Source organism: Pimephales promelas, chromosome 19, assembly GCF_988280905.1.
Source record: "Pimephales promelas chromosome 19, fPimPro1.hap1.1, whole genome shotgun sequence".
Taxonomy (NCBI): Eukaryota; Metazoa; Chordata; class Actinopteri; order Cypriniformes; family Leuciscidae; genus Pimephales; species Pimephales promelas.
This window is the reverse complement of record NC_142787.1, coordinates 5,326,511-5,614,868: the sequence shown is the minus strand read 5'-3', so window position 1 is coordinate 5,614,868 and position 288,358 is coordinate 5,326,511. Positions and strand designations below refer to the sequence as shown.

General features: G+C 38.5%; 2 protein-coding genes and 1 long non-coding RNA gene across 4 annotated transcripts; 1 reads left to right on the top strand and 2 right to left on the bottom strand.

Moving 5' to 3' along the window:
- Positions 1 to 55,358: 55,358 nt before the first annotated feature.
- yipf5 (Yip1 domain family, member 5) lies at positions 55,359 to 69,669 on the bottom strand. Of its 2 annotated transcripts, XM_039650260.2 has the most exons (6): positions 69,529 to 69,669; positions 68,586 to 68,705; positions 64,556 to 64,734; positions 60,388 to 60,533; positions 60,055 to 60,236; positions 55,359 to 55,672 (listed from the first exon to the last, which is right to left on the bottom strand). In XM_039650260.2, exons 2-6 carry the CDS (start codon positions 68,693 to 68,695, stop codon positions 55,510 to 55,512), a joined length of 780 nt encoding a protein of 259 aa, XP_039506194.2. In that variant the 5' UTR covers positions 68,696 to 68,705; positions 69,529 to 69,669; the 3' UTR covers positions 55,359 to 55,509. The 2 variants fall into 2 exon arrangements, with proteins under 2 accessions (XP_039506194.2, XP_088979639.1); XM_089123513.1 differs by lacking the exon at positions 69,529 to 69,669 and having other exon boundaries at positions 68,586 to 68,716.
- Positions 69,670 to 84,315: 14,646 nt separating this feature from the next.
- On the bottom strand, positions 84,316 to 88,606 carry LOC148970718 (uncharacterized). Its single transcript, XR_016147725.1, has 5 exons — positions 88,102 to 88,606; positions 87,673 to 87,779; positions 87,015 to 87,178; positions 86,839 to 86,920; positions 84,316 to 86,658 (listed from the first exon to the last, which is right to left on the bottom strand). It is a non-coding gene; the product is annotated as an uncharacterized LOC148970718 (long non-coding RNA).
- Positions 88,607 to 130,299: 41,693 nt separating this feature from the next.
- Positions 130,300 to 270,294, top strand: kctd16b (potassium channel tetramerization domain containing 16b). The gene is made up of 2 exons (XM_089123743.1): positions 130,300 to 131,740; positions 267,943 to 270,294. The coding sequence occupies exons 1-2, from the start codon at positions 130,924 to 130,926 to the stop codon at positions 268,404 to 268,406; spliced, it is 1,281 nt and encodes a 426-aa protein (XP_088979869.1). The 5' UTR covers positions 130,300 to 130,923; the 3' UTR covers positions 268,407 to 270,294.
- Positions 270,295 to 288,358: the final 18,064 nt, after the last annotated feature.

The following is a 288,358-nucleotide window of genomic DNA, read 5'->3' as shown; positions in this document are numbered from 1 at the left end:
AAAATGCGCGCGCAACTATTTGATCACGTGGGCTGTAAAAGGGTCTATACTGGTCGATAGAGGCCGCAACTGGTAAGTCATAGTATGACTAAAATTTCCTAAATTTCCTGATTTTCCTAAAACAGATAACACATTCTTTCACTGACTGCAAAGGAGGAGTCACATTGACTGTGAGGAGCTTGTGATCACTTATACATACATCAGAGCACTCAAGTTGTTCAATACTCCTGAAGTGCAAACCATGTCCGTGTTTGTGTGTCGGAAAGTTAACATGCTGAGTAAAGTTAAAACATTCTAGTGTATCCATGAAGCACACAGCATTATTGCAAGCCATATTGTCAACATGGACATTTAATTCACCAGTTAAAAGAGTAACTGGGCAGAGTGCTCTGGCAAATATCAAACACTCAGTACATTCAGAAAAAAAAATGCCAAGTTTAGTTTGGGAGGATGATAGATATTTAACACAAGAACCGATTAGAGACCATTCAGCTGAGAAGCCAAGCTTTCAAATGATGAAAAGGCAATGAAACCTCAGTTACTGCAACATCAGATCGATATTTGGCTGATGCCACGTTTCACGAAGACAGAAAAAGTCAATTTTTGTCCAAAACAATGCCACAAAGTAAAGCCGCTTTGTTGTTTATAGAGCGAGTGTTCAAATGTGCAAACCTGATTGTGTCAAGGCGGACACCACAGCTGGATGGAGTAGACTTCTGGAGGTAGGAGGAATTAGCAGGGCATACATGACGTGAAGATAAATGGCGACGATCCAAACGCCTTGAGACCAAACTGAGTTTAAGTTTAAGTTGTAGCGATCACAGTTTTACCCAAAGCCAGTAGGAGGGGAAGCAAAAAGACCAAGCTGTAAAAGTTCTATGGCAGAATATTTTAACATAGTGCAGTTCGGGAGGTCGAAATAAATCTTCCTGTAAAATCCAAATAATGCCAGTATAAAAACAAATAAAATCCAGCAAGGCATATTAGCAGCAGGTAACATCAGCCAATATAAAACCAGTCAATAGCACCTTAAAATAAACAATTTAACGTGCTGATGGAGAAGCACGTTAGCGTCCTCTGTCTACAAAGTGATGTCAAAGAAAAAGTAAGGCACTCTACAGCAGTGGTCTTCCTCAATGTTTGGCCCTCTACAGAGCGGATTGGGAGCAGCCCAGGAAAGGATGGCTGAGCGTTCTGGAGTTGTCATTCCATGCCGAGCCTGAGTCGACAAAGGCATTTACAAGGGCCTTGTGTGTGCTGGTTGTGTTGAAGATGCCATCCCACTGAGTCCATGTTGCGGTCAAGTCTTCTGCAAGGAAGTGAACGCACTGGTGGATGGACCCAGTTGTGGGTATCTTTATTAAAAGTAAAAACACTTAAAGGGGCACTTGGCAACTCTAGTCATTTCTTCACTGATTTTCACTTTTGTTGTTGCATGTTTTCTCTTCGAGCTCCCCCTACAACTGTCAGGCGTTGTGCAGGATGCAGAGGATGAGGAAGGATGAAAGGAACAAACTTAAAGAAAAGAAGGAAAACATGCCAGGACTCCAATTCACTCAACTATACATAGACGACGGCCGACAAGGACAGGCTGAACAGAACCAAACTAAATGCAAGCACGAATCAAACATAACAAGGTGAAGACAGGTGACACTGATGAAGATAAAGATGAACAGGCTGGTAAGTGAGGGAGTGAGTTCAGGTGTGAAGACAAGGACGATTCTGGGTAGTGTAGTGCAGACAAGGACAGACAGGTGCAGATGATGACATTGACATAACTCCCCCCTTCAAGACAGAACTCAGGAGGGAGGGTGGGCATCCCAGAGTCCCTGACGGGAAGGCGGACTGGGTGCAGCTGGATGGACTCCAGGATGGTCCAGGCGGCCGTGGTGGAGCAGGACGTGCAAGCAACCAGGGCAGAGCAGGACATGCAGGCGGCCAGGGCGGATCAGGATGTGGCCGTTGCCACGGCGGAGCAGTCGGACCATCGGGCGTCCACAGCGGTGAAGACTAGAGGTCTTCACAGTGCATCCGAGACCCGTCGGCCCGGGACCCAACCCGGGACCCGTACTCGGGCTGGTAATACACGTGCGATCGGAGTGCAATCTCAAGCGCGTGTCATGTTTCTATGGCAACCAGAGCAGAGCTTCCGCCAAACCGCGCTTTGCATTTTCTCCAATGTTTATAATAATATAAATTAACTGTCTTGTTTAATCTTAAGGTTTTGGTGGTCAGATTCAGACTCAATGAAGAGCAGAGAGCACAGATATGATCAAGCTGAACAAGTAATCATTATTATAATTCAAAAGGGCAAACAGTTAAAGTTATGCGAGTTAACTCGAGTCAGAATGTGCATGTGCAAGGCTGCATTTTTCATCCATCACCGTGACATCAAGTGGACTTTTAAAGCTGAAATAATGAGTGGATTAAGCTTGGAAAAATAAGAGAAATAACATGGATAGAACTTTCTTGTCGGTGGATTGTAATGCATCACAGTCAGTCAGATAACGTCAGGAAGTGAGACGACGACTACTAAAATTAGGTAAGACAAAAAGTTTTATTTTTCGCAACTCGTGTGAAATAATATGTGACAATCGGGTCCAGTCGGGTTTGTGTCTTCCTGCCGGGTTCGGGTCCAGTTTTCAAATAATAGACGGGTCCAGGTCGGGTCCGGGCAGTACATTTATGGCATTTCTCGGGTCTGCATGGGTCTGGGTCCAACTTTTGAAATGAACGACGGGTTCGGTGTAGCACATTACGGGTCTCTTCCGGGTCGGGCATGAATTTTTGGACCCGTGAAGACCTCTAGTTAGGACCCTTTGGGCTGCTGTGGACCTTTGTACGGCCACTGCGAACAAATACAATGGTAGAAGGGAGTAATCCACCATTGAAGACGAGTAACAGTGCAGAAAGTCATATTACACATTATCTATAGACCCCTTTTCAGTTGGTAAACATGGTGACGTTTTTTTGTGGGCGGAGCTTAGGTGGAGGCAGAAAGATCCCTCTGGCCGCTTTACTAACGCTAGTTAGCAAGGATTGTTAGCTTGTTTTTTAACAATGACTGGAGAAAATCAGATATTATCTTAATGTGTAAGGTCACTCAGTGTCCAGGACCGCGATTGTTATTTCCAAAAGTTATTTTTAAAGGGCGAAACCAGATTCGCCGACCTGTAGCCGCCTACACACTCACTCAATGCATGGATGATCTGACAGGATTAAGGTACGTTACCTCGGTTGAGTGGCCTGACTTCTAACTTACACCTACCTTATAGAGAAACCGATCGTAAATAGAAACTGAGGGCATGGTCCTGTACAAGACTTACGATCCGCAGTTCTGCCGAGCCAGCACCGAGACCACGACAATGTAAAGAGTGACATTACAGTGTCACTCTTTTATGAACTTATACTCCTTATTATGAAGCCGAATCTGTGCTGTTTTGTATTGGCCACCTCCAGTTTTCACTTTGTTTTGCCTCCAGCTAGTGCCAAGGAAATTGGAATGCAATCTCTAGCAATACTATTTTTTTTGTGAAGCAAGTACTTAAGTTTCCTACAATAAGTTTACATGCAAAGGTAAACATCCAGGTAGGTTTACATCCAAGGTAAAAAAAAAAAACTTTAATTTTCTCATTATTTCACATTGCAGCATCAACTCTTTTCTCACAGTGTCTGAAATTGTTTAGTAAAAAAATCTACCTCTCTAAACCTCTCCTTTTAGAGGACCTTCTCTGCTCTCACTTCAGTAAAAACAGTAGTCTGAATATAATGAGTAACATTAATCAGAGATTAATGGCCCAGGCAAGAATCAAGTTGGCACCCATGATCTTTATTATTGTATATCGTACTAGTTTAGATTTTTGAATCTTTTTAAATGTTTTAAACTCTAAATTCCTGTGCTCATTTCATCGGAGCAACATGTCCTGGCTTATTTTAGCTGTGATCCAGTCATTCTGGATACCATGCAAACATGCTCAGAAGCTTTCTAGCGCGATTTTTTTTTTCTTTCTTCGAGATGTGGTTGCCATTCTTTTCCAATGAGTTAAACTCTTGCACTAGTGGAAAGAAATAAAGAAGCCCTGAAGAACATGTAAGTAGCTCCCACGGTTGCTTGCTTTCCATCACTGTCTTATAAAAACACCAGCTAGAGGGTGTTAAAACCGCATCACTATTTGGTAACATGTGGGGCTTTTTGTTTTGGCTCATCTATCAAGCTTTCTACAGCGACAGCTGTTAAGCATGAATATGATCTGTCCGACAGTGAGGCATTCCCCCAAAATGCCAAGAACTCCACTGACCCAAATAATCAAGCTACCCGCCTGGGTAGTTAATAGCCTAGAACTTGTCATAACAGTAAAACATGCATCACGCCCTGTCATCCACTGCCCGTCTATGTTGTCAAGAATAACAAAAGTGAGAGTAACTGTACTTTAAGTACCTGTGCGAGTGTAGGCCAGATGAAAAGTGCTCAGCAAATTGCTTAACAATTGTTAAGCAAGATTAACACATGTAGACATATAAGCTTTGTAACTGCGTAATTAAAATGGATGCGTCCCTACATGTCGCATGATGATGTGAAGTCCCTGGTGGTGTTTATGCTTTCAGATAAATGAATCAGGTTGACTCACAAACCCACTTTGCAAGCACAAAAGCAGTGCAACACAACGCATTTTGATGAGCAGATCAATACAAGAACGAAGGAACTCAAAAAAAAAAAAAAAAAAAAAAGATCAGGACTGCAGAATGTGGTTTCCTCCTTCTTTGTGCAGGATTTTGCAGCACTGCAAGATCTCTTTCTAATATATCCAATATGCCCATATACCTCAAATGTTCTCAACAGAAAAATTACGGGTAAAAAGTTGCGTGTATGTGGGAAGTTTATTTCTTTTATTTATTTTTTTGTGGCTTGTGGATGCAGATTTTACATTCTGGACAACCCACAACAATGCGGCTTGTGTTATTGCATGCATATCTTTTTGTGGAATGTCTCCTAACCTGTCCACGTTGGCATCTACCTAAAGGCATGTTCACACCATGGACGATAACTGTAACGAAAAAAAGCTATAGTTTTAAAACATCATTCTAAATGTAAAGAAGAAGAGCAGGCTCTACACCTCAACTACACTCTCAGAAAAAGGTACAAAAGCTGTCACTGGGGCTGTACCTTTTCAAAAGGTACACTTTTGTACCTAAAGGCTGCATATTGGTACCTTAATGGTACATATTAGCACATACAATGTACATATTAGCACCTGAAATGTTCATATAAGCACCTAAAATGTTCATATTAGCACTTAAAATGTACATACCCAGACAGAAAACTGACATTGAATCAACGTGGAAACGACGTCTCTCATGACATCGAAACAACGTTGATTTTGCTCATCGAATTAACGTTGAACCAACGTCAGACGCGGCATTCTTCAAAGTTAAATGAAAATCGAAAATTGGTTTGCTTTCATAACGTTGAAACAACGTTGATTTCAAGTTGATTTTCCGTTAGTTTTGAAAGAATGACACGTCTGGCGTTGGTTCAACGTTAATTCGATGAGCAAAACAATGTCAGATCAACGTTGTTTCGATGTCATGTTTCCACGTTGATTCAATGTCAGTTTGCTATCTGGGTAATAGCACCTACAATGTACATATTAGCACCTGAAATGTACGTATTAGCACCAGAAATGTTCATATTAGCACCTAAAATTTACATATTAGGACCTGGAATGTACGTATTAGCACCTGAAATGTTCATATTAGCACCTACAATGTACATATTAGGACCTGAAATGTACGTATTAGCACCTGAAATGTACATATTAGCACCTGAAATGTAAATATTAGCACCCGAAATGTACATATTAGCACCTAAAATGTACATATTAGCACCTAAAATGTTAATATTAGCACCTAAAATGTACATATTAGCACCTGAAATGTGCACCTAAAATGTTCATATTAACACCTAAAATGTACATATTAGCACCTGAAATGTACATATTAAAGGGTTAGTTCACCCAAAAATGAAAATGAAGTCATTAATTACTCCCCCCCACGCTGTACCAACCCCGTAAGACCTTCGTTCGTCTTCGGAACACAAATGAAGATATTTTTGATTAAATTTGAGAGGTGTATAACTACCACATGGGACTGCCTAAGGGACTGCCTAAGGGACTGCCTCTTGACGGCCCAAAAAGTCAATGAAGAAAGTGTTTAAATATCCCAAGTGACTACCGTGGCTCAACTATATGTTTATCAAGCGACGCAAATACTTTTTGTGCGAAAAAAACTAACAAAAATAACGAGTTTATTCGACTATTTCTTTTCTTCCTTGTAGGCCAGAAACGAGACTTCCTTAGATTTCCACGACGCATGCGCGAGAATTGCGATCTGAAGTAGTGTAAGCTGGTGTAAGCAGATCGCAATTCTCGAGCATGCGTCGTGGAAATCTAAGGAAATCGCGTTTCTGGCCTATAAGGAAGAAAAGAAATAGTCGAATAAAGTCGTTATTTTTGTTTGTTTTTTCGCACAAAAAGTATTCGCGTTATACAGCTCTCAAATTTAATCAAAAATATCTTCATTTGTGTTCCGAAGACGAACGAAGGTCTTACGGGGTTGGTACAGCATGGGGGGGGGAGTAATTAATGACTTCATTTTCATTTTTGGGTGAACTAACCCTTTAACAGCTAAAATGGACAAAAGATTTGATTTTGAAAAGGTGCAGCCCCATTGACAGCTTTTGTGCCTTTTATAGTGTCTAACGACAACTGCAGAGCGAAAAGATATTTGTTGGAATCACTTTTGGAACAATTTATTCCTTGTTGATGACCGCTAAAAACGTTGACAGGATTTAAAGTGACAGATGACAAAACTGCAGTGCCTGCTTAGAATAAACACAAATGATATTGTCCACTGGTGTGGGTGTTAAAATTGTTATCGAGTTGGCATCCTAGCGTGAACGGATCATTTAGCCAGCTTCTAGAGAGTGATGGATGTATTTACTAGTTTAATTGGATGCACAGTGTTATGTGTGTTAGGCTACTGATATTGTCAGCATTGTGTGTAAATTTGCAGCATAATTGGACACCAGACGTCAGTGAATGGTTTGATCTCTGATCAAATAAATGAAGTTTGCCCTTTTCATTTCTCTCCCATACACACACAATGCCAAAAGGGGCAAAGTGGAGAAAAAAATAAGCAAATTAAATTATTTTACAAAGATTTAACAATATGACAATAACATATACCAGATAAAAGAAATAAAGCAGTCTTTTGTGTGAGTTTGTAAAACAAATATCATGTGCAATGTAATAATCAGCATGTGCTTCAAGTTTGCTGACAAGAAAATAAATAACACTATAAAACATGTTAAAAAACAATTAAGTGAAAATAACATCATCAACATAAACAAACTGAAAGAAAAATGTATATAAAAATTATTTTTAAAGCTAACTAGATCTATGAGAGCTTAATATAAGCCTCCCGACATGGTGCCAAATGGGAAGATTTACACATTGCAGTCAGAAAATTAAAGGGGAAGGCACAACAGATATATGGTGAACATTTTGTGTAATTCTATATATATGAAGAATGTTTTAAAATACGTTGTTTCCTTTCACACGTGTGGAAATGTTTTACTGATGATTCTGTGGACAACAAAAAAAGAAGACGCTTTTGCCTCAGAGAATGCCATGTCGCAAACTATTTTTCAACACTCAAAAGTATGACGTTTTTTTCTTCACAAAAAGAGTACATGCTTTTTAGAGCAAATTAGGTGAATTGTGATGCAGTAAAAGTATCATCTGACAGTCTCACACTCTCCTCTCTATCACCTTCTCTGTTTGAAACATACATTTTCTATTATGTGGGTTGTGCTTCGGCACTGGTTCCTCGTGGATGAATCTGTGATAACCACATCAGATTAGATCTGTCATTGTGCGTCAACATGTCAACAAGTAACTGTACTTTTGTTCTGAACAAAACAAAGTCAAAGGTTAGTTGCGGTTTTGTAGGTTAATTGGCGGCACTTTATTTTACAGTATGTGCATGTATGCATACTGTCAGTGCATAAGAAAGGACTGAGGAAAATAAGGTAACTGCATGTTATTGTAATTACTATAAGAGTATACATGGGGAACAGGACTGTAAAATAAAGTGTTACCGGCTTTAAATGAATCTTTTCTTTGAAGTTCACTTAAAAGTCCTGTTGCGTAACAAACCATTTTAAATTTCAAAACTGAACTTCTGCCTGAAGAGTTATGCAAGAATGTGTAAGTAAGGATATGGTAAGCTGCCATACAAAATCATCCCAGTGTGAACAAAAATGGCAAATTCGGCAAAACTGAAAAATGTCCTGAATAATAATGAGGAAAAAAGTACATTACTAAAAATGTTAGAACATTGGTATCTATACTTACTGTACTTTCATAAGTCAAACTCAAGCACAACACAAAACCGAGACATAACAACATTTAGACCACAATGCTTCTGAACAAAGTGCTGTAACCACAATCGCACTTTTTGAAGATGAGAAACTGTTCCTTTGAGGACTCTATTGTTGGCAGTTGCAATCTAAGGTATGACAAGTTCTTGTCGTGCTAATTTATTATTATTATGTTCTTTTTTGCTTATTCAGCCCTAAATTCCATTAGCATTTCTTTCTGCATCCAAGATGAGAGAATCTTGTAGCTACACAGATTAAGTTATTAAAAGCAACCCGGTCAGGCCAAAATGAGGCAGCACTCCAACCGAGCTTTAAACTGTAGATTTTCAGTTTAGATGATATATGTTAGTGTTTGTTAAAGTCCCCAAGTAGTCAATAATTTTATCCCTTAAAGGATTAGTTCACTTTTGAAAAAACTTTTGCTGATAATTTACTCACCCCCATGTCATCCAAGATGTCCATGTCTTTCTTTCCTCAGTCGAAAAGAAATTTAGGTTTTTGATGAAAACATTCCAGGATTTTTCTCCATATAATGGACTTCAATGGGAACCGGATGGTTCAAGGTCCAAAAGACAGTTAATAACTGTTTCAGATGCAGCTTCAAATGTCTTTAAAGGATATCAGACGATGAATAAGGGTCTTATCATGCGAAACGATCGGTTATTTCAAAACTTATTGCAAAAATGTAACTTTTCTAAGGACAAATGCTAGCCTTGCTCTATTCTGTGAGGCGCGTTTGCAACGTCACGTATTACGTAATTACGTTCAAAAGGTCACGGGCGACGTAGCCGGAAGTACAGAGTCAGTGTTTACAAGTTGAACGCATAGGTTGAACGTGCAAACTAGCTCAAACACCGTTTACAAAAAAAAGAATTAAAAGGAAAAACAACGATGTCGGACGATTTTGATTCTGTACTTCCGGCTACGTCGCCCGTGACCTTTTGAACGTAATTACGTATTACGTGACGTTACAAACGCGCCTCACAGAATAGAGCAAGGCTAGCATTTGTTTATGAACGCCGTTGACTTAACGTTATTACTGTATATATAAATATATGACTTACCTCAACCCCGTCCCCAGTGTTGTCCGAGTCAAGACCGAGTCCATAGAGAGTCGAGTCCGAGTTGAGTCCGAGACCAGAGACGGTCGAGTCCGAGTCGAGACCGAGACCAGTGAGGGTTGATTATCTAATTTACTTTTATTTACTTAGAGAAATCCTTTTTTTTTTTACTGAATTTACTTAGAGTTTAAAAAATATGATCAGTTTAGGGTAAAAAGGCCACATAGTAGGTGGTGTTAAAAGTAATTTTATTACAATTTGTGTTGAAAATCTAGAAAATCACCAATCACTGGGCGTGTCAATCAATTTAAAGAAATATTTTATTAACATACATTAATAATCATGAAAAATATTTTTAATTGAACTCGAGTGGACTCGAGTCGAATCCTAAAAAAAAAAATGTTCGAGTACGAGTCAATTCCGAGTCCAAATGGACACGAGTCCATGACAAGACCAAGACCATTAAAATATGGTCTCGAGACCGAGTCCAAGACGAGTCCGAGTCTCGAGTACTAAAACACTACCCGTCCCTAAACCTAACCGTCACTGGGGTTAATGGCATTTATGACTGGACATTTGACGGCGTGTACAGACACGCGGAATCACTCTGACGTTTATGGCGTAGACATACACGCATACACGTGGATACACGCGGATAGCTCAAAATGCGTAGAGATAACACGCCACTTGACTCGAAAGTGGCGTGTATGTTTACGCAAAAGTCATGATGTCATGTTGGGCAGCCAATGCAGGGTTGACAGTGTAATGAACTGCTCCGAGACGTAGAGATGAAGAACCAAATGCAGCTTTAATTTAAGAATAGTCGTACAGGCAGGGTCGAGAATTAGCAGACAGGACAATGGAGAATACACAGTGGGAATCCGGGAAACAGGCAGAGGTCAGGGCAGGCAGCAATAATCAAAATCCAAGAACAATCCAAAGTCAAAAACCAGAAAACAAACACGGAAAACGCTCAGAAATGCAGTGTACCACTTAAACAAGACTTCGCAAACAGTGAATGTGAACACAAGGTATATATAGACAGACTAACAGGATGAGACACAGGTGAATGCAATCAGTGAATGAGGTACAGGTGAATGTGATCAGTGATGAATCCGGGCAGTGAGTTCTGGGAAATGTAGTTGTGAATGAAACATGAACAGCTGGTGTGGAGTGCCCTCTGGTGACTCTCAAGGGCACTCCGCCTGGTAACCGTTACAGACAGAACCGGTCTAATATGGTCATACTTCCTGGTTCTGGTAAGAACTCGAGCGGCTGCGTTTTGAACTAGCTGAAGTTTGTTTATTAAGCATGTGGGGCAACCACCCAGTAGAGCATTACAATAATCTAGCCTTGATGTCATGAATGCATTAACTAATTGTTCCGCATTTGTCACTGAGTGCATATGGCATCATTTAGATATATTTTTGAGATGGAAAAATGCGGTTTTACAGAAACATGACTTTCAAATGAGAGACTGCATATGTTCCATGTCAGTCAACATGTGTTTGCATACCTCTGCGCAGCCTGTTCACAAAGACAGGGGTGTAACGGTACATGTATTCGTATTGAACCGTTTCGGTTCGAGGCTTCCGGTTCGGTACGCATACAAACCGAACGATTGCTTGGACCATTTTTCTTGCCGGCAAAATTCGTGCTGACGCGGCCAACACAACGTTGCGCAACATCCAAATGGCAAGGGTAATGAAAGCAGAACGAAACTGCGCTCCTCGTTATGTGCTTCACGGATCGTTTATCAGTTCGGACCAGCAACATCTGTGCAGCGCGAGCCGATCTCGATCAAGCAACACTGTTACACACCGCGCTAAGAGATCCGGTAAAGAAAACATTTGAATTCGCCACTGAGGTAATAACATCGCTGCGAAAATCTAGTGAGATGCATTCACATTTCTACGTTATTAACCGTAGATCTCTATTAGATCAAACAGCGCTGTCATGGAAACCAGGAGTAACATTGTGCCGTGAACGAACTAGTAATACTTTACGTCCACAGACCAGCAACATTCACCATGGATTTAATATAGTAAGACTAACTGTAACCAGTTTGGCTGGAATGGTGAAATGCTTTCAAGTACTTCACACATCTTTTTCCAGCACTTCAAAATTCAAATATTATATAAATAAATATATATTTAAATGTTATTTTTAATGTGATGACCAAAACATTATTTGTTCATCCTTCAAAAATGACCCCTATTTATAAACCTGAAAGTTTCAAGATCTAGGAAAACTCACACTTATTTAAAAATATTTTTTCTTTAAACAAATAGGAAATTTCTCTGGCATTTCTTTCTTTTTGCTGTATCGAAAACGTACCGAACCATGACTTTAAAACCGAGGTACGTACCGAACCGTGATTTTTGTGTACCGTTACACCCCTACAAAGACATCTTACACGTATGCTGTGCCGGTAGAGCTAGAATTGGCAGGCAAACAGTTTATGTTTATGTTTGTTACTATACTGTTACTCACAGTACTGAAAGTTTTCTCACCAGTGAATGACACATGATGTAATCCAATAATGTTGTCTCTGACCGTCTTGCTTCTGGTGCGTGCGCTTTCAAGTGTTTTAGATGAGGCGTGGCTTTGGACGGCGATTTGCAGGGATGGTGGGTTTCAACGCTAGCAGGCTAAAGTTAGCATTTCCCAGATCACCTATTGCAGCTTTAAAGGGTTAGTTCACCCAAAAATGAAAATTAAGTTATTGTTGGTTTGTTAAAAATTAAATTAAAAAATTAAATTAAGTTTGTGCGAAAAAACAAACAAAAATAACGAGTTTATTCGACTATTCCTTTTCTTCCTTGTAGGCCAGAAATGAGACTTCCTTAGACTTCCATGACGCATGCGCGAGAACTGAACTGAAGTAGTGTAAGGAGATCGCAATTCTCGCGCATGCGTGGTGGAAATCTAAGGAAGTCTCGTTTCTGGCCTACAAAGAAGAAAAGGAATAGTCGAATAAACTCGTTATTTTTGTTTGTTTTTTCGCACAAAAAGTATTCTCGTCGCTTGATAAACATATAGTTGAGCCACTGTAGTCACTTGGGATATTTAAACATTTTCTTCATTGACTTTCTGGGCCGTCAAGAGGCAGTCCCTTAGGAGCCAATGTGGTAGTTATCCAGCTCTCAAATTTAATCAAAAATATCTTCATTTGTGTTCCGAAGACGAACGAAGGTCTTACGGGGTTGGTACAGCATGGGGGGGAGTAATTAATGACTTAATTTTCATTTTTGGGTGAAGTCATTTTTGACTTTATTCAAATGAATCTTAATGTTAAAAAAACGTAATTGTTTATATTGGACCAAATGTATAATTAGATATCAAAAATCGAGTGCCATATTCTTAGGCCAAATTAACAAGTGAAGAGCTCTTTTCCAAAACGCGTTAAACGACATTTTTAAAAAAAATGAGTTTGTCGTGTCATTCTGCTGCGGACAGAACCCTTTCACTGCTCTATCAACGTTTCATGCCGAATCGCTATATTTCCTTGTTTAAAATGTACTGCAAGATACAGTTTCTTTCCAAACCACGATAAGCGCCAGCCCTGTTTTTAGCCTAAACACGATAAATCCTCAAATTCAATGAGCGCTCTACACAATCCAGCACGGCGGCACTCTGAACAGAGGTTTATTATGTTCATTCATTCCTCAAAATGAGTCCTAGTTTTCTAGTCGACTAGTAGTAGATCATTTAAGCCATTTGTATTATCAGTAATCACATATATTGATTTAATTAAATGGGAGAGAAACCATATGAGCGTTTTTAATTGCATATTCCGCATCTCAACGTATGCATAAAGCTTGCCACAAAGAACCGGCAAAAGTAATGATGCATGAAACATTTGAATTGTTTATTAATAAACTAGTGTTTTCTGTCAGACCCCGTTTACACCTGGTATTAAAATGCGATCTGTATCCAGATAAGTTATCCGGATAATAAAAAACGCATGTTAATGCAAGGTGTAAACGCGTTGTGATCGGATCGTGATCGAATCTGCCTGACCACATCTGGAGGTAGTCTGGCTCGCATTGTGTCCGGATCTTTACTAGGTGTAAACGCAATCTGGTTGTTGAAACCACATATGTATATTTTACTCCTCCCAAAAATGCTAAAAAATAAACGAGTGAGAGCGTGTTATATAGGCTATATGTCATGTTATAGCCTAGTCAGATGCGACACGCGACACGCATCGCCGCAGATGAGCAGCTGAGCGTCTATTCAACGTGCAAACATCGAAAAGTAAGTCACAGACGCAGTTAACACATCTTCAAGTAAAGAAACGAAATTATCTTACCAGGCCTGTTGCCACTCTCTCTTATTGATGTCTCTGATTTGGAAATTAGCTGATGATCAATAAAATGCCGCTCAGATCTGTTGCTTTTGGTGGCGTGCAATCGCAATCCAATAAATCTGCATATAACGCAGGAGGTAAAGATCGGATTTATATCCGTTTTGCAAAAACACATTTATGTGGCCAGGTGTAAATGGAATCAGTACTTATTATTCGGATAACTTATCTGGATACAGATCGCATTTTAATACCAGGTGTAAACGGGGTCTCAGTGTCAGCAACAAAGATAAAGTTGATGATGCTTACTCGCCATCTTCGCAGTGAACGCGCATAGAGAAACGCATACTTCGAATTAGCCTACATACGCAGAGAGTTGCCAATTTATTTTAGTTTTTAATTGTTTTGTTTAAAAGTAGATATTTAAAGCTTTCTGTAGCTTAGTTCTCAGGCCTGTGTGAGGCAAGCATCGCGGTGTTTCGGTTCATATTATGAGACGCGCTCCGGTTCACCTGCGCGCCTCTGTGTCCTGATTATATTGTCTGATATTTACTTCTAATGTATTAATCCAGTCAATTTGTCGATGAAACATTTATTAAAATGAAGATACAATTTATATGAAACGAAATTTACAAGCTTTCTACAAAACAAAACTTAATAAGTGGTCAAAATCATGTCTGACGCACTCCAAATATTTTCCGATATTGGGCAGCTTTTGAATTTTGATCCTATCTTACTAATCTCATGCGGTTCCCTTTTCATAGCCTACTCAACATAGATGAAATAATAAAAATAAGTAATGTAATATTATTAAAAACAAATGTGAAATGTTTATTTTGTTTTTTTGTTTTTTTTAACTTATATTTAAGCGTCATGCTGCTCCACTTTGCTCACATGTTATGTAGCCTGTGTGTGTGTGTGCATGTGCTGGAGGGGTGCCCATCCCTTTTTTGAATATCGTTATCATATATTGATCATTTTTAATAATTCGTTTTTTTCATGCATATGTTGAAATTGGTATTAATAATTTGTTTTTTTCATGCATATGCTGAAATTGGTACTATTTGTTTGAGGTTTATTTCGATTTATAGCGTTTTGGAAAAAAATAAAATTAACTTTTAAATTATCATTAACAATATTGTTGTTTGATTTAATAATTATTGTTCAAAATGTTCAGACTGAACCAATAAAACATTTAAACAGGATAATTTGAATATTCACAAAATGTGTGGGTCTAGGTAAAAAATGTAGTTTTCCTGAAAACTATTGAAATGGATTTATAGCGTTTTGGAAAAGAGCTCTTCAAGTATAGATGTCATGTCTAAATCAATATTGTACGTGAAATCACATGTCCTAATCATTTCACGTCTCATATGACAGAGCACTATGCAGTAAAGGTTAGAACATGCTGCTCTCCTAGATAGTGATCCTACTAGAGGTTCATTCGAGAGTCAGTGTGACATTTTCATCATGTATTCAGGGAGCTTGTGAGTTTTTGCCAGTTGATACTACATCTGAATGATTGTGGGAGGGAGACTATTCTCTATGAGTCTATGAAGATATGACTCAGCTGGAGAGTGGGAGGAGAAAGAGGTAGGCACAATATAATAGGCGCATAACCGTTTAGTGAACAGCAGGCAAACAGGATGGCACCCTTCCACACGTGTGGAATAGTTTTACTTCAGTGTGATTGAGATTCTATTGAAAACATACAAGTCACCGCCTGTGGAGAACAAACCATTATTTTTCAACTGTCTTCCTGGATTGTACATCACTATCAATCTCTTAAACATCACTGTACACAAACAAAGCATCTTTTGACACACTCACATTAAAGCTGCAGTTTGGAACTTTTGCCTCTATATCACCATATCTGTTTGAAACGTTAAAAGTTATTTGTATTTTATGAATGAGTGATCATTTATTCAGAGAAGATCTGTAAGATCATTGTATGTCAACATGACAATATGAAATGCATCATATATCTGGGAGAAAAAAGTCTGAACAAGTAACATAACTCCCACTTTTGTTCTGTTAAATAAGAATGTTTTAAAATAAATTGCTACTGATGTTTAAATCTAATGATTGCTAAGTCAGATCACTTCAAACATTGCAAATTAGCAAGCTACCTATTGAGCAACTAAAATGTTCTGTTCAGCAGAAAAAAGTTTGGAAACGGCGTCATCTGTGGACTTACAGCTTCAAAATTCGAATTATGAAACTTATTGTGCTCCAAATCAAGTCCAAGGACTCGTTTGTTACAATAGAAGATGCTTACATTCTCAATCCATCCTTCCTCAACACAGGAAGTTCCTGGGGTTTGCTTTTGGGGGCAATGTATTCCAATATTAGGTTATTCCATTCGGTCTAGCCTACTAAGTTCATGTATGAAGCTCTGGCTCTGTTAAGATTCCAAGGCATCTGTGTGCTCAGTTACTTTTGCTACTGATTTATTCTAGCTCAGTCTGGGCACATGAGGTGCTTAAAGTTAAGACTTAACTCTAAGAAGATTGTGCTTTCTCCATTCGATTTCTATGACTTAAAAAAACAAAAAACGTAAACCTCTTAAGGCCACCTGTGTACATTTATTTCTCTCAACATCGCCTCCATTGTAGAGGTGGAGGACTAAGCGGCTGTAGTTTGCTGTGAGAGTATTTAAATTTTGAGTTTCATGATGTTGCGATTGTGGCATTCAAAACAAGATCAGACAAAACACCGACTACACCACCCTGGGAATTTTACACAGGGAATGATTTTACTCTCTTATTGCAATGATATTACTACAATTAAGGACACACAAGTACATCTGCAATACAGCCAAAGATGATGTTCAATTTTGAAGAAAGACCTTTTATTTCAATAATTTGTAACAAAATAAAGCAGTCATCTCTCAGGGAAGAGAACACACACACACACACACAAAACAAACAAACAAAAGAATTAATTTATAAATGCTGAGGCTTACCGACGGAAGAGAAAGGAGTCAAAGGCAGTTAGAAATCCCAGGGAAAGTCCCCCAGTAAACACACAACCACACCACCGTGAACACAAAGGAAAACGAGCAAGTCAACAGCACACCGGAAGGGGACACTACCACCCAGACACCGACTCCACCATCGGCTCTCAGTCACTGTAACAAAAAAAAGAATGAAACATGCACACACTCCATTAACAAAGATTCACCAAAAAGAATAGAAAATACAGAAAATCAATAGCTTTAGATGAAAAGAACTAACAAACTTATCACAAATTGTAAACAATAACTGCCAGAACCAGCAATAGTTCTAAAGAGGCAGTAGAAAAATAAAAAATAAATAAAGAAATGTATATAAATTCAGTAATCAGATAAATCAAATAAGGGATAAACTTATCACGAGATACAAACAATAACTGCTAAAACCAGCAATGGTTGTAAAAAGGCAGTATAAAGAAAATGTCTCGTTTACGTATGTAACCCTCGTTCCCTAGTAGGGAATGGAGACGTCCCGTCGGATGACAACGAATGGGGTTTCGCTTAGCCTATCAGCTTCGCCTCTTTACAAAACGAGCCAATGGCAAAGAAATGCCATGGGTCTGCGGAATTTGCCTAGCGTATCTCCGCCTTACCTCGTGGGTATAAAAACGAGGACGCCGCAACATGCAGATATATTTCTTCGCTGAGGAGCCAAGACTGAGCTCAGGCGATCCCCGCGACACAGCAGAAGTTGGCAGAAAGACGGAATGTCTCCGTTTCCTACTCAGGGAATGAGGGTTACATACATAACCGAGACATTCCCTTTCGTTGTCACTCCGAGTTCCGTCGGTTAGTGAGGCGCCATGCGCTATAGCCCAAGAGGATGCCACACTCCGGGTCACATCAAGGGGGCACAGACGACCTTGCTGCAGGTGTGCCAAAACAATGGAGTCCACTATCCAGTGGGACAGCCTTTGCTTGGAGAGAGCCTTTCCCTTCAGCTTCTCACCATAACAGAACAAAGAGCAAAGAGCTGGTCTGAGGTCCTCAAACACTCCTGTCTACGTAGGCACGGAGAGCGCGTACTGGACAGAGCAGTGCCAAGGCTGGGTCTGCCTCCACCAGGGGCAGCGCTTACAGGTTCACCACCTGGTCCCAGAAAGGAGTGGTAGGAACCTTGGTTACATATCCAGGCCGGAGTCTCAGGATCATGTGAGCCAGAATTCCAGGCACGCTTCTTCAATGGAGAATGTATGCAGGTCTACTACCCTCTTGATGGAGGCCAGTGCAACCTGGAGCGCTGTCTTCATTGACAGGAACTTCAGCTCTACTGGTTGCATCAGGTCGTGCTCCCCCACCGACTCACCTTCGATTGGATCATGGTGTGCGGCAATGGCGGCAACATAGACCTCATGGAACATAGGTTCCACTTCAACGCATTGAAGTGTCTTGTGGACGACGCTCTAGCGAAAGTGATAGTAGCCACCACCAGTGGTGGTAGGGTACTCAAACCTGCCTCGTCCCATCCCGGAGCCACACATGGAGGTTCCAAAGATTGGGACGAGGGTGCCAGAGGGTGCCCTGTCCCTGAGTAAGGAGGTCCTTTCTCAGAGGAATTGGCCAGGGAGGTGCTGTCGCGAGGAGTACAAGTTCGGAGAACCAGGTCCGGTTGGCCAGAGTGGCGCAACCAGAATGACCTTCTCCTCGTCCTCCCTTTTCTTGCACAGGGTCTGTGCGAGAAGGCTCACTGAGGGAAACGCATATTTGCGCAGGCCCCACGGCCAGCTGTGCGTCAGTGCATACATGCTGAGCGTGCCCTCGGACAGGGAATAAAACAGGTGGCATTGGGACGAGTTGTGGGAGGCAAACAGATCTACCTGTATGTCCCCGAACTGATCCCAAATCAGCTGAAGCGACTGGGGATGGAGTCGCCATTCGCCAGGGAGAGACAGCTCAGTGGGTGCACAGTTCAGGACTCTCGGTACATAAATGGCTCGAAGCAACCTCAGATGCTTCTGACTCCATGTAGGGAGGTGGTGGGCGGTGGGACCGCAGACCACCTTGACGGTTGATGTACGCTACTGTCGCAGTATTGTCTGATGGGACTATTACGTACTGACCCCTGAGCAGCGCATGGAAGCAGTGCAGGGCGAGACGTACTGCCAGCAACTCGAGGCAATTGACATGCCATAGGCGCTGGGGTCTTGTCCAGAAGCCCACGGCAGCATGTCCATTGCACATGGCGCCCCAGCCTGTGGTGGAGGCATCTGCGGAGACAACAACATGCCTGGAAACTCATTCTAGAGACACTCCTGCCCGTAGAAAGTGGTTCAACCACGGGGTGAAGGTCTGATGGCAGGCTGGTGTCACTGGGACCGGGAGCGTGCCTTGAAGCTATGCCCACCTCGGGACTCGATCACGAAGCCAGTGCTGAAGCGATCTCATATGAAGCAATCCGAGCAGCGTCGCAGCAGCTGCGGATGCCAAATGCCCCAGGAGCCTCTGAAAAGGTTTCAGTGGAACCGCCCTCCCACCCTCAAACTGTCTCAGGCAAGTCAGCAGTGACTCTGCGCGCTCACTCGTAAGCTGCGCGCACATGGCGACCGGGTCGGCTGGAGAGGGCTGTGGGGCCTTCCTGCGGATCCCTCAATGGCCCGGGTGAAGGATGCTGCTGGGGCCATGCGAGAGGGACGCTGGCGAGCAGGCTGAGGCGTCTGTGCCGATGGCTGGGTGGAGACAGTAGTGGGCCATCAGGGCAGAATATGTTTTATCGCCTCAGTCTGCTTCTGTGCGGTTGAGATCTGTTGGGCGAAGTCCTCAACCGCACTGCCGAAGAGGCCAGCCTGGGATATGGGGGCATCAATTAAACGAGTTCGCTCAGCGTCCCGCATATTTGCCAGGTTGAGCCACAGATGTCTCTCCTGGACCACGCTGGTGGACATCAGCTGGCCCAAGGAGCATGTGGTTACTTTCGTCACCCGGAGAGCAAGGTCAGTGGCGGCACGCAGCTCATCAAAAAGCCCTGTCTCAGTACTCCCCTCGTGCATGTCCTTAAACACCTGGGCCTGGTAGACCTGCAGGATGGCCATGGCAAGCTGAGAGGCGGTTGCCTACCCCGCAGCTCTATAGGTCTTCGACACAAGCGTAGACGAAAACCTACAGGCTTTGGAGGGGTGCTTAGGGTCACCACAGGAAGAAGCACTCTGTGGACACAGCTGCATCGCGACAGAGCATTCCACCATGGGAACCCCAGTGTACCCATAAGCAGCGGCCTGATCAAGAGGAGGAAAGTCTTCCAGGACCTCGAAACCTCCTAGTGCACCTCCGGGAAGAAAGGAATTGGGGTTGGCCCCCGACGTTTAGTGTCAGGGGCCGCACCCAAAAACCAATCATCAAGCCGCGAGCGCTCGGGATAGGGTGGAGGGTTCCACTCTAACCTGATGCTCGCAGTCACCCGGGAAAGGACGGCAGCTATCTCGGGATCTGATTTGGGCAATGCTGGCACACCTGAGGGAGGCAGCACAGCCGAGTCATCATCTCCCGATGACTCATGCCCACCTTGTGATGCTGTGATCGACATAGCATTTTCCTCTGGAGTGCCGAATGACACCTGCGGTCCACCTGCGTCATGTGACTGGCAAGACCGCGAGGCATCATCCTTATGACTCGTGGGTTGCAACACTGGAGAGGGGAATGTGGCCCAAGGACGAATCGTCGGTTGGTGTTGCCACACTGTCACCCTTAGGTCACCCTGGCCACTAGCCGAAGTACAAGCTCTATTTCTAGAGTCAGTAGATCGGGGTGTGGATGAGGGGGCTCTCCCTTTAAGATCATTGAGTCTCGACCGGAGTGTTGCGATGGTCATGTTCCCGCAATGAAAACATGACTCATCCACAAGCGATGCTTTAGCGTGATCAAAGCCCAAACACACAAAGCAGCGATTGTGCCATCAGAGTCAGAAAGCAGTCGACCACAACCTGCAAGGGTGATGAATCTTTAAAAAGACATGCCACGCGCTGCTCTTCTAGAGAGGAAAAACTCTGCAGAGTGCTGAAGCGACCAGGGACAAAACACAAAACACTGGCAGATCACTGCACAGATCGCAAGGATTGTGAAACTCGCTGGGATCGCCGTCACACCAACACCTGGAGAGTGCAATACTAAAATTAAATTGTCGAGTTCACGTGTGCGATCATTGGTAACTAGATAACTAAGGATCACGCACGCAAACTCGACAATCGACTACTGTGGACTTCGACCAAAAACAGGAAGAAAATGGACTTGGACAAAAACTACGATAAAACCTGTTGGAAAGCATCTTTTGCAGCGATTTTTATGTGAGCATATCAGTGAACACCCCAGACCACTCGGTGAGTTTCACGTCTTTGTGAACTAAAGTTTTATGCGTTTTAATGAATGATTGTTCGAGTGCACCTATGCTTTCATTATAAAGGTGGGGGGGGGGGGGGGGGGGGTTGGTGCTAACACAGAATCCAAAAATTCTCGTCACAGGAGCATTTGTCTAAAAAACAATCTTAACTATTCTATTTCATCAGGGACGATCTTAAAACAGGGCTTTAATTGTAAAATACCGAACTTGTCCTTTAAAGGTGCCATCTACCATAATAAATCAAATCCTACTCCATATTCCATAACAGATGGGAGCAGTATACCTCCAAAAAATGACTTGTGCTCCTACCATCGCGCATGTTATTCAAATCATTTGACATGATAGTAAAAGGTTGGAAGACCGCAGTTTCACGTGGAACATTTGGAGATTTTTAGAGATCAGAGACTCAATGAACTAAACACTAGAGTGAACTAAACTAAACACTATGAATCTCAACACTAAATGATGAAGACCGCCTCATAGATCTCAAAAACAAGCTGGTGCATTTCGACGGTATGGGAAAATAAAAGCTTGGGCAATTATTTGAAGTTTATGGTATTCGTTTTGTTCATATTACACTTTTATTGTTAGTGAATTAATTTGACAGACAGCATTCGCTGATGTTGATCAAGCTAGCGCCGTGAATTCACCGTGAGACACACGCAATTGACACTTAGCAAGCAGGTTAGTTAAGCTCTCAGATTCTGTCAATTATATTACGCAATTCAAAGAATAAATACCGTTTTGGCGCTTGTACATGTTACACTACAGATCCCTAGCGCACGTGAACCGATCGTCTCTACTAGCTGGAAAAAGAACATGAACTCTGTTGAAAGATACAGTATGCTACAACTTACCAAAATGTATTCCTCATGCATAATGTCGACCAATCATTTTTTGAACTCTTCCCTGAACTGAAATGTAGTAGTGGGCTGTATTTCCACACGACTGACATCAGGTTCAAGTACACACACACACACACACAAGCCGGCGCGAGCGCGACTCACTCGCATATTGCAGTTTGGCTGGTGCTAACGTTGCCCGTCCGCATACCGCCTCCCATGGCCGGAACTGGTATTACGATACCTGCCGGGCCGGGGCTAGTAATTTAGCATGCTAATTCAGGTTAATATCTCGGCAGCACTATAACTTGTCAGTTTTTTAATGACATCTTTGCACTTATTTCTTCTCATTCTTTTGATGCGTGTAGCTCATTTTTCGTATATTGTTACCTCAATTATTACATATGGCACCTTTAAGGCAGTTCTGAAGGTGAAAGGGAGTCAAACACAGTATTAGTATGGTGTTCCTATCCTTTAGGTGAGTGTATGTTGCTTGTAGAAAAAATAGATTAATCTAACTTTATTATCAAAATGTGTTAGGTTGTGCCTAACACATGCCTAGAAATATGCTTTAACTAGAAATATGACCGTTGGTGAAATATTCTTGGTCTTTCATAACAGATCGATGTGGATCTGAAGGACTACTGAGTATCTTGAGGACAATATCAGCTTCTTTAGAGAAAATCTACAGTATATATAGCCATAAGGACTGTGCTCTTCCTCAGATGCTGCCATGGCAACCCCATGCATTTCTCTAAAAAAGAAAAAAAAAGAATAATGCTTTCAACTTTTACTGTCTTTCATGCATACAGCCAACAGCCTTATTTAGTTTAATGTGCTTGTCCAAGGCTAAGCCATTCATTCATTCATTCTGGCACATGGATCACATTTCAAATCAAATTAGAAAAGCGTACATTAAAGTAAATTAGTAAGTAAATTCATGACAATGGGTTTGTTTCCTATATTGTATTTTGACGTATTTCCTATTCAGTTATAAGTTCAAGTGCTAGGAGAAAATTCTGGGAGCTAACAGACATAAAAGGAAGACAGGAAATGATACTGTATACCTTTATTGGTGCTTTTGTATATCTTTGATTATTTGGCCATTTCTTTTTTTATATATTGAGCAATGACGATTTTATATTTAAGCCACAATGCATACCATGACCATGCTGTCTTGAGAAACATAAATACTTCCATGTGGTTTTTCTGAAAGCTTCAGTGTAAATTTTCTCAGATTTTTACTCAATATAATACAAGATGTGAAGGATGTTTCTCAAAAACCAGAATATGACCCAAATATGCCTACACATTTTGATTCACTCAACACTACCTCAACTAAAGTGAAATGTGCAGAAGCATAAAGTATAACTCATCCAAAAGCAAAAGGTTTATATGAATAACATGATTCAATTTTAAAATCACAACATAATTACAGCTGAATTGATACAATGAAGAAATGGAATTTAAAATATGGTGGATTTCCATAACCTTTAAATGGTTTTGTAAATAGCACATATGACAACAACAAAGAAAACCCCCTGCAGGGGGGTAAAACAGAAACATTCATTTAATATAACTGCACAAATTACATCTAAATCTGCTTCCTTGGTCATTGTAATCATGACTACTGAAGTGTAATTGATGGATTATTTTTAAAAATGTATAAAATAAATATAATTTGAAACATTTTAAATATAACAACTACCGTACGAGCTCTATAATCATATAAATTAAAAATAGAATCTCAAGATGTCATGTAACATTATATTAAATATGTAATATATTCATAAACGTAGACCTATGCATATTTTACAAAGGCTGTTAAAACATGTCCAGTATAGCAGGAGCAGGCTTCATCTTAAATTACTGCACAAAACATATTATAGGATTACTATTAAAAAAAAATCCCTTAATCCCTTAATCCCAAAATCAGTATATTGTAAATATATATATATATATATAGCTATATATATATATATATAGCTTAAACCAAAGTTTTTAAATGGCCTTCAAAATTCAATAAAAAGAAGCATGCCATTTGTAAATACAAGCCTGGTTTCAAACACACAAGGATTAGGCCTTAGTTAAATTAGAACAATTAAAGGAGTAGTTCACTTAAAAAAAAAAATAAAAAAAAAAAAAAAAACTTTTGCTGATAATTTATTCACCCCCATGTCATCCAAGATATCCATGTCTTTCTTTCTTCAGTCAAAAAGAAATTAAGGTTTTTGATGAAAACATTTCAGGATTTTTCTCCATATAATGCACTGGTAACCAAACGGTTCAAGGTCCAAAAGACAGTTTCAGTGCAAACTGTTCAAAGGGCTTTAAACGATTCCAGACGATGAATAAGGGTCTTATCAAGCGAAACGATCATTTAAAAAAAAAAAATAACAAAGTTTAAATTTAAAAATGTTATCATTCATGTTAAGGGGTACTTCAACACTGCAAAGTAGGCTTTCAATAAAACTTGTCTGCCTTTGCAGTAGAAAACTGTTATTTTGTTATCTTTTTCTGGAAATCATTGCTATCTGATTAGTAATGCTTCTGTTTTGCCAAATAGGTAGGAATACTTCAACACCCATAATTCATATGTTGTCATCCAAGGCCACTCCCACCAGTCTGTTATATGCTTAGCATGCTTATAGAGATAAATACCACCTTGCTTGAGATGGTTCTCACTGTGGAACATGAAATCCATGGGGAGGAGTCGGATCCAGATCCAACTCATCCCACCTTACATGCACCTAAACCTACCTAACTCCGCCCCCTGATCCCTAAACACAATCCTAATCCTACCCGTCTCCACCCCATGGATCTCATGTACTGTATTGAGGTCCTATGACCTTGCTTTGGTAGGAAATACTTCTTTTAGTCATAAAGTGTTGACTTGTATTGTTCCACTTTACTCAGACCACTTTTGATGAAGTAAAAAAACAAAAAGCCAAAATGTTATATCCCAAAGGACACTAAATATTAGTATATTAACCTTTTTTAAAATGTTTAAAATTTTGCTTTTAAGAAACAAGTATGTTTCATTGCATTTATAGCGGCTTTATGGGGGCTTCGGCAACACTATTGAATTTGGTCATCGTGAACCTTCTTAACCGTCTTATCTGTGTGTCTAAAACACAGGCATTTGATTACCTTTGTTCTTGGTCTCCTAATAGAATTCTTGTTTATTTGTCGAGGCAATTTGATGCTGTTATTACAGGCTATTAGGAAGAGGCTGTTTTAATTAGCCATTAGAATGCTCTGTGAGTGATGTTCCCTTCCCCACTCTCCGATGGACGCAGCTGTTCACCATGCCTTGTTCATATCAACAATTTTCTCTTATTTAAACAGCGCTGCTTACATGTGGCTGGACACTGAGAGACCATGGAAGTGGATACAACCAAATATTAACAGATGTGAAGACAAGGGGTGGGGTGAGGGCCTGCATTAAACCTTCATTAAGGAAAGCAACCCGTACATGGGGGTGAACTTTCCTCAAAAATTAGGCCTGGAAAGAAAAATATGGAGAATTATCACTTGGTTTTAATTTCTATTAGATGTGTGTTTCACCATATATTAGCAGGGAGCAGTAAACAAAACACTTTTGGGAAACAAATTCAGCACTATTTTGGAAAGATGTGAAACCATAAGGTCTCCAAAAAGAGGTAAAATGTGTGATAAGAACATAAACACGCATTCAATTTACAGGACATTCTGTCATGTACTCACCTTCATTTTTGGGTGAACTATCCTTTTAACTATCCCTAATCTCATCACTTTTTAAAATAAATAAATGAGATGAATCTTATTTGAGATGTTTCTTTCCTCTTGGCTCTTAAGCCACCAACAGCAGATGAACGGAGACACTGTGGTGTGTTTTCCAGCATCTGTCACAGACACAAGCAGGTTTTTCTTCTCTGACACTGACGAGAGATTTATGACATGACATCATGTGATGCGCACATGTCAATTAACTTGAAGGATGCTGATCCGACTGCCCGCGATGTCAAAAATGGTCAGTCCTCAGAAAACAGCATAAGCACATGAGTGCACATTGTTATTTATGACTATTATGTCTACATGTAGGCACATATTACTGATATTATTTGTCATGCCAGGAGAGATATGGTTACACTTTAGTTTAGGACTTTGACTTTTGCCTCAATAACCTCCTAATTGTTGCTTGTTAATAGTAAGGTAATTGTTAAGTTAAAGTATGGGGTACGATTAGAGTAACACAGTCTCATCCCAAAAAGTCATATAACTGACGTTTTGGGACATATTTTGACCATACGTCAATATCAGCCTTTTTAGGGCCCCCTTAAACGTCGGTAGATGGCGATCCCGGGCCGTCATACAACTGACGCTTTACCTTTAACGTCAGTTAGGTGACGGGTTAGGTTTAGGGTTAGGTTTAGGTATGGGGTAGAGTTAGGATCCCATAACCTCATCTACCGACGTTTAAGGGGGCCCTAAAAAGGCGAATATTGACGTATGGTCAAAAGACGTCCCAAAACGTCAGTTATATGACGTCTTGGGGTGAGACCGGGTTGATTAGAGATTTAGGTCATGCAGAATAAGGCATTAAAGGTACAATATGTACGATTTTTATGATAAAATATCCAAAACAAAACAAAAAAACACTTGCACATGTGATATATTTCCCCCAGCTGTGTTAAGTACAAAACTTAACAATATCCTAAAAGTTCCCAAAGATTTTTAATTTCAGAGAAATTCCTTTTTTAAATAATGGCTCGTCCCTGGTCATTGTCGCTTGTCAATTATGGACGATGACAAACAGACTTTGGGACAAAAGTAGAACTGAAACGAGGATTAATATCAGCGTTTTTCGAGATGCCGAGAGCTAGCGTCCACGACAAACTTCAAATTGACAGTCTTGCATGTACTTTATTAGACAGGTCAGCAAATGTACATAAAACTACTCAATATTATCTCAACATGATGAAATGTTAGAATATGATCAGTATGTTATTCTAATGTTGATCTAGCTCACTGCTAGTCTCAGACAGACAAACTAACATATAGAATAACATTATAACTTTCAACACACCCAAATGCAGTTCAGTGTAGACAAAGTGAAACAGCGCTGCGCTACCTCACAAGTTTCATTCGTCTAATAACCTGACCCGTGTGAGTAATTCTGCACTTGCCGGTAACTCATTTCTTTCATATCCGTGGGACTCGTGTGTGGCGCTGATATCTGTCTCTCATTAGCACTCGCGTCGTTATGGATTCACTCATCCATAAACATTAGACAAGTTCCATAATTGACCTATGGCTAAGCCACGCCCCCTCCACTCACTCGGGCAAACAGTCAACATTCGGGGACAGGCGCTGAATGACATTTCACAGGAGGTAATTTGTTGGTTTCTGGAGACAGAAAGATTATATATCATCTCAAGGCATCCTAAAGGGCCTTAAAGGGTTAGTTCACCCAAAAATGAAAATTCTGTCAGTATTTACTCACCCTCATGTTGTTCCAACCCCGTAAGACCTTCGTTCATCTTCGGAACACAAATTAAGATATTTAAGATATTAAGATCGCTCCTGCATACAGTCCATAGGCTTCTTGAGGGAATGACTCTTGCTGGCCTCGAAAAGTCATTAAAGACATCGTTAAAATAGTCCAAGTGACTACAGGGGCTCAATCTTAAGTTTATCAAACGACGAGAACACTTTTGTGCGCAAAAAAACAACAAAAATAACGACTTTATTTCAACTATTCGTTTATTTCTCCCTCTGCGCGAGTCAGGTTACTAGTTTAATAGCGTAAGCTTCTGTTATTGTACGTCACACGCATCACACACACATGACCAGCGTCGACCAATAGTGAGCCTACGTGTGACGTAGCTTTACGCAATCACACTACGTTAACTGACTTACAGGCTCATGGAGAAGGAAGTGAATAGTTGAAATAAAGTCGTTATTTTTGTTGTTTTTTTTGCGCACAAAAGTGTTCTCGTCGTTTGATAAACTTAAGATTGAGCCCCTGTAGTCACTTGAACTATTTTAACGATGTCTTTAATGACTTTTCGGGGACAGCAAGAGCCAGTCCCTCAAGAAGCCTATGGACTGTATGCAGGAGCGATCTTAATATCTTAAATATCTTAATTTGTGTTCCGAAGATGAACGAAGGTCTTGCGGGGTTGGAACAACATGAGGGTGAGTAAATACTGACAGAATTTTCATTTTTGGGTGAACTAACCCTTTAACTATGGACTGGAGGGTTATACTAATCATTTTATTGTTGAGAATAATCAATGAAAAGCCTCAGCTCCAGGCAAAAATATACAGGTCACAGTGTAAACGTGATAAACCAGACTGATCTCATGAAGTAGCGTGTATATGACACACCAATTCGCATTTCCATTTTTGGCGTGCTATCAAGACGCATAATCGCTTTTCAGAGTGTTTATGAACGCCGTTGACTTAACGTTATTACTGTATATATAAATGTATGCCTTACCTTAACCCTGTCCCTAAACCTAACCGTCACTGGGGTTAATAGCATTTATGACTGTTCCCTTACCATCCAAGGAAAAAAAAAGATCCCTCCCCCGATGTAGATCTACATTTTGGTTCGTTTCGCACTGACATTTGACGGCGTGTACAGACACGCGGAATCACTCGGACGTTAATGTCGTAGACATACACGCATACATGCGGATAGCTCAAAATGCGTAGAGATAACATGCCACTTGACTCGAAAGTGGCGTGTATGTTTACGCAAAAGTCATGATGTCATGTTGGATAAACCGCATTTCGTTGCCATCACCGTTTGGTGCTACAGTATTTACATGAATCATTCAGCACAACATTGTTAACATTTGTTATCTCGGTAATTTACAGATACGTTAATGACGCTAAGGGGCATGATGTACAACGCCGCTAGAAGCTAACGTGAACATTTTGTAATGTTAGGCTAACGCTAGCCTAACGTTACGTCAGAGATTTTAACGATAGCGTTCAAATACGTTGTTGACTTAACTGAGAATAGATGTAGACATCCTTGTTTAATTTATCCACGTTTAGTTGGTGCTGTGGTCTACCGCATAACTTAATCGCATAACTTAATCCAGGGCAGACACTCGGTTGGGTAAAAAAGGGTCAAAAGAAATACACACCGTCGCCCAGCCTCTCGGGAACCTAGTGTCGGAGTTGCATGTACCTCATGCACACCGTTTGACCATTTTAAATTTAAAATTACAAGAAAAAAAACTGCAATGCATTTTAATGGCCGTGCAAGCAGAGAATGTCCGAGTGTATTGGGTTAGCTGCGCACTGTGATTGGCTCATCGTGTTTGAGGGCGTGGCTTAGCCATAGGTTAACTCCGCTAATGCATCATCAATCTACGCCTTTGTTATTGTAAGAGGTTAGCAATATGCATATTGCTAGTAATATGCATGCTAACATTCTGTGTTGGTTTGTCATGCAGGTTTGCACTCCATAACATCAGGAAGATCAGGCCTTTCCTAACTGAGCATGCAACACAACTTCATGTCCAGGCCCCGGTTATCTCTAGGCTTGATTACTGCAATGCTCTTCTGGCTGGACTTCCATCATGTGCAAAAAAACCTCTACAAATGATCCAGAACGCTGCAGCTTGTCTAGTCTTCAACTAGCCTAAAAGGGCCCAAGTCACTCCTCTGTTCATCTCTCTGCACTGGCTCTCACTCGCTGCTCATATCAAGTTCAAGACATTGACGCTTGCTAACAGATGTATCACAGACTCAGCTCAGTCCTACTTTCACTTGCTCCTACGGGTCTACACCCCAACCAGAAGCCTACGATCGGTCAATGAGCGACGGCTAGTGGTACCATCACAGAGAGCCAAAAAATCATTCTGCAGAACATTCTCATGCACAGTTGCTGGTGGAGTGATCTGCCCATCCTCATCCGGAGTGCAGAATCCCTGACAGCTGAAAACTCATCTCTTCCGTGAGCACTTAACATAAAATAAAATAATTTCTTTCTTTGTCTCTTTTTTCCTTTAAATACTCCCTTGTCTGGCTAAGGCTTTGTGCGTTGTTTTTGCCAATTCAGTTCTCAGTTGTAAGTCCCTTTGGATAAAAGCGTCTTCTAAATAACTAAATGTAATAAGCAACTAGTTAATGGTGAGAATTGGACCCTAAACTAAAATATTTAACAATCAACATGTTTAAAAAGTACATATCATGCTTTTAAATCGTTCCTTTTTGCATATAAATCATATATTTGAGGTCTATATAAAGCGAAACTGCAATGCTTGGATCGGAATTCCTCATTATTATAGCTCAACAAGCCCCTATTCTACCCCCTTTTCTGATGTGTGTCTGTGAGCAACTCGTTTTGGAGCTGCCTCTTTAAATAAAAAGGAGATGTGTCACACCCCGCACGCTCCCAAGACAGCAACATAGTGTCGGCCCAAATCCGGCCCACATCTGGTACACGTTGAATCCAATTGAATTGTTGAATTGATGTACCAGATCTGGCCCGGATCTGGGCCAACACAATGTTGCTGTCTGGGCCTCCAGGTCGCTGAGTTGACACTTGGTTCAACTCCACCCCTTTCCGCCATTTTTGTAGTTTGATTAGAGATGCGATTATATAGCGTCACAGAACATTTTTATTGAACAAAATGTCAACAACGGAAGACCTGTCCATCAAGCCTTACATGTTCTAGCCAGAGCGAGCGAGTTGAATAAGAAGACGATGAACCTGCAGAACAACGTCTTCATATGGATATTTTGCAATGGTATGTACGTCGATTGTTTCAATTGTTAAAAGAAGCACGCTGACAAGATAAATAAACCACTAAAAATCTGTATTGATAATATGATACGTTTAGCAAAGCATCAGAAAACACAGCAGCTAAATGACCATTGATGAAACTCAAGAACTATAATACTGCAGATGTGTATAACGTTACTTCAACAAAAACAAAGAAAGACAAAGGTACTGCTAAACTATGACCACCATGTGTTTTAAGAAAGTAAAGTACTTTATTTTTATTAACGATATTTACAGCTTATTGAAATGCTCTTTTAGTCATCTCCAAAGATAGAAGGAATTGACCCCCTCTTTCAGACGAAGTCGATCGGCAAACCCTTTTTTATTCTGGTGGAGGTTGTTGAAGTTGGAATCCTTGAAGTGCTTCGAATCGCACACACAAAAAATGACTTTACCCATAGATGTGGGTACATTTCCTTGAAAAATAAAACTCAACCAAAACTCACTTCAAAGAGGTTCTGCTGGGAGACGGTGTAATGAAGCGTATGGGTCACTACATCCAACAACCGAACATTTTGACTTGCCCTCTCGTAACTTCTGCATCATTGACCTTGGACTACAAAATCGGAACGAGAAATAATAATGGCGGATTGCTTGAAGTGTTCGAGACGCCCATAAAAACCCAGATAGCAAACTGACATTGAATCAACGTGGAAACGACGTCTCTCATGACATTGAAACAACGTTGATTTTGCTCATCGAATTAACGTTGAACCAACGTCAGACGCGGCATTCTTCAAAGCTAAATGAAATCGAAAATTGGTTTGCTTTCATAACGTTGAAACAACGCGTTGATTTCAAGTTGATTTTCCGTTAGTTTTGAAAGAATGACGCGTCTGACGTTGGTTCAACGTTAATTCGATGAGCAAAACAATGTCAGATCAACGTTGTTTCAATGTCATATTTCCACGTTGATTCAATGTCAGTTTGCTATCTGGGAACCGAGCGTTTTTCAGCTAGGCTCAAAGCTAGGGTACAAAATAGCCTATTACTTATTCATTTTGATGTTTTTGAATGCAAAAACCAAGCAAAGGTCAAATGTTGACCTCAGACAACAATATAATCAAATTTAAAAAGCCTGTTCATGACCCCTTTAACAAAATGTAGGATAATCTTTGACCTGTTTGAATTAAGAATGTTTTACAAAATCCAAACTTATTTCTGAATTTGAATATCTAGAATTGTCTCACTTACTAGTCCAGAAAAACTTTCTTAGAATTCTTATATTATGCAAAAAAATTATGTGTGGTTATTATTAGCGCACCTTTTGTGGTTATATCTCAATAACATATAATCAATTCAAATTTGAATGTCAAAATGTATGTTATGAAGTGTCCTGAAAGCAATTTAGTGAGCAATTTTGTCATGCTTTATAGAAACATCTGTTTTGGATGGAGTGGGAGTGGAGCGCACACGCTTCAGGGTGTTGGGGATAGCGTTCGTAGAGACTGATGATGACACAGGAAACACCAGGAGATGAATGGAGAGACGCTGGATACCAGGAACGTTGGTAAGCAGTATAACTTCTGACTTGAAAAGGCTGTAAAACAGGAAAGTAGTCATTACTCAAACCAAGACCAGACCGTAATGAATCTCGAGGCGTGTGCTTAAATGCTGTGGTTGATGAATGACTTGAATGGTATGACTTGTGTGACCAGTACTCTGGAGATGGTGCTCTTTGTGATGGGCTGCTGATTGAATCTGGTACATCTGTTCCTCTCCTCTTCTCTTCTCTTCTCTTCTCTTCTCTTCTCTTCTCAGAGATCTGATTTAATCTTCACCGACTCAATAAACATCGCTTTAAAATTAAATTTCTGTGTAAAATACACAGTTGGTGGTCAAAGCATACCAAATTAGCATAATATCCACCCATGAATTTCCACTACGCGAATTAACAAAATGAAATAATAAATGGATGACTCTGATTCTACTTCGTCGAGGAGGTGTGGTCCCATTGTAGCCGATGTGTATCAAGCATTGCTGAACCAACAGTGTTGAATTTGAAACAATGTGCGAGGGGTCCCTCTGCATTCCTACACTTTTTCTCTTTTCTTTCTTTCTCAGCAGGGAGGGCTTTGGCTCTGTATCGTGCAGGTTAGCATCCTTGCCTGGGCAGGCAGGGCAACCATGTGTGACAGAGGGCCACTCATTAAATAATGTAGAATGGAGAGTTCATCTAAGGCGCTGTCACAGCGCGTTACATAGATGAGTGCTTTGTGTACTATACTACTTCTATACCACATTCCCCCATGCCAACAGAGATCCAAATGCTTCCAGTTTTGTTCAGAAAAAAAGAGGACAGCTAACATATGCTAGATTTAACAGAATATTGCCCTGTAATATTGCTCTGCCCACTCTCATTATCATTACTGTAATGTGAAAATCTAATATATCTTTTTTTTTTTGTAAAGTAAATTTAACTGTAACACAGTAAAACATCACTGTATCACAATAATGAGAAAATATAGAAACATTTAAAGAGTGGATTTAAGTTGCTTTAAATGGATGCGATGCCATTTAAAACAGATGTTGCCATAAAGCATGACAAAAGCTCACTAAATTGCTTTCAGATCACTTCATATAAAAATTTCAATTTGAATATATTGATTATATGTTATTGAGATTTTTTTTTTTTTAAATGTCTGTAAAATCGTAATGGATTTGTTTTCAGAGAAACTGGGTATAAAGCATTTCATCTGCATTGTTAATTAGGGCCCGAGCACTAACAGTGCGAGGACCCTATTGAAACTGTTAGGGTTATTAGGGCCCGAGCACTAACAGTGCGAGGACCCTATTGAAACTGTTAGGATTATTATTTTTTTTTTTTTCTTTTTTCTGCAAAGTAAGTGCCATTTTCGGGGCCGCAACATGCTCAAAAACTCACCAAATTTGGCACGCATGTCAGGACTGGTGAAAAATTTCGTATTTTGTGGGTTTCGCGAATGGGCGGGGCAAAATGGCACGATAGCGCCACCTAGAAAATTGGAAAAAATTAGCCCCTCGTCCACGTTCAACCTACATGCACGAAATTTGGTGGGGACGTGTATCATATCAAGACGCACAAAAAAGCCTCAAGAACCCATACCCTAAACTCGACAGGATGTCCGCCATTTTGAATTTGGCGGCCATTTTTGGACGATTTACAGACTCCGTACTTTAACGAACTCCTCCTAGGGATTTAGTCGGATGGACTTAAAATTTCTGCTGTGCCTTCTAAAGGCATTGACGATGTAAAGTTGTGCTATCTGCGCGTTTTCGTCGATGGGCGTGTCCGTGGCGTCGAAGATTCGCCATGAAACAGGAAGTTGTAATAACTTGGCTGTAAATGCCCAGACCTGCACGAAATTTTACACATTTGACTAGAGTCCCGCCCTGAAAAAATCTACATGCCGACATTCACCCTAAGTCATAGCGCCACCTGCTGGCAACAGGAAGTGACCTTTAACGTAGCAGCCCCCGCCATATGTTTGACCGACATGTACGAAATTTCTGTGGTACATCTACCATGACCAGACGTACAAAAAAGCCTCAAGAACCCATACCCTAAACTCGACAGGAAGTCCGCCATTTTGAATTTGGCGACCGATTTGGGACGATTTACACACTCCGTACTTTAACGAACTCCTCCTAGGGAATTAGTCGGATCAACTTCACATTTCTGCTGTACCTTCTAAAGGCATTGACGATGTAAAGTTGTGCTATCTGCGTGTTTTCGTTGATGGGCGTGTCCGTGGCGTCAATGATTCGCCATGAAACAGGAAGTTGTTGTAACTTGGCTGTAAATGCCCAGATCTGCACGAAATTTTACACATTTGACAAGAGTCCCACCCTGAACAAATCTACATGCCGACATTCACCCACAGTCATAGCGCCACCTAGTGGCAACAGGAAGTGACCTTAAACGAAGAAGCCCCCGCCGCTTGTTTGACCGACATGTACGAAACTTCTGTGGTACATCTACTATGACCAGATGCACAAAACAGCCTCTTGGAGCGATGCCCTAAACTTGACAGGAATTCCACCATTTTGAATTTGGAGGCCATTTTTGGACGATTTACACACTCCGTACTTTAACGAACTCCTCCTAGGGATTTAGTCGGACCGACTTCACATTTCTGCTGTGCCTTCTAAAGGCATTGACGATGTAAAGTTGTGCTATCTGCGCATTTTCGTCGATGGGCGTGTCCGAAGCGTTGATGATTCGCCATGAAACAGGAAGTTGTAGTAACTTGGCTATAAATGCCCATATCTGCAGGAAATTTTGCACATTTGACAAGGGTCCCGCCTTGAACAAATCTACATGCCGATATTCACCCACAGTCATAGCGCTACCGAGTGGCAAGAGGAAGTGACCTTTAAAGACGCAGCCCTCGCCACATGCTTGACCAACATGTACGAAATTTCTGTGGTACATCCACCATGTCCAGACGCACAGAAAAGTCTCTTGGAGCAATGCCCTAAACGCAACAGGAAGTCAGCCATTTCTAATTTTACCGCCATTTTTGGATGATTTACTCATTACGTACTTTAACTAACTCCTCCTAGGGATTTAGTCGGATCGACTTCAAATTTCTGCTGTGCCTTCTAAAGGCATTGACGATGTAAAGTTGTGCTCTCTGCGCGTTTTCATCGATGGGCATGTCCGTGGCGTCGATGATTCGCCATGAAACAGGAAGTTGTAGTAACTTGGCTGTAAATGCCCAGATCTGAATGAAATTTGACACATTTGACAAGAGTCCAGCCCTGAACAAATCTACACGCTCGAATTCACCCTAAGTCATAGCGCCACCTGCTGGCAACAGGAAGTGACCTTTAACGAAGCAGCGAACCAAATTGACAGCCGCACCAGCTGAGCCGCAGAATATGCAACGCGGTCGCCTCACACCCCAACGCGCTACAGGTGCGAGGGCCCGCCCATCGCTGCTTGCAGCTTTAATTTTTTTTTTTTTTTTTTTTTTTTCTTTTTTCTGCAAAGTAAGTGCCATTTTCGGGGCCGCAACATGCTCAAAAACTCACCAAATTTGGCACGCATGTCAGGACTGGTGAAAAATTTTGTATTTTGTGGGTTTCGCAGATGGGCGGGGCAAAATGGCACGCTAGCGCCACCTAGAAAATTGGAAAAAATTAGCCCCTCGTCCACGTTCAACCTACATGCACGAAATTTGGTGGGGACGTGTATCATATCAAGACGCACAAAAAAGCCTCAAGAACCCATACCCTAAACTCGACAGGAAGTCCGCCATTTTGAATTTGGCGACCGATTTGGGACGATTTACACACTCCGTACTTTAACGAACTCCTCCTAGGGATTTAGTCGGATCAATTTCAAATTTCTGCTGTACCTTCTAAAGGCATTGACGATGTAAAGTTGTGCTATCTGCGCGTTTTCGTCGATGGGCGTGTCCGTGGCGTCGATGATTCGCCATGAAACAGGAAGTTGTAGTAACTTGGCTGTAAATGCCCAGATCTACACGAAATTTTACACATTTGACAAGAGTCCCGTCCTGAACAAATCTACATGCCGACATTCACCCACATTCATAGCGCCACCTAGTGGCAAGAGGAAGTGACATTTAACGAAGCAGCCCCCGTCGCATGTTAGACCGACATGTACGAAATTTCTGTGGTACATCTACCATGTCCAGACGCACAGAAAAGTCTCTTGGAGCGATGCCCTAAACTCAAGAGGAAGTCAGCCATTTCTAATTTTACCGCCATTTTTGGATGATTTACTCATTACGTACTTTAACTAACTCCTCCTAGGGCTTTAGTCGGATCGCCTTCAAATTTCTGCTGTGCCTTCTAAAGGCATTGACGATGAAAAGTTGTGCTATCTGCGCGTTTTCGTCGATGGGCGTGTCCGTGGCGTCGATGATTCGCCATGAAACAGGAAGTTGTAGTAACTTGGCTGTAAATGCCCAGATCTGCACGAAATTTAACACATTTGACAAGAGTCCAGCCCTGATCAAATCTACATGCCGACATTCACCCACAGTCATAGCGCCACCTGCTGGCAACAGGAAGTGGCCTTTAACGAAGCAGTGTGGCAAATGCACAGCCGCACTGGCTGAGCTGCAGAAAATGAAACGCGGCCGCCTCAGACCCCGACGTGCTACAGGTGCGAGGGCCCGCCCATCGCTGCTTGCAGCTTTAATTTTAACTGAACTTTAAACGTGTAGATTACGACTACACTTAAATGTTACTGAAAAGCCTTTCGATGCTTCTGAAATGCCAAACACTAGGAAATGGCACATTTGCTTCAGCTGGAAATAGTCTTAAAGAAGTTCACCTTCTCTGGCCCAAAACATAATACGCAAGTGAATATAAACCCCTGTGGCTACATTTTGTGCTTATAGTTCACATTTAATTTTTTGGTAATCATCCAAAGCAATTTACACTGCGTTCAAGGTATATGTTTTTTTTGTTTTTCTTTCATCTTATGAATTCCATTAAAATCAAAATACCTATGATCACGGTATTGCTAAAAGCGCAATGCACTATGATTTCTCAGCATTGCCACAAGGGGTGCTATAGCATAAATTAGTATAAACTTGGGCTATATTTACACTGGCACAAAAAAATCTGCCCTTTCACACATACTGGTCTTTTCTGGTTAATTACCGGTAAATTAACAGTAACAGAAGATGTAAATTACCGGTAACATGTGTGAACAGGACCTTTTCAAAAATACCGGTAAATTGGTTCCAGCATTTTACCAGTAAGGGTAGTTGTAACATTACCAGTTGCAAAAAGAAAAACTGCTGCATCTGTATTGATGAGAGAATCAAAGTGTATGCGCGTTATGGCCAAGCATGCACGCACGCTTAAAATAATGTTATGAACAGCGTGCCACTGACTTTAGACTCGTTTTTTTTCTGGTCAGTGGCGGAACTGCAAAGTAGCACTAGGGAATCCGTCGAAACATGCCTTCTTTTTGCGCCAACCTAGCCTGGGAAAACCCAGACAACTTCCGGAAAATTTATTTTTGCTTTGAAAGTTAGTCTGGCAAAAAGCTCATTCAAACCCATTTCCAATCCGCCGAAATCGCAGCACCAATCAGAAACGTTGGGGCGGGCTTTACACGATGGCAACAGCACAGCGACGGTGAAGCAGATTTTGTACTTTTACAAAGGGGTGTGACGGCTATAGTTGAACAGCGTCATTAGAACTCTATAACCGCTAAAACCATGTTATTCAAATATTTTTTTCACAAACATTTTTTATCATAGAGAATGTTTAAATACTAATATCAGCTTACGAGGGAAACGGAGGCCGAGTTAGTGGTGCTTCAGAGACTGCTACTGCTGGAAATGATTCGGGAAAGGTCTGTGCACCTTTACCGATCAGAGCGTGTGCTGACACGGAGTAAAACCTTGTTTACACTCCACGCGTCCGCATGAGCGCGAAGGTGCGCGGCAAAAATGACGTGTTCGTTGCGCAAGACCGACTTGGCTGTGTCCACTGCTTTTTTGTAGCGCCACCGCGTCCGAAGGATGAACGACTTTAAGTCGAATCTGCACGAGCATGTACGTCTTCAATAGACTGTAAGGTCTCACCATACCGGCACGCAGTTTGCGTGTCTAAATTGCAAAGTTCATTGCACATTTTTTTTTTGTTTAGGTTTTGTTTACCGTGTGTGATTTATATAATGGAAAGCACATTCACTTATAGTTGTCTTGCTGTTAATTTTAAATAAACATAGAGCAAGTAGCTAATCAGATTGTCTGCTCGTTTATTCAAACAGACGAACGTCGCTCTGCATACGTCATCTCCTTCAGCGCTCTGATTGGTTCCAATTGCGCCCAGAGAGGCATTTGAGCTACGTCCGTTGGTGACTCCCCTCTGGAAATGATTTGTCAATGAAGCTTTGCCAGACCATAACTCAGTTACAAACTGAGAATGGTCTGGTTTTAACCAGGCTAGCTCTAAACCCGCCCAGGGAGCGCAAGTTCATTTCCTAGTTTACCAACGTGCATCTGTGGAGGGAAAAGCCCGCTTTGTGCAGGTGCAAAATAGGAATGATAAATGCAACAGTGTACAACAGGGGTTCTCAACTCCAGTACTCGCGACCCACTGCTCTGCATATTGTGTATGTCTCCCTTTTTTAACACACCTGATTCAGATCCTGCAGCTCGTTCGGATAGACAATACCAAGTACGCAAAGTTCGGACTTGCGTCCTTGGTAGTTCAGACTTGCCAAGTACGACTCAGGAGAACAAACTCCCGAGGACGAGAGGACGCAAGTCCGGTTCTTCTGCAAATGGAACAGAGCGTACTTGATCGCGTCACTTAGCATGCTCTGGCTATTCCGTTTATCTATTTATATATATTTTAGGCAACAATAAAACGAAATATGCTACAACTCTGCCTCTTTTCGTCAAAAATAAAACAAAATTTGTTATGAAACACCACTTTGCCTCTTTTCATTAAAAAAAAAAAAAATCTTAAACATATTTGGCCGTGTGGTTCAGGCGTATATTGATTATCTTCACCCCATATATTAATAACAAAATGAACATGATCTTTTCTTTTTAAAAATATGAAACATTATTGATTTTTATTGACATTTAACAAAGACAGAGTTCATTAAAAATATTTTCATTTTAATATAGTTCATTAAATAATTATTACAAATAAAAATATTTATTTATAATAACACAATAAAATGATTTTTTTTTTTTTTTGCCATGGTACAAACTAGTTAAATGAGACGAGACCAAAGATAGACTTTTACACAAGACGAATTATACGTCTAGTTTATCCACCAGACGAGACATCGGTGCCAGCGGCAAATGTCAGAAGCACTAGCCGAGGAAAAGCTGTTCCATTCGGGGTCGCTGGGCGCCGGTGTTCTGTCGATTTTTGCAACGTCAGATACATTTTTGAAATAGGTGCTATCTTTATAAATAAACCACAGATTTGAGATTTAAACAACCACATTCTCGCCTGAAACACTCTTAAAGGTCCCCTGACATGTTTTTTTTTATTTTATAATGTTTTTAGATCAAAAATAGTCATAATTTAGAAATTAAAGGCATTTTTCCTATAGCCTGATTTTAGCCTCTGCTTAGAACGCTATGTTTGAAGGGGCGTGCATGCTGTGGGATTCAGTGTAACCGCCCACTGCTGTGATTGGCTGACATGCTTGCATATGAAATACCCAGATAGCAAACTGACATTGAATCAACGTGGAAATATGACATTGAAACAACGTTGATCCGACATTGTTTTGCTCATCGAATTAACGTTGAACCAACGTCAGACGCGTCATTCTTTCAAAACTAACGGAAAATCAACTTGAAATCAATGCGTTGTTTCAACGTTATGAAAGCAAACCAATTTTCGATTTTCATTTAGCTTTGAAGAATGCCGCGTCTGACGTTGGTTCAAGGTTAATTCGATGAGCAAAATCAACGTTGTTTCAATGTCATGAGAGACGTCGTTTTCACGTCGATTCAATGTCAGTTTGCTGTCTGGGATAGCTACATATTAAATGTGAAACTCTCTTGAATACGTTTTACTACAGCTATTATATGTTTTTACTATTACAGATATCGAGATTACTGAATCGTGAGAAGTTTTTGAAGTATTTAGATTCTCATCACATAAAATATTGCTGTGATGAGCAGCATTGAGCAGCAGATGACAGTCTGTCGATCGCGAGAATGAAGATCTTATTGAATAATCATGCAGTTTCTGCACTCTCTGCTTTCACCAGTGCAGACACGATGATGTACAACAAGAGCTTCGTTATGCAGTGTAACGCAGTTTATGTTCTCTGTAAAGCCCGAAACTCGTCCGCTCTTGTCGAGGTAAAAAGCTGCACTTGAACTCACAGAGAGAACTGCCGACTGACAGCTAGAATGTGCGTTCTGCACCTGCATTTAATGAGCCAACTGTCTATTTCTGCAGATATATTAGTCTATATTCGTCATTCAAAAAGGAAAACCGACGCTGCCGGCTGCAGATAACGTAACATTAAACAAAGCAGTGCGTGCTTACTGAATATTTTCAGTATATTTTCAGGGGGGGAGGGGGCACAACGCACAGACACTTTTCTTTTGTGAAAATCATACATTATTACAAGGAAAAATATTACCAGTTAATGGAAATCATTGTAGTGTCCATGAAGATGTGAAAAAATAGGCATACATCTAGCTTACACATGTATCCAAATTATTGTCCAAATAATTTGACTTTTACGGCCCTGACGACAACGTCTGTCTCCTCGGCTGTGAACCGCTCCTGGCGTGCGCCTGGCAAATCAGCCATTATAATAGCAATCCGTCATGGAACAAGCACGCTTGCTTTTAAACAGAATGTGAGAAGACGCTCTGATTGATTTATTGCACGCTATGGCCAAACCACAACTACGAGTAACTACTTCAGACCAACCCATTTTAGATTTGCGTTGGGCCGAGATCTGCCCACAAAGTTATTGGCGTTTCAGATCGTTAAAATTTAGTGTCTTCACCGTCAGGGTGGGGTAAGAGTGTGAAGAGAGTCTCGCTGAGCAGGTTATTTACCTGACCTGTTTACAGCTATGCGGAAAAAAACAGCTTATTATTTTTTATGTATCAATCAGGTGTCTGTAAAGTGGAGCATGAGTTGTGTTTCATAGATAAGACAAAACTGAAACAGGATGAGGTATGAGACAATGATGAACAAAGCAGGTTTTTTTTTCTGAAATGCCTCTTTGGTATTGTCTGAACAAGCATTTAACGATGATGCTATAATTAATGTAGTGACGGTTGATATACAACTCATGCAGCGATCATGTCTGTGGATAATTATCTATCTGGTGTGTTTTGTTATTGAAAATACCCTATCACAAGCCAGCACATGTCGCTGGGATTACCCTCCCCTCTGAGACAGTATCGCTACCATCTATTACATCTCATTTCAAAGGAAATATTCAAAGGAAGATTTCACCCAAAATAGGAATAAAGTGACCAAACTGTCACCGGGTTTTCATTTGGGTGTCTGCAAACAGCAATGATGTGTTTAGTGGGCGGGGACTACCTGGAGGCAGAACCAGCTCCCAGTTGGCAGTCTATAAAAGCCACAGAACAAAAGAGTAAAAAAGTAGTAATTTCAAGTTTTTTTTCCCCTCGTAATGATTTCACAATTCTGAGAAGGAAAAAAAAGAATTGTGAGATAAAAGAAAAAAGAATCACACTGTAAATACTCACAACACAACCAAATACAGAAACACACTTTGAATACTCACAACGCAACCAAATACAGAAACACACTGCACATACTCACAACTCAACCAAAGACAGAAACACACTGCCAATACTCACAACTCAACCAAATACAGAAACACACAGCAAATACTCACAACTCAAGCAAATACAGAATCACACTGAAAATAATCACAACTCAACCAAATACAGAAACACCCTGCAAATACTCACAATGCAACCAAATACAGAAACACATTGCAAATACTCACAATGCAACTTAATACAGAAACACACTGCAAATACTCACAATGCAACCAAATTCAGAAACACGCTGTAAATACTCACAACTCAAACAAATACAGAAACACACTGCAAATACTCACAATGCAACCAAATACAGAAACACACAGCACATACTCACAACTCAACCAAAGACAGAAACACACTGCCAATACTCACAACTCAACCAAATACAGAAACACACAGCAAATACTCACAACTCAAGCAAATACAGAATCACACTGAAAATAATCACAACTCAACCAAATACAGAAACACCCTGCAAATACTCACAATGCAACCAAATACAGAAACACATTGCAAATACTCACAATGCAACTTAATACAGAAACACACTGCAAATACTCACAATGCAACCAAATTCAGAAACACGCTGTAAATACTCACAACTCAACCAAATACAGAAACACACTTCAAATACTCACAGTGATACCAAATACAGAAACACACTGCAAATACTCACAACTCAAACAAATACAGAAACACACTGCAAATACTCACAATGCAACCAAATACAGAAACACACTGCACATACTCACAACTCAACCAAATACAGAAACACACTGCAAATACTCACAACTTAACCAAATACAGAAACACACTGCAAATACTCACAATGCAACCAAATTCAGAAACACGCTGTAAATACTCACAACTCAACCAAATACAGAAACACACTTCAAATACTCACAGTGCAACCAAATACAGAAACACACTGCAAATACTCACAACTCAAACAAATACAGAAACACACTGCAAATACTCACAATGCAACCAAATACAGAAACACACTGCACATACTCACAACTCAAACAAATACAGAAACACACTGCAAATACTCACAATGCAACCAAATACAGAAACACACAGCACATACTCACAACTCAACCAAAGACAGAAACACACTGCCAATACTCACAACTCAACCAAATACAGAAACACACAGCAAATACTCACAACTCAAGCAAATACAGAATCACATTGAAAATACTCAAAACTCAACCAAATACAGAAACACCCTGCAAATACTCACAATGCAACCAAATACAGAAACACATTGCAAATACTCACAATGCAACTAAATACAGAAACACACTGCAAATACTCACAATGCAACCAAATTCAGAAACACGCTGTAAATACTCACAACTCAACCAAATACAGAAACACACTTCAAATACTCACAGTGCAACCAAATACAGAAACACACTGCAAATACTCACAGTGCAACCAAATACAGAAACACACTGCAAATACTCACAACTTAACCAAATACAGAAACACACTGCAATACTCACAATGCAAACAAATACAGAAACACACTGCAAATACTCACAATGCAACCAAATACAGAAACACACTGCAAATACTCACAATGCAACCAAATTCAGAAACACGCTGTAAATACTCACAACTCAACCAAATACAGAAACACACTTCAAATACTCACAGTGCAACCAAATACAGAAACACACTGCAAATACTCACAGTGCAACCAAATACAGAAACACACTGCACATACTCACAACTTAACCAAATACAGAAACACACTGCAATACTCACAATGCAAACAAATACAGAAACACACTGCAAATACTCACAATGCAACCAAATACAGAAACACACTGCAAATTCTCACAACTCAACCAAAGACAAACACACTGTTTCTCACAACTCAAACAAATACAGAAACACGCAGCAAATACTCACAACTCAAGCAAATACAGAATCACACTGAAAATACTCACAATTCAACCAAATGCAGAAGCACATTACAAATACTCACAACTCAACCAAATACAGAAACACACTGCAAATACTTTGTACTTACAACTCAACCAAATACAGAAACAAACTGCAAATACTCACGACTCAACCAAAATACAGAAACACACTGCAAATACTCACAACACAACCATATACAGAAACACGCTGCAAATACTCACAACTCAACCAAATACAGAAACACGCTGCAAATACTCACAACTCAACACAGAAACATACTGAAAATACTCACAACTCAATCAAATACAGAAATGGGCTGCAAAAACTCACAACGCAACCAAATACAGAAACACACTACAAATACTCAACGCACATACAATCAGGATATTAAAATAAACAAAAAACTTACCATTCAAATCATCAACAAAATCACTTATGAGTAGACATTGAGCAATAAGCATATCCCAACCAGGCTAGTCACTTGTTGGCCTCTCTTTGAAACATTTCTGAGCTATTTTTTAGCATGTTTGTGTATACGGTTGCATTGTGAATAATTGCAGCACGTGGTGATTTTTTCTTAATTTGCTGCAGTTTTTTCTATTTGCATGTTTTCTTTAGTTGCAGTGCATTGAGCTCTCTCAGCCACCATACAAATGTGCTGCTGATTTAGTATTGCATAGGTTATTTTTACATGAAACCTGCAGTTCTGATATGATTTATCTTTGTTTTACAAGAGTGTGTATTTATATCCAATGTATAAACTAACAGTATAAGTATTTTTTAATTTTAATTTAATTATAATTAATGCTGAAATATATGTAGATGTAACACTGCAGGAATGAATAAATGAATATGTAAGTTTACAACCATTGCAAACTGAATTAACTGTAGAGAAAATTTAAATTGCCAAGAAATTGCCCAATTAGAAATAGACACAGTGAGTCATTGCCATTAGGTAAAAGTTTTGCTGGTTAGTACGACCCCATTAGACCATCCTGATGATTTCAAAATTATTTGGCCAATTGATGGCCAAAAGTAGATGCATAATCTGACAAAGTAAAATATTTATCTCAGATATTTTCTAATATTAGTGCAATTGTTTTACTAGTCACAAATTAGTTTATTGAGGGCTCTTAAAATCATGGACTTTTTATATTTCCACATCCGCATCCAACTTTTGATGTCTCACGACATCAACTCAAAAAACAAATCAACTCAAAAATACACCCAATTAAAACATTTAAAGCTTACCGTATTGTTCAATCAAATTGGCTATAATTATGCAAAGCAAATATGATCCTTTAACATGTTCACACAAAACAAACTGCAATAGGTTTGGGCCTATGAAATAACTTGTGGGTTATAGCCCTTGTGATTGATAATTTTCAATTATTTGTTAACTAGCAAATGGTTGTTACGCAAGGCTGCTTACAGCAGATTCACTCCAAAAACAGTCCCTCTGGAGCAATCTTGGTTGGTTAAGTGCCTTGCTTATAGCACAATAATGACAGGGTTTGAATCTAGGACAGTTTACTAACACCAATTTGTCAACATTAGTTAACAGGAGTGGCAAGGGATGCAGCGCCTCCTCAAAATAATTAAAACTTAAATGAGAAAATATTCCATAGAACAAAAATAAAACATAGCAAATATTATGACATTAAAAAGAGTTAAAGTTATCGCTCTCTTGCCTTCTCTGAGTTTTATCATTTATCTCCCACGAAACTTGCGGTACACTGGGCGGGAACTCACAAACCGTAAGTTTGGTGGGAAATGTCATGTGAGAGGAGGCAGCGCTATGATTGGCTGTTCACACAATAAATGGTTTCTTATGATTTTAAATATGCATTTAACGATCTCTAAGTAAAAGAGGTGCTAAAGTCTTGATTTTGGGGTGGCTGTGCTTTAAAATTAAATTATTGATGAATGATTTTGAAAGTCATTTCAAACAGTAAATTTCATTTTGACAGTAATCAGTGTTGAGTAATACTGTAAAGTTAACCCTGCCTGGTTAAGTTAACAAACATTCATTAGAAATTTAGAAAAGTGATCAAAAAGTAATTGTTACATTACTTTAACAAAGTAATTGAAATAGTTAGTAGGTAGAAACCCGTGTTACACGCAGTGATCATGTGGAATGTAAAGCTCTTTGATAAAAGAGTGAATTGACGAATTGACGTTATGTCTGAATTTTCATACTGGCTCTTGTTCCAGTATGATCGCCTTTGTCGACAGAGCAGCCTACTGTGTTTCAAAGAGACTTGGCTGTTGGATGGGATCCAGAGTCCCATGTAAAAATAGAAGGATTCTCACTGTTGGATAGAGACTCAGAGAGGACTGGTTAAACAAAAAAAAAAAAACTGGGAGGAGGTGTATGTCTCTACGTGAATTATCAATGGTGTCATCCTGGTCATGTCACAGTGAAAAGGACAATTTGTGATCAGAACATTGAGCAGCTTGCTGTAAGTTGCTGACCTTATTTGCTCAGAGAGTTTTCTCATGATATTGTACAAGTGCTCTACATTCTTTACATCGGGCAATGGTTGGCCAAAAAAACAATTTTGAGAGTGTAACAGGGACTATGGTCATCCAACATAGAAAAAGCGGTAACACTTTAGAATACTGTATCTTACTTACTGCAGAATTAATAAGGAATTATTGACGAACTAATAGGTAATTCTTCATTAACTACTTCTTCACTACTGTTAACTACTAAGGAAGATGTGTTAACTAATCAGTATGTAATATAATTTTATGATTGTGTTAAGTATCAGTTAGTTAATCAATGAATTCTGTCATACCTCCTGAAGAACTACTACAAAATTTCTACTAATTAAGGTTCAAGAAAAATAAAATAATTTATAAAATATTTTATATACCGTACTGTGCGTGTCTGTTTTCCTCAGCATAGAATGCCACTGAGTAAATTCATGTATTTGAGGCAACGACTGATGCCTAGTTCACACTACATGATTTTAAAATGTCGGGCTGAACTGTGCAGTTCACACTACATGACTTGCTCTTCTTCTTCAAGTTGTTTAGCTGTTCACACCACACAACACAACGTGATTGGGGCATTCACTAAGTAAAACAAAATCGCTAGTTTATAGCACTAACAAGGCTCAAAATAGCCCCACACTAACACAGTAACATAATGAGGGTCCCTACATGCAAACCGAAGCATTGAGAACTTTGTAAGTGTACAGACCGTTTAATAAGAAGATACTTAAAGAAAAGACAGTTCACTTCGTGTAATCAGACAGGAGCCATCTTAGAAAATAGTCTCGATAAGTCGATCCCCGAATGCCGTTCATACAGTTCAGAAGTTCAGTTCAGTTCATGCGTGGTTTGACTTGTTGTGACTGTTTTCCAAAGATGGCGCCACCTGTATACATGAAGTGAACTGTCTTTATAAAGTATCTACTTACAAAGTTCTCAATGCTTCGTTTTGCATGTATGACCCCTCATTATGTTACTGTGTTAGTGTGGGGCTATTTTGAGCCTTGTTAGTGGTATAAACTAGCGATTTCTTTTTACTTAGTCAATGCCCCCAGTACTAGCATTATACGCTAAACAGTTTTTAGAGATAAAACTCTTTACATTCGATTATCATGAAAACAAATCTCAGAGAACGGTCGACTAGGTACCGATGTTTTATTAGACCAAAGGTTCATTTTGCACCGGAGTTCTCCTTTAAGAGGGAAATGGCTAGAATTTATTCACACCTCCACTATTGAATCCAACGTATCATCAGCACTCGGATTCGCTTCCGTGGTCCTGTCAAGTACGACTTGCAGTCTGTAAGGGAAACTAAACGCTATTGGCTATTGAAAAGGGGGAGGAGCCATTCAATATCTCCCTCCTTCACTTCCTGTTTCAGTGGAAATTACGTCATCATAGTAGAAAGGCACTTCATTTGGCCTTTAGTACATAAAGAAAACAAAAGAATTGGCCAAATGTCCAACAAACACCGTTTTTTCCATAGCCACCAAACTTTTGGGCCTCTCTTTATTGATGAGGCTCCTCTCCCCACATTCAAACACTCCAATCACAACCCTCTGTCATCATAATAGTCTACGTTTAACAGGGCGATTAAGGTAATTGACTCATCATCCCACAAAACATGATGTATAGATAAAACCATAAAAACCCACATGCATTTGAGTACACACTTTCAATACTTTCAATGCAATGACATTCTTAATAAGAATGTCAATTCAACTCCAAAGAAATTCACAATTATCACAAAACATTAATTGTTTAATTCCACTTCATGCTTTATTATTTGCAGAAACCAAGACACAGAATAACAAACACACTACTCACCCTGGAATGTGCACCATCCATGTGACTTTGATTTGTGGAATAATAACAATAAATACACCTATCTATTTGTATCTCAAAAGGTGCGTCCCAATTTGCGTACTTATGCACTATTCTATGTCGAGTTGTAGTATAAATAGTATAAAGAGTTGTGTGTTCATTCTGAAATGCTTTATATACCCGGATGATGCACTTAATTAGCCGATAGTTGGACACTTTACTGTCGCAGCTTTAATTACGTAGCGGAGGGGGAGGGGCTTACTCAAACGTTCAATGTCCTACTAAACTCTTCTATATCTCATTGACCCTAAAGTGTGCATCTATCTCATTTGTTTTCACATAAGCAATCATATTTATTATTCACATAACACCTTGGCTGGCCGACATGAACACAATGGATGGTGATCTCACTAAAGCAGCAGCTCATTGAGTTCTGAATCGACTTGGAGACTGTGCAACAATTAACTTAATGAAGAGCGGGCGCATTAGGATGTCACATTTAGAGCTCAAGTAACACTGATGCCTTGAATATTCATGTGTTGGCAGCTCACAGATTCATAATGCCTCGCGCCACTGAATACCAATAGCTGCATTTCCCGCCAAACGCAATATCTGCCTGTGCACGATCACACTCTAATCGTGCTCATTGAGTTCATTATTTTTGGTTCATTCTCCTCACAGACATAACATCTGCCATTTTGAAAGGGACAAAGCAAGCCATATTTTTTTTTCATAAAACAAGTCATGAGAGTTTAATACCTCCCCAGAAGATATTGCTTAACCCTGTTTAAATCAAAATAATATTAACAAAAACAGCTAAAAACAGCCAATTTCAGCACAGTTTGAGACATATCAGTTTTGAGAGATCTCTAAAGGAGTTTATGTTTAAGAGAGGCGGGAATAAAAAGCTAAGACTAAAACCTAAGATGGAAGGCTGGTCTTAGCTTGTTTACTGTAAGATGTCCAGGCTGGGTTTCAGCCGGTTGGTCAGCTAGTCTCCCAGCCTGAAGTGCTTAAACCCTGCTAAACAAGCTATGACTAGTGTGGAAGACCAGCTAACACCAGCAAACCAGTTTAGGCAGTTTTCTCCAAGCGGGGATGATACTTAATAAGAAGAAGTCTTCATTGGCTCTCATATTCATTATTATCTAGGAGAAACAATTGGGCTATTATTAAGATCAAATTTTCTTGTGCAGCTAATTAAACCATGGTATTAAAATAATAATGCTAAAGTCACAGCTGGATTAGACCTAATGTAAATCCATTTTGCACAACCACAACAGTGCAGGAACAAGGAGTATTTTAAAAAGTAGCTTGTTGGTAGAGTTAGCATACATGCTCTCAGGGCTAATGCAATAAACATAAGGTTACATGAGAAGAAGGCTAACACTTAAATTTCCTATTATCTGTTGTCAAACTTATTCTTTTTTAAATGATCGAGCTAGTAGGCTATATATCTTTAAAAAGCATTAAGCTTTAAAAGATAGCATGCTAATCAGTCATAAAAAGTAGCGTATAGTGTATCCCAGAAATCTAGTCTCTGTGAGCTATCAGTTGAAGTTCAGTGTCCCAAATCTGGAAAACACAAATTAGTGACGCCACCAACTGGAGAACCTGAGAAATGTATTCTTTCCTACATTTACAAACACAATAACTGACAAATTTGAAATTAATGCACAATTAGTCACAAAACATGCTAAAACTCATTGTCATTCAAAAAGTTCTACAAATTCCCTGCATATTAAAAATAAGCAAATCTGATTAATATTTCAGATAAGATAGTAGTAGGCTTCGCTAGTTCAGATTTCCACAATTAACCAAGTTAAAATCCATTCAGCATATTTCCCCAAAAAACTGAAGCGATAAGCTGTAGTCTAACAAGATGTGACGTCTGTTGAATGAAGAAAAATTATAATAACATCGATACTCAGGACATTTATAACGTTACTTTGTTAAAAATTAATCTACCAATCTCAGCTCCGTTTCGGAAACCCTGCTGAAATAGAAAAAAAAGGAATAACACACCAGTCTGTCCTTCAAATGAGTAAGTCTTGAATATAGCAATTACGATAAATACGTGCAAATGAATGCTGCAAATATGATGATGATGGTGATATCATTTTGCACATATCTTGAAAATGGATCATGTCTGTTGGCGTCAATGCTGGATGACTAAGTACTTGGTATGTGATGTTTTTCTGCATCATTTAATGTGTTTATTCACAGAAGTGAATGTATGCGGGTGGTTTAAAGATTTGGGCTGCTATCGGAAAGTTTGTAGCTTGATCATTATTGTTTCCTTGAACAAAACTTTAAAAATCAACTGGGCTTACCTTATGTAACCTTTGCTGGCGACAGAATCGCTTGAATAACTCAACACTGCCATCTGCTGTGTTTCAAATGAACTGAGTTGGCTTTACAAGAGGAAGTGGTTTAGGCCATTGGCAGGAATTCGGGTGACATCAGCTGGAATTTCCTTCAGTGAGAGCAGATGTGAACTCTCTCTCTCTCTCTCTCTCTCTCTCTCTCTCTCTCTCTCTCTCTCTCTCTCTCTCTCTCTCTCTCTCTCTCTCTCTCTCTCTCTCTCTCTCTCTCTCTCTCTCTGAGAGAGAACCTACTGTATGTCATAAGACAGTAGATGATTGTTGCTCTCTTCAAAGAACAAAGTATGAAGGAAATGCTTCATCTGACAAGAATATTTAAGGCAGTCTTGTTTGTGAAGTGCAGACCATAATCATATTATGTGGGACTTAAGGTCAAAGTTTAACGTTATTATTAGACTTAAAACCTGAACTAAAGGAATAGTTCTGACATCCTTACTCACCCTTATGTCATTAGATTTTTTTTGTCCATCTACCTAACACACAAATACACAGACTTTTTTAAAAAAAATGTACCGTAAGGAAGTACTTTTATTTATTTTTAAAGCTATTACAATTATGAGAATATGGCAGTGTTTTTGGTGAGTTAATAGACCATTTTGCAAGATGTAAACAACACTGGTCCAGAAGCACTTCCTGTTTCAGTTTTTTAACACTACATAAAAGCTGGGATAAAATACAACCAACAGAACATTTAAAACTGAATCAAAGGGTTAAACAAACATCTTTAAGATGTTTTCTTTACATGTGAAATAAAGAAAACAAACTGAAACAGGAAGTGTTTCTGGACCAGTGTTGTTTATGTCTTGCAAAATGGTGTTACGCATCACATTTGTGCTTCAGCAAGAACCAATGAGATTCATTCTCATGTTACGCATCACGTTTGTGCTTCGGCAAGAACCAATGAGGTTCGTTCTCGTGTTACGCATCAAGTTTGTGCTTCGGCAAGAACCAATGAGGTTCGTTCTCGTGTTACGCATCAAGTTTGTGCTTCGGCAAGAACCAATGAGGTTCGTTCTTGTGTTACGCATCACGTTTGTGCTTCAGCAAGAACCAATGAGGTTCATTCTCGTGTTACGCATCACGTTTAAGCTTCAGCAAGAACCAATGAGGTTCATTCTCGTGTTACGCATCACGTTTGTGCTTCAGCAAGAACCAATGAGGTTCATTCTCGTGTTACGCATCACGTTTAAGCTTCAGCAAGAACCAATGAGGTTCATTATCGTGTTACGCATCACGTTTGTGCTTCAGCAAGAACCAATGATGTTCATTCTCGTGTTGCGCATCACGTTTGTGCTTCAGCAAGAACCAATGAGGTTCATTCTCGTGTCACGCATCACGTTTGAGCTTCAGCAAGAACCAATGAGGTTCATTCTCGTGTTACGCATCACGTTTGTGCTTCAGCAAGAACCAATGAGGTTCATTCTCGTGTTACGCATCACGTTTGTGCTTCAGCAAGAACCAATGAGGTTCATTCTCGTGTTACGCATCACGTTTGTGCTTCAGCAAGAACCAATGAGGTTCATTCTCGTGTTACGCATCACGTTTGTGCTTCAGCAAGAACCAATGAGGTTCATTCTCGTGTTGCGCATCACGTTTGAGCTTCAGCAAGAACCAATGAGGTTTATTCTCGTGTTACGCATCACGTTTGAGCTTCAGCAAGAACCAATGAGGTTCATTCTCGTGTTACGCATCACGTTTGTGCTTCAGCAAGAACCAATGAGGTTCATTCTCGTGTTGCGCATCACGTTTGAGCTTCAGCAAGAACCAATGAGGTTTATTCTCGTGTTACGCATCACGTTTGTGCTTCAGCAAGAACCAATGAGGTTTATTCTCGTGTTACGCATCACGTTTGAGCTTCAGCAAGAACCAATGAGGTTCATTCTCGTGTTACGCATCACGTTTGTGCTTCAGCAAGAACCAATGAGGTTCATTCTCGTGTTACGCAGCACGTTTGTGCTTCAGCAAGAACCAATGAGGTTCATTCTCGTGTTACGCATCACGTTTGAGCTTCAGCAAGAACCAATGAGGTTCATTCTCGTGATGCGCATCACGTTTGAGATTCAGCAAGAACCAATGAGGTTCATTCTCGTGTTACGCATCACGTTTGTGCTTCAGCAAGAACCAATGAGGTTCATTCTCGTGTTACGCAGCACGTTTGAGCTTCAGCAAGAACCAATGAGGTTCATTCTCGTGTTACGCATCACGTTTGTGCTTCAGCAAGAACCAATGAGGTTCATTCTCGTGTTACGCATCACGTTTGAGCTTCAGCAAGAACCAATGAGGTTCATTCTTGTGTTACGCATTACGTTTGTGCTTCAGCAAGAACCAATGAGGTTCATTATCGTGTTACGCATCACGTTTGTGCTTCAGCAAGAACCAATGAGGTTCATTCTCGTGTTACGCATCACGTTTGAGCTTCAGCAAGAACCAATGAGGTTCATTCTCGTGTTACGCATCACGTTTGTGCTTCAGCAAGAACCAATGAGGTTCATTCTTGTGTTACGCATCACGTTTGAGCTTCAGCAAGAACCAATGAGGTTCATTCTCGTGTTACGCATCACGTTTGTGCTTCAGCAAGAACCAATGAGGTTCATTCTTGTGTTACGCATCACGTTTGAGCTTCAGCAAGAACCAATGAGGTTCATTCTCGTGTTACGCATCACGTTTGTGCTTCAGCAAGAACCAATGAGGTTCATTCTTGTGTTACGCATCACGTTTGAGCTTCAGCAAGAACCAATGAGGTTCATTCTCGTGTTACGCATCACGTTTGTGCTTCAGCAAGAACCAATGAGGTTCATTCTTGTGTTACGCATCACGTTTGTGCTTCAGCAAGAACCAATGAGGTTCATTCTCGTGTTACGCATCCCGTTTGAGCGTAATACGTCCATTTCGTGTTACGCATCACTTTGTGCTTCAGCAAGAACCAATGAGGTTCATTCTCGTGTTGCGCATCACGTTTGAGCTTCAGCAAGAACCAATGAGGTTCATTCTCGTGTTGCGCATCACGTTTGAGCTTCTGTAAGAACCAATGAGATTCATTCTTGTGTTACGCAGCACGTTTGAGCTTCAGCAAGAACCAATGATGTTCATTCTCGTGTTACGCATCACGTTTGTGCTTCAGCAAGAACCAATGAGATTCATTCTCGTGTTACGCATCACGTTTGAGCTTCAGCAAGAACCAATGAGGTTCATTCTCGTGTTACGCATCACGTTTGAGCGTAATACGTCCATTTCGTGTTACGCATCACTTTGTGCTTCAGCAAGAACCAATGAGGTTCATTCTCGTGTTGCGCATCACGTTTGAGCTTCAGCAAGAACCAATGAGGTTCATTCTCGTGTTACGCATCACGTTTGAGCGTAATACGTCCATTTCGTGTTACGCATCACTTTGTGCTTCAGCAAGAACCAATGAGGTTCATTCTCGTGTTGCGCATCACGTTTGTGCTTCAGCAAGAACCAATGAGGTTCATTCTCGTGTTACGCAGCACGTTTGAGCTTCCGCAAGAACCAATTGAGAACCAATTACGGATAAAGACAACTCAAACAAAAGCGGTCAAACAAAAGACGTACTTTTATTTAATTAAAACAGCCTGTGAAACAGCACAAGTGTAACACCCCTACCAGTTGGTCACGCATTTTCCACAAGACAGAATTGATATAAACATTTGTACTCTTCTGAATATACAAAACAAAGTTACATTGTATATAAATATACCCATCCTTTTGAGAGGACAGTCATGGCTCATTAAAATCAACAAAGAGCCCATACGTATTCAGAAAGACTTGTTCGGTAAATTTGACTTAAAGATTTAAGAACTATTTCAAATGGTGCTAAACCTTGGCTCTCCCTCGTGTATTTCAAAAGATAAATGTGTAAAAGAAAATAAATCAAAATCAAAATTCAGCCAGAATTTACCAAGACTAATTTGCAGATTGCTAGTGGGTGAAATGCAAATCAGACAATAAGCAACCTGCAGCAGTCTGAAGTAAACTCTTGGATGGAGAGTTCATCATCAATTACTCATTTCAAACAAGTATGACTTTCTCCAATGGAACACACTCACATAATTTTACATGCTTGTCCCCCATCCAAATCCAGTGAACTGGGTAATTGAACACAGGAACCACCAGTTAACTTCCTCAGAAATTCTCCTTATGACTCATGAAAGAAAGGCATACAGGTTTGGAACCATATTTTGGGTGTGTAACTAAAAGTATTTTTATTTTTGGCTAAACTATTCCTTTAAATCGGCTTGAAAAAGATGCACAAAAGAGCGATTCTTTTTATCGTTCCATTTAATTTACCTAGTACATTATGGAAAATGTGTGTGAAATGGCACTCACTGACCCAAGTGTGTGAATGAACACAGGCCGAACAAATCGACAGCATTTCAGGAATGTAAAGGAAAACTATTCCAAGAAAGAACAATTACTAGCGCACTTTGCAAAGAACGTTCTGGAGTGAAAAGCAGTGTGTAGAAGGAGACGTGTGCCCTTTGCATTGATTTTTCTCTTCGATGAACACACTTCATTTTCTGGCTGTTAAAGTATTTTGCAAAGAACAATAGAATGCGGAGAATGTATAAAAGAAAAAGAACCAAGTTTTAACCTGTGTTACGCAAGCAAAAACCTTTCTCGGTGTAGGTGGGCGGGTAAGATTAAAGCAGAAGAAATGAATGCCACATTCTCTTAGAGCATGATAAACACTGGACACACGGTTTGTGGTGTGTGTTATCAAAAGCAGTCCTCAAATAAAAGGTGTTGCGTATTGTTGGTCATTTTGTCCATTAAAATAGGTTGAGAGATCAAAAAACGGAGATGAGGGCGAAGACTCCGTACAGCAAGGCGCAGGGATACGCCACCAGCAGCTGCTGCCCGTCCATGGCCAGAGCAGAGATGAAGATTTTAGAGGCCGAAAAACTGCACCAACCAATGATGGAGGCTGTTATAATGATTCCCATCATGCCCCTGAAAGACACATGAAAACACCAGGTTAGCAAGGTCTAGGGCTGTTACTAACCATCTTTTGATGATTAATCCGATTTTTTTTTCCGTGTAAATAAAAGGAGACCTAAGCCTTTAAAATGACTTAAAATACATATACAAACCCAATTCCATAAAAGTTGGGACACTGTACAAATTGTGAATAAAAACAGAATGCAATGATGTGGAAGTTTCAAATTTCAATATTATATTTAGAATACAACATAGATGACATATCAAATGTTTAAATTGAGAAAATGCATAATTTTAAGGGAAAAATAAGTTGATTTTAAATTTCATGGCATCAACACATCTCAACAAAGTTGGGACAAGGCCATTTTTACCACTGTGTGGCATCCCCTATTCTTTTAATAACAGTCTGCAAACGTCTGGGGACTGAGGAGACAAGTTGCTCAAGTTTAGGAATAGGAATGTTGTCCCATTCTTGTCTAATAAAGGCTTCTAGCTGCTCAACTGTCTTAGGTCTTCTTTGTTGCATCTTCCTCTTTATGATGCGCCAAATGTTTTCTATGGGTGAAAGATCTGGACTGCAGGCTGGCCATTTCAGTACCCGGATCCTTCTTCTACGCAGCCATGATGTTGTAATTGATGCAGTATGTGGTTTGGCATTGTCTTGTTGGAAAATACAAGGTCTTCCCTGAAAGACACGATGTATGGATGGGAGCATATGTTGTTCTAGAACTTGGATATACCTTTCAGCATTGATGGTGCCTTTCCAGATGTGTAAGCTGCCCATGCCACACGCACTCATGCAACCCCATACCATCAGAGATGCAGGCTTCTGAACTGAGCGCTGATAACAACTTGGGTTGTCCTTGTCCTCTTTAGTCCGGATGACATGGCGTCCGAGTTTTCCAAAAATAACTTCAAATTTTGATTCGTCTGACCACAGAACAGTTTTCCACTTTGAGTCCACTTTAAATGAGCCTTGGCCCAGAGAAAACGCCTGCGCTTCTGGTTCCCGTTTAGATATGGCTTCTTTTTTGACCTATAGAGTTTTAGCCGGCAACGGTGAATGGCACGGTGGATTGTGTTCACTGACAATGTTTTCTGGAAGTATTCTTGAGCCCATGTTGTGATTTCCATTACAGTAGCATTCCTGTGTGTGATGCAGTGTCGTCTAAGGGCCCGAAGATCACGGGCATTCAGTATGGGTTTCCGGCCTTGACCCTTATGCACAGAGATTGTTCCAGATTCTCTGAATCTTTGGATGATATTATGCACTGTTGATGATGATAACTTCAAACTCTTTGCAATGAAAAGTTCACATATTTAGAAACAGTGATGTATTCTCCTGTTTCGTCCTGAAATGACGCACATTGCGTTCCCAGATTAAAATTATAAGCTACCCAAACTCACAGAATATGCAGAGATGGAGTGTGTAAATGATAACAGTTCATGTGGAGAAGCATTTACTGTGAACGAAAAGTTGGCACATATTGATAGGATAGTGGCTTTGATGGAGATTTGTGGGATGCAAATCCAGGGCACGAAGCTCCCGTTCCACCACATCCCAAAGATGCTCTATTGGGTTGAGATCTGGTGACTGTGGGGGCCATTTTAGTTCAGTGAACTCATTGTTATGTTCAAGAAACCAATTTGAAATGATTCAAGCTTTGTGACATGGTGGCATTATCCTGCTGGAAGTAGCCATCAGAGGATGGGGACATGGTGGCCATAAAGGGATGGACATGGTCAGAAACGATGCTCAGGTAGGCCGTGGCATTTAAACGATGCCCAATTGGCACTAAGGGGCCTAAAGTGTGCCAAGAAAACATCCCCCACACCATTACACCACCACCACCAGCCTGAACAGTGGTAACAAGGCATGATGGATCCATGTTCTCATTCTGTTTACGCCAAATTCTGACTTTACCATCTGAATGTCTCAACAGAAATCGGGACTCATCAGACCAGGCAACATTTCTCTAGTCTTCAACTGTCCAATTTTGGTGAGCTCTTGCAAATTGTAGCCTCTCTTTTTCCTATTTGTAGTGGAGATGAGTGGTACCCGGTGGGGTCTTCTGCTGTTGTAGCCCATCGCCTCAAGGTTGTGCATGTCGTGGCTTCACAAATGCTTTGCTGCATACCTCGGTTGTAACGAGTGGTTATTTCAGTCAAAGTTGCTCTTCTATCAGCTTGAATCAGTCGACCCATTCTCCTCTGACCTCTAGCATCAACAAGGCATTTTCGCCCACAGGACTAGGGATGGGTATCGTTAAGGTTTTATCGGTATTACTACTCTTACCGATACCGCTTATCGATCCGGTACTTTAACGGTATTCTTATCGGTTCTTTTTGGTGTTTTTTTTTTTTAAGAATTAAGAACATAATTAAACTTTATATTTTGAAATTTAAAATATAAAAAGCAAAACGAAGAAAAATATATTTTTGTTATGCAGCAATGTGCAGGCTTTTTTTGTTTATACAAAAAGGACACATAAGAAAAAAAAAACAAGTACAAACACAAGAATACAATTAATCAAAGGTACAAATTATATACAAAGTGCTTTAATTTCAGGAAGGTCTACTAACATATCTTGTCAGGTAATTGTTTCTGTCTGAAAAGAAACCTATTAATCAAATATAAAATAGCACTGTAGTTTATCATAGATAGAATAATGCTTATTAAATCTAAAGTTACTCATTCAAAAGCTGTGAGTGATTTTCTCTGCCTTTTGTTGTTTGATTTGCATTAATGGCTGAATCGTCAGCAGGTTTAGGCTATTAGACTGCTGCCCCTTTAAGACCGAGTGCAGATAATGGGGACTGATGCACCATCATTTTCTCCCTATTATTTACGTCCGTTTAAGACATAATTGTGTTTAAGTGAATAAACTGTGTTTAAGTGAATCTCAGAGCTGGTCATTTTGACATTTGTATGTATATTTGATAGTTAAGGACGCACAAAGCCCAAGTATATAGGTTACTTTTCTTGTCTCGTTGCAGTCCGTTTCGGAGCGTGCACCGCCTTGTGAACAGCGTCTCTTGCGCAGGTTTTTGTGTTTTTAATAGCTATTTTCTTGATCTTGCAACAGCAGAAGACAGCACTTTGCAACAATCGCCGATCGTGCTGATTCTGACGGTTACGTTTGGGTTTTAGGAAGAACTGACAGCGCTCCGCAGTGCTGTGAAGTAAAGGAAGTTAAGCTGGACAGATCGTTTCGTTTTTTAACGGTTTTATCTCAAATATCTTCTTTTTATAATCTTTGGAAGCCGAAATACAAAATATATTAGAATAATACCCCAGATCTAAAGTGTAACCACGTTGGATGTTTAGTTCTGTCCTCATTGTCACTCATTAAGCAGGGCTGTCGTGTTGCGCGTGCTGTGGCTTTGCGTGAGAGATCGCTCTCTCTCTCTTCTCTCTCTCTTCTGAACTGCGAATTGCAAATTTGCATCACAGACATATGGTTTAATTAAAATATAGTTTATATCTAGAAATGGCTGGTGATATAAACATGTTCGAGATAACGTCTTTATAGGAATAATAAATAGTAGCCCAACTTGCGTGTATTTACTTAATTTCTCCAGTACCGACAGCAGAACCGGTAACGTCCGAGCTTATCGATACAGCGGTCTTTCAAAATTCAGTACCGGGGCCCGTTTAATACCGGGTTTCGGTACCCATCCCTACACAGGACTGCCGCATAACGGATGTTTTTCCCTTTTCACACCATTCTTTGTAAACCCTAGAAATGATTGTGTGTGAAAATCCCAGTAACTGAGCAGATTGTGAAATACTCAGATCGGCCGGTCTGGCACCAACAACCATGCCACGCTGAAAATTGCTTAAATCACCTTTCTTTCCCATTCTGACATTTAGTTTGGAGTTCAGGAGATTGTCTTGACCAGGACCACACCCCTAAATGCATTGAAGCAACTGCCATGAGATTGGTTGATTAGATAATTGCATTAATGAGAAATTGAACAGGTGTTTCTAATAATCCTTTAGGTGAGTGTAATTACCACATGGACCAGCCGTGTTTAAGATCTGTCAGCCACATTATGCGTAACTTTGCCAGTTTATTTTCTATAACCAAACGACTAATTAAATTATGATTAGACAAAAGCCTATTCTAACTGACTAACATTTGGCTGATTATTAGGTGGCAGTGCTAAAAAAAAAAACCTTTAGAATATTCAATAATAAATTTTATTATAGATTATGGTATTAATAATTTATATATATGTATACACACACACACACACATATATATACACACACTTTTATCTTAAAAACAAAAATGAGTAAACTAAATAATTCTATATTGACATTACTTAATCTCAAAGTGTAAAAGGTTAGGGAACACCCTAACTAAAAAAGGTTGTAAAGCGTGACTTACTGTAAGGAGAAGAGGACCCCGAAACTAGACAGGATGATCATGGGGAGCAGGCAGTACCCGAGAACACTAGCGACACACCCAAACGAAACCCCCGTCATGCTCATGAGGTTGAGCAGGCAGTACATGCCCAGGCACCCGATGGCACTGATACCGTACACGTAACCAAACTGGATCTTACCAGTCTAAAATGAGAAGAAAAACGTGTGGTTATGCAGTTGGCACGTCTTTCATTTAACAAAAATATCTTCTAGTCAGATTTATCAGCATCAGAAATAAATAAATAAAATGCTTAAAACCAAATAATAATCTTAAGATTAAACATTTGTCCCTTACCAAGAGTAGCGTCGCCCCAAAAGCCAAACAGAACACCATGGGACCAGCCAGATCTGTTTCGTTCATTATACTGCCATCTGCTGCCTTCAGCGGGTGCAGCACAGTCAGAGTCTTCTGCCAGATGTGGTCGAAGTTGATCCCCAGCTCTGCAAATGGAAAATACATTTTCACTTTTTTTGAAAGAATACTTGTTCTCGCCACATGCTACTAGGCCAGGGTTTCCCAAACGGGGAAATGTGCTGTTAAATTATTGAAATATTCACTTACAATCTCAGGGCAGGGGGTGCTTCAAGAAACATTTCATGGCAAAGGGGTCCAGCTGAGAAAAGTTTGGGAACCCGTATACTACAAGCATCTTGACACCCGAATTGCATCCGGTAGTTGACAAATGATTGATAGACAGAGCTGTGTTTATGAAATACTTCTTTGTAAATTTAATTAGTTTATTTGAAACTTTTCTTTCTATCCAGTGGTTTAATTTGAGAAGTGTGGATCGTAACCTAGCGCTATTTATACATATGGAAATATGCAACAAATCTAATCCCATATCTCTATGATATAATGTATTGTTTGATGCTCCACTCATGCATCACATGACTTAAATGTGCCAGAAATATTGTGCAACTTTAACAAAACTGCTTCACGGCTTATTTTCAAATGATAACGAGTAATGCTACTACTGATGATTGCCTCAGTGAGCAACACTAATAAGACAGGATTGGCATTGTGATAAACAGCGAGGCAGCAGACGTCAGTGAAGTGGCTTTCTCCACATCTCTCTGAAGAACTGGGACAAGTGGCTTTCACAAGGTCTACTTAGCGTCAGTATGCAGGGACACAGATGTGGTTGTGCTAAACACGGCCCCAGGTGACACTTATTTGTTTTGTAAAGCTCAGAGTTCTGGCTTTGGGACGCAGAGACAATGCATTATTGATTTCTCTGTGAACAAGAATGAACTCAGCCCTGGGAATCACAGCAGTGCTTTCTTTTCTGTTCTGAAAACGATTCTACATGTATACCAAAGTACTATGGAAAAATATGAATATCAGAGAAAAACAATTCCTCAATCATCAATGACAAACAAGGACCCAAACTTTTTGGATCCTTTTGACCCAGAAGAGGAACATAACGTTTTTTTTTTTTTTTTAAATCCATAGCTTTTAGGAGGGTTTGAAATTTTTTAAAAAAAAATCCACATTTCACTTTGCTGCCACGTATAGATGAACCATTGCAGCATGAAAAGGAAATTCAAGATGTGTTTCTCATCTTCATTTTTTTCATATGAAAGTTACATTTATGCAAGTGAAATGAACTTATACGACACCTCTGATTGGCCGTTGTGTTCACGAGCTCATCGGATATGTCTGTGATTGGCTACAATGATCAGCAGGGATCAATAGAGAATGGGAATGTGACGTCAGCGGATCCCAGTAACGCAAGGCATTGTGGGATTTTAGGACACGGAAGTTGCGTGAGAAACGTCAAATCTGCAGTATATTTTTTGTAGACATGTACTTTTGATCTATTTACTAGTTATTTATTTATGTTTATGTGTACGGTTAAGCATATACCAAGGTAAACTCCTCGTATGTGAAAACCAGGAAATAAACCGGATTCTGATTTATTACAGAAACTAATCTAGAACATTGCAGAAACAATAAAAACAACAGCGTTTCACCTGGAAATTACATTTAATAAAAGTAAACAACTTATCTAAAAATGTTTCCAAAGTAAAAAAGAAAATACAATCGACACAGAGTTTAACTTGCAGTGTTGTTGTTGCTGGTGACAGAGAGGTGTGTCTGGTTCAAATGTGTATGCGCTCACACCACAAACAAGGTAAGAAAACACGTCAGGAAATGTTGTTTGCCGTAGCTTGTTCAGATCAGTCGACCACTCTTTGTGTTCGTACGGATCGAGCCTGTTAATTGCCTTTATATTCTCTAATAGCGCTCCTTTGCTTCCTCCTTCAGCTTATCTCGGTAGAGAACCTTGTGCTTGATCTTCGCACGGTCCATGTGTGTTTGTTTGCCTTAGTTACGACAGCCGTGTCCTAAAATATGGCCGCCGCTACCCAGAGTGCACTGCGCCATGACGTAGATTCCCATTCTCTATTAGCGGACCGTGTGTATCCGTGGAAGCGCTCTGTGAAAAGCATCATTGATGTATAATACCAACATGTTTTTGAAGCACTGATCATTGGAGCCAATCACAGTCATTTCAGATTAGCGTGAACACAGTGGCCAATCAGAGACGTTTATGATTCGCATTTTCAATGAGTCGCATTTTTAAAATGTCAGTACCAACTTGGTACAGAAGTCGGTGCATTTGACAACAGTATTGACACGCGACCTTAAAATAAAGAATTAGCACATTTACATTAGTGGCTTCAACAACCAGATGCTCCTAATCCCGTTTCATCTGGAATACTCTTTCGGAAGGCGTTTACATTTGGTCTTTTCACGACTGGACCACCATCCCAACAAGAAAACACATGAAGTGACCAGGTGTGTGTTCCACATGCATAACTGTCTTTTTGATGTGTGTGGGGAATGTCGAATAGGACTCAATATGCTTATTTTAACATCTCCGAATATATAATCCCTCCACGTACCATAGGCTGCCAACCCCAAATTTAAACAAATCTTTGAAAATCTAATTAATATTTCATTTCACAAGCCTCGCAGATGTGCGTGTACCAGTCAGTCCATGTGAATTGAATGCGGATATATATTCAATATTGTTACGAATAAAGGCGATTACACGAGATTGCAACTTTGGGTGTCTCCGTGTTTCTTCGTGTTTCTGCCGTGTTACTTTCTCTTTCGCAGAGAAGTGCTGATTGGTTGTCCTGGTTACGGTCATTGGCTGATCTCTGAGGCTTGTCATCAGAGAGGAGGGAAAGAGCGATCCAATCACGGGGATCATCAGGAGATGCGGGAACTATAAAAGGAGCACCTGAACGCGATTGTGTGGCCAGCCTTTTGTTTTGTGAACTGCAACCGTGTGCTGAGTCCTTTGTTACGTTTTTGTTGACATTCGTTTGATTATTGAATTAGTTCGTTTATATTAAGTTTGTCATGTGAATGAGAGTGTCTTAAACCTGAACTTCTTTACTCATTATGTGAACTTGAGTAATGATGCCTTATTAAAACAGGGATAAAGGAAAGGGTCAGGTAAGAGGTCACGTGACATACATTGCGCACATGTAGTTTTTTTCTTTGTTTAAAAACACTAGATTTAGGGACAAGTGCCACTGTTGTATTTTTGTTTTGGTTAGTTAGTGTAGGGAAGTATACGACGTCTCGGACGTTGAAGATCTTTCTTTTCTACATTTTATTTTTCATTAGTTAGGTTAGATTAAATTCGGGTAAGAAAGATTGTTTTTTTTTATTAATTTCTTTGAGTTGGCACTGTCCAGTTGCCCTTTTCCCAGAATTAATACATAATTTGCTGGTATGTTTATGTTACTTTATTGATTGGTTAATATTTGTTTGAATTGTTTCTTCATGAAGATGTGTGATGTACATACATATTATGGAGAGATATTTTGACCGGTTGTGGCCAGCAATAAAGAAAAAGAAACCTTAAATACACTTCCCAGTGTTTTCTATGGTGGGTGTCGAGGGATGATTAATGTTCCCCTTCTAAATCCCTAGACGGTTAAAAACTAAGAAGGGTCGTAACAAATATGCATGCATGAAGTTCAAAACAAGAAGGGTATAGCCTTATAAAAAACGTGAATATCACGGTTCCTGCGGTTACTTGCAATCCTCCTGTTGATATACCTCTGCGTCCTCTGCCGTCTACACCAGTGCAAGTTTGTGAAAGCAGTTGTATCAACACGGAAGGGGGATTGTTCTTTACAACAATCAATACTACATTAATTTGCAGTTGAATGTCTATAATAATAGTATCAATATGTTGCATAACTACAGTCCTGTAATTCAGGTAACAGCTGGAAAAAAAATGCATTTTTCAAAAACAATTATCTAAATCTCGAAGATCGGATCAGATCGAATAATGATAATCGATTCAAGATCTTAATAATCGGAATCATCGATTCTTGAAATTTGATTCGAAAACCAGCTCTAGACATGAGGTCTAGAATATTATTACCGAACTCTCATTTCCAGGTGAACAACGACATGGCAAAGTCTCACTCACCCTCCAGCAAGGGGGGCTCATCCTCAAAGCTGCTGCTGTACATGGACTGAGGGGAGGCGGGTGAAAACGCTGGCGTGGGCTGGAAGATCTGCCCCGTGTACGGCTGCTGGGGCGGCATCATCCCCGGGGCGCCCGTGTAGCCCATCGGCTGAGAGTAATCATACTGGCCATACTGGCCTCTGTCAGATGCAGATTTAAAGTCAAAATCAGGTGACAGACACATTCTCACACTCAGCATGTGTATAAACAGACAAGAATAATACTTGTTACAATTATGAAACATGTAATTTTTTGAAAAATACTAATTTTATATGCTGATTACCGTCGCTTTGAATATTATTGGCCCGTGATATATTTAAATGTCAAATCATACTGTACATTACATTGTAAACAATAGACAGATCATCTGCGGGATTGTCTATATTGTATATCCAACTTTGTCCGCATTAATACAGTGTGCTCACTTAAAGCAAACGATTGCAAAATGTAAACAGTATCATCAACCAATTATATATATTTAAAGTTGGATATATAGTAGTGCTTGCCCCTAATAGTCGACAAAATTTTAATTATTCACCCGACTAATCGACTAAAGGCCTAAATGAGCGACTACTAGTCGACTAGAAAAACGAATAGCGTGTGTGAATACACTCACCTAAAGGATAATTAGGAACACCATACTAATTCTGTGTTTGACCCCCTTTTGCCTTCAGAACTGCCTTAATTCTACGTGGCATTGATTCAACAAGGTGCTGAAAGCATTCTTTAGAAATGTTGGCCCATATTGACAGTGGTGGAGGAAGTACTGAATCTCAGTGCCTAAGTAGAAGTACAAATAACCAGATAAATATTTACTTTAGTAAAAGTAGAAGTAACACAATGACAACCATACTTAAGTAAAAAGTACCTGATTTTAAATGTACTTTAAGTATTAAAAGTAAAAGTACTTGCATAATAATTGATTCTCTTAATGACTATTTTCTAATGATTAATAAAACATTTAATTCTAACTCATTCAACCAAATACTCCTATAATGATGTTCAATAATGATGGGAAAAAAATTGTCACCATTTCTGAAACAAGCTTTCAATTAGGCAATATAAGCCATGCTTATCCTTACTATATGTTAATAACTATGTTTGGCAGTAAACATGATTAATTTTTGGTGTAATTCTGAACCTCTTGGCTTGCCATAATCCTAACCAAACGTATATTACACCCAGTGTGTTTCCTATGCATGTAAAAACAAATTTTCGCGTATAAATTGTACGATAAACATACTGCATACGAGACGCATTTAGTTCATGTATCTATGGCAACCAAACGTCACTGGTGAGACAAACGGGCAACGAACGGATGGTCAGATTACATTTTGGCAGGGGAAAACCTGATCAGAAAATGTAATGAAAATGTAACAGAAGTTGTAGAAATGTAGTGGAGTAGAAAGTATAATAATTGCTGCAAAATGTAACAAAGTAAAAGTAAAAAGTATGCACTATTTATTCTACTTAAGTAAAGTAAAGATACGTGAAAAATGTACTTAAGTAAAGTAACGAAGTATTTGTACTTCGTTACATTCCACCACTGCATATTGATAGGATCGCATCTTGCGGTTGATGGAGATTTGTGGGATGCACATCCAGGGCACGAAGCTCCCGTTCCACCACATCCCAAAGATGCTCTATTGGGTTGAGATCTGGTGACTGTGGGGGCCATTTTAGTTCAGTGAACTCATTGTCATGTTCAATAAACCAATTGAAATGATTCGAGCTTTGTGACATGGTGCATTATCCTGCTGGAAGTAGCCATCAGAGGATGGGTACATGATGGCCATAAAGGGATGGACATGGTCAGAAACAATGCTCAGGTAGGCGATGGCCCATTAAACGATGCCCAATTGGCACTAAGCGGCCTAAAGTGGGCCAAGAAAACATCCCCCACACCATTACACCACCACCACCAGCCTGAACAGTGGTAACAAGTAGTGATGCACCGATGTGAAAATTTGTGGCCGATACCGATAACCGATATTAACATTGCTGTTATGGCCGATACCGATATTTACCGATGTCGATATCCCTGTATAGAAAACACATAGCGAGGATTAGGGCTGCACGATATTGGTAAAAAATGAAAAAACTTTATTTTTCTGCGATATATATTGTGATATAAAAACAATTTCAACAGATTACTTGAATTGCTCTATTTGGAAAGAATGAATCATTCTAGAATGACTGGGGTAGTTTTGTCATGGAGTAAATCTGCATAGAAACTAATATTAATAGAATGTTAACAAAATTTGTTAACATTCTATTAATCTATTAACCTTACACTTTACAATAAGGTTCCATTTATTAAAGTGTTCATTTAATGTACACTTTAATAAATGGAACCTTACTGTAAAGTGTTTCCGATTTATGTCTCTTGAGCTCAGTGTTGGACAGATCAGTTGTTTTAACCATTCATTAAAGTGAATCGGTTCAAAGGAGTCATTAGTTCGCGAATCGGACGTGTCATTAACGGAACCACGGCACACGTTGTGATTATCCAGGCAGTTTAGAACATCGCACGAGATTTGTCTCGACCTATTTTTACAGTCTATGGTCTCGACAGTCGACACAGAAAACATTTCATCAACAGATAGATTTTTTTGGTTTATTGAAAGTGTGGTTTCACAATTCACGACCAGTAGTTCAGAAGAAAAAAACTTCGGTCTTCCGACCTTTTACCATCGTGTATTCTCAAAGATATTCAGTCAACTCAATTCATAAACATGCAGGAGGGAGGGAGAGAGAGAGAGAGAGCAAGACATTTTGAAGACGGCGCGCGTGACCGGTGCTTTCACTCTTTCTTGTTCCCTCAGTTAAACAAGCGCAAGACATTTTGAAGACGGCGCGCGACCGGTGCTTTCACTCTCTCTTGTTCCCTCAGTTAAACAAGCGCAGCAGTCACTCATCTACATCACTTACCGGTCAAATATGGCTTTGGCGGGACAAAAATACGCATTAGGAAGGCTGGCAGAAAACAGCTCACCAATTCTAGTCTTCGTGGCTTGATCGAATGTTTAAACGCACTTGCGCTTTTAATACGCCTGCAAAAACAAACATCCCCGCCCCCACACTCACACCTACACGCACGTCAAATACACAGATGATCATCGGCCTGTTCACATCGGCCCTATTTTGACATCGGAACGATACCGATGTGTAAAAAATTGACCAAATCGGCCGATATTATATCGGCGGCCGATATATCGTGCACCACTAGTAACAAGGCATGATGGATCCATGTTCTCATTCTGTTTATGCCAAATTCTGACTCTACCATCTGAATGTCTCAACAGAAATCGAGACTCATCAGACCAGGCAACATTTTTCCAGTCTTCAACTGTCCGATTTTGGTGAATTTCTGCTGTTGTAGCTCATGCACCTTAAGGTTGTGCCTGCTGTGGCTTCACAAATGCTTTGCTGCACACCCCTAAATCCATTGAAGCCACTGCCATGTGATTGGTTGATTAGATCATTGCATTAATGAGAAATTGACCAGGTGTTCCTAATAATCCTTTAGGTGAGTGTTTATAGTGCATGCAACTTTACCCCCATAAATACAGTTGACTCAAAACAGTGCAAACTACATAGCAAATTTCAGCTGTGTGATTGTTTAAATTGTAAAATGTAAACTATATAAATCGCACAGCTCTTTACAGTATAAAAAGTTTAATAAACAAGTATATCCAATTTTAACCACACAAACTAGTATACTGACTTGTAGAGATATACACTAAACAGTAAATCTCAACTGCCGGAAAATGTCGCAAAATGTAAACTATAGCATCAAACAGCTCAAATCTGTTAAATGTGACAAAAGGCACGAACCGAAAGGATAGTAATTATAAACTTAAAGATCATGATTTTCAGTAAAGCAGATCTGAAACTAAGTGTATTGCAGAAAAGAGCTCTACTAAAACAGACTTGTTAAACAGGCTATATAATAATAATAATAACAACAACAACATCAGGACTTGCATACTTGCTGTACGGGTCCTCTGTGTTGCTGTAGCCGTATCCTGCTTGGTTCTGGTCATCTACACTGTAACTAGACTGGTAAAAGTCTGTGTTGAAGTTGTCAAACCCTGCCATCGCAAGCAGCCTGGAAGACATGAAGCAGAAAAATCAATCTGCAATGGACAATATTATTATCATATCAGAGTTTTATCTAATAGTATCAAAGACAAGAAGATTATTTGGGTGGAGATCTTGTTTAAACTGATGAACTACTTTTAGGATGTTATTTAAAACACACACATAAAGGATGTTGTAACAAATAAGGTTTAAAGCATGCAAATTATATTACTTGACAAGAGCAGATGGATGATATTAAAGAATCAAAAACAGATTATCTGGATAAAGAATCAACATACACAAAAAGGTACTATTGTAAATGGACAGAATCAGATTTTAATACCATGGTACAAAATAAGTGCCATAGTCCAATATGGGGGAAAACCATGGTATAACAATCAGAGTAACTTACAATGATATTGCCAAAGTAAAACAACGGTATAACCACAGTACATGTCCAAATAAAAATGGCATTACCATGGAATATGCTGTTATTAAAATGATACATGTGAAAAACACGGACTTTGTTGTGTCAGATGAGAACCATTTATAGATCAGATTCAATTGTGTTTATCAAAAGCATGTAGCGCTAATTCAGCATGTTAATTAAAAGCATGCTGCACTAATTCTGTCGTTCACATATTTGTAGAACAGTCACACGTTTAATGTGATTTTGGCATAAATAATATTTGTTTTGTTTGGGTTCAGTTAGCACAGCTCAACTAAAGCACTGCAACGCCACATACAATCACTGTCAGCCCTATTCAAACACTGTCCTCAACACACCTTTAAACATGTAACACAGTGAATAAATACTGAAGTAATGAGGTAAACACAACAGTTTTACTCACACTGTTAATCGCCCAAGACTCCGCCAACACCGCTACGTGTCAAGAAATAGCAGCAGAACTTCCGGGTCATGGGGACGATGACGTCGCTGTGTACGTAGAGGCTGAACAAAACGGAAGTGCGTCCTCTATGGGAAGAAGTGCTCACTACACACACACACACACACACACACGCACACACACACACACACACACACACACACACACATACACGTCTATATTACTAAAAGGGGACTATCACTCTACACTGGCCAAGAGGGGACTAGTGTTTCTGGTCATTTTGAAGAAACAAAAATGACGTACAAAATTCTCTTTTAAGGTCTTTTTTCATAATATAACTTTAAATATGCATTTTTTTATTTTTAAAAAAACATGCCAAGTGGGGACCTGAAACTCTGGCCGATGTCTACCTTACCAACAGGGGACTCATATAGCCTGCAATTGAACTGTGTGTCTGTGTGAACAGTGAAGTGAACTGGCAGTGAAATCTTGTCTTCATATTGTAACTTATACATACTTATACACATATATGTGTGTGTGTGTGGGTGTGTCATTATATAATGCTCAAACATATACATGTCTATATTGCTACACAGCAGTGTCGCTGTACACTGGCGAAGAGGGGACATTCTGAATGATATCTATCCAACCAAGTGGGGACTTTGTGTGTGTGTGTGAACTGGCAGTGAAATCTTTCTTCATTACGCTTACATTATATATCTATTATATACATTATATATATATATATATATATATATATATATATATATATAAAATATTCACATAGAAAAACGCTGTTTTAAATTGTAATAATATTTCACAATATTACTGTTTTTTTAATCAAATAATTGCAGCCTTCGTGAGCAGAAGAGACTTCTTTTAAAAACATAAACAATCTTACCGATCTAAAACTATATATTTCTATACTACTAACAGCAGTGTCGCTGTACACTGGCGAAGAGGGGACATTCTGAACGATATCTATCCAACCAAGTGGGGACTTTGTGTGTGTGTGTGAACTGGCAGTGAAATCTTTCTTAATTACGCTTACATTATATATCTATTATATATATATATATATATATATATATATATAGATATATATATATATATATATAGATATATATATATTTATATATATATTTATATATATACTGTATATAATATATTCACATAGAAAAACGCTGTTTTAAATTGTAATAATATTTCACAATATTACTGTGTTTTTTTAAAAAAAATAATTGCAGCCTTGGTGAGCAGAAGAGACTTCTTAAAAAACATAAACAATCTTACCGATCTAAAACTATATATTTCTATACTACTAACAGCAGTGTCGCTGTACACTGGCAAAGAGGGGACATTCTGAATGATATCTATCCAACCAAGTGGGGACTTTGTGTGTGTGTGTGTGAACTGGCAGTGAAATCTTTCTTAATTACGCTTACATTATATATCTATTATATACATTATATATATATATATATATATATATATATATATATATATATATATATATATATATATATATATATATGAAGAGTTCAGATGCAAAAGCCTCTAAGTGCCGTTGGAAATATTCTTCAAAAATGATCATTTTTTATCAAGCTTATATATTCAAGTTCAGTAATTTCACTTAAATTACAATTAATAGGTAATCCTCATTGTTATTTAAGTGAAAGTACTGAATTTAAATATACAAGCTTGAAAAAAATGATCATTCTAGAAGAAAATTTCAAATGGCACTTAGAGGCTTTTGCATCTGAACTCTTCATATATATATATATATATATATATATATATATATATATATATATATATATATATTCACATAGAAAAACGCTGTTTTAAATTGTAATAATATTTCACAATATTACTGGTTTTTTTATCAAATAATTGCAGCCTTGGTGAGCAGAAGAGACTTCTTAAAAAACATAAACAATCTTACCGATCTAAAACTATATATTTCTATACTACTAACAGCAGTGTCGCTGTACACTGGCGAAGAGGGGACATTCTGAACGATATCTATCCAACCAAGTGGGGACTTTGTGTGTGTGTGTGAACTGGCAGTGAAATCTTTCTTAATTACGCTTACATTATATATCTATTATATACATTATATATATATATATATATATTCACATAGAAAAACACTGTTTTAAATTGTAATAATATTTCACAATATTTCTGTTTTTTTTTTATCAAATAATTGCAGCCTTGGTGAGCAGAAGAGACTTCTTTTAAAAACATAAACAATCTTACCGATCTAAAACTATATATTTCTATACTACTAACAGCAGTGTCGCTGTACACTGGCGAAGAGGGGACATTCTGAACGATATCTATCCAACCAAGTGGGGACTTTGTGTGTGTGTGTGAACTGGCAGTGAAATCTTTCTTCATTACGCTTACATTATATATCTATTATATATATATATATATATATATATATATATATATATATATACTGTGTATAATATATTCACATAGAAAAACGCTGTTTTAAATTGTAATAATATTTCACAATATTACTGTGTTTTAAAAAAAAAAATAATTGCAGCCTTGGTGAGCAGAAGAGACTTCTTAAAAAACATAAACAATCTTACCGATCTAAAACTATATATTTCTATACTACTAACAGCAGTGTCGCTGTACACTGGCAAAGAGGGGACATTCTGAATGATATCTATCCAACCAAGTGGGGACTTTGTGTGTGTGTGTGAACTGGCAGTGAAATCTTTCTTAATTACGCTTACATTATATATCTATTATATACATTATATATATATATATATATATATATATATATATATATATATATGAAGAGTTCAGATGCAAAAGCCTCTAAGTGCCGTTGGAAATATTCTTCAAATATAGCTGCAAGCAGCCATTACCGGGGCCAAGCGCAAGAAGCGGCAACATATGCCAAAATGGCAAGGAGTGGCAGACCAACTGCAGCAAGGAGCAATTAAGGGCATTTTGAGAGAACTTTGGGCAAATGGCTAAGAAAATCACATAAACATTAACTTATAAGATGATTTAATGGGTTATCACTTTCGAACAATAGGTGGCGCAGTTACGAAATAGATGGGATGTGGTCAGAGTGAGGTGACAATGACACATGCAAAGTTTGGTGTCAAAATGTGAAGGCATTGCAGAGATAAAGCCTAAATAGTAATTTTGGCAGCATGCCTAAAATTCGATGCTGTGGTATACGAAAACGGTTTTGTCTATCATCGTGCAATTCATAACTTTTAGTCGGCACGGTCTGGAGATGATACGATTCAATTTTCGTGAAAATCGGACAAACGGTCTAGGAGGAGTTCGAAAAAGAAGGTTTTTCAAAGAAATAAAGATGGCGAACAGGAAGTTTGTCTGATTATGGAAAACCTGATATCTATGTTTTCAGCATAACCCAAGGAATCTATTAAAATCAGTTTCATTGCAATAGGCAAATTTGTTCAAAAGTTATTAGCGTTCTCAGAAATTAATTATAACTTTTGACCAACAGGTGGCGCTGTCTCAAAATCTTTTGAGTACCTTCAGGGCATGCTGCTTATGGCACACACTGAGTTTTGTAATATTACACTAATGCATTTGTTTAGTATAGCATTTTATTTCACAAAACTCTATTGAAGTCAATGGGAATTTCACGTTTTGTTCTATTATAGCGCCACCAAGAGGCTCAGTCCCACAATTTTTTTTATGTGTCCTCAGAGTGACCCCATACATATGTATGTCAATTTTGGTGCAAATATCTCAATTCACTTCCGAGTTATAAACATTTATATGAAAAAACACGTAAAAAATGACTGACACATGACTTTGTTTGAATTTTACTACCCCTTACTATCAATATTTTCGCATTTGGGCATTAGCGTATAGTTAACAAGCTATGATTCCGTGTTTCTGGCGGTGGTTTCGTCTCGATAGGAACAGCGGTTTTGAAGATATCGCCAAGTGTTTTTTTCGCGCTAAATCGCTACGCTACACCAACCGTAACACGAAACCCAGCATGTTTAGTATCGTTGGACTCGGCAACGATTCAGGAACTCAAAAAATGACTCCCGTGAAAATAAGTGTACCACACCCAAAGTTATAAGCGTTTGAAAAAAAAAATTCACCACTAGGTGGCGCTGTTTCGAAACTTCTCAGGCTTCTTCAGGGCATCGTACTGATGACCCATACCGAGTTTCGTAACAATTCGTTCATGCGTTCAAAAAATACAGCATTTTAGCACATAATTCAAAATGGCCGACAGCCAAAATGGCCGATCTGGGAAAATTGGATATCAGTCGACTCGGCATGATGCCCTGAATCTAACGAGATGAAGTTTATGATTTTTGGACAAACCGTTCAGAAGTTACGAGCAAAAATAGCCATTTTTCATATCTCCGGACCACTAGGTGGCGCTGCGCCGAAACGCTGCATGTAGCCTCAGGTCATGCTTGTGATGACATGTACCAAGTTTGGTCTGAATAGGATGAAGCGTTGCGGAGATACAACCTCACGTCTGTTTTTGCAAGCGCTACGTAAAATTAGTTTGCGCGCTTATCGAAAACGGTTATTCGAATCATCTTGAATTCCATAACTTTTTGTCAACACTGCCTGGAGATGATCCGGTGCGATTTTGGTGAAAATCGGACAAACCGTCTAGGACGAGTTCGCAAAAGTAGGTTTTTTAGAAAATTCAAAATGGCGGCCATTTTTTTATGACGGAAAATGACGTCATAGGGTGCGATCGAATCGCCATGAGCTCAGGAACAAGAGGAAAAAAGAATTTTGTTGATAGGCCTTACGGTTCAAAAGTTATTAGCATAATAAAAGTGAAACTTTGGACAGTTGGTGGCGCTAGAGGGAATGAGTTAGAGACACCAAAATTGGTGTATTTAAAGTTGGGACTGTCCTCTATCAGAATGTCAAACCAAAACAACTTTCCCGCAAACCGGTCTATGGGCTGCCATAGACGCCCAGTCGGAAGAAGAATAATAATAATAAATATAGCTGCAAGCAGCCATTACCGGGGCCAAGCGCAAGAAGCGGCAACATATGCCAAAATGGCAAGGAGTGGCAGACCAACTGCAGCAAGGAGCAATTAAGGGCATTTTGAGAGAACTTTGGGCAAATGGCTAAAAAAATCACATAAACATTACCTTATAATATGATTTAATGGGTTATCACTTTCGAACAATAGGTGGCGCAGTTCCGAAATAGATGTGATGTGGTCAGAGTGAGGTGACAATGACACATGCAAAGTTTGGTGTCAAAATGTGAAGGCATTGCAGAGATAAAAGCTAAATAGTAATTTTGGCAGCATGCCTAAATTTTGATGCTGGGGTATACCAAAACGGTTTTGTCTATCATCGTGCAATTCATAACTTTTAGTCGGCACAGTCTGGAGACGATACGATTAAATTTTCATGAAAATTGGACAAACGGTCTAGGAGGAGTTCGAAAAAGAAGGTTTTTCAAAGAAATAAAGATGGCGGAAAGGAAGTTTGTCTGATTATGGAAAACCTGATATCTATGTTTTCGGCATAACCCAAGGAATCTATTAAGATCAGTTTCATTGCAATAGGCACATTTATTCAAACGTTATTAGCGTTTTCAGAAATTAATTATGACTTTTGACCAACAGGTGGCGCTGTCTCAAAATCTTTTGAGTACCTTCAGGGCATGCTGCTTATGGCACACACTGAGTTTTGTAATATTACACCAATGCATTTGTTTAGTATAGCATTTTATTTCACAAAACTCTATTGAAGTCAATGGGAATTTCACGTTTTCTTCTTTTATAGCGCCACCAAGAGCCTCAGTCCCACAATTTTTTTCCTGTGTCTTCAGAGTGACCCCATACATATGTGTGTCAATTTTGGTGAAAATATCTCAATTCGCTTCCGAGTTATAAACATTTATATGAAAAAACACGTAAAAAATGACTGACACATGACTTTGTTTGAATTTTACTACCCCTTACTATCAATATTTTCGCATTTGGGCATTAGCGTTTAGTTAACAAGCTATGATTCCGTGTTTCTGGCGGTGGTTTCGTCTCGATCGGAACAGCGGTTTTGAAGATATCGCCAAGTGTTTTTTTCGCGCTAAATCGCTACGCTACACCAACCGTATCACGAAACCCAGCATGTTTAGTATCGTTGGACTCGGCAACGATTCAGGAACTCAAAAAGATGACTCCCGTGAAAATAAGTGTACCACACCCAAAGCTATAAGCGTTTGGAAAAAAAAATTCACCACTAGGTGGCGCTGTTTCGAAACTTCTCAGGCTCCTTCAGGGCATCGTACTGATGACCCATACCGAGTTTCGTAACAATTCGTTCATGCGTTCAAAAAATACAGCATTTTAGCACATAATTCAAAATGGCCGACCGCCAAAATGGCCGTTCTGGGAAAATTGGATATCGGTGGACTCGGCATGACGCCCTGAATCTAACGAGACCAAATGTATGATTTTTGGACAAACCGTTCAGAAGTTACGAGCAAAAATAGCCATTTTTCATATCTCCGGACCACTAGGTGGCGCTGCGCCGAAACGCAGCACGTAGCCTCAGGTCATGCTTGTGATAACACGTACCAAGTTTGGTCTGAAAACGAGTAAGCGTTGCGGAGATACAGCCTCACGTCTGTTTTCGCAAGCGCTACGTAAATTTTGTTTACGCGTTTATCGAAAAAGGTTATTCGAATCATCTTGAATTCCATAACTTTTTGTCAGCACTGCCTGGAGATGATCTGGTGCGATTTTGGTGAAAATCGGACAAACCGTCTAGGACGAGTTCGCAAAAGTAGGTTTTTTTGAAAATTCAAAATGGCGGCCGTTTTTTTATGACGGAAAATGACGTCATAGGGTGCGATCGAATCGGCATGAGCTCAGGAACAAGAGGAAAAAAGAATTTTGTTGATAGGTCTTACGGTTCAAAAGTTATTAGCATAATAAAAGTGAAACTTTGGACAGTTGGTGGCGCTAGAGGGAATGCATTAGAGACACCAAAATTGGTGTATTTAAAGTTGGGACTGTCCTCTATCAGAATGTCAAACCAAAACAACTTTCCCGCAATTCGGTCTATGGGCTGCCATAGACGCCCAGTCGGAAGAAGAATAATAATAATAAATATAGCTGCAAGCAGCCATTACCGGGGCCAAGCGCAAGAAGCGGCAACATATGCCAAAATGGCAAGGAGTGGCAGACCAACTGCAGCAAGGAACAATTAAGGGCATTTTGAGAGAACTTTGGGCAAATGGCTAAAAAAATCACATAAACATTAACTTATAAGATGATTTAATGGGTTATCACTTTCGAACAATAGGTGGTGCAGTTACGAAATAGATGTGATGTGGTCAGAGGGAGGTGACAATGACACATGCAAAGTTTGGTGTCAAAATGTGAAGGCATTGCAGAGATAAAGCCTAAATAGTAATTTTGGCAGCATGCCTAAACTTTGATGCTGTGGTATACGAAAACGGTTTTGTCTATCATCGTGCAATTCATAACTTTTAGTCGGCACGGTCTGGAGATGATGGGATTAAATTTTCGTGAAAATCGGACAAACGGTCTAGGAGGAGTTCGAAAAAGAAGGCTTTTCAAAGAAATAAAGATGGCGGACAGGAAGTTTGGCTGATTATGCAAAACCTGATATCTATATTTTCAGCATAACCCAAGGAATCTATTAAGATCAGTTTCATTGCAATAAGCAAATTTATTCAAAAGTTATTAGCGTTCTCAGAAATTAATTATAACTTTTGACCAACAGGTGGCGCTGTCTCAAAATCTTTTGAGTACCTTCAGGGCATGCTGCTTATGGCACACACTGAGTTTTGTAATATTACACTAATGCATTTGTTTAGTATAGCATTTTATTTCACAAAACTCTATTGAAGTCAATGGGAATTTCACGTTTTGTTCTATTATAGCGCCACCAAGAGGCTCAGTCCCACAATTTTTTTTATGTGTCCTCAGAGTGACCCCATACATATGTGTGTCAATTTTGGTGCAAATATCTCAATTCACTTCCGAGTTATAAACATTTATATGAAAAAACACGTAAAAAATGACTGACACATGACTTTGTTTGAATTTTACTACCCCTTACTATCAATATTTTCACATTTGGGCATTAGCGTATAGTTAACAAGCTATGATTCCGTGTTTTTGGCGGTGGTTTCGTCTCGATCGGAACAGCGGTTTTGAAGATATCGCCAAGTGTTTTTTTCGCGCTAAATCGCTACGCTACACCAACCGTAACACGAAACCCAGCATGTTTAGTATCGTTGGACTCGGCAATGATTCAGGAACTCAAAAAATGACTCCCGTGAAAATAAGTGTACCACACCCAAAGTTATAAGCGTTTGAAAAAAAAAATTCACCACTAGGTGGCGCTGTTTCGAAACTTCTCAGGCTTCTTCAGGGCATCGTACTGATGACCCATACCGAGTTTCGTAACAATTCGTTCATGCGTTCAAAAAATACAGCATTTTAGCACATAATTCAAAATGGCCGACAGCCAAAATGGCCGATCTGGGAAAATTGGATATCAGTCGACTCGGCATGATGCCCTGAATCTAACGAGACCAAATTTATGATTTTTGGAGAAACCGTTCAGAAGTTATGAGCAAAAATAGCCATTTTTCATATCTCCGGACCACTAGGTGGCGCTGCGCCGAAACGCAGCATGTAGCCTCAGGTCATGCTTGTGATGACACGTACCAAGTTTGGTCTGAAAACGAGTAAGCGTTGCGGAGATACCGCCTCACGTCTGTTTTCGCAAGCGCTACGTAAAATTTGTTTGCGCGTTTATCGAAAACGGTTATTCGAATCATCTTGAATTCCATAACTTTTTGTCAGCACTGACGGGAGATGATCCAGTGCGATTTTGGTGAAAATCGGACAAACCGTCTAGGACGAGTTCGCAAAAGTAGGTTTTTTAGAAAATTCAAAATGGCGGCCGTTTTTTTATGACGGAAAATGACGTCATAGGGTGCGATCGAATCGCCATGAGCTCAGGAACAAGAGGAAAAAAGAATTTTGTTGATAGGCCTTACGGTTCAAAAGTTATTAGCATAATAAAAGTGAAACTTTGGACAGTTGGTGGCGCTAGAGGGAATGAGTTAGAGACACCAAAATTGGTGTATTTAAAGTTGGGACTGTGCTCTATCAGAATGTCAAACCAAAACAACTTTCCCGCAAACCGGTCTATGGGCTGCCATAGACGCCCAGTCGGAAGAAGAATAATAATAATAATAATAATAAGAACCGGCACAGATACAATAGGTGCCTCCGCACCTTCGGTGCTTGGCCCCTAATAATAAGAACCGGCACAGATACAATAGGTGCCTCCGCACCTTCGGTGCTTGGCCCCTAAAAATGATCATTTTTTATCAAGCTTATATATTCAAGTTCAGTAATTTCACTTAAATTACAATTAATAGGTAATCCTCATTGTTATTTAAGTGAAAGTACTGAATTTAAATATACAAGCTTGAAAAAAATGATCATTCTAGAAGAAAATTTCAAATGGCACTTAGAGGCTTTTGCATCTGAACTCTTCATATATATATATATATATATATAATATATTCACATAGAAAAACGCTGTTTTAAATTGTAATAATATTTCACAATATTACTGGTTTTTTTATCAAATAATTGCAGCCTTGGTGAGCAGAAGAGACTTCTTAAAAAACATAAACAATCTTACCGATCTAAAACTATATATTTCTATACTACTAACAGCAGTGTCGCTGTACACTGGCGAAGAGGGGACATTCTGAATGATATCTATCCAACCAAGTGGGGACTTTGTGTGTGTGTGTGTGAACTGGCAGTGAAATCTTTCTTAATTACGCTTACATTATATATCTATTATATACATTATATATATATATATATATATATATATATATATATATATATATATATTCACATAGAAAAAACACTGTTTTAAATTGTAATAATATTTCACAATATTTCTGTTTTTTTTATCAAATAATTGCAGCCTTGGTGAGCAGAAGAGACTTCTTTTAAAAACATAAACAATCTTACCGATCTAAAACTATATATTTATATATTACTAACACAGCAGTGTCGCTGTACACTGGCGAAGAGGGGACATTCTGAACGATATCTATCCAACCAAGTGGGGACTTTGTGTGTGTGAACTGGCAGTGAAATATGTCTTCATTACAGTTAAATTATATATCTATTATATACATTATGTATATATATATACTATTTTTCTTATTTAACGCTCTCTCTTCATATACTTTCTATGCTTTGTTATGCAGTCCCTAACAATTTACTTGCCATAGTTATGTGCCATTGCACACACACGTCTATATTACTAACATATACATGTATTAACACAGAAGTGTCGCTGCACACTAGCCAAGAGGGAACTTTCTGAATGATATCTATCCAACCAAGTGGGGACTTTGTGTGTGTGTGTGAACAGTGAATTGAAGTGGCAGTGAAATACACATCCGTAAAGGGGGTTGCACACCGAATGAGAAGCGCAGCGCTGCGCCACGTCTAGGACAACTCCAAGTATCGCACACCGGACTCACACTTTCTCATCAGTGTATGGGCAGCAATATTGTTATGTTTAATGACATGAAATGAAGATGTTTGTTCTATGTTATAATTGTACTGTACAATTAAATACAATCGTTGCTGAGTCTGCAGTCTGAAAACTACCTCAGAGCATCAGTTAACTGAATGAATTGAGAATCTCACATGAAAACCCAATTACATCAGCAATTGTCATTCAAGCAGCTGATTTATGTAAATGAATGCAAAACTAAATTTATTGCAGCATAGGGCAAAGTCAGTATACATTATCAACGATTTGAGACAATAAAATAATTTAAACTTTATATAAAACTAAATGGCACTCTGTGGCGGCAGCAGGATTACGTTCAAAAGGTCACGGGCGACGTAGCCGTAAGTACAGAGTCAGTGTTTACAAGTTGAACGCATAGGTTGAACGTGCAAACTAACTCAAACGCTGTTTACAAAAAAGTAATTAAAAGGTAAAACAACGATGTCGGACGATTTTGATTCTGTACTTCCGGCTACGTCGCCCGTGACCTTTTGAACGTAATTACGTAATACGTGACATTACAAACGCGCCTGACAGAATAGAGCAAGGCTAGCATTTGTCCTTAGAAAAGTTACATTTTTGGAATAAGTTTTGAAATAACCGATCGTTTTGCATGATAAGACCCTTATTCATCGTCTGGTGTCGTTTAAAGACATTTGAAGCTGCATCTGAAACTGTTATTAACCGTCTTTTGGACCTTGAACCGTCTGGTTCCCATGTAAGTCCATTATATGGAGAAAAATCCTGGAATGTTTTCATCAAAAACCTTAATTTCTTTTCGACTGAGGAAAGAAAAACATGAACATCTTGGATGACATGGGGGTGAGTAAATTACCAGCAAAAGTTTTTTAAGAGCCACAAACCTGTATATAAAACTCTTTTTATTCGAAATACACTAAATGCATACAAAGAATAGACAGGATTTTGATGTAATATGCAAAAAAAGTCAGAACAGTCACACAGCTTGATCAAACAGGATCATGTTATTTTATGTTTGAGATAGATATAGATAAATAAAAATATAAATATTTAGACATTTTTTTTAACGTTGATCTTACCTAAATGTTTTTTTTTTTTTTTTTTTTTTTGTTAAGAGTTTAAGTAACACATGGAAGCTTGATTTCAATCTTCGAATTAAACTGAAAAAAAGTAGCAAATAAATAGAATAGAATAAAGAGTTTTTTTGGTATGTCAGAAATACTACAGAAACTGAATAAAGTAATCCAATGTAAAATAACACTGGATAGTCTTTTTAGTCCAGACTGAATTAAATACAAAGGCTATTAATTCTGATTGCTTAGAATTAATGCTATATTCTGTTGTTTTAATTCAACAGAATTAATGACAGACACATATGGCTGCATTCACTTTAAGAACGGATCCCTGTCTCATTTGTACTGTCTGTCTGTCACACGCGTTTAATGCTTATTTAAGACATTAGACTGTCTTTACGAGGTTACTCACCAATACCAGAGTTTTGACATAATTTTGCGTGTTTTTAACTGTTAAAGCGATATAATCCAGGGATAAAACGTTTGTTTCAGGCGAGCTGTTTGAGGCGGATTGGCTTTACTGTATGTGCACGCAGTGAAAGACATCTCTGAGAGTGCGCGAGCACGGGATGGTTTAATATTGCTTGAATGTTTAAACTAAAACTTAAAAAGACGTGAAAATTATAAACGTTAGTTACCATCATAGGTTACGATGCAATGCTGGCCCGATTGTGCAAGTGAATATTTCGTCGTGTCCCGACTCCTAAACGCAAGTGTGTATCGACAGCTGCAGCGCTTAGTGTAGGGCTGCAGCTATCAATTCTTTTTGTAATCGATTAATCTAGCACTTAATCGATCGATTAATCGAGTAATCGGATAATTTGTTTATGTGTGTTTTTAAGCAACCAAAACAAATAATGTATTACGAAAATGATAAGGTGTTTGGCTTTTATTTATTTAAAAGAAAATAGAGGTATTTATTCCAACTGCAACATTTGGCTCCACAACTAATTATTGCAATTTTTACCCGTGTTTATAAGTGCCAGTGCCAACAATTATATAACAATACAGTTAAAACAATTTACTGTAAAACCTGTTACATGTAGCCCATAACATGTAAAACTTTGAATACAAACTTAAATAGTAAAGCCCATTTGGCCTTAGTTTTGTCTTCTTAATACAACATTACAAAAAAAGGATTGCACCTTCTGCAAATTACCCACCTGGAAACAAAAATATATTAATATAAAATATCAACCCAAACAGGTACACAAATGTGTACAATTTATAAAAAATAAATAAATGGAAATAAAACAATTATAAATAAGAATCAGACTTTTTCAACTGTAATCTCAAGACAAACATCAGAGTGTGTGTGTGTGTCTCACAATATTTGTTCCTCCATCACGTCCCGGTGAATGTATGCTGAAATTTTTGTTGCGTGGCTACATAAAAGTTTAAGCATATGATGAATTGCCGCAATTGGTCTGACTGGCGCGTGAGAGAGACATGGGTGCACGCGCTCGCTTACCTCTCTGCCGTCGTGCGCGAGCCGCGGTTAGGAGCTCAACATCTCGCATGCGCGCTCGCACTAGATTACAGGATATTTTAACTTGCGAATTAATATGCGGCGGTAAAACTAGTCGATCACGAGTGGCTCAACAGGTAGATCTATAGACGAACTCATCTTTCAGGCATTTGACCGAAGGGATATACACGCAGCGTGAAAAATCGAATTGCGCGAGTCTCACGCTGAATGCGTGAGAGTTGGCAGCCCTGCCAGGTATACTTTGCAGACACATTGCATCTTGTTCTCTCCCTTTATAAACATATAATGATCCCAAACTTTAGACATTCTCTGCAATTTATGAAGTCATATGTATCATGCGCTGTGGTGTGCTTCCTGAATAACGGTCCGTGTGAAACAATCAGATCCCTGCGTGCGCCATAGGAACTGCGTCATTTAACGAGGCTTCGAGGCAGATTTTTTGCCTCAAGGAATTTTTGTAATCGAGTAACTCGAGTAACTCGAGGAATCGTTTCAACCCTAGCTTAGTGCTTGCCTAGTGCAGTGAGACGAGAAGACGCCGCACCGCGTCCGCGAGCCCTTTATATGGAAAAAATCGATTCGAGGCCGTTGAGAATCGATTTGGAATCGGCCACATTTTAAAAAACGATTAATTGAAAAATCAATTTTTTTTGCCCAGCCCTAACACACACACACATATATATATATATATATATATATATATATATATATAAATCACATAAAACATAAAAGCCTGCCGGAAAAGATGGGTCTTAAGGCAAGATTTAAAAACATGAATACTTTCACTGTTTCGCACATCCTGTGGCAGCAGGTTCCATAAATAAGGAGCTGCAAAACTAAAAGCCCGGGACCCCATAGAAGTAGTGCGGGTTCTAGGGAGAACAAGAGTGAGCGAGGAAGACGATCTTAAAGTCCGAGATCGAATATAGATATTAAGAAGGTCCAATAAATATGAAGGGGCAAGGTTATTGAGTGCTTTAAATGTCCGCTTTGGACAGTATTCATGTAAATTATGTCGGTTATGTCTTAAACAGTTGTGAGTGTATCGGATGTGCATCAGTGCAATTGGATCCGCATGTCATTGGAAATAATCCGACGTCTTAAAGTGAAAGTGGCAACAAACATAATGTGGTCTGTGTCCTTAATATTGATCAAGCAACCAAAGAAAAAGAGAAAAGCAATCACAGTTTGTTAATAGCTTTAGTATAATAAGGATTAATTATATTTAATTTACACAAAGAATATTTCTGCTTGAAAGAATAAAGAAGGATGTATGCATGGTTATAAAGAATGCATACTGTATATCATCCATTGAAAAGGCTGTGTTGTACTTTAGGAAAAGTGGTTTTTATTTAATTTTAAGATATTTTTTAAATCACAGTAGTTAAATCCGTATCTGTATTGCATGTTCAGACTTTTAAATCATTTATATTAATAGGTTAATAGATGTTTTCTTCGGGAGTGTATGGGTTTGTACATTTTATTCTATTCTAAATTCTAAATTAACGCATTACAATTTAACTAAACCCATTATATTTTAGTCGACTAAAATCCAATGTGATCTCATGAGAATACGTATGCATTTGTACGTAAAGTGTAGTTCTATCATACGTACATATAATTATGTTTTATATGCGCAGAAACGTATAATACTGACGTATTTACAGAACTAAAATGTAAAATATTTACGTTATTGACAGCACAAAAACGTAATTTATTTACATTTGAACAAATCCACCGATGTACACATTTGTACATATCACAATTTATGCATATTAAAATCGTAGCATTATGTTTTGACTCTATTGCATTCAACTGTCTTATTCATTACGTTTTCAGTCTCATTTATTGATATAATACTCATAAATATTAACATTTTGCTCGTTTCGCCTGCATGGTGTTAAACAATACACTATAAAACCTTAAAAATACATTCTTTAACTTTACTCGTTTAACCATTTTGTAATATAGTTTATTTGCCGTGAGGCACAGAAAGTGTTTTCTCCTATAAAACAAAACATAAATTCACAAAAGACATCAATTTTATTAGTTTGATGTAATCCAAATCTTTAGAATCCATAGCCTACGTTGTTTACAAGAAAAAAAAATCCTAATTCAACCTTTTATCCAGTCGTGATCTTCGCCTCCATTCTCAGCAGCAACCGTACACGTCAAATCCCGCGCTGGTGATGAATTCAAATTCAAAAATCGCGCCCTTGAGAAGCGATACGTCGTGTTTTACGGCAGAGATATCAAATGGTCATTAGCTCTTCCCTGCCTCATCACAGATTGAGACATGAAGGACTGTGACGGTTGGTTTAGTTCTTTTGAAATAGTGCGAAGCTGCGAACTGAAGCCGGATGAACATTTTCATTGATTATTAATTTAAATTCTGCTCTGTACTTCATACAAAACTATTACAATGTTGCCAGAGAGGACTGCGACTGCAAAGCATCTTCATGTGAACGGCTTTTGGTAGCGGTTTTGACATTTTCGCAATAAATATATTATTGTGATTATACTTTTCTGTTAGTCACGTTTTTCTTCATAATTGTAACGTTAGTTTACGTAGTTTTAACGAATTGTTAGGGGTAGGTTTAGGGGTAGGAGTAGGATTGGTGGCTCAAAATATATTTTAATGCCATATTGTTAATACAACTGCCATTTCCCAACACATCTGTCCATTATGTTTTATCCTTTTTTTATATTCTGTATAAAATACACTGTAAAAAAATGTCTTGTCAAATTAACAGTAACTTACTGGCAACAATTATCCAGTACTTGCTGTATTTCATTCAACAATAAAATTACTTTAACACTAACTACAGTACTGTTAAGCATACTGTAAAATCAAATAACATTATTTTACTGTAATTTCTTACCATATTAAAGTACAGTATTACACTGTTAATTTTTAATAATACTGTATAGTATTATACAGTTATGAAATGTTATTGTATTTATTTGGTGCTACTGTGTAACCTGTAGAATATGTAGAAAATCCGTAGAAATAGAGTATTATTTAACAGTTAAAATAATATTTCTATGGATTTTCTACATATTCTACAGGTTGCACAGTAGCACTATAGGAAATAGAAAAAAGAACAATTGAAGCTTTAACTGCTCAAGGTTTATTGTGTATTTTCAAACACATTACATTTACATATATACATTTAAATACATGAATAAAATTAAATACATGAATAATAATAATGTAATATAATACAATTTAAATCATGCATGAAAATCATGAACAATCATGCGTTTCAATTCATGCAAAAATGATTATGAACAGGTAAAATAGAAAAGATTAAAGGGGCGCTATCTGATCAATCTATTAGAAAGGGGGGGGGGGCTTAAACTAGATAGTCTATTGGTTTGAGATAGACTGTCTAACTGGTCAGACTGGTCTGTTGCTGATTTTAAAGGGTTTTGGGCTCCTTTATAACTAGAGGACCAGATTTGCAGGGCTGGGAGAAATGTATAACTACACTTTAACAACTACAGACCAGTGTCATTGCTCTCTCGGTTTTCTAAAATCCTTGAAAAGTTGTTTGCTCAAAAATTAATTTTTTTTTTTAGAAAAACACAAATTATTTAATGAAAAACAATATGGCTTTAGAGATAAAAAAGATTAACTGCTTTGGCATTAATTGAACTCATAGGAAAAATTACATCTGCAACTGAGGATAAAGCAATACACAGTGGAGGTCTTCATCAACTTAAGCAAAGCATTTAAAGGGTTAGTTCACCCAAAAATGAAAATTCTGTCAGTATTTACTCACCCTCATGTTGTTCAACCCCGTAAGACATTAATTCATCTTCCGAACACAAATTAAGATATTTTTTATGAAATCTGAGAGCTGGATCACTCCTGCATACTAGTCCATAGGCTTTGGTATGATTTTTTCTTTGGTATGATTGGCTTGATTTTTGTTAACGCAAATACAGACAAATGTGGCATTTTCTTTTCATCCATTATCTGTTGGTCACAAAAGTACACAAACACACATTTGAAAACAAAAACAACAACATTTGAAAGACCCACAACTGTCTAGTTTGTAATGTCAAATAATGCTACAATCAAGATGAGGCTCTATAAAAGGAGTAATTAAAACAAAGAATAAGACAAACAATACGAAAACATTAAATACAGACTTACTATTTTAATTTTGCTGTTTGGCTTGATGTGGTCATCATTTATGTATCGTCCGAGATTTTCTGTAGCTTTACTGCCATCAACACTGTATGGTGAAATATTTTAAAAACACTGTATATAAACATACCATAATATGATGTAATTATACTTCATTAGAACATTCATTAATTTAATCTTACCAGTAAGATTGTCCCTGAAAGGAGTAGAAATATAAAAAAAACTGCATCTTCAGCTGAGTAGTCTTTAAGCAGGGTCTCTCCTTCAGATCCAGCCATGTGTCTTCCAACATACTCCAGTAGGAATTCTCCTGGCTCAATATGTTTTGTGGCGATTACTCCAAAACCTAATAAATTGGGTATAAATAAGTGTAAATTAAGTATGAGAAAAGATTCATAAAGTTGTTAAGGTTGTCTAAACTGTTTTAAATGGTAGCCCTGCTTGGAAAACAAATACGATATCTACATCTAAAAGTGCAAAACTACAAAACTCATATGTATCATGACACTGAATATTGATAATTTCCATTGTTAAACAGGCCCCCGGAGTCTAACTGGCAGTTACATACAAATAATATCAAGATCACTCGCACATCTACACAATGGAGTTTAATTTGGACATCAGCAGCTAGCATAAATACAGGCAGGAAAACAGATATAAATCCACCTTTAACTGATTCAATCATGTTTTTTTGTTTCTCTTGTGTTTTTTTTTAACAGCCTGTTGTTTTTAGCTACACATTTTAAACCCAACCATTCGACATTATTTAGAGACAAAACTTAGCTTTTAATTAAGTTTTGCAAAGTCATACTGATGGCAGAATTGAATGCCGTAACTTACCTTTCTCTTCACACATTAATTTTTTCTCGAATGTGTCTTTATCTTTCCCCGAAGCAATGAAGTACAAGGCTTCCTTTTCAGGAGAAACTCTTTTGGGTCTCATTTTCCTGTGAAATATAAGAACATTTTATGCAGGATATAGTGCATATGCTAAGTAAAAAAAAAAAAAAATAGAAAATACTCTAAAAAAAAACTCCTTAGAATTGTGTAGACAATAACTTATTGAAAAGATGACAATGTGGCTGATAATTTACTACATTTTTACTATACTTTTTATATCAAGTATTTTTATAAAATCATTTTAAAAAGAAACTGAATATCAATAATACCAATCTGCATGCACATTTACATTGTAAGAGGATGCAAAAACATTGTATAATGTTAGCATTTACAAATCATCATAAAATGAAGTTAGAATGTACAACTTACCTTTTACTTCGGAAAGAAAAAAAGTGAGATGAGAAATGGCTCAGTGCGCTTAGGATCTTGGGATCTTGTAGGTAGATAAATCTTTAAACTATAATAGAAAGATAACTCTCCAATGTAGGAAACAATCTCGTTGAAGTCTTCTAAAGTTGTGCTCTTCCAAATGCCAAACATGAAGTGTGAATTAGGAACCTGGAATAGAGAGATATACGTTCTGCTATCGGAGCAGTGATTGGGCCATCGGATAAACCACAGTTAGCCAACATTACTATTGGTTCTGTTATGCAAATGTTTTGTGATTGAAATCAAATAGCTAGATTAACATAAGGGTAGAATCTGTTGGTAAATTAGTTTTAAATCCAGTTGTAAACATCAACTGGATCAGGAAAAAGTACTTTTCATAATTAGTATTATTTTGCATGCATTTTAAATAGAGCACAGAACACAAACCTATATCAATGGCAGATAAAACATGATAAAGTTAATAAAGGAAAAGTTCAAAAATAATTTCAAACTATGGGATGGTGCAGCATTTAAAGAAAGTAGGCGATATACAATTAATTTACTATTTAAAATATTTTAAAAGACAGAAAAAAGTAATTTACCACAATGTAAAAAAATAAATAAATAAAAAATCTGCTCATTTATAAATCAAATGATGTTATGTAGCAGATTACCATGGGCATTCATATTTTTGTTGGTTTAACTAAACCTTTATACCACATCTGAAACGAAAGCTCATATTAATTGTTCCTCTTGTTGAATCTCTAAAAAAATACATGCAGAGTCCTCAGAGTGTTTTAAGTATAGGATGACTTGTTTAAGCATATGTATTTTTAGGTCTAAGGTAAACTTTCACAGCCTGGCCTTTGAAGCCGTTCTCCATAGAGATGCTAATGTCCTGCAGGTAGTGGGGGTTGCAGCTCAGTCTACTCAGGGACTGAAAACACAGTGAGAAAGCGTCCGATCACAGCCATTGGGATATGATAATACATATTTGGAATGTCTAAAACATGGATGTGGTAAATGGATCTAGGAACACAACAAAGCTAAAACCATTACTGAAACCATTTTGATTCTGTCAAAAATAATTTCTAACAATTGCACCCCTTACATGTCCAGTCAGTCCCTAATTCAATTTTTTAAGATGTTTTCAAAATATCCACAGTGTATTTTTAATGTATGTTTGTTTTTATTTGGTGTGGCTCAGATGATGAGTCATAAAATAAATTATGAATGGAAGTGCATGTTTATGTTATTTTTGTGTTGTTGTTTTTTTGTCCCAAAATAAGAAACCGTAAGTGAGTGCTTGTAATAACTTCCAGTTAAAAAATATTCATAATTACCGGTTGCTTACATGCGCTCCTCACAAAGATTAATACATTTTTTAGGTTAAAGAGCTAAGGAGGTTAAATCCACAAATATCTTAACTGTTATCCATAAGCCAACTGCAATTAAGACATTTGATCAAGAAGTTTATGACAAAGAGAACGATATCTAGCACAGAGAAACAACCTGTAGGAGCGGGATTTGATCAGATGTGAGTGTGAGCGGCACACAAGTGGAACGTTTGCTTGGATTGGGTCGAGCGCAATGCAATCTTTGCTCAAATGCTCTGATTGGGATTAAAGATTTGTAAATAAAATGCCATAGAGAAACAGATACCATATTATTAAGATATCCACAGAACTAACCATTTAAAAAGTAAAATTCCTGTTTTTTACATAATGAACCTAAACAAAAGTATTTTACTTTTAAAAATCCTATTTACTTTAACTTTTTTAACGTTTTACATCAACCACCAGTATGTAAACGTTGAATTAACTATAAAGTAAGGTGAAGTAAATGAGTGACAGCCCTTTTCACGTCCCTAAGTTGTGGCCAAAATGTTTTTCCAGCTTTTGCGAAGAGTAGAGCAGACAATATAATAAGTGCCGAAGCAAAAACAGTCGATACACTTGTTACAACTGAACAGGTTATTTACAAATAGTTGATGAATGAATCAGCTTAGATGAATAGCTTATTTACAACAACAATATGATTTTCTGTCTTAATTCTGCCTCTGATTGTTTCACTGCTAGTATATCTGCTAGTGAATTGAAGCATTTAATGTAGTCTATTAACACCTGGTCTAGCGAGATAAAAACATGCAGGAAGTTACTAAACTGCAATCATCTGTGATTATCATATGTAAAGGCAAATTTACCTAGCTTGAATGTAAATCGTTAACCACACATTCCAAAAGAATAGTTTTAAGCACTATGTCAATGAAAGGATATTGCTGTTTTTTGTAACTAAAACAACTCAATTCACACTAGTGAATAGCTGCTACTATATGGCTACTTCACATCTGGGTCATTCACCCTTCTCAGTGTTTATTTTGCGATAATAGACGGCTGGATGTAGCCAACATCCCTTACTCACTTTACTAACTAACCAACAAATTATTTAAATAACAAAAAAAAGTTAGTAAAACTTAATGTTAGTAAAAAAATAAGTGGTTGGTTCATTTTCATTAATTTGGTTAAAAAACAATATTAATAAATGGAAACTTATAAAGTGCTACCCATTTTCAATGAGGTTGTGTTTTTTAAGAGTTACTATAAACTTATAAACGGTTGTGTTTTTATGAGCTCATATGAATAAGATAAATACACTTAATTAATGTATTATAATAGCATTGGTTACTTCAGATTACTGAATGCATTAAATTACCGACATTAAAGGAATAGTTCACTTTGAAATTAATTTTTGATATGTTTTATCTTACCTCAAGGGCATCCGAGATGTAGGTGTCTTTGTTTCCACAGTATTTTCAATTTTGACATTTTTTGGTCAAACCGTTCTTGTCTATCAGTCCAACACTATCTCACGACCAATTCGTACGAATTTGACGCATGATTAAAAAGTGTCTAATTCATACTAATTCGTACGACCTCACTCGTACTAATTCCTACGATTTGTCTAAACCCACGTGATGGTTAGGTTTAGGGGCGGGGTCAGGGGTAGGTCATTCGTACGAATTCATACGAATTGGCCAATTCGTAAAATATGTACGATTTAGCAAAATCGTATTAATTCGTACGTGTGAGGTCGTATGAATTGTTACGAATTAGCCACTTTTTAATCATTCGTCGAATTCGTACGACTTGGTCGTGAGATCGGGTTGATCAGTCATACACTGGAGGTGAAGGGGGTCCACCAAAGAGCAGCACAGAGAAGTCCAAACCGCAATGGACAGCCCATTCTCACACCCAAGGCGTCACTTAACTGACGCCTTGGGAAGCATTTGGACATGCTTCAATATCTGACGCTTTAGGCGCCCTTTAGCGTCAGTAAGATGACGCCCTAGGATCGCGTGTACCCTACCCCCACCCCACACCTAAACCTAACCGCGTCCTCTAACAGACGCTTTCCTTTAGCGTCAGTTAGAGGACGCCGTAGGATCGCGTCATGCAAGTGACGCTAAAGGGCGCCTAAAACGTCAAATATTGAAGCATGGTCAAAGATGACGCCTTGGGGTGAGAATGCGTTGCAATGGAAGACGATTTCGGGATATCTAAATATGTTTAGTAAAAGGTAAAACTTCCGAAATCTCTGTGTAAATATTGAGTGACGTCACACGCAAGCGATCACTTCCGGCGTAACATTGAACTGATTCAGTTCGGTTCAGTTGGACATTGAACAACAGATTCAGATCACTGTGATTACACGAGGTAAAACGATATAAATACTGTTGGTTTTCTCACACAAACCGCTCATTTCGTGTCTTAGGCCATCAATGTGTACTTACATTTACGAGTCATTAAATCATGTTTAATTTGGACTTCTCTGTGCATGCTTTTTGGTGGACCCCCTTAGCCTCCAGTGTATGACTGATAGACAACAACGGTTTGTTGAAAAATGTCAAAATTGAAAATACTGTGGAAACAAAGACACCTACATCTTGAATGCCCTTGAGGTAAGATAAAACACATCAAAAATTAATTTCAAAGTGAACTATCCCTTTAAGAAAGTACTGGACCATGTGTTGTTTATTTGGAGTTCCATGCATATTTAATCTAGTTCACTGTTTACTCACCAATACATTGGTATAACCCCAATTAATTTACTATTTAAAAGATTTTAAAAGACAGAAAAAAGTAATTTACCACAATGTAAAAAAATAAATAAATAAAAAATCTGCTCATTTATAAATCAAATGATGTTATAGGGATGTAGCAGATTACCATGGGCATTCATATTTTTGTTGGTTTAACTAAACCTTTATACCACATCTGAAACGAAAGCTCATATTAATAGTACCTCTTGTTGAATCTCTCAAAAAATACATGCAGAGTCCTCAGAGTGTTTTAAGTATAGGATGACTTGTTTAAGCATATGTATTTTTAGGTCTAAGGTAAACTTTCACAGCCTGGCCTTTGAAGCCGTTCTCCATAGAGATGCTAATGTCCTGCAGGTAGTGGGGGTTGCAGCTCAGTCTACTCAGGGACTGAAAACACAGTGAGAAAGCGTCCGATCACAGCCATTGGGATATGTTTCAATCAGCTCTGTAATTTAGCAGAGCTGTTTACAATACAGTCAAATCACACCACATGTATTTTTACACGTTTATATATCAATGTTTATACTTAAACACATTAACATTTTCTAAGACAGCCCTTGTTTTAGCAGGTGGGGAATAAATGAAAGATGATGAGTATGTCATAAATCTTGCTTTAGTAAGCAGACACTTGAGAGCTTAATGTTACTTACTCAGACTGTTAGTATTAAACAGATATGTTAGCTCAAATACAAAAACTTATACAATTGATAATACTTGATAATACATATTTGGAATGTCTAAAACATGGATGTGGTAAATGGATCTAGGAACACAACAAAGCTAAAACCATGATATGATTTTCTATCTTTTAACTTATTTATATTTTTAAACATAAACGAGGATATTGTAGAGATTACCATATTGTTGTTTTACTGTCTACCTCTCAGCAACAAAAACTAGTGATTGAATGTGTATGTATGTAAATATTCACTGATTCAAAAAAATAAACAAGGTCCTATACACTTGGCATTAACTTATATATTTTTTTAGATACAATCATATTGGGACAATGATATACAGATGTAATCAGGATCTGAATGAGTTTGATCTTGTCTACTTTCGGCCATGATGATTGCAAACGAGGATGAAATAAAAGCTGTATTTAAATGGAGCAGTCCAGTTTATTTAAAGTACATTGGTAAAACCACAATGAGCTGAAAAACCATACACTGATAAGAACCGACAAAAAAGGAACAAAACACAGACAGAAACCTAACACTTTCAAGTAGGTTGAAATCCAATCACACATGGTGACATACACGTTTAAAGTGACTATGTGTAAACAGCCATTTGTCTTTTTAATTTCTTGTGATCAGATTGATGAAAATTCATGTTAATAACAGGTGTAAATGTGGCTCGATGTACATAATTTTCTTAGATTTTTAATTAAATTCATTATTGCTGTTGTTTTGTTTTGGTGTAAGACTACCCCAGGTGAAATACACCAATATGAAATTAACAGGAGTAAAAATGTATTGTTAATTGTTAAACGGTAATTGTAACAGGACTTTTAATGACTTACATAAAATGTTGCAGACAAAATAATCTGAAAGTTATATGGTGTTTATTTCTTTGGGACATTTAAAATAAATATATTTTATTAAAACTAATCTGAAGTAAATAATAAGATCTATCACAAAATCTATGTTATAACTAAGTCTTAAATTTACTTTTATATTTTTTTTTTTTTGTTGTTTCTTTTGTTTTTTGCAGTGTATAAGGTCAAAATTTTCTTGATTGACACTGGGCTAGTCCAATCACATCTTTAATCACCTCCCCCTCTGGGCTAAGAGAGCGTGCAGTGTCAGTGAGTATCTGTCAAAATAGTCAGAGCGATGGAGAAGAAACACAAGGAATGTGCAGAGAAATGGCGTGAAAAAAAAAAAAAAGAAACCGCCTTCAGTGTCTGATTAGGAGTGAGGGGGATCATGAGAGACATTGAGTGTAGAGAACTGTTTGTTAGAGATATTTGACAATTACGCATTTTATTAGAATTATAATGAGAGTATAAGACCCGTTTGTAAACCATGTTTTTTTGTCAAAATAAAAGCTGAATGCCGTTTCCATCAAAATAAAAGATAATGTTTTTATATCTCTTTCAAGTTACAGAAATTAGTTCTAAGCTGATAATGAAAGTTGCTTTTATTTTTCAGTGCATGTGTTTTACAATATATGGCTATAACTGTCTTGTGATTAATATTATAACTATGATTAATTATGTATTATGTAATGTAGACAGACACTATATCCCAACTAAAAGAGTTTTGAGTTTTTCTTTGTTCAATTTGCACACTGAATATGGGTTGGAGCTCTTAAATTTGAACTCTCAAAGTGCACCAGATTGATGAATTTAACATTAAAGGGTTAGTTCACCCAAAAATGAAAATTCTGTCAGTATTTACTCGCCCTCATGTTGTTCCAAACCCCGTGAGACCTTCGTTCATCTTCGGAACACAAATTAAGATATTTAAGATATCACTCCTGCATACAGTCCATAGGCTTCTTGAGGGAATGACTCTTGATGGCATAGAAAGGTCATTAAAGACATCGTTAAAATAGTCCAAGTGACTACAGGGGCTCAATCTTAACTTTATCAAACGACGAGAACACTTTTGTGTGCAAAAAAACAACAAAAATAACGCCTTTATTTCAACTATTCGTTTATTTCTCCCTCTGCGCGAGTCAGGTTACTAGTTTAATAGCGTAAGCTTCTGTTATTATACGTCACACGCATCACACACACATGACCAGCGTCGGCCAATAGTGAGCCTTCGTGTGACGTAGCTCTACGCAATCACACTACGTTAACTGACTACAGGCCCATGGAGAAGGAAGTGAATAATTGAAATAAAGTCGTTATTTTTGTTTGTTTTTGTGCACAAAAATATTCTCGTCGTTTGATAAAGTTAAGATTGAGCCCCTGTAGTCACTTGGACTATTTTAACGATGTCTTTAATGACTTTTCGGGGACAGCAAGTGTCATTCCCTCAAGAAGCCTACGGACTGTATGCAGGAGCGATCTTAATATCTTAAATATCTTAATTTGTGTTCCGAAGATGAACGAAGGTCTTACGGGGTTGGAACAACATGAGGGTGAGTAAATACTGACAGAATTTTCATTTTTGGGTGAGCTAACCCTTTTTAAAGCATGCCCCCGAACCCCCCTAGAGGGACAGAGGTGCGCTGACCAATACTATATTTCATTTATTCGGTTTGGTCATTTACAGATCATTCAATCAATCAATCAAAACATTCGAAACATAAACAGGGATTAAAGTTCTCCGTCGCTTCGACGGATTTCCTTTAATTGCAGCGGGTCTATGACGGATATCCGTCAATTGCAGGGTTCCCGTCTGTCCTTATGTCTTAAATTAACTTTTCATAATTTTAAGGCCGTAAATAGGCTTTCATTTCGCAAACAGTGTGATAAATGTCTTAATTTTAGTTTGAATAGGTCTTAAATTAAGGAAAGATGATGCGTATTCACCCTGCTGAGGGGGGATGTGATAAAGCCTGGAGTGGAGCGAAAGCACGTTCCTCTCTCCACTCTAAGCATTCTGTAATCACTTTGCTTATGGTCCACTCCGGTTTTTCAATTCCCGCTCACGGAAAAACTGCTCCCTGGACCCTGTTCACTCAATCTTGTCAGGCGAGGCTACAGCTCGTTTGCTGCGGTCCCATGATAGAAAACAGAACGCGGGTCAATATTGGTCGTTTCTCAATACCAAGTACACAAACTTCGGACTTGCGTCCTTGGTAGTTCGGACTTGCCAAGTTCGACTCGGGAGAACAAACTCCCGAGGACGAGAGGACGCTGCTAACAGCGCGTTCTTGATCGCGTCACTCAGCACGCGGCTACTCCGGTTATCAACTCGGCCTTTTTTCATCAACACCACTGTGCCTCTTTTCATTTATAAATGAACATAATTATTATCAAAAACATATAAATGGCCACACAAATGTGGTTCAGGCAACGCACATTGATTATAATATATTTATAACAACACGAAATATAGCTAAAACACAAACCTGCTTCTTTTTGTTTTCATTTTAAAAATATATAACATTATTTATCATTAAAACTGACATTTAACAAACAGACAGGGTTGTGTCGTTTTATTGTATTATGCGTACACATACAGTGAAGAGAATGAATAGTAATATAATATTTTATATATTTTAGAATATATAAAATTACACAACCATGTCTCTTTTTTTGTTAAATGTCAGTTTTAATGCTAATATCCCGTTCAAAAGTATAAGTACCCTAATAGGTAGGCTATAATAAGCTATACAATGAGAAATAAAGCAAACAATTCAGTTAAACATAAGTAGGCTCTCTAATAGGCTACAAAGTTAAAGTTAAATAGCCTACATAATAAAGTTATAAAACTTCACTTAAATAAAATAAAATAAAAACATGCACTGAAAACTTATGTATATGGTTGATTATTTGTCAAGATAAGTAATTGTTTTTCATAGATTAAAATAGCTTTTAAATTACGCAAACTGGCAATATTATATTGGTTTTAAACATCTCCCCTTAAAACGCTATTGGTCTCGACTATTTAAATAAAGTTACAGGAATTTGACTTGGCCTGAAAAAAATTTCAGTCAGAAGAATTTTTTTCACTTTAATCCCTGCATAAATACTATAGATGACCAGGTGCAGGCAGAAGCTAAAGCTTATTATGCCTGCCCTTAACTTTAGAATGAAATGTAACTTATTAATGACAACATCTGTTCATAAAAATAACATTAACACTTTCGTGAACCATTGTCCACACCAGAAGCAAGCCTGTCTAATTCATTTTTATTCTTTTATAGTTTTCCAATGTTATTCTCTTGTAATATTTTTTAAACTGAAAAATAGATGTGGCTTGTTTTAACTCATTACAACAGCTATTCCACAATTTAACTCCTTTATTTGATAAACAGTGTTCTCTTAATGTAGAATGTACTTGTGGTTGGTTAAATATACATAATCCTCTAAGATCATATTTACTTTCTCGTTGGGAAAATAATAATTGCAAACATTTAGGAGTTTTATTATATTTGACTTGATATATAAATTTTAACGTGTACAAATCGACAAAATCATAAAACTTCAAAATTTTTGATTGATGAAACAGTAAATTACTTGGTGCATTGTATGGGGTATAATTAATTTATCTAATAACCTTCTTTTGTAATAAAAAGATTGGATTAGTTCTAGTTTTGTATGTATTTCCCCAAATTTCAATACCATACATTAAGTATGGTGTAACAAGTGAAGTATAAAGTAAATGTAATGCATTTTTACTCAAGATATACTGCAACTTGTACAAAATTGCAATCATTTTAGATACTTTCTTCTGAACATTAAAAATATGCGGTTTCCATGTCATTTTACAATCAATAATTACTCCAAGAAATTTTATATGATTTACTCTTTCTAAAATATTTTTATTAATAGTAATCCTGATCTCATTATTTAACTCTTTATTACTAAATACCATGAATTTCGTTTTATTTAAAATTAGTGACAATTTATTTAAATCAAACCAATTCTTCAGTTTATACAATTTTTTCTCTACCACCAACACAAGCTCTGTAAGATTTGGGTCAGAACAATACAGTAAATTGTTGTATCATCCGCGAAAAGAATAAAATTTAAAACATCCGACACTTTGCATATATCGTTTATATATAACAAAAATAACTTAGGGCCCAAAACAGAGCCTTGCGGAACGCCACAATTAATGTGGCGTTAATATACAGTTAATATATAAACATCTTGTGAGAAAGACTGGTATTGCCAATGCAATTGGAGAATTGTATTTTAAACTTAGTAGTTATTTCATCTCACTCATTAGATGGGGTTGGTGGTTTTAATAGGAGTTGTTGGTATACATATTCAAGGGCGTACACAGTTCAGTTGTGTGTATGTTCATATGTAGTGGGCCAGTCTGGGCCAAAATGCCCAGGCCGATTTTTTTTGTCCCAGTCCAGCCCTGGGCGGACTGATAATACTGGAGCACCAACTAGCGTTCATGACTTTTTTTTACAGTCTATACCTCAGCTAATAAAAAAAAAAAAAGCAGTGAACATGAACGAAGACGCTGACGAGACCCCTTCGGTTGGTCCTGTGGATGGGAAATTTAGTTATAAGAACGAACCGATGGAAGCGTCATTAAGAGCATGGTTGTTGTGTGCAAGCTATGCAACAAGGAATTCGCATATCACATCGACCCTCAAGTTTCACCTCAACGCAAAACATATACAATTGCACTGGTCTGTTGGATTTGGTTGAACAAAAATAAACAATATTTTGTTGCTTAAGCTTATGTATTCAGTCATTATTAAATGATATACTAAAAATCCATGTGAGAAAAAATCTTCTCACTGTTCTCAGTTCAAATATTTATGCAATTAAAATGCGCTTAATTTCGATTTATTAATTACAAAGCCTCTAATTAATTAGATTTTTTTTTAATCGAGTCCCGGCCCTAAAAATAATATATATAATTTACTCACACATTCTAAGTGATCTTATGAACCACTGACAACTCCTAAATAACTGGTTTGTAAATAATGCTATACTTCATTTAGATGTAAATTGATCATTAATAAAGTATGAAAATACAATTATTAAACACATTATAGATATGCTATTAAAACAAGAAAAAAAACATTTATAGCTGTATTTACATATATACTGCTTATTAATGTATTTTAATGCTTAATAAATGGTGAATTATCAGTTCACTAATGCTTAACTAATGATTAATACCATGCAGTTATTATAAAGTTACTGAAAGTTCCTATAAGCAGCCAGTTCACCAGCAGCTCTACAGTCTCAGAGCCTCTGGGACAGCAAGGCATTCAGACAATAGAGAAGTGTGAACGACGTGTGTTAATGGGCCATTGCAGTTCTTGCTCCAGCCTACAGGAGCGCTGCTGAGTATGGGCTTAAACACACACACACTCGCAAGTCCCCACTTGGTCAAAAATGTAAAAAATTCACCAGAGCGTTTTTTAGTTGATTTTAACATGTTTTAAGGCATAACTAACAGGGGACTTGAAAAATGTCCCCACTTCGCTCGGCGGTCCCCTGTTGGTGAGTGTGTAACGACACCAAAGTCCCCTCTTAGATAGGTAGACAAGTACACACACACACACACACACACACAGGCAAGTATAAGTTTATTACACACGGTGGTAATTCAAAAACGTGCTCGAGGGCCCCCGTTTTCCTCTCTGAACACCAAATTATTATTTTTTTTTAACGCTGCTTGTTGTCAACCTATTTGTTTTCATTTACAAAAACGGTTTGTAGGCTATTGTTAGTAACACAAACTAATCAAGTGTTTTAAAATTATTCTTGTTTTTCTCAGTTCAGATCCATTCAAATTATTTCAATGAATATTATTAAGATAATATAATCAGATTGAACAATTCCTAAACCCGCAGGCAGCCAAGAAAATGAGGTGAGAGTGAATTGTCTCCCAAGGTGAAGATGGGAGTTTAGCTAAAAGAAAACAACAGGTAAAGTATGAGGATCCGACTGAATGATCTGCTTCTGTTGTGGAAACAGCTTGTCACAAAAGTGACTGCTTGTCAGCTAATATTCAAAATTTTTATAATACACATTCATTTTGGACTGATCTATATTTGGGATCTCCTAGAAAAAATGACCTGTTTTATAAGAGAAGTAGGCCCTATCCATTCATTTTGAAATAGTTACTGACTCTAACTGAAAAGCAACTGAAGGATGTTACAGTAGGCCTGACTAAAGCACACATGATGCAATTTACACTGTCTCCAATGATACAGATCTAACTGAAAACACAGAGAAAGGGGAATGTTTAGTTTGTAAATAAGATGAGAAAAAATTAAAGCAATTTTTTTTTTATTTTTTACAAAGTACCGATAAAAAGTATGAAGTATTAAAGGCTAAAAATTCAAGTCCAAAATTCGCATATGAAATTTTCGCACGTAAAAAAAAATTGATCTCACGTTATGTCAATCACGCTTGCACACCGCCTCCGAAACTTTCGTCCGTCATAAAAAATTCGGATTGGGTTTGATGTTCTGCGTTTTTCGCGTCCACAGCCAGCATTTTGAGAGGTTTTTTGACAATTCACGACCGGGAGGAGCTCCGCAAATCATTGCACATGCGCAGTGCTTTCAATTCTATGTTCTCTCGATTGGATTATTAAAGGAATAAACCACCCCTTTCAATCAGATTAAAATTTTGGTTTAGTAAAGGTTTAATAAATACGTATTGGACTCAGTGTGCAAGCTTTCTGTGCGTGACGAACTTTTAGGCTGACGAACACGAAAAAACGCATACGAAAATTTCAGCCCGATCTCATGAAAGTTCGTGTCTATGGCACGAATGTCATTTCTCGTGGCATTTATACGCCAAAAACAGTTTTTGCGTGTATTTGGCACGCGATTTTCGCGTACATATGATACGCACTTTTTTGCGTATAATACGCACGAACTCCCCACCCCCCTCCCCCCTAAACCTAACCCAGGGTTTTTTAGTGCGTACCATATACACGAAAAAAAACACTTTTGGCGTATAAATGCCACGAGAAATGACACTCGTGGTATAGATACGCATCTTCATGAGACTGTGTTGAAAATTTCGTACTCAGTGTGCAATGGCCTTAACACTGAATCCAAAAATCGCATCTGAAATTTCCGCACCGTAAAAAAAAATAGACCTCAAGTTATGTCAATCACGCTTGCACACTGCCCGCAAAACGTTCATTCGTCATTAAAAAAATCGAATCGGGTTAGATTTTCTGCTTTTTTCGCATCCGTAGCAAGCAGTGTGAATGGTGTTTTGACAATTCAGAGCCACCGAATCACAAATACGAAAAAACGCATACGAAAAACGTCGGAATCAGTGTGCAATGGCCTTAAGGCTGCATCCAAAATCACACTCTCTTGATCAGGTACTTATTAAATAGTAATTTGATGTAATTCATTTGCAACTGCTAAAATATAGTATGATTGTGTATAGTATGAATGTAATCTGGATCTACTACATTCACCATGTTGCCCTTTTCACATGAACTATACCAGTGTTAGTTGAGGCACCTCATAAATCCTTTCCCGTGGCCTTATGGGATAGTAGTGTTCATCATTTGCACACTTCAGAATCTCACCGGAAGAAGTAGGTCAGCCGGTACACTTTTTGCCTACTTTTTTATGAGTACTGTGAATTCAGACAGACATCTTTTTTGTGGCATACCGTTTTTCGTCTACTGTAGGGAAGTGTGTGATTTCTGATGATTTTTTTTAGCATGATAGGTTTGGATTAACGTAAAATAGGGTCTGTGGTTAAAATTATGTTTAATGTTTAGTTCTAAAGCATAAATAACACTGTCATATGTCTAATGGGAACTTTTTATTTATTTATTATTGAGCCAATCTATACAGTAGCAAAATATCCCTCAAGTTTGAGTCCAAACTGAAGAGTTTTGTATGTTTTCACAGTACATACAAAAAATTACTAGAAGTAAACTAGGGAAGGTATGGAAGCGTATTGCATTTACTTGAAGAAATAAATTTTTACTAAATCTAAATCTATCAGATAATTTTTCATGGCAAATGGCAAATTTTTGCTCTGTTTTTCCGAATTAACTAATTATTTATCTCAAAAACTCATTAATTCATAAAAACAGAGTGGAAAAAAAAATGTTTTTCCATGAAAAATTATCTCATAATTCTGAGATAATTATTTCGATAATTCAGAAAAACAGAAAAGATTTTGTTTCCTCAAGTGAATGCAATACGCTTTTGTATAAAACAATGACATAAAATAATAATAATAATTAATTAATATTTAATTAATTAATAATCATTAGCAAACATTACCTAATACCAACCAGATCAAGTCATGCAGGTTCAAATTTATATAAGTCTACAAGCAATAATTTAATCAAGCAAATTCATTATGATCAATTAATTATTTTCATCATTGTTGTTGGAAATCTTAAGTTTCATTATTGAAAGGTCAGTGTTTAAAACAACAAATATTTGTGGATTAAATACTACTCAAACTTAACTGTTACATCACACATACTTAAAAAAAACAGCAACTAACTCTCTATTCTGCCCTCAATTCCTTATTAGACTGGCAAAAGACTGACAAAGTAGACACAAATGTGTTGGTGTCAAGAGGAACTAAAAATAAATATCTGCTGGGAAGTCATCATTATTACTATTTTGCAGGAAAAATAGAGGTTACATGTTCTGGGTGATTGGGAGACATAAGGAAAGGCTCGATCCTCTGAAATGTTCACGCGACAGACATAAAGTAGCATAATGGTGCAGGTGGAATGGAGTGATAATGTGGTGGTTGAGGCTCAGGGTGGCTGGTAACACAAAAGCCCCATCATAGTTATGTTTGAGTCATTACTGAAATCCACAGTCGCATTCTGTGCCCTTAAGCACTCCTCAAGTTACTCCAGGGAGACAAAGCTAAAAAGAAAAGTAAGCATAAAACAGATAACCAACAGCAAAATCAGCACCTCCACATTTAGACCTGCATTTATAAACACATGCTTTCTGAGCAAAATAATATACAGCTACAGCTTTGTCACAACTTTGATGTAGGCTTGGTAAAGCCTTGAAAGTTTAACATTTGTAAAGTTCGAAGGTTTTACAGATAGATAGAATGATACACTCTATAAAAAATCTTGGGTAGCTAATTTTTTTTCTTCCCAAATACATGGGTTGAGCCTTTTGGGTCATTTGTTGGGGTTATTTTATATTTTTTTTTTTTCCAGTTTTGGGGTAGTTTTTCTGTTACCCGGCTCCTATAGGTCAAACGTAACAACCCAGTGTTTGGGTAGTTTTCTTATGTTACCCAGATCTTGGAAGAAAATGAATAGTCAAATAAATTCGAACAAAGGTCTTACGGGGTTGATACAGCATGGGGGTGAGTAATTAATGACTTAATTTTCATTTTTGGGTGAACTATCCCTTTAAAGGAGAACTCCGGCGCAAAATGAACCTTTGGTCTAATTACACATTGTTACCTAGTCAACCGTTATCTGAGATTTGTTTTCATGATTGCCGAATGTAAATAGTTTTATGTCTAAAAATAGTTTAGCCTATAATGCTAGTTTAACGCTAGTATATAGGGCATAGAGTAATGACAAATAAAAATCGCTTGTTATTACCACTAACAAGGCTCAAAATTGCCCCACACTAACACGATAGCATAATAAGGGTCCCTACATTCATTATTAGTAGTAGTTTTACAAGGGTAGATGGAGTAATATAATTTTACCACAGGACATCTGTAATATTAATTGCTAGGGCTGTGCAAAAGTTAATTGCGATTAATCGCATCCAAAATAAAAGTCTGTGTTTACATAGTATATTTGTGTGTGCTGTATATAATTATTTTGTATATATAAATACACACACATGCATGTATAGGTTTAAGAAAATGTGTTATTCCTATATAAAATATTTATATTTATATAATATAGATTATGTATTTATATATATATACAGAATTTAAGCGCAAATAATTCTTAAATATATACATGCATGCATAGGTATTTATATATACAAAATAATTATACAGCACACTCAAATATATTATGTAAAACAGACTTTTATTTTGGATGCGATTAATCGCAATTAACTTTTGCACAGCCCTATTAATTGCTAATTCGCAAGGATAAGAAATCTCAGTAAAACTAGTGGGAGGGGAAACTCGATTTACAACTGTCAATTCAATTCAAATTTATTTGTATAGCGCTTTTCACAATACATATTGTTTCAAAGCAACTTTGCAGAAAGTGCATTTCAGAAATGTACATGGAAAAATACATTTAGTTAAAGGAGTGGTTGATTGCGATTTCACTTTTTTCATTTTAAATAGTGTGTAACGTTGCTGTTGGTGCATGAACAGTATCTGCAAAGTTGCAGCTCTGAAAGTTCATTGTAAGCAGAGATATCGTCTTTTAAGTTTAATGCCTACGAAAATGACTCGATTGAGACTACAGCTGGGTTTTAGACGTCACTAACCCATACATTTACATCAACCCTCCCTCCGGAATAAGCAAAAAAGGGCATGGTCATATTTCTGCGGCTCGTCGAGTGTGTTGTGTTCATCCAGCTGTCAGGTCTTCTGTGTTTGAGCTTCCCACAGACGCTGTACTTCGTCAACAATGGATACAATTTATGTTTGATTATGTTCCTGAAAATGACGATCGTAATTTAGCTCTTTGTGCTGCACATTTTACAGAAGACTTCCAGAATCTCCACGAATTCAACACCGGATTCAACAAGAAACTGTTACTAAAACATGAAGCAGTTCCAACTTTAAAACCAGAGGCAGCAGTTGTTGGGCCAGAACCTGTAAGTAGGCTAAGACTTAATCATTTTAAATGTAGTTGCGTGTATAATTTCAGGCATTATGTTTTAGTTTTATCACATGCCAGCGCTGGATTTATAGCCACTAGGCTACTAGTTATGCTATTTTGTGTCAAAACGCGTACAAACATTTTGGACCTGAATTTTGTATATGTGTTATAAATGTATTTTTCATGTATATATACTTTATCGTGTTATTTTTCCATTTGATCAAGAATGTAAACCAGTGCCAACGCTGTTCGTGTATATAGTAGCCAGTTTGATGCTATTTTGTGTAAAACAAACGTGTATAAAGTTAAAAAAATTTAGCAAATTATTCCGAAACGTTTAGTAAGCCGTGTGTGGTGAGGTTCTGCTTGCTTCTCTTCATCGCCGCTTTCTGGCTCTGATTCTGGATCATACTGATACTGCAGTATCGACACCATTATTTTACATTTGACAGGAACACATGTGCAACTTCGCCCGTAAAGGTTATGGGCGTGAATTTTCCAGACAACGTGAACAACAGTTTAGCCAATCACAACACACCGGCCCAAACTAACCAATCTGAGCCCACTGCCTGTTTCTGAGGGAGTGGTTTTATAGAATCAGGATGTAAACCAGTCTTTCAAATGACAGAGGAGAAAGTGGCTTACAATAAAGATGAAATTTATGAAAAGTAAGACTTATAAAAAGACTTAAACTATGAATACATGTTATATTGAACCCCATAACCACAATCATGCAAAGAAAAAAAGCGGTAAACCACCCCTTTAATCATGTATTAATTTAGGCATAACATGTCACTGGCTTTGAGTCGTCTCTTCACAGGCGTTGAGTTGTCTTATCGCAGGTGTTGGGGGATCTGAAGTCTCCTTAAGAGGCTGGATACAAACTGGAGCTGGTGAACGCCATTTTTCTCGGGACCAGCATCCCAAGATAACAGCAGAAAAGCAAATGGGAAATAATTAGCATAGCTGCTGTTCATAATATTAATGCATTCGATCTGATTCAACAGATGAATAAATGGTAAACATTATGTGAATTCTTGGATAAAGAGATGCATCTTTAATCTAGATTTAAACTGGTACAGCGAGTCTGAGTCCCGAACAGATTATTCCAGAGTTTAGGAGCTAAATGCGAGAACGCCCTCCCTCCTTTAGTCACCTTTCTATCACATGGGCTAACATAACACTAACATACACACACACAGACACAATATAACAATATATTAAATGTTATGACAGTTGATAGTGCAGTGTGCCACTTTTATTTATTTATTTATTTATTTGATTTTCTTGGAAATCAGAATTTGACACCACATTTAACTTGATATACAAAAGCCAGTGAGCCCCTTCTGGGAACATGGGGCAAAAACCATTGTCACTGTCATTTTCATGATTCTTTCATTATACTATACACGTGGATGCCAAAAGATCCGAGCGTAGGATGTAGAATAAATATTCAGAAAGCGGAGGCAGAGAAGTCAAAGGCACATTACTGCAGAAACTTTCATTCTAAGATTAAAAAATTCCAAAAGAACTGTGATGAACAATGCGGCACTGACACATCTTAAAGTGCTGTAACAGTCACCAAGTCAAAGTAGACAACATTATCTGGTTTAATATAAGATTTAAAAAAATTATTTTTGCAGTCTGTGAGGTAAAACAAAGGCTATTGGCTATTTGAAAAGGGGGAGGAGCTATTCAATATGTCCCTCCTTAGCTTTTATATATATATATATATATATATATATATATATATATATGAAGAGTTCAGATGCAAAAGCCTCTAAATGCCATTTGAAATTTTCTTCTTTATTGATGATTTTTATCAAACTTGTATATTTAAGTTCAGTAATTTCACTTAAATAACAATTAATAGGTAATTATCATTGCCATTTAAGTGAAATCACTGAACTTAAATATATAAGCTTGATAAAAATGATCATTCTAGAAGAAAATTTCAAATGGCACTTAGAGGCTTTTGCATCTGAACTCTTCATATATATATGTACTTTGTATGTGATGCAAAAGCTTCTTGCTATGTAAGGTGAACTTCACAATGTTTTGAATTATGTTAGAAACGTCTCAGGTTGTTATCCGGTTCCTTAAGAGGGAACAAAATGCTGTGTCATGATGCTGATGCTATGGAAACGCTTCCGCACATGAGTTTAAATCATGTGTGGAATTGAGGCAATTTATTGGCTAAAACGTGTTCATGAGACACAGCATAAGTGTGTCACTGAGACCATAAATAGAAAGCTGAAATGCACATCACCAGATATTAATCGTCTGACCAGGCATTGTGTGAAGTATGGCAAAGCGATTCCACTTGAAATGGAATGTCTCAGGTTACATATGTTACCCAGCAACCCAGAAGGCTGGTGTTGACAACATGGGAACATTAATACCCACGCCTCCATACTGAAAGAAATGCCTGACCAATCAGGGGTGAGTTTCCCATACAACGACGTAACTCGCTGCTTAACTACCACAGTACGATGCATCTTTGAAGAAAATTAACTTGCTAGTCACCACTGTCTCAAATAGCGCAAACCAGTGCTGGCTCTGCAATAGTGCACATCGAGGGCGCATATCGAGCGCAAAGGGGACGCTCGCGAACATTCTTCTAAAACCTAAAATAACAAATGCAACACGGTCCCATGGACTAGAGCCCCGCGCGGGACTGTTTTCTTCATCCCGCTCCCATCCACGCCCACTTTACGTATGTCCACACCTGCACCCGCAAAACTCTGAGAATTTAATCCCGCACATTAATAAAGATGCATTGATTTTGTGTCTTCTACCACCCCGCAGGAAAAAACACGCTTTTGTATTGCTATTGTTTGTTTCGTTTCCCTGGCCTGCATGTTTTCTGACGCACTGATCAGAAAGATGAATAGTAGCCTGGCTATCGGGGACATCTAAACCGCTTAGGCGGCTACCGCGTGTTTCTTTTGACTTCAACTATTTTGATTTTAGCTACTGAAGTATTCAGTCATAGCCTTGCATGTCTGAAAGCAGCTAGCCTCGGAGAACACAGAAAGACAAAACACACATAAATGTCAGACTTGCCTTGCTTAGGTGTTGTGCTGTAAATAACTCGTTTGAGGTTCTTTTACACATCATTTATTTACATCTTCATCATGTTGCTAGGCTACCTCCCGATCCCGCAGTTTTTTTTTTTTTAGCCACCCATTCCCACCCGCAGCAAAGTTCAAACCACCCGCTCTCGTGAGATTTGCGTTGGGTCCCGGCGGGACTCAATCCCAATGCAGCCCTCTACCACGGACTTAATGCACACGCGTACGCGGTAGCCATTGTAAGTCCACAAGACCGACAAGACCGGCCTTGTATTATTTTCTACATAAAAGATATAGATTGTATTGAATGTCAGCTCGCTTATTTTTCTCAAGATATAGATTTATTGAGTCCACATGTCATGCAAACTAGAAACTCTGCTTCTAACCAAAGGTCGAAAGTTGTCGATAACTTTCGTGACCATACAGTAGTTGGTTAACGATGCATTCGGGAAATGCACTCCAGGTTGTGAAGCATGTACGAACACAAAACCCTTGGTCTACAGTATCCAAAATAGACAAGCTTAGAGTAACACAATTTTCCTTAGTTAAAACATATACTGTATATAAATATATCTGGACAGGGCTCTCCTTCCGAAGCACAAAAAAAGGTGAATTATATAAAATACTACCCTAATCAAAAGGGTAGATTCCTGAACATTAGTGTCTGAACATAAAGCATATTAGGCCTGAATGACTACATTTTATTGAGTATAATAAAGTCCATGAATGCTCATGGAAAAGAACAACCATAGCACAACCCATTAATACTGATGCATTTACAAACACTGGAAAAATCACACTACTGGTGCCTAGAGGCGAAGCAATCCATGCCTCGTAAGCAAGCAAAGATATAACTTTTTAAAGGGATACTCCACTTTTTTGGAAATAGGTTCATTTTACAACTCCCCCACAGTTGGATTTTACTGTTTTCGAATCCATTCAGACGAGTTTCTGATTTTTTATTACAATATCAGTAACAAGATAGTTTCTGTTCTCATTGACGTCCATAGTATATATATTTTTTCCTACTATGAGAGTCAATGGACCCAGAAACTGTCTGGTTACTGATATTCTTCTAAATATCAGAAAATCGGCTGAATGGATTAGAAAATTGTAAAACTCAACTATTTAACTCTGGGGGAGTTGTGAAATGAGCCTATTTCCAAAAAAAAAGAAAAAAAAAGTGGAGTATCCCTTTAATATGGTATCATAATACCACAGTACTTCAGTAGAATCATGTTTTCCAAAGGTCCCGAGACCATTCCACCTGAAACACCTTAAAAGAGCACTTCACCCATTTCAACATTAATCTTTATTGAAAGTGGATGCTATATGTTGTCGAAATGTAAAAGAATTTTTAAATTTTGTGCCGTCTTGACCAAGAAAAGAAGGGTGCATTTCTATATGTAAGACAACAACTCCCACAATGCACCACATTGCACAGCTCCGCAAGCCACACCCACTAATCCGGAACAGCGCAAAACATCAGAGAGATCACTTTTACAAGGCAAGCAGCCACCAGAGTTTGAAATTCATTTCACACAAAATTTCTAGTTAGTTGGCTGTGGCGAGCAGGACGAGGCCGAGGGACGTAAGAGGTGGCGTGAGTGATAATGAATGACACCTGTGAGCATAGGCGGAAATCGCGGGGGGGTCGGGGGGGTCAGGACCCCCCCTATCTGAGGGTTGTCCCCCGCAAAAAAAAAACATTAAAATATGTGTATTGTAAATAATGTAATGATATATTCTTAAAATAATTAAGAAATAAAATAACACAAATGCAAACGGGGCAATATCGAAAAAAGCGTTCTAAACATTTTAAGACCCCCCTCCCTTGCCTCACAGTGCATTGGTCCACTGCCTCCGTCCCTTTTACCTCAGACGCCTCCGTCCCCTTAGACACACACATTCCGGTGGCCGGAGAGAAAAACATAGTTTTTGAGTAGTTGTGGAACTCCAGTAAAGGGGTCGCACACCGGACGAGAAGCGTCGCGTCGCGCAGCGCCACGTCTTTAAAATTCGAACACATTATTCTCTATGAGTGTACACACACCGGCGGCGCCGTTCGGCGTCTGTCCGCGGCGCCCAGCAACGGCTCAGTCAGGACCGTGTTCAAAACCCTGCTGCGCCACAGAGCGCCATTTACATAGTTTTATATACAATTTAAATTATTTTTTGTCTCAAATTGGTGCTGACGGATCCTGACTTCGCCCTATGCTGCAATATGCATTTAGTTTTGCATTTATTTACAGAAATCAGCTGCTTGAATGCAATTGCTGGTGTTATTGGATTTTTCAGGTGAGATTCTCAATTCATTCAGTAAACGGATGCTCTGAGGTAAAGTTTTCAGAATGCAAACTCAGCAACGATTATATTTAATTGTACAGTACAATAATAACTTAGAACAGACATATCTTCATGTCATTAAACATTACAATATTGCTGGCCATAGACTCACTGATGAGAAAGTCCGGGTGCGCTGTGCATTTATATTGTAACGCTTTCACTGTGATTTAGTTGGTTTATATCATTTAATATAGTTAAATAATGAGTCAATGAATGAAATGAAATCGCTGCGCTGCGTGAGGAGAGTATGTAAACAGATTCGCCGCTGGCTTAAACCAGAAAGAAACTTTAAGAATTATAATGAAATGGTCTCCATGCTACACTAGTAAGGCTTTCCTCTGTATGTTTTTGCCTGTATTATTGGTGTCCCCTTCAAAATTTGCTCTTGAGAATTGTTATGTTTATTGTCCCCCCCAACATTTTGATGAAATTTTCGCCCCTGCCTGTGAGACGCACTGGTCTCGCAGCCACAGCATCCGGCTCCTGTTCCTCCATCAGTCTCAGCTGCTCTTCACTATATTACAGCTCGTAAAAATAGCTGCTGAAATGTTTAGTTTCTTCCATCATTGTCATAACTTTCTATCTCCACAGCGCTTGTTAGCTTAGCTACCAAACAAGATGGCAGATATTGGCCGTTTCTCAATATGCGTACTTGTCTGTACTTGTGTTCTTGTGGACTTGTGAAACGTCATCAGTCGCTGCCGAAGTACTGTTCCAATTCAAAGTTCGCATCTAGCCAAGTCCACTTCAAATCCCCGGATGTGTCCTTGATCCGCCCCGTTTACCGAGGATGCATCGAGAGGTGACTTGTGTGGACTTGAGATAGCCAGGTAACCCAGAATGCACCTCGCACCAACCAGCAAGCGTCAATAGGAGCGGAGAAAATCCGCGAAATATCAAAATACTACTGTTATTGAGTCATGAAACGTAATTTTAAGAGTGTTTCAGGCAAGAATGTGGTTGTTTAAATCTCAAATCTGTAGTTTATTTATAAAGATAGCGCCTATCTGAAAAATGCATCTGACGTTTTCGGAGTTCTGACATCCAAGCCTTCAGCGGACACTCAGCGAGATCAACCCCGACTGGAACAGCTTATCCTCGGCTAGTGCTTTTGACGTTTGCCGCCGGCTCTGACCTCTTTAGTCTAGTGGATGAACCTTGACGTATAATTCGTCTTGTGTATAAGTCTATCTTTGGTCTCATTAAACTATAGTTTGTTCCATGGCGCAAAAAAATAAAAAAAAATAAATAAATAAATATTTTTTGAGGTTTCGTGGCTATTTAACTTCAACAACTTTTTTTTATATTATCTTCACTACATGAACAATAAAATAAAATGACATAACCCTGTCTCTGTTTGATAAATGTCAATAAAAATCAATGTTTCATATTTTTAAAATGAAAACAAAAATATCATGTTCATTTTGTTATAAATATATGCAGTAAAGAGAATCGCGTTGCCTGAACCACATGGCCATTAGGCTAATAGGCTATGTTGTTTTTTGTTAATGAAGAGTCAGAGGGGTGTTTTATAACATATTTCGTTTTATTGTTGATGAAAAGATGCAGAGTTGTCGCAAATTTCGTTTTATTGTTGCCTAAAATATAGAGTAGAGCGTGCTGAGTGATGCGATCAAGTACGCTCTGTTCCATTTGCAGAAGAACCGGACTTGGGAGTTCGTTCTCCGGAGTCGAACTTGCAAGTCTGAACTACCAAGGACGCAAGTCCGAAGTCTGCGTACTTGGTATTGAGAAACGGCTATTGATTCAGTTTCTGCAAGTGAAGTCCCACCCACTGATCTGTAATAGGCCTGTAGGGTGAGTGGGACCCACACCCTTGAATAATAATGAGCTAATGTTTGTAGTCTCCAGACTTTTCAATGAAATGTGACTTCCTGCTTATTATTACGCAAACTGACGATTTTTACCTCATAATAAGCAGAAAGTAAAACACTTAAAAACTTATTTCTCCCATCTCAGGGGAAAATAAGAGAATAAACCATGACCATTCAAAAATATGACTGGGTTTCTAAAGATATGAAGCTTAATGCCAATGGGTGAAGTGTCCCTTTAAGAATTGGCACAGGAAAGAATAGCCTGCCGCACATGAACACCTAACATGTTGTTTTTTTGGCAAGTTTGAAAGAATAAGCCCATCAGAAACTGAGATCCTGGGGTTGTATCCATATTCAAGCTGTAGAACTTTACAAATGTGTCGGAGACCACCGAACTGCGATTGTCAGAGATTTGTTGAGGTGTGCGGCTGTGCGATTTATCCAGTTCCTCAGTCATTAGCAGTTAGCAGTCTTCATTCATAAACGGTAATTTACTCGCCTGAAATGTGGCATCCATCCTTCTGTTCAATAAACAACTGTTTGGATTGTTATAAAGTCTGGTATATCCTGACAAGCATGATGTGCGTTTACTTATACTATTTAGGCGAATTATAGCATTGATTACTGTGGAGGGGGAAATACCCACCAGCAAATCGCAACTTGCTTAGCTTGGTTATGTTTTTTTTTTGTTTTTTTTTTAAATCTACATGGAATTTTTTTTTAACATAACTGCTTTTGAAGATGTAAATTCAGTCAATCTGTTGGAAGAGATTTGTTCCTTAACGTAAAATAGAAATGCAAGGTAATTTTAATACATGTTTATGCGGGATTTGAAACAGTGTCATCAAAATAATTGTACCAAAGTTCTACCACTCGACCACGACTTTTCTCACTGACAAAAGCCCAGAAGTTCGGTTGTTCAGCAGTCAGTGTGCGCACGCGAGAGAAGCGCTCTTCAGTCTTCGCATTCCTCAATAGCGTCATAGGGCAGCACTTTATTTTCGCTGACTGCGAGATAGGCCTATTTTAACTTTTGATTAATAAAATGTTCTCCTATAGCCTAAAAGTTTATATTCTAGTTAAAGCTATATTCTATTTAAAATGTAGGCTACCTACGTTTTGCTTTCGCTAAATGTCCCTTTGCGCCACCTGGTGGTCATATCGCCACCGACTTTGAAATACTGCTGGTTTATTGCTGGCACTTGCCGCGGCGGTAAACGACATTCTGGTTGTCCACCTACTGTATATGACAAAACATATAAAATGTATAAAATTTCATCTTAACATGGTTATAAGGCCACCAAAGTTTGTGATTTTTTTGTATGTGTAAGTGTGATTCAGTTGTTCCTACAACATAGTGCAGTAGTGAGCAATCTTGCAATTTCATAATTCCAGAAGTGACATCTAAGTGTGTATGTGGGTGGGTGTGAGTGTGGGTATGTGTGTGTGTGTGTGTATGCGTAAACAAAGTAACCATTTATTATTTATTACCATTACCATCACCACTTCCACTCCCCACTACCACCATTTTGCCAATATTGTAGTCGATTTTTATTTCCATCCTTCCTCCAATGTAACAATTGCCATTGTAAAGACCCAATGATATTTAAATTATTCTATGCACAGAACTGAACATAACCGAAGCTATTTACTGTGAATTTAAAAAGTTGCAAAAGTTGGCTTATAATATGCTAATTTAGGACACTGAACTAGCTTACAAAACATTTTTCAGCCTTAAAGGATTAGTTCACTTTTGAAAAAACTTTTGCTGATAATTTACTCACCCCCATGTCATCCAAGATGTCCATGTCTTTCTTTCCTCAGTCGAAAAGAAATTTAGGTTTTTGATGAAAACATTCCAGGATTTTTCTCCATATAATGGACTTCAATGGGAACCGGATGGTTCAAGTATCAAAAGACGGTTAATAACAGTTTCAGATGCAGCTTCAAATGTCTTTAAACGACACCAGACGATGAATAAGGGTCTTATCATGCGAAACGATCGGTTATTTCAAAACTTATTCCAAAAATGTAACTTTTATAAGGACAAATGCTAGCCTTGCTATATTCTCTGAGGCGCGTTTGTAACGTCACGTAATACGTAATTACGCTCAAAAGGTCACGGGCGACGTAGCCGGAAGTACAGAATCAAAATCGTCCGACATCGTTGTTTTTCCTTTTAATTCCTTTTTTTGTAAACGGTGTTTGAGTTAGTTTGCACGTTCAACCTATGCGTTCAACTTGTAAACACTGACTCTGTACTTTCGGCTACGTCGCCCGTGACCTTTTGAACGTAATTACGTAATACGTGACGTTGCAAACGCGCCTCACAGAATATAGCAAGGCTAGCATTTGTCCTTATAAAAGTTACATTTTTGGAATAAGTTTTGAAATAACTGATCGTTTCGCATGATAAGACCCTTATTCATCGTCTGATATCGTTTAAAGACATTTGAAGCTGCATCTGAAACAGTTATTAATCGTCTTTTGATACTTGAACCATCCGGTTCCCATTGAAGTCCATTATATGGAGAAAAATCCTGGAATGTTTTCATCAAAAACCTAAATTTCTTTTCGACTGAGGAAAGAAAGACATGGACATCTTGGATGACATTGGGGTGAGTAAATTATCAGCAAAAGTTTTTTCAAAAGTGAACTAATCCTTTAATCATACCCAGCAAAAATAGCCATCATTTCACTGTCTAGGTTAACTATACAAACGATTTAGCCGGACTATGAGTGACCCACTTCTAAATAACTAGTGAGATGTTCAGTATAATATTCCATCACTTCAGCAAAGTCAACAGTGATTACAACACGTTTGGTTTCATTTCTTTGACATGTTCTATGTGTAGCCTGTTCGTCGTCCATTAAATGTTCACTTACAGACCTAATTTTGCCTTGTCTTAGCCTAGACGTCAGGGCTGTGTTTGGACACGGGAGGGAGGAAATGATGCAAAATGTTTATTTTCGGCTGAACTATTCCTTTAATGAAAGAAAATTGAAAAGCGTCATAGCACACAAATCTAGGTCAGTGAATCGCCATTCCTGCATAATTACCTTCTGCTAATGTTGTGTGCTTTAATCCTGCGAGATTGCCTGGCTGTACATGCAGATTACAACAACCTGTTTTTCCAACGCATAAAACACACAAACACTCCATGCTCTGACTGAATGCATCAGAGACCTGTGGAAATAGGGTATGTTTGTTTGCAAACACACCGTTTCCTTTAAAGGATTAGTTCACTTTTGAAAAAACTTTTGCTGATAATTTACTCACCCCCATGTCATCCAAGATGTCCATGTCTTTCTTTCCTCAGTCGAAAAGAAATTTAGGTTTTTGATGAAAACATTCCAGGATTTTTCTCCATATAATGGACTTCAATGGGAACCGGATGGTTCAAGTATCAAAAGACGATTAAAAACTGTTTCAGATGCAGCTTCAAATGTCTTTAAACGATACCAGACGATGAATAAGGGTCTTATCATGCGAAACGATCGGTTATTTCAAAACTTATTCCAAAAATGTAACTTTTATAAGGACAAATGCTAGCCTTGCCATATTCTGTGAGGCGCGTTTGCAACGTCACGTATTACGTAATTACGTTCAAAAGGTCACGGGCGACGTAGCCGGAAGTACAGAGTCAGTGTTTACAAGTTGAGCGCATAGGTTGAACGTGCAAACTAACTCAAACACCGTTTACAAAAAAAGGAATTAAAAGGAAAAACAACGATGTCGGACGATTTTGATTCTGTAGTTCCGGCTACGTCGCCCGTGACCTTTTGAACGTAATTACGTATTACGTGACGTTACAAACGGGCCTCAGGGAATACAGCAAGGCTAGCATTTGTCCTTAGAAAAGTTACATTTTTGGAATAAGTTTTGAAATAACCGATCGCTTCGCATGATAAGACCCTTATTCATCGTCTGGTGTCGTTTAAAGACATTTGAAGCTGCATCTGAAACTGTTATTAACACTATCTTTTGGACCTTGAACCATCCGGTTCCCATTGAAGTCCATTATATGGAGAAAAATTCTGGAATTTTTTCATCAAAAACCTAAATTTCTTTTCGACTGAGGAAAGAAAGACATGGACATCTTGGATGACATGGGGGTGAGTAAATTATCAGCAAAAGTTTTTTCAAACGTGAACTAATCCTTTAAGGTCTGTTATTGGGAGCACAATTTTGGAAATGCTTAAGCACTGAACACTTGCAGACTGGAATATTTCGCTTCCTCTTCATTCATTTATTTTTCAAACCTTTTTTGATGTGTGGGTTAACATCAATAAATAAGTCATTAGAATGCAGGAGCAATTCAAACCGTGTGCGTATGTGTGTTTGTTAGCACATACATCCGAGCATGCTCACTCGCTACCCCAAACAATTATCTCCCACATAAAGCCAGATGCCAAAATCTAGTAGCCGAGGGCATTATATATCAACACCCCTTCAAGTTCGTCAAATCCGTGCAGCACGATCTGCTGTTATGCTGAAAATGGCGAATCTGCTGTGCTTTTCAGGGTTGAGAAGTGTGACGGGAAAAGCAGGGTACCACAGGGGCATGGCGACGTCTAATGGAATCACAGTTGGCAGTGGCAGAGTCCCTCCGTGGATGCGGCTCCGTCTCAATTATAGTCTAACCCCACGTGGCAAGCAGGCCTCCTTAAAACCCTCCTCAAACAAATAATTCATCATCAGCTGCTCCTTGCTTGGAGACCTGCAGCCTGACAAAAGTTAGTTTAGCATCCAGAGAGTGAATCATGCAATACCATGCGAGGCTCCAAAAATAGCAGAAGCCTGAAATGGCAAACTATGCCTGGGCTTTAATGAGATAGGCTGCTGAGGATATGAAACTACAATCAGCGAAATGTGCAATGTTTCAGTTTTAATGATCGGACGGGCTCTGCGTTTAAAAAAACGCAATAAAAATCAGCTGCTCTGCATCATTTTTATGTATATTGAGTCTTTATTGCCTTTCCAACCTACAGAGATATTTACATATTTTATATGAATGCTCATTCATCATTTATTTTGTGTGTATCTAGTTCTTTCTCCTAGATGGTAATTAAGAGATTAAGCAATGGGATCTCAGGTGGTGATTTCATAGATGTGATCCGTATGAAAATCTATGGATGTATTCGATTGTGTTAACAGAGAGCAAAGAAGAAGATCTTCTTGAGAAGAAGAGCCCTCGAATCTCAAATGTATCTTGAGTTTCAAAAGAGATCTCAACAATCTCACAATTCAGTTCTGATCTACGTGACTCATTTGTTACACGGCTCTCTTGATTGTAATTGGTTAATCGCATCATTTAGCGGCCTGATGTTTCCTAATATTCATTGACATACATGGGAGCTCATCTGGGTAACTGAAAAATGTGTCATAAACATAAACATAACCTATAGCGATTCCATTGGAATTAACAGCACCAGCTTAGCAGATCTATTCCACCAAGATCAAATACATTAACATTGTCATATCCATTTCCATGCCAAGCTCGATTACCATACCAATCTCCCGAGAGTTGTCATGCAGATTTTACAACAGCCTCATGTTGGCCTCATGAATGTGCTGCCTTAAAGGGATAGTTCACTTTGAAATTAATTTTTGATATGTTTTAGCTTACCTCAAGGGCATCCAAGATGTAGGTGTCTTTGTTTCCGCAGTATTTTCAATTTTGATATTTTTAGGTCAAACCGTTCTTGTCTGTCAGTCATATAATGGAGGTCTATGGGGTCCACCTCAAAGAGCATGCACAGAGAAGTCCAAATTAAACATGATTTAATGACTCGTAAATGTAAGTTGATGGCCTAAGACACGAAACGAGCGGTTTGTGTGAGAAAACAAACAGTATTTATATCGTTTTTACCTCTTGTAACCACAGCCACGTCTAAGTTCGTGCCCGCACCCCTCAGATTACTTGTGGTTACAAGGGCTAAAAACGATAGAAATGCTGTTCGTTTTCTCACACAAACCACTATTTTCGTGTCTTAGGCCATCAATGTGTACTTACATTTACAAGCCATTAAATCATATTTAATTTGGACTTCTCTGTGCATGCTCTTTGAGGTGGACCCCATATACCTCCATTATATGACTGACAGTAACGGTTTGACCTAAAAATATCAAAATTGAAACTACTGCGGAAACAAAGACATCTACATCTTGGATGCCCTTGAGGTAAGCTAAAACATACCAAAAATGTATTTCAAAGTGAACTATCCATTTAATGAACATAAACCTGCTTGGTTTGAAAGTAACTTTTGTGCAAACTGTGCGAACTGTGCTTTATACATTTCTGCATTGACGACTAACAATGGACCACCTTTTATGCCAGCAAAGTTTCACAGAAAATATAAAGTTTTGAAGAACATTGGACTCAATTGACTTTCATTGTGTGGACAAAAACAAACAAACACTGAGACACTTCAAAAGATCTTCTTTTGTGTTCTACAGAAGAAAGCCAATCATACAGGTTTGGAACGAGTCAAGGTAACTGGTGAGGAGAAAAAAAAAAAACCTTCCTGTAAGTTGAAGACAACAAAAAAACAAACTTCGGAAGGATACTTAAACCTTCACTGCAGAGAACAAGCAACGTGGAGGAAAATAAGAAGATGCTGAACTCATGTTGATTACTGAAACCCCCTCTGGTGCTTCAAAGAAACCCCTCTCCCAGGCCATAAAGTTAGTGGAACGGCATTTGTGCGAAACAAAAACTAATACGTACTGTAAGCCAAAGGTCAATCAAACAAAATCAACTCTTGTTCCTGCAGGCTGAAAGTCATATACCGTATGTAATGCATAATGTAGTGGCTGTTGCGCTCAATACACTTTTGTGTACTCCCTCGTTCAGGCTCCTGAGATTGCATTAAGCATTCAGTTTGAGCAGCCCTTTAAAAATTAATAAAAGATAATCAATAAAAGATCAAATAAACAAAGGCCTTGTGTGTTCTTTTAAGCACTTTCCATTGTGCTTCTATGCTACAGGAATCTTTAGTTTGTCAAAATAATAAACACGCAAGAATATGGATATCTATAGAACTCTTGGCGCTTTAATTCTGATAAGCTATGGATGTTTCAGCTGAATTATGCAGGTCAGTGATGCTAAAATAGCATTGTGCCTCTAGACAGTGTGCTTAATTCCTTTCCACACCTGCAATGCCCTGCTGGTTCACAACAACTGATAATGGACCTGCAGCATAAAGGGATAGTTCACCCAAAAAAATGAAGTTTCTGTCATTATACTAACCCTCCTATTATTCCCAAATGTGCATGCTGTTATTTTTCTGTAGAACGTATTTAGCATTTTTGAAGAATCTTTATAGCTCTTTTTCATATGAATACAACACAGTCCCTCCAGGATTTCACGATTTTTTTGTGTAATTTTTGCGACCAAAATGACTGATTTTGTGGTGGTAATTTCCAAAAATGTGTGAAAAAATTTGCGATTTATATATAACATTTACCATAATAGTATTCAGTCCTTCCAGAAAGTTGCGTAGTTTTTTTGTGATTGTTGCGGGCAAAAATTGATTGATTACGCGGCCCGTTTTCTTTAAAAATGCGATGGAATATGCGGGATATTTATGCAATTTTATGCGATGAAATTGCAGGAATTTGCAAAAATTGCGGTTTGATGAAAAAGAGCAAAAAAGTGATTCCCCCAACATCCTGTTCTCACTAGGCTAATGTAAGAGTCATTTCTTATTACTTCCTTTGATAAGCAAGCATACTACATCATAGAAAGTGCTGGGAATATTTAATTTCTCATATTGTTTTATTTCAGACTGTAACGAGTGTAAATAAGGTGTGGCCCCTTTAAGAGCTGCGCGCTCCCTGTTGAACTCTCTGCAGTGTTATATTACAGTATATGTGCGCCTCGAACACCCCATGTGTGCGGGTAATTTCTGTTTGATGCTACTTCTTTTATCTTATGTTGTTTATTAAGTAACGATGTGACGGTAGAACGTGTGACAGACAGTTATACGAGTTCGATTTGTGAGACGTCAATCGCCTCCTTGAGTCTGTCTGGCGTCGTGTAATTGTGTCACTTCATATACATTTTTCAACTTTCTGCTAAGATACATGTGACTTTTTTTGCAACGAAAATGCGAGGATTATGAAATTATGCAAACCCCGCATATTTTGCACGGAAATCTGCAATTTATGCAGCGAAAGTGCGGCGTGTTTGAAAAAATGCGGCCCCCGCATAAATATGCGGACTTTTCAGCGATCGCATAATCGCGTTTTTCTGGAGGGACTGACAACATTTGACGCAATGTACTGTATGGCGTAGCAGTAGCGTATAAGCTTCTCGCGGCTCAAACAAACTAAAAAAATTCTCGTTTTAGACTTCTAATTCGTGACTGGTGTTTTGTTTTGATCTATCCTCCACACTTCCGTGTTCGTCAAAGGTCATGCATTGGGTCAGGGGTCACTCTTTCACCGTAAATCGTTGTATATGGCCATCTGTTGGAAACTACACTCTAAAAAACACTGGGTTAAAAACAACCCAATTTGGAGGAACCTCTAACTTGGTTTAACTTAAAAAAGTAAGTAACCTGGTTGCCTTAAAATTTTAAGTTGATTGAACTGGAAAAAGTGAGTTAATACAATGAAGGAGATTAATTTAATCATCAGAAACTCACAATAATAAGTTATCTCAACTAAATAAATTATTTAAGTTGATTTGACAAAAGAAAATATGTTGTGATTACAAATCTTGAAAATATTTTTTTTTACAGTGAGACCGCCGCCCTGCGTTTCACTCGTAGACGAAATATGCGGTGACAGGCTCCATAACCTGGCCATAGACAAACAGTATACAATTCTGAGAACATATTTTAACATCATACGTTTTTATATTCAGTATAACTTTGAATAAAATCATTTTATTCAAGCTTTGGGCGTTTCCGTCCCGCGAAAAGATCGAATCGACACAGTGTAGGTGATTCACATCATGTCCCTGTTGCTTTACATAAACTTAAATGATATATAGAACAATAACGAATTCATAGATAAAATTAAATTTTCACAAACCTTTATATTACCGAAGAAGACATACTCAAAAAAATTATATGTTGGCTTTAATTAACTTTTTTATGTCAACAGGTTCCACATAACTGGGTTACGTTAAACAATTTGTTCATGTAACTTCAACATAATGGAATTGAGTCATTTTAAGCGAACGAGTTAATGAGATAATTAAGTGAATAACTGAGGGATGAAAAAAATCGGAATTTGCAAGTCACCATTATGGTGATCAATGTGTATTTTAGTTGGGCTCAATCAACTTTTAACACTGCTTTAGTGTTCATTTAACACTCTGCTCAAAGCTTAATTCGCCTTATTCGCCTGGCGCCATTTTGAAAACGCGAACACCGTTGAGGGGTACACTAAACCAGAAGTATGACTCCGACGCAGCAGCACCAGCAATGGGAACTCCAGTGTGGACCATTGCTGGCCGAATTAAGTGACTGCAACATGCCCCGGGCTGTGTTAATTAAGGGATACAGTACCTGGATCAAAGGATTTATCCACAACATTGAATGTAAGAATGGACAGCAATTTACCTCAGTTTCTGCGAACTATATGGGTTGTTACGTCTGACACAAGGTCTGGGTAACACAGGAAAATTACCCAATCACTGGGTTGTTACGTTTGACCTATAGGAGCTGGGTAACAGAAAAACTACCTAAATACTGAAAAAATAACCCTCTAAAAACGACCCAAAAGGCTCAACCCAGGATTTGGGTAGAAAAAATAACACAAGATTTTGTTTGTTTTTTACAGTGTTGATAAAGCTTTAAATATGGATATTTTTCTAACATTGTTTCACTTCAGAAGGCTTTCATTAACATGGATGGAGGCACTTATGGCTTCAAAATCTCATCCTTCTTTTCACTGCCATCAAACAGCTTGGAAGAGCCAGGACATTTTTTAATTCTATTCATCTGAAAGAAGAAAGTCATACAGTATACTAGGAAGGCTTGAGGGTGAGTAAATAATGGAACAACACTATCTCACGACCAATTCGTACGAATTCGACGCATGATTAAAAAGTGTCTAATTCGTACTAATTCGTACGACCTCACTCGTACTAATTCGTACGATTTGTCTAAACCCACGTGATGGTTAAGTTTGGGGCGGGGTAAGGGGTAGGTCATTCGTACGAATTCATACGAATTGGCCAATTCGTAAAATATGTACGATTTAGCAAAATCGTATTAATTCGTACGAGTGAGGTCGTATGAATTGTTACGAATTAGCCACTTTTTAATCATTCGGTTGGGTAATTTTCATTTTTGGGAGAACTAATCCTTAAAAAAAGGAATGATTCTATGCAGCAGTATTGAATCTGACAGCAACTGCATTTTTGTCTGTAAATGATGGTTTTATATGGATAATGTTTTCAGAGCACTTACCCACATGCGAGTTTGAAAATTATGAGTTTGTGTTGGGTTTCCCATGCAATTACGTTTCCAATCATAAAAGTGGCCATTTCCTGAGGAAATGGATCATTTCAATGCGAAAGTCATAGTTTTTCACTGTATTATCATTATAATTGTACCTTTGGGCTCAATACGCCTTATTCACGGCAGCGCCATCTTTGATTTTTAATGAGAATGAAAGCGAGGCTGTGAGGGATAGACGTGCATCTCTTCAATGGGCTGTACTGTTATTTAATGTGTTTTCGGACTTTTCTGCTCATGAAACACTGGAAAAAAAATCTTTCCAAGAAATTTCAGTTGACAAAAAACTCCCGACCAATGTAAGCTGTAGAAAATTGTAAGTAATCTAGGAGCTTTATTCAGCTTTTTACAGCGGATGATGCCATTGGAAACACGGTAAGTCTAATCCCTCACAGCCTCACTTTCATACCTGTCATGGCGCTGCTCTGAATAAGGTCTATGCACGGCGTTATTTCCGGTGAAGGTTTAAGGATGCTCGATAACTTCAGCCGATCGTGGGGTCCAATGCAATGCCGAGAATTTATATTGAATTTAATACTCCATGGTTATACTAAAGAAACGTTAGTCACAAAAACAGATAAAACAGACGCCCCTCGTTGTGTTTATGCTTCTTTTTAAAATGATATTAAATAAACATAACTATATATAAAATTACATCTAAACGTATGAAAGTTTCGTTTTAAAGACGGGAGGACAGTACATTTTGAAGACTCTGCCATTAACCCGTTTTCCTCCGCTTTATTCTCCCCAACCGAAAACTGTAGAGCAGACTTGCGTCAAATGCGGAACTCATGCGTGCATATAGCCCATAGAGCAGGGATGGGCAACTTCAGTCCTGGAGGGATTTTGTCTAGCTTCGGCCCTAATCAAACACACCTGAACAAGCTAATCAAGGTCGATTACGATTCACGATTACTAAAAGTTACAGGCAAGTGATTTTTTCAGGGTTGGAGCTAAACTCTGTAGGACAGTGGCCCTCTGGGATCGACATTGCCCATAGAGGAACCTGTTTAAATAATAAAAAACCCAAGAAACATTTGTCAAGTCCCAAGACAAATGTTTTACCCTCACCTAGTGGTTTATGAGCTCGGGCAAACTAGCTAGTGCCCTTAATATTCAGTGAGGCAGTCTGTCCCTTGAGAATCTGGCAGACCTAGTTTGGCTGTGTGTGTGTGTGTGTGTCTGTCTGTGTGTGTGTGTTCGCAACAGTTGCTGGGTGGGGCCAAGAAAACCTGAAAGCAATACAAGGCAAATCGCTAGGGTTAAATAAGACTCAAACTGTAGTATCAACACATATCTGAAGATTTCCTATGCTTATACTGTATATAATTTTCTCTGTGCTGCCTTCTTTTAGTGTCTCATAAATATCATAAAACATTCATAGCATTGCATAACGTAACTACTGTACATATTAAGTCGCACACTTGGCACAAACCTCTTGATACTTGATATAGCATGACAGAAGGCTTTATTTTCACTGTAAAAATTTTCTTAAAATGCAGAATAGAAGAATCCCCTTTTGACTGCCCCCTCCAGCACTGTGCTGAATTATCATTCATTTAATGTGCCTGTTCATTTTTATTCATTAAAATCAAATATGATGGGGATATATTGTGCCTAATTGTCTGGAAAATTGTCACAATGCAAAAATATGGTACTTAAAGGAGAACCTTTGGTCTAATAAAACATCGGTACCTAGTCAACAGTTTTTAGAGATAAAACTCTTTACATTCGATTATCATGAAAACAAATCTCAGAAAACGATTGACTAGGTACCGATGTTTTATTAGACCAAAGGTTCATTGTTCGCCGGAGTTCTTCTTTAATGGCCCTAAGTCAATCAATCAATCAATCAATCAATCAATCAATCAATCTGTTTCAAACACTTGGATTAGTTTCTGTCGAATTAATCCTTTACATATTATCCAAAACTTTGATAGTAAAGATTACATTTGAAGTGAAATATCTGCAAAATAAAACATTTATCATAAACCTTCAGGGCTGAATAAAAAATAAGTACACACGTACACAAACCACCAGTCATGAAATAACTACTAGTTATTGCAGTTAGAGATGAGGTTTTTTTATATACTCTAGAGAGAAGATGCAATTTTGTGAATCATATTCTCTGTACTTGTTCGACATGGCAATGGAACACAGTACTCATGTTTCTTAAAATAAGTTGTTTGTGTATCCCTGACCCCACTGAGAACGGGTCAGTGAATGAGTGATTAAGAGGTCATACTAAAAGAACATCTCCAGCAAGACTTACAAAATGCAACCTCAACTTATTCTTGCCTGCTTTAGATTTGTCTTTTTTTCTTTGGTGCTTTAGTAGTTCAAATAGGCATAAATGAATCAGTATCCTGTAATGATGTAGTTTTTCTCTTAGTCAGAGAGCTGAAAAAAAAATTCTGTTTTGAACATTTCTCGCTGTGAGTGTTTCACAGCATTGAAACCAATCCCTACTTTTATAGTGAATTAAAAGGGCAAAGAGGAACAATGAATGAATAATGCATTTAGTCATTTAGTTATATTTAATTACTATGTACATATGTAAAAAAAATCAAAACAATTAATGATGTGCATTGTACAATGTACAATATACACCCTATAGTATATAGTAGCTTAAAGGGATAATTCACCCGAAAATGAAAATTCTGTCAGTTATTACTCACCCTCATGTTGTTCCAACCCCGTAAGACTTTCGTTCTTCTTCTGAACACAAATCAAGATATTTTTTTAAGGAAATCTGAGAGCTGTCTCACTCCTCCATAGGCTTCTATTGTAATTGAAACCTGTCGGCCCAAAAAGTTAGTAAAAACATTGTTAAAGCTACACTGTTTAACTCTTTTAGTTTATTCTTAGCTAAAAACACTTAGTTCTTTCAAAAATATAAGTGCTCATTAATGTATATAAAGTATTCTCGTGAGTGTATAATATGCCATTGAAAATACATACGGGTAAGGGGTTCTAATGTCGGTCGCCATGTTGCCCCTCAATCTTGAATGTACATTAGCCAAAGAGGGACAAACGCCTTTCGCGTTTACGTTTGAGTTAACAGTCATGGATGAGGTCGAACTGGAAGCCATGTTAATCTTGGACTACACTGGCCACCGTAGGAGTTAAAACGAAATCGGAATTGAGAGGAACAGAAACTAATATTCACTGGATGCTCATATACCTTTTCACCGCCAGATGGGGGTAAAAATCACACAGTGTAGCTTTAAAATAGTCTAAGTGACTACAGTGGCCCAACCTCAATTTTATCAAGCGACAAGAATGCTTTTTGTGTGCAAACACCCCCAAAATAATGACTTTATTATTCAACTATCTTCTTCTGTGTGGGCCTCAGTGTGTAACAGAGCGCTATGTTAGATTGTAGGCTCACTATTGGCCAGCATCACACTCATGACCAGCATCGGCCAATAGTGAGCCTACTTTCGGACGTAGCGCTGCGCTGTTACACTAACGGTCACTACTTAGATCTTTGCCATCAAATGGCAAAACAATAGCATTTCAAGTAACTGGAGGAGGTACCATACATTTTAAAAACCCACATCTTTTTCTAGACGTTTTTTCCTATAAAATAGTAGCTAATACTTAAATATTTAATACTTAAATATGTAAGCAATAGGTACGAGAGGCTGAGCTGTATCGTGAATAAGTAACGGCTGGAGGGCGTTGTGAGGCACGACGTGAAGCGGAGTAACCCCTTCAACCGTTACTTATTCACGAGACAGCACTTGCCTCGAGTACCTTTTTGCTTTTTTATAAAACGATTACCACGCAATAAAAATATTAAAGTAAAAAAAAAAAATGTATTAGTGCAACTTTCATGAAGTAAAATCACTAAAAGCCTTCCTTCCGCTAGAAAAAAAATAGTCCCTGACCATGAACAGAAATGTTCCAGCGTATAATATGCATGAAAGCTCAAATAAACACAAGACAGGAACTACAGTGTTGCGCAGTGATAAATAGAACCATTGGGTGAAGCGGTCATGAATAAAGCACAGCTATATTGACCAATCAGAATCAAGGATCGGAACTAACCTTTTTCGAATTTCAGTTATATTATTACTGTATTTCTAAAAGTCTTCACACAAATATCCTGAAAAAAATAAAACTGTCCATGTCTAAAAACATGATTTGTCATGGTAATTTATAGAAAGTGCCTTTGTGTAACCTCTTTATTTTGTTTACTTAACCGATTTGGATTTTGAACCAATCTTAGTTCATATTCTAAACAAGCATAGATGTTATACGGTATATTATGTGTTGCAACACTGCTACATGGTTGAAGTAGCATCAAGCAACTGAAAAATGTAGTTACATTATGTTAATTGTAGCTAGCTGCTCCCCAATGCTGTGTAAAATTACATAAAACATCAATTAGACCTGGTTTATTCGGAAAAAATGCCCTTGAAGACCTTTAACTGACCTTCGCAAATACATTAGTCAAGCAGGGAACATTGAAATCTTCCAGGATAATTGCCTCTCCGGGGAAGACTTCTTGTATCTAAACTCTAGCGCGAAAGAAGTTCTCTATCCTAAAATAGGAAAGCTTGGTGGTTAGTTCTTTCCAACAAAAGCATTTAATTAATTAAATGAAAAGGTAGTTTTGTAATCGCGTGAAAGTCTTTTGTAACTGTTATCTGTACCTTTTAAAACTAGCTTGGACTGGGTCTAATGTTCCGGTGGAACGATCACGATAAAAAATGCATTAAATAAGGGAGACACTGTGGAAAAAGATGATCACAGGTCAAAATCTTCATCTTTAATCTAAGTCAGACTTGTTTCTTGCCTGGTTTAACTGTTTTACCTAAAACATAAAGCTTTGTGTTTTCAAAGACAATTCTGCTGAGTAAACACGTTACAGAGACATGAAAGGAACCGGCCTCTCTGATAGATACAGCTATACCTGCTGAGAGCCCTTAGAGAGTCTTCAAATGAAAAAGAAAAGAAAAGCTTTTCAAAACGTAAGAATGCCAATGCTTTCAGAGATGTAGAGTCATGAAAAAACAACAGGAAATCTGCCAGACGTGAGTCGAATTTGAGCTATTTAAAGTAAGCCATGTCAACTGCTACACTCAAATATCTTGGAGAAAGGAGCAGCACAAGAGGTGAAGGCATGCATGCATTTATGAATACAGCTCATGGCCTACTTACAAATGAATGCACTGACGCTCTATCTATGAACATACTTCCACAGTAGTACACAGTATTTTTTTCTGGTTGTAAAGTGTGAGAAGATTGAAGAATTTAAAAAAAAATTGTATTTAATATTGATGGAGCTACTCAAGTTTTTGTGAAAATCACATCAAATTAAACAATAAAAGGTTTTGCAGGGGGTAAAAAATGCAGAAACGTATGGACGCTTGTTTCCGCCACTGAATAAAATAATAAAAAAAATAATAATTGCGACTTTTTATCACACAATTGCTAGATATAAAGTCAGAATTGTGAGGTATAAAGTCAGAATTGCTAGATATAAAGTCCCAATTGCGTGATATAAAGTCAGAATTGCGAGATATAAAGTCAGAATTGCGAGTTATAAAGTCAGTATTGGGAGATATAAAGTCAGTATTGGGAGATATAAAGTCAGAATTGCGAGATATACAGTCAGAATTGTGAGATATAAAGTCAGAATTGCGAGTTATAAAGTCAGTATTGGGAGATATAAAGTCAGTATTGGGAGATATAAAGTCAGTATTGGGAGATATAAAGTCAGAATTGTGAGATATAAAGTCAGAATTGCGAGTTATAAAGTCAGTATTGGGAGATATAAAGTCAGTATTGGGAGATATAAAGTCAGTATTGGGAGATATAAAGTCAGAATTGCGAGATATACAGTCAGAATTGTGAGATATAAAGTCAGAATTGCGAGTTATAAAGTCAGTATTGGGAGATATAAAGTCAGAATTGCTGGATATAAAGTCCCAATTGCGTGATATAAAGTCAGAATTGCGAGATATAAAGTCAGAATTGCGTGATACACTGTTAGACCTTACCAGGTTTTTTACAGTAAAATACTGGCAACACTGTTGCCAGTAATTTACTGTAAAAATTCACTAAAACTCAAGTTAACTAAAAAAACAACAACTTATTAGTTTTAGTGCATTTTTACAACACTGTTGCCAGTAATTTACTGTAAAAATGCACTAAAACTCAAGTTAACTAAAAAATACAACTTATTAGTTTTAGTGCATTTTTACAGTAAATTACTGGTAACAGTGTTGCCAGTATTTTACTGTAAAAAAGCTGGTAAGGTCTAACAGTGTACAGTATATAGTCCCAATTGCGTGATATAAAGTGAGAATTGCGAGAAACAAAGTCAGAATTGCGAGTTATCAGGCTAATTCTAAGGGGGGAAAAAAGACTAACTTTTTTCCCCCAGTTTATATCTCACAATTCTGACTTTATATCATGCATTTCTGACTTTATATCACACAATTGGGACTTTATATCTAGCAATTCTGACTTATAACGCAATTGCGACTTTATATCACGCAATTCTGACTTTATATCTTACAATTCTGACTTTATATCTCGCAATTCTGACTTTATATCTCCAATTGCGACTTTATATATTGCAATTCTGACTTTATATCTCGCAATTCTGACTTTATATCTCGCAATTCTGACTTTCCATCTCGCAATTCTGAGAAATAAAGTCAGAATTGCAAGATGTAAACTCGCAATTGTGAGAAAAAAAGTCCGAATTGTGAGATAAAAAGTCACAATTACCTTTTTTTATTTTTCATTCTATGGCGGAAACAAGGTTCAATAGAAGCATATTGCATTCACTTGAAAAAAAAAATCTATGAGTTAATTATCTCAGAATTACGAGATAATTGTTAATTGAAAAATTTTTTTGCTCTGTTTTTCGGAATTATTGAGTTAATTATCTCAGAATTACGAGATATATATTTTCTTGAAAAAAATTGCACTCTGTTTTTATGAATTATTTAATTTTTTGAGATAATCAAGTCATTAATTCAGAAAAACAGAGCAAATACTTTTTCCCATGAAAAATCATAATTCTGAGATAATTACCTCATTAGTAAAACAGAGCAAAAAAAAAAAAATTCCATGAAAAATTATCTCGCAATTCTGAGATAATTAACTTATTAATTCAGAAAAAATTGTGAATGCTATACACTTCTGTAAAAAAAAAAAAAAAAATAAAAAAAAAAATATATATATATATATATATATTCTATAGTAGGGTAAAATGATTGATTTAAGCACCATTTACAAAATTTAGCAAAACTACCATCGGCAACCGTGGAATGAGTATATGAGTATTTGTTGTTTATTTGAAAAGGTTGCAACATACAAAACTTGTATATTTCTGGGGATTTTCTCCTCATCACTGCCTTCACTCTAGTATGCAGAAAAAGATACTCTGTCATTTTAAAACAATGGCTATGAGTTTTTAAGAACAATAGCTATTCAAAAGACTTCCCACTTGGTTAAATTATTTTATTGAACATGCAGTCTTTATAATATGTCATGTTTATTTTTTTTCTAAAACATTATGAATCTGTATAAATTGATTAGGTGTTATCACATGTGAGGGTCTTTGTCAGTCCTGCTGTAAAGAACCACTGATTGGAATCAAGCTTGGAAGAGGAGATTTTGTGTTCGCTGGCGCTGTCCAAGGTTCTGAAATTGACTGTGGCTTCACAGCGTCACACAACCTGGGATTACTTATAAAAAAAATACATTAATGTCATTGTCAAATGTTTGAATTAAAGCACCAGGGCACAACATGTTCCAGGCAATCGGTTTCCTTTCTGTACCTAAATACCCAAGTATAGAACACAGCTGTCTGACAATGATATATAGCCTACACTGACGCGAAAACCAGCAACGCCACAGCATCGCGTGCATACTCCTTTAAGATGATGTAATTTTTGATAACCCATTATGGTTTTTTTTTTTCCCGCCCGCTGAGGCGTTATTTTCTGGCGCCACAGCCCTGAACGCGCGCGCAGAGAGTGATGCTGCATCATCTTCACTCCTAAACCCTTCCAACACGCAAAACCATGGATTATTGCAAAGGATCACGCACTGGATTTTCTTCTTAACAGCTGGGATTACCGACCAACCCAATTGTAGAAACATTTGCTTTGAACTGTTTTCGACTGTTTTCTTTTAAAACTATAGATTCTGGTTCGATTTGGTCGTCAAAAGTTGGATTCAAACCGCCGCTGAACTTGTATGGAACTTTAGAACGGCCAAACAGAAAAAAACAAACATTTATTCTATAATGTTTTTGCAGAATTTAAACAGCAACTTCCGTTTGTACACACGCTTTTTTCAGGCGATGAAACAAGCGCCCCAGTCCATACGCTGCTGAGCAACCCATACTCTCTGGTGTGCGCGTGCTAGTTCCTCCTCGGATATTTCACCGTACTTTCGTTCATTCATTTTTTTCGCAGAAGACGTGGATTTTGAAAATGTAAGGTACCTGCTCTAATTACTAGAAATGCTATTGTTTTGCCATTTAATGTGCATGGTCCATCGTCTGTATTTACTGAACCGTTTCCTAAGCTGTAGAGCGAACTTTTCCGCCTTTCCCACCCTCGGAAATTTTGTCACCCATGACTGAAACCATGGCGTTGAGTGGAAACTCTAAAGCTAAAGACAACAGTTTTCCAGATGTTATCGAACTAAACGTCGGGGGGCAGGTGTATTATACCCGACACGTCACGTTAATAAGCAATCCTGGCTCCCTTTTGGGGAAAATATTCTCTCCTAAAAATAACGCATCGAATGATCTCGCCAGGGACCCCAAAGGTCGTTATTTCATCGACCGGGATGGGTTTTTGTTCAGATATGTGTTAGACTACCTCAGAGACAAGCAAGTTGTCCTCCCCGACCACTTCCCCGAGAAGGGGAGGCTGAGGAAAGAAGCGGAGTACTTTCAATTGCCTGATTTGGTGAAACTCTTAAGCCCGGACGACTTGAAGCCCAGTCCCGACGAATACATCCACAGTGATTACGAGGATGGGTCTCAAGGAAGCGACCAGAGAATGTGCCCTCCGCCCTCGCTCGTTCCCGCCGACAGAAAAAGCGGGTTCATAACCGTCGGATATCGCGGATCTTGTACAATGGGGAGGGAGAGTCAAACCGATGCCAAATTCCGGAGGGTGCCACGGATCATGATATGTGGGAGGATTGCGCTGGCCAAAGAAGTTTTTGGCGAGACCTTGAATGAGAGCAGGGACCCGGATAGGACCCCCGACAGGTACACGTCCCGCTTTTACCTCAAGTTCAAGCACCTGGAGCGCTCTTTCGACATGCTCTCGGAGTGTGGTTTCCAGATGGTCGCGTGCAACTCGTCAGTGACGGCCTCGGTCGTCAACCAGCACACTGACGACAAGATATGGTCGAGTTACACTGAGTACGTCTTTTACCGTAAGTTTCCTTTCTAAAGTTTTGTCAACATTTGAATTTCGCATGCTCTGCCACTTCTGCTGAACATTATCTTGTGAGGATACTTGCTGAGGTTTTCCTTGAATTACCACTTGACGGCGCACTCGGTTTAAATACTTTTTTCTGCCTTCTTCAATCGAGGTCTCATAGGGACAACTTAATATTGCAAGTAGCATGTATATTTTAATATTAGTTCACTAGTACTTGTTTCAATACTTGACATCCATTTTTTTCAGTAGCAACTTCAGTTTTACTAGTAACTAATAGGATAACACTTTAGGTCTCATTTGTTAATATTGCTTAATGTTTTAACAAACATGAACTAACATTGAGCAATACATTTGTTGCAGTATCTATTCATCTTTATTAATGTTAGTTAATAAAAGTATAGGCTACAGCTGTTGATGTTAGTTCACAGTGCACTATCTAATGTTAACAAATACATTAATAATGTAGTAATACATGTCGAAATGAACATGCTGTAAAAGTAGGCCTGTCAAATCATTAATCGCGATTAATCACATCCAAAATAAAATAGTGTGTTTACATAATATATGTGGGTGCACTGTGTATAATTATATATATATATATATATATATATATATATATATATATATATATATATATATATATATATATATATATATACGTATATATGCAAATGATGCTTTCCAACAGGTTTTATCGTAGTTTTTATCCAGCTCCATTGACTTGACTTGGACAAAAACTACGATAAAACCTGTCAGAAAAATCAAACGATCTTCAAACAGGGCTTTAAGTGTAAAATACCGAACTTGTCCTTTAAGTCGCTCACTTGCTCACTTGATACAGACATTTTTATCAAGACACAGCAAACAATTATGTTTATATTTCCCGACTTTGTACATGTTCTGATGTATCCAGACCCTGAAAGCCTTTACGTAAGGTTTACCTACCTGGTAAGGTCTATAAAGAGAGCCCTTCCCCCACCCCGAATGTCTATCTCTGCAAGCATCTCAATGGAGTGGCAGAGGATGATGGCTCTCTGTAATAGCTCTCATAACATTTTATGATGTAACAAAACACCACCCACTTCAGGCTGGTAGTGGCTAATGTGATGTCGAGGCAGCAGTGGCCCTGCCACAAGGCAAAATGGAGGAAGCACATAATGGACTTTCTACCGAGCCCATTAAAGAGATTGTAGCTGCCTTTATCATAGAGTTTTACTGATTCTCACAAGAACGTCTTTTAAATGGACATTGTTAACATTTTACAGCCACAAAGAAGTGTAACATGTGATTTTGTCTTGGTGGACATACTGATTAAATCAACCAGATTACTACTATATCTTTTTCTCTTACACTCAAATCAACCCATTTTAGGTCAGTTGGCAACCCAGCACTGGGTCAAAAAGGACAAACCTAATACTGAGTTGAGTTAAATGTTTGACCCAACATGCTGGACCACTTTCGTTTTTAAATCAACTATTGTTTAAAAATGACTATATTGGTGGGTTAAAACTTACTTAAAATGCGTTTTAAATTAAACTCACTTTAGACTCCCTGTAGGCAATAACTTTATCTTTTAAAACTTATCTTTGATTAGCAAAATTACAAATGTAAACGTTTTTTTCCCCCCTTTAAAATAGCACAAATGTAACTCTACACCCTCATTTAGTACATATGTGGTTCTATGAATTTGCAAATGAGCCCCGCCTCCACTCACTCACTGCGGCTCAGAGATCCACTCGTTGACGATCACACGCTGATCTGATTGGTTACAAGGTTTTTTGTGACGTCCGAAACACCAGTGGTTTCAAACCGTGTTTTTGATTCACTGCAGTTTTTTAAGTTTGTTGACTTATGAATTTACACATGGTTTGTCTTAAAGCACATTACTAAAACAAACCACATAGACATAAACAACATAAAAAACTTGAACAAAACCGTGATAATATTGATAATCACGATTATTTTCGACACTATAATCGTGATATGAAATTTTCATACCGTCCCATCCCTACATAAGACAAACCCCAATAAAACAAAAAAAGATGGACTTGATGAAAATGCAAATTCACTCTCTGACAGTAGGAGATGCTTGTGGAAAAGAAGCATTTCTTTGGGTACATTCCTATAAATCCCCATCACAAGAATTTAACATTTAAATTTTGCTTTCTATATTTCGACCATCATGAACTGTGGTAGTGTCTGGTATTTTCTATGCACTCTTCTCATTACGTTCATCTTCAGCGTGTCCCGTCTCTGGCCTGTGTTAACATCCTGAAAGACATATCGGAAAACGATTGCAATGCAGTTTGTAATTAAACTTAACTAAAAAGCATTAGATCATGCGTTTGGACCATTTCCGATTTATGGCTGGTCGGCACTAGAAAAAAAAGATTGCATCACAACAATTATTTGTTCTCTCACAAATGCTCCCAAATACATTTTGAGGTCATACAGACTCAATTTTGGGAGCATATGCGACCACTGGTATGGATAGTAAAGTGTCCATTGGATGTTCAGAATCATGGCAGAAGTAGAAGGATCACGTGCATGTTTGTTTCCTTCGTTCTATTCCTATCACTCCTTCGTTTCCATGGTTACTATCATTAGGAGTTAATTTGTCCTAGCTTTGTATGATTAATTATCTTGTTTCTGTTTGCTACTTAAGATGCACCCTATCTTTCAGTTTTTGTCTGCGTTCTGTTGTGTTTATATCAGTTTCCCCCTGCCTGTCAGCTTGCTCCAGAGCACTATTATTAAAGTTTGAGTTTGCGTCAATAATCAGACTCTTCAGTCTGTTCCTGAGGAAACCCCATGTGGCAAGTAGGTTATCAGTATACTTCTTTCTTTTTTTAATAGAGTTTTATGAATACTGTGAATGCAGACATACTACACATTTCACATACTGCCTCATATGCATATTCAAACACAGGGTTGATGTCTGAGGCAAATTCTTGGCTGAGAGCAAAAAAAGATTAAGTAATTCATAAAGTTTTAAAGAAAATACACATTATTGACAAACCTATCCAAAAATACTGTGTTGAGGCAAAATTCCCTAGGAAATGAATACGGGCCAATTTGACCCCCTTATCCATTTTAGGGGTAGTGATTTCAATTTTTTTTTGTATACATGTTATCTTTTTATATAATAAACGAAACAATTCTCAAACTAATGCAATATTTCTAATAATGGTTCTAGAGTCATATTATTAAAATAATACACTTACTTTAATCAATCATCCAACCAAAGTTTGTGAAAATGTCATGCAACAGAAAGTTGAGAAAGTTTCAGCGAGGGCTTTCATAGTTGATATCCAGCCTCCTACACAACCCAGCAAGCCTGTTAACCGGGCTTTGCCTCTGGCAGAGCGCACCAGTTGCTTTTTATAGGCTTCGCTGCTCTGACTCAAAGTCTACCCAGAGTGCAATCCCTTCAAGGCAAATTTATTTACCAATTTGTTGCATGGTTAGAGTGATTGATGATCAATCATTGGATGTGACAGGTCGAGGACTTTCTGCAGTCTGCCCACTGTGCTGATACCACGTCATTGGCATTCACAGTGACTAGCCGCGGCATGTCTGTAAAGCTCGTCAAAATATGCATCCAAACAGACTTCTACTCACTGAATTATGGCTCGTTTTACTGAGTGGTACGGTAGCCTACGGTACAGTTCGGTTCGGTACGCAATTATTTGCGTTTCCACTGTCAAAAGTTGTGAATGGTACCAAAAAGCCGAACCGTACCGTACCACTTTTTGGGTACCCTTTCGTTAGGGTACCTAGCATAGTGAAAGGGTACTAAAATGTGGAGCTAGACTCACTGCAGAACGGTGATTGGTGGAGAGAGTATCGTCACTCGCGCGTGCTACAAGGGCATTAGAAGCATACAGTTGAAATATAATTCTACTGTTATTGTGTCACGAAATGTAGTTTTAAGAGTTTTTCAGGCGAGAAAGTAGTTTTTTAAAGATCAAATCTGTGGTTTGTTTATAGATGTTTGATAATTTGACTGAGATCCATCCATTCCAAGCGATCACCGGACGCTCGCGCTCGTGTCCCCCGCCTGGAACAGCCTTTCCTCGGCTAGTCATCCTGATGTTTGCCGCTGACGCGGACGTCTCTGTCTGTAGTGGTTAAACATGAGATATAGTTCGTCTTGTATAAACCTGACAGGTGATCTTTAGTCTCGTGAATCTATAATTCGTTCCCTGGCCAATAGTTTTGGCAGAAGGCTACGTAAAGTTTCATATCTTTGAGCGCTGAATTTGTATATTTCACTGACTGAATTGTTTCTTGATGTTATTTAAGCTTTACTCAGTCCCTCCAGAAAAACGCGATTATGCGATCGCTGAATTCAATGCAAAATCAGCCAAAGTCCGCATATTTATGCGGGGGCCGCATTTTTTCAAATACGCCGCACTTTCGCCGCATAAATTGCCGCTTTCCGTGCAAAATATGTGGGGTTTGCATAATTTCATAATCCTCGCATTTTCGTTGCAAAAAAAGTCACATGTATCTTAGCAGAAAGTTGAAAAATGTGCGTTTGCTTCACACAAGAGCAGCCATTTCCCCCTGTTTCCATGGGAACGTTATGAAGTGACGCAATTACGCGACGCCAGACAGACTCACGGAGGCGATTGACATCTCACAAATCGAACTCGTATAACTGTCTGTCACACGTTCTACTGTCACATCGTTACTTAATAAACAACATAAGATAAAAGAAGTAGCATCAAACAGAAATTACCCGCACACATGGGGTGTTTTAGGCGCACATATAATATAACACTGCAGAGAGTTCAACAGGGAGCGCGCAGCTCTTAAAGGGGCCACACCTTATTTACACTCGTTACAGTCTGAAATAAAACAAGATGAGAAATTAAATATTCCCAGCACTTTCTATGATGTAGTATGCTTGTTTATCAAAGGAAGTAATAAGAAAAATATAGCTGCGAGCAGCGATGGCGGGCCCAAGCCAGTGGCACCGCAACCCCTGGCTCCTTTAGTTACCTAAAGGCACCGGGGTGGCGGTGCCGAAGGCTTTGGCCCTTTCATGATTAAATGTTAAAACGGCTTGCCATAGTCTGTCATTTTGACTAGTCACAATTATGTTACAGATATCTTAAATGATAATACAAACTATCCAAAATGTAATTACGACTAGACAGAAAGACATTGTTGATATCTACAATGTTAATTTCCGGATAGGCAAACTTAGCTTTTAAATGTTAAAAGGGCTTGCCATACACGGACGTAGGCTCAGAGAGAGTCTCACCATATTCAAACCAAAATATCTGACTTCCTCTTGGTCTGAGCTAATGACTATGAATTAGAAAGTTGTCTGGCTTGAGGAGTACAATGTATATAACGATTTTTGTAACTGTAGATAAAAATAACAACCCCACTTTTGTCAAAAGGTGGCGCTATTTAGTCCCTGCACCATGCCCGTTTCTGAAACTTTGCACATGTCTACTGGCTAATAAATGTGATGTGTCTGTTGAGTTTCATGCAATTTCAAGCATGCTAAGAGTCTCAAAAGCATCCTAAAATAATTTCAAAGTTTGAAGCTTTGCCACGGCAACAGTTTAAAAGATATCAAGAATCCATTCACAGGTCTACATCTACCGTATGTTTACATTATACAGATGAAGTTTTTCATCTGTTTTTCATCATTATACAGATGAAGTTTTTCATCTGTTTACATTATACAGATGAAGTTTTTCATTCATATTATTACATGCAAGCGTGTTTGATTTATGGACCAAGTTTTCGGACCCCGTTCCAGGGGGCGCTGTCTAGCCCCCCTGCCACGCCTAGGTACCATCTTCAGCCCGGGCCTGATGGCTGTGGGATATGACCTGTGTGCAAAGTTTCAAGAGTTTTCAAACCCGTTAAGGGCCTCAAAAGCCATTAAGAGTCTCAAAATCATCAAAAAAAAAAAGAATTTTAAAGTTTGATGCGTTGCCACGGCAACAGTATCAAAGATATCAAGAATCCATTCACAGGTCTTCATCTGCCATGTATTTACATTATACAGATGAAGTTTGAAGCAAATCGGGTAAAAATAAGAGGTTGATTTCAAAGCATTTTGAAAGTGACACACTTCCTGCTGCCAGTTGGTGGCGCTATAACTTTGACTCGAAATAGTCACATCCATGTGATCGTCCTCTTACAGCGAACACACTGATGAAGTTTCATCAAGATATGTTAATGTATGCTGAAGTTATAACACACTTCCTGTTTCACGTTTCTCGCCATAATTTCGTTTCCTCGTCACGGCCAAACCGTTTGAGATATCAAAAATCCCCTCACAAACTTTCATCCTCAATGTCTTGACTTCTTGCACACCGAGTTTGGTTGTGATTGGTAAACACATGCGTTGTAATTTGATGTATTTCTCCTAGGACAACTATTCAAACAACCCATAATTCTCAACTTCCATTTTAATTGTCGTAAAACTTAGAGCACGAAAGTTGTTTGGCCTGATGTGATCTATAATTGTACCGAGTTTCATATTAATTCACGCAAGTGTGTTTGATTTATGAACAAATGTTCGAATCCCAGTCCAGGGGGCGCTGTCGAGCCGCCCTGCCACGCCCGATGACCAGCTTCAGCCCGGCCCTGATGGCCATGGGTTCTGACCCGTGTGCAAAGTTTCAAGAGTTTTAGAGGATGTTAAGGCCCCCGAAAATGCCAGAGAAGTCGCACACAGCAAATAAAGGGTTAAAATTAACCTGACAGGCGCCCCTCCTCTCACTCACACAGAGAGACACTGAGAGACTGGCAAAATTCTAAGATTTTCTCTACATTCAAACAAAGATATCTGACTTTCTGTGGGTCCTAGCTAATGAGTGTCAATTAGAAAGTTGTCCGGCTCGAGGAGTACAATATACATACCGATTTTTGTAACTCTAGTTAAAACTAACAACCCCACTTTTGTCAAAAGGTGGTGCTACTGAGCCCTCACCACGCCCGTTTCTGAAACTTTGCACATGTCTACTGGCTAATAAATGTGATGTGTCTGTCGAGTTTCATGCGATTTGAAGCATGCTAAGGGTCTCAAAAGCATCCTAAAAGAATGGTAAAGTTTGATGCGTTGCCACGGCAACAGTTTAAAAGATATCAAGAATCCATTCACAGGTCTACATCTGTCGTATATTTACATTATACGGATTAAGTTTGAAGCAAATCGGGTAAAAATAAAAGGGTGATTTCAAAGCATTTTGAAAGTGACACACTTCCTGCTGCCAGTTGGTGGCGCTATAACTTTGACTCACAATAGTCACATCCATGTGATCGTCCTCTTACAGCGAACACACTGCTGAAGTTTCATAAAGATCAGTTAATGTATGCTGAAGTTATAACACACTTCCTGTTTCACGTTTCTCGCCATAATTTCGTTTCCTCGCCACGGCCAAACCGTTCGAGATATCAAAAATCCCCTCGCAAACTTTCATCCTCAATGCCTTGACTTCATGCTGACCGAGTTTCGTGCCGTGTGTTTGAATTCTCTAGGAGGAGTATTGCACATTCCATTGCGAGCGTTTTACAAACAAACCTCAATAGCCAACTTCCTGTTGGGCTGGGGTAAAAAGTAATAGTTTGAGGTATATATGAACGATGAGATCAACATGTGTACCGAGTTTCATATTATTACATGCAAGCGTGTTTGAGTTATGGACCAAGTGTTCGGACCCCGTTCCAGGGGGCGCTGTCTAGCCCCCCTGCCACACCCAGGTACCATCTTCAGCCCGGCTCTGACGGCTGTGGAATCTGACCTGTGTGCAAAGTTTCAAGAGTTTTCAAACCCGTTAAGGGCCCCAAAAGCCGCTAAGAGTCTCAAAATCATCAAAAAAAAAGAATTTTAAAGTTTAATGCTCTGCCACGGCAACAGTATCAAAGATATCAAGAATCCATTCACAGGTCTTCATCTGCTATGTATTTACATTATACAGATTAAGTTTGAAGCAAATCGGGTAAAAATAAAAGGGTGATATCAAAGCATTTTGAAAGTGACACACTTCCTGCTGCCAGTTGGTGGCGCTATAACTTTGACTCACAATAGTCAAATCCATGTGATCGTCCTCTTACAGCAAACAGACTGCTGAAGTTTCATCAAGATCAGTTAATGTATGCTGAGGTTATAACACACTTCCTGTTTCACGTTTCTCGCCATGATTTCGTTTCCTCGCCACGGACAAACCGTTCGAGATATCAAAAATCCCCTCGCAAACTTTCATCCTCAATGTCTTGACTTCACGCTGACCGAGTTTCGTCGAATGTGGATCAAAGCTCTAGGAGGAGTATTTCAAATACCATTGCGAGCGTTTTACAAACAAACCTCAATAGCCGACTTCCTGTTGGGCTGGGGTAAAAAGTAAGAGCGCGAGGTATAGATGAAACGATGAGATCAACATGTGTACCGAGTTTCATATTATTACATGCAAGCGTGTTTGAGTTATGGACCGAGTGTTCGGACCCCGTTCCAGGGGGCGCTGACGAGCCCCCCTGCCACGCCCAGGTACCAGCTTCAGCCCGGCTCTGATGGCCGCGGGTTCTGACCCGTGTGCAAAGTTTCAAGAGTTTTCGAGCACGTTAAGGGCCCCAAAAGTGCCCAAAAGGTAGTAAAATAATAATTATTATAATAATAATAGAGAAGAAAAATAATCGCAAGGAAAACAATAGGGCCTTCGCCCTTTCAGGGCTTGGGCCCTAATGACTCTTACATTAGCCTAGTGAGAACAGGGTGTTGGGGGAATCACTTTTTTTCTCTTTTTTATCAAACCGCAATTTTTGCAAATTCCTGCAATTTCATCCCATAAAATTGCATAAATATCCTGCATATTCTTTCCATCGCATTTTTAAAGAAAACGGGCCACGTAATCAAGGATTTTTGCCCGTAACAATCACAAAAAAACGCCGCGTTTTTCTGGAAGGACTGAATACTATTATGGTAAATTTTATATATAAATCGCAAATTTTTTCACAATTTTTTGGAAATTACCACCACAAAATCAGTCATTTTGATCGCAAAAATCACAAAAAAAAAATCGTGAAATCCTGGAGGGACTGTTTACTGTATTTTGTACCTTTTACGTATACTTTTATAATGGCTATTGATAAAACTGAAATTCAACAAAAAGAGATAGTTTTTTCACAAGATCGTCTGTAACGTTCTTTATTACATTTGTACCAATGCATGCGATATGCAATACATTACATTACATATTGCCTGGAATATGTTTAATATTTTAAAATTTAAACGAAAAGAGGCAGGGTTGTTTTATATTTAGTTTTGTATTTTTATATTTAGTTTTGCATCAATAGGCTATGCGTTGCCTGAACCACATTTATGTGCTTTAGAATGTTTAAAATGTATTGAAATGAAATCGAAAAGAAGCAGAGTGGTGTTTTATTATACACATTTCGTTTTATTGTTGCCTAAAATGAACATACAGAGATAACCGAAGTCGCAGAGCCAGAGCGAGCTCAGTTCAAGAACGCGCTGTTCCAATAACAGAATTACTGGACTCGCGTCCTCTGGCTCATTCTCCTGAGTCGGACTTTGCGTTGGCTTCTTGGAAACGCCTAAAGCCAGTGCTTGTTTTTAGTGACAAACATGCCGAGAGACAAGAACAAGATCTGCTGTCTGTCATCCATTGTTGTTTACTATGTCGCTTTCTTCGCGCAAAAATGACGTCGATCGCTTCTTTCCAGCATACCACGCCTATCTAGTAAGGGTACTGTTGGCGGTGGAAACGCAAGCCTGATCACGGTGTACCCGACCCGACCCGTACTGTACTGTCCCGTACCGTACCGCACCCCTCAGTGGAAACGAGCCATTAATCATATGTTGTTAATGTTTCAGCAATAAAATCAGCAGGATATATTAAAACGAAGTGCATAATTCTACAGTGCCCCACAAATTTACAATGGAAATGTCTGGTGAATTATGGAACTGCAGCAGACTTACACCCGGTGCAATGAAGCGGCAACCGCGATGCAAGTGTGTTTTGCTAGTTTCAGCCCAACGCAGTTATGATTTTCACACCCTGCACCATGCTGTTTAAATAGCAAATGCATTTGCGCCCATGGGCTGCTGGTCTGAAAACGAGGTGTGTTCAGGAGCATTGTTGACGTGTTGCTATAGCTATAGACGCCGCATTGACCAACTGAAACCTTGTCAATGGCACAATATTTTTATTAAAGAGTGTGTTAGTAATGTGCGCCTATAGGTGGCTGCACAACACGCGTACACTCTGCTAATTACACACACAGGGACGCATGCCCAGCAGCACACAAACATGCCAAATATTACAAATAAAAGGATTACAATGTAAAAGATTAATATTGAGTACTTAAAGATGTGGTGGAATCCGACTTATCCTGTGGTCTGCTTGAGCGGTTTAACCTTGTGCACGAGCAGATCTATTTCCTTGCTAGAGAAGCGTTCAGTCTTTCCGCTTGAAAATTCCATCATGTAGCGAATTGGCACGAGTGCAGTTGGCTTTTAAAGGTAATGGGAGATGAGACTCTGGTTGATTTTTCACATTACGCCCAAAACTCACCCATTACTCATTAAGAGAATAGGGACAAAACGTTTAGACCATATGCCACACACGCCAACCAATTTTCCCATTGTTTAACGAGCAAAAGTGGATTTGGACATGCTTTAGACCAGGGGTTCCCAATCTTTTTTGTGCCAGGGACCGGCATATTCATAAAAAAACATTCCAGGGACCAGCTGTCAATTTGAATGCCTCAATTTTAAGATGCATCGTTTGGATTCGGAACATATCACTGTGCAAAACAGTAACAGGATATAATTTATTTGCATATAATGAACTAGGTGGCAACAAAGGCTCCTTGCATACCAATCTTTTTAAACTTTCAGAGCGGTTCACAAAAAGTTTCTCTTTTCTCCCATTCAATTAGGTCTACTTCAAAAGCAACTCACATAGCACTCACTCACTAGCAGGTGCATAGACGTTGGAACCCCCACCCCCGGCCTCCCCCTAAATTCACATAAGGATTATATAAGGATTATGCATTAACATGCATCGTGTATTATCATGCAATTTAGACGCGAAAATTAGTTTTTACCTGCATTTGATACGAAGAAAAGTTAATAATTGGTCAGAATTATGTCTGACCCATTCCAAATGTTTTCCAATACAGTATATGGTGACCCAAGCACTGATGGCCCAAAGAGCGCACATTTCGACATGTGCAGTAAAAACTTGAAATATAAATTCTCAGAAAATGCATTTTAATACATTTAATTAAGGAAACATAGCAGTCTTTTCTAAGAAAAAATCCACAATTAAGGCAACAGGATTACAACTTCATATGGGCCTATATGTCAGTTTTTGGGACTTTGAATTGTTTGTTTTGCATGAGCATTTCCTCAGAGCTCTAACTTAATTATCATCAACTGGAGATATGTCCATCTGAAACAAGTAGGCCAACAGGTCTTTATTTTCCAGATTATTCCCACAAACGCATCTCCTGCTTTCTTTCATTGCATGATTAATTTTAAACATAAAATTAACTCTGGAAATATAGTTGTGATATGATGTGTAGGGTTGGGTAATAAATATCGATTTCTCGATATTAATCGATTCTCATTTTTACAAACCGATATCGATTCTTAAATCTCAAGAATCGATTAGTCATCCTGTTTCATTTGAATGAATGAGACATTGTATCGCGGCTGCGCGCATCCAACAAATCGCAATAATCTTTGTCCTTTGTTACTATTGATATGAAACAAAGTCTCAATTTTCAAATTACGTCCATTTTCTTTAGAAATTCAAAAACATAAATTGTGTTTTGCCGTTTTGGCGCTGTGGCGTGAGATCGCTCTAGCGCAGCTCCAGAGAAGCAGCAGCGCTGATCTCTCTTCCGGGTTAATAATACCAGTCACAGCGCCAAATAAACATGAATGAGCATCTGAAAGTGTGTTAAAGATAGAGTACAACTTATCTAAATCCCTATCATGTCACATTGATTCGCTCAATCTGCGTTTCAACCGTGGAAAGACGTCAATTAAACAGCTTGTAATCAATGTCATGTATCGTCATATTTACCTCAGAAAACTCCACATAAACTCATTAGTCCACACTCGTTAGTGTTCTTCAATATTTAATGCATATTTGAATAAATCTGGAAAGTTTTTATGACAGCCACCATTTAAATGTTTATATTTCATATAATCTTCTTATTATAAAAATAAATAAAAGTGTAATTTAAGTGTCTGTATAGCTACAAAACAGTTAATTATTACCTTCATATTAGGCTAATGAAGCCTAGTAGGCTACAACTAGACATAGACCATAGTTTACAGCATTTAAGAGATTTGATTCCCTTGAGAAAAATTGCCATTTATTGTAACTGATATCCAAAATAATCAATATTGAATCGAATTGAATTGTAATCGAAATCGAATCGAATTGCAAGCTTGTGAATCGAAATCGAATCGAATTGTGAAATTTGTCTCAATACCCAGCCCTAATGACGTGGCATAAGGGCAGCCCTGCTAGTAGTAACACAGTGTCCATAAATCATGAGGATTATTTTTTCTTTATATCGGCCACGCACACTCACAAACTGACTGAACGCTGTGTTGATGTGTGTGTGCATGCGACCAGTCGCGTGTGATGATTGTTTTACAAAAGTCTGGATGTCATATTTGGCGCGCGCACCCTCGCGCAGCGGCACTGCAGGAGAGCTTGAGACGCGCGCCACGCGCCCATGTTCTGGATTCCCCTGCTTTTAAAAAAGATCGCTATATTATCACATTAAGTTGATAGTTGATTTTATGAATACTTTTACATTTATGCATTTATCAGACGCTTTTGTCCAAAGCGACTTACCGAAGAAGAACAAAGCATTCAAAGAGGTGTGAATGATTCGCAAATCACAAATCTAAATCTTGAGAAGCACACACGCAGAGCAATGCGTAACGACTCTCCACTTGTGGTCAAAATTGAAGATGCTATTCATGCAAGTTTTAATCGGTGTTTATCAAGATAAACATGTTTTAAGGTTTCGTAAACATGCGATATGATTGAAGTTATGTGTGGTCAAATATGACCATGTCCACACTAATACATTTTCGTTTGAAAACATATATTTTTCTCTCCGTTTTGGCCTTCCGTCCACACTGAGACGCCGTTTTAAGTCAACAAAAACGTATCGTTTGGAAAACGCTCTCCAAAGTGGATAAATAAAAAAAAACGCCTTTTTCGCGTTGTAGTGTGGACAGTGAAACCGGAGGTATTTCAAAACGATGACGTAAGTTTAGTCATGTGATCCATGTAGTACTAATAGATATTCATGTTTATCGGTATTGTGCCTGTTATGTGTTATTCATTTTTACACTATTGCTAAAATATGTTACTTTCTATGTTACTTAATATGTGCTATTCTTCATAGCACTACAAAGATAACAGATAATGTACTCACATTTGCTGTCCTGCGTCAAAACAGGAGAGCAGTTGCGTTTTAGACCAAACATAGGGTGACTGAATGCGACCTGGACGCATCAGTGATGGTGAGATATTTTGCTAAATAAAATTATCCTGTTATTGTGCGATAACATTATTATCTCAGTGAGCTTTTGTAAAGTTTCACGCATGCGCAGTAAAGTGAATTTAGAAATTTCTCATCCACACTGAAACGTCGGAAAACGGCTGAAAACGCTAGTGTGGACGGAGAGCGTTTTTAAACGAAAACAACCGTTTTCAAATGTATCCGGATTAATGTGGACGTAGCCTATGTGACTGAACTCTCCCAATGGTGGCAGTGATGAAAAAGATGAAAAGCATGTTCTTCTTTTTAAACATGCGTATAGGCGGACATCTTTGATCGTTGCTGATCCTTTTTTCCACTGTCCTGCATCTTGTGTTTTTAAAAGACAGTGATGTCTGAACGAATTCATTAATCTTACTGCAGTTTTATCTGTAGATATTTTTGAAATCCCATTCACTCTCATTATAAAGCTTAGCCAGGACATTTCTTTAACATAACTCCGATTGTATTCGTCTCAAAGAAAAATGTAATGACTTAAAGGGTTAGTTCACCCAAAAATGAAAATTCGGTCAGTATTTACTCACCCTCATGTTGTTCCAACCCCGTAAGACCTTCGTTCATCTTCGGAACACAAATTAAGATATTTAAGATATTAAGATCGCTCCTGCATACAGTCCATAGGCTTCTTGAGGGACTGGCTCTTGCTGTCCCCGAAAAGTCATTAAAGACATCGTTAAAATAGTCCAAGTGACTACAGGGGCTCAATCTTAAGTTTATCAAACGACGAGAACACTTTTGTGCGCAAAAAAACAACAAAAATAACGACTTTATTTCAACTATTCTCTTCCTTCTCCATGAGCCTGTAAGTCAGTTAACGTAGTGTGATTGCGTAGAGCTACGTCACACGTAGGCTCACTATTGGCCGACGCTGGTCATGTGTGTGTGATGCGTGTGACGTACAATAACAGAAGCTTACGCTATTAAACTAGTAACCTGACTCGCGCAGAGGGAGAAATAAACGAATAGTTGAAATAAAGTCGTTATTTTTGTTGTTTTTTTGCGCACAAAAGTGTTCTCGTTGTTTGATAAACTTAAGATTGAGCCACTGTAGTCACTTGGACTATTTTAACGATGTCTTTAATGACTTTTCGAGGACAGCAAGAGCCAGTCCCTCAAGAAGCCTATGGACTAGTATGCAGGAGCGATCTTAATATCTTAAATATCTTAATTTGTGTTCCGAAGATGAACGAAGGTCTTACGGGGTTGGAACAACATGAGGGTGAGTAAATACTGACAGAATTTTCATTTTTGGGTGAACTAACCCTTTAAGGTTGAGTAAATCATGGGCTAATAATTCTTTTTTTGTTTTTGGTAAATTATCTATTTAAAGTGAATGTTTACTCAAATTTGTACTCAAATCTATGGACCCTCATGTTGTTCCCAACATGTATGCATTTCTTTTATGGAAAAAATGATATTTTTGGAAAAATCTTCCCAATGTTTTTTTCATTTTTATTTTGGGTCAGTACAATGAAAGTCACTGGGGTTCAGTGTTTTGGACCCATATCACTTTAATTGTATGCAAAGAAGATTTCTTTCAAAATATCTTATTTCGTGTTCTGCAATGAAATAAAATCATATAGAGTTGGAAAAACATGATGGTCAGTAAATGATGCATGCATACAGTACTAGTAGAGATGCATATATTTACTCCTAAAATACCAGTTGGTGTGAACATGACATGTTAGGTAGTGAATAAAGCAATGAATGGGATTGGTTAAAAAAGAGGAAAGGGTTGGTGGGGTGGTGGTGCGTAAACTAATATGTCTTGCTAGAGAATGAGCCATGAAAGTTTTGATGCTCCACTTGTTCGACGCACCTGCTTCCCGGCTTAGTCCACAGGGACTGAACTCTGAATGTAGCATCTGTGTTACTCACTACCAGAGAACGAGATAAAAGGATAGTTCGCAGCAAATTGTTGAGAAATTTGTGTTTTCTTTTGGCCATTCATTCGAAGTCAGTGGTCACCAAAACAGTTTTGTTAGAAACATTTAGTGCTGGCAAATAAATGGTTTCATTTCAGTCGTCCACAGTGAAATATCTGTCTCTAAATGGAAAGGGTTTTCTTACTGATCTACTACCACCTTTCTTTTAAGTCAAATGTTGGCAACACACTCTCATGCCAATTCGTAACTATTTTACAATTTGGCAAATTGTTGGCTAATTTGTATGATATATTTTATTTAATATTTGTATTATTATTTAAATAAAATGCTTGACTTTATTAAAATGTTACCTATTTAAGCATCAGGAACGGTAAAACAAACTCTGCCGGCCAATATTAACAGCATGTAGGTTTAATATCGTCAATTTAATATTTTCTAGAAGCCTATTAATAAAAATGACATAAAAATATAACAAATCAAATTGAACAATTTTTATTAAACAAGAGACCAAATTATGAAAACTCGGAGTGCTTGAAGCTCCGCGAGGCGCATGTTGTAGCGTTGACCTGTAGCTGTCTGAATGCTTGCAAAGCCTCATTGATGTAATATTCTTCTATTGCAGTGTTATCTGTTGAAATGTTTTCATTATTCATCAAAGAAAATTATTCTAATCATAACCTAGGGTAAGCCTATTTATTTCTTAAAAAAGAATGCTAAAACACAAATGCTGCCGACTAAGTAACTTAGGTTAGCAAGTCCTGACAATGTTTTAATTTTATGATCATTTAGTTTCATTTATTTCACTGTAATGTAATAAATCTACTAACATATTAAAATAATACGAAGCATAAGGCATATAACCTATTGACATGCATACCCTTTCTAAATTATAGAAAAATTGGGCACACAATATACAGTAAATGTTTAGCCCACTTTGCTTAAACTTGATGCAAAAATAAGAGCCTACATTTGCTTCGTTTCTAAATTTGTATTGTAATTTCAGTATTGCGATTAGGGCTGGGCGATATGGCGATATATATCGTTACCGCGATAGAAAACGTCAGTCGTAACAGATTTTTTTATTCCGTGTACACCGCGAAATGCAAATAAGGGGGCGTGGTTAACTCCCGTGCAGCGCGCGTGAGACTGATGCTGAGATTTGTCAAAGAAACATGGAGAAAGCAGATCAAGAGGATCCACAAAGGAATGACGTTTTCTAAAGGATTGTTGTTAACGTGATATCTTCGGGGGGAAAGGCAGCCGTCAACTAGAGCAGAGCAGCAGCACCCAGGCTACAGTTTAGAGGAGTGCACGTTCACAACGGGGAAAGCATGAAGTTACTTGATAACAACGTTTCATAGGCTATATCAATATCATTACGAGAAATAACCTTAAATAATGTATAGTTATCCGCATATTTCCTTCTCTTATGTATAGTTACTTTTTAAACATAAAAATCGCATTCAGCATGAATGAACATCCTGCTTTTTAAAACAAATGTATAATCCTGTTTCTGAGGCAAAATTACTAAAAATGCACGAGCGCGAGTTATATATGTTTTAACTCCAAACAATTTCCAACTGAACCAGTTGATAAAATCTTCCTTTGATTCGAGCCGTGATTACAACTTCACTCTCAAATTATCGATCGCATTTTGTTGATGTAAAAGACGCGCGCGTGCACATGCACTGAGAGGGAGCGCGCGGTGTTCGACGCAGTGTTATAAGGTGTGTATAATTTAAACTACTTAGTCAACACTAACAGTAGCTGCGGTGTGGTTTTCATATTGCTGATCTCCTTCTTGTCACTTCTGAACTGACGGGTTGCCAGATATAACAAAAAGAGCAAAACAAGCCCGTTAAAACAACAGTGTGTGCAGTCTCCGGTTGTGCAGGAATACCCTTCTCCGTTAAAAACGCAGTATAATAAGCACATGTGGTAAAAAAAATATTATAATTATATTATATATATTATAAACTGATTGATGAAGTAAAGCAATGCATGAGATTGAAAAATTATTTAAAGTTGAAATGCACCTATGAGTTGTATTTAATATCAATCTGTTGTGGGAGTGTTTTTTGTTTACTATATTTTGATATAAAAAGTAGTTTACCAAATAAATAATTTACCAAATAAAATAAAAATAAAACAAGGTGACATACTTTTCATTTCTAAAGTATTTGGGTTTATTTATTATACAAAGCCCTTTTTGTCGATTTTTTTTTTTTTTAAGGATAACTATATAAATAACTATATCGTGAAATATATCGTTACCGTGAAATAAAATTAGTCATATCGTGAAACACAATTTTGGTCATATCGCCCACCCCTAATTGCGATTTATGAATTCGTTTAACTACAATGTTTCACTTGAATTTATCTGCTACCAGCTCTCAATCTCTTTCAGTAAACTGCGGCGCGGAGACATATTACGCTATAGAGAGAATAAACTGACACTTTTCAAAGTCTATGATTGTAGCGCGTCTTGGTGGTAAAAGGCACAAAACACACACCCTCAATTTTACCGTCGCAGGAACAGCAGCGGTAAAAGTATTATTCTGGTTGAGTACCAATTTTAAATAATCGTGATTTCAATATTGACCAAAATAATCCTGATTATTATTTCTTGCCATAATCGAGCAGCACCATTACAGTTATTTAGCATTACTGTGTGTGGTGACTGTGTAAATAGAATTTAAATATACAAAAATAAATGGTTTAAGTTTACTGATTTTTATTTAGAAACTAATCTGAAAAATCAGGAACGAAAGAATCTAACACATCAATGTTGAAAAATGTTGAAAAAACTATAATACCTATATACTAGGGGTGCAACGATACACGTATTCCCATTAAACCGTTCGGTACGAGGATTTCGGTTCAGTTTTCGGTACACATTTTTAAACCGAATGGTTCGTTGGACCATTTTTCCTGCCGACCAACATTTCGTTATTTCAAATGTAGGCGCATCGCAAGCGCGTTCATAGACCCTGGCGTGACCATCAAATGGAAAATTTAATGTGAGCGGAACGAAACTGAGGTACTCGTTATTGTCTGGATGACGGACCGTTTATCAGTTTGGATCAATGCAGCGCGAGCCGATCTTGATCATCAGCATTGTTACTACACAGCCAAATCCAGTAAGGAAAACATTTGAATTCACCACTGAAGTAATAACAACTGCAAGATCTAGTGAGAAATATTCACATTTCTCCGTTATTAACGGATCAAACTGCGCTGACGTGGAAACCAGGAGAAACATTGTGCCATGAATGAACTAATCAGTGTCCACAGATCACCATGGATTTACTGTATAACACTAACTGTAACCATGGAAGTTTGGCAGGAATAGTAGGCTATAATGCTTTCAAGTAACATCACGTCGGTTTTATTTTAACATTATGAATACAATTGCTGCCCTCAAATGTCAATAACTGAACTAAAATAAACCTTTGTTTATAACTACTACAATATTACATTTAATTTTGTCTGAGGAGCTGTTTTGTTTTATATGCTTAATAAGTTTTATAATATGTTTTATAAGAAAAGTCAAGTATAGCCCCATAATTGCTCAAAGTAAAAAGAAATCATACTTTATGATGTTAGTTTTAATAAAAATATCATTTAAAAAATTATATCAAGGACTAGTGTTGTCACGGTACCAAAATTTCAGTATTCGGTACCAATACCAGTTAAAATTCACGGTTCTCGGTACCAATTTCGGTACCAAAGCTTAGTTTAAATTTACATATATTTAGGTGTTTATCACGGTTACAAGTATGGAAACTGTACATTTGTATTATAAACACTTTAGAAAAAGATTAGATAAAATGACCTAAAATAAACAATAGTATACACTAACACATTTTTAAAGTTGTTTGTAAAGTTTTAATCCATTATTTATTTAATGCACAATGAATTAAGTGAACAAACATGAACAATCAGGTGTTTGTAATAAATAACATTTTCAAACATTAATTAATGTTGTAAAAATATATTGTTCCCTCAATGTGTTGATAACTAAGTAATGTTGATGAATGGTATCTTTGTAGCATTACAATAAAACATTTTTTATTTGACTTGACTGTCCTTTTATTTAATCTAAAACTGCATTCATATTTAATTTTAAAAAGGCTTTTTAAACCTGCTGAGTTATAAAGGCAAGAATACGCCTAGAACTGGCACTGACATTAAATGACAATACTAATACCAGTAGTACTCTGGTGTCAGGTGGATACTACTGTGCTCATGTACTCGTAAAACTACCCCGAAAGCACTTTAGAGGCCGTTCACATGTCGCGCGTGTTTTTTAATTATATTTTTTCGCGTGCTTATTCTTTCCAAAGCGCTTGCTCTCACGCGGCGTCTGTCGTTGCTATGCAACACCAACGAGTTTTTATTAGGAGCGCGCTTGAATCGCGCCTATATTTGAAATTGCGAATTTGCATGTAATCGGCCTCTAATGGCAACATGACATTAGCCTAATCCAAAATATTTCCATATGTGGCTCTTTCCTCCTTTCGTTTCAACAAGTGGATTCAGAGAGAGAGAGAGCCATATCAGCGTTATGAAACTGTGCACGTTTCAGACATCGCGTCTAGAACAGAACTGGATTAACCTGGTACTCGGTACCTAGAAAAGCTGGTACCGTAATTTTTTTTTTTTTTAGTACCGACTTGGTACCGAAGTACTGAGTTTTTTGACAACACTATCAAGGACATCTCTCTGGCATTTCTTTCTTTTTGCTGTATCGAAAACGTACCGAACCGTGACACAAGTGTATCGTATCGAACCGAACCATGAATTTTGTGAACCGTTACACCCCAAGTCTTTTTTTTTTGTTAAAACTGGGTTTTTTTTTGTTTGTTTTTCCCGGAGGCCGTTTTCCATACACACACTCACATGCACGCATACAGTACATGCGCATGCACACATGCTAAGATGTGTGTTAGAGTCCCGCTCAACATTTTCTCAAGTCTCATCAAAGATCATCCCATTTGCCTCTTCTCCTACAATTAGACAAATGTTGGGTGAGTCTGAAAGTTGGAATCCCTGCTGTTGTTAATGATTTTTTTGTTTGTTTGATATAGATGCATCCACTGCATCCAAAACAAGCTTAATTTCAAAAGGGAATACCTTCAAAATACAGACTGCACTGCATCCATCCAGGCATATCATCTGAATTTGTCCCTGTGTGTTCATTATTACAATGTATCTTAGATTAATCTGTGATGAATCATGTACATAAACAATTCAAGACACCGAAAATACAATATGGCTTATTCCCATTTGGGAATTTTCTGCTGCAGTACGCCTGCACTTTACACAATGTTTTGCCAAAATCTTCTAAACCCTTTGATTTTATTTAAAAAACTAAATGTTGACACTTTTAATAATGCTAACCTCTTAGTTTTATAATACTGCCTCGTTTTTGCTAACTTGAAGGTCAAACTCAAAGTTCTTGACAGGAATTGCTGAAAGTCCCCCAGCTGGTGTAAGGCCTTTGAGTCTTCAAATCTCTACCCATCAAAGTCCGGTCTGTCGTGTCTCCTATTAGGCCTCTGGAAAAGGTTCTTAATTTGATAAACAGCATTGATTAACCTGCCTTGGAGTTAGTGAGATAATTGTGAAGTCTGTCTCCATCACCCATTAAGTAGTGAGGCCTGTGGCTTAAAATGCATGACCACATGTTAGGGCCCGTTTGATATGGCTAACAAGCGCCAACAAGTATCAAAATCCATCACCCCTGAATCTCATTTCATCCCATTAGGTGAAGTTTTGGCCTTATATGTCTGGGACAAGCTGCTGCTTAATCATTTGGCTCTTCTTTTTTTGTTGACATGGTCACTTCATGCGTTTATCGTAGGGATGCACCAAAATGAAAATTCTTGGCCGAAACCGAAAACCGAAAAAGAGGAGACCAAGGCCGAAAACCGAAACACCAAAAGAAATTATGCCAATTATCAGTATCATTGCATTTATGGCTATGACTGTGTACAAACGTTACTAAAATCAAGGCATTGCAATTGCATAAATTAATATAAAATTTTCAAAGAATAAATCAATTACAAATTATGCAAATATTTATTTAGCGCAATGCACAGTATAAAATAAAATTCAAACTAAAATGTTTTTGACCCCACTCATGTGTACATTAAATAATAATCGAATGGCCTGCAGAAAGGTTTTAAAATTAAATATTCTCTCATAAAAACAAAGCAGAGTGCGAACTTCTTCTCATCACACCAGCACCCTTTGCATGTCTAAATTAGTTTCTTACATTTAAAAAATGTAGCATACAATAGCATAAAAAGCCTTTTTAAATGAACAAAGGTCCATGATTAATACAAATGTACATGAAACTTAACGAAACATGTTTAGTGAATGTAGAAAATATTTAAGAGAGCATTAATTTAGTTCTATACATACATGTTCCCATATATATTTTTTTTGTAATGTCACACAAGTAATAATCTCAGGGTTTGCTGGGTTTTACATGATTATTTTTGTATTGGTGGTGGTATACTAAAAAATAAACATTGTCATGTGTTTATCTTTCTTCTTCTCACCGATTCCTAATGGTTAGAGGACAGTTACTTGAGTCGTCCCCTGTCGTTTCAAGGAATAGTACAACGGAGAGCGGGTCCAGTATAAACGCCTCGACCGTTTGGAGCGGTGCGCTGTTTGAGGAGACTCGCGCATACTTTCGCCTGCCTCCGAAGCGCGAGTCTCCACAGTTTATACTTGACCCGCTCGCATCCGGAGTCGTTGTCATTGCGGCGCGCATTGTTTAGAGCAGATATAGGTGGATAAACAAGTTCAGATTCATTGAAATACGTCCGCACCGCAAACATGTTGCTTCAGACAAGCACGTGCAGGTCGCGGTTTCTGTTTGCGTCATCACAACATTTCGGCCGTATTGTTTCGGTGATGAAAGTCTTTCGGCCGAAAACCGAAAATGCACTTTTGGGCCATTTTCGGCCGAAAATTTTCGGTGGCCGAATATTCGGTGCATCCCTAGTTTATCGGATAGCTATCTGATTTGTTAAAATGGTTCCATGTACTCTTGGTCACATAAATGTGTCTCCGATCATTTAGTCTCACTACATTTGAATGAAGATGATTATGTGTTGAGCGTCTGCGACTTTAGATTAATTTGTGTCGGTTTGCTCCTCGGCTTGCTGACTACTCATCTGCGGCGATGTGTTGCTTCTGTCATATCTGGCCATATAGCCTAGCCTATAACATGTTTTTTTGTGTGCTGTAAATCGCTTAAAAAAATTAACTAGATTAATCACACATTGCAATTAATCGCAATTAAAAACACTTTTATAATGCAATAATTTCACTGTAAATCTCCAAATTAATGTAGTAAATGTAATGTTTCACTGATACTATTACTGCCACTGTCTCGATGAAAATTATTTCAGTGTAATTGAAAGCTATCATTTTTTTTAAACATTTATTAGCTTTAAACAAAAAAAAAAACTTTAAGTGAACTTAAAACAATCCTCATATAAACTCTTAATAAATATCACATTTACCTGTGCCCTGTGAAATATACACAAATTGAATAATGTTATCAGTCTGCAATGCATAAATTATAAGTTAAATATAGATTAATCCTTATTAAAGGTAAAAAAGTTCACAATTTTTGAAAATTATATAGTCAAATACTGTGTTAGAGAGGACAGGAAATGATGGGTAGAAGAAGATCAGGAAGTGAAAGTGCAGACCATGCATGGCCCACAACAGCACCACAACTCAAAATGCCTGACATATGCACATTTATACCTGCTACATGGTATGCAAAAAGCAGTCTGTCAAATTAATAGGATGTCTAAATACTCAGCATATATGATAAAGTAGACGAATTATATCTAAATGACACTTTACATCTGCTGAGATTCAGAAGTGTGGAATTTTGCTATCCCATGAGGCCACAGGAGTTAAAGGGCCTTTCAAAAGTTTCAAAAAGTTGCGGTAATTACAGAGAACTCTCCGGGCATAAAACAGGGCTAAGTTTTGGTGTGGGATTATGGGTATTACATATAAATGTACTCTTTCCCTCAAGATCCGCTTTTATAATATGGAAAATTCCCGCAAACTGTCTTTCAGCCAGAGATGTATAAAGCAGTGTTGTAGTCGAGACCACCTCACTCGAGTCCGAGTCGACACCGAGACCAGAGAGAGTCGAGTCCGAGTCGAGTCCGAGACCAGTGAGGGTTGATTACCTAATTTACTTTTATTTACTTAGAGAAATCCTTTTTTTTTTTACTGAATTTACTTAGAGTTTAAAAAATATGATCAGTTTAGGGTAAAAAGGCCACATAGTAGGTGGTGTTAAAAGTAATTTTATTACAATTTGTCATGCGCAGTTGCGCACTAGAAAATCACCAATCACTGGGCGTGTCAATCAATTTAAAGAAATTATTAATTTTATTAACATACATTAATAATCATGAAAAATATTTTGAATTGAACTCGAGTGGACTCGGGAATAATTCCGAGTCCTAAAAAAAAAATGTTCGAGTACGAGTCAATTCCGAGTCCAAATGGACACGAGTCCATGACAAGACCAAGACCATTAAAATATGGTCTCGAGACCGAGTCCGAGACGAGTCCGAGTCTCGAGTACTACAACACTGGTATAAAGTACTAGAAACCCGGACTTGAGTAAAAGTACAAGTGCTCAATCAAAAAAGTGACTTGAGTAGAAGTTGAAGTGCTCTTTAAGCACCACACTTAAGTACTAAAGTATTCAACATTTTTTGTACTTAAGTATTGCAAGTAGTTTATTTTAAAATTCACTACTTAAGTACTAAAAGTAAAAGTACAAGTATTGTGTCATGTAATTATTAAAGAAAGCAGTCAAAAGTTTGAACTAGCAATCAAATAAGGCAATTTGGCGGGATACAAATTTGCTTTGGCGGCCGCCAAAAAAATGTCACTGCAGGACAACCCCTGCATTAGTTGTCAATGTGTGTGTCAATCAATACCATTACCCTATAAAACTGGCGTGTGATTTAAGCAGCATGAAAGCCAACTTGCAACGAATGATTCGTACAATTTGTATAATTGTAACGAGTAACTAGCAGAACATTAAAAAAATATCAAAGTAAAAGCATTAAATTCATCAAAAATATCTACTGAAGTAAAAGTAGATGTATGAGGGAAAAAAACAATACTTTAGTAGAGTACAGATACAGCATTTTAGTACTTAAGTACAGCACTTAAAGGGTTAGTTCACCCAAAAATGAAAATTAAGTCATTAATTACTCACCCCCATGCTGTACCAACCCCGTAAGACCTTCGTTCATCTTCGGAACACAAATAAAGATATTTTTGATTGAATCTGAGAGCTGGATCAGTCCTACATAGACTGCCTAAGGGACTGGCTCTTGATGGCCCAGAAAGTCATTAAAGAAAAGGTTTAAATATTCCATGTGCCGACAGCGGCTCAATTATAAGTTTATCAAGCGACGAGACTACTTTTTGTGCGAAAAAAACATAAATAACGACTTAATTCGACTATTCTATTACTTCCTTATGGGTGCATGCGCGAGAACTGAGACGAGGACGTTCTTCTCCTTCGACTACTTTTTGTTACCGGCTGCTCCGCTTAGGAGTATTGCTGCCACCTACCGTATAAGATGATGATCCATATATAAGGCGCTCCGGATTATAAGGAACACTGTCGTTTTTTGAGAAGATTAAAGGCTTTTAAGTGCACCTTATAGTGGGGAAAATACGCAAATTGAAAAGCGTATGTACAGCGCGCATCTTCCTCTGCTTGTAAACAGAAAGTTTTGCGCTTCCAGCTATATCAGCACATCATCTTATACGGTAGGGGGCGGTAAAACTCCTAAGCGGTGAGCAGCCGGTAACAAGAAGTAGACGAATGAGAACGTCCTCGTCTCAGTTCTCGCGCATGCGCCCATAAGGATGTAATAGAATATTCGAATTAAGTCGTTATTTATGTTTTTTTCGCACAAAAAGTATTCTCGTCGCTTGATAAACTTATAATTGAGCCGCTGTCGGCACATGGAATATTTAAACCTTTTCTTTAATGACTTTATGGGCCGTCAAGAGCCAGTCCCTTAGGCATTCTATGTAGGACTAATCTAGCTCTCAGATTCAATCAAAAATATCTTTATTTGTGTTCCGAAGATGAACGAAGGTCTTACGGGGTTGGAAAAGCATGGGGGTGAGTAATTAATGACTTAATTTTCATTTTTGGGTGAACTAACCCTTTAAGTAGTTCTACTTTGTTATTTTACATCTCTGCTTTCAGCATAGTAATGTGGGTTGAATGAGAAATGAATCCACAGAGATCAACTGATCAAGTCAATCATTTTGAAATCTTTCTCTAGGACTGTAATTTCACAAAAAGTGCGAGTGAATCAGCACTGTACCACATCTCTCTCTTTTTTATTGTGACACAAAAAGGCTTTGGATCACTGCAAGCGAGCTGCACGCTGTGATACAGGATTTTGACTCGCTTTTAGAATCAATGCTGTTTACAGGAAAGACAGCTGCAGTTTCATCTACTTGCTATGAGGATGGATATTTTAAACAACATTAATAATTTATCAGTTATGGTCGGTACAAGGGATGATCTGGCAGTGCAAATCTTTACATCAGATAAAAAGAGGAACTTAATAAGAACAGTTATTGTATAAAAAGTCTAGCAAGTAGAACATCATTGAATAATGTACTGTTGCCTAAAAGACCTGAAAGAGTTCGTTAAAAGATGTTATCTTTTATTTCTAACCACCTGGTATCAATACAGTAAAGCTATGAATCCCGTAATCAATATCATAATGAATTATTAATTACTTAAAAAGAGTGAAAATCTGTTTGGCCTGTTGGTTTAGTGTAATGAACAACACTTAAAATTTAACCTGATAACCCTCACATTATTTTCAATTTAAGTACAAATACAAAAAAAATGAATTGAATAGTTTCCCAGACAGCAAACTGACATTGAATCAACGTGGAAACGACGTCTCTCATGACATTGAAACAACGTTGATTTTGCTCATCGAATTAACGTTGAACCAACGTCAGACGCGGCATTCTTCAAAGCTAAATGAAAATCGAAAATTGGTTTGCTTTCATAACGTTGAAACAACGCGTTGATTTCAAGTTGATTTTCCGTTAGTTTTGAAAGAATGACGCGTCTGACGTTGGTTCAACGTTAATTCGATGAGCAAAACAATGTCAGATCAACGTTGTTTCGATGTCATATTTCCACGTTGATTCAATGTCAGTTTGCTATCTGGGTTGGAATCAAACATCCCTGTGCAGTTGTGTTGGGTAAGCTATTGTGCAATGGAAAATTACACCATAACACCACCTAGCATCCAAGTGACTATATCAACGTGACTATAGTGGCAAAAGTAATCAAGTCTAGGAATTAAGTCTAGGATTGTAAGTCAGATAAACTTCATGGGACTGTTTTATGCCAAGCGGAAACATTATAATCTGAAAAATGAAGCCTACCCGGAAGTGCGATAAACTGCAATACATCTAAAATCCGCTAGGGGCCGGTTCCAAGGAAGCAAATATCCATAGACCTCATGTTAAAATGTCCGTTTTCACAGCATAAATTCCTGCTTTTACAAGTTGGTCCCATGGACTTTTATTGTATTTTTCGATAGGTTCCGAGTGCCTGACAACTATGAGGGGGTGAATTTTTTTTCTAACTCGTTAGTTTAGATAGTATTTAGATATAAAATGTATGACAAATAAGAGCGGTTAACTTTGATTGACACCTGAGAACGGGCTGCGCCGAGTGGAATTTGACGTCTCGGCCATGATCTGACACAACACATCACACCACCTCTGTATCCTTTTTTTAAACATTTGTATTTTGCATTTCTCAAGATTTTCCAATATGGCACCCACCCCCCCTAAACAGCCTCAAAACTGTTCTTCATAAAGTCTATGAGTGACGTCACAGACGCTTTGTCCATATTTTGTACAGTCTATGTTTTATGCTGCTCTAGTTTTTTCAGAGCTCTACTGTCTTTTGATTTTCTCCCCCATATCCATCCAGGCATGTGTCTGTGTCTTATTGAACTGTTTCAGAGAGCCAACTGTTTTCTTAAGCGTGTGAATTGGAAATGCTCTTGGCACTGCAGAAACTGTTTGCTTCTCAGACAAGGCCTTTTTGCTCAATTTATTTGCATGGTGTAAATACAAATAGTGACCAAAAATAGATGTCATCAAAAGCTGAATCCAATCCTTTTGTTAGTTTTTTTTTTGTTTCCCCTGAAATACACCATCTTATAGCAAAGCTTGAGGAGCATGAAATAAATTCCTTACAATCCCGCCAGGAGCATTAAAGGGCACATACAGGTGCTGATTAACGCAAGATAAAGGTAACAGTTAGGCTATTTTTAGCCTAATTGAATTTATGAACATTAAAGGGTTAGTTCACCCATAAATGAAAATTAAGTCATTAATTACTCACCCCCATGCTGTACCAACCCCGTAAGACCTTCGTTCATCTTCGGAACACAAATGAAGATATTTTTGATTAAATCTGAGAGGTGGATCATTGCTACAGAGGCTGCCTAAAGGGATCGAAACTTGACGGCCCAGAAAGTCATTGAAGAAAATGTTTAAATATTCCATGTGACTACAGTGGCTCAACTATAAGTTTATCAGGCGACGAGAATACTTTAACAAAAAAAAAAAAAAAAAGAACTTTATAAAATAACAACTTTATTCGACTATTCCTTGTCTTCCTTCTGGGCCTGAGACAAGAGATTTCCACGACACATGCGCGAGAACTACATAAAAGCTGTTGCAAAGAACCGGCAAAAGTAATGATTATAAATAATGTAAAATATAGAAAGGAGACATTTTACTTGTTTATTAATAAACAAGTGTTTCCTGTATCAGTGTCATGAAATCATTAAATCGCTTGATGAAACATTGATTAAAATTAAGATAAAATTTATACAAAATGGAATTCACTTTAAAGAAAACTCTGTGCTTTCTGTTTGATGTCTTTGTGAAAGTTTTAAAGCAGTTTGTTCCGCTTTTAGAGCGCTCAAAACAACAGTAGAAAAAACAATAAAGGTGCTAGCTAAACAGAATCTGAAGTAGCCCCTACTTTTTCCACTTACACCCCCCCCCCCCCAAAAAAAAAAAAAAAAAACTGAACTAGGCACCTCTTGCAACAGTGATTATTAAATCAAACAACAATATTGTTGATGATAAATTCAAAGTAAAACATTTTCAAAACGCTTTAAATCCATCCATATGAGGAAAAAACTGTATTACGTGAAAGTTCTCCATTATGGACGCGAGCGCTCTGAAAGCGCCTCTAAAAAACTTTCAAACTTTCACAGAGACCTCAAAACAGAAAGCACAAAGCCTTTGTTTTAAGCGAATTTCGTTGTGTATTTTTTTTTTTTTAATTTGAATACATTTTTCAATAACCAATTTCCTGGTTTTAATAAAAAGTAAATATAGGCTAGCAATCACGTAAGGTGCTCAAACTGGAGATAATATCATCATGAACCAAACCATAATTTACTCTCCTCACAGGCCTAAAAAATGTGAAATATATTTACAGAAAGCTAAACAAAACCATCCCAAACAAAATAAAACTATGTATCCTAATAAATGTGCATTTCTCCGGTGCGCTCACTAGCCTACTGCGAAGATCGCGAGTCAATAGCGTATCGTCAACTTCATCTTTGCAGCCGAAACAGAAATTAACACAAAATTAAAATGTGCTTATTGCAATATTTTACAAATCCATAATCATTACTTTTGCTGGTTCTTTGAGGCAGCTTTTTAGGTTCATGGCGTTTTGGAAAAGAGCTCTTCATGTACAAACACCATTTCACCAAGCCACAGCAGCCCCTCAGCACATAAGACAAAAAAGAAAAATAGCTCGGACTTACTAATTATGAAACTTTGATGTGGTTGAACAGGTGAAAGTCACAAATTGATCAATATGGACTTCTGGTGACAAGAAAAGTCAAGATTGCTTCCCAAGGCAGCATTTGTTACAAAAAGACTTTCACTGGCGCGCTAGTTAAAAAGCCAAATCTGCAACCTTTAAACAATGCAAAAGTTTAAACTAGTATGCTTGTATGCTCTCAAAACCGTGATCCTCCCTGTGCTCAAAAAACCCCATTAATGGCACGGCTATTTAAGATCCATCTGATGTTGCTGGATCTTGGCAGTCTATGGGCAACCACTTTATCCAGAAAACATGTCCAATTGGGTGACTTAGAAAAAATGCTAGCAAATCCACCAATGTTAGATAAAAAATTCTCGTCTTGGATATGTGAGACGTGGCCTGTTGCATTATCTGGTTGAGCTGATGTGCGAAGCAGTGGATGTAGTTGGATACACATCTTATATTTTTCTCTCAACACCAGCAGTGGCACCCCTCATTGCGCTGGCCCCATCAATGCCTGGCAGATGAGCTTACTTTTCTGATCCTCAGGAAAGATAGAAGCAAGACCCTCTTTTAGTGCTGTAGCAATGGACTCAGCTGTAGCTGACTGCAGAGGGATGAACTCAAAATCTTTCCTGCACGTTCTTTTTACCGTCGATGTAGCGCAGCACAAGCACAAATTGGGACTGTGTGGTAATATCTGTTGTTTAATCTGTTCTTGTAACAGACAACGTACAGTCCAGTAGCTCGTTCTGTATAGCTCTCTTTCAATGCTCACTCGAGAGAGGCAACACAATCGACCAATCTGCGAAATATACCAATGTTATCTGAGTTCCCAGTCTCATCATGCCCACGTAAAGCCAACTCGAAATGCTCCACAAAATTTCACAGTCTATTATCCTGGACAGTATGTTTTGTGTTTTTTTTTGTCACCTTCTAATGCCTTCTAATTGCCAATCCCGTAGCCTTCATCTAGTTGTTCAGCAATGCTAACTCTGCCCAAAAACGTTAGTGTCATGCTATTATCAAGATGGCTACTTTCACAACGTCCTTTCAAATGCATCCTTTGTTTCCTGAGAAATGAAGGATACAACAGATTGATCCTTTGCGGCCTTGCCTACCTCAATTTATTGCGACGATACGATTTCTTTAAAGAAAAAAATGCAGAATTAGACAGAATTAAACAGTTTTAATCCTTATTGGGTTTTTAACTTACTTAAATATCTAATGATACAAATATACAAATAAACAAACTTTTAATAGCTTGTTTTCACGTGACGTCACGCCACTGCGTTGCCATGGAGATGGAGGGCAGGAAGTGATTTTCTATATTAGGAAGCACTATAACACACTCAAAATGCCTATCTTTTGCGTCGTTTATGGTTGCTCAAATCGATCAAACCACGAGGAGTTTTTATCGTGTGCCAAAAGTTGTTGTTCATAAGGGGGGGAAATACAAGAAATTGACAGAAAAACACAGGGAAAAATGCCTTGCAAACGTACGTCTGCGGGAGGAACTGAATGAGAAAATGCCTGTGTGTGCAGTGATCACTTCGTCAAATGTGAGTTAATACATTATTTATGTGGCTTATAATTACATTATTCGGGTGTTTAAATACACTTATGTGGCTGTTTGTGTAACGTACCAGTTTCCGAATTTTGTAAAGTCAAAGTATGTCTGTAAGACGAGTTAGTGGCTGATATCTACAGCCTCGATGGCAGGCAAATCTCTCAATTCAGTTGAAAATCGGTCCTCTTCATAACGTAAGGATCACATCCAACATGTTTCGATTTTCTGTTTATATATTTCTCGTGTAATAGCATGTAAAGTAGTGCAGTACGGATTTTCCTCCATCTCGTCCATTGCGCTCTTCACTCCTTGCCCTCCATCTGCATTCCGCGCGTCAACACAATCACGTGACTGCAAACCACCTATTGGTTGTAATTTTTTTTTCTAAATTGCTAATAATAATAATAATCAAGTTTCTTGAACACCAAATGAGCATATTTCTGATGGATCCTGTAACACTGAAGACTGGAGTATTGATGCTGAAAATCCAGCTTTGTCATCCCAGGAATATCTTCCATTTTAAAATTTATTAAACTGTATTAACAATATGTAATTTCTAGGGATGCACCGAAATGAAAATTCTTGGCCGAAACCGAAAACCGAAAAAGAGGAAACCAAGGCCGAAAACCGAAAACCGAAACACCGAAAGAAATTATGCCAATTATCAGTATCATTGCATTTATGGCTATGACTGTGTACAAACGTTACTAAAATCAAGGCATTGCAATTGCATAAATTAATATAACATTTTCAAAGAATAAATCAATTACAAATTATGCAAATATTTATTTAGCACAATGCACAGTATAAAATAAAATTCAAACTAAAATGTTTTTGACCCCACTCATGTGTACATTAAATAATAATCTAATGGCCTGCAGAAAGGTTTTAAAATTAAATGTTCTCTCATAAAAACAAAGCCGAGTGCGAACTTCTTCTCATCACCCCGGCACCCTTTTGCACGTCTAAATTAGTTTCTTACATTTTAAAAAATTAGCATACAATAGCATAAAAAGCCTTTTTAAATGAACAAAGGTCCATGATTAATACAAATGTACATGAAACTTAACGAAACATGTTTAGTGAATGTAGAAAATATTTAAGAGAGCATTAATTTAGTTCTATACATACATGTTCCCATATATATTTTTTTGTAATGTCACACAAGTAATAATCTCAGGGTTTACTGGGTTTTACGTGATTATTTTTGTATTCGTGGTGGTATACTAAAAAATAAACATTGTCATGTATTTATCTGTCTTCTTCTCACCGATTCCTGATGGTTAGAGGACAGTTACTTGAGTCGTCCCCTGTCGTTTCAAGGAATAGTACAACGGAGAGCGGGTCCAGTAATAAACGCCTCGACCGTTTGGAGCGGTGCGCGCGCTGTCTGAGGAGACTCGCGCATACTTTCGCCTTCCTCCGCAGCGCGAGTCTCCACAGTTTATACTTGACCCGCTCGCATCCGGAGTCGTTGTCATGGCGACGCACATTGTTTAGAGCAGATATAGGTGGATAAACAAGGCTTCCGTCTCCTCGCGGGTTCAGATTCACTGAAATACGTCCGCACCGCAGACATGTTGCTTCAGACAAGCACGTGCAGGTCGCGGTTTCTGTTTGCGTCATCACAACATTTCGGCCGTATTGTTTCGGTGATAAAAGTCTTTCGGCCGAAAACCGAAAATGCACTTTTGGGCCATTTTATGCCGAAAATTTTCGGTGGCCGAATATTCGGTGCATCCCTAGTAATTTCAAATTTTAACATGTCACTGTTTTTACTGTATTTCTTATTAAATACTGTAAATGCTGCCTGGTTGAGCATAAGATACTTTCTTTCAAAAACACTTATTTACACCAAACTTTTGAATGGTCTACATAGTCCTGTTTAACAGATTTATCACACCAAATAGCAGGATGATTACCAATAATCATATTTATTAGCTTTCACTATAGCAGCTGCAGTTTTATATTCTTGTTTTTTCTGTCTTTTAATAAAACATACAGTATTGTAGACACGTTTTGAGTCTTTGTTTAAAGTGTGGGGTATGTGGTGAAGAACCCATTGAATTTATTGGGGTTTCACCAGTCATGAAGTTTTGTATTTGGAGTCAGAGAGTACTGTGCAACTCCTAAATCAATAAATGAAGGTTACTGAAGGATCAGGTGTGCTGGTAAACATCACTGTGCCAAAAAAGAAAGCTCCCTGTGTGTTTAAGGTCACCTTGTGTGGTTTGCTTCTTCCGCTATGCCATTTACTCAAAGTATTAAAAGGGCATTGAATAGGTCACCAAAAAAGGAAAATATTGTCATCATTCACTCTTCCTTTTGACGATCCAAACTAGTTTTCATTATTGCAGAGAAATACTGTTGTTTTTTTTTAAACAAACTTATTAGAGCACTTCAGGGTTGTTCAAAATGCCCAGAAGGGGCTGTTTCTATCAAGGCCAGAACTTGACAGCCAAATATTCATGCTGATAGTGGTGTTGATTGCTTCTCTTTCATTTCCTTGTCCCATACAGCAGAACTCTCTGCTTGAGCACCACTTCTCAAGAGCCCTTTGTAGAGTTCCTGCCTATAGGATACAGTCCACCCAGATTGACATGTCGGAAAAGGTTGCAGACACACCATTGTGGTGGATGGCCTCAATCTCACCCTGCTGCTGAATTGCTGAGTGGCTGGAAGATACAAGAAACTCCCGAGGGAAGCTTTCTTGGTTGGCCCCTGCATTATCTCTCTATCTTCACACTGGCAATGTGGAAAAAGAAGTGGTGGGTGGCAAAAGCTATTCATCACATAATACAAGTTAAAAGACTCACCTCTTTGTGACAGTCAATTTCTGCACCTGCCACAGCATTTCCAGTTGGTGCTGCTGATATGAAGAAAGAGGAGAAGACAGGGACAGTCAATGACAGATGGAAAATGACCTCCTACAACTCTATTCCTTCTTTCCAGCATACCTCGTTTGGCAGTACTGCTGTTTTAGCACAGTTAACACCCAAATTAATGAGTTTTTGTCTGTGGTTAGAGGCTAATCCAAATTAACGTGTCTCTTATGGCCGGAGCCATACAGAATCTGCCACAGACAGCTCAGCAGATTCCTAAAGAATTGGAACATCTCTCATTTTCAAAAAGCATTCTCAATGTTATTGCAGGTGCTGTTCTTCTCTTATGGTCAGTTTTCTATTTTATGTGAACTGTTTTAGGTCTGCTGACCTAAAGTAGAGACTCTGCAGTATTGCAGAATTTCCTAGCTCTCAAATCTCGCTCACTTTCACACATTTGAATCCCGCTATAATGTTGTGTTCTAATGTAATGTTGGTACGCCTTTGTGGTACTTTCATGTGCCTTTTAGAGTTTGATGGTTACAATCACCATCCTCTTGTCCTTTGCATAACGGTTTATTAAATCATGTATTTCAGGATGTATAAGTGATTTAAAAAAAATAATAAAATGTTTTATGTATATTTCTGCAACAGAAAATAACAGAACTATAGGCTGTACTGATAATATCATTAATTGTAATATTAATTCAGACCAGACAGTTTCTGGTCCCACTGACTTCCATAGTAAATATGGAAGTCAATGAGACCAGAAACTGTCTGGTTACTGATATTCTTCTAAATATCAGAAAATCTGCTGAATACATTCAAAAACAGTAAAACTCAACTGTTTAACTTTTTTTATTTCTAAAAAAAGTGGAGTATCCCTTTAAATGATTATTTAGCTGCATAAATTAGGTCAACCGGGAACACTTCGTATAACACCTAATGTACTAGCTACATCATAAAAAGGATCGCATCTACTCTAATTGTAGTCTTTCTATTCCGAGGTTAATTGTAATCAGTTCCATATTCCTGGGCCGTATCCAGATGACATGGTGGACTTGTGACCTACGACCACTATGTATCCCTGAAGTGCCAGCCTCATTGTTGAAGGCCTTATGGACAGCCAAACAAACTTGTCTCAATATCAGCGTGATGACTCTGACCTCCTACCAGATGGAACTGGATAAATATTGTGAATGTTCTGATCCAATCTGACTTCTGACCTGTAATGTTGCCTGAATCATAATCATACACTATTCGTTCGTTGGCAATAGGACAACTGGCCCCCTGACTGAGCCTGGGTTCTCCCAAGGTTTTGTTGGTTGCTGGGTTCTCCCATTCTGTTACCTGATGGATTTTTTTGTTCCTTGCCACTGTTGCCTTTTTTGCCTTTCTTCGCCTTTCTTCACCTTTGTTGCTTTTGACTTGCTTAGTTGGGTAGAGTAAAGCTGCTTTGAAACAGTCTGTATTGTAAAAAGTGCTATATAAAAGGCTACTTGACTTGACCGATCCGTTTGATGAGCTGGTTCAATCAGACGGTTAGTCACATCAGTCACCTATCACCCCTTCTTCAAGCACTGCCTCTGCCAGTTCCATGGCCTGACCTGCGACCTACTCTGGGAGGTGGAGGAATGCAGTGGGTTTCTACTAGGGCTGGGTAATAAATATCGATTTCTCGATATTAATCGATTCTCATTTTTAAAAACCGATATCGATTCTTAAATCTCAAGAATCGATTAGTCATCCTGTTTCATTTGAATGAATGAGACATTGTATCGCGGCTGCGCGCATCCAACAAATCACAATAATCTTTGTCCTTTGTTACTATTGATATGAAACAAAGTCTCAATTTTCAAATTACGTCCATTTTCTTTAGAAATTCAAAAACATAAATAGCGTTTTGGCGCTGTGGCGTGAGATCACTCTGGCGCAGCTCCAGAGAAGCAGCAGCGCTGATCTCTCTTCCGGGTTAATAATACCAGTCACAGCGCGAAATAAACATGAATGAGCATCTGAAAGTGTGTTAAAAGATAGAGTACAACTTATCGAAATCCGTATCATGTCACATTGATTCGCTCAATCTGCGTTTCAACCGTGGAAAGACGTCAGTTAAACAGCTTGTAATCAATGTCATGTATCGTCATATTTACCTCAGAAAACCCACATAAACTCGTTAGTCCACACTCGTTAGTGTTCTTCAATATTTAATGCATATTTGAATAAATCTGGCAAGTTTTTATGACAGCCACCATTTAAATGTTTATATTTCATATAATCTTCTTATTATAAAAATAAATAAAAGTGTAATTTAAGTGTTTGTATAGCTACAAAACAGTTAATTATTACCTTTATATTAGGCTAATGAAGCCTAGTAGGCTACAACTAGACTATAGACCATAGTTTACAGCATTTAAGAGATTTGATTCCCTTGAGAAAAATTGCCATTTATTGTAACTAATATCCAAAATAATCGAAATATTGAATCGAATCGTAATCGAAATCGAATCGAATTGCAAGCTTGTGAATCGAAATCGAATCGAATTGTGAAATTTGTCTCAATACCCAGCCCTAGTTTCTACTATAGTGTAGAAACTACCCAGACAGCAAACTGACATTGAATCAACATGGAAACGACGTCTCTCATGACATTGAAACAACGTTGATTTGCTCATCGAATTAACGTTGAACCAACGTCAGACGCGGCATTCTTCAAAGCTAAATGAAATCGAAAATTGGTTTGCTTTCATAACGTTGAAACAACGCGTTGATTTCAAGTTGATTTTCCGTTAGTTTTGAAAGAATGACGCGTCTGACGTTGGTTCAACGTTAATTCGATGAGCAAAACAATGTCAGATCAACGTTGTTTCTATGTCATATTTCCACGTTGATTCAATGTCAGTCTGCTATCTGGGTATCTACTATCTCACTGCCATCCGGATGAGCATTTCAATGGGCGAGATCGATCTGATGATGACGTTTACAGCGTATTTTAAGGAGGGATTGGTCAAACTGCAAGTTCCCTCTCCATACATGATCAACTTTAAAATCTATGCCAAGGACAATCATCAGTGATGGATTATGCTATCCAATTCCGAATGCTTGTCATCAGTGGATAGAACGAGACCACTTTGATCACCGGCTTCCGTCAGGGTCTCAATAAAGCAGATGGCCATTTACGATGATGTGATGAAGTCTTGAGAACTTCATCCAGCATTTCAATACAGAATACCTCAACGACTCACTGCTTGTAAGCTTGATCAACCCACTGTGAATCCTCTGCCCATGTCACCACGTTGCCACTCCAGAACCCACTTAAAAGGATAGTTCACTTTGAAATTTAATTTTTGATATGTTTTAGCTTACCTCAAGGGCATCCAAGATGTAGATGTCTTTGTTTCCACAATATTTTCAATTTTGATATTTTTTAGTCAAACCGTTGTTGTCTATCAGTCATACACTGGAGGCTAAGGGGGTCCACCAAAAAGCATGCACAGAGAAGTCAAAATTAAACATGATTTAATGACTCATAAATGTAAGTACACATTGATGGCCTAAGACACGAAACGAGCGTTTTTTGTGAGAAAACGAACAGTATTTCGTTGGTATGGGAATAGTTTGTCACATTTTGTACGTTTTTTTGAAGGGTGTGTTCACACTTGGCATGTGTGGTTCGATTAAAATGAACATGGGTGTGATTGCTCTGTTAGTGCTGTTAATTTGAATAAGTGTGAACGCTGGTGCGCACCAAACAAGCGGACGGAGAGCCCCGAAAAGACTGGTCTCGGTCTCTTTCCAAACTAACGTGCAGTTCGAATGAAATCTGAAAGCGACACAGATCAAAGACATGTAAATGAACCAAAAACGGGACATAAGGTCTCAAGATGTGACCCTAAACGGGACAGAATGCACAAGTATACCTGTTTTTTCTCATCATAGTCGTGATGTTGCTCATCAAAGTTTGGTACAGGCTTCAAAATGCGTCTACTTGGAGCAGATCTTCATTTGTGTGTGTGACGGGGCGATTCTTGCTGCTGTTTTGACTCCTTTACACATTTAATAAGCTCTCAGCTGGTCAAAATACCATCATATGTAGTCTAAGCACATCCAATGAGTGTATTAAGCTCAGCACACAGCATTGTTTTAGATGTTTGTTAAGATCCGCCCTTCAACAAATATACATAATATAAGCTGACCTATCAGGTTGTGAACTGACCCATATGCCTTTCGGTTCGGTGATAAAATGCCAATGTGATCTCTATGTAGGGATGCACCGATACCACTTTTTTGGAAAACGAGTACGAGTACGAGTACTTGCATTTCAGTACTCGCCGATACCGATACCGAGTACTTAATAAAAAATAAAAAAAAACATGATTTAAATATTTTTATATATGGGTTTTTAGGTCCTTGATTAAATTACTTGGGTAACACTTTATTTCGATAGTCCACTTTACTAACTATAAGTAACTTTTCAATTACATGTCAACTAACTGTCATTAGAGTATTAGTAGACTAGAGTATTAGTACGATCAGCTTAATATCTGATAACACTTTATTTATTTGGTCCCCCAACAGACATTCAACTGACTATAAGTAACTTGGCGACTACAAGTAAACTTATTCTCCTAATCCAAAGCCATTCACTTTGAAATTGTTCCACACGAGTGATGCACGGGTTGATCCAAAATGAGCGGGTGCCTGCGCCGCGGTCACCCGCGGTTACCCGCAGTTACGGGTCATCCAAAAATATTTTTAATGATATTCGGGTCGCGGTCAGTCAGGTCGTTTGGAAAAAGATGCCAATTAAACCTTTGTATTTATATAGTACTAGATAGAATTTTCTATGAAATATATAGGCCGAATTTATTTATTGGCTGAATAACTGGCACGAAGATGACACACAAGCTCAGTTCTCAGTAACAGTTCTCAGTTCTGTACTGGTGTGATCCGAGAACCGCTGTACCTCTGCATTCGTTACTACGCGGATGCGCAGTATCAGCTGCTCGTGCTCATCACTTCTCTCAGCTGTGGCAACATCATGTCTCAGTTCAGTGAACTGTTAGAGTTACTGCAGTAAAATATAATTCGGGATATTGGTTTATTTCAACTCGGAGGGACTTTCAGGCATGTCTGAAAGTGAATAACTGTAGTAACTTGTGGATCAGCACTGACGCAAGACGTGAACTGATGCGAATGATTCAGTTCGATTTAGCGTACTGGTTCGACCGGTTCATTAAAAAGAACCGATTCGTTCACGAACCGGCCATGTCTATGATCACTAGTCTGCAGAGAGATGGAGGCGACAAGAGAAAAGGTGAAGACTGGGGAGTGGAAGCTCCGCAAATACACAAATAGAAAGAGTAAGTGTGGGAGACATTTACCGAAATAATGAAAGATGATGACCAAAGTGCTGCCTTTGTTATATGTAGGCTACGTCTTCTTGCGATGCTGTGTTGTTACACGTTTATGGCCCAATGACGCTACGATGAGCATGTACTACTTTTAAAAAATACGGTCAGGAAGAGGGTCGGGTACAATATTTTCTTACTTTTTTTGCGGTCCGAGTACGTTGGTAGTGTGCGGGTTGTTTATACATTGACCCGCGCATCACTGTTCCACACGGCTGACATGTCTCCCCATCTCCCCGCTCTGAGCTGCAGCCGGAGCCTGGGGGTGGGGACTCGGCGCCTGTGATTAACCCATTTCTCAGAACATGGTATCGGTCCCCGGTATCGGGGGACTTTTAACGAGTACGAGTACTTAAGAAAATGTGGTATCGAGGCCGATACCAGATACCGGTATCGGTATCGGTGCATCCCTATCTCTATGCGGACCAAAATACGTTTTTTTTTTTCTTTGGTCCAAACCAAACCAAACATACCCTTTAACACTAGTATTGCAAGTATTGTAAGAGATTCTTTCTTTGTAATATTTTTTTTTTTAATTATTATTCAGACATTCTGCTGTAGCTAAGAGCCTAAGAAACATCTTTATACTTGAATTATGGCATGATTCCTTATCTAACAATCAGCCTGCATCATGCACATGTTTGTTCTTGGTTGACTGACTTGCTTGCAGTCTTTTCAGTTGCATTGATCTTCTTGAAGCTGGTGCCTTGCCTGCGCAGGAGGCTGTCTAGCCAATTGCCTCAGCGAGTCCAGAGGGATCTCCGATACACAAAAACCAATATGAGGGATATTCAGTAAATGCAGAGCACCACAAGGGACAGATATAAGCCTTCCCTTAAGTTATTGTCACAAGATTGTCTTGAGCTTGTGAAGCATTTTTAGTTCATCTCTTTATTCCACTAAAGGGACATGTTTGATAGGACTGCTAAGGGCTATATAAACCTCAGAGGGGCCATCAGACATCTGGCCACTGTTGTGCATGACACCACCGGGTCTAAGGAGGTGGGTACCTTTGCTTTCACAAGCAAATTCATGTCAGGATGAGGAAAAAGAAAAAACAACAACTGGCATTACATATTCAGAAATTGCCTCTCTTGGAACATACTTGGTTCTGGTAAAATGATAACTAGAATCGTTTTACCCATTTAACCCCAGATGCTATGGATCGGTGATGTGATGTGCTGCTAAATGTTTTGCCCAGATCTATAAATGTATTCAAAAATACATTAAATGCATGTCTGACATACAATGATTTAAATAAATCGAGAGTGAGCATGTTTTTCATTTTTGTATTAAAATGTAATTGATATTTATGGGGACATTAAGGCAAAATATCAGGGTGATTCTGTCAACCTTGTTAAAACAATACAATCCTCAAATCTTAAGTAGTTTAACATACAATGCAACAGGAAATGGTATATATAGGATCCCTGCTGACCCTTAATGAGTGTGTTAATGTCAAAATTACCGTTATACTGATTTTAATTCTAAATCCAATGAATTATGTACAAATGTGTTAGCTTTTATTGGGAAATTAAACCACATTTTATCACAATTTGATGATTACCTTGATCTTTTAAAGGGTTAGCTCACCCAAAAATGAAAATTCTGTCAGTATTTACTCACCCTCATGTTGTTCCAACCCCGTAAGACCTTCGTTCATCTTCGCAACACAAATTAAGATATTTAAGATATTAAGATCGCTCCTGCATATAGTCCGTAGGCTTCTTGAGGTACTGGCTCTTGCTGTCCTCGAAAAGTCATTAAAGACATCGTTAAAATAGTCCAAGTGACTACAGGGGCTCAATCTTAAGTTTAGCAAACGACGAGAACACTTTTGTGCGCAAAAAAACAACAAAAATAACGACTTTATTTCAACTATTCACTTCCTTCTCCATAAGCCTGTAGTCAGTTAACGTAGTGTGATTGCGTAGAGCTACGTCACACGTAGGCTCACTATTGGCCGACGCTGGTCATGTGTGTGTGATGCGTGTGACGTACAATAGACCTTTTTCACAAAAACCGGAAATACGTAATCGTTGTGGAAACGGAGTTCCCGTCAACTGTTAACACATCAGAAAAACCTACTCTGGGAGGAGAAAATTGATCAGAGAGTCTTCAAAACTTCGAAAAAATGTAAACTTGTCATGGTCCAGTTGTTGATGACTTTGTAAAATGCTGTGGTGATGCTTGTCTGCAGCTGATGTATCTAAGACCAAAGATGTGATATTGATTTTAGAACTGAAGCTCATTCTTCCCAATATACGTTCATTAAAGGTAAGAAGGTGGAGTGTGTGGAAAGTTATTAATATTTAGGGAGTATTATTTACAATAAACTACATTTTGATGTGAATACCAGAAAGAAGTCTGTCAGTTTTATTCAACAGTTATCCTGATTTTTTTGCACTGCTGTTGATAGAACGATCAAAGATGAAGAAAAATTATACAAATATTAATTTATTCCTTGTACACTCAGATTGTTAAATACTCAGAATGGTATATATTAATATTTTAAATGTATATGTAGCCCATGTTGTGTGCTCTTATTTATCTTGTTTTATATTGTGGTGTATATTTTATGTGCTTATTCCGCTGGATACAAATATCTTAATACAGTTGAACATGAACTAACGTTACTTCAAAAATACGCAAATCATAAAACATAAAAAATAAACAAACAATGATGGCTTATTAGTGAATGGTGACATGAGAAGTACAGAAGATCACAGGATCAATAACATCCCGCCAGATTGCCTGAATCCATTTCCGTCGAACTTCATCGACAGGGAACTGACGAGGGAAGGAATGAAAACGACAGGTATGGCTGCTTTTGGGAATAACAAAAAAGATCGGTACGAAACAACTCTCACTAGTTGCCTTCGGCGCTATCTGTTATGAATGGAGCGGAAGAAGATTACCACGACAATTGCGTATTTCCGGTCACAAATACGGAAGTTGTGAGAAAGGTCTATAACAGAAGCTTACGCTATTAAACTAGTAACCTGACTCGCGCAGAGGGAGAAATAAACGAATAGTTGAAATAAAGTCGTTATTTTTGTTGTTTTTTTGCGCACAAAAGTGTTCTCGTCGTTTGATAAACTTAAGATTGAGCCCCTGTAGTCACTTGGACTATTTTAACGATTAGGGGTGGGCGATATAGCCTAAAAATTATATCACGATATTTCAAGAATATTTGCGATAATGATATTTATCACGATATAGAAAAAATATATATGAAACAATGTTTTATTGGTGATTGCAGCTGGCTGGCAGCAGCATTAGTGCAAAAAAAAAAGTATAACATAACTCCTTATCATTTTATTTTAACAATAACTACAGTAATACATTAACAATATTAACAATAACTTCAGAAGCCTGCACAATATTGTCACCTAATAAAATTTACCTAAACTTTGAAGTACAAAAAATTTAAACAAACAGCGGCAATCCAAACAAACCTTCAAAATGGAAGTTGCCTTGCATAGTTTTTGAATTAGCATCAAATGAGGTATACAATACTTAATTTATACAATAATTGTATAAAATCGGAACATTTAGGGAAAAAACATTTAGTGGGGAATAAATAAGAGACAATTGTAACACTAAATCTGGTAAAACTTTACACATTGCTCTTTGTATTGTACATTCATGAAAAAAAAAGGTAACAAATCAAAAGGATTAATTATTATATAGCCTAGTCTACTATAAAATTGAGGCATGTTTAAAATGTATAGCACAGCTGTTTAATGAGGCAGCAACATATGATCGATAGGACAGAACAAAGGCTATTAATAATCTTTCATTGTGCAAAAGTATTATGATATGAAAGGCTCCAATATATCGCACAGCGCTTATGCGCATCCCGAGCGCTGAATGATGCGCTTGTAGCAAACGGAGTCACAGCGCGCACGCGCAGCGCGTCGAGTACTCCGCACTGAACAGTTCAAAGCACAAAGGAAATAAATATTGATGCGTAGCGTCGTGTATAATATACAGTATCTAGCTATGCAATCGTTTATTGAGTCCTTTCTTTTAACAGTTTTACATTTCAGTTACCGTGCGCGTGATGAACAATAGTGCTCTGACTCTAGTGTTTTGCTCTAACAGACACCCGGCCGGTAGAAAGTATACATGATGATTTAGTTAACGTTACAGCAATAAAGTCCAGCAAGATAAAGTTGTGTTATGCGAAACCATAGACCTTTTATTTACAAATATAATAATAGTAACATTTGAATCATCTTAAAGAGTTTAATCGTGTTGACTGTTGTACCCGAACTGCGGAAACTCTGAAGGAAGATTAGGCGAATGCAAAATGTACGCTAGTAGGGAAGTGGTGAAACGAGTTTTCATGCATATTTGACAAAAAAATAAAAATAAAAAAATTGTGTTGCTGGAGATCTGACCTCTTGTACTCAAACAACTTTCATACTATTGAAGTAGCGCCCTTTTTAGGAACTAAATCTTGATCTGATCCGGAGGCTGACATGCTGCTGTGTTGTTGTGCACGCGCTAAGTAACGTAAATACGCCATACGTCATCATATCATCAATATCGCGATATGACAATTTTTTATCATGTAAAATTTTATACCGGTATTATCGTGGACGGTATGATATGGCACAGCCCTATTAACGATGTCTTTAATGACTTTTCGAGGACAGCAAGAGCCAGTCCCTCAAGAAGCCTATGGACTGTATGCAGGAGCGATCTTAATATCTTAAATATCTTAATTTGTGTTCCGAAGATGAACGAAGGTCTTACGGGGTTGGAACAACATGAGGGTGAGTAAATACTGACAGAATTTTCATTTTTGGGTGAACTAACCCTTTAAACACATAAGATACTGTAGTAATCAAATTATGTTTTATCAAAATCACCTGCCAATATACTGTATATTACATCATATGAGAGTCGACCCACAGGGACTAATTTCAAGAATTCATTTAACATTTACCAACATTATGAAAAAAAAAAAATATCAGTCAAGAATAGAAAATTATTACAAATATTCAAATCAGGAATGTCAAAATCAGAATGAGTAGTTTGGGCATAAAAATGTTCACCAAAACCAACATGGTTTTCAATGGAATTGGTTTTGATTCTCTTCATTTTCGAGCATAGAACAAATTTATACTTGTGCGTTATATGTTAAGCATATAAACGTCTTGGACGGACAGCATGTTGAAGCCACAGCAATGACATCGTCAAAACATCCGGTAGTTTGGGTTTTCCAGAAAATGCCTGAACTCGCTGGACCCCTGCTTCTCGTAAATACTACTGTGTGTTGTGGGTTATAATTATTTGTTACTTAGCCGGCAAGTATTCAGTGAAGTGATTTATGCCCAAGAGTGTTATATCGATGTTGGAATTTCCAATATTCCAACCGACAGCCATCCTAGTTTTTGACAGACGTGATAAAGTGTGTGAGAGGTGACCTATGTTTGATTTTTGACTAATCATAAAATGTGTTGGAGTCGTTTGAAATGCTTTAGTTGCATAGTTCATTATATGAAGTTTATTTCTTGGCTTAAATAAATGACATTTCACTTAGAGACTGACATGTTTGACTTGTCAAATGTTACATTCGGCTGTTGCAAATTTGTGGACTTGAGTGTTTTTAATAATAGTGGAAATTATTTTTAAAACTCTTCTATTATTGCCCCTAAGCAGATTCTAAATCACACACACACACATTTCTAAGCTTTGCTTAGGCACTGTGATGACTGGCGTTCAATTTTCTTGTTTTGTACGGCCTGTCACTTTAGCTTTACTCTCCTGTTGACAAACCTAATATCATCATACACACGCTAGGGCCTGCCACACATGAATCGCACATGAATCAACCCCCCCATATCCCATCAATAGGCATGCTGGATTCTAATCTCTCCCATCAGTAACAGCTGCGCCGTGTTAAGATGACTGGCATTAAACAGGCTTTAGTCCTAACAGTGTGTGAAACTGCAGTTACAATGTTTATTTGAGAAACTGTAAGTGGTTATCACACCAAATGTGGTAAAACCTTGTTTATGTGTCACTGCTTGTTCGATTAAAGGTGTAGAAAACTCTGCAAATGAATAGCTCAAATGTGTTTTAAGAAATCATTACTGTTAATATTGATGTTTCTTTCTTTTTCTTTTTTCATATCACCCCGTGCTGCCAGAAAGGTTTTCATTAGTGTGAAACATTGGGTAAAATTGTAACCGTAAAATGTTTTGTATGCATGTTGATTCCTCTAAAACAATTAGCAAAATAAGCCCTTCGAGACATTATGCAGATGTGATGATAGAATTCTTTCATCAATCATCACATCATTATGAAACATGAGTCTTCAAGAGTCACTTTTGTTGATATGAAAGATCACCTTATTTTACATTTAACAGTAATTTTCTCTACCTAACAAGTCTCCATTTTTTCTTTTCTTAAATCTTAAGCTGTTAAGACTAATCATAGCTCTTTAAGACAGATTGAATATAATTGGAGCAATTCTCTAAATTATTATTTTTATTTCATTTTTCTTCACACAATTTGCTCACTCTTAAACTGAACTGAGGAGCAAAGGGTGTCAGAGTTGAAAAGGAGGGGGAATGAATAACTACAGAACTGTAATTTTATTTTATTTTACAGTCAGTGATAGCTTGCATTCAAAGCAGTTGCAGTATAGCAAATATACAGACACCTCCCAGATAGCAGACTGACATTGAATCAACGTGGAAATATGACATCGAAACAACGTTGATCTGACATTGTTTTGCTCATCGAATTAACGTTGAACCAACGTCAGATGCGTCATTCTTTCAAAACTAACGGAAAATCAACTTGAAATCAACGCGTTGTTTCAACGTTATGAAAGCAAACCAATTTTCGATTTCATTTAGCTTTGAAGAATGCCGCGTCTGACGTTGGTTCAACGTTAATTCGATGAGCAAATCAACGTTGTTTCAATGTCATGAGAGACGTCGTTTCCACGTTGATTCAATGTCAGTTTGCTATCTGGGCTGTGACCTCGTGTTATTTCAGTTTGATTTCTATATTAATTAATTTGCAGAGATGCTGAAAATAATATTTAACGTAACGTTACGTATAACGTTTCAGGGGATACATTCACTCCCCCTGTTTTTTCTCCAAATTAAAGGTCACTAGCAAACTATTTTTAAAGGGGTGATGAACTGAGAAATCAAAGTTTCCTTGAGCTTTTGACATCTAAGAGGTCATCATATTATAAGAATATCCTGTAAGTTTCAGAACTGAAAACGTCCTTGTTAGTCCAATAAAAGCTTTTATTGACACAGCCTCTTAAAATGACTCGTTTTTAAAAGTGGGGAACTATGACGACAAAGAGGATAAAACACCACCCCCACAGAAGATGATCAACGCCTGCTTCACCACGGCAGGTTTAGCCCCGCCCACCGATTCGCGCATTACACACATAAGTATCATACATGTACATGCTTACCTCGTGATGACAAACTGGATCGCTACGGAGCAATACAGAATATTGTGCAGTGCCTGGTTGTGCAAGACAGTCACTGCATAAGCTTCCTCTGGATTCCAATAGGACTGCATGGATAAAATTTATTTTTAATGACGTTCCAGCTGATGAGGTAAAACATCGTCATCTGTTCGCTTCATTTCACTGAGGATTGTTAGACTGGATTTGCAGACCGATTAAGAGTAAAGAACGGTGCTGTGCCGTCTATATTGGATCTGACAGGAATATTGTGCAACACACGGACTCTGGGTTGAACATGTATGGGCGAATCCGGTTGCCATTTTACAACATTGGACGTTTTCCCCCATGTGCACAGACGGGTGAGTGAAACTAATTATAATATGCAAAACTGTTCTCCACTCGCAGCAGTGGGTGTTTACTTCCAAGTCTTCAGTGCGACACGCCCATAAAAACCGACTGTTTTTTAGGTAGGCTCACAACCAGGGTACAAAATAGCCTATTACTTGTTCATTTTAATGTTTTTGAATGCAAAAACCAAGCGAACGTTATAAGTTGACCTCAGACAACAATATAATAACATTTAAAAAGCCAGTTCATGACCCCTTTAAAGACAAAATCGTCTGGCATTTAGCTATGCTTAGTTATAATAATAATTTTGTATGCTTTAGATATTATTTATGTTAGTGGTGCACGATATATCGGCCACCGATATAATATCGGCCGATTTGGTCAATTTTTTACACATCGGTATCGTTCCGATGTCAAAATAGGGCCGATGTGAACAGGCCGATGATCATTCCCTGTGTATTTGACGTGCGTGGGGGCGGGGATGTTTGTTTTTGCACGCTATTAAAAGCGCAAGTGCGTTTAAACATCAAGCGCACGAAGACTGGAACTGGTGAGCTGTTTTCTGCCAGCCTTCCTAATGCGTATTTTTGTCCCGCCAAAGCCATATTTGACCGGTAAGTGATGTAGATGACTGGTGCACTTGTTTAACTGAGGGAACGAGAGTCAATTAAAGCACCGGTCCCGCGCGCCGCCTTCAAAATGTCTTTCGCTTGTTTAACTCAGGGAACAAGAGAGAGTGAAAGCACCGGTCACGCGCGCCGTCTTCAAAATGTCTTTCGCTTGTTTAACGGAGGGAACAAGAGTGAAAGCACCGGTCACGCGCGCCGTCTTCAAAATGTCTTGCTCTCTCTCCCCCTCACGCATGTTTATGAATTGAGTTGACTGAATATCTTTGAGAATACACGATGGTAAAAGGTCGGAAGACCGAAGTTTTTTTCTTCTGAACTACTGGTTGTGAATTGTGAAACCACACTTTCAATAAACCAAAAAAATCTATCGTGTTGATGAAATGTTTTCTGTGTCGACTGTCGAGACCATAGACTGTAAAAATAGGTCGAGACAAATCTCGTGCGATGTTCTAAACTGCCTGGATAATCACACAACGTGTGCCGTGGTTCCGTTAATGACACGTCCGATTCGCGAACTAATGACTCCTTTGAACCGATTCACTTTAATGAATGGTTAAAACAACTGATCTGTCCAACACTGAGCTCAAGATACATAAATCGGAAACACTTTACAATAAGGTTCCATTTATTAAAGTGTACATTAAATGAACACTTTAATAAATGGAACCTTATTGTAAAGTGTAAGGTTAATAGATTAATAGAATGTTAACAAATTTTGTTAACATTCTATTAATATTAGTTTCTGTGGATATACTCCATGACAAAACTACCCCAGTCATTCTAGAATGATTCATTCTTTCCAAATAGAGCAATTAAAGTAATCTGGTGAAATTGTTTTTATATCACAATATATAGGCCTATCGCAGAAAAATAAAATATCACAATGTCATTTTTTACCAATATCGTGCAGCCCTAATCCTCGCTATGTGTTTTCTATACAGGGATATCGACATCGGTAAATATCGGTATCGGCCATAACAGCAATGTTAATATCGGTTATCGGTATCGGCCACAAGTTTTCACATCGGTGCATCACTAATTTATGTAATTATTATTAGAGCCCGACCAATAAAGAATTTTGAAGGCCGATACCGATACAAATATTTTCGTGTTTTCAAATCCGATATTTCAATTCCGATATATCGGCCGATATTTTATTTATTTATTTATTTTAAACTGGACATGATAGTCACAAATTTTGTCATGCTTATTTGAGTCAAGAGAACTGATGGGAATGTTCTTTTAATAGGGGATTATCACGCTGATAAGCAGGACTTCCGGATTCAGTGATCTTTGTGCACTGCCACTTCCGTTGAATCACCGATCTCGCTGGCAAACTGATGAAGGACTACACTAAGTTTACTTATACGTCATCCCTGGTAAATTAGGCTGATTCAATAAAGTGCCGGCTGCAAACAAACGTGCTACCTTGTTTTATTTTAAAGTTTTAATCCACTTCTTCCTTATACTCAATTCAGTCGGGAATCCATGAAAACTTACGTAGGGTTGGCGTTGTTGGTTAGATTTACAAAGTGGAACAGAGTAGTGACATAAATAGCATTCGTCTCAGGCATTGTTGAACTGCGTCGGAAGTGGACATGCACAAAGTTGACAAATCCCGCCCATGAAACCCGGAAGCGTGATAATCCCCTATTGTAATTCAAGCAATGTATGTATCATGAACAACTCAACGAGTGTTGCCAACAGGAACAGTGTAAAGTGCCCACTGGTGGACAAACTATACAACTCCAACACTCATGACATGGTTCAAGCATGTTTCGTCCGTTTTTATTTTTGAAATATTCATTTATCGGCCATTATAACTGCCGATACCGATAGTTTGGAAAATGCCTAATATCGGCCGATAATATCGGTCTGCCGATATATCGGTCTGGCTCTAATTATTATACCCTTAATCCATTACACATGTGCAAATATAGTTTATTCATAATTATTATTAAGTATTTAGTCAAAATGAATAAACATTAAATAAATCTGTAGATAAAGCTATCAAATGACTGCATGTGAGCTTAAATGTTCAATTCTCTATATCTTGCATTTTTATTTACATTTACTTGCACTGATATAGCAAGATTTTTCTGTTAGTTGTCGTCTTTCATAGACTCTTGTTTAAATTCTTAAAGTCGGCATGAAACGGAAGTTATATTTTTACCTTGTTGTGACATATATATCGAGTGAAACAGCTTCTGAAATTAGAAAAAAAATGTAGGGCAGGGCTTGATTTCATCCTTCGGGAATGATTGGATCTTTGGAGGTTGGGCGTTGCAAACAAAATGGAGGCAGATTTGAATGCGTTTCTCTGAGAGGCGGTGGACCGATAGCCGCACCCTCATCGGCTCTGACCGCACCCTTTCGCTGTTGCACATGACCGAAAGAGAAGAGAGGTTGTTTTGATGGGGGAGGGAAGGGTAATGTATACGCTATATTTTACACGAGAGAAGCTAATCGCAGTTTCGCCCTTTCTCAGCATGTGATTGGCTGTCCGCTACTGATGTCACACCTAAACTCCTAAACTCATAATCAAAGCCTGAGTTGACAGAAAGCTGATGACCTGTGACATGGTACCAAGCCTGATTGGAAGGGTTTGGTTTTGTCAACTCAAAACTAATACTGTAAGAATGAGTTTGTTCAATTACATCATGGTACTGGGCCCTGGTGTATGTTCAGTCAGCCCGGTCTCATCCCCAAAGCGTCATATAGGTGACACCCTTTAGCGTCAATATGAGACGCAGATATATATGGGCCAGAAGGCGCCTTCTAGTGGTCTAACCCTAATCCTGCCCCAGACCTAAACCTACCCATAACCGAAGCGTGTTATATTGACGCTAAAGGGTGCCATGTGCATCGGATTTGGAATGTCAAAAGTGTCACCTATATGACGCTCTAGGATGGAATGCGTTGGGTCAGTTTGTTTGTTTTGGGTTTGAGTTTCCGCTGTCCGCCTGCCCACCTAGTTACAGGGGTTGGACAATGAAACTGAAACACTGGCCAATGTTGGAGGTTTCACATCTATATGCCTGGCGGCCAATCTTCAGAGTGAAGCACGAGTGGATCAGTGATGGTTTGAGCTCCAATATCATGACAATCCTGATTGTATTTGATGGACACGACACTGCCGAGGACTACCAAACCCTTCTGGAGGATCATGAGCACCTGATGCTCAAACCGCTCAAACCGCATGATCATGCACCAACACACACAGCAAGACTTGTGACAGAAGGGTTTGATGAAGATGAAAGTGACGTTGAACATCTCCCATGGTCTGACAGTCACCAGATCTGAATATTATTGAGGTGTTTTGGAGGAGCGAGTCCACCAGCATCATATAGTGACCTGGACACTGTTCTGGAAGAGGAACGGCTCATAATCCCTCTGGTCACTGTGAAGGACTTCTATCTGTCAATTGGTGCTGTATTTGGATGCAAAATGAGGCCCTCACCATTCTAACAAATTATTGTGTAGTAAAACCAGGTGTTTCAGTTTTTTTGTCCAACCCCTGTAGTTTCCATGGTTACTGAGTATGTTACACACCTGTTTCAGTTTCTGTTGGTCAGCTACCCTCTGTATTTATAGTCCTCGGTTCTTTGTTCGGTGTTGATGTTATTTTATGTGGTTTTACATTTCTGTAGTCATTGTTTCTCCTGCGTATTCCTTGGCGGATTTACTATTAAAGACTGTTTATTTGGTTTTCTTTTGCATTGTGTAATTTATGCAACCATGTGTTGGATCTTGGATTTGTTAGTACCATGTTGTAATTTAAGGATGCATTGTGCTGAACTTTGTAAAAATAAAACCAAGATGGTGGATACGGAGACTGTAAATAATTAGATTAATAAAGAGATTAATAAAGATAATAATCAAATCTAAATACATTATATCTAAATAATTATATATTAAAAACTGTTGATTTAAAAAGTATTGATTCAATCAAATGAAAAGAGTATTTACATTTAATTTAGCTGACGTTTTATCCAAAGCGACTTACAACTGCTATATATGTCAGAGATCGCACCCCTCTGGAGCAAAGTGTCTGGGTTAAGTGTCTTGCTCAGTGTCTCACAGTGGATTCGAACCCAGGTCTCTTACACCAAAGGCGTGTGTCTTATCCACTGCGCCATCACACAAATATTATTTTATCTAATATTTTTGTGTGCTCTGTATTTCTAGGCTCATCACAGTATTCCATCGTTAACTCAGTTTGTGCGGTGCTGCCCATGTAGAACGTTCAAATATCAAAACTTGTGAGATTTTCGTTTTTGCAAAAAAGCACATTAGGTTTTTAGAACAGAGCTTATGATTTTATCTTCTATAAGATCAATTCATGATTCAGACTTTATCTGATGTGTTAATGTAGACAACATTTCAAGCTGTCTGCTTAAACATAAGCACTTAGCATTGCATTTTAAACCAGGTTATACATTTCAAAACAGTCCACTCAATTCATAACTATTCTAATAGTCATTGGCCAATTGGTAGCTAATTTGTATGATTCTGTACCATCTCAGTTGTACATTTTTGTACAATCCTATGAAATTTGCACCTCGTAAAACGAGATCTGGTTGATCTGCTTGCTAGTGTTCCTGGTGGGAAATTATGAGATCCCATCCCAATGCCATCATTTTTCTTCTTCTGCGACTTCACCCACATGCCATTAGGGAGGTTTTGCATCCCAGCATCAAACGGCTTTCTTTGCCTAATCTTGTTTGAAGTCTTGAGAGACAGTTTTCAACTGAAGTTTTCCACGGTACTTTGCAACATCAAAGCTCAGCGAGGTTTCAGTGCTTCAGAGGTAGAGGAACACATGGCAGTAACGCTGATGATCCGTCAGGAACAGGATTGGTAGCGCTGACCAAATTAGCTTTGTGGTGTGTCACTGCTCCAGTAGACAGGGTGCACGTCTACGGTCTGGTGTTTTTGCTCTGGACTTTCAAAATCTACAATCTCAATTGGGATAAATGTCTAAAGTTTTAAAGAAACACTCTGTGAGTTTGCTTAAAGATAACTGATTGCATTTAATGGAATAAATTACCTAAAATAATACCCAGGTTTGACCAAACCAACACTAATCTTATAAATGAAATGATTGGCAATTTTTATTGGTCAATATTAACAAAGACGAGACAAAAATGCTGATTGTTACTATAAATAATGAATTTTAATTAACAATATTTACTGGAAAAACTGCACCATAAGAAATTAATAACTGTGTTTTGAAGAAAAATCTATAAAAAAATATGATTATTTTAAATAATACGATTTATACACACCATTCATCAGGGATGTGATTTTTCCAGAATAATCCGGAATTCCGGATTTTCCGACCTGAAAATGTGACCTACGTGAATCATGCAGATCTGTAAAAAAAAAAAAAAAAAAAAAAAAAAAAACGGGTGTCGGCAGCCGGAATGAAAAGGAGAGAATATGAGGACATAACCCATAACTGGTTGACGTGCGTACAGAAAGTTCCTTCCAAAGTATCAACAAGGACGTATTTGCGTTCAGCCAGAGAATGTCTGATTGGTTCAGCTTGTTCACCTGCTCAATTTCGTATCTCTAGTCGCTCTCGCGCTGGTATCGTTGTCAGTTGACAAGATCACAGTTAGGTCACCAGGGCTAGGCGATATTTCGATATATTTCAAATTTGCGCTATGTATATTAGTATATTTTCCTGCTTTTTTGTCCTTAGCCAATCACATGCCTGATTCATGTAATATTAGGCTTGGGGCTAATATGAAATAATAAAATACTATGACAATTGTTTTTATTATCAATATTGCAATTATGATTGTAATTATGAGTTTGAAACAATATTTCCTTACATACTTACCTGTCTTTGTGGGGGTTTTTTTTGGAGTTCAGGAAAGCCATTCAATGTCCATAGAAGAGAAAAAAAAAATAAAAACAAGAGAAACTTCTAGAGAAGAGCGTTTTGGTAAATATCTGCACAGTATTAGATATTCATTACTTATGTTTGAATAAATCTGTCATGAAAACAAGTTATTATAACCACCTTTAAAAATATGTGTTTCAACAATGCATTGGAGTAGAAACAAAGTTTAATCATTAAAAAATCAATATAAAAATGTCACCTTATGTCCAATTTAAATGTTTTTATTAGTGCTGTCACATTGAATAATCACATTTAACATAAGAGTGTGTAAATGTGTATACTTACATACATACTTACATAAATAGACACACAAACTTTTATGTTAGATGTGGTTAATCACGACTAATCAATTTAAAAGCACTAGTTTATATTCAAGCTTTTCTTCAAGTGTTGATTATTAAGTATTATTTTTGATTTTTGGATTAATACAAACTTTGATTTTGGTTTCAGTGTTGTGTCACTAATTAATACATACAACATTTGAATATTTGGTTACATTTAACTCTTTTTCTCAACTAAAATTTGTCTATAAACTGAAATTAGATATAATTGAATGTATGAATATTAAATGAGAAGAATATTTTTGTCACTGGGTCAAACATATAACAATAACATTGGCTCAACCAGTGAACTAAAAAGACAATTTCTGATGGATGTTCACCAGGGACGGTCAAGCTCCCAAAAACGTATCACTGTGTAAATCAAGGCATAATTGTCAACCGATGACTCTATTAAAAAGCTGAATATGACTGTGTGGACCATAACGGGATGCCCGAGACATCCAGAGAGAAACTATACGGCAATCAGCGACATTTACCAGAAAGCCTTAGGCCGTGCTGCTTGAACAATGAGCTAAAATGTGTTGATGGCCAAAAGATGTGTACCCAGATTACTCCATTAGCACTGATCACTGTTTTGTGCTATGATCTTATGTCCAATGGGTTCTGACAGCCCACTTTCTCCAAACTCAGGCCATGAATAATGAAACAATCAAGTTGGCTGCACTCGAATCGATGCAGGTAACGTGCTAACCAACAAAGTTGAAATAAATAAATAAACTGCCTGCTCTGATTGTCTCACAGCATGCATTTAGTTCCCTGCTTCAGACACATTCAATGGCATTGTGATTAGAGGGCCTTGAATAGCCTCTCAGTCAGAGGTTCCCTTCATTATGTGTGTGTTAAGGTGGCTGAGTGGAGGTAGAGAGGTGACTGCCGGACTTTGTTCTTTCCAGAGTTTGTGCATTAGCCACACTAAAAATCTTCTAGTCTACAGATTTGGTTTGCTATGGATGGAAATTCAATGACACTGGTTCAGATTCCACTTAAAGGGACAGTTCACTTTGAAATGAATGTTTGGTTTGTTTTGGCTTACCTCAAGGGCATCCAAGATGTAGGTGTCTTTGTTTTCACAGTATTTTCAATTTTGAAAACTTTACCTCAGAGCATCCGTTAACTGACTGAATTGAGAATCTCACCTGAAAAAATCCAATAACATCAGCAATTGTCATTAGGGGTGTGCAAAAAATGTGCGATCTGCGATTCAATCTTTACCGATTCAGAATCGATTCATAGAATTCCAAAAATCGATTCATAGGCTATATTTTTTAATGGCGTGCAGGGGCGGAGTGGCAATCGGGTAAGTCGGGATTTTACCGGTGGTCCGGTAGTGTTTCTATGGTTTCGAGGCTGCGAGGGCCGGTCTGATAAATAGTTATTGCAAGTTCTTGCCGCCCGCTGGTCAAACTGTGCAGCCACTCTGCTCAACCCGTAAATAAATGCATCGATCCGCAGATCTTATGTTTGAGTTCTGTAGATCTTTTGCCAAGCGTGTCAGAGGTTACGGGTTCTAAACCGCACTCGTGTAGTTTTTTCTCTCATCAAAACCGAATATGTTCATCACGTTTGTGTGCATTTTATTTTGTGATTTCACCGGAGTCTCCACAACGGCGATAGATTGAAGCGCACGTCCGAGAGAAGACTGCGCGAGCCACAGAGAACACTGTATATCGCAGCGGACACGAGCGCTCAGCTTGATTTCAAAAACAACATGTCTCTTATTTAATAGTGAACTAAATGAATGCTCTGCTAGTTAACTGGAGATACCCGCAAATTACGCGCCTATGAACGACTTCACTGGATCTAAACAAATCAATCTAACCATAGATGTTACCATTAGCGGTGGCTTTTTTAAATCTATTTAAAATATTTTCGCAAGGGTTCTATGAAATTAGTATATATTTTTAGGAAGTTCAATGTGCCCAGTCGAGTTCACATTTCAACAGTCAACCTGGTAGCTGAAGTAGGCCTACTCCTTAAACCACATTTAGCATAATTGTTTGTTTGATCTGACTATAACACTTTAAAGCTAAATGTAAAAGCTTTTTATTTAAGTTTTATTTTAAACTTGAATTAAATGTATTTAAAAGCTGGCCAAAGCTTGGCACTTTGCACTTTTTAGTTGCAAAAGTTTTTATTTTTGTATGAAGACATATAAAGTAATATCAAACTTTTCTTTTAAATTATGTCTACTGCAATCAATCACATAGGAAAAAGTAAACTACATTTATGTAGACCTGCGAATCGTTTTTTGAATCGAGAATCGTTTTTGAATCGAAAATCGATTTTGAATCGAATCTCGAGACAAAAAAATCGGTATCGAATCGAATCGGGACATTTTCTGAATCGTGCACCCCTAATTGTCATTCAAGCAGCTGATTTCTGTAAATGAATGCAAAATAAATGTATATTGCAGCATAGGGCGAAGTCAGGATCCATCAGCAACAATTTGAGACAAAAATAATTTAAATTTTATATATGACTATGTAAATGGCGCTCTGTGGCGCAGCAAGATTTTGAACACGGTCCTGAGCCGTCGCTGGGCGCCACGGACAGACGCTGAATGGCGCCGCCGGTGTGTGGACACTCATAGAGCTTAATGTATTCGAAATTTTAAAGACATTGTTACAAGGCTGGAGACGAGATAGGATCCAATGCGCAGCTTTAATAGAGAGTAGTTGAACAGGCAAGGGTCAGGGAGCGGCAAAACAGGGTATCCAGAGAGTGAGCACAGAGAATCGTCAGTTAACAGGCAGAAGATCGGGGCAGGCAGCAAACAGGCAGAAGTCAGGAAACAAACCAGGATCAAAACCAGAGAAACAAGAAACAGAATAAACACTCAGAAATTACAAGCCGTGGCAATGCAATACTTCGCACCGAGTTCATATTTGAGTGTGGCTTATATGGAGAGTCTGATGAGGTGCAGGTGTGTGTGTAATCGGTCACAGGGATGAGGCATTATGGGAAACGGAGTTCTGGTGAAGTGATCAGTTCTGATGTGGAGTGCCCTCTGGTGATTCTCTGGGGCACTCCAACTGGTAATCGTGACATAGCCCCACCCCAAAGAGCGGCTTCCAGACGCTCAAAACAAACAAACAAACAAAACTGTCCAGGTGGGCGGTGGAGCAGAGGCGGATCTGGGGGTGGGATGGAGGGCCAGGTCCGTGGAGCAGAAGAGGAGCAGGCGACCAGAGCGTATCAGGCTGAGCAGACGACCAGGGCGGAGCAGGCTGTGCAGGCGACCAGAGCGTATCAGGCTGAGCAGGCGACCAGAGCGGAGCAGGCTGTGCAGACGACCAGAGCGTATCAGGCTGAGCAGGCGACCAGGGCGGAGCAGGCTGTGCAGACGACCAGAGCGGAGCAGGCTGAGCAGGCGACCAGGGCGGAGCAGGCTGAGCAGGCGACCAGGGCGGAGCAGGCTTTGCAGACGACCAGAGCGGAGCAGGCTGTGCAGACGACCAGAGCGGAGCAGGCGACCAGAGCGGAGCAGGCTGAGCAGGCGACCAGGGCGGAGCAGGCTGTGCAGACGACCAGAGCGGAGCAGGCGACCAGAGCGGAGCAGGCTGAGCAGGCGACTAGGGCGGAGCAGGCGGAGCAGGCTGAGCAGGCGACCAGGGCGGAGCAGGACGAGGGCAAGGCCAGGGCGGAGCTGTCGTACCCTCAGGCGTCCAAGGTGAACTAAACTGTGGGCATGACCAGGGCAGAGCAGGCTGTGGAGGTGGCCAGGGCGGAACTGTGGGACCCTCGGGCGTCCACAGCGGTGAAGACCCCTCAGGCGGCCACGGTGGTGAAGACCTTTCAGGGGACCACGGCGGTGAGGACCTTTCAGGGGACCACGGCGGTGAGGACCCCTCGGGCAGCCACGGCGGTGAGGACCCCTCGGGCGGCCACAAAACAGGAGCAGGCATCCACTCAGGAACATTCATTGGTTGTTCTGGAACAGACCCTGGTTCAGGACTAGGAACTGATACCTGCTCAGAAACAGAAACAGACACAGGAACAGACACCAGCTTAGATGCGGCCATATTGTCCGAAGACACTGGCTTGGAGGCAGCCATCTTGTCCGAAGACACTGGCTTGGAGGCAGCCATCTTGTCCGAAGACACTGGCTCGGAGGCGATGACGTGAAACGTCTCTGGATTGGCAGAAGAAATGTGAACAGTCTCTGAATCGGCCAACTTGTCCGTAAACATTGGCTCGGAGGCGGCCATCTTGTCCGTAGACACTGGCTCGGAGGCGGCCATCTTGTCCTTAGACACTAGTTTGGAGGCTGTGACGTGAACAGTCTCCAGATTGGCTGAAGTAACGTGAACAGTCTCCGGATTGGCTGAAGTAACGTGAACAGTCTCTGAAACGGCCATCTTGTCCGTAGACACTGGCTTGGAGGTGGTGATGTGAACAATGTCTGTATTGGCTGAAGTAACGTGAACAGTCTCTGAAATGGCCATCTTGTCCATAGACCCAGGCTCGGCAGAATTAATGGTAACAGTTTCTGAAACGGCCATCTTGTCCGTAGACACTGGCTCGGCAGAAGTGACGTGAAGCGTCTCTGGCTGGACGGGCTCTGGCTGGACGGGTTCTGGCTGGACGGGCTCTGGAAGCTCTGCTGAGATGTGGCGAGGCTCTGGAAGCTGGAACCCTGGAAGACGGAACCCTGGAATGACGTTCTTCTTGGCCCTCCGCACTGACATCAGCGGCAGCTGTGCCACGGTGGACATCAGTCCTGGACACCCATAGATCGATGTCATGGCTAACTTGACGGTTGAAGTGATGAAAAGATTCTCAGGCAGTGCGGTTGTGGTAACATTCTCCTCCACCTTCCCTACAGTGAAGTGGGATCCACAAAACTTCAGGATAGAGTCAATATACTGTTCTAAGGTCCAGCTGGGGTCTTCCTCCAGTAAATTTGAGCTAATGTCCTGGTCTAGTCCACTCCAGAAACAGTCCTTTAGCATAACCTCATCACCAGGAACGAGGTGACTATAACAAAGAAACTCCTCCACATAGTCCTCAATGGTGCGATTGAATTGATAAATAGAACACAGTTTATTTAACGGGCTCTGGATGGTACCTTTTAGATCCATATTGGTCAGTTGTGCTGCTGGATTCATGGTAGGTATCCACAGGGAAAGCCGCTGGATCCTTGTGTGGCGAAGTATTCTGTTACAAGGCTGGAGACGAGATAGGATCCAATGCGCAGCTTTAATAGAGAGTAGTTGAACAGGCAAGGGTCAGAGAGCGGCAAAACAGGGTATCCAGAGAGTGAGCACAGAGAATCGTCAGTTAACAGGCAGAAGATCGGGGCAGGCAGCAAACAGGCAGAAGTCAGGAAACAAACCAGGATCAAAACCAGAGAAACAAGAAACAGAATAAACACTCAGAAATTACAAGCCGTGGCAATGCAATACTTCGCACCGAGTTCATATTTGAGTGTGGCTTATATGGAGAGTCTGATGAGGTGCAGGTGTGTGTGTAATCGGTCACAGGGATGAGGCATTATGGGAAACGGAGTTCTGGTGAAGTGATCAGTTCTGATGTGGAGTGCCCTCTGGTGATTCTCTGGGGCACTCCAACTGGTAATCGTGACATAGCCCCACCCCAAAGAGCGGCTTCCAGACGCTCAAAACAAACAAACAAACAAAACTGTCCAGGTGGGCGGTGGAGCAGAGGCGGATCTGGGGGTGGGATGGAGGGCCAGGTCCGTGGAGCAGAAGAGGAGCAGGCGACCAGAGCGTATCAGGCTGAGCAGACGACCAGGGCGGAGCAGGCTGTGCAGGTGACCAGAGCGTATCAGGCTGAGCAGGCGACCAGAGCGGAGCAGGCTGTGCAGACGACCAGAGCGTATCAGGCTGTGCAGACGACCAGAGCGGAGCAGGCTGAGCAGGCGACCAGGGCGGAGCAGGCTGAGCAGCCGACCAGGGCGGAGCAGGCTGAGCAGCCGACCAGGGCGGAGCAGGCTGAGCAGGCGACCAGGGCGGAGCAGGCTGTGCAGACGACCAGAGCGGAGCAGGCTGTGCAGACGACCAGAGCGGAGCAGGCGACCAGAGCGGAGCAGGCTGAGCAGGCGACCAGGGCGGAGCAGGCTGTGCAGACGACCAGAGCGGAGCAGGCGACCAGAGCGGAGCAGGCTGAGCAGGCGACTAGGGCGGAGCAGGCTGAGCAGGCGACCAGGGCGGAGCAGGACGAGGGGAAGGCCAGGGCGGAGCTGTCGTACCCTCAGGCGTCCAAGGTGAACTAAACTGTGGGCATGACCAGGGCAGAGCAGGCTGTGGAGGTGGCCAGGGCGGAACTGTGGGACCCTCGGGCGTCCACAGCGGTGAAGACCCCTCAGGCGGCCACGGTGGTGAAGACCTTTCAGGGGACCACGGCGGTGAGGACCTTTCAGGGGACCACGGCGGTGAGGACCCCTCGGGCAGCCACGGCGGTGAGGACCCCTCGGGCGGCCACAAAACAGGAGCAGGCATCCACTCAGGAACATTCATTGGTTGTTCTGGAACAGACCCTGGTTCAGGACTAGGAACTGATACCTGCTCAGAAACAGAAACAGACACAGGAACAGACACCAGCTTAGATGCGGCCATATTGTCCGAAGACACTGGCTTGGAGGCAGCCATCTTGTCCGAAGACACTGGCTTGGAGGCAGCCATCTTGTCCGAAGACACTGGCTCGGAGGCGATGACGTGAAACGTCTCTGGATTGGCAGAAGAAATGTGAACAGTCTCTGAATCGGCCAACTTGTCCGTAAACATTGGCTCGGAGGCGGCCATCTTGTCCGTAGACACTGGCTCGGAGGCGGCCATCTTGTCCTTAGACACTAGTTTGGAGGCTGTGACGTGAACAGTCTCCAGATTGGCTGAAGTAACGTGAACAGTCTCCGGATTGGCTGAAGTAACGTGAACAGTCTCTGAAACGGCCATCTTGTCCGTAGACACTGGCTTGGAGGTGGTGATGTGAACAATGTCTGTATTGGCTGAAGTAACGTGAACAGTCTCTGAAATGGCCATCTTGTCCATAGACCCAGGCTCGGCAGAATTAATGGTAACAGTTTCTGAAACGGCCATCTTGTCCGTAGACACTGGCTCGGCAGAAGTGACGTGAAGCGTCTCTGGCTGGACGGGCTCTGGCTGGACGGGTTCTGGCTGGACGGGCTCTGGAAGCTCTGCTGAGACGTGGCGAGGCTCTGGAAGCTGGAACCCTGGAAGACGGAACCCTGGAATGACGTTCTTCTTGGCCCTCCGCACTGACATCAGCGGCAGCTGTGCCACGGTGGACATCAGTCCTGGACACCCATAGATCGATGTCATGGCTAACTTGACGGTTGAAGTGATGAAAAGATTCTCAGGCAGTGCGGTTGTGGTAACATTCTCCTCCACCTTCCCTACAGTGAAGTGGGATCCACAAAACTTCAGGATAGAGTCAATATACTGTTCTAAGGTCCAGCTGGGGTCTTCCTCCGGTAAATTTGAGCTAATGTCCTGGTCTAGTCCACTCCAGAAACAGTCCTTTAGCATAACCTCATCACCAGGAACGAGGTGACTATAACAAAGAAACTCCTCCACATAGTCCTCAATGGTGCGATTGAATTGATAAATAGAACACAGTTTATTTAACGGGCTCTGGATGGTACCTTTTAGATCCATATTGGTCAGTTGTGCTGCTGGATTCATGGTAGGTATCCACAGGGAAAGCCGCTGGATCCTTGTGTGGCGAAGTATTCTGTTACAAGGCTGGAGACGAGATAGGATCCAATGCGCAGCTTTAATAGAGAGTAGTTGAACAGGCAAGGGTCAGAGAGCGGCAAAACAGGGTATCCAGAGAGTGAGCACAGAGAATCGTCAGTTAACAGGCAGAAGATCGGGGCAGGCAGCAAACAGGCAGAAGTCAGGAAACAAACCAGGATCAAAACCAGAGAAACAAGAAACAGAATAAACACTCAGAAATTACAAGCCGTGGCAATGCAATACTTCGCACCGAGTTCATATTTGAGTGTGGCTTATATGGAGAGTCTGATGAGGTGCAGGTGTGTGTGTAATCGGTCACAGGGATGAGGCATTATGGGAAACGGAGTTCTGGTGAAGTGATCAGTTCTGATGTGGAGTGCCCTCTGGTGATTCTCTGGGGCACTCCAACTGGTAATCGTGACAGACATGGTGCTGTGCTTCTCGTCCGGTTCAGACATCTGAACCGTGCTTTAGTGGTTTATATCGTCTACACAAAAACATTATAAAAAATAAAAAAGAGAGAGACAATTATTTTAAAAATTGGTTCCAAATACCATTTTTCACTTTCAAACCATACGTGAGGTGAAAATAGTTGACTAGTTGCCCCAAAATGTATCAAGCAAGCCTAGTTAGTTTTTTTTGTATTCAGAATAAGGCTTTATTTTTCATATTTTAAGATATGTGCATTGAAAGATGAGATGTGACTCTTAGCGGTCAATGTATGAAAAGAAACTGACCAGGTTTTACCAAATGTACCATTTTGAAGATTGCAGTGACAACATTCTTAGTCATTTACAGTCTCAGGCATTTACAGTATTAAAGGATTTGCACTAAAATTGTAATTAAATATGTCATGTATTCATGAAATGTATAGCAGTAGAGCAGAGCAAATTGTTTATAAACCATTCTTACTGAAATGGTTTTATGACTGCACAATTACATAAGAATTAATAATGAACATTTCACAAACAGTCGATCAGCTTGTGTTTAATGAAGGAGACCGTTCTAAAAAAGAAGAACGTTCCTTGTGCTGACACATCCCTCACACAAACCAATCCTGTACTGCTTTACCCAAATTCCCAATATCTTTGAGCTGTGGCTGGAAACCATGCCGCTTTTCACATCGAGCAGTCAGTCTGATAAACTTTAAGAAAGCTGCCAGCTAAACAATAGTGGATTCAAGCACAGATGCCTGGTCTCCAGACAAATGTTTAGAGATGAGGATTCTAGTAAACATGTGTCAAGCAGGGGTTGAATTAAAAGATGGAAATAAAAGGGCTGGATCTATTTGCAAGTGTTTTTTAATGAAAACAAAACTTAGCACTTCTTTCATGACAACTCGATATGACAATGTTCTCATACACTACCGTTTCTGTTGCGAGTGAGAAAACACACCAAAAGCGGAATGAAACCACACGCCGCTGCAGTGCAAGAGCGAATGCATTTACTCTCTGACCATCTCAATCACATGACCACTAAACAGCGCTGACATTCTCAACAACACTGATGGGAAGACCGGATAAAAAGAAGGATACAGTTAGATGGCTTTTCAATCCACAAGTCGTCAACGTTTACCGTGATTTACTGTAGTAACACTAACTGAAGCCATGTCATTCTGCAAGAAATGTGGGATATTTATATTGAATTGTATTAGATTATTAATGTAGGCATTAAATGCAAATAAGGACAAATGGAATACAATTACAGTATTTATTGTTAAGCTACAGCAGTTTTTGTTTTGTTTTTCATTACTGTATTATACCTAATGCTTTAAGCTATTGTTTTTCAATATAAATACCACAAAAACAATATAGTTACATTTTACCATGGTAGTGAGGTGCAATGCTTGGTTTTGCCTGTGGTTAACATGATCCAAATACTATAGAGGACCAAATTTTATCCTACAAAAATGAGGTTGTTACGATTTTTACAGATTTTGCTGTTTTTGTTAAAGGATTAGTTCACTTTATAATGAAAAATAACTGATTCATTTTCTCACCCCCACATCATCCAAGAGGTTCGTGTTTTTCTTCTGTCGAAAAGCAATTATTCGAGGATTTTTCTCCATATAGTGGACTTCAATGGGGTCCAATGGTTTGAAGATCCAAATTGCAGTTTCAATGCAGCTTCAAAGTCTGTACACAATCCCAGCCGAGGAATAAGGGTCTCATCCAGACAAACCATCTATATATATACACACACACACACACACACACACACACACACACACACACACATATATATATATATATATATATATATATATAATAAACACACTTTTTAACCACAAATGCTCATCTTACACTAGCTTTGCTATACGCCTTGCATTATGTAATCACGTTGAATGGTTCACAAAGCTAAAGTACAAAGACTAAATAAAACACCATTTACAAAAAAATAAAAAATAAAGGTAAAATAACGACTTTGGAAGTTTTTCGCCCTACCCTATGACCTTTCAACGTGATTACGTAATGCTTTGTGAATTGCTGTGCTAGTGCAAGACGAGCATTTGTGGTGAAAGATTTTATATATATATATATATATATATATATATATATTTAAATTTTTTTTTTTTTTTTAATGATTGATCGTTTGGCTAGATATAAGAATAAGACCCTTATTCCTCGGCTGTGTAGAGCCTTTGAAGCTGCATTGAAAGTGCAATTTGGTCCTTCAACCCCATTGAAGTCCACTATATGGAGAAAAATCCTGGAATGTTATCCATACATATGATTCCCCTTTGAATTTTTACGCCACCACAAGGCGAGGATGATGCGTATATTCACAAAGATAGCTTTTTGATGTTGTATTATTAGGCAGACATGTCTGTATGCTCTCGCTCACAGCTTTTTATTGAGGTGGGAACTTTATATTTATTATCAAACTACTTTGTAAAGAAAATAAATTGCACAGCAACATTCAGGAGCTGTTTTCAACCTCTGCCAAAAACTTTTATAAATAAAACCGCATCACTATTGAAAGCTACATTATATTTCTCAGCAATGAGCTGATAACTTTGCTGCAATTAATTAAAAAAACAAGCTTTACTATTAGATTACACACTCTCTCTCTCTCTCTCTCCCGCTCTCTCTCTCGCTCGCTGAATCTCTCTGGTTAATTTATACAAATTCATTAACTCTAAAACTGTATTCTGGACAAATGTGGGCAAAATAGTTTTAATTTGTTTTTAAAAAATACTTCCCTTGAACTGAGTGGTACAAGACTTGGCTACTTTTCCTAAGTTTGCTTCCTGAACACACACAATTTTTTTGACTAATTCTACAATGTTAAGTGGTTGAAAAAAACAAAAAAAAGTCCTTAATCTTGTATTTGAGTCAAAAATTGGCACCCATAGAAATGAATGGGAAAACTGTCATTTAGAGCAATCTAAAATAAGCCAAAATAAGACACCAGGTGACAGCAAAGTCACTTCATCTTTAGGTTTTAGCTCTAAGAACTTATTGGAATGATATTTTAATGTAGTCAAAAAGTAAAAAAAACAACAACATAAAAATAAGCATAATTTACATAGAAAATATGGTAGTAAATAAGTAAATAAATAAATTAAAATAAATAAATTATAAATAAATAAATTCAAAAATACCCCCAAAATAATAAAAAAACACCATAAATGGATAGAGAACACTTTATCAAAGACAGTGATATAACATTTGTAATAAATAAAAATTAGGATCACACCTGAGTCAGGGCTGCCAACTCTCACGCTCTCGCGCCACACCCCCGATTTCTCACGCTAAAGTGTCAAGCCAGTCAGCAAAATACCTGAAAGATAAGTTTATCTATAAATCCACCAGTTGAGCCACTCGTGATCGACTTGTTTTACCGCAAATTAGCTAAAATATCCTCTCGTGCATGCAAGACAGACCATGTTGAGCTACTAACATCGTGGACGCAAAAACCAGGACTGGAGTCAAAGCACATTCCTCTCTGCACTCTAAGCGTTCTGTTATCACTCCGATCAAGTCCACTACGGGTTTTCCAGTCTCACTCACAGGAAAAACTGCTCCGTGTTCAATCGATTTTAAAAGATCATCTTATGTTTTACTGACTCCTCCCCCGAACAAAATACTTTTGTCCTTATTTCTACGCTTGCAAGAAATAAAACCCTTGAGTTTTTATTTAGGAGAAAACACCAGATAGCCTAACCATGCTGATCGCGTGAGCAAAGTGCACACGTTTCTCTAAAACACCCAGAACAAACAGAATGCCTATTCTTAAAGTCTTGTGCTGTTTTATGAAGGCAAAAGCCATATCATGGTTTCGTTTTTTAGTTCATTGGCAAAATATAACGCTAGAGATTTTCATGTTAGTTTATAATCTTACATCTCATATGTTCGGCAAAAGGCGGATTCGAACTCGGGTCTGAGCGCATCAAAAACTCTTTCATGAACTACACGCTCTACCATCTACGCCATTATAGCTGTTCCCTGACGGTCTTGTATTTGCTATAAAGACAGGCACTAAAGGTGGCTTTTAGTGCGAATAGTTTATTTCATTTAGTGCAATTTTATCAGACCAATACCCCCCCTATGCTATGTTATTTAGCTATGCTATGCGTGAATCGGTGGGCGGGGCTAAACCGGCCGTGTTGAAGTAGGCGTTGATCTTCTTTTGCGGGGGTGGTGTTTTATCCTCTTTGACGTCATAGTTCCCCACTTTGAAAAACGAGTCGTTTGCTGAGGCTGGTGTCCATAAAAGCTTTTATTGGACTAACAAGGACGTTTTCAGTTCTGAAACTTACAGGATATTCTTATAATATGATGACCTCTTAGATGTCAAAAGCTCAAACAAAATTTGATTTCTCAGTTCATCACCCCTTTAATAATTTTAATAGCATGGCCATTCAAAACCAGGGTCTACCATGTGCGTAGTAAAAAGATGACAGAAAATCATTTTGGGGAATTAATATAAACACATATATCGGATACCAGTCCTGTCTAAAGGTAAACATCATTGATATGGTCAAAAGATCACATGTGTGTGCATTAAGAAATGCAGCCTCAGACAATTTTCTCACTCTGCCGGGCGGAAACGTTGGCAAATCTGCCCACATCCTTTCACCTTTCCCCTCATTCCTCGAAGATTCTCAGCTTGCAGGTGTCAGTCAGAAAGATTCCTTCAGGGTCCTTGCACAATTTCAGTGTTTGTAGATCACATCCTTTGAGCTGGCGTCTTTGGCAGGCTCGAGGGCACTGAGGAAGTGGTACTTGGTTGACAGGATTATGGTGTCAGGTTCACTCAGACTTTAACTTAGTCGATAACTTCATTCAGACAACCTCCACTCCTGTCCTTGCACACTTCCTCTGAGGCTTCTGCTGGCCTGACAAGTCATTTCACTCAAAGCAGTTTTAATGTGCCAGACAAAGTCTATTTCATTACAGTCCCAAATGCTGCCTGCATTGATCGCATCTCTCACCGCTTCCTCCCCCCACTATAGAGCTTGATTTAACAACCTCTACAAAAAAGCTGATATGGTTTGCATTCTTATTAAAATTAGGCCAGAACTTACGAGTAACACATTGCTTACTGGGATATTGCTTTAGAAAAAGATTAGATTTCATTAGAACCAGATCAAATTATTATTATTTTTTTTTGTGCGTGCCTGTGCAAATCTCACCATCACGATTGCTGTGCCAGTAGGGCTGGATGATTAATCGAACAATAAATCGAAACCGAAATTCAGAGCCTATCACCGACGTCATTTTACCATATCGGTTATTTCGTTTTTTGAATCCTATTAATATTTCCGCCCACTGTGTGTTAATGTACTTTCCCCTTAAAGGAACACTCCGACTTTTTGGGACTTTAGCCTAGTGATGCACCGATGTGAAAATTTGTGGCCGATACCGATAACCGATATTAACATTGCTGTTATGGCCGATACCGATATTTACCGATATCGATATCCCTGTATAGAAAACACATAGCGAGGATTAGGGCTGCACGATATTGGTAAAAAATGACATTGTGATATTTTATTTTTCTGTGATATATATTGTGATATAAAAACAATTTCACCAGATTACTTGAATTGCTCTATTTGGAAAGAATGAATCATTCTAGAATGACTGGGGTAGTTTTGTCATGGAGTAAATCCGCAGAAACTAATATTAATAGAATGTTAACAAAATTTGTTAACATTCTATTAATCTATTAACCTTACACTTTACAATAAGGTTCCATTTATAATGTACACTTTAATAAATGGAACCTTATTGTAAAGTGTTTCCGATTTATGTCTCTTGAGCTCAGTGTTGGACAGATCAGTTGTTTTAACCATTCATTAAAGTGAATCGGTTCAAATGAGTCATTAGTTCGCGAATCGGACGTGTCATTAACGGAACCACGGCACACGTTGTGTGATATCCAGGCAGTTTAGAACATCGCACGAGATTTGTCTCGACCTATTTTTACAGTCTATGATCTAGACAGTCGACACACAAAACATTTCATCAACACGATAGATTTTTTTTTTTTTTTTTGGTTTGAAAGTGTGGTTTCACAATTCACAACCAGTAGTTCAGAAGAAAAAAACTTCGGTCTTCCGACTTTTTACCATCGTGTATTCTCAAAGATATTCAGTCAGCAATTCATAAACATGCGTGAGGGGGAGAGAGAGCAAGACATTTTGAAGACGGCGAGCGTGACCGGTGCTTTCACTCTTGTTCCCTCCGTTAAACAAGCGAAAGACATTTTAAAGACGGCGCGCGTGACCGGTGCTTTCACTCTTGTTCCCTCCGTTAAACAAGCGAAAGACATTTTGAAGACGGCGCGCGGGACCGGTGCTTTCACTCTCGTTCCCTCAGTTAAACAAGCGCAGCAGTCACTCATCTACATCACTTACCGGTCAAATATGGCTTTTGGCGGGACAAAAATACGCATTAGGAAGGCTGGCAGAAAACAGCTCACCAGTTCCAGTCTTCGTGCGCTTGATGTTTTAAACGCACTTGCGCTTTTAAAATACGCGTGCAAAAACAAACATCCCCGCCCCCACGCACGTCAAATACACAGGGAATGATCATCGGCCTGTTCACATCGGCCCTATTTTGACATCGGAACGATACCGATGTGTAAAAAATTGACCATATCGGCCGATGTTATATCGGCGGTCGATATATCGTGCACCACTACTTTAGCCTATTCACCTTACCCCCCAGAGTTAGATAAGTCCATACATACCTTTTTCATCTCCGTGCGTGCTATAAGTCTGTTTGACGCACCCACCGTGAGCCTAGCTTAGCACAAAGACTGGATGTGACTGGTTGCAGCTTTCATACTAATCCAAATGAGTGGCAAAATAACGCAAACGTTTTCCTATTTACATGTTGTGATTTGTATAGTCACATAATGTACAAATAACAAAGTCAAATGAGACACAGACATCTTTTAACCATATAAAACCTGGGAACTATTCTCTGAAGGCGAAGCACTGCTACTTTGACGGAGTAATAACCGCATCACCGGAGACACGCCGTGGTGAGGAGCGGAGAGTTCGCTCAGTGTTTGGGTAACAGAGTCAGCAATTAATAAATAGTAAAAGCGTAGTTTACAGTCATGGGTTTTCGCTCTATTGTAAATAGCTGCGACAGTAAACAGGGGAGGTAATACCATGTTTCACTGAATTCCAACTAAAAACGCTGACTGGATGAAGAAATGGCTAACTTACTCTGGATATTTATCCAAACACACCTAAATAGATTATCAAGGGACATTATGTTTGCTCGGTACATTTCAATGGACGACTATTTTGAAAAAATGGAATTTGCCACACGGACCATAATGTGCTGAAGGATACGGCTAAGTTATCCCATCGATAGCACAGACAGGACAAGTGGATCACCTGCGGCTGAGGTAAGTGTTCCGTTATGTTTTTAGATGACCTACTGTAACAGTGCCATTAGCCAGATCTAATGTAACGTTAGTGACACTATTATATGATTAGGGTATGAATATGTATTTATCTTGATGCGGTGCGGACGCGCTTGGAAAAAAAACGAGCGCGTTCACCGCGTTGAACTTGCACCCTGCGCGCGGCGCGCCTAGTAGCCTAAATTTGAAATAACCATGGAAATAACGAACTTGAGCGTGCAAAAGGGTACGATAGGCTGTGAGTTCATTGTGCAAAAACAATTTGTGCTATTACTTTCCCCTTATTTTATCCTATAGTAATGCAATTTTACTGTATATTATATACTGTTGAATACATTTGGTTCAGCTAATAAATAGCATTTAAAATATATTGATTCCTGTAATAATAATTATTTATTCATGTGATATTTATAAATCTGGGTGCGTTTTTGGTTGGAAATCAATGAAACATGGTACCTGGTCTCCCCTGTTTATTGTCACAGCTCATACAATAAAGCAAACACCCATGATAAACTGCTTTTCTATCTAACGTTAGTAATTGCTGACTCTGTTACCCAAACACTGAGCGAACACTCTGCTCCTCGTCACGGTGCGTCTCAGGTGATGCGGTTATCACTCTGCCCAAGTAGCAGTGCTTCGCCTTCAGAAAATATAGTATTTATACGGTCAAAAGATGTCTGTGTCTCATATGGCCTTGATATTTGCACACTCTGTGACTATACAAACCACAACATGTAAATAGGAAAACGTTTGCGTTATTTTGTCACTCATTTGGATTAGTATGAAAGCTGCAACCATTCACATCCAGTCTTTGTGCTAAGCTAGGCTAGCGGTGGGTGCGTCAAACAGACTTATAGCACGCACGGAGATGAAAAAGGTATGTATGGACTTATCTAACTCTGGGGGGTAAGGTGAATAGGCTAAAGTCCCAAAAAGTCGGAGTGTTCCTTTAAAACATAATTACCGCGTGTGTAGTCACGTGACTCTGCCCTGTCCACTACATGAGCCCCTTTCTCACAGCGCGTTGATCCCGGGAAATTGCTAGAACAAACACCTTCTGTGTGAACGCAAACACGACCCGGGATTGGTGCCAGGTTGGGGACATAGTAGCCTAACATTGCCATGTTCAGTTCCGAAACATGCGCTGTGTGAACAAAAGCCGTAATCAATGCGTAATCAATAATCAGTTCGCCAGCCGGAAACGGTACGTAATGCGCAAGTTTATGATCAAATCAGAGACAAAAATTGCACAAGCGTGGTTTCTCGAGAGAGATTTCACAGCTCATAAGCAAGCTATAGACGCTGAGACATGTGACGTGTACCAAAGAAACACGCGAAAAAAAAAGACTGACAAACGCACTCTACAAAGCAGCCTTCGATAACAAAAGCATTTACACAATGATAACAAAATCCTTCAATGACAAAATGCTCCACAATATGAATAGGATTCGTTTTTTAGTTTTATGCAAGTTATATTTTAGTTTTAAGATTAAAAAATGTAGAAAAATAACTTTTTTCTACATTTTTAACTATTTTGAAATATTTAATAAACATTTAAAAGCTATCTGTGTGTTTCCTTATTTTAGAATCACAAAGATAGGATTATGCACTCTTTCATTAGAAAAAATACATACATATACAGTATAAGCCTTGCCAGTGATGTATGAGAAAGACATTTTTTTTAATAATCGTTCAATAATCGTAATCGAGTTAACTTTAACGTGATTCGATTAATCGTGATTATGATTTTAGCCAAAATCGCCTAGCCCCAGTTGTGGAGGAAGTACTGAATCTCAGTACAAATATCCAGATAAATATTTAAGGCCATTGCACACCGAGCACGAAATATTCGTATGCGTATTTTCGTGTTCGTCAGCTTAAAAATTCGTCACGCATAGAAACCTTGCACACCGAGTCCGTTGCGTATTTCTTAAACCTTTGCGGGGAAAAACGCAAAAATACCAAATGGATTCGTCAAGCAGTGAGGATGATTTTTGCCCTCTCTCTTATTGAAAAGGGAAGAAAGAAAAAAAATATTACGTCCATCCAATCCTGAAATTGCGCCGAGACCGAGAGGAAGGAGACTTTCCTTATCAAGGAGTTGCGAATTTATCCTGAGCGATTCAAAATTTACCTCAGAATGTCAGTGGGACAGTTCGATGCTTTGCTAGCGATTCTAGAGCCACATATTAAAAACAAGACCACCAATTTCCGTGAACCAATCGATTCTGAACGGAGACTGGCAGTGTGTCTGAAATGGACCAGGTATGGACACACACACACGGACAAACACACACCCGCGCGCGGCCCGTTGGAAGCGCTGGGCAGACAGAACAGCTAGGCTGTGCCCAAATAATACATTAGTTATCGAATAGGCTGCTCAATCACACCTTTTTCGATCCTAAATTTCAATCTGATTGAAAGGGGAGGTTTATTAATTTCATAATCCAATATAGAGAAGAGAACATTCACTTGATCGAATTAAAAACCGAAACTGAAAGCACGGCGCATGAATGATTTGAGGACGAGCTTCCCCCCGGCCCTGAATTGTCAAAAGACCTCTCAAAATGCTGGCTCTGGATGCGAAAAACGCAGAAAATCGAACCCGATCCGATTAATTTTATGACGGACGAAAGTTTCGGAGGCGGTGTGCAAGCGTGACTGACATAACGTGAGGTCGAATTTTTTTTTTAACGTGCGAAAATTTCGGATGCGAATTTCGGACTCGGTGTGCAATGGCCTTTACTTTAGTAAAAGTAGACGTAACACAATGACAACCATACTTAAGTAAAAAGTAAAAAGTACCTGATTTTAAATGTACTTTAAGTAATAAAAGTAAAAGTAATGATGTTCAATAATGATGGAAAAAAATAGTTGTCACCATTTCTGAAACAAGCTTGCAATTAGGCAATATAGCTACACATCATGCATATCCTTACTATATGTTAATAACTATGTTTGGCAGTAAACGCGATTAATTTATGGTGTAATTCTGAACCTCTTGGCTTGCCATAATCCTAACCAAACGTATATTACACACGGTGCGTTTCCTATGCACGTAAAAACTAATTTTCGCGTATAAATTGCACGATAAACACACTGCGTGCGAGACGCATTTAGTGTGAACCGGGTTGATATACTGTATCTATGGCAACCAAACGTCACTGGTGAGACAAACGTGCAACGAACGGACAGTCAAATTACGTTTTGGCAGGGGAAAACTGATCAGAAAATGTAATGAAAATGAAACAGAACTTGTAGAAATGTAGTGGAGTAGAAAGTATAATAATTGCTGCAAAATGTAACGAAGTAAAAGTAAAAAGTATGCACTATTTATTTTACTTAAAGAGCATATTGCAGGTAAAAAAAAAATCGAAATTTATAGATAACCTTGTATGAAAATACCATATGAAAAGTTAATGCAGGATTTAAAATGTTTTAAAACAACATAAGGACACTAATTTAGAAGATAAAGTGAGCGTTTCTTGGACTGCTAGTAAAAACGGCTTTTTTTTCAACGTCGCGTCATTTGACGTCATAGCAGGGAGCCGCAGCCTCGGCTCAGTGAGAGCAGGCTGGTGTTCAGTGAGAGCGCTCGTCAGTCAGTGTGCTTTCGTTAGTTTTTGCATTTTAATTTATCATCGTCATGGTAAATATTGTGTTTGTGGAGATTGCAAAAACTCCAGCCTGTCAGGACTTCAAGATCGAGTCCACAAGTTTCCATTACAATAAAAGTGACTGTGCTATATAGCCTATCTTTCGTTCCTGGTGCGGTTTGAGCAGGTGAAGAGACGGGATTTCTCCTCTCGGCTCGGAAAACACGGTCGTGTGTAGCGTTCACTTCAGATCAAATGATTAGCATCCCGGCAATATGATGGAGTTCAACATGGTATGCCGAAGCATATTGATCGTCGTATACTACCAATGGCATCAAATAGTGTTTTATAGGTAACTTAGTCATGTCATGCCCTAAATAAAACTTGTAATTGAAAAACAAAATTGGTTGTTTAAATACTCAAACCTTTAATGTTCTGTTTATGTTATAACCAAGGTGAAAAATATGTATTAAAAATTTACCCGAGTATAGCCTATGCTTTTAGTAGCCTATAGAAATATACTCAAGTAAAGTTTTTATACATTTAATAGTATATAAATCTACCCTAAACATACTAATGTCTGCTGGCCTGTTATAGGATCATAATAATCTGTACAATATTGTGAGCACAGTGTATATCGTTAGCGAACGTGTATACTATAAGCACGTCTCTCACCTAAAAGGCACCTGTCCTGTTCTCCACTGGTTCTCCTCACATCACAGCTCAATTTTTCTCTGACCATTCTGTCTGACATTATCCTGGCCTGTCCCTGATCTCTTTAGCATAGCAGGCTCATAACTTTATGGCTTGATCCGTCATACGAGTATTTCCTCAGCGTCCGAAATGTCATTGCGATTCATTGTTTTCCTGTTGTGTGAATCGACCGCTCTCCCGCTCATTGCGTCACGCCCGCCACGCCCATTTTCAGACGCGGAAGTAAAATTTTCTCACAAAAACGACTGCAGAAGCTTCTGTGGCGTGTTTATACGTATATTTTAAAGAAAATCTAGTTCCTACATTGTTTTTCTATGCATTGACTCGTTGGGTCCTCTAACCTGCAATATGCCCTTTAAGTAAAGTAAAGATACGTGAAAAATATACTTAAGTAAAGTAATAAAGTATTTGTACTTCGTTACATTCCACCACTGCCTAGCCCTATGTGCCAGTGTGTTGCTATGCAGGTTCTAAAAGGTAGTTGCTTACCCAATTCAAAAGAGCGTACGGCTAATCTTGTCTTAATGGTAATTGGTTCTATATAGCTGGCTTGGATCACTAATTCTTGTTCAAGTGTGGAATTTTGTGTCCCCATTTTAGTTAAAAACATTTAGTTAGTAATTTGTAAACAATACTGCATGATTTTTCAGGCATATACATAGAGCTCATCAACGGAAGCTCAACCGTGCATGCTTGACCTACGAGAATCAATGAGGTTTGTACTTGTGCGTCACGATGACAGAATTTTAATTTTAGGGTGAACTATCCCTTTAAGTACAGTATGAAAACAAGCGACGATTTCATTAGAAACACGTTAATAACATCATAGATCAGTCTACTGATCTTTGGCCTGTGAACTTTAGAGAAGCTTTATTCAGCAGAATAATGACTCCACTAAACAAAAGTCCTCAAAGTGCTGAGAAAATTAAGACAGGGTTATTGTTTGCCCTCTTGCCATTTTCCTTTGACCCACTAAAGAGCTTTGTGCAGATTAGCAGTTGATTACCACTGGTGTTTGTGAATACTGGCAATGAGTATCCAGTGCCTCTGAGGTTTAAAGGTTGGTTCTGATGAGGAAGTCTGTGGTAGGCGTACTTAGTGACCTAACACTCTTTCAATGTCTTTTGACAGGGATGATAAATCTTCTCAAACCGGGTAATATGCTAGAATTAGGCAAATGGCTGCATCTCACCAAGGACCTGTACCATGATGGTAGGGTTGCAGGATTAGTTTTGAGTTGACAAGACCAAACCAATCCAACCAGGCTTTGTTGGTACCATGATGATGATCATCAACTTTCTCTGTCAAGTCAGGCTTTGATGAGCCAATCACATGCTGAGAAAGAGTGAAACTCATTCAAAACTCATTGAAATGAATTTAAGTAGCACAATTCACTTATTAAATAAAAGTACTAAAATATTAAAGGTATAGCGGAGGATTTTCTTTTTCCGGGTGGGTAGTCTATACTATTGGTCCACCTAAGTGTCAATCATTCTGGTGATATGTTTACGTAAGGCCGTCGTACGTGCTCATCCCTATGTAGTTTTCACTTTCAGGTGTATTATGTCGGAGTTACGGTTTCAGCCATTCCTTTGAAAATGGCTGAGGGTCGAAAGAGAAAAAATGTTTACGAAGTGTATGATAAGAAGAGAAAGGCTGCAGAATATAGAAACAAGACCAGAGTGATTTTGGGTGAATATCACACGCTGGCGTGCGCTAAAAGCACAGGTTGGGCTTCTCACTGATGCCGCAGTCGCGAAGATTCTACCAGACAGTTAAAGTTTGTCACGCTATTTGGAGAAATCCATTTAAAATCACTAGTAAAAGTTAATGCAAGCTACTTAGCAATGCTAGCCCTGGCACAAGTCATGCACCGCATAGACACGGTAAACATCTCAATTTGTCTAAAGTAGCCTTTTGACCAAAATGGTAAATGGTATCACGCTGAAATATTCTAAAATCTTGTGTGTTCATATTCTAAAACCTTGTGTGTTTATTATTACACAAATGCAACAAGCTACTTCTCCATATGCAACTATGTATAAAAATAACGTATTAACAATGAGAGATATTAGGTTAAGGACCAACGTAATAGCACTGCTTATATGTTGCTATGTAACGTAATTGCGATTTGCAAAATAGTTTCCTCAGAATGTATTTCGTGTGATACAGGGTTGCACATATCATTAGGGTTGGGTATCGAGAATCGAGTATCGATTGGAACCGGGACTAACTTTTCGTTTTTCCCGGAATCGTTCAAAATTTGAAATTTCGATTCCTAGTTTCGAAATTCACAGTCCGTGGAGCGGAAGAAGAAACCGCTGAAGAACACCAACGAAGAAGCGTCTACCGGAAGTGTTGGCATAACCGCGCGAGTCGAACATTAGTAGCTTACGTCAGCGGTCCAAAGTGTGGCTTCACTTTTCTAAAAATAACGAAATCTCGGCAAAATGCAAAATTTGTGACAAAAGGAGTATTTGTGACAGGAGTATTTCCTTCAGAAAGGATTATTTCCTTCAGAAAGAGCGTTGGTTAGCAAGGTTAGCTAAACTTTTTTGACCCTGCCTCGTAAAAGAATCGGAATCGAGAATCGTTAGGAACCGGAATCGAAACAAGGAATCGCAATCGGAATCAGAATCGTTCAAATTCAAACGATACCCAACCCTACATATCATGTCTTGAGTCCTCGGTCACTCAATCGATCAGTATAATAAGTAAATAAAACACGGAAGGGCATTTGACATGTTGTCTTTTTTATGAATATTTTTAAGTTAGTTTAGAATTTGCAACATAATTGTGCAAGGCGTAATAGACGTTCCCTCTCGGGAGCAAGAGTGTTGTGTTTGTCCATGTGCATTTTTTTTTAAAATTGGAGAGGGCGGGTCTTCTCTAAAATTCGGAAAGATCCTCCGCTATACCTTTAAGAATTTAAACAAATTTACACAGCAACAAGAAAATAGCTGTCTATGAAAGAGGACAACTAAAAAAAAGTCTCGTTACTGTAAATCAGTGCAAGTAAAAGTTGTGAAGTTAGTTTATACAGTTGATAAAGGTATAGAGAGAATTGAACATTTTAAGCTCATATATGAAGTCATTTTATAGCTTGATTTATTGATTCTAAAGCGCATTTATAGTCTTTATATACGTATTCATTTAAAATCTGCGTAATAATAATTGATGAACTGAAATTGTACATGTACAAATAATTACAGAAATAATTTCTAAATCATAGAAATTTATTTACTAAAAGCCATGATTTTGTCTTTTAAAATCATTTTCTATGTAGTGACCTTTAATTTGGAGTGGAAACAGGTGGAGTGACTTTATCACGTCAGACACTTTGCTCACAGCTGATTGGTCCAAGTTCGGTTTGCAACCTCTTACCTGGACATAACCTGCCCCGGACCAGGGGTGCGTTTCCCGAAAGCATCGTTTGCCAACTATGGTCGCAAGTTCCGTCGTTATCAGCATAGTTCAACGAGTCGGTGTTTCCCGAAACCATCGTTCCAACGAAGATTCGGAAACAGCATCGCAAAGTTGTGTGGTTTGAACGACAGCTCTCGACCTATGGTTAGAGGCATCGTTTCTATATTTCATGACATTTGGAAGTAATAAATCCTTATCTTGAGTAAAATAAGCAAGCTGACATTCAGTACAACCGGTGCCTTTTATTCAGCATACATAAAAATGGAATTTACGTCTTTTAGTTTTTCAAAAGATTTGAAGTAACGTGCTCTACAATGTAAGAACGAGCCAAATATTGAGTCTGGTAATAAAGCAAAACTGAGAACAATTAGAAATAGTCCTCAGATGACATGTCTGTAATTTATATAAAACAAATCTAGCGTTAATTGGATCTCAAACAGTTTCATTAAAAGTAGTTATTACTCCACCATGTGCGAAACCAACGTGGTTGAACGATACTTTGCGACAGTGGGTTTCGGGAAACAGCCGTGACTAGCTAGTTGATTTTTCCAATGATGCATCGTACTATGGTAGTGAAACAGTGAACTACGTCGTTGTACGGGAAACCAACGCATTCTCATCCTTTAACGTCATATAGAACGCTATATGACAAAACGGCGCTATACTACGCACATGGCACCCGTTATCGTTAATATAACACGCGCTGTGAGGGCTAAGTTTAGGTGTGGGGTAGGGTGTGCGTGTCATATTCACGCTAAAGGATTTATAACGTCTTGGGTTCGCGTGTTATATTAACGATAAAGGGTGCCATGTGCGTAGTATAGCGCCGTTTTTGCATATAGCGTTCTATATGACGTTAAAGGATGAAAACGGGCTGGGGAAACGCACCCCAGGTTAGCTGTGGAGTGTAAGTTACTATGGCGATGAACACTGCTAAAAGCCAAACCACTTTCATGGTGCCTAAAACCCAGGGTTGGCGCAAATTAAATTGAAACATATCTGGCTAGCCATCTAAACCGGCTTCATGGTGTATAAGTTTAACTTTGAGAATCTAAAAATTGGTCCTTTCTGTATCTGACATCAAGTTTATAAGTTTAATTTTATCAAGTGTTGTAAAAAGGGTATAAATCTCCACCTTCAACATCCCCACACGCAATTTAGCTTATACTAGCCGAGACTCCTTCTTTACTGGCTGGTTATATTTTTTCTCAAATATGTATTTTGGATCATTTTTAACCCAAAAAACTACATACTACAGCTTTAAATGAAATATTACTGACAAGTCTTACTTACAAAATGTTATTATTTAATTAAATCAAAGAACATACACCCCAAAGCTTTGTTCGTTTGTGTGCATTTTACTTCTGAATCTTAATTAATTATGCTACATATATGCTACTACAAATACACAGACAGCATATGTTTGTTATTCCAAATAGCATTACTGATCAGAATACATTTTCTCTTTAGTGTTTTGTGAAGAGGTTTCCCTTACATGATACTGAACACGCACCTGTTTCCTTAACCAGAGGGAGATGACAACATAAACAGATTTCCGATCTCAGAGGCCCAGATGTTTTCATCACCTTTCCTATCCTCAGCAGTAATGAGATTTCTCTTTGCGTAAATGAGCAATTTCCAATACACCTTTATGGTCTGTTTATGAAGGCCTCGGGATCAGGGTCTTTCGACCTTACACATGAAAGTTGGAAATTGAGGAACGAAGCAAAGCTCTCACTTACGGCAAGGGTCTTCCTGTCTCCAACATGTGAGACAAAGCGGTAATGAAAGAGCGCTTGGAGAGGCACTTGGCTGTAATTGCAAAGGTGGGAGATGGAAATCAGTAAACAAAAACAGAAGCGGCAACTTGTCATTCATTCATGTTCTGTCAAGGCGTTCTCTATGCTATTAGCATCATATTGTAAGAAGATGGAGAAATGCTCACAGTCGGGATGAAATATGAGACCTAAAACAATGAGCTTGTCCCTATTCTTGCACCCCATTTCCATTTTCTTCATCAAATGTGTCATATGAACAGTCTTGAAATAGCTTTGAATTTGAAATAACACCAAGACAAGTAAGTGCCTATGAATACAAGAGTAATGATGCCAATAGAGGGCAATTAGAGTTGCTCACAATGACTTCATTTTCTTCTGGTTCATTTCTCTTTAACTCAAAGTCTGTTGCCAATGATATGCACAAACTTACTTCCTCCAGGTCCATTTCATTTCCATTTCACCCTGTCTGTCATTACCACAACACTCTAGTATCAGCCTCAGACGACACACCAATGGACTGTTTGCTGATCGTCTGATGTATTTTACATGCAAAACTGGTACTTTGTTGAACTAGTAAGCTCTAATAATCAGGGGTGTGTTTACGTAACTCACTGCTTAACTACTATAGTATGATGCTTCGTTGAATAAATCAAATCGAAACCGTAATTTCGCAAATTAGTAGTTTAACTACTTTGGCTAGTGATGTCACGTAGGTGGTGGAGTAATAACTACTTTTAATGAATCTGTTTGAGATCGAATTAATGCTAGATGTTCTGCTATAAATAACAGACATGGCATTTGAGGACTATTTCTAATTTTATTCAATCATAGACTCGTTCTTGTGTTCTAGACTATAGCATGTACACACACACACTCACTGTTAAAAAAATACAAATTTAAATCTCTTGACAAACGAAAAGATGTAAATTACATTTGTATGTATTCTAAATAAAAGATACAGATTGTACTCAATGTCAGCTTGCTTATTTGGCCCAAGATACGGATTTATTGAGTCCAAATGTCATGCAAACTAGAAACTCTGCTTCTAACCACAACTCGATAGCTGTCGCTCCAACCACACAACTCTGCAATGCTGTTTGCGAATGTTCGTTATATGGTTTCGGGAAACACAAACTCATTGAACTATACTGATAACGCCGGAACGTGCGACCATAGTTGGCTAACGATGCTTTTGGGAAACGCACTCCTGATCGGTTGTAGTAAAATCTATCTACATGGCACATTAAAAACCAACGCAGTCTCATCCCATGTCGTCATATAACTGACGTCTTGGGACGTCTTTTGACCATATGTCAATATCCGCCTTTTTAGGGCCCCCTTAAACGTCGGTAGATGGCGATCCCGGGCCGTCATACAACTGACGCTTTACCTTTAACGGATTAGTTCACTTTTGAAAAAACTTTTGCTGATAATTTACTCACCCCCATGTCATCCAAGATGTCCATGTCTTTCTTTCCTCAGTTCGAAATGAAATTTAGGTTTTTGATGAAAACCTTCCAGGATTTTTCTCCATATAATGGACTTCAATGGGAACCGGATGGTTCAAGTATAAACAGACGGTTAATAACTGTTTCAGATGCAGCTTCAAATGTCTTTAAACGATATCAGACGATGAATAAGGGTCTTATCATGCAAAACGATCGGTTATTTCAAAACTTATTCCAAAAATGTAACTTTTCTAAGGACAAATGCTAGCCTTGCTCTATTCTGTGAGGCGCGTTTGTAACATCACGTAATACGTAATTACGTTCAAAAGGTCACGGGCGACGTAGCCGGAAGTACAGAATCAAAATCGTCCGACATCGTTGTTTTTCCTTTTAATTCCTTTTTTTGTAAACAGTGTTTGAGTTAGTTTGCACGTTCAACCTATGCTGTCAACTTGTAAACACTGACTCTGCACTTTCGGCTACGTCGCCCGTGACCTTTTGAACGTAATTACGTAATACGTGACGTTGCAAACGCGCCTCACAGAATAGAGCAAGGCTAGCATTTGTCCTTAGAAAAGTTACATTTTTGGAATAAGCTTTGAAATAACCGATCGTTTCGCATGATAAGACCCTTATTCATCGTCTGATATCGTTTAAAGACATTTGAAGCTGCATCTGAAACAGTTATTAACCGTCTTTTGATACTTGAACAATCCGGTTCCCATTGAAGTCCATTATATGGAGAAAAATCCTGGAATGTTTTCATCAAAAACCTAAAAATTTTTTCGACTGAGGAAAGAAAGACATGGACATCTTGGATGACATGGGGGTGAGTAAATTATCAGCAAAAGTTTTTTCAAAAGTGAACTAATCCTTTAACGTTAGTTAGGTGACGGGGTAGGTTTAGGTCTGGGGTAGAGTCAGGATCCCATAACCTCATCTACCGACGTTTAAGGGGGCCCTAAAAAGGCGGATATTGACGTATGGTCAAAAGACGTCCCAAAACGTCAGTTATATGACGTCTTGGGATGAGACTGCGCTGTAAAAACAGTAGTTGCATCCCAAGTTCATAAGTGTCCAACATTTCATAACATCTTGAAATATTGTTTCCATCCAAAGTTGTTCAGTTAACTTGTTCGCAAAATTGGAATATCACATAAAACATTTGCGAATATAGCACCGTTTCCATCCAGTGACTCGAAAAAAAATCGTCAATAATTGGTATTAGATATCACTAAGAAAAATGGAAGTTGGTGCGGTTGGAGAATCCACTGTATAGATATATCATACTTTTTGTAGATAATATATTACTCCTCAGAGTGGGTAGACAAAACAATAAAGACGCAATAAACGCAGTCATGTTAACTTGCTTTCTGAGGCGGGAACGCAGTCTTATATTTCAGATGCTGTGGAACGCGATCGGGGCGCTGGTTGGTCCAGTTATGTGTCCCATCGCAATGTCACGTGTATTTTTTGATGCACATATTTTATTCAGAACTATTTAGTTATAACAGAATCCGACAAGTTTTTCATGCACATTTTTAGAAATTATGCGCATCTTGGAGTTTTTATAAAAACAAAATTGCGCATTAATAGGTGGAAGGAAACCTAGTTTGTATCACATGCTTATAAAGCACTAGACCTTGCTGCTCCATTTTTCAATGCAAACAAAATGAAAGAAAAAATATGGGTTGAAAAAGACTGGGATTCTTGGGCAGTTTATTGGGGAGTTTTGCCTTAGGTTTCCAGCCTAAATATCTAAGGAAATCCAATGAGAGAGCTTTGATATGAAGAGGTTTGATGGTTGGGTTTTAAACTGCATTGTCTTATGCAGATGTTGAACGTGCAGCGTATGCTAGGAGGCCTTTAGACTCTACAGTCTTGTTAGTACATGTGTTTTGCATTCAGATACTTAATTAAGCCCTCAAGTTGAGTGTGTAAGTTGTTGTTTAGTTCTTAACATCCCCATCTCTGGGAGTGGAGACTGCTGCAAGCATGTTAGATACAACCTGTCATCTCAGCCAGAAAGGCCTTTTATCTGCTTAATTGTTCGACCTGCTTCCTTGTTATCTTAGGGTTTAATTGCAATGGCAACAACATATTTTGATAGTAATGCACAATCCAGCTTCCTTTATGTCTGGGGTCATAACATGCGTCCCATACAGTTGCATGCAGAGGAGATACAATGGGACTTAATTGATTGTATTGAATGAAGAGGGTTTTACATCAATGTTTTGATCAATGACAGAGTAAAAAGAGATACAGAGAGACTGAACATGATACATTAAATGTATATATAAAAAAACAGCTAGTTTCCCTAGTGAAAAAAAACAGCATTAACGTATACCAAAATGTATTTAAAATGTTTATTTTAAGACATATCGCTTGAGACTTTCTGATATAAATATAATAATACAAATATCTTTGGAGTACTGTTGCACAAAGCACATTTATTCATAGTACTGTTTTATTTGATAATTACTAGGGGTGTAAATCGGGCCTTCATGACGATTCGATACGATACCCATTTCTTAAGCCAATGATTCGATTATTTTCGATACTTCAAAATTCTCTGCGATTTGATTGGAAACGATTAATACTCGATATTTTTACATGAGATTAAAATGAGATCTGTATCCAGATGAGTTATCCGGATAATAAGTGTTCTGATCTTACCGATTCCATTTACATCTGGCCACATAAATGTGTTTTTGTAAAACGGATATAAATCCGATCTTCAACTCCCGCGTTATATGCAGATTTAATGGATTGCACGCCACCAAAAGCAACAGATATGAGCTGCATTTTATTGATCATCAGCTAATTTCAAAATCAAAGACATCATTTAGAGAGAATGGCAACAGCCCTGCTAAGATCATTTCGTTTCTTTACTTGTTGAAGATGATTGTGTGTTAAGCGTCTGTGTGACTTACTTTCACTTTTATTTGCGATGTTTGCACGTTGGCTCGATGAATAGACGCTCAGCTGCTCATCTGCGGTGATGTGTGTCGCAGTACCGCCGTTATATCTGACTATAACATGACATATAGCCTATATAACACGCTCTCAATCATTTATTTTTTTAGCATTTTTGGGAGGAGTAAAATATACATATGTGGTTTCAACAACCAGATTACACCTAGTAAAGATCCGAACACAATACGAGCCAGACTACCTCCAGAAGTGGTTAGGCAGATCCGATCACAACGTTTTTACACCTTGCATTAACATGCGTTTTTATACAGATCGCATTTTAATACCAGGAGTAAATGGGGTCTCAGTTTCAGCGCGCTGTGACGGTTCCATTGTTCTTTAAAGTCAGACTCAACAATGTGTGTGTGAACGTGAAGCGTACAACGCGTGTGAATTACAACAATAATGAGGTTAGCGCCACCCGCAGCTTGCACACACATGTCGGAGGAGCAGATGCTGAAAATAGACAGGCGGCAAAATAAACGCATTAAACGATTCTCTTGCGGACGCATCGATGCATTGAATCGTCGGCTGTATAATCGATGCAAATCGATTAATATTTACACCCCTAATCATTACAAGTAACAATGGGTCGTGGAAAATTGTCATGGGAAGAGTCACACCTGGGAAACAATCAAGTCTAATGGATGGGGACTCTATCAAAAAAAAGGACTACTAAGGACGACAACAAATTTCACAGAACGGGAAATTACAAGTCCACTCAAGACGGGGGCACAGACTGGGATCATGATAACAAGAGTGATAACTTGAAATAGTTCCACTTTAGCAAAATCAAATTTACTTAATTTTAAATCAAATTTATAAATTTAGTATCTATTTCCTATGAAATATTTCCTATACTTTCAAGTATAACAATTTAGTATATCAAAAATACAATTGCAGGGTATTTACATTAAGTACATAATTATGTAAATGTATTTGTTATTTATATGTCAAATATTTTAAATAATAATTAAGGCTTTAAAAATGTCAAAAAATAATCCATAACAACACTTTTATTTTCAAGAATGTATTTTTGTTCAATTATTAATATATATATATATTTTCCTTTTCTTGTGTAGCACACTGCCATTTTTAATTTATGCCCAAATAAAAAGATCAAATATAAGTTTATTTCAAAAATTAAAACAAAAAATTAATTACAAAAAAATGAACACTACATCACTTGCTGGAAGGGATGGGTTAAAAAAGTGTGTTTGATCAGTATTATTTGTTTTTGAGGTGAATCAAGTTTACATTTTGATGAGATTTGGAATAATGTTCACCAATTTATCTAATAGCGCTTTTTCAATTTCACATTAGTTATACTTGGAATGTTTCTGTTTCTGCTGCTGTTCTGCTTTACCCATTCTGACATTCAGATCAATGATTTATGGCACTCCATGTGAATAAGTAATCTTCCTTTGAGGTCCATGAATATGTTAGCTAGAGAAAGGGAAAGACTTATGGTGGGGTCTATGCCTCATTACCTTCTCCAGGAATCTGCAGGTTTCTCCAGGTCAGAATAGTGCCGTAGAATGGCCACTGAAATGACTAAACAATGCAAAAAAAGCAACTTTGACAGTGTTGACATAAAATATGAAAATGCACTCACTGGTAGTTTCATGTTGTTGAAAAAGGCCAGTGCATACTCTTTCAAGAATGGTGCAGATATGCTTATAGTGGGTTGAGACGTGCACTTTGGATTAGCTGTTGAGGGTTAGGAATAGTGTCTACAATTCGTCAAAAATGACATTCACACATTTCACGTCATGATGTTTGGTCAGGAGACATCTGATGACTGTTGGCATTTGATGTCACCGATGTACAACAATATCACTTTTTTAGAAGGTAATCGTACTCACTCGAATTAATGATTGGCTTAAACAGGATAGGCATTATGTAGTCTATTCTCGGCCTGCGACACTCTCTTGCTTCGCAGAGCTGGTGGAGCTAGCTAAATATAGTACATTTCAAACAGATGCTGTTATGAACTGTCACAGTTTCCACAAAACTATGAAGCAACACGCCTATTTTCAACAATAAAAATAACAAAACATGTTCTTTAGCACCAAATCAGTCTCTTAGAATGATTTCTGAAGGATCATGTTGACACTGAAGACTGGAGTCATGGCTGCTAAAAATGTATGGTTGGCATCACAAGTAGGGATGAGGCCAATCCAGTATCAGTATCGGGGCCGATACCGGTGTATTCACATATCAGATTTTCCCAATCCAACCTGCGGAGATATCTGATATCCATGAGCCATGACTGCATATTATTAACGTTGTCTGATGAAATGACTCCAAAAGTGATTCCCACCGGCGAATCTGCTAGCTGGCTGCAAACTGTGGAATGGATTTCCTGAACGGAGCCGCGGCTCAAAGAGACGCAGCGTTATGAGACGCCTCCACTCAGGAAATCCATTCCACAGTTTGCAGCCAGCTAGCAGGAAAGCATTGAGCTGCATTATGTCCACTGTTTGGAAATACTTCACACTGGAAACACACCATAGCAAGACAGCAAAATGCAATGTTTGCAAAGCCGTAATTCAGAGAGGTGGAAGCTCCCTCGCGTCGGTCAACACAACGAACGCAATCAAACATTTAAAAAAGCACCACGTTAAAGAGCACAAGGATTTTTTAGCCAGGGGGGCAGAACGACAACGGGAGCCGTTTTATTAATAAAGGTGTGTGTTAAGGCTAAGTCCGAGTCCGAAATTCGCGTTTAAAATTTTTTTCACACGTTAAAATATAAATTAGGAATGTCAACTTTAGTCGTTTAGTCGACTAATCGGTCGATGCCGTCTTGGTCGAATGACATTCTTATTGGTCGACCAGTTGCATTTTTTTTTTTTTTACCAATAGAAAGAATTTTTCAATGATTTACTCCTTGATATTTATTCCTTTATAAGTAGTTATTTATTACTGTATTCTAAATATAATTAGCCTATGTTTTGTCCCCAACTTAGGCTATTTTTGTAACTGCGCCACAGTTTAGCGCACACACATAATACACTCGGGAACCGCACCTGTGGCTGGCTTCGCTGCTGCTCGCGCTCGGTAAGGGATACTGTATTTATTCAGTTAGAACGCTGCTTGTTTTGGCTTTAGTCGACAAAATGTCCAGGAAATCTAAATCTTTTGTCTGGCTGCATTTTAAAACAAAGACGACAAGACTGGAGGGAGGCGATCGCGTTGCTCCATTATGAGCGCGCAAGTCGCGCGCCTACATTTGAAATCGAACTTGAGCGCGCAAAAGACGTGAGCAGCCTTTTAACGGCTATATCATGCTGACTCAATAGATTGTGTTTTCTTAATGTTTTCGTTTTTATTTGTACACTTGACGCATTTGAAAATAGCCTGAATAATGCAACAAAACGAAAATAAACCTATACGCGGTCCTACAGGCTATTATTAGGATTGTTTTTAAGTTATTTGGGTTTTTTGTGTGTTGTTTTAAAACGCCTTGATCGTCAGGAAAGTTAACCCATAGCTTTGAAAGTAAAGAAGAATATAAAGCCTGTATAAATGAGAGCTTTTGTTGGGATTTTTCATTATGTGGCAGATAGCAGTTATATTTTTTTGTGGTCAGGTGTGCGCGATTGTGACTGTTACTATAGACGTAGGACAGAGCTCTTCACTTTTTGCAGTTAAAAAATCACTTAATTTTCAAAGAATTGTATGATTATTATAGTTTTATTTATTTTTGATGTTTTCCGTTGTTGTTTTATAAATGCTCAATGACAATTGTTTAAAAAATGTTTAATCAAAACATCACGTTTTTTGTTTATTTTTTTTTAGTCGACTAATCGTTGCGCAGGACTCGACTTTGGTCGACTAAGGATTTCTTTGGTTGAATACAGCCCAAATATAAATATGTCCTCACGTTGTGTCAATCACGCTTGCACACTGCCTCTGAAACTTTCGTCCATCATAAAAAAATTTAATCCGGTTCGATTTTCTGCGTTTTGCTTGTAGCAAGCAGTTTGAATTGTGTTTTGACAATTAATTCATAGCCACCGAATCACGAATATGAACAAACTCATGCGTGTGCAAGGGCCTTAAGATGTTTACAGTTATTGCACTTTTCACAAGAGCCAGTGTACTTGATTTGTACTGTTCAGATGTGCATTGTTTTATTGATAGTGTGTGTAAGATGTTTACACTTGCACTTTTCTTATATTTCAAGACTCAAGTATTTGACATTTTGGGAATGTAATAAATATTGACCTGCCAATCAGTTTGAAACGCTTAAGGTTGCAGATTTGTTTTCCGAATGGGATTTTTCCTGTTAACAGGTTTTGCTGTTTTTCTGACTTCCTTTTCTGATGCACATATTATACTTGCCTGTTGAGAGGAGTTTTAACTGTTAGAGGAGGCTATTCTCTGAGAAAACAAAGATAATTAACATTTAAGCTCTCTCTTGTGAAGTTCTCACCACCATTCGAGAGGCAAGTCTCACCTTAGCGATCCTAATCTACAGTACATCTTTTTCCCTTGATTCCCCCTTTCCCCTGTTTCCTCTTTCTATCATGCTGAGATCACCTGAAATTCATCCAAAAATCTATATAGTTTAATGAAAATAACTATCATACAGTATTACACGTTTGGTATCATGTCTCAGCGTACAATATTGAATACAATATTTGTCAAAGCCATACTTCCCATGCAGTATCAATTATGTTAGGCTAACATGGTTAAATTTATCTTAAATTGTTGAATTAAAGTAGCTTATGTTGTTCATTCTGTCCTCAGATATTTCTGTTTGCCCTTCAGATCAGATTCAAGTTGCTGATAGTGTTTCAGGTGCAATTAGCAGGCATTATCTACCTGTCCATCAATAACCACAGCATTGTGTCCTCATCTGTCTGCCTGAGAGAACAGTCAAGGTGGACCATACCTCTACTTGGCTATGTTGTAATCTGCTTTATGAGCTCTTAAGGCCTGTTCACACCGGGACGAATTTCGCACGCGATATTCGTCGACGTTTAACGCCTCGTGACTAAACAATGGGCGCCAATGTGAGTGTTCACACCGACGCGAAAAACGCCACGCGTAAAAGCGTATTTTTTTTTTAAAAACGCCTCGGGTTCGTTTTTTTGGTTTGACGCACCGCGTCAAAACCTATCCGACCAACGAGATTGGCGGGTTTGCTCACGTGTATGGTACTTCTGAAGTTACAGTAAAACACAACTTGGGGGCGCTCAAACACAAAACCGATCTTGCCGAGCACATACGGCGAAGAAGAGATAAGATACCTATGGGCAAGATGAATGTTGAGCTGCTGGTCTTGGAGCATAAAGAGCTATATGATAATATTTAAATTAGTATTTCTGTAATAATAGTGTAGTATAGGGTGACCAACAGTCCTGTTTTCCCGCGACATGTGTAAAACGGTCACTTTGTGCTTTATAGAAATCTGAGTTGAGATGAGAACTGCGCATAGTGTGCGTAATGTCAGTTAGATTTTGACAAGTGAGTAGAGGAGATAAATAACCGCTCTGCCGACTCTTTGTATTCTTTCTTTTTATTTTATTTTTCTATTGTGACCAGGGGCCTCATTTATAAACGTTGCGTACGCACAAAAGAAGGCGTACGCCGCTCTCTACGCAATAGTTGGTATTTATAAAAAACAAACTTGACGGTAAAATGTGCGGTCCTTCACGCAAGCTCTGACCCAGGCGTACGCACAAAAACGGGTGAAATGAGAAATAGCGACACCGTCGGCAGTTGGAAAAAACACGTGAAAGTGTGTGAAACTGTAGACGGTTGTGTAAAAATAAATTGCAATACTGCCTCTCATAAATAACACGAAGACTTCACAAAGTCTTAACAGCTTACAATTAACATCCTACACGAACACCCGTTTGATCGATCTGTAACAGAAATGCAAATAACATATTTCCAAAAAGAAAGTGAAATGTTTTCTGCTATAATATTGGTATGCAATTCATCCTCATAAATAAGATGGTAAACAGAACGAATTAATGTACAAAACTAATATTCTCGCCAATATGTCCATCTAACGGAGCAGATATAGCAATTAGATAGATAGATAATTAGGGAGATATATAGATAGATCGATAAATATTATTTGTCCACTGGGAAAAGTTCATGTTTTCATAGTAAAAATGTCTTCATAATCTACGGAATCATGGTATATGGATTTAGTTTGTTTTATTTTTGATAAAATAACGTATGACGTGTCTCAACCATTCAGAAAGCTGCAAGAAATTATACATTTGCGCTGAACTATTTCCAAGTAGATTATAACTGACATCCGTAGCTTGTCAGATGCAGAATTAAATGGATGTAAATAAAATGCCCCATCACAATGCGTATAATGACGCACAATGGCTCATCTTGAGCTCTAAGAAGATGTGGCGATTAAATGGAAGGATTCGGAGTGAACGCATCATCTTCACAACAAAAGGTGTGGAAAAATATATTAATTATTCAAGAATTATGCAGTTTATTATGCAGTTTATTTCAGTTAGGACAGTCTTGATTTCGCCCAACTCCTTGGCCACCTCTTGAATTAATGACTAGACGCTTTTTTTGCCTCGACTTTGATGCCCGACCATTTCTTTTTTATTTCGGCCACAGTCCGAGGTTGTGAGGCTACAGCATTTACGACGTCTGCAACCTTTTGCCACTCAAGTGCCTTTTTGGCATTAGTAATGCCCACACTGTGCCCTCCAAACAACATTTTTCTCCTCTTTTCCACCTTGCCAACGATAACTTCTACTTCACATTGAGTGAAGTTACTTTTTTTTTTTATTTCCTCTCTGTGTTTAACATGATTTCGCAATTCATGAATATTAACTTTTGGGCATTTCACGGACTATTTATGGGCAACTATGGGCGTGGCATGAAGCCGCAAAAGCTGCGCTACATTTAGAACTGATTGTGATTTATTAAGGAAAAAATGCGTAGGATGTGCGTGCGCACGGTTTTATAAATCCGAATATTTCTGTGCGTACGCACGTCCTATGTTTCATCCGTACGCCACTTCTGACGCAAATCCTACGCACAGTTTTATAAATGAGGCCCCAGATGTTTGTGTTTTTTTTCTCGCTCGTTCCCCATGTATGAGGACGAGTGTAACGTTTGAGTGGTTTTATTAAACGTGGGGAAATACGACAACTCTCGTCTCTCGTGCATCTGTTCATCTGACAACTAGTGCTATGTTTTTATCTCTGGACAACATCTCAACTTTGCGTTACACATGTCCTGTTTCCACGTCCTGTCCTGACTGTTTTTAAGTGATGAAAATGTCCTGGTTTTCAAACAAAAACTGCTGGGAAAGATCAGTTCTACAGCAAAATATAGATGGGCAAACAAGGTGGACGAGGAAGAAAAACAAGATAAAGAGAATGAAAACTAAAGATATAAATAGATTTTGTTAGTTCGTTTTTGTAAGTTTGTGAGAGCTATTTTTTGTTACATTTGGAGGCATTTCTTTTAGTTATTTATTATTTATATATTTAATTTTCTAATACAGAAGACATTATTTCTATCATTATTTCATTCGTTTTTTTCTGTCATAATAAAACATTGAGATATGAATATGATCACCCTAGTATAGTATTCTATTATTATTTCTGTTTTACATTAAGCGCCATCTAATGTCAGGGAATGAATTTGCATGTTCACTCGGCTCATCGTCAGCGAAAAAAAACGCTTGGGTATGAACACAAAAAACGCGTTGAAAAACGCTGACGAATAACGCGCACTGATATTCGTCCCGGTGTGTACGGGCCTTTAAATTAACCCCATATTGTGACAATCTGCAGCTGTAGTGCCCTCGAGAGCCTCTGGAGGGCACTCTCTCCCCATGTTATGTTTCCCGGGACTCCTTATGTTTGATTATGTTCAGCTGTGTTTCATTATTGGTTATTGAGGCCACATTTACACCAGTTTCAAAAATAACATCGTTTACACACCTGCATAAATACGCCGCTGAGCGCCATCATAACTATGCCAAACCTATTGGCGGCAGTGTAGGGGTTAAGGATAAAGCCATTCAAGCCAATCAGAATCCTCAGAAACGACAAGAGAGAACCTAAAACGCCGTATCTCCCAGTTCACACGACAACACAACCAGCGTTTTCAGAAATCTCCACTTTGGCCGGAGTTTTTAGAAATAATCGTTTTCAGTGATAAAAACGGCGTTTTCGTGTAAATAAGAGGGCAAAACGCAGAGAAATATCTGCGTTTTCCCATCGTGTAAACAGGGCCTGAGTTCCGGATTTAAACCTGTGTTTCTCCTTTGTCATTTGCGAAGTGTTGTTACACTGTAAGCGTACATCTCTGAGCATTTTCTCCGTTTGAGTATTCCGAGTTTCCCTGGACGTTTGACCCTTGCCTGCCTTCTGGACTGTTTCTGAACCTGTGCTGCCTGCCTCGACCATAGCCTGTTAAGACCACGATTACTGGATTGTCCCTTTGTTTTGTTTCACTGTTTGCCTGAGTTTACGTCTGCTTGTGGTTCAAGCTTTAATAAAGTTCTGAGCATGGATCCGACAGTCTCTGTCCATACGCTATACATATCAGGTTCCTTGAATTTTTAATTATTTTTGAGCAGATGATGCTACAGTGAACATGGATAGTTTCTAAGTACATCCAGCCGGTGGTTCTCTTAAAATAACCCGCGAAAGGATGATGAGGACCCCGACGTGAAGCCGAGTCCACGATACCGGATGGCATAATTAAATAACTGTGCACAAAATATTGAGTTCTAATATCTTATTAGCTCACCAAACGCAAAACTTCAATGAAGAAAAAAACGTTCCTATCAGGCGTACAGCACTGTAGACTTCAGTAACTCGGATGAACCTGCGTCATCTGTTTTGAGCGGTTGTTATCTGTGCTGGATGGCGCTATTGACCAATCAGAATCAAGTAAATGCTGTAACAGTGAGAGGTGTAAAGGAAAAGAAAGTCCTCCTCAGTATTTTGTTCCCATCACCTGCTAATTAGGGCCCGAGCACTAACAGTGCGAGGACCCTATTGAAACTGTTAGGATTATTTTTTTTTTTTTTTTTTTTTTTTTTTCTTTTTTCTGCAAAGTAAGTGCCATTTTCGGGGCCGCAACATGCTCAAAAACTCACCAAATTTGGCACGCATGTCAGGACTGGTGAAAAATTTCGTATTTTGTGGGTTTCGCGAATGGGCGGGGCAAAATGGCACGATAGCGCCACCTAGAAAATTGGAAAAAATTAGCCCCTCGTCCACGTTCAACCTACATGCACGAAATTTGGTGCGGACGTGTATCATATCAAGACGCACAAAAAAGCCTCAAGAACCCATACCCTAAACTCGACAGGATGTCCGCCATTTTGAATTTGGCGGCCATTTTTGGACGATTTACAGACTCCGTACTTTAACGAACTCCTCCTAGGGATTTAGTCGGATGGACTTAAAATTTCTGCTGTGCCTTCTAAAGGCATTGACGATGTAAAGTTGTGCTATCTGCGCGTTTTCGTCGATGGGCGTGTCCGTGGCGTCGAAGATTCGCCATGAAACAGGAAGTTGTAATAACTTGGCTGTAAATGCCCAGACCTGCACGAAATTTTACACATTTGACTAGAGTCCCGCCCTAAAAAAATATACATGCCGACATTCACCCTAAGTCATAGCGCCACCTGCTGGCAACAGGAAGTGACCTTTAACGTAGCAGCCCCCGCCATATGTTTGACCGACATGTACGAAATTTCTGTGGTACATCTACCATGACCAGACGTACAAAAAAGCCTCAAGAACCCATACCCTAAACTCGACAGGAAGTCCGCCATTTTGAATTTGGCGACCGATTTGGGACGATTTACACACTCCGTACTTTAACGAACTCCTCCTAGGGAATTAGTCGGATCAACTTCACATTTCTGCTGTACCTTCTAAAGGCATTGACGATGTAAAGTTGTGCTATCTGCGTGTTTTCGTTGATGGGCGTGTCCGTGGCGTCAATGATTCGCCATGAAACAGGAAGTTGTTGTAACTTGGCTGTAAATGCCCAGATCTGCACGAAATTTTACACATTTGACAAGAGTCCCACCCTGAACAAATCTACATGCCGACATTCACCCACAGTCATAGCGCCACCTAGTGGCAACAGGAAGTGACCTTAAACGAAGAAGCCCCCGCCGCTTGTTTGACCGACATGTACGAAACTTCTGTGGTACATCTACTATGACCAGACGCACAAAACAGCCTCTTGGAGCGATGCCCTAAACTTGACAGGAATTCCACCATTTTGAATTTGGAGGCCATTTTTGGACGATTTACACACTCCGTACTTTAACGAACTCCTCCTAGGGATTTAGTCGGACCGACTTCACATTTCTGCTGTGCCTTCTAAAGGCATTGACGATGTAAAGTTGTGCTATCTGCGCATTTTCGTCGATGGGCGTGTCCGAAGCGTTGATGATTCTCCATGAAACAGGAAGTTGTAGTAACTTGGCTGTAAATGCCCAGATCTGCACGAAATTTTACATATTTCACAAGAGTCCCACCCTGAACAAATCTACATGCCGACATTCACCCACAGTCATAGCGCCACCTGCTGGCAACAGGAAGTGGCCTTTAACAAAGCAGCCCCCGCCGCATGTTTGACCGACATGTAAGAAATTTCTGTGGTACATCTACCATGGATAGACGCACAGAAAAGTCTCCTGGAGCGATGCCTTAAACTCAACAGGAAGTCGGCCATTTCTAATTTTACCGCCATTTTTTGATGATTTACTCATTACGTACTTTAACTAACTCCTCCTAGGGCTTTAGTCGGATCGACTTCACATTTCTGCTGTGCCTTCTAAAGGCATTGACGATGTAAAGTTGTGCTATCTGCGGGTTTTCGTCGATGGGCGTGTCCGTGGCGTCGATGATTCGCCTTGAAACAGGAAGTTGTAGTAACTTGGCTGTAAAAGCCCAGATATGCATGAAATTTTACACCTTTGACAAGAGTCCCGCCCTGAACAAATCTACATGCCGACATTAACCCACAGTCATAGTGCCACCTACTGGCAACAGGAAGTGGCCTTTAACAAAGCAGCCCCCGCCGCATGTTTGACCGACATGTAAGAAATTTCTGTGGTACATCTACCATGGACAGACACACAAAACAGCCTCTTGGAGCGATGCCTTAAACTCAACAGGAAGTCGGCCATTTCTAATTTTACTGCCATTTTTGGATGATTTACTCATTACGTACTTTAACTAACTCCTCCTAGGGCTTTAGTCGGATCGACTTCACATTTCTGCTGTGCCTTCTAAAGGCATTGACGATGTAAAGTTGTGCTATCTGCGGGTTTTCGTCGATGGGCGTGTCCGTGGCGTCGATGATTCGCCTTGAAACAGGAAGTTGTAGTAACTTGACTGTAAAAGCCCAGATATGCATGAAATTTTACACCTTTGACAAGAGTCCCACCCTGAACAAATCTACATTCCGACATTCACCCACAGTCATAGTGCCACCTGCTGGCAACAGGAAGTGACCTTTAACGAAGCAGCGTAGTAAATACACAGCCACACTGGCTGAGCTGCAGAAAATGCAACGCGGCCGCCTCAGACCCCGACGTGCTACAGGTGCGAGGGCCCGCCCATCGCTGCTTGCAGCTTTAATTAGCACAGTTTTTCAGCCAGGAGATTTACTAATTAGTGAAATCAGCTGGCTGAGTTCATGAGTGGAATAAACATATGGCAGGACTTTTACTTTCTGATCCCTGGACTTTACATCTCAACGCAAGAAACAAGGCATCCAAAATAGAGGCAAAAGCATAACGTTACTGGTCACAGTCAAAAAATTAACCACTGCATTTCCTACTAATGGAGACGGAGGCTGGGACTAACAATATCAGGGAGCAACACTGCTCATGCAAAGCTGGGTAGGTCTCTATTCACTTCTATAATCGTTATTAGGGCTGGGTAATAAATATCGATTTTAATAAATATCGATATTAATCGATTCTCATTTTTACAAACCGATATCGATTCTTAAATCTCAAGAATCGATTAGTCATCCTGTTTCATTTAAATGAATGGGACATTGTATCGCGGCTGCGCGCATCCAACAAATCGCACTAATCTTTGTCCTGCTTTGTTACTATTGATATGAAACAAAGTCTCAATTTTCAAAATACGTCCATTTTCTTTAGAAATTCAAAAACATAAATAGCGTTTTGGCGCTGTGGCGTGAGATCGCTCTGACGCAGCTCAAGAGAAGCAGCAGCGCTGATCTCTCTTCCGGGTTAATAATACCAGTCACAGCGCGAAATAAACATGAATGAGCATCTGAAAGTGTGTTAAAAGATAGAGTACAACTTATCGAAATCCCTATCATGTCACATTGATTCGCTCAATCTGCGTTTCAACCGTGGAAAGACGTCAATTAAACAGCTTCAATGTCATGTATCGTCATATTTACCTCAGAAAACCCACATAAACTCGTTAGTCCACACTCGTTAGTGTTCTTCAATATTTAATGCATATTTGAATAAATCTGGCAAGTTTTTATGACAGCCACCATTTAAATGTTTATATTTCATATAATCTTCTTATTATAAAAATAAATAAAAGTGTAATTTAAGTGTTTGTATAGCTACAAAACAGTTAATTATTACCTTTATATTAGGCTAATGAAGCCTAGTAGGCTACAACTAGACTATAGACCATAGTTTACAGCATTTAAGAGATTTGATTCCCTTGAGAAAAATTGCCATTCATTGTAACTGATATCCAAAATAATCGATATTGAATCGAATCGAATCGAAATCGAATCGAATTGCAAGCTTGTGAATCGAAATCGAATCGAATTGTGAAATTTGTCTCAATACCCAGCCCTAATCGTTATTACAAAAAAAGCAAACAGACTACACGAGTATAACGTTGTATTTATTAGCAGTGTGTGCTAGCGTGTCAACAACCGGTATGAGATTGAGAACCAAAATCATAACCTAAAACATTATAAAACGGTCTAACTAGTATAACTTCACACTCACAGTAAGGTTTGAAGTAAAAAAAAGATGTGTTGTTGATCTTTGCTGGGTTTAGCTGACTGAGGACGTCCAAACAGTAGTTTCCAAAGACGACACTTGTCAGGATTTGACTTCGGTTTTGGGAAGGGAAAAAATGGACACCCCCCTCCAACCTCTCTGGGAAACGTGTATCTGTGTTACAAATGCCCGAGGCACAACGTTTAACCATATTTTGGACGGTAATAGCCTGCCGAGACCAAAAATATGAGACGCCTGTGTTGAAAGTCAATGGAGCGCTGTGAAAAAGTGTCCGACCTCTGTGAGAGCTCGTTCTTGGCTGCGCTGTGATTGGTCAATCTACATTCTAGGGTGTGGCTTAGCCAAAGGTGAATTCGCCTACTTATACTATGCCCTAAAAGTATGCACTGTTTTTGTGAAGAAAAAGTACATAGTTTTGATTACGTTGCAGCATGCTTTGGGACATACTATTTCGTCTTAATTGCGTCTTTAACGGGTCAATCTGTCGCTTAGTTACATGCGTCCTGTCACCATATAAACTGCCCTTTCAATCATCTTGTCACAGTTAAAATCATCCACATTCAATTTCATTTAATTTCCTAAATTATTGGAGAGTCTCTCCCTATTAATCGTGAGTCTCTCCTCATGTGTTAGCATAATAATGCATATAATAAGATAACCAAACAGGTCTTTATGAAAGTCCTCAATGCCATCGCAGATTAAATACAATGTCAATAACATTGGATAAATAGCTTTTCGAAGGTTAGATAGTGATTATTAATCACTCATGCCTCTATATCTATTCCTCCACGTCTGTAGTTTCTTAGCACTTTTTATTCATGTTTGTAGTTGAACCCTCGTCCAATATAAAATGGATTGTGGGCAGTATTGGCCATTAGAGAGAGCATGAATCTGCTCTTTGGATTCTAACCAGAATAAGTAGACCATCCAGGTATTTTTGGAATTCGCCTTACACCATAATACTATTTGGGACACACTCTTTCTAATGAAGAATGCTAATTAGGACGGATAATATGCGCATTGGGATGCAGTAACTGTTTCTGATTTATGGGGAAAATAACTAATGGAGTGGATGGATTTTTACCACAATAGGGTCGTTGTGAACACACTGCCGACACATTGTTCACAAACAAAATAAAAGTGAATTTTACATAGTAGGTCCCATTTAATACGTTTAATTATCTATGAATGTCATGAATGTTTGCAGTGGCGTAGCCAGGGGAGGGGCCATGGGGGCACTGGCCCCTCCTGAAAACTGATTGGCCCCCCAGTGTGCCCCCACCCTTCTAATTGTCTGTCACTCAAAAATTCAAATCATAATCTTTCAGCTTGTATTAGAATAATTCATGATTCCGCGTCGCGCAATGCTTCTCAAAACCACACGGTAAATTGATATATTTTATACAGCTTATAATTTTTTAAGGAAAGACGATGTGTATTCACCCTGCTGAGGAGAATATGATAAAGCCTGGAGTGGAGCGAAAGCACGTTCCTCTCTCCACTCTAAGCATTCTGTAATCACTTTGCTCATGGTGCACTCCGGTTTTTCAATTCCCGCTCAAGGAAAAACTGCTCCATGTTCACTCAATTAGTCTTAGATTTTGAGAAGTGCATGTCAGGCTACTGCTCGTTTGCTGCGGTCGTATGATAGAAAACAGAACACGGGTCAATATTGGTCGTTTCTCAATACCAAGAACGCAAACTTCGGAGAACGAACTCCCGAGGACGAGAGGACTCGAGTCCGGTCATTCTGCTAATGGAATAGCAAGCGCGTTTTTGATCACGTCACTCAGCACACGGCTACTCCGGTTATCTCTTATGGTATAAAACACAACTTTGCTTCTTTTCATCAACAATAAAACGAAATACATATAAAACAGCACTCTGCCTCATTTCATTTATAAATGGACATATTATCATAAACATATTAATGGCCACAAAAATGTGGTTCAGGTGACTATCTTCACTGCATATTTATAACACGAAATATAAAACACAACCCTGCTTCTTTTTGTTTTCATTTTAAAAATGTGAAACATTATTGATCATTAAAACTGACATTAACAAACAGACAGGGTTGTATCGTTTTATTGTATTACACACAGTGAAGAGAATGTATAGTAAAAACATACACATTTAAAGAATATTTTATATATTTTAGAATATATAAAATTACACAACCCTGTCTCTTTTGTTAAATGTCAGTTTTAATGATAATATCCCATTCGAAAGTATAAGTAGCCTAATAGGTAGGCTATAATAAGCTATACAATGAGAAATAAAGTAAACAATTCAGTTAAACATAAGTCAGCTCTCTAATGGGATACAAAGTTAAAGTTAAATAGCCTAAAAGTTAAATGTATAAAGTTATGAAACTTCACTTTTCCCTCAGCCAGTTAGCATTGTTTGGTCTTATAAGATAAATAAAAACATGCACTGAAAAGTTATGTAGATGGTTGATTAGGCCTATTTGTCAAGATAAGTAATTGTTTTTCATAGATTAAAATAGCTTTCAAATTACGCAAACTGGCATTAATAGATCGGTTTAAAACATCTCTCCTTAAAACGTTATTGGTCTCGACTATTTAAATAAAGTTACAGGAATATGACTTGGCCTAAAAAAAAAAAAAATCAGACAAAATAATTTTTTTTAATTTAATCCCTGCATCCAGAAACATTCTCAAAAAAAAAGATAATTAAATAAAAATGCATGATTAAATAGCAAAATAAATAATTAATACTACTGGATAATTAATTCACTGTTTCTATGATCCACATATATTACGTTAAACTAAATCATACCTTTTTGAAAAAGTAGCTATCTAACAAAGTATTATATGTGATATTTTACAATCAATATGCTCAAGACTAATTAGCCTTCCTCGAAATAAGCAGATTTGGTCTATTCATCAATGCAAATTTACTGCAACTGCTGAAATGCAAATTGAATAGGATGTGGGGAAAAAGATGTATACAATTTTATTACAGTTTTATGAATTCATTAATTGTGTATTTATTATATGAATGATTAATATAATTATGCATTTATATAAATAAGGCTGTTCTATTATTATTTGTGAGTTGGACACTAATACATTGGATTATTTTATTTATTACAGTTTTTCTATCACTTTTGTAAAGTGAAAAGTTAATATAAATTGTATTTTATTGTTTTGATTTAGAGCAGTAAATAACTGCTATTAAAAGATAACAGGGTATTACTGTTTATTGCTGATTTTAAAGCTTACTGAACTTGAAATGATTTGGATATCTACAGTTCTACATAAATACACAACATAAGAATGGCCCCTCTGTAATTATTGTGGCCCCTCTTGTGCCCCCCAGTTGAAAAAATCCTAGAATCGCCCCTGAATGTTTGATTAATATTATTTCATATTCGTGTTTAGAACTACAGCCCTATTAAAGGAGCAATGTGTAACAAAGTTGATTATCTATTAACAGAAATGCAATATGACATCCATAACTATGTTTTCAGTGGTGTATAAAGAACTTACTTAATTAGCCGTAATGTTTTTATTACCTTAGAATGAGACATTAATAGCTCCATAACCGAGGGAATCCCCTTCTATGAAGGTCGCCATGTTGTGACGTCATATTCCTACCGTAGCCGAACGCGAACAAACAGTGCTACAGAACGCGTTTCATCACTACCTTGAAAGAGAAGTAGCGGAAAGCTGGAAGCTAGCCTTACACTCCGTGAGTAGTGACTTTTCCCTTGTGAGTTGTGTAAAATATGTAGTTGGGATTGTTTCATGTAACTTAGTTCTCCCTCGCTGTGTTATGGGTTTGTTATGTTGGGGATAGATGTGCTGTTACGTTCGTGAGACAGCTGATGATTAGTATTCATGTCATTGACCGTAAAACAGTACGTTACAGGAATCACTAACCCGTCGATAGAGACTTTTACTAAAGTCTTTTATCACTAAAGTCGATCGCGAAGAATTTTAAAAATCAGAGAAAAAAAGCCTATTGTGTGTAGTAAATAGTATCTATGGGATGCGGAGATGACATGATTGTAACAGCGCGCGCACTTCCGACCTTTGGACTCATGCAGACGCGTCCCAGCTCAGCCACAGTAACAGCTCATATTAGCCAGCTAAACTATTACTACCCTGTTAGAAAAAATATATAGCTGCTCCCTCGCTGTATTATGGGTTTGCTACAGTATGTGGGGAGAAATGTGCTGCTGGTTACGTTTGTGAGACAATCAGCTGATTATTATTTTATTAAATTATATATTAAAACCCTTGATCCTCACCTGACTATGGCTTTGTAAACAGACAGTATTCATGATGTGGTTTATAATGGACTGTGGTACAGAAACAGTGACAATGTTACACACTCTTGGCTTACTCTGGCTATTCTCTGCTGTCTCAGCCGACGAGATGTTTGTCCCGTTTTAGCAACCGTAGCTTCTTCCAAAGGGAGGGGTGAGCAGTGGGCTGAGCCCTTAGTGCAAACTCGCAACCGAACCACTAGATGTCGCTAAAAGTCACACATTGCTCCTTTAAAAATAATGTAGAAATGTTTAAGAAATCAGTTAATCTAAAATGTTACCAGTATATAGTAGTTTTGTTCATTTGGTTCATTTGTTCATATTGGTGGCGATTAATCACACACACAAACAAGTAACTGCTTGACTGAAGCACAGAATGAAAGCACTGAATGAAGTGGATTACATGCATTTGATTTTAATCACAAATGACTTCATTGCATATATTGAATGTTAATGTCACACCAAAGTGTCATACACTATTACACACATCAGTTTTGCTGTGACTTCATAAATATTTCAAGATGAAAAGACTCACAGTTCAACATCTTAATTAACATTGCAAATCTTGAGAAAAATGTGCATCGGTGAAGTGCACAAGAAACTGGCTAAAAGCAGACTTTTTTTTAATTTTTTTTGTAATACTGAACTTTTACTATACCCATGAACATTTTAAGCTAGCACACAAGTGCTTCTAAAAATGTTTTAGCATATAGCAATTAGTAATTAGTTTGGGCATATATTTCAGTTAACACACAGATTTAAAATGATGTGTCTCATGTTCTACTATTTATCTTGTATACTTGAACAGAACACACAATTGTATCTATAACTCCATACCCAGCATCCCAAGATCAATCAGTTATGTAACCATGACATTGTCTCAATAACTTGTGGTTTCGGCCTGTGCACATCAACCAAAAAGAAATTTCAGTGACACATGCACTCTGTCAACCAACTCTCCCAAAATAAGAAACTAGAACCATGTCATTCTTCTTCTTTTCTTTCTACAGGCAAACTCATCCCACTGTAGAGAAGATAACCAATATAACAATGTCTGCAGTCGTTAAATTATTTAACAGCTCCGACATACTTTTTTTTTTCTATTTTAAGATTTCTTACCAGATGGATTCTATCTGGCCCTTTACTCAATTTGATTCTACGTTCATTAAAGTCTACAGTGAAGGTCCATTTAAATAAGTAATTCACTTAAGAGTTATATAATTTACTCGCCATCATGTTGTTTCAAACCAGTATGCAATTATCATTATTATTATTATTAAAAACGTTTACAATAATTCATTGTACACCACTTACTTAAAAAAAAAAATTATATATATATATATATATATAAACTTTTAGTTTATAGTTTATTCACAGTTAATATATTGTAGCCTCTACATTGTTAATATATGAATAGGCTTGTTGGCGGCACAGCAAGAAGGTGACCAGGTCATGTCCCAGCTCAGCCAGGAGTCCTTTCTTTTTGGAGTTTGCTTGTTCTCCTTGTGGCTGCGTCGGTTTCCTCCGGTTTCCCCCACAATCCTAAATCATGCAGTATATTGCAGTATTTTTGTTTTGTTACTTTGTTTTATGGGACTGTACACTTGTGGGTGTGTGTGTGTATATTAACAGTGGTCGTATATTATCGTATATTAAAGGGTTAGTTCACCCAAAAATGAAAATTGTGTCAGTATTTACTCACCCTCATGTTGTTCCAAACATGGGTGTAACTTTGGGTCTACCATTGGGGGGGTTAAACTCGCGCCATATTTATTAATTTATTTATTTATTGAATCATTTTCGTTTGTAAATGGTAACATGCTAATTTGCCATTCCTGTATTAGAAATACACCGTGATACTTTTATTCCCCACTTCTGAGGTAGGAAAGGGTTCCGTGCCCCACCTGTCCCCAATCAACCCAACAAAATGTTAAGAAACTAGGCTTTAAGTTTAACTGTTAAAATGTATTTTATTAACATCACATTGTAAAAACTTAGCATCCAATAACAGCATTAAAAACTTTCAAATAGAGAAAAAAGAAAGTGCAATTATATTATCACTTTGCATGAAATACGACTCAAAAGTAGAAAAGTTGTCACTTTGCAAACTCCATGCAAAAATAACAAAAAATAAAATCATAATAATAATAATAATATCAAATAATGTACGTATAAGATACCTAAAATACGTTGCGCATAGCCTACTGCAAAGGTGTTTTTTAACAACAAAACACATCTACTTGCACATATTTGACCATCGGAATATCAGATCCTAATATATTGTGAAATTCTGAATAAAAAAATAAATAAAAGCAAAGCAGATCATCAGTCATTCAGCTGTTGTGACTGACAAGCAATGAAGGACGCGTCTCCATGGGAACCATAAAATGATACTACGATCAATAACGGTCGCCTTGAAAAACTTTTAAACTTACGTGTGAAAAGGTTAAGTAAGGCTTACATTTAAATGTGTCTTTGTTTTGTTTTGAGTGTATGGTCAATAAATAAAGGAATTAAAAAGATGGGCACAAAACCTGTTTGTCGTGCCCCACTCGTCTCTATTCCCCAACAGTAGGCCGCGCCCACGCGCCGCACTTTGAGAAACAGCTAACTTAGCAATGGGGTACCTCCGTTTGATCAGGATTTTTCCTTTTTTTGGAGCCGACCAAAAATTAAAAAATCGTTGTCTGGATGCCTTTCAAATGTCTTTTCCATCTTTCTATCCGTTAGCATGCACCGCCAGCTACTTCCTCTAACCATTCATCTCAGCGACTGCGCAACGTAGTAAACAAACTTGGTAGAGAAAGCGGCTTGGGTAATACCAAGTCGGTGCGGTGGGCAGAGGGTACATTACAGATTATTTCAAATATGATACTATCTTTCTTGCTGGCAAATGTATTTAATAATAATTCGGAATAATTCATATTTATTCTAATCTGAATGATGTGATGATATTCGGGGGGTTATATTAGCTGGGTCTGATTTTTGAGGGGGTCATAGCCCCCCTAACCCCCCGCAAATTACGCCCATGGTTCCAAACCTCTATGTGTTTATTTGTTCTGCTGAACACAAAGGAAGATATTTGGAAGAATGTTTTAATCAAACAGATCTCAATCCCCACTGACTACCATAAAATGTATTTTTTCCTATGGTAGTCAATGTGTTGCCATAATATTGGTCTTCTTCGCTGTTATGTGGCCTAAGAACATAAATACCAACTTGATTTAAGCTGAATAACAACATCAGACTCTCAAATTCATTAAATTCATAAAATATTTTCACGTGCACCATGACCGTGTGCCTTTTGCGGTGCCCTACGGCAACATATACACTCTGTACGATGTGGAATTCCAGATCAAATGGACAAATAGAGTGCTTCACGGGGCTTTATTGAATTGAAATGACAGGATGACAACCTGGCGGTGAGGAGTGTTTCTGATGCATCCTTTCAGACTAAAACATCAATTAAACAGGTAGCATCTGTCTTGTGCCATTTATTTCTCAGAAACATCCATGTACTGCACCTTTATTCTGTGAAAACATCTGTCAGCCATTTGCATTTGCACAATGGAAGGACATAAAACAAGGAGAGGCAGTTATATAACCATAAATCTAACACCTTTTCTCATCTGTGTTCTTTTACTCAGTCAAAGTTTGCTTGCTTTGCACAATATCATTTTTTTTTTGACATGCTAAAGTTTGAACCAAGTGCTTTCATCCCGAGAGTTTTGACTTAACTGGGTTACACATCATTTAGCTAATACCACTGTGCTGCTGCAGACTTGTAAATGCATTGCATGATGGATGAGTGAGCAACATGTATTGGCATATATGTGCTGCCAAGTATACAGCAGCCATTGAAAGATTTAAACGCATTTAAGCACTTCCTCTGAGCGGAGCACATCGGGTTATGCCCTAGTTGGATAATAGACAGTGAAAGCTGTATAATGAGAAGACACCTAGAATTGCAGATTTACAATATGCCAAACACCAACGATCACTTTTTGACTGTGCATTTCTTAACTCATAGACTCCATGTTCAGGGTCTGGATGTACAAAATATGTCTTATTTAAATATTAAAAATTTCTTCTTGTTTTCTTAACCCTTTCACACGTAAGTTTAAAATATTCTAACTGACCCCCCAGCTAGAGTTTTTCAAGGCGACCGTTATTTAGAACTTGCCACTTAAATGTTTCCATGGTGACGCGTCATTGCTTGTCACGTGACCAGTGGTGGAATGTAACGAAGTACAAATACTTCGTTACTTTACTTAAGTACATTTTTCACGTATCTTTACTTTACTTAAGTAGAATAAATAGTGCCTACTTTTTACTTTTACTTCGTTACATTTTGCAGCAATTATTCTACTTTCTACTCCACTACATTTCTACAACTTCTGTTACATTTTCGTTACATTTTCTGATCAGTTTTTCCACTGCCAAAACGTAATCTGACCGTCCGTTCGTTGCACGTTTGTCTCACCAGTGACGTTTGGTTGCCATAGATACATCAACTAAATGCGTCTCGCACGCAGTGTGTTTATCATGCAACTCATACGCGAAAATTTGTTTTTACGTGCGAAACACACCGTGTGTAATATATGTTTGGTTTGGTTAGGATTATGGCAAGCCAAGAGGTTCAGAATTACACCATAAATGAATCGCGTTTACTGCCAATAGTTATTAACATATAGTAAGGATAAGCATGATATTTCCTAATTGCAAGCTTGTTTCAGAAATGGTGACTTTTTTTCCCATCATTATTGAACATCATTATAGGAGTAGGCTATTAGGTTAAATGAGTTAGAATTAAATGTTTTATTAATCATTAGAAAATAGACATTAAGAGAATCAATTGTTATGCAAGTACTTTTACTTTTAATACTTAAAGTACATTTAAAATAAAGTACTTTTTACTTAAGTATGGTTGTCATTGTGTTACTTCTACTTTTACTAAAGTAAATATTTATCTGGGCATTTGTACTTTTACTTAAGTACTGAGATTCAGTACTTCCTCCACCACTGCACGTGACACAGCACAACCAGAACAGAGCGCGGAATGAATGATGATCTGCTTTTATGTCATTTTTCCTTTTCTATTAAAAATATTCAAAAATGTATTAGCTATATCATGAAACACTGATATTCCGATTGTCAAATATGTGCAAGTGGATGGATTTTGTTGTTTAGACATCTTTATAACGATCGCGTTAGTTGAGCTGTATGCACAACGGGCGGCGCCATTTTAGTTTCGTTTTCAGTTCAGAGAATCGGATCTGTTGGATTTATTACGTCAATTCATCCACTTCTCACGAAATACATGATAGTAAGTGGCTGGTGAACTGGGAGAAGAATAGGATCAAATGTTAAGCTACTTACACAATGTGATGTATCTGATGAATAAAATGTGTCGTCTTATTATAATTGAAAGGATTATTATTGCCGTTTCCATAGACATCTGTATGTATTTAACAAACTCAAAATCATTGTTTTGCTTGTACATATGTGTATTTAAATGTCTGAAACCTAAAATAAACATTATGTGGTTGAAAACCAGCCAACGCGCGAGAGCAAGTTTGAATTTAGCAGTTGCTGACGTGTGCACTGAACTTTCTAATCACACCGGTGTGATCGTACGCTCCAGGGACCAGCCAAGACTGATCACACCGGTGTGATCGTACGCGTGAAAGGGTTAATGTGAATAAGAATAAATAATATTTCTTTTTTCTGAAGACAAAACTTGACGAATTTGAACTCTCCCCCCATCCCCATAGTCAAACATAACTATTATGGCTTGTTTATTTATTTTACTTCAACCATATATAGAGAAACCATCATCATCATAATAATAAAACAGCAACAATAAATGGTAACACTTTACAATACGGGTGCACTAGCATTAATTCATGCTTAACTAATGCACAGATAATCATGAGTTAATGTGTAAAGCTATTCACTAATTATTACTACATTAGGAACTAATTAAGAGTCTGTAAGGTTAATGTATTAGTTCATACATGAATTGTTATTAATTAAATATGTAATTGTGGATTAATTCCATAATAACTAATTTTTTTAACTAATAGTGTTAATTAATATGTTAATTACCAGAATGAGCCAAAGCCTTGTATTTCAACTTCCAGATAATATGACAGGTACACTAATATGCATTAATACATGATTAATTACTTCATTGTTAGTGCAAATTCATGTGCAAATTACTAAATGACTAGTTAATAATGATGTGCCCCAACAAGTAAAGTCATAAGATAATGATACCTTTGCAAATCATTAGCTAATGATTAATTAAAGCAGACAACTGGAAGTTGAAGTGCATAGCTTTGACTAATTGTGGTAATTAACACATTAATTTACACTATAGTTAATAAAATATGTTATTAAGGAATTAATTCACAATGACACATTGAATTAATAGCAATTCATGTATTAATTAATCTATTAATCATATAGACTTTTTATTAGTTGCTGATGCAGTAATCATTAATTAATGGTTTAGTTCTTCATGAGTTATACATTAACTCATGATTATCTGTGAAGTAATACATATTAGTACATCTGTATTGTAAAGTGTTACACAATAAATCAATGTAAACTCATAAAAACCTAATATTTGAACATCATTTGAATTCAAAATGTTCTGTTGGCAGTTATCTAACAAGATGTCTACCCACTTATGCTTAACTATCTCTTGCAGTCTTTAGTGAAGTGTGAAGGTGGTGCTTTGTGTTGTATGTAGGTCAGGCAGCTCCCTCATATTTGAATGGATGGTTCCCAGTCAGAATAAGTGACAATATTCACCAAATGTAATGTTGATAATGGCTTGCGAGAACTAACAGTCTTTGTCTAGCGAGAGCGACAGGGCAGACTGCCATGATGAGCAGAGAAAGAGAGAGTCCTGTGAGAGCTGCTTAAATGCATGAATAATTACCAGTAGAGAATAACACAGAATTATCTTTACTCTGGACCGGTGAGTGCTGGGTTTCAGGGGTTGTTCAAATACCTTACCGTGAGCTATAGTCACAGAAATGCCGAGCTGTATCTTCAAAGAATAGCAAGTAAGACATGACAGATTAGGCTATGTTGATTAAAATAGGAGATGTTTCATCAGGTACTGTTTGTGTTACTTAAAACTGATTCTTCAGCTTCATATACAAAGAAAAAAAATATTCTTCTCCAAATATAAAAAGTTGATTCAAGCAGAACAGAGCATGTTGTGACTACATGAAGATTTCAGCTGCCAAGCCATGGTGAGAGCAATCTAGTGTGGCAGAACTCAGCAGCCCTGAAGCCTGACAAAAGAGCAGATGTGTGAAAAGCTGTCACGTTGTGAGAAAGTCTGCAATAGCCTGCTCATCTCCAAGTGGAGAAGTCAAGGAGAGCCGAAATATGTCGTACCTAATGACCTACCACATACTGGGACTGGTGCTGAAGACACGGAAGAGCAGATGATGTTTATCAAAGTGGAAATAGCAGGGTTTTTTTCTCTCAGCTGGTGACGCAAAGTCTCCAGATTCTGTTCGTTTATTTATTTATTTATTTATTTTGCCAGTGATTTGGTTTGATTGTTCAACCCACTAACTGAGTTTTCATGAGAGGTGCTTTTGAGATAACAAACTACAGTTTTGTCCTGACACCTCTTTGGGTGTTGGTATGTTTAATGGGAATGAGAATATTGATATGTTTGGTCTTGGCGGAATAGATCTGCTATGCTGCTGCTGCATCTAGCATCAACAAGGCATGGGCGAACATGCCTTGTTGATGCTAGAGGTCAGAGGAGAATGGGCCGACTGATTCAAGGTAATAGAAGAGCAACTTTGGCTGAAATAACCACTCGTTACAACCGAGGTATGCAGCAAAGCATTTGTGAAGCCACAACACACACAACCTTGAGGCGGATGGGCTACAACAGCAGAAGACCCCACTGGGTACCACTCATCTCCACTACAAATAGGAAAAAGAGGCTCACCAAAATTAGACAGTTGAAGACTGGAAAAATGTTGCCTCGTCTGATGAGTCTTGATTTCTGTTGAGACATTCAGATGGTAGAGTCAGAATTTGGCATGAACAGAATGAGAACATGGATCCATCATGCCTTGTTACCACTGTGTAGGCTGGTGGTGGTGGTGTAATGGGGTGAGGGATGTTTAGTGCCCTTAGTGCCAATTGGGCGTCGTTTAAATGCCACAGCCTACCTGAGAAATTGTTTCTGATCATGTCCACCCCTTTATGACCATGTACCCATCCTCTGATGGCTACTTCCAGCAGGATAATGCACCATGTCAGAAAGCTCGAATCATTTCAAATTGGTTTCTTGAACATAACAATGAGTTTACTGAACTAAAATGGCCCCACAGTCACCAGATCTCAACCCAATAGAGCATCTTTGGGATGTGGTGGAACAGGAGCTTTGTGTCCTGGATGTGCATCCTACAAATCTCCATCAACTGCAAGATGCCATCCTTTCAATATGGGCCAACATTTCTAAAGAATGCTTTCAGCACCTTGTTGAATCAATGCCACGTAGATTTAAGGCAGTTCTGAAGGTGAAAGGGGGTCAAACACAGTATAAGTATGGTGTTCCTAATAATCCTTTACAGTAGGTGAGTGCACAGGTGGTGCTGTGGAAGGTGGAGGGTTTCTGAAAAGTGGCAAATGCTAAGTATTTGAAGGGTTGAGCTCGCAAGCTCATTGGTTACTGATACAACAAGAACCAATCATCTGTGCCCTAAAGAGAATGATGTGATTGCAAGCAGGTTGAGTTAAGGACCTATTTCATGAAAGATTTTTTTTTGTCCTTGAAGGGCTAGTTCACTCAAAAATTAAAATTCTGTCAGAATTTACCTACCATCATGCCATTCCAAACATGTATGACTTTCTTTACTCCTGGCTTCAGTGTCACAAGATCCTTCAGAAAGCATTCGAATATACTGATTTGGTGCTCAGGAAACATTTCTTATGATCAAAGTTGTGCTGTTTAATGAAGTGTGTAAACCTTCATTGTTCTTTGATGAACAGAATGTTTGAAGAACAGCATTTATTCAAGGTAAAAATGTTGCAATATATTGTTTACTGCCTTTTTTTAAAATCAATCTAAAGCATCCAAATGTCTGTAGAGGACTCAAAATGTTTACTTGAGGTGCTCTTTGGATGGGATATGTAGCAAAAATTCAAGAAACTCCAAGGCACTTACTTTAGAAAGATTAAAAAGCCTTTATTGTTATGGCTTGGTCATCTTAAACCTTTAAAACACTCAGACATGTTTCGACATACAAGCTTTCGCCAGGGAGTCAATCTAAAAGCATCCTTGATAATAATAATAATTAAAAAAAAAACATAGTGACCACAAACTTTTGAATGGTAGTGTACAAAATATTTCAAATCAAAGTATTTGAAAATCATAGATAATGACAAAGTTACTGTGTATTTTGTACTTAAAAATCAATTTCTCTATAGACAAAATGAATGGGACTCTTTCTTTTGCTCTGTATCCCTGCTCTTGTGATCTATTAATGGACAGCATTCAACATGTGGACCCCGGATTGCTTTTATCCAGATTGTCATGACAACAGTCAAAATATCGGTAACACTTTACAATAAGGTTCATTAATTAAAAATTAGTTCATGTATTAACTAACATGAACTAACCATGAGCAATACATTTGTTACTGTTTTTGTTCATCTTTGTTAACGTTAGTTAATACAAATCCAGCTGTTCATTGTTTGTTCATGTTAGTTCACAGTGCATTAACTAATGTTAACATGATTTTAATAAAATATTAGTGAATGTTGAAATTAACATTAAATATGATTAACAAATGCTGAAGAAGTATTGTTCATTCTTAGTTAATGTTAACTAACTAATGAACCTTATTGTAAAGTGTTACCAAAATATCTGTTATGCTCAATTCTAAAGCTGCATTTATTTCACAGATTATTACTTGATTTCTATACTGGACAAAACGCTTTTAGAGTTCATTTTAGGAGGGATTGTCATATTTTATTTAATTACCAGCAAATAACACTGGCTACTGAAATCTTAGCAAGGAATTAAAATTACGATTCTGGACCCCTTGGAACTTTAATTGAATACTCATGAAATGGAGCCAATTATAAAACTCTTTTGAGACACAAAACTGTGATATTCTGTTGGAATTAACCCCCCATAATGGCCCATAAGGCCATTTGGTTGGAAAGGGGACTGAGAAATGTCCTTAGTCTACAAAAACAAAGTCATAAAGCCTTGCAGCCATAAGAAAATATGTTCAAAAATGCGCACCTCATGTGCTTTAGTGGACAAAAACGTAATTGAATTTTTTTATATAGTGCCAGTTATCTTTCCCAAACCAGTATAAGCTTAAATTCTCTTCCTTTTAAAGGTTTAAAAGACTGGAAATGATGAAAACCTATGGACACATTCCATGAAATATTTTCAAGCTTGGGATGCACTTTTGCTTCAATAGGAAAGTTAATTTGCAGAGCTGCAGACAAGCGTATTGCTCAGTTAAAGATGCTTGCATATTTTAAGACCTTCACTAGTACTTGCATCAGCCTCTTTAAACCATTGCCTGATTTTTTTTGTGTTATACATGCCACCACAACTAATGAGTCCCTGGAGAATCACGCCATTGATTTCCTCGTGGCTCCTACTTCCTTTTGAATTTAAGGCGTGTTTTTTGGGAAGTATGGCAAGAAAAGCAAGTGAGAAACTGGTGGTGTCATTTTCACTGAAGCTACGTGACTGACAGCGCCACATAAAAATCTGTCCTTGTCCAGTATTACTTTAATAAAGTCTTCAAAAAGTTGTTTAGGAACTCTACTTCCAGAAATCAAAGAACCTAAGAACAAGAACGAAGGTGTTTAAGCCCCTTTGAGTTAGAAAATAAAACTATATGGCAGTTTGTTTTTCACTTCATTCTATTGCCTTTATGCTCCAGTCTGTCTCCATTTATCAAACGTACTTGTTCAAAAAACATTGAAATTTTATTACATTAAAGGGTTAGTTCACCCAAAAATTCTGTCAGTATTTACCCACCCTCATGTTGTTCCAACCCCGTAAGACCTTCGTTCATCTTCGCAACACAAATTAAGATATTTAAGATATTAAGATCGCTCCTGCATACAGTCCATAGGCTTCTTGAGGGAATGACTCTTGCTGGCCTCGAAAAGTCATCAAAGACATCGTTAAAATAGTCCAAGTGACTACAGGGGCTCAATCTTAAGTTTATCAAACGACGAGAATACTTTTTGTGCGCAAAAACAAACAAAATTAATGACTTTATTTCAACTATTCACTTCCTTCTCCATGGGCCTCTAGGCAGTTAACGTAGTGTGATTGCGTAGAGCTACGTCACACGTAGGCTCACTATTGGCCGACGCTGGTCATGTGTGTGATGCGAGTGACGTACAATACGCTATTAAACTAGTAACCTGACTCGAGGCAGAGTCATAATAATAAAATAAACGAATAGTTGAAATAAAGTCGTTATTTTTGTTGTTTTTTTACACGCAAAAGTGTTCTCGTCGTTTGATAAACTTAAGATTGAGCCCCTGTAGTCACTTGGACTATTTTAACGATGTCTTTAATGACTTTTCGAGGACAGCAAGTCATTTCCTCAGGAAGCCTATGGACTAGTATTCAGGAGCGATCTTAAATATCTTAATTTGTGTTGCGAAGATGAACGAAGGTCTTACGGGGTTGGAACAACATGAGGGTGAGTAAATACTGACAGAATTTTCATTTTTGGGTGAACTAACCCTTTAAGCAGTACGCTTCCTAACAGCCCATGGCAGACCCTGTTAGATATATGTATATGTATATATTGTGATTTTCTCTTTGCAGCTGTTCTCCTTTCTGGACCTTGTTCACTATCCAGGCTTACTAGCTTACATACAAATAAGGCAAAGTATTGTCTCCTTTAAAATGGATGGTTCACCCCAAAAAGTAATGAAAATTGTCATCATTTACTAAACCTCGTGAGTCATCAATTTACTCAAATGTTGTTCCAAGCTTCTGTTACTTTCTTTTTTCTATGGAAATAAAAATGTGAAATTATGAAACAGTAAGGCTCATCTTGCTTCCAAAGAAATCTTTTCATAAATGGAAAGATATCTCCAAATAGACGTCCCTACTTATTTTATTAAAACAAAAGAGAGAGAAAAAATCGAATACAAAAAAAAGGTGGATTTACTACAGAGTGCTGTCCAATGGCTCCATTTTCCAGTCTTCATTGAGAGCCTGAGCCCTGTTTTTCTTCTTTAAATTGTATAGACATCAGAAAGACCAGCGCATAGACCTGAAAGATTAGCATCTGGGTTTGATTGTGGGGTGAAGCTGGAACCATGTCAAGAAGATTTATTCTTGATGCAGTATTGATCCAGTACCTATCACCCCTTTATCAGCCTCCATCACCTTTCCAGACTTTCACTTTGCTTCAGTTATTAAGCAAGCAAGCGTGTCTTTTTCCTGATTTTGTGACTCCGCGAGCAGTCGTTCAGCAGAAGGGGCGGGAGATCTCAGTTCTGCTCTGGTTTCCAGTGCTGTCACACAGTTATCGGCGCTCTCGATCTGCAGTAAATGCAGCATCAACACTATTGAACTTGGTTTGATAAATAAGCCCTGTCGATATGTTTGTTCATTGTAAGAGCCGCGGCAGTTGGCTGGAGACCTTGGCAGAAGAAGTTGCTTCAAAAAATTAACAAACAATGTTAGTTTGTATTAACTAAGATTAATAAATACTTAAACTAATGTATTGCTCATTGTCAGTTCATGTTAGATGATACATTAACTAATGTTAACAAACGAGACCCTACTGTGAAGTATAACCAAAAAACTGTACTTGATAATACTAGATCAAATAAATAAAGGCTAAGTACTTTTTTTATAATAATGTCTAATGAAAAGTACATTTTAAATTTTACTTTAAAGAAGTACAATTTTGATGTGTTGACTAACACACTAAAGCTTGGCTTTGTAAAGTTATCATTTTAACTGTAGTGTGTTATTTGATTACATTTACTGTTAATGTATTAAATGTACTAAACTGGAAAAAAAAAATGCAATTACATAAATGTTTAAATACAAGTTTCAATAGAAATTGCATTAAAGGGATAGTTCACCCAAAAATGAAAATTAAGTAATTAATTAACCCCTAAGTAATTAACTTAACCCCTAATTACTCACATGCCGTACCGAGAACTGAGAAGAGGACCTTGTTCTTCTACTACTTCTTGTTCAGTTCTCGTGCATGCGTCGTTTTCTTTTTTAGGAGTGATCCAGCTCTCAAATTTAATCAAAAATATCTTCATTTGTGCTCCGAAGATAAACGAAGGTCTTGGTACAGCATGGGGGTGAGTAATTAATGACTTAATTTTCATTTTTGGGTGAACTAACCCTTTAAAGTATATTTTAAGTATCATAAATGCTTGCCAGTACATTTGGCAGGACACTTTAACCATATTTCAACAGAAGTAATTGTTCTGAAATGGCATAAAGATCGGCACTCGTCCCTTTGAAGTTCAGCATTTAATATAAATTTAAACTTTCATTTAATTTTAAATAAAATGCCGTTAAGTGTCCAAAAACATTAAATTTAGTTTGCCGTTTAGTATATTTTTTTAAAGCATATTATTTCCATAATAAGTACTCTTTTTAAAAGTATGTTATATAGTTCTCTTCACCTGAAGAATAGTTGAATGAAAAAAAGGCAACTTAATGAGAATATTGAATGATATTAGTTGTATTCCCAACATTTGTGTTGTGAATTTCTTTAAGCATCAGTAAATTAGTTTCTAAAGGATTTCTGCTATTTTTGTCTCAAAGTTTGTCTTTATATATTTTTTTCCTGGAAAAAAAAATACTCATGCTTTGTGATATGTAGGAAATTCTATGGAAATGTCAGTATTTTGTTTTGTCATTTGGTAGTTGTAAAGATAAGAGTTGATCCTTGAAGATTACACTCTTATCCAACAATCATTGTGATGGTTTGATTTCCATAAATCCCTCTGAAACATTAGGATGTAGTTGCAGTAATATGAGTTTGTTCTTCATTCTAATCAAATAAAAAGTGTATTAATATTCATGACACAAACTTCAGAAAAAAAAATCTTTCCATTGAGGAAATACAGTTGATGCGCGTCCCATAAACTTCATTTATTTATTGCAAACAATTTTAAACTTCATATAATAAGTAAAGGAAAACATATAATCTCCCGCATGGTCTCAAATGGCCACACCCCCACCTGACTAAAACACAGTGACATCATTGGTTCAGCCCACCTCATTTACATCTAAAGGGGAAAATAGAATCTTGCATAAATACATATAAATTCATACACATACAATTAAAGCAAAATAATTTACAGGCTCCTACATTATGCCCTTTCAACATAGTAGGGCTGTATTCAACCATAGAAATCGTTAGTCGACCAAAGTCGAGTCCTGCGCAACGATTAGTCGACTAAAAAAAAAAAAACGTGATGTTTTGATTAAAAGAGCTCTGTCCTACGTCTATAGTAACAGTCACAATCGCGCACCTGACCACACGCTGCAAAAAATATAACTGCTATCTGCCACATAATGAAAAATCCCAACAAAAGCTCTCGTTTATACAGGCTTTATATTCTTCTTTACTTTCAAAGCTATGGGTTAACTTTCGTCCTGACGATCAAGGCGTTTTAAACAACACACAAAAAACCCAAATAACTTAAAAACAATCCTAATAATAGCCTGTAGGACCGCGTATAGGTTTATTTTTGTTTTGTTGCATTATTTAGGCTATTTTCAAATGCGTCAAGTGTACAAATAAAAATGAAAACATTAAGAAAACACAATCTATTGAGTCCGCATGATATAGCCGTTAAAAGGAGTAAATCATTGAAAAATTCTTTCTATTGGTAAAAAAAAAAAAAAAAAAATGCAACTTGTCGACCAATAAGACTGTCAGTCGACCAAGACGGATTAGTCGACTAAACGACTAAAGTTGACAGCCCTACAACATAGTAAAAAAAATAACAGAGTTGAAACTAGATGCAATTGGGGTTAGACTTGATTTCATCCATCAGAATTGATTGAATCTTAAAAACTGCTGTCCCATACCAGAGTAGTGTGAAATAAAAGATGAAAATGAAGGTTGTTTCAGAGAATGTTCTATTTTAATTCCATTTTAATGCAAAATTAAGGCCAACATTAATTTTTTTTTTTCGGGTGTATTGCGCACAATAAGACACAGAAAATGTATAAAAGGTGTAGCTCACCCCCCAAAAAAGATGAAAGTGACCGTCATTCTGTTCCAAACCTGCATGGCTTTCCTTCATCTGCATAAATATCTACGGTATTTAACAATAGTGTTTTGTGAGACAAGCAATTATTCAAAAATATAAAACTATTCAGCAAAGTTTAAATGAAAATATGTCATCGGTTTCCAGGCCAGAAATAGATGGGCCCAATTAAGACATCTCCATCACTACAGAGAACCCAGCATGTCGCTGACAGCTGGCATATTGCTCAGAAGTTGGGGCAGTCTTGCTTAAACTGTGCATGGAGATTGTCTTGATGCTTGCTAGGAATAAAAGACACATGGATGAGCATGCTGACACACACACACACACGCACACACACAAGAGATGGCTTAAAAGAGATGGCTGATGAAAGAATAATCTCAAAAATGTTTTTCTTTCAGAATAGACAATAATATAATAGAGTCCTTTTCATGCTCGTCTGATTCAGACAGAACATCTGAAATACTCATTAAATAAAGCATTTAATTAGAACTAATATGCATAAAATGCAAGTTAATAATATAATGTGATATTTCAGTCTTGATATTAAGAAAATTAAATCTGTTGTAACGAAATAAACATTGTAAAGTGCCACATTTCGCATACTAATTCACCACAGTAAATTATGCCTAATATATCCACTGCTTTCAAACGCTCCCGTGTGCATCAAGACTAAATGTTTTTTAAGCGTTGATTATTGTAGCCAATCACAGACATATATGTTGAGCGCACGAATAGTGCTGTGTTGAAAAAATCGATTCACCGATTCTGAATCGATTTTCATATTAATTTCTAAAGTTTGATCCATAGCTCAGAGAATCGATTTATTAATAGGCCTACATTTTTCCCGTGAACTTTAACTTGCCGCGAGTGATTCCCCATGTGCGCATTGAAAGCTTTCACTCAGCGCGCACATTGTTACGACAACGGTCTTTGATTCATTAAACCGTTCATTCAACGAACACGTTCGAAAAAGCAGATTCATTAAAATAAATGTAATGAAACAATTTCAAGGTGTTAATCATTTTTAACTTTGAGTTCCACTTAAGGCTCAGCTGAGCAGCAATGCGTCGCATGGGCAAATGGCATCGATTCAATGCGTGACTCACTGATATTATTCAGGGATGTGATTTTTCCGGATTAATCCGGAATTCCGTATTTTCCGACCTGAAAATGTGACCTACGTGAATCATGCAGATCTGTTAAAAAAAAAAAGAGGGGGGGACGGGTGTCGGCAGCCGGAATGAAAAGGAGAGAATATGAGGACATAACCCATAACTGGCTGACGTGCGTACAGAAAGTTCCTTTCAAAGTATCAACAAGGACGTATTTGCGTTCAGCCAGAGAATGTCTGATTGGTTCAGCTTGTTCACCTGCTCAATTTCGTATCTCTAGTCGCTCTCGCGCTGGTATCGTTGTCAGTTGACAACATCACAGTTAGGTCACCAGGGCTGGGCGATATATCGATATATTTCAAATTTGCGCTATGATCCTTGCTCCAAGCAAGCTGCTGACTGCTTTTGTATGAATATGTATATCGTGCATTCTGTCAGTTGCAGTCCTGACACCTCCGTCTCAACAGCATTAGTGTACAACGCGACAAATACTCGCAATATTAACGCAGAGGAACGGCTATCTGTTCAGCGAGTTCACAAAAGTTCATTTGCATGTGCTTTAAAGCCTTGTCGGTTAAACATGTCATTCACTGCTGATACGCTGTTCTGAGCGCGAACACCCGACGTGCACATGCACTAAAAGCTTGTCTAACAGCGCCTGGTTGCTGGACTAAGTTATCTTTCGAGTATTATTTCGCTAATACTCTCAAATACACACAAGGTTTATATAAGAACATTTGGTTATGTCTAAACTCAAAGCAAACCGAGAAAATTGAGAGAAATCTGCTTGTCAAATGCTCCGTGTATATTAGACGTGTCGCGTACAGGTCTTAAAGTGACAGTAGCCATAATAATACAAATTCAGCCGCTTGTTCTTAAAGGGATAGTTGACCCCAAAATAAAAAAATCCGTCATTATTTATTCACTGTAATGTTGTTCCAAACCTGTATTCATTTATTTCTTGTGCTGAACAAAAAAGAAGATATTTTTTGAAGAATGTGGGTAACCAGACAGTTGCTGGTCCCCATTGACTTCCATAGGGAAAAATTGACTATGGAAATCACTGGGGTACATCAACTGTTTGGTTACCGACATTCTTCCAAATAACATAAATAACTTAAACAAAAGAAAGAAACTTTTTCAGGTTTAAAACAACTTGAGTGAGTAAATGATGAAAATTCAATTTTTTGGGAGAACTATCTATTTAATGTTAATTAAACAACAAAACAGAGGAAATCACTCACTGCTCTTGACTGAGAACTGTAATAGTAGCTTTAATAAGAATCAATGTATAATTTATTCAGTGAAGACTATATTTGACTTTGATTGAACATTTGCTCTCACTTTGCGGAAAAGATATTGGGATATATATTGATTGGAGGGGGGGGGGCGCTCGGTACATTTTCCTGCTTTTTTGTCCTTAGCCAATCACATGCCTGATTATTTCCCCGCGGTTTCCTTGTGCTGTGGGATGCTGATCAGCGCTGCTGCTGACGCGCATTTATGGTAAATACCCGTAACGTGAATGTTAAAAGGATGATTCGACAACTATTTCGCGTTCCTTCGACACGGCACGGCAAGCTTTCCACGAATACATATGACTTCAAATACAGACGCAGGTAATCGCACGCGCTCTGCCGATCTCTTTCATTCTTGTCTGTGCGAAGCCTCTGTAGGCTACACATCACCACGATAAACAGTCTCGTTATCATTATGAACTTGCATGAAGTTCAAAACAAGAAGGGTATAGCCTTATAAAAAACGTTAATATCACGGTTCCTGCGGTTACTTGCAATCCTCTTGCTGATATAGCCTACCTCTGCGTCCTCTGTCGTCTAGTGCAAGTTAGTGAAAGCAGTTGTATCAACACGGAAGGGGATTGTTCTTTACAACAATCAATAGGATACTACATTAATTTGCTGTTGAATGTCTATAATAAATTTAGGGCTGTCAGTTTAACGCGTTATTAACGGCATTAACGCAAACCCATTTTAACGGCGTTATTTTTTTTATCGCGCGATTAACAGTCTTTCTGTCCAAGCAAACTTTGTAGTTTTTTCACATGCTTTTGCAACAGGACGCGGCATGCGTCCGATCCATTTTGGCGTCTCGCGCTCGTCATCCACTCAAAGGTGGCTCGCAAGCCCAAACGTGTGTTTGCGGCGTGCCTGTTGTTTTGTTTCCGGTCTAGATTCGCTTGCGCTTTGGTCGAAAAAGCAACAAAACGTCCTTGCGCGGCGCAAGACAAGCCATTGAAATGAATGGGTTTCAGAACGCAGCGCGAGGACGTTTTGTGCCGCACACACTCGTTTCGGCTTGCGAGCCGGCCAAATAGTAACGTTACGTTTTGAGTGGATGACGAGCGCGAGACGCCGAAATGGATGCCCTAACATTCTGAATGGAAAGTTTACTTTTAAAAAGTTGGCAAATTGTCCCATTGACAAGACCAAGTGATCTTGTGTTTTGTCGTTGTGAACTAAGCTATCATCATCGCGGCACGTCCAGTCTGAAACATCATTTGATGATGGCCAAGCAAACACACACACACAGATGATGCGAATTCTCCACCCCCTCGTCAATATCAGGACCTCGTCAGTATTTCTTTTACCCTTTTATTGATAGACAGTGTTACATTGTGTGAGAGATATTTTGTGTTCGTGTGAAATTGAACACTATTCCAATGTTATTTTCAATAATAATAATAATAAAACAAGCCACTAAACAAGCCAATCCGCTTTTGTCCATGTTGATAAGAGCATTAAAATGAGAAAAAAATAATGTAACAAAAAGAAATCATGAGACATTTAGAATAAATAAAAATGTGCGATTAATCGCGAGTTAACTATGACATTAATGCGATTAATCGCGATTAAATATTTTAATCGTTTGACAGCACTAAATAAATTATTACAGGACTGTAGTTATGCAACATATTGATACTATTATTAATAATAGTATCAATATGTTGCATAAGTACAGTCCTGTAATTCAGGTAACAGCTGTAAAAAAAATACTTTTTTCAAAAGCAAATATCTAAATCTCGAAGATCGGATCAGATCGGATCGAATTGGATCGAATTGAGTAATGATAATCGATTCAAGATCTTGAGAATCGGAATCGAATCGATTCTTGAAATTTGAATCGAAACACAGCACTACGCACGAACACAATGGCCAATCAGGAGTTTAAGAATCCGTTCAACAGTGCTCAAAATGCTAGAAGGAAATGCTTTTATCGTCACATTCTTTAAAATTTCACTACCAACTTGGTTACGAAGTCGATACTTTTGAAACACAATATGTAATCCCAGACATTACCCTCTGAATAGGAACTTTGATGCTGTGTCATGGCATTGATGCTATGGGAACTTACAGTACCACCGTACCGCCACGCCACGGGAACAGAGACTGCCCCACAAGGGCTGTGATGAGTCATGAAAATGTGTTTCGATATTGCCCAAAATGTCCGGAATTCGGCTTTTGGCTTCTACAGACACCATTCATCATGTTAACTGTGGAGATCGTGACGAGTGAAGTCCGCGGGAGAACGATAACCGACACCTGTGAGAAGCACCGGTCTCGTGTCTCTCAAAGAGGAGCGGGAATTTTCTTAGCAATGTTAAAACGCACATCAACCGATCACTTGTTTAGCGTTCATGTAAACACTACATTCAGATTCAACAATCGGAATGAATTCAGTTAGATTGAAACAAAAGCTGTACATATAAACAATGAATGGCGACTGCAGAAAGCAAAAGCTGAATCCCGGACATCGACAGCCGGACATGTCCGGGAAAAAGAGGATGGTAACCCCGACCACTCATCTTTCTCCACAGAACAAGAGCCTGCTAGCTTAGCTTCCAAACAAAGATGGCCGACATTATGTGTTCATTCTGTGAGTGAGATTAAGAACATGCGGGACAGACCCTACTACTGACTGTAGTCTTTAACCTCTGGACAAAAAATCCTCAGATGAAGCAAAGTGACGATTTTTGCGTTATCGGAGGATTTTTTCTAGACAAAAAAATACATAAATCTCTCGTCTCAGGGGGATATGAGGGTGGAAAGCATGGTAATTCGAAAATACTACAGGTTTTCTACTAATATGCTAAATCCTGAAGTATCCCTTTAATGATAATCAAACAACAAAGGACCCCCTGGGGCTCGGTCCTCAGCTAGTCAGTGCTTCTAATATTTAAAATAGAAAATACTTACTTTAAATTGTAATAACATTTAACAATATTACTGTATTTTTGATCAAATAAATAGAGCCTTTGTGAAAATGAGATTTGAGAAAAATGTGTGGTCCAGACGTTATGCCATAAGTCTACTAGAACCTAACAACCTCATTGCTAATAGCTTCTTTAATTTAATGTCCTAAATCATTAAACAATTATGCATCAGAGATGTGACAGCAGAAAACGAAATAAATGACAAAGAGAGGGATTATTTGCTCGCATGGCAGTGTTGACGTTTCCTACGTTGCTATTTTCAGCATGTTGCCAAAGTATATGACAGTAATCAATCGGGGTCCAATGGCTCAGACACCTCCACCAGCTGTCTGTTGTATTGATATGGCCAGAGTGTGAGTGGAGATGGATGGCTGGGCGGCCAGGTGGGCATATCGGACCGGTGTGTGTTGGAACAGCAGATTGATCTGGGCTTGATGGTCGACACACGGAGGGTGTGAAGCTGTGACGGGGTGGTGCCCCTGTCAGCTGTTGTAAAAATGTTGAGGCTCAGCTGTCAATGGTGTGTGGACACTCTGTTTTAGATTGAAGCATGAATTACCTGATTTATTTGGAGCTTTTCTTTTGTAACTAATGATTGCAGATTCAAAATAACTTGTGCTAATAGCATGTGCTTTATTTGTAATAGAATAACCCCAAAAGCGAAAAAAAGACCATAGTATATTAATATGACTGTAGTATAGAATTGTGATGTTGTGTTAAAGGGGTCATGAACTGGCTTTTTAAATTGTATTATATTGTTGTCTGAGGTCAACTTATGACGTTCGCTTGGTTTTCGCATTCAAAAACATCAACATGAATAAGTAATAGGCTATTTTGTACCCTAGTTTTGAGCCTAGCTGAAAAACGCTTTGGTTTTTATGGGCATCTCGCACTGAAGACTTGGAAGTAAACGCCCACTGCTGTGAGTGGAGAACAGGTTTGCGTATTATAATGAGTTTTAACTCACCCGTCGGTGGACGTGGGGGAAATTGTTTTGAAAACAAACCTGTCATTTCAGCTCCAATGACGAAATCAAAACAATGAAAGCATAGTGAAGCGGCTCCCCAGATAGCAAACTGACATTGAATCAACGTGGAAATATGACATCGAAACAACGTTGATCTGACATTGTTTTGCTCATCGAATTAACGTTGAACCAACGTCAGACGCGTCATTCTTTCAAAACTAACGGAAAATCAACTTGAAATCAACGCGTTGTTTCAACGTTATGAAAGCAAACCAATTTTCGATTTTTATTTATCTTTGAAGAATGCCGCGTCTGACGTTGGTTCAACGTTAATTCGATGAGCAAAATCAACGTTGTTTCAATGTCATGAGAGACGTCGTTTCCACGTTGATTCAATGTCAGTTTGCTATCTGGGTCTCCATTCGTAAAAAGTTAAGAAACTTGACGCTATAAGCCGTCAGTTCACACGTGACTTATGCAATGTTTCCCACTCATAAGCTAATTTGCCGCCACATATTGCGTTTAATTTTTTAACACTATTTAAAACACGCAGCGTATTCTTTCAGTTGTATTTCCCCGTTCTCCCTTCGTCTCTCTCATACTCATGTGTGTCTCTCACGTACACACAACGTGCACACCGTGTCTGTCTATGAGGCGCCGGACTGGACAAAAGCGAAGCGAACTCCGCGAGCGACACTGGGCGAGAGAGAGACAGAGTGTGATTTTATTTTAACTTATATAAACTAATATAATTCATATTACTGGACAGTTTAAAGCACATAACCATATTTTGTTGTTACTTGAAGAGCGCAGTGTTATGTTGCATCATGCAGTATTTGTCCTGAAAAGGCTACCGAGTACATTTTAATTACCAACTTGGTTACACTTTATTTTGATAGTCACTTTAGACGTTCAACTAATTATAAGTAACTTTTTAACTACATGTCAACTAACTCTCATTAGAGTATTAGTATATTATAGTAGACTGTCAGTAGACTGTTAGGTTATGGTTAGGTGTAAGGCTTTGGGTTAGGAGAATAAGTTTACTTGTAGTCGCCAAGTTACTTATAGTCAGTTAAATGTCTGTTGGGGGACCAACAAAATAAAGTGTTAGTAGATATTAAGCAGACAGTCTACTAGTACTCTAATGACAGTTAGTTGACATGTAGTTGAAAAGTTACTTATAGTTAGTAGAATGTCTAAAGTGGACTATCGAAATAAAGTGTTACCATTAACTTTAAAAGCACACTCTTTTTACGACTAAAATAAGGGTCACGGGTTAAAAAAAAACCTAATTCCAAAAATTAAAACGGAAAAAATGGAATTTGTGAAAAAATAAAACGGATTTTGTGAAATCCGTCTCAGTCAGCATACAGTTTCTATGGGACTTACAGGTAGAACGAAAGACTCAGACCCGCCCTGAACCTGAAGACTCAGAGATAAACTAATCATTTCTGTTTCCAGTACAGATTCAGAACCCATATTTTGCACAATGCGCATGCGCGGGTTACACAAAATGAACGAATAACTCTCTGAGACAACTCGGTAGTCCCGAGTCATATTAAAGATTTGTTCAAAATGAACGAATCGGTCTTGAACGACACATCACTACCAGTACTGGAAAGAGAAATTGTTAATCTCTCGAGTCTGAGTCTTTCGTTCTTCTTGTCAGTTGCATAGAGACTAGGAGTAGCAAGGAGTGAAGAGCGCAATGGACGAGATGGAGGAAAATCCGTACTGTACTACTTTAGACGCTATTACAAGAGAAATATATAAACAGAAAATCGAAACATATGTTGGACGTGATCCTTACGTTATGAAGAGGACCGATTTTCAACTGAATTGAGAGATTTGCCTGCCATCGAGGCTGTAGATATCAGCAACGAACTCGTCTTACAGACATACTTTGACTTTACAAAATTCGGAAACTGGTACGTTACACAAACAGCCACATAAGTGTATTTAAACACATGAATAATGTCATTATAAGCCACATAAATAATGTATTAACTCACATTTGACGAAGTGATCACTGCACACACAGGCGTTTTCCCATTCGGCTCCTCCCGACCGCAGACGTAGGTTTGCAAGGCATTTTTCCCTGTGTTTTTCTGTCAATTTCTTGTATTTTCCACCCTTATGAACAACAACTTTTAGCACACGATAAAAACTCCTCGTGGTTTGATCGATTTGAGCAACCATAAACGACGCAAAAGATAGGCATTTTGAGTGTGTTATAGTGCTTCCTAATATAGAAAATCACTTCCTGCCCTCCATCTGCATTTCGCACCATGGCAACGCAGTGGCGTGACGTCACGTGAAAACAAGCTATATAAAACAATATACATTCAAACACAGTCAATAATACGAATCTAATGTTGTATTTGATGCAAGATACCAGCAGTCACGTGACAAAAGAAAACTAAGGACTCAAAAGACTCGAGAGATGAACTACTCATTTCTCTTTCCGGTACTGACAGCATTGTCTCTATGGGACTGACAGGAAGAACGAAAGACTCAGAACCGAGTCTCAACTCGAGACTCGAAGATGAACTAATCATTTCTCTATCCGGCCCTGCTCTATCACACACGGCCCGGCCCAGCAAACAGCACAGATCAGAGTCAGACACTGACGAGTCGACAGCTAACGTCTCGAGATATACGAGAGGAGGAGAACAAAACTGATAAATATGAAGTTGCAAAGGAAAGAACGTCTCGGATCAGGAGGTGAGGTGAACTAACAGAATCAGACTGCAATAGCCTGAACAACTAATTTATTAATAAAACATTTCACTTGCTTATAATTTGGCTTTGGCTGCATTACCCTTTAGTTTATTTTTATTCTTTTTACCAGGGGCGGAGTGGGACCAAAAAATCTACCGGGAAATTTCGTAGACCACCGGCCCTCGTCGCCGGCACGATTAGCCAATAGCATTTACAGTTTTACTAATTTAAAGGGAACTTTGTTGTACTAGTATGCTGGAGGAAAGTTCATAAATGGTCGTTCTTTCCCATAGTACTTTCTAAAAGTGCCTCTAGGGGGGTTCGGGGGCATGCTCCCCGGCAAGAAAATGTTGGACATTTTAAGGTTATAATGCATCAATCTCATGCTCTCTGAGAGATCGAAATTAAGACCCATGAACTGCTCGTTGAACAAAGAAAAAACATTAATTTGTACCAGGACAATAAAGAGGGCTCAAATATTTTTTTTAGTTATGAGAGTCTCAGTTTGTTTTAGGATGCCAAACAATTATTATAATAATGTAATAATGATTTATAATTATTCCTATGACGTACTGTAAAATCCATTTATAGCCTATAAATGTGTAAATGAAAATGAGTATTTCAAAAGTATATTTTAACCTACATTACACTATAATATAGGAAAATTAAAATACTTTTGTACTAATTTCTTCACTTGCAAGAAATAAACCCTTGAGCTTTTATTTAGGAGAAAACACCAGATGATCGCGAGAGCAAAGTAATCACGCAGAACAAACTGGATGCTATTCTAATGTCAGTTATTATAATGGCGCAACGCCATATCATGGTTTCAATTTTAGTTCGTTGGCAAAATATAACATAAAATATAAAATTAGGTTTTACATTTTACATCTTTACATATCTGTGTTGGGAAAAGGGAGAAGAGAGAGTTCGGCAAGGCGGATTCGAACTCGCGTTCAGCGCATCAAAAAGCTGCATTCAAACACTTCACGTCCTACGACCTACGCCACTGAGGCTGTTTTATGACGGGTGTCGTTTTGCTGTAAAGACAGGCATTTAGTGCAAATATATGCTCCGTTATAAAAAATGTAAAAAAAAAAAATTGTTTTCTTCCCTTAGCTTGGGCCATGGCGAACTTCCAATAAATACATTTTATCAGACCGGGCCGGCCCTCGCGGCCTCGTAAAGGCCAATTTATACTTCTGCGTAGGGTGCGCGCAGTAAGTACGGCGTAGCATACGCACAGACGCGTCCCATACCGCGTACCCTTCCGCGTTGCCTGACGCGCACCTCTTCAAAAATGTAACTACACGTCGCGACGACGCGGACCGCAAGATCGGTGATTGGTCGGCTTGGTAGCATCGTATTTCCTCATACGCATTTCCGCACGTACCTTCTCACGCATTTCCACACGTACCATCTCCTCCGACGTCTTCTCTCATTTCTGCCTTTCAGTTTTAGTAATTTCACTAAAATGAACTGTTTTTCCACCCCAATAAGCTCCTACTCCAACATGATCCACTCTCTTTCAGTCGCTATTGCTTGTAGTAACCTAGCCGCGAGGAATCTAAACACAGTGGAACATTAAAACCCTCCGCCGCCTCCTAGCGTTTCGGAGCAGTACTGCAGAGCAACCAATACCTGAACGCAGAAGTATAAATGCTCACAACGGCGTCGCCTACGTGCGTAGCCAACGCCGTACACTACGGCGTACCCTCGACGCAGAAGTATAAATTGGCCTTAACACTACCGGCCCACCAGGAAAATTCCCGACTCTCCCGATTGCCACTCCGCTACTGCTTTTTACAAATGTAATCAAGATTTTTCACAAGTACTATGTGTTGGGATTTAACATACCATTTTAACTATATTATGCTGAAATGAACAAAATGACTCGAAAAAAAATTCGTTCATTTTGCTGAACGAGACTCAAAGATCCGAGTCAGTAAAATGATCCGAACTTCCCACTACTACAGTCCTGTATGGGTGAGAGACAGAAACAGAACAACCAAGTTTTGAGTCTCCAGCCTGCAAAAGTGAGGCAGTAGCATAAACAACGTTCTGAGTCTCTGGCCTGTGAAGAGAGAGACATCTCCAGATTTCATTCTCTGACTCTACAGCTTGTGTGGCAGAAACAGTCTGTAGTCTCCAGTCTGTAAGGAGAGAGACATTAACAGACACAAAATGTTCAGTCTTCATCTAGCGAGACAATAACAGATGCAGCGTGTTACAAGTCTAATGCTTACTCCATCATATTTTGGGTAAAAATATGAAATATAATACTTAAAAAAAACAAACATTTGAAGTAAACATGATAATCCATATGTGTTTCTTCAGTGTACAGAGGTGTATGGGATTTTTTTCCCCTCACAATGGCTGCATAAGAGGCTCATATTTCATATTAAAGACTCTGACAGGGACAAGCCCCCCCCCCCCTTCATGAGCACTAGAGCATAAGTGCACAGCTTTTAGGGAGAAGAGCTCTCCAAAAGAGTGTAATTATTATCATGTAAGAGCTTTTTTAAACAAGTCCAGCTATCAAGGATTCTCATTACTAATATTCCTCATGCACTTCTGAGATGAAAACAGGACAAAATCACTAATGGGAAAGCCTACATTAAACCCGCATCGATAGAGCAGTGTCTGTTGTCTTAAAGTAACAGCACATATCATTCCAAAGCTGTATGACTTTCTTTCTTAACTCAAAAGGAAACATTTTTAAGAATCTTTAAACAATTTCTTTTTATATAGAACAAAAGTTCAAAATGACTATCTAGTAGGGGTGTAACGGTACACAAAAATCACGGTTCGGTACGTACCTCGGTTTTAAAGTCACGGTTCGGTACGTTTTCGATACAGCAAAAAGAAAGAAATGCCAGAGAAATTTCCTATTTGTTTAAAGAAAAAATATTTTTAAATAAGTGTGAGTTTTCCTAGATCTTGAAACTTTCAGGTTTATAAATGGGGGTCATCTTTGAAGGATGAACAAATAATGTTTTGGTCATCATCACACAAAAAAGGAACAAAAGTTTTCACTGGAGCTGTACCTTTTCAAAAGGTAAACTTTTGTCCATTTCATGAGCTAATAAGTACATTTTGGGTGCTAATATGTACATTTTAAGAGTTAATATGTACATATAATTGTGTTAATATGTACATTTTAGGTGCTAATATGTCCATTTCAGGAGGTAATATGTCAATTTCATGAGCTAATATGTCCATTTTAGGTGGTAATATGTACATTTGAGGTACTAATATGTACATTTTAAGTGTTAATATGTACATTTTAGGTGCTAATATGTCAATGTCATGAGCTAATATGTCCTTTTCAGGTGGTAATATGTCCATTTTAGGTGCTAATATGTACCACTAAGGTACCAATATGCAGCCTTTGGGTACAAAAGTGTACCTTTTGAAAAGGTACAGCCCCAGTGACAGCTTTTGTACCTTTTTTTCTGAGAGTGCATTAAAAATAACATTTAAATATATATTTATTTATATAATATTTGAATTTTGAAGTGCTGGAAAAAGATGTGTGAAGTACTTGAAAGCATTTCACCATTCCAGCCAAACTGGTTCCAGTTAGTGTTACTATATTAAATCCATGGTGAATGTTGCTGGTCTGTGGACGAAAGTATTACTAGTTCATTCACGGCACAATGTTTCTCCTGGTTTCCATGATTTGGTTTGATCCTGGTTTGATCTAATAGAGATCTACGGTTAATAACGGAGAAATGTGAATGCATCTCGCAGCGATGTTATTACCTCAGTGGCGAATTCAAATGTGTTCTTTACCGGATCTCTTAGCGCTGTGTAGTAACAGTGTTGCTTGATCGAGATCGGCTCGCGCTGCACAGATGTTGCTGGTCCGAACTGATAAACGATCCGTGAAGCACATAACGAGTAGCGTAGTTTCGTTCTGCTTTCATTACGCTTGCCATTTGATGTTGCGCAACATTGTGTTGGCCGCGTCAGCACGAATTTTGCCGGCAGGAAAAATGGTCCAAGCAATCGTTCGGTTTGTATGCGTACCGAACCGGAAGCCTCGAACCGAAACGGTTCAATACGAATACATGTACCGTTACACCCCTACTATCTAGGCTATAAAACAAACAAACAAAATAACACACACACACTGAAAGCACTGTAAAAATTGTCCAAATACATTATAAGAATTCTTAAGCCACACAAACACACACTCACTCAATGCATGCAACTACTTTAAAGAAGGGCCACGAATGTATTCAGTACATTAATGCACTTATCCAACATTGAGGCTTTTAAAGGAGAACTCCGGCGCAAAATGAACCTTTGGTCTAATTACACATTGTTACCTAGTCAACCGTTATCTGAGATTTGTTTTCATGATTGCCGAATGTAAATAGTTTTATCTCTAAAACCAGTTTAGCCTATAACGCTGGTATAACGCTAGTATATAGGGCATAGAGTAATGACAAATAAAAATCGCTTGTTATTACCACTAACAAGGCTCAAAATAGCCCCACACTAACACGGTAGCATAATAAGGGTCCCTACATTCAAACCGAAGCATTGAGAACTTTGTCAGTGTCCAAACAGTTTAAAAAGAAGATATTTTATACACACAGTCAACTTCGCGAATACAGGAAGAAGCCATCTTTGAAAAATAGTCTCTACCAATCGATCTACGAACGCCGATCCAAGTGAGCTGGTGAGATGTGAATAAGGTGATAAGGTGAGCGCGAACAGTAGTCTACATGTACATATTGAAGAGAAGAAAATGGTTCGTGTTTGTGTTTCTTCCGGAAACAACGGACCATATGAGATTCTGCACAGTTCAGCGCACTTCGATTGGCGTTCGTAGATCGACTGGTAGAGAGTATTTTTCAAAGATGGCTTCTTCCTGTATTTGCGAAGATGACTGTGTGTATATAATATCTTTTTATTAAACTGTTTGGACACTGACAAAGTTCTCAATGCTTCGGTTTGAATGTAGGGACCCTTATTATGCTACCGTGTTAGTGTGGGGCTATTTTGAGCCTTATTAGTGGTAATAACAAGCGATTTTTATTTGCCATTACTCTATGCCCTATATACTAGCGTTATACTAGCGTTATAGGCTAAACTGTTTTTAGAGATAAAACTATTTACATTCAGCAATCATGAAAACAAATTTCAGAGAACGGTTGACTAGGTAACAATGTGTAATTAGACCAAAGGTTCATTTTGCGCCGGAGTTCTCCTTTAAATGCTTGGCATTTGTCAACACTGCTTTGCCGCATCCTGTTAATTCCGTTTAGACAAGAAAATTGGCCACCGCCTGATTTAGCTGTTTTGCTGGTCCATTTTTCAAAACACCAATTATCAAGGCCTCGATTCATCGATCAAAGGTCCCTTTTTTTATACTGAGTGACACAAATGAATTCCAGAGCAGACTCTGCCACATAATGAGAAACACAACTTCCTGTCATTTTTTTGTAGGGCCTCTTACTGTCCCAATAAAGATAGGTCATGTTTTGAGGACTAGTATGGATATGTATTGGCATATTGTCTCTCTCTGATGTTATTGCAAAAGGGAGTCAGTGTTTTAATCTTAAGATCATATTTATACCTTATTACATTAGCTTGAGGTGGATCCTTAGAGGCTTGACGTCTGTGTTTGCAACTCAGCACAATCGTTTTATTGCAGTGTTTGGCAATACAAGCTTTCTCTTGCAGGTGTGGGATCAATAGAGATACCAAATAGTTTCACAGCAGCAACATCTGTCTGGGATTTGCTGCATAATGTGAACTGTTAATCCTTAATAGACTATAAATAAAAATTCTGAATATATTTAGAGCTGACATTTTGTGATGCTTTGATAAATATACAGTTGAAGGTGCAAAACTGATGTGTTGGACTGTTGACATCTAGTGATTACATAAACGGGTTTAATCTTAGTCTAGAACCATTTTATTTATTTAACAAACAGCCTCAGTGAACTTTGTAGGTTTATTTGCACGACTGGTCGAACGTTTGGAATTATTCAATTTTTATTAAATTGGAATTATTAAATTGTGTGTAACCCACTATTAGTTTCCGGTCTAGCTAGATCCGCTTGCACTTTGGTTGACAAAGCAACAAAACGTCTTCGCGCGGTGCAAATGAATGGGTTTGATAGTGCAGTGTGTGCATGCCGCGTCCTGATGCAAAAGCATGTGAAAGAGAACTACAAAGTTTGCTAGGCCAAAAAGGCTGTTAATCGCGCGATAAAAAAATTGACGTTAAAATGGGTTTGCGTTAACACCCTTAATAACGCGTTTAACTGACAGCCCTAATATAAATTATTCAAAACTTTTAACCCCTTAACTGTCACCGTCCCGGTACCGGGACGCCTAACTTTACTTCACTATATTTCTATTAAATCCTAATCTAATTATGACAAATTATATATTTTTGGAAAGGTCTAAGACTTCTAATTAAATATTCGACCCCTGTTTAGTGTTAAAAATTATGTAGGAAGAGTAATGAATGAATTTATGACAAGAGTGCACCTAAAAAAATCTGCATCATAACAGGAGGTCTGACCTTTGTCACAAAAAGTTGATGCACCCACTTTTAATCATTGAAACTTCTGTTTTTATGCTAAAAGTTCATAATAAAACATATAATCTAGTATTTTTTAATAAAAAATAAAAAGTATAGTATAACATTATCCTCTAAAAATTATAATATATGTATATATTATCCTCTAAAATATAATAATATTTTTTATCGCCTTTTTTATTATATCACATATTTTAGTAGTTATCATAAATTAGGTATCATTTGAAAGCTTATAAACTCAGAATTCATCCTGTGAAAACCATTTTATAATTGAACGTTGCGTTACCATAGAAACGGTACTTATTTTATGAGGCTCCTCCCCTTTTGGGCATCCTTATATTTCATAATTTATGATCAAAACCTTTTCTAATCTTGACAAAACACATATTGTCAGAAAGGTCTGAGTCCCAAGGTTCCGAATTTTGTGACAAAATTGGTATTTGGACAGAAATGTATTAATTTGTTCAACTAAATTCAATGGAATTCAATGGCACCCGGTGGCTTTTTTTTGGTACTACGCCTAAACAAAATCTCATGGGAACTTCAATTTTTGTGATATCAACTTCAAATTTGGAACATAACTTGGTTAGATTTATGGCTTTGATTTTATAGTAATTTTAGAGTAAAAATATTTTGTAAAATATATATTTTATATAAAATAAAAAATATATAGTACAGTATATTTGATTTACTGTGAATTTAAACTTCCATAACTTGTTCATACTTTCATTTTTTGAAGTGTTTTCACTTCAGCAATAATCTGCTGAGTGTTTTCTTTTAAACAAGACCAAACTTGGGTATATATTCCAAGGAATTCTTGAATTACAACCATTTAAGTGTGAATAGAGCATTTAACCCCCATTCTCAAAAAGGGGGGGTGTGTTTCACATTGGAAAATGATCATTTTTACACTGAGGAATATGGTTGCCAAATCTAGATTGCTAAATGTGGGCACAACTGCACAATTACCTTTTATATTATAGTTAATTATAACTATGTGGCCCTGACTTTGAGCATAAACACTCATATAGGCAGCTAATGGGTTTGATCTAGTGCAGCCACTCTGGCTGTGAATCATTTTTGACACCCCAACTTTCATTTGCATAATTAAATGCAAATGGATTGAGGTTGCATAATTAAAAATCTGACATGGATCAGTGTTGTGAAATAGCACAGATCAGTGTGGTGGAGAATAACAGACATAGTTCATCAGTGACAGGCCTTGGAAAACACAGCCTGTATAATTGGCTTCAGTCTGTTAGGTGAATACTGAATGTCTCATAGCCTGGTTGTAGTGCTATGTAGTTGACATGGTATGCTTTTGTGGATTGAGCCTTCTGCGTTCACCACATGGGTTTTCAGACATACTGTAACACTTTTTCCATAATTACTGAATTGTTGAGTTAATGTGACAACAGCATATACTGTTAGAAACGGGAGCAGTGGCTTGGAGAGAACTGATGGTGGATTTAGCCAAGTTACAACGGGCCTTTTTCCAAACCCATTCTTCGCCCTATTCCCATCTCATATCAGCTCGAAGAAACATTTATTTTAAATAAAGCTGAAGAAAATATAAAAAAATGGAAATTAATTTGGTAACCGGTATTTAATTGTGTCCTTGCATTGATCAGACGATCACGGTCATATTGTTGCTGCTCTCAAAACTGTGGCTCACATTCTGCCAACATTTATAATTGCTTACAGAATGCTACCTTACACTATTTCTCAAAAACAGTGGGCAGCATGTACGGCACAGCATGCAGTAAGCAGTACTAAACATTGAGCATTGACAACTCAAAAATCTGCTTATTTTAATCAACATGCTGTCCCAGATAACTTGAAAACCAATAACCTGGCAACACAAGTAAAACAAGTTTACAAGACTAATGAAAATCAGGTTATTCCCTGTGGTGACATCAAACCGTAAGTACTGTATTTCATTTGTCATGTGGGTTGTTATATTAATTTAAGCATTATAAACTCCAAAGTATTCCAAAATGTCAGCAGGAAACTCTCCTCTCATGCAGTTACTTAGATGAAAACAAGTTTTTTCATTATTATTATTTTTGGAATCAAGAAAGAGTCTAAGTGTGTGTATTTTCTCTTCCCCTATCTTGAAAAACACAGCAGTAAGAACACTTTTCTTTCACATATTGTATAGCTCCAGTATTTCCTCTAGGATTTTTCCAAGCTGTGGTGGCAGGCCCATTGCCCCAGGGGGAGGGGGCGTGACCCACGAGTGATATTCCCTTAGGCAACGCCCCTTTGTCTCCCCTAAATATTATAATATGAAAGGCTCCACTATGAGCAGCAAAGCAATCATGCGCAGAATGATGCACTTGAAGCAATGCAAAGTCACAGCGTGCAACACTTCACATTAAAAAGTTCATAGCACGTAGCGAAGGTATCTATGCTTAGTAGGGCTGCATTATTTGGGGAAAATGTCATATTGAGATTATTGAGGTCAAAATTGCAATTGGGATAGCAATATAATAAACAAATGGTTTCATGAGTCCAACTTGCTTGGTTCTGAAGCAAAATCAGAGTCCTCTAACGGAGAGCCTTGGCACTTCCTATAGACCTTATTCAGAGCAGCGCCATGACAGGTATGAGAGTGAGGCTGTGAGGGATAGACTTACCGTGTTTCCAATGGCATCCGCTGTAAAAAGCTGAATAAAGCGGCTAGATTACTTACAATTTTTCACAGCTTACATTGTCGGGAGTTTTTAGTCAACTGACATTTCTTGGAAAGATATTTTTCCACTGTTTCATGAGCAGAACAATCCGAAAACACATTAAATAACAGTACAGCCCATTGAAGAGATGCAAGTCTATCCCTCACAGCCTCGCTTTCATTCTTATTAAAAATCAAAGATGGCGCTGCCATGAATAAGGCGTATTAGCCCCATTGTGTATCATCCTGGTTGCAGTTCCATTAGAATTCCACTGGAGGTGATCGCGGGCGAGAGCATAATGAATGGGAGTCTATGGGGCTAAACGGCTAAATGTGTCTCTTTCACCTGCTTGTCGTTAAATTAACATAGATTTTATCGTTGATTCCGCAAGTTCAATATAGATTATAGGCCAAAAGTCGAATGAACGAGTACTTATGTCCTTTTGATTTCTTACAGGTTAGGGTGTTGTTGGCCGGAACACGCTAGCATTCTGCTATTGTGTGACGTCATCACATTTTTGAATGGATTTTTAGAACAGATAAGTGAACTTAAAAATGCAATTTTCAGCTTAGTGTATTATCTTAGCCCTCCCTTTTAAATACAACTTTTAAATTACTTGACAAAAAAATTCATCCTGAGAAAAGTGGATTTATGGGGGTGAAACCCCATTGACTCCCATTCATTCTGCACTCGACCGCGAGCGCCCCCTCATGGACAGAGACGTGTTACTGCAGCCAGTCCAGAACCCGGAAGTAACCAGCCAGTGCCAATTCTCTTTAATTAGACATTCTCTAGTATAAAGCACTATATATACAGTAAATAAAGGTGACTTGACTTGATTTGACTTGACTTAGCCAGACATAGACAGTTCAGTAAGTAGATTACAACGCATGTAAAGGTGTTTACATGCTGAGCAAAGTATCTGAGCAATGGGCAAAAATCTAGTTGTGTGGATCGGTTTATGCGCAATTAGTTTATGACCTTACTCTGATAGGTATAAACCATGTCCCAGACTAAAATGCATGTTTGAGCTGTTTTAACTGAAAGCAACTTGCACTGATAAATCTTAAAATATGTCAGTGCCCTTGTTTTGTCTCAGGATGCATACCAGTAATGGTTTTTTTTTTCTAAGGCATATTTTAAAAAGCCACTGTCTTAAATAGAGAACTTCGGTGCAAAATGAACCTTTGGTCTAATAACACATTGTACACTCCCGTATACTAGCGTATTCACTAGTATACGGGGGCATATAATAAGTAAAGAGAAATCGCTAGTTTATACCACTAACAAAGCTCAAAATAGCCCCACACTAACACAGTAACATAATGAGGGTTCCTATATACAAAACGAAGCATTGAGAACTTTGTAAGTGTACAGACCGTTTAATAAGAAGATACTTTATAAAGACAGGTAGGAGCCATCTTTGGAAAACAGTCTCGATAAGTCGAACCACGAACACCGTTCATACAGTTCAGAAGTTCGCTAACTTCAGCTAACTTGGCACATCGTTCGTGGTTTGACTAGTCGAGACTGTTTTCCAAGATGGCTTCTGTCTCTATACATGAAGTGGACTGTCTTCATAAAGTATCTTCTTATTAAACGGTCTGTACACTTACAAAGCTCTCAATGCTTTGTTTTGGATGTATGGAGCCTATTTCTTTGTACTTATTATATGCCCCCATATACTAGCGCTATAATCTAAACAGTTTTTAGAGATAAAACTCTTTACATTCGATTATCATGAAAACAAATCTCAGAGAACGGTTGACTAGATACCAATGTTTTATTAGACCTTCAACCATTTCAACCATAGTCTATGTCACCCTGAAAACAAATACCTTCAAACCTTGTTTGAACTCTTCGCTTCTCTTTTCCAGGTGGCCATTCTCGCTGGTCATCTCCACCTTGCGACTGTTGCTGCAAGGGTCACAAAGGTGAAGGCGAAGGTGAGAGTGGAACCTCATTCAACGAGCTCTCCACCTCCAGCTCGGAGAGCCACTCCGAGGCCAGCTCCCCGCAAGGTACGGTCATCCGTGGGCCGGTCAGCCGGCAGACGCACGTTCAAACATTGGACAGGCCTCCAAAGAAAGGCCCCGTTCAGCATCTCCTGCAGCAGCAGCAGCAGTCCGAGCAGCGCCGCAAGAGCGACCTTCTCCGGACGCTCACCGGAAGTTCCCGGGACACCAGCACCTCCAAGAAACGGCCGGCGAAAGAAAAGTTGACTGTGGAAGAGGAACTGGACAAATGCATCAAGGACTTCCGCAAGATCAAGATTCCTGCGCATTTTCCCGAGCGCAAGTACACGTGGCAGGTCGACCTCTTGCGCAAATACCGTCTTTGAGCGACGGCGGCTTTCAACCGTTTTCAAACGCAAGCTACAATAATGTATGTGCTCACTACTACAACTACACACCACACTACTACTGCCTCTGACTTTTCGTCAATGTCGGTCGCTCGACCACTTCATCTCCTTGAATGCTAATTGTTTACTTGTAAACACCTGCATTTTTGACTTCCAGAGAGACGCACGTGTTTCCGAAAGACACGCAGCTACTTGTCTCTTTGGTTTCGTTCTCTCCCCTGCTGAGCTACACAAATGTGTGTGTAATTGTGTGTTTGTTACAACTGAATTTTTGACCTCGGTATGTTAGTGGCACAGCGATTGAGTTGAGGTGGCCCAGAGGTTGAAAGATGAATGTGTATCCACCCCATAAATAATGCATGTGGTCCCAACTGTGCCCTTTCTAAGAATAGCCACTGCCTTGGCGGATGTGAGAGTGTGTTTCCTTTTCAAAACTCTGATTAGCACAGGAGACCAAATGTGTTTTCCCCTTTTTTGGATTCTCCACGTTCCATTTTCGTACCTCAGCTAAGCCACAATCAGAGGCAGTAAAGACCTTTCCACATATGTCGTCTCTACGACATAAAAGGGATGTGGGTGGAAACTCAATAGCATGACATGAAGGCGTCGAAACTGCTGCCTAAAACATTGATTTAAACACGATATTCCAAATGGGAGTGGATGATGGCTTATTCTTGAGGTCAAAGGTTAAATGCTGAATGTTTGGAAAAACCATTTGACAGGAAAATATATTCTGAAAGCAATCACACACCGGACAACGCGGACATAGTTTAGGGTTGTGCAATCTTTTTTGCGGAAGACATTTTTGCTGCTGTATTCATTCCATCAATAACAATACTGAGCGAATTTGAGAAATGGATGGCTTTGATAATATGTTAGACATAATGAGACCTATATATAGCTGATGATAATTCAGTGGAAACGTAATGGTGTATGTTATGGTTAATAATGTTTTTAGACACCTCAATAACAAGCCGCTTAGATAGCCTTTATATATTTTTATTTATTTATCTTTAATACTATTTAAAGTTTAGTTTAGTTCAACTTAATCATTTTGCAAGGTTTTGAAGGGGATTTGGAAACCAATATAAGCATCATTACTTGCTGCTATTGCGCTATATTTATTTCCAAACGATACTAGACAGACTTCGGTGTGTTATAGCTACAAATTTACATTAATGCCATACATTTATATTCAAATAACTGATACCGATGTTAATTACATCTGATAATTATGGAAAAGGGAATAAATGATTTGCCACTTGCACAATTTATTTTCCATTCTTTCCCCCCTGCTAATTTCCTATATATTATACCTTAACTGCCTGTGATGAAGAGCCTTAACCTAAGTTTACCTAAAAAAATGTTTTTAATGTTATATAGTCAAAAATGTGACTGGATGTTAAAAGAGAGGTAAATCCTCACAGATGCGGACCTTTTGATTAGCATTCCATTTTCTGTGCTAGAAAAAATATCGATGCATTTATTTATTTCATTAAAAAATAAATGAAAACATCACATTTATTTTCTCTGGCTTTAGATAATACCCTAAATGTATTACCATATATAGTAATATTGCTGTAACCTCACTGTGTGAAGTGTGATGGACTCCAGATGCACGCTTGTGATGGGTGTAAATGATAGGCATGGCTTGCAAACTTTATTTTCTCAAAATAGCCTTTTGGATTCAAATATAAATTAAGATACATTGGGTGCTAATCAAAATGTAGCCTCCAGCCTCTCGTTCCTATATCAAGAACTCTATTTATATGAAATTAAAGGCCAGAGAGAATAGCATGTTAAATTGAATTTCTATGATTATTATCTGGGTACCTAAAGGAAACAGTAAAGTCATTATTTTATTGCATTGCACAGGTTTTCTGTTTTATTCCAAACACTAACCGTACTGTCGAATAATAGCATTGCAAATCACTTGTAAATAACATGATAATGCGATGTCTTTTAAATGAATTGCACTTGTAAACTCTAAGAGATTATTCTTTGAGCACTCAAGACAGCTAAAATTACAATAAAAGTGTTTGGAATCCATTGGATTAATGGCAATTATATATGTTAATATTTCTAAAGCACCAAATGAAGCTAGAGTAAGATAATGGCCAAAGAGCTTTTTGTTGAGCTGTTATATCGTTAGCCTCATAGCACAGTCATATTTCAATGTCTTTGGAAAACAAGAAAAAACACAAAATGACATAGGCAATTAATAAATATATAATTAGCCTAACGATATGTAACACATGAGCACATCTCATCTAAAGCACAAACTCACTGCCATTTTTACCAGGAAGAAGAGTACCTGTCATAGGCTTGGCTAAAAGACATTTTTATGGTAGCCAGACAGAGAGCCATTGTGAAAAGTGTGCTTAATCAATGTGCACTTGCTTTAAATCTTAAAATTATATGTGTGTGTGTGTGTGTGTGTGTAAACATAGGCCAGCTCTATATATATACATTAGTGCTGTCAAACGATTTAAATAGTTAACTCGCGATTAATCGCAATTAATCACACATTTTTATCTATTCAAAATATCTCTTGATTTCTTTTTGTCACATTATTTTTTCTCGTTTTATTGCTCTTATCAACATGGAAAAGTGGATCGGCTTGCTTTGTGCAAATATTTTTTTTTTGAAAACAACATTGGCCTATACTGTGTTCAAATTCACACTAAAATTCTCATTTGAAGCAAATAATCTCTCACACAATGTAACACTGTCCATCAATAAAAGGGTGAAGGATGAAAAAAATACTGACGAGGTTATGATATTGAAGAGGGGGCGGAGAATTCGCATCAGCTGTGTGTGTGTGTGTGCTTGGCCATCATCAAGCGGTATTTCAGACTGGACGTGCTGCGATGAAAGCTCAGTTTACGACGACAAAACACACAGATCACTTTGGTCTTGTCAATGGAACCATTTGGCAACTTTTTAAAAGTAAACTTTCCATTCAGAATCTTATTGGCATCCATTTCGGCGTCTCGCGCTCGTCATCCACTCAAAATGTAACGTTAACCAACTATTAGGCCGTCTCGCCAACGCAGTCTCATACCAAGACGTCGTATAACTGACGTCTTGGGACGTCTTTTGACCATACGTCGGTTAGATGACGTTATCGGATCCTAACCCTACCCCAGACGTAAACCTACCCCTAAATCTACCCCGTCACCTAACTGACGTTAAAGGTAAAGCGTCAGTTGTATGGCGGCCCGGGATCGTCAACTAAACGACATTTAAGGGTACCCTAAAAAGGCTGATGTTGACGTATGGTCAAAAGACGTCCCAAGACGTCAGTTATATGACGACTTGGGATGAGACTGTGTTAGTCTCGCAAGCCATTGAAATGAATGGGATTCATAGCGCAGCGCGCGCTTTCCGCGTCCTGATGCAAAAGCATGTGAAAGAAAACTACAAAGTTTGCTAGTCCAAAAAGACCGTTTATCGCCCCATAAAAAAATTGACGCTGTTGAAATGGGTTTGTGTTAACGCCATTAATAACTCGTTTAACTGACAGCCCTAATATACATATATATATATATATACGCACACACATGCGCACACAATATGCAAGATTTTTAGCCAGTTACGTTAGTTAGGTCGGTTGTGTGGCTGTATGAGACTAAGCTAGATTAACAGTAGAGAATAACATACAGATCCTATTCTAACTTTTCATCATGTTGAACTACATAACATTGATTAGTTGTACATTTGCTCACCAAGTAACATGCAACACTCGCGTCTCTGTCAAGTCGAAGTTAGTCACGGGCGTGCTCTCGGCATCTCGAAAGATGTTGATCTTCGCTTTAGTCGTCTTTTTGTCTCAAAGTCTGTTTGAACACAACAACAACAACAGAGTGAGCGTCCTTCGGCATAACCGACCCAGTTATCAACGTATGTCGCCATGGTTACTATACCTGGCGGTAACCAGGGAAAACGCAGATATGACGCCATTGACTGGTGACTCCTCACCCCTGCTCACACCCCCCATTTCCTTGGTTAAAATCACAATTTTCTCATGATTTACAAACAATTGAAAATAATTTGGATATTGTAAGTAATCAACTAAACAAAATATATAACATTGGCCTAGTGGTTTTTGGATATTTGTACTGTAAAAATCATGCATATTGTACCTTTAAGTGCACTTTTTAATAACTGTTTGACTTCAAACCATTATGTTTTAATACACTTTTGTCATGCTTAAAAAACACCTTTAAAGGGATACTCCACTTTTTTTGGAAATAGGCTCATTTTACAACTCCCCCAGAGTTAAACAGTTGAGTTTTACCTTTTTCAAACCCATTCAGCCGATTTTCTGATATTTAGAATAACAGTAACCAGACAGTTTCTGGTCTCATTGACTTTCATAATAGAAAAAAAATATACTGTGGAAGTCAGTGGAGTGCAACATCCACACAAATCTAATAGGTTACAGTATCCACACCTGCTCAAAACCGCAGTTAAAATGCCATTTAAACCTTTTTATCCACACAATCTTACGTATGTAATATAGATTTTTTTAATATGCAACAAACTTCTCACTTTTTTATTTAAAGTGACACACAAGGTGACAAACAGTAGTATCTATTCAGTACATCTGACTGAATCCATACTGTTATTAGTTACAGATTGGTGTTTGTTTTCCGTATTAGAGGATTTTTTTTTATGTACCGCTCCCAGCAAAAATATGTTCGATTTTATCCCACTCCTGCTCAAAACGTTACCGCCCGCAAAAGCCCATACAAAGAGGTCTACGCTGCCATCAGAGTGCGGTGAATTCTTTTGTTTTCTCTTATTTCATGTTTAATACACCTTATGTAAGATATATTCCAGAATATTCTAATAAAGGCCTTAGACATAAATGAAGACCACAATGTGTAATGTATATCTGAAAAATATAAAGATGTTTTAAAAAAACATCTTCTTTTAAAATCCAGTCCAGGTGTGATAATGCAAAATAAAAAAGACACAGTAGCAAGCAGAAACATTAAACACTTCTTTATTATATCACATGGTCTATTTTGTTTTTCAAATTGATAAAGTAGTTTAAATGAAGATGCTACATTCAAAAATAGATCATACAATCCCAGAAGTGTGCAGTTGCTATTGAGAATTGAGATTTTAGTTTTTATATTGTAAAAGGTAACTATATTATACAGAAAATATGTGTTTAAAATACACTGTAAATATTATTCAAATTCAAACACGATAAAAAATCCTTTAGTAATGTAACCAACACAGTCGTAACTATTTTCCGTTTTGGCAAATTGGTGGCTAATGTGTGGTGAATGTAAAAGGTCTTATTTAATGCATCGTAATGGTGTGTTTTAAAGTAACACTTTACAATAACGTCCCATTAATTAGCGTTAGTTAATGTATTAAGTAACATTTACATTTGTTATAGTATTTATTATCCTTAGTAAATAAAATTCAGTAGGTCATGGTTTGTTCATGTTAGTTTACAGTGCATTAAAGAGAGTTGTTATTGTTAATTGATGTTAACTAAAGTAGTTACCCAGATAGCAAACTGACATTGAATCAACGTGGAAATATATGACATCGAAACAACGTTGATCTGACATTGTTTTGCTCATCGAATTAACGTTGAACCAACGTCAGACGCGTCATTCTTTCAAAACTAACTGAAAATCAACTTGAAATCAACGCGTTGTTTCAACGTTATGAAAGCAAACCAATTTTCGATTTTCATTTAGCTTTGAAGAATGCCGCGTCTGACGTTGGTTCAACGTTAATTCGATGAGCAAAATCAACGTTGTTTCAATGTCATGAGAAACGTCGTTTCCACGTTGATTCAATGTCAGTTTGCTGTCTGGGTAACTAATGTTAACTTATGGAACCTTGTAAACTGTTACTAAATTGACTGTACTTTCACAAGCACACCGAGGAATGAACGAGATGTTTCGAATTTCAATGTTATAGATGTGTCACTTTGAACAATGAAAATTGCGCATCAAAAAATTGTGCAGGCTCTTTTGACTTTTAGCTCATTGGTTTTATTTGTTCATGGAAATTCAGCGTTAATACATGTTATACTAGCTCATTGTTATTTCAAGTCAAAGTGAAGCCTGAAAGCAGGTTGCTGAGTCTGTAAACAAAGAAAATATGACGATACTAGGCTAGCAAGAAAAAAAGCATTTGGCACGTATTTTGTGAGACATCGGGTCTGTTTCCACTCCTTTCAGATGTTCACGCACTCATGGTCCGCTCTCCCGCCAGGCAGGCCTGTTTAAAATGTTGCCTGGCGTATCAACATCTACACCCCCTATTGTTTGGCCCTTTTTATATTTTCTTTTTAACCCAGATAAAAATCAATCGCATAAGAATGATGGAACCGTATGTCTGAGAATAATACCAATATATGAATGCATTAAAATGCTAATTTGAAAACTTGCTGAGCACTCCACAAAAAGGATGTTTGGTGTCGTTTTGACTTCAAAAAGGTCCAGAGGATTGTGCGCATGCCAGTGTATGAAATGTTGCAAATGTTTGTCTGTTTGTGATGATGTTAAAACATACCAAAAACACAGGGAAAAAAAAGGTAAAGCACAAAGTGTGGGTTGTGTCTGCTAATGTTTGCCACAAATGTACTGTATATTGTTATGTATAAAAGAGAGCATCGTCTGAGATGTCTTTAGATACAAGCATAGAGGATTTAAAAAAAAAATGTACGAGTACATAAAAATAAAATTCTATAGAAACACTGTTTTGCCTGTGGTGCTGAGATATTGACTTAATCATTTATGAATACTTTCTGAATCACAGCGAAGGATAGGAATCAAAATATTTGAAGGACAGTAATGTTATTTGTGTTACATATTTAGACACACTCCATTTGTCCAGTGTGCTTGACACATTTGTTGTGCATTTTCTTGGCATATGATAGAAATTGTTGTTACTCATAGAACATATTGATGGGAAATTCCAACACTATCTCACGACCAATTCGTACGAATTCGACGCATGATTAAAAAGTGGCTAATTCGTACTAATTAGTACGACCTCACTCGTACTAATATGTACGATTTGTCTAAACCCACGTGATGGTTAGGTTTAGGGGCGGGGTAAGGGGTAGGTCATTCGTACGAATTCATACGAATTGGCCAATTCGTAAAATATGTACGATTTCGCAAAATCGTATTAATTCGTACGAGTGAGGTCGTATGAATTGTTACGAATTAGCCACTTTTTAATAATTCGTCGAATTCGTACGACTTGGTCGTGAGATCGGGTTGGAAATCTCACTGCAATTTGTACGTATTTTCCGTGGTGGTAAATTCCTACGAATTCACACGACCTCACTCGTACAGATTTACGAATTTTGCTAAATTGTATTTTACGAGTTGCACAATTCGTATGAATTCTTACGAATGACCTACCCCTGACCCCGCCCCTAAACCTAACAATCACATGGGGTTTTGACAAATCACTTGTACGAATTCGTACGAATTAGCCACCTCGTACGAATTGGTCATGAGATAGCGTTGGAATGAAATTCATGCGAAGATTGATTTTACCTGAAATATCTTTGTACATATGATGATTATAGAAAGATAGTGTCATTAAATATATATTGTTATAAAAACACAAACAATATGAAAAATATATAATACTCTTTAGGATTAAAGGGATACTCCACCGTTTTTTCATATTAAACTATGTTCTTCCCTTAACTAAGACGAGTTGATACACACCTCTCTCGTCTCAATTACTCGGCGCACGAGACACTTTGATCGCACTTAACTAGCCCAGTTCATTCAATATGGGCCAAGCAGAGACGCAACCAAACACCTCCACGTTTTCCCTATTTAAATACATTTACACGAGCAGTGTAAATCCACGAATAGTGGCGACACAAAATAAAACGTTGCGCTTTACTAAGCGAGTAAAGTGTATAACTATAATGTGTGGCAGATAGGGGTGTAACGGTACATGTATTCGTATTGAACCGTTTCGGTTCGAGGCTTCCGGTTCGGTAAGCATACAAACCGAACGATTGCTTGGACCATTTTTCTTGCTGGCAAAATTCGTGCTGACGCGGCCAACACAACGTTGCGCAACATCCAAATGGCAATTGGGTAATGAAAGCAGAACGAAACTGCGCTCCTCGTTATGTGCTTCACGGATCGTTTATCAGTTCGGACCAGCAACATCTGTGCAGCGCGAGCCGATCTCGATCAAGCAACACTGTTACCACACCGCGCTAAGAGATCCGGTAAAGAAAACATTTGAATTCGCCACTGAGGTAATAACATCGCTGCGAGATGCATTCACATTTCTCCGTTATTAACCGTAGATCTCTATTAGATCAAACAGCGCTGTCATGGAAACCAGGAGAAACATTGTGCCGTGAATGAACTAGTACTTTACGTCCACAGACCAGCAACATTCACCATGGATTTAATATAGTAACACTAACTGGAAGCAGTTTGGCTGGAATGGTGAAATGCTTTCAAGTACTTCACACATCTTTTTCCAGCATTTCAAAATTCAAATATTATATAAATAAATATATATTTAAATGTTATTTTTAATGTGATGACCAAAACATTATTTGTTCATCCTTCAAAGATGACCCCCATTTATAAACCTGAAAGTTTCAAGATCTAGGAAAACTCACACTTATTTAAAAATTTTTTTTCTTTAAACAAATAGGAAATTTCTCTGGCATTTCTTTCTTTTTGCTGTATCGAAAACGTACCGAACCGTGACTTTAAAACCGAGGTACTTACCGAACCGTGATTTTTGTGTACCGTTACACCCCTAGCGGCGGAATACCATAGCAAGTGCTTGGGAGCACTTCGACTTGGCGCAGTAATATCATCACTCGTGAAAAGTCCTCTCCCTCTCCAGAGTGATGATATTACTGCGCCGAGTCCATAGATATATATGCGCCGAGTCGAAGTGCTCCCAAGCACTTGCTGTGGTATTCCGCCACACATTATAGTTATACACTTTACACGTTTTATTTTGTGTCACCATTCTTGGTTGAGTTCGACTACTCGAGTAACTGTATTTAAAGCGGTCATGAACTAGCTTTTTAAATTGTATTATATTGTTGTCTGAGGTGAACTTATGACGTTCACTTGGTTTTTGAATTCAAAAAACATCAAAATGAATAAGTAATAGGCTATTTTGTACCCTGCTGAAAAACGCTGGGTTTTTATGGGCGTCTCGCACTGAAGACTTGGAAGTAAACGCCCACTGCTGTGAGTGGATGACAGTTTTGCATATTATAATGAGTTTCGACTCACCCGTCGATGCACTTGGGGGAAACTGTTTTGAAAACGTCCAATGTTGTAAAATGGCAGCCGGAATGATTCGCCCATCCATGTTCGACCCATGAGTCCATGTGTTGCACCATTGTTGTCAGATTCAATATAGACGGCACAGCACCGTTTTTTAATCTTAATCGGTCTACAAATCCAGTCTTGTTTACAAAACAATCCTCAGTGAAATTAAGCAAACAGACGAACAATGTTTTACCCTCATCAGCTGGAACATCATTAAAAATAAAGTTTATCCATGCAGTCCTATTGGAATCCAGAGGAAGCTTATGCAGCGACTGTCTTCTTCAACAACCAGGCACGGCACAATATTCTGTATTGCTCGGTAGCTCGATCCGGTTTGTAATCTCGAGGTAGGCCTATGTTATTTAGCTATGCGTGTAATGCGAATCGTTGGGCGGGGCTAAACTGACCGTATTGAAGTAGGTGTTGATCTTCTTCTGCGGGGGTGGTGTTTTATCCTCTTTGACGTCATAGTTCCCCACTTTGAAAAACGAGTCGTTTGCTGAGCCTGGTGTCAATAAAAGCTTTTATTGGACTAACAAGGACGTTTTCAGTTCTGAAACTTACTGGATATTCTTATAATATGATGACCTCTTAGATGTCAAAAGCCCAAGGAAAATTTGATTTCTCAGTTCATCACCCCTTTAAATGGGGAAAACATGGAGGTGTTTGGTCGCTTCTCTGCTTGGCCCATATTAAATGAACTGGGCTAGTTCAGTGTGATCAAAGTGTCTCGCACACCAGATGAGAGAGGTATGCATCAACTCGTCTTAGTTAAAGGAATAACATAGTTTAATATGAAAAGAAAAATGGTGGAGTATCCCTTTAACCCCTTAGCTGTCACCCCCCTTTTTGAGAATGGGGGTTAAAATGCACTATTCAAACTTAAATGGTTGTAATTTAAGAATGCTTTGGAATATATACCCAAGTTTGGTCTTGTTTTAAAGAAAACACTCAGCAGAATATTGCTGAAGTGAAAACACTTCAAAACATGAAAGTATGATAAAGTTATGGAAGTTTAAATTCACAGTAAATTAAATATACTGTACTATATATTTTTTATTTTATATAAAATATATATTTTATAAAATATTTTTTACTCTAAAATTTCTATAAAATCAAAGCCATACATCTTATCAAGTTATGTTCCAAATTTGAAGTTGATATCACAAAAATTGAAGTTCCCATGAGATTTTGTTTAGGCGTAGTACCAAAAATAGCCACCGGGTGCTATTGAATTCCATTGAATTTAGTTGTATACATTCTGCCTTAATAAATTAATAAATTTCTGTCCAAATATCAATTCTGTCACAAAATTTGGAACCTTGAGACTCTGACCTTTCTGACAATATCAGTTTTGTCAAGATTAGAAAAGGTTTTGATCATAAATTATGAAATATAATGATGCCCGAAAGGGGAGGAGCCTGATAAAATAAGTACCGTTTCTATGGTAACGCAACTAGGCCTACTAAAATATGTGATATAATAAAAAAGGCGATAAAAATAATATTATATTTTAGAGGATAATAAATATAAATATTATCATTTTTAGAGGAAAATATTGTACTATAATTTTTTATTTTTATTGAAAAATACTAGATTATATGTTTATTACAACACAGTCTCATGAAGATGCGTATCTATACCACGAGTGTCATTTCTCGTGGCATTTATACGCCAAAAGTGTTTTTTTCGTCTATATGGTATGCACTAAAAAACCCTGGGTTAGGTTTAGGGGGGAGGGGGGTAGGGAGTTCGTGCGTATTATACGCAAAAAAGTGCGTATCATATGTACGCGAAAATCGCGTGCCAAATACACGCAAAAACTGTTTTTGGCGTATAAATGCCACGAGAAATGACATTCGTGCCATAGACACGAACTTTCATGAGATCGGGCTGGTTTATTATGAACTTTTAGCATAAAAACAGAAGTTTCAATGATTAAAAGTGGGTTCATCAACTTTTTGTAACAAAGGTCAGACCTCCTGTTATGATGCAGATTTTTTGAGGTGCACTCTTGTCATAGATTCATCAATTACTCTTCCTACATAATTTTTAACACAAAACAGGGGTAGAATATCTATTTAGAAGTCTTAGACCTTTCCAACAATATATAATTTGTCATAATTAGATTAAGATTTAATAGAAATATAGTGAAGTAAAGTTAGGCGTCCCGGTACCGGGACGGTGACAGTTAAGGGGGATTATAATTCTGTAAAGGAAATGATTCTGTATTAAAGCTATGAAGGATACCTGGAGCAAACAGCATCAGCTTCTTCTTTCCGGCATGCCGGAAATACGGCAACGTGAAGCATCAGCTTGTTCGTTTCTCAGGCAACAAACAACCGAGATGTTCCATTTAAAGGGAACTCAACGCTGAGTCAGAAACACCATACTGACAAATGCTTGACCAAGTGTGGATCATACAGAGCACGAATTTAGGCAACAAGCATTTGAGATCCTGATGTGGACATTATATCCAGGCTGTAAAATCTTATGAAGGCGTGTGTAGAGGCCCAGCCGGCAACATCACAAACCTCCTGATGGGATACCCTGACAACAATGCCTCGTAGACACAGAGACAGCCTCTACAATCCACTCGCTTATTCTTTGCTTAGATGCCAAGGAACCCTGTCTGGGTGAGCAAAGGGAAGACCAACAACTGATCAGACTGAGCGGTGGGACAAGCAGATGTGTATACACGCACACACACACACACATTTTAGTAGAGTTATTGCTGCTCGCAAATGTATAAACAATTTCGCTATTTCAGTACGCATTTATTTTCACACTAATCTTTGTTTCTCATTGTGAGGCAGACTAACATGTTCATAAGAAAGGCAAGAGACCTCACACATCTTGTGGTGTTGCTGTGTTTTCCCAGGCTGGATTTCTGAGGACAGCATTTAGCTGGAGAAATCTGCCACAGATCTCCCTTTAGAGTGTGCTGTCGTCCTCTTTATCTCACAGGGAGGGGCTGTGGTTCTGTCAGGATTACACAGATAAGGAAGCAGCATTCATCTATTTTTCAGCGTAATGGATGAGCGTGCTTCAGCTGGAGATGGGATCAGATGATTGGTAGAACACAGCTCATAAACCAAAACGGATATGCAGCCAGAGACGTGTTATATCAAATCTTCCATTCATCACACTGGAATAACTCATTGGCCGATTCTGCTTTGCGATTATTAGCAAGTTAAATTTAGCACGCAAACATTTCGAAAGAAACGTATTTATATGTTTTCAGGATGAATTGGATGCTTAAAAGAACAGCATTCATTGGAATAAATATCTAGTTCAGTCACGAAACTCTAGATGTCGAAGGCTGAACGGCAAGCGATCACACCATTGCCACATGTGATGTCATGTGCAGCCAATGAGATTGCTTGCTCAACATTTAAATAATAATAATAATAATTCGTTACATTTATATAGCGCTTTTCTGGACACTCAAAGCGCTTCACATAGAAGGGGGGGATCTCCTCAACCACCACCAATGTGCAGCATCCACCTGGATGATGCGACGGCAGCCATATTGCGCCAGAACGCTCACCACACACCAGCTTACTGGTGGAGAGGAGACCGTGATGAAGCCAATTGGTGTATATGGGGATGATTAGGAGGCCATGATGGACAGAGGCTACTGGGCAAATTTGGCCAGGATGCCGGGGTTACACCCCTGCTCTTACGAAAGACTTCCTGGGATTTTTTATGACCACAGAGAGTCAGGACCTCGGTTTAACGTCTCATCCGAAGGACGGTGCTCTTTTTGACAGCATAGTGTCCCCATCACTTTGCTGGGGCGTTAGGACCCACACAGACCACAGGGTGAGCACCCCCTGCTGGCCACACTAACACCTCTACCAGCAGCAACCTGGCTTTCTCAGAAGGTCTCCCATCCAGGTACTAACCAGGCTCAGCCCTGCTTAGCTTTAATGGGCAACCAGTCTTGGGCTACAGGGTGATATGGCTGCTGGCATAGTGCAGAGTGCAGAGTATTATCAGTTCCTCTGAACCCATCCTCCTCCCCCAGCTCCACCTGCCTATGGGATCTGATCTGATCTGCTATGGGATATATTAGTGCTGTAGCGGCACGTCGATGACGTCGATGATTCGACATCAAAATTTCGTCGACGTCATATTTTTGCGTCGACGCTTCTTTATTTATTTATTTATTGCATGTTCCCGGCGGTACAGCTTGCCACACACACGTGGGAGACCGAAACATTGCAGAGTAGAGGATGAAAACAACTAGAAGTGAATGTGCTATCCATTAAATGAATCACACACAGTAAACAAACCCTTAAGAAAAAAAACTTCGCAATTTAGACGCGCAAAATGGGTGCCGGTGTGGTGAGACGCACAAGCTCGGGCAGGTTCGGCTTGAAGCGGTTCCCGGACGCGGCGCCGTTACAAAAAAAGGCGTACACACAGCCAGCCACAGTCTTCCTGGTCTTGCGCACCTAAGGGGTCATTTTTGCCGTGCGCACATTCGCGCTCGTGCGGACGTGTCGAGTATAAACCAGGCTTTAACTCCGTGTCAGCACGCGCTCTGATCAGTAGGTGAACTCCGCCTCCGACTCCGTTTCCCTCCTCAGCTGATATTAATATTTAAACATTCTCTATGATAAAAAATGTTTGTAAAAAATATTTTAATAACACGGTTTTGGCGGTTGTAGAGTTATGATGGTGTTCAACATTACATAACATTAGACTAACGTTAGCCAGCTTATAGTATCTTGATTCAGTATGCTAGTATTTATTTGAGATATTGTTTTTTTATTAATTGAGCAGCAGAAAAAATATTCTTTGTATTAGTCATCCAATTAGTCATTAGATTAGTCGACTAATCGATAAAATAATCGCCCAACTAATCGTTTAGTTAATAATCGTTTACCCCAGCCCTAGGATATATATATATATATATATATATATTGTCATGCCTGACTTTGCTGTGCTAGGTGTGCTCACTTCACCATGAACAGAAGATGTTGGGCCGGTCTTCTACTCCCAGCCTGAAGAGGGAGCTGTTTGTTTTCGGTCCACCAGACAGCAGCTGATGGGAGGGACTGTTTAAAAGCATCTCCTGCCAGTTGTTTGGTCTGCTCTGTGCTGTGCGTCTCGGCTTTGTTCGGGCTGCCAGGCAGGCAGCAACTCCACCATATTTTCTTTTGCTTTGTTTGCATTACACATAGTTTACACTTTACTGATCTGCACTACATTTTGATTAGTTTTCTCTTGCTTCTCATACACTGACTTAATGCATTTCTTGATTTGAATTATGATTTTATTTCATCATTTAATGTTTAAATAAACTATTTTTTGATTTAACTTTACAAACGGTGTGGTCTCCCCTATGTCACTGCTACTGTGAGCTAGGTAGACGTGACATATGGGGGCTCGTCCAGCCAGTTGAATCCCGAATTGTAAGTAGACTATTGTAATGCGCAATATTGTGTAGGCTTAGTTGCGTGGATAGTGCTACGTCATTGGTTCACATTTTTGTGAATGAACGTAAGGTGATCAGCTGATAGTAGTCAGCTGGCGCTCGTTTGTTTGTTGGGGAGTTCCGCATCGAGTGTTCAGTTAATGAATTGAATATTTGAAAATTAGTCACTAAAGTTAGTGTTTTGATTATGAAAAAAAAAAACATTTTTTTGGTGGAGTTTTTGCGCAAATATAGAGCAGTTTTTCCAACCATACTTTGTTTGATGAGTTTGATTGGCGAAGTGTGTGTGTAAGCTGATTTGTGTTACAGGATGACATTTTACGGAGCCTGTTTTATCCCCAATTAGTGCGCGTATGCGTTGCTGGGTTTAGGTTCCTTGTCACTGAAGTCCGGACGAGGGCACCGCCGTGGAGCACCGGCTGAATTGACGTTTGTCGGGACAGTACGACTCCATCGGTATTGGTGAGTAAATGAGCCTTGTTCTTGGACTTAGTGTGAAGATAGGTTAGAATAGTAGGGGGGTAAATGTTTAGGGGGAAACTCCGTAGTTGTCCTGTAATGTAAACTATTTTTCGCTTCGCCTTTTTGAACTTTGTGTGGTTGGTTTTGTAATAGTAACCTGAAAGACGTTGAGGTATTAGCCCAGTTTTGATTTGGTTAGATGTATTGCTAGGGGGTGTTTATAGAGACCATAGCCTTTTTTGATTGTTGATTGGAGACTGGTGAATTTAGCTGTGATAATGAGTAAACTTGAGGCGTTTTTAGCTGCTCCTTCTGTGGGCTTGCTCGCGGCTTTGAGTGTTAAACAATTGCATGGTGTGGCTGAGCACTATGGAATTGATATAACATTGCCAAAGGTAGCTAAGAAGTGTGAGCTGGTTGACTTCATTCGTGCGTGTTTGATTGATAAGAAGGTTTTACCTGATGAGAAATTGCCGGCGCGCGATAGTGAGGGTGCGTCAGGGTCGGACTCAGATGGTGAGCCCACGCCAGGTTTGTTCCTCTCGCATAGAAAACTCAGTGTGTTAACATTTGAGCAGCAAGTTGAAATGTTAAAATTGCAACATGAGTTAAAAAGGGAACAAAAGATGCTGGAATTGGAACAAGAATTAGCAAGGAAAAAATTAGATGATGAGTTGACTCAGAGAAAGCTTGATAACGAATTGGACCGTATAAGGTTAGAAGCGGCAGAGAAAGACAAGGATCGTGAATTGGAATGGGAAAAGCTTAAAAATTTAGAGCGGGAACGAGAGATTGAGCGTACTAGGCTACAATTAGCAGCTGAAGGTAAGCTTGGAAAATCACAGCAGGTCGGCTTGGCCAGTATGATCAAGTTCCTGCCTAAATTTAATGAGCATGATCCAGATGTGTTTTTTTCATTATTTGAAAATATTGCCACTGAACAAAATTGGAGTGATGAGGATAAAATTGTATTGTTACAAACTACGTTAACTGGACGTGCGCAGAAGGCATTTGTAGCTCTACAGTCTTCTGAAAAGAGAGTCTATAAATCCGTTAAGTCAGCTGTGTTAAAGTGCTACGAATTAATCCCTGAGGCTTATAGACAGCGTTTTCGATCATGGAAAAAATCAGACAAGCAAACTTATGCTGAGTGGGCTAGGGAATTGACTAGTTTTTTTCATCGTTGGCTTACAGCAGAAGAGGTTGATTCTTTTGATGAGTTGTGTAATCTTATGATATTAGAACAACTTAAGAACACTTTGCCTGATCGCATTACCACTTATATTAGTGAACATCAGGTGAAAACAGCAGCAGATGCCGCTGTCCTTGCTGACAATTTTTCTCTGATACACAAGTCTTCAGTGCGCGATTTTTGTCCGCGTCCTAATAGTTACAAAGAACGCCGCTTTAGTCGAGTGAATACAGATACATCTGGGTGTTCAAATTCGAGTGCACGGGGTAAACCATCGGATTTCGATTTTAAGACAGATTGTAACTACTGTTTTGGAAAAAATCATTGGAAAAAAAATTGCCCGGTGTTATTGGAGCGAAATAGGGTGAAAGGAGATGGAGGTAAAGTTGGCCTCTGCACCTCATCTATTCCTGGTGCGCTCTCAGTGAGTAAAGATAATACAACTCATGCAAAGACTTTGGATCGTGCACAATGTACAGTGTCAACTGAAAAATGTTTGAGCAATGTACCAAGTAATGAGTTTGATTTTCCTGTTTCCATTATAAAGGATTATGCGCCGTTTGTCACGGAGGGTTTTGTGGCATTAGTTGGAAACGCACATCGTGTTCCGGTAAAGATTCTGCGTGATACGGGTGCATCAGAGAGTTTTATTTGTCAATCTGTTTTGCCCTTTTCGTCTGAGTCTGATACAGGCAATTGCGTGTTGATACGGGGAATTGGTCTTCAGTCATTTCCAGTGCCGCTGCACAAAATTCAGTTGTTCTCTGGTTTTGTGACCGGTGAAGTAAACATTGCGGTGCGTCCTTCTCTACCTATAGAAGGAATTGATCTGATTGTGGGTAATAATTTTGCTCATGACCGTGTGTTTCCTGATCAAGTTTCACCACCTCCTGTGGTTAATACCAGAGTTTCTTTTTTGAATGAGTCAGATAGCTGTCAAAAAGATTTTCCAGACGTTCTTACGGCATGTGCTGTGACGCGCGCTATGGCGCATAAGCAGGATGTAAATTTGTCTGATGTATCGCAGCATACGTCTGCTCAGCTATTTATTCCACAGTTACCGGTGCCTTTGTCTCGTGTTGACATTGCTGAGGCTCAAAAGAGTGATCTGAGCTTACAGAAATATTTTGAGTGGGCAAGAGATGACTGTTTGGATCGTGGCTATTTTGTGAAGGATGGCATGTTGCTGAGAAGGTGGTCACCTTCTGGGGGAAATGATGTGAGAGATCAGATTTTGCAGGTGGTGATGCCTGAAAAGTTTCGTGATGTGGCACTGAAAACAGCTCATGGGGAAACAGCGGGTCATTTTGGTGTAAAGAAAACATACAATCATTTGTTACAACATTGCTACTGGCCGCGAATAAAGAGAGACGTTGCACGGTTTGTTCACACTTGTCATGTTTGTCAGGTGGCAGGTAAGCAAAATGCTGTCGTTAAGCCCGCGCCTTTACAGCCCATTGCATCTGTGGGTAAGCCTTTCGAACATTTGATTATTGACTGTGTGGGTCTGTTGCCCCAGTCAAAATCAGGCTGTGTCTATTTGTTCACCATCATGTGCCAAGCGACTCGTTATCCGGCTGCGTTTGCTTTGAGGACTATTACGACAAGGTCTGTGGTGAAATCATTGTCGCAGTTTATTTCAATATTTGGTTTACCAAAAGTCATTCAAAGTGATCGGGGGTCCAATTTTACATCAAGAACGTTCGCAGCAGCTTTGAAACAGCTGCGTATCCAACACAATTTGAGCAGCGCGTACCATCCGCAAAGTCAAGGGGTTTTAGAGCGTTTCCACGCCACTCTTAAGTCTCTGTTGCGAGCTTATTGCATAGAGATGAAAAGGGAGTGGGAGGATGGTTTACCATGGCTATTGTTGGCGGCTAGAGCGGTTGTGCAAGAAAGCACAGGTTTTAGCCCAAATGAGTTGGTATTTGGTCACAAGGTGCGTACCCCATTGTCTGTCTTGTCATGTGATCTAGATTCAAGTGAACCACCAAAGAGTTTGTCTACTTATGTGTATGGTTTCCGCCGCAGGTTACTGTTAGCATGTAAAATGGCAACTGAAAATTTGACTGATGCCCAAAGAAAAATGAAGCTTAAGTTTGACAGTAAAGCAGAAGCTCGTGTCTTTAGTCCAGGGGATCAGGTAGTGGCATTGTTGCCTATACCTGGTTCGCCTTTTGGGGCAAAATACTCTGGACCTTACAATGTGGTTCGTCGAGTGTCAGAGACAAATTATGTTGTTGCTACACCTGATCGTAGGCGAGCAACGCAGTTATGTCATATCAATTTACTTAAGCCATATTATGCATCATCACAGTCACCTAGTGGTAAGGATCAATCAGCTGTCTTGGTCGCGGCAGGCTCATCTGTACCTTTTTCCGAATTAGATGATGTGCAGGGCCCGGATGATTCCATGCTGCATGCTCGTCTAAATAATTCAGAGACGTTGGGAAATTTAGAGGGAGTTTTAAATCATTTGGATTTCCAACAGCAATCAGAATTGAAAGCATTAATCCTTGAATTTCCATGTCTGTTTTCAGATACTCCTTCATGCACAACTGTAATCGAGCATGACATAGAAGTCGGTGATGCAAAGCCAATTCGTCAGAGGTTTTACCGTACAGGTGCTGATAAGCGTAAAAGTCTGGATGATAGCGTCCAATATCTTCTAGAAAATGGTCTGGCCATACAGTCATATTCCAGCTGGGCTTCACCTTGTTTATTAGTTAAAAAACCTGATCATACGTACAGATTTTGCACGGATTACAGAAAAGTGAATGGTGTAACGAAACCAGATTCGTATCCATTGCCTAGGATAGAGGATTGTATTGATCAAGTTGGTGCGGCTCGTTATGTGAGCAAATTCGACTTGCTTAAAGGTTACTATCAAGTTCCTCTTACTCCTAGGGCACAAGAGATCTCTGCTTTTATTACGCCGTCAGGACTGTATTCTTATACGAGGATGGCTTTTGGTTTGCGAAACGCTCCTTCCAGTTTCCAGCGGCTCATGAATCGAGTTGTTGTAGGACTGGAGGGGTGCGCTGTGTATATTGATGATGTGGTCTGCTACTCAGACACCTGGGAGGTCCACCTTGCCCGTATACGTTCATTATTTGAACGGTTGGCGGCTGCAAACCTTACTGTAAACTTGGCAAAGTGCGAGTTTGCACGGGCTACAGTGGTGTATTTGGGAAAGGTGGTAGGACAGGGCAACGTTCGCCCAGTGAGAGCAAAAGTCCTGGCCATTGACAAATTCCCACGTCCGGTCACTAAAAAAGAATTAATGCGCTTCCTTGGTATGATAGGGTATTACAGGAACTTCTGTTGCAATTTTTCATCTGTCGTTGCCCCATTAACTAACCTGTTGAAGGGTTCAGTAAAATTCAATTGGACTGCTGATTGTCAACACGCATTTGAAAACGCCAAGTCTCTTCTGAGTTCTGCACCTATTTTGGCTGCTCCTAGGCTTGAGGAGCCTTTCCAGTTACAAGTGGATGCCAGCCAGGTA

Bases quoted from the DNA above. Each gene is read 5' to 3' on its own strand.
- yipf5 (XM_089123513.1), bottom strand. From the start codon at position 68,716: ATGTCTTCCAGGCTGCTTGCGATGGCAGGGTTTGACAACTTCAACACA. The intron at 60,534-64,555 runs GTGAGTGAGACT...TTCCATTTGCAG, and splicing joins TGAGCCCCCCTTGCTGGAGG to AGCTGGGGATCAACTTCGAC. The intron at 60,237-60,387 runs GTAAGGGACAAA...TTCTCATTTTAG, and splicing joins TTGGGGCGACGCTACTCTTG to ACTGGTAAGATCCAGTTTGG.
- kctd16b (XM_089123743.1), top strand. From the start codon at position 130,924: ATGACTGAAACCATGGCGTTGAGTGGAAACTCTAAAGCTAAAGACAAC. The intron at 131,741-267,942 runs GTAAGTTTCCTT...TCTCTTTTCCAG, and splicing joins CACTGAGTACGTCTTTTACC to GTGGCCATTCTCGCTGGTCA.